The 249,733-nt window shown below is 39.1% G+C and overlaps 1 long non-coding RNA gene and 1 pseudogene across 3 annotated transcripts; one reads left to right on the top strand and one right to left on the bottom strand.

The window, feature by feature from the left end:
- The first annotated feature begins 63,606 nt into the window (after positions 1-63,606).
- LOC148981429 (uncharacterized) lies at positions 63,607-74,411 on the top strand (annotated as a pseudogene). Its single transcript, XR_016168612.1, has 7 exons — positions 63,607-63,766; positions 64,436-64,565; positions 65,122-65,155; positions 72,763-72,984; positions 73,067-73,082; positions 73,127-73,576; positions 73,699-74,411. The product of XR_016168612.1 is annotated as an uncharacterized LOC148981429 (transcript).
- Positions 74,412-81,994: 7,583 nt separating this feature from the next.
- LOC148981428 (uncharacterized) lies at positions 81,995-244,989 on the bottom strand. 2 transcript variants are annotated; one of them, XR_016168525.1, is made up of 3 exons: positions 244,832-244,989; positions 229,053-229,141; positions 81,995-82,283 (listed from the first exon to the last, which is right to left on the bottom strand). It is a non-coding gene; the product is annotated as an uncharacterized LOC148981428 (long non-coding RNA). The 2 variants fall into 2 exon arrangements; XR_016168526.1 differs by lacking the exon at positions 81,995-82,283 and adding an exon at positions 119,017-120,443.
- Between the last annotated feature and the right edge of the window lie 4,744 nt (positions 244,990-249,733).

Raw genomic sequence — 249,733 nt, 5'->3', positions numbered from 1 at the left:
AGTAGAAAATAAAAAGTCTATGTCTATTTATGACTTACAAAAGTGCGATAAAATGAAAAACATGAGGATATACATTGTCAAATACATGTTTAAAATGCTTTAAATTATACTGCAGTGTTTTCAACTATTAAAAGTAGTCGCTCAACTCCTTATAGTCCTTGCTGAAAAAATAAATAAATTATGTGATATTATAAAAACATTTAGTGATAGACTTGCCAAATGGAAATTTTTCATTGAGCAGAAAAAATGCCAACCTCTGATATGATTAAAAAAAAAAAAATCCTAATTCATTTGCTATAGAAAAGTTTGTATTTGGAATGTGAGCCCACACTCCAACTTGAACACACAGTGAAACATAAAATCAACACAGAGAAACGGTTTTGCTAGTAGGCTACTCAGCCTGGACTCCTCCACCACAGCTAGTGGGCAGTATTGAGAGCTGTGTTGTAGAGTTGTGTGTAGAGAAGTGCAGTCGTGTATTGCCATTGGGTTTTGATTTTGCCTCATTAATGTGCAAGAGTAGCATTTTTTATGATTACTTTGTTATTGTGTGGGGTATTGCATGTACAAAATCTCAGTGAGTGTGCTCAGAGAAAAGCAAGGAAAAATAATTAAATGTATTATTGAATTATATCAATTCATTCTATAGGCTAAATATTGGTATTATGCAAACAGTTTACTCCATTAAAACCACTTCACCTTAATCATTTTTACCTCTTCCATAGGTACTCGCTGACATCTATGCAAAACATCATTCTCATAAACTGATAAACTAATGCTATGGGTATACATTACTTAGCTGATTCACAAACATTAATTCCCATGGCTCATATCTCTCTTCTCAAAATACCCTGATCTTGTACAAATTAACTCAAGCAAATGATATTTGCAACTTGGTCGCTTAAATACCGCAAGCCAAATTAACATATTTTTATTTACAACTTCAGTGGCGGCCTGAAGAAAAGCTGTCATTTGATATCATGATTATTACGCCTGGGGACCCACTGCATAATGAAGCCACGGAAATTCTGTGTTGTGGCTGATCATTTGTCGTTTCACTAAGATAAATTGTAAAGTGTGTCCTGCCCTCTGGTTCTGTTCTGCTGTTACAACAACTTCACTTTTCACATGGTGGGCTCCATCATGCATACTGTAACTTTTTCACTCAAGCACATTTCTACATTGTCATAGAGTAATGCACTGTATGTTTCATGTATGCTTTGGGTGAATGCATGGTAACCAAAAATATGTTACTTTTAAGGGTTCAATTATAAGAACCCTTTAGAGTTCTTTGTAACCAGGAAAAAGGTTCTATAGAACCCTTTGGGTTCATTCATTATCATTTGTTTAGTCCTAAAATGTATTTATGAATGCATGTGAATGATCACAAATTCAAGATGGGGGTTAGAAAATGTATATATTTATATAATTTTATTTAGTTAATCAATATCACATGAAGAGTGCCATTTCAGTTTTTCTCCTCCAAAAAGCAGCATGATTAAAATGTGATATTAAGTTACTACAGTTTATTAAACAATAATTAAATTACAACTACAAAATGTTGCAGAATAATGTAATATATGAATGAAAAATAGCCTATAAAGAACCTTTGTGCCAAAAGGGTTCTTTCTTGTCATTATATGGAACCTTTTTTAGCATAAAGGGTTCTTTGGAGTTGATTAAAGAACCCTGTATAGAACCCCAATGAACCCTTTTTTCTAAAAGTGTAACATGGTATTAATCTTAAATAGCAATCTTAAATAATCCCGATTCCCACCCCTAATCAGCACATAGAAGCAAAAAGAACTGTGATTGAACTTGTGATTCTTGACCGTGACAAGTTGCAATATGGACCAGATCTGCCATGCTCATAAGTTCTCAAAATAAGAATATCCTAAAAATAAGAGGGATCATACAAAATGCAAACTCTTTTTTATTTAGTACTGTCCTAAATAAGATGTTTTACATAAAATACGTTTAAAAAAAAAACCTGCTCGAAAGTTTACACACCCTTGATTCCTACAGCGTCGTTACCCCAGAAAAATCATTTAGGTCCTGCAAATTTTTCAGTTTTCCATTATCTTTTTCCATATTTGAACCCTTTCCAGCAGTGGCTGTATGATTTTGAGATCCATTTTTTTTTTTTTTTTCACACTGGGGCACTTAAGGGAGTAGGTACAAACATTCATGGATGCTCCAAGGAAACACGATGCATTAAGGGCCGAGGGTGAAAACTTTTGAATTTTAAGATCATCAAGATAAATTGTACTTCATTTGTCTTCCGGGAAACTAGGAAACATGAAAGTATGTTATGTTTCTTCCGAAGGGTAGTATCAATAAATAAAATACATTTAAACAAAATAAGGCACATTTTGACATTTTCATCCTGTTCAAAAGGTTTCCTCTTCATATCAGTTTACATTCATTTTTCACTGTATTTGTGACTATCATTCAAACGTCTAAAAGCACTTTAGTTGAAGTGTGTTTGTTCATCTTATTTGCACATTCACAGTTCTGTGGTGTTATAATTTAGGTTTGCTAAACTGGTGTGTGACACTATAAAATTAGTCTATTTTTTAAACAAATGCAACAAGTAGTTATCCAAAAAGTGACTGCATGCGTCTTTATCACCCAATTCCATCAAACCGTTTCCATCTGCCCACAGTGGTTTTCTTAAAGCCATAGTTCACCCAAAATTAACATTTTGTCATCATTATTTAACCACCCTCATTTTCCAAATCTCTGCATTTCTGTCTTTTGCTGAACAAAAAATATTTTAAATAGTGCTGAGGTCAACTTTGGACTTTGAAATATTGTGTTACATTTACATTACATTTATTCATTCAGCTAACGCTTTTATCCAAAGCGATTTACAATTGCTATATATGTCAGAGGTCGCACACCTCTGGAGCAACTAGGGGTTAAGTGTCATGCTCAGGGACACATTGGTGTCTCGCAGTGGATTCAAAACCAGGTCTCTCACACCAAAGGCATGTGTCTTATCGACTACGCCATCACCACCCACCCACCCGTAGTCTGTGTTCCTGGAGAAATAAATTGCATACAGGTTTGGAACAAACATGAGGGTGAGAGAGATGGATATCCAGTCTGAAAAAGAATAACAAGAAAGGGACCAGTGAGTAAAAGATGACCGAATTTTCATTTTTGGGTGAGGTATTACTTTAAATCTCAAATGGCATACGTGGTATAAAGAAATGGAGAGTTTATTTCACTCTCCTAAAAAAAAACAAAAAAACTAAAATTCTTATTTTGTTCAGCTGAAATTGGCAACCCTAGCTGCAAGATGTACTGTAATATTGATGAGAATATTGTTTTGCCACAACTATCTCTTCTGTAATGAATTGCCTTATGAAAGAAAGCAGCTTTTACTGTGGTGCCTTCCTGCAACTGTTTTCACTTTGTGCGCCGTCAAACTGAAAGGTAAAATAACTCTAAATCTTTCTTTAATACACACAGGACACAGGGCTGCTTTTGATTACAGCCTGAAACTAGAAATGTCCTTGCTTACTAGACGACCTCTGACCCCTTACATCAGTGTACCCATCTACTGAAGCACACTGGAATGCTGACCTTGTTTTCATTTTTTATAGCTCAGGATTGAGGATTTAGGTAACATCAATCTCAAGGTCATTGCTAAGAATTAAACTAAACATTACAGTCAAGTTCACATACTTGATAAAAATCATCACTAAAATTCACACAAAATTAATTGACTGAGAAAAAAAAATCACTTGGAAATATCAATATAATATCACATTGGAGCCTAACTGATGACAACCATGAACATTTAGACAATTTTTTTTTCTGAACGCAATTTTTATCCTAATCCGACATGGCATCTCTGACCTTAAGACATCTATTTGTGTGCTGCAGAATCACACAAAACACAATTTTGGGGTATGATATGACAAAAGCAACCAATGGTTGCTTTTATTCTGCTTTTATTAATCGTCTTATTCTGTATCTACTGCAATAATAATATAGACTCTTTAAAAACCAATCCAAAAGATCAGAAAATGCATGTTTGGATGGTGATTTTCTGCTTCAATTGTCCCAGTTATCTCCTGGGTTTAGAGTTACCCAACAGCCATGACTGAATTAATGATGTGCGCAACTTTAACGGATCCATGTGGGAGTTACTAATTCCTTGTTTTGACACTTACAGTGACAGCCAGATATAAGAACCATTTTTAAGATTTTTAAGGGTGGGAGAGAAAATGAGTGTACGGTCATATGCATGCTATTTTTTATGACTGCAAAGTTGCCGAATGTTTAATTTTAATGCTTACTTGGATGAGGGAGTGTTTCAGCAGATTGTGTGAGTCTTGCTTACCTCAGGTGGACAGGACTGGTATAAAATAAAATGGAGCTCTATTCTCAGCAGAAAAAAGAATGCCAGACCAGACTCGTGGGCTGGCCTGAAATGGAGGCCAATGTAAATTTATTTGGTAAGATATTCTGATGTAAGCCCTGAATCATCTCATATCTGCATCCATTCGAGGAGTGTTGTGTGAGAAAGGCATGCCAAAGTCTGAATGGCATTTCTGCATGGAATTATTGGATTGTTTGATTCAAGCTCTATTGTAGTTTAGCCATGATTATGTACCTCTCTGGGATATTCGATTCTGATTATTCAAGACAAAAGCCATCCAGCAGTCAGATATTTTTCCTAAAATTTTTGCCATCATCCATGCAATGCTGCATATCAAACTGGCGCAAGCAGATAATGTTCTCAGGACTTTGGTGAACAAACAGTTTTATGAACAAACATTGTTCCAATAACATTTACTGTAATAATGTTCTCAAAACGTTATACATCGTTCATGGAACGATTCTTACTGAAAGGTTTTAGTTGGATGTCAGTCTATTGTTTTTTTTGTTTATTATTAACAATTTTGTTAATAAAAAACTGCCAATATAGCACTCAACTTCCACCCTGTCTGTGTTATTCAAAGCTCACAGTTTCTTTTTCTTTTTTTCTTCTTTTTTAAACATCTTTCTGTTCAGTGATTTTTTTTTAACCTGCTCAAATGAGAAAATAAACTTTCTTTGTCAAACACACAAAGGCCTGTATTTGCTCCCTGGGGTGTCTTTCATTCAATTTGAAATGTTATCAAGTTGGTTAAACGAATGAATTATGAAATGAATTATTCATCTACTTCACTTGGAGAAGAGATAGAGAGAGGGGAAAGAAAGAGAAAAAAAACGTGATAATGAGAAAAAGAGGGAACAAAAAAAAAAACAATGCAGCATCTTTGTCCAAACCAGACTGTATTGAACTAATGAAAGAAAATCAGTCATTTCAGCTTGCCCAAGTGTTCTCAGTTATTAAAGTGATGTCATATTATGAGCTGCTGATAGTTTTCATTTGGTTGTAAGTGTCCCTGTGCTCCAATGTCAAATTGTGCTGGACAAGTGATTTAAAAATCTTCAGTATCACAAGAAAAAAAAAAATCACTGCTACTTTTCCAGTGTTTTTCAATGTAAGAAAATGTTAAAAGAAAATGTTTTTACAATCACTTTGTTACTATTTTCAGAACCTTGATGTCATTTTTTCACAACACTAGACACAAAACTCACAAAATCCACATTTTTCAAAACTCTAACCCTTTTCTCAAAATGCTTGGATACAATACACATACAACTTAGATCATTTGTTAATTCAACATAAATCACTTGTTCAATATGACAACTTAAAATCAAAGTAGTACTATTTCAAAAGACAATTCACACGTTACATTTCAAATGAGTGTCTATTAATTTAATTTTTAACTGCTCAAAATGATAAGTAACTGTTGCAGTACTCTTCATGCATAGTTGTATGGAAACAGACACACAATCTACAGTCCACAAAGTAGAGCCGGTCACTCTAGCTCTTGGTGTCTCTACTGTGGAGTTTTAATCTAAATTGTGGAATTTAGGAGTAATTTTTGATGCCAATCTAACTTTTGAGCCACATGTTTTGAAAACTGTTAAAATCTAATTTTTCCATCTTAGAATTATTGCCAGATTGCGTCCAATGCTGTCGTTTCCTGTTGTTGAGAGACTGATAAACACCTTTGTGTTTTCACGTATTGATTATGCCTTGTTAGCTGGCGTGTCAAAGGTAACCTTAAACCGAATGCAGGTTTTACAAAATTCGGCTGCCAGGATCCTTTCAAGAACTAACATACGAGACCATATTACTTCCGTTTTGGAGTCTTTGCACTGCCTTCCCATTAAGTTTAGCGGGGATTTCAAAATTTTGATGCATAATTACAAGGCACTGCATGATTTGGCGCCTCAATATTTGACCGAGCTTTTAACTCCAAAAACGTGATCTTCGTTCTTCAGATACTGGTCTTTTAACTGTTCCCTAAACCCACTTCAGATTAATGTGTGATATGGGCTTTTTCTTTGCTCCATAACTTTGAAACTGTCTACAGATTGAGATCAGGCAAGCCACATCTTTTGGAATCTTTGAATCTCAGTTTAAAACTATTTTTTTTTAGGTTAAAAATCCATCTCTAGACCTTGCTCTGTTTTTGTTTGTTTCAATGACAAGCGTCTTACATTTTTAACAGAAAAAAAAAAAAATGTGTTCAGTGTAAACCTGTGAAAACTTTTTAAAAAACGAGAAGAAATAAACTTTTAAAACCCTTTCAAACTTTAAAATGCAGCCTCCGGGACTGCATACAGATAATATTCTCCTGTATCAAATTATTACAAAATATCACAAAAAAGGTAACAATTTATTTCGATAGTCCACTTTAGACATTCTACTAACTATAAGTAACTTTGCAACTACATGTCAACTAACTGTCATTTGAGTATGAGTAGTAGGCTGTCTGCTTAGTATCTGCTTAATCGCCTTAAAGGGTCATTCACACAGAAAGCATTCCATTCCTCTGCACTACTTTCCATTGTTTTTTAATGTAATTGTAATTTTAATGTAATTGGCGCTCACTCCAAATTTGTCCTTATAGTGCTATTTTTGTTCCACTGACCTGAATCTCACGTTTTAACAGGAAAAACTCTGAACTGGCCCTTAGTCAGTAGGTTGTGAGTGTTGTTTTGTAACAGAGGACTGATGCAGTATTCAGTCTTTGCATTCTCCAGCATCTCTGTGGCACAGAGGGAAGAGCAAATGAGTGAAGTGTGCTGTCATGACTCCTCAGGGAACAGGTTTTAAACAGAACGGGGAGGGGACACACACTGTGGTCTAACTTGTGGCTCAGGCCCAGAGCATGCAGACTCATCCGTGAGATTAATGAGCCTGGCCGAGCGAAGGCTCATCACATTAGCATAGAGATATAAAATGTGACTCTGTCATGAGGGAAGGCACACTGGTGACTTCTCTGAGGAACGATCACCAAGGATGCAATGCAGATTCATCTCTGCTCACAGCTCTTTCTGATCTCAGCATCGGGCACTGTTGACTCCGTTCATTTAATTGCATTGTGTGACATTGACTGGTAAAGTAAACAAGGCTGATGAGCTATGCACGCAGGTGTTTTTAAAGTCCTGGTGGTTGCTTGAGGGAACAAATCTGTCAAGAGATTCTGTATGGAAAAAAAATGTCCCTTTAGTTTCCACAGCAAAAGGGTAAAAATAAATAATTCCTAAAGTCACCATTGTTTTAAATTAGATGATCCAGTTCACAGAACCATTCTGAGGTGCGTTTATTTCCCAAAAGCATAGATTGTCAAATTTGGTCAAGTTCTGTCGTTATCAGCATAGTTCAACGAATCGTGTTTCCCGAAACGAACATTCACAAACAGCATCGCAAAGTTTGTGTGGTTTGAACGACAGCTCTTGACCTGTGGTTAGAAGCATAAATCCTTGTCTTGAGAAAAATAAGCAAGCTGACATTCAGAGCAATCTGTGTCTTTCATTTGAATAGATGCAAATGTCATTTACGGCTTTGAGTTTGTCAAGAGATTTTAAGCACTGTTTTTGAAGACAGTGCATGTGTGAATGTGCTCTGTAAGAATGAGCTTATGATTGAATCTGGAAAACAGTTTTATTAAAATAAGTTATTACTCCACAATGTGCGTGACGTCACAAACCAACGTGGTGTTCCAACGCATTCTCATCCTTTAACGTCATATAGAGCGCTATATGACAAAACGGCGCTATACTACGCTAAAGGCACCCATTATCGTTAATATAACACGTGCTGTGAGGGCTAAGTTTAGGTGTGGGGTAGGGTGTACGTGTCATATTCACGCTAAAGGATTTATAACGTCTTGGGTTCGCGTGTTATATTAACGATAACGGGTGCCATGTGCGTAGTATAGCGCCGTTTTGTCATATAGCGCTCTATATGACGTTAAAGGATGAGAACGGGCTGGGTGTTCCCCATAGTGAAAAATGAACATACTAAAATGTAGGCCTATTTAAAATACATTTATTTTATGCTAAATATACTACAAATACATTTACATATATGTAAATACTCAGCAGTTGTACTGTTGGTATACTAAATTGTTATACTTAAAGTCTTCTAAAATGGAACAACTATTTTGTACTCAATGCACTTTAGTTATCCGGAAATAGTCCTGAAGTTCAACTATAAAGATGCTGATCTGTATTTGAGTATTTGACTGTGCTAAAGTGGAACTTTTGCAAGTACTTTAAATGTACAAACAACATAAAACTAATAGTGGTATTAAACACATTATAAGGTTTAATATTAAGAAATGTGCCTTGTGCTATAAAGAAGTAGCTACTCTAAATAAAAAGTCTCAAGCAACGCGTTTTGTAGTATACTTAGTATGAAATAAATGGATTTTAAATACATTTTGATATAGTTTTTTTTTTTTTTTTTTCACTAGGGTCACCTTTAAGTGACAAAACACAACTATTTGATGCCAAATATCAATACAGGACATATTTATAACTGCATGATAAACAATGCAACCTTTTAATTTAAAATATTACGTTACCATGATAAAAAAATATTCTCAAAAAATCTACATAAAATCTCAAAACACTCATTTTGAAGGGAGTTATGAGAAACTGAATTCCACTATACAAAATTATATCAGATATCTGTTATTTCATGACTGAACAGCTCAAGTAGAGTTTCTTAGATTCAAACTGATACCCATCTTAATCTAACATGCTGTTCAGGAATATGGGGGAGGGAGAGGGACGGGCTTATTCCTGAAATGTGAAGAGAGTCTCTTTATGCCCGCGATTGTTTGAACTAATTATCTCTCAATTTCAATCAATCCTGGCATGTGAATATCATAAGCAGAAAACACAGCGAGAGGGAAATCAAAACTGCGTCTCAACAAGCCAACAGATTAAAGAGTCTGCCATGCAGATCATGCATTAATGATGAGCAAGAGAGAATGAAAGAAAGATGATTTAGTGTTGTCTAATCGCACACAAACAAGACAAAGAAAGAACGAGACTTTGATTTAACTGAATTAGACAATCAAAAAATAATAATACAACACAAAAACATCAATTATCAGCAAATAATATATCTTAATCAGATTCCATCTCATCAGCAACTCCTTTTACATTTAGTTTAGGTATGCAAATATATATTACTAAATAACTTGCTGAATACCAGCATAAATTGTGTTTTGGATTAACACAGTCTCATCTCAAGACGTCATATAACTGATGCTTTTGACCATAGGTCAACATCCGCCGTTTTAGGGTACCCTTTAACGTCAGTTAGATGATGATCCTGGGACGCTTAACCCGGTCTCATCCCAAGACGTCATATAACTGACGTTTTGGGACGTCTTTTGACCATACGTCAATATTCGCCTTTTTAGGGCCCCCTTAAACGTCGGTAGATGAGGTTATGGGATCCTAACTCTACCCCAGACCTAAACCTAACCCTAAACCTAACCCGTCACCTAACTGACGTTAAAGGTAAAGCGTCAGTTGTATGTTGGCCCGGTACCGCCATCTACCGACGTTTAAGGGGGCCCTAAAAAGGCGGATATTGACGTACGGTCGAAAAACGTCCCAAGACGTCAGTTATATGACTTTTTGGGATGAGACTGTGTTAGGACGTCATACAAGTGACGCTTTACCTTTAACGTCAGTGACGGGGTTTAGGGGTAGGTTTAGGTCTGGGGTAGGGTTAGGATTCGATAACGTCATCTAACGAACGTTAAAGGGTACCCTAAAACGGCGGATGTTGACTATGGTCAAAAGCGTCAGTTGTATGACGTCTTGGGATGAGACTGCGCTGTTTTGGACCCTGATCAATTTTATAAAAGTATTTGAACACTTCATTAGATGAAGAATCACTGCATTAGATGACAAATATCAAATCCAGGGGCATCTTCAAATTCTCCTTGATATTTTATATCATGTTTTTTGCTATTTTCAAATAAAAGTGAGCTTGTACTCAAAAATTTGTTTTGACATTTTATAGTTTACATTACCAAGTGTGACTTAAGTGTCTGGATACTTTTTCTGGATAACTTATGTTTTAAACAAAAAATAGGTCTGAATACTAATCACAGAAACCAGCCCAGCATGGACATTTTAGCAGGTTTTCCTTTTCTTTTTTTTCTTCATCTAGGTACGCTGACATATATACACACTCCATTGGTATTTTTCCATTCTCTTTGAAATGTGCCAATATTTTACCTCTCTAAATGCCTCTGGACGCTGCAGCCTTTCTAAAAGGACAGATATCTGAAACGCCTGCCCGGATTCAGGGCATAAATCCACACGGACTCCAAACAGATATTCACTTGCTAGTGAGTCAGCAAATTAACAAAGTGAGAGACCATTAATAAGTATGCTCACACCTCCATGAACAGCCCTGCTGTCTCGCAGCCCACAGAAGAAAAAAAAAAACCTTTCCTAAGAGAAAATCTTTAATAAAGAGGATTCGATAAGCAAGAGAGAGATAAATGTGAATTTAAATGCAGCCTTAATTTCTCATGACTGTGTTTCTCAGGTCTGCGTCGGGAGAGTAAACAGTCCATGGCGGAGGAGTTTGAGAACCGACTGATGCTCAAGTTCTTCACATCTATGTGCCTGGGCCTTTGCCCAATTCCATGAGTCAGGGGTGAGATGTGTGCTTTCCTGTATTTATATTTAGAGGTGAATGGACAGTAGCAACACTCATAAATATCAGACAGGGCTGAAATCATCCGAAGGATGTCTCAGGGCAGAGAGAAGATACATCTCTGCTATCATCTCAACTGTCATGTCCAATAATGCCATAATACATATGAGAACTGCTAGTGTTTACAGCTCTAGTGTTTGTATAGTGACGCAAAATAGAGATAAACTCAACCCAGGCTCATTGGAAAAGTGCGAGCTGACATTTCTGATAAATTATATTATTGTGCTGTCTTTAAATACACAGGTGCAAGACCATTTAGTGACCATTTATTAACCATTTATTAATACTTTGTAATTGATATGGAACTTAATAGGTAACCAGCGTAGAGATTATAAAATGATCGTATTTTCTTGACCTAGTAAGAACTCTAGCAGCTGCATTTTGCACTAACTGTACCTTGTTTATTGAGGATGCAGGACAACCAGCTAATAAAGCATTACAGTAATCTAGTCTTGAGGTCATGAATGCATGAACTAACCAAAGAAACAGATAGCATGTTACGTAGCTTAGCAATGTTTCTAAGGTGGAAAAAGGCTGTTCTTGTAACATGAAATATGATTTTCTAAAGAAAACTTGCGGTCTAGTATAACACCGAGGTCTTTTACTGTAGTGGATAAAGTAACAGGACATCCTTCTATATTAAAGTTGTAAAGTTTTGTAGTAAAGTTTTGGACCAATAAGTAATACCTCCGTTTTATCTGAATTTAATAGCAGGAAATTACACGTCATCCAGCATTTTATATCTGTAAGACACTGTCAATTTAGATGAGTTATGTTTTCATCTGGTCGAGATGAAATATATAATTGAAAGTCATCCGCATAACAGTGGAAATTAATTCCATGTTTTCTTATGAAAATTACCAAGTGGCAGCATATATATTGAGAATAGCAGAGGGCCTAACACCGATCCTTGCGGCACTCCATAGTCTACTGACGTCATTTTTTTCCCATTTAAACAGACAAAATGGTATTGTCTGATAAGTATGATCCAAACCACCTCAATGCCTGTCCCTGAACACCAGTGTAGTTTTGTAGTCGATCCAAGTATTTTATGATCTAATCTATAGTGTCGAATGCAGACCGAGTAAAACTAGTATTGAGATACAGCCTTGGTCAGAAGCTAAAAGTAAATAATTTGTCATTTTAACTGGCGCAGTTTCTGTGCTATGATCTATATCCTGACTGAAATTTTTCATAAATATCATTTTCTTGCAAGAAAGAGACATAACTTATAGTATTTTGACATAAATGGAAGATTTGAAATGGGTCTGTAATTTGCTAAGTTATTTGGATCTAATTGCGGTTTCTTAATGAGAGGTTTTATTACTGCCAGCTTGAATATTCTTGGAACATGACCTAAAAATAAAGACGTGTCCACTCTCTCACATGCCTCGTCCTGATCGCCACACTGCGGTAAAACAAATGTTCAAGGACATGATTTTATAGTAGAAAACTATAGATGCTTATCTACAGCAACTAAGGTATATACATGTTTATCAGTTCATGCTACAGAAAAATTATAAAAAAAAAATTGAGACATTTATGCCGATGATTAGCCTAGTGGCAGTGGTAATGGAGAGAGGCAGCGGCCAGGCGTAACATAAAATTAGTTTATTTGTATTTATTAATCATCGCTCTAATAATTATTTTCAGTTGTGACTATTTTCTGGGGAATGCAAATCAACACAAGTAACATTTCACTTGCCTCACTAAACACTGATTTTACATTCTGTCAAGTGCTGGAAAACAGCTACTTAAATTAGCCTGGATAATTATAAAAGTTAGGTTCAAACGCGACTCTGGCCCCTTGACAATTTCTCTTCTTGTCCTCTTCCTGTGTTTGATATGCAGAGAAATGGTGGGCGAGGAAAAGGCTCTCCTTCGGTCCTGAGTATTTGATCTTTTCCAACTTGATTAGGCAGGAGAGTTTAAAAACTAACAGTCTGCCGACCTATTCCAAACATTCAGGATGCCTTCCTCTCAAAGGGCCACAGAAGACAAACAAAAACATGTTTTCTCTGGCATTGGGCCACAAGATTCTATAAGTATCCCTCTTTAACTGCTTCTTTCCGCTTCCAAACTGCTCTAATTTTGCTCCCTGACAGTGTTTAGGAGTTAATGCAGAAGGTTCGCTTTCACCTACAGAAAAGAGAAAACACTCAAATAAGTAGTAATCAGATAAACCCAACACATTTTGCAAGGTGGAAACATTTCACTAGCTTGAGGTGGTATAATTTAAGCTGTGTGCCGAATCCAGATTTCAATCAACACATCAAACGGCTTCTAAAAATATGGTTAGCGCACAACTGAAATGTCTCCAAAGAGAGGTCGGTCAAACAAATGTTATACGTATTAATTTGATTGCGCCCATATTTTTCCTATAATTGCTACAGGCAGCAATTAGGATGTGTAACTTAATTTAGAGCGAGCACTGACCCGTGAGATTACCTCCACAAACCGCTTTGACAGGACCAAGATCAGAATAAGCAGTGGGAGTTTTCCATATCATTCTCTCTGCCCCAGGCCTCTTAATTTCAACTTCAAATTAATTTACTAGTTCCTCGAACTAGGACCTTAAAGCAGGAAAATTATCTTTTGACAAGGGAAAGTAAGTATCTCAGTGTTCATTTTAGAAAATAAAATATAACAGTCACTAAATCTGATCCGCCTGCATTGACACCATTGTATGAGAACTGAACTGAGCTGGACCATGACATCACTGTTTTCTCCAGAGCGGCTGTATAGATAAATGAACTAAATTAATAACTTTTTACAATAGAAATGAACTAAATTATTAACTTTTTTACAACAGAAATGAACCATCACTGAATTAACTACTTTTTTCTAGAGCTGCTGTACTAACACAGTCTCATCCCAAGACGTCATATAACTGACGTTTTGGGACGTTTTTTGACCATACGTCAATATCCGCCTTTTTAGGGCCCCCTTAAACGTCGGTAGATGGCGATCCCGGGCCGTCATACAACTGACGCTTTACCTTTAACGTCAGTTAGGTGACGGGTTAGGTTTAGGGTTAAGTTTTCCCATAACCTCATCTACCGACGTCTAAGGGGGCCCTAAAAAGGCGAATATTGACGTATGGTCAAAAGACGTCCCAAAACGTCAGTTATATGACGTCTTGGGATGAGACCGGTTTGGCTGTACAGCCAAAACAAACTTCCTTGCTTTGTTATCACTGTAAAGCTGCTTTGAAAGAATCTGTATTGTAAAATGTGCTATATAAATAAAGGTGACTTGATGTGACAAATCACCATGTGGTTTTCTTTTTCGCCTGGAAATATTTGGTGGCAGATATTTAATAGGGGTCGGAGCTCTCATAATAGGAGTGTCTTATTTGAGGATACTGAAGTCATTGTTGTGGTCAATATCCACAAAAGCCGTCGCCTCTCTCGATTAGTATGTGACGAGTGAGAGCGTCTCGGTTTGACCTTGTCACTGGGGCTTAAACGGCCAACGTAATAAGATGTCACTAGGAGGAAGTGACTTTTGCCTCCATGCTATCTGAACCATTGTTAAGACATCCCAAATATGATCACATTTCAAAGTCTGCGGATGCTATTGAAGAGTTTCACACTTGATATGTACTTTGAAAAGAGTGAGAATTTACCCATTCATCAAAAAACCTCAAAACTCAAATCTAACACTTGGAAAACCCTTACTAACACATAGTGAAATCTTTTATGCAAGTCTTTTTAAAAACCTTGTTAGGTGAGACCTTTCTGAGAGACTCACATTTGCTTTTCTTTATTTTCACTCTCTACTCTTATTTGATTAGGGGAGAACAGGCAAATGATCTGAGAGTGTGGAATATTCTCAAATAATGAAGCTGGTTTCTCCCTGAGTCACAATAAACAATGTCATCCATCTTTAGGGCTGTCATCCTGATTCTATATTTAAATGGCTTCAAAGAGAACGGAGATATGAAGTGTTTCGTTGGGAGTGTCTGACTCGTTTAATAGTCGTGAGCTTCACAAGAGCGGCACACTGTTGTTTGCTCTCCTTATGAAGAGTTTCAGAGCTTGTTGTTTGTAAAGTTTTCGAATTAAACTTTAGGAATCACGTAAGAAGTGTTTATTTTCCATAATTCAATCTATGAAAGTTTTAAGACTGTCAAAATGTGGAATGAATTTCCTAAATTCAGTTTATCATGCTGGAACGCGTTCTCATCCTAGAGCGTCATCTAACTGACACTTTTGACCATGCGTCTAAATCCGACGCACATGGCAACCTTTAGCGTCAGTTAGATGACGCGGGTAAGTTTAGGTCTGGGGTAGGGTTAGACCACTAGGAGGCGTGTCTCATATTGACGCTAAAGGGTGCCATGTGCGTCGGATGTTGACGTATGGTCAAATGCGTCAGTTAGATGATGCCTTGGGACGAGAATGGGCTGCATACATAGTTCAACCATCATTTAGCGTCTTTTGTAACATAGTCTCATCCCAAAAAGTCATATAACTGACGTCTTGGGACGTTTTTTGACCATACGTCAATATCCGCCTTTTTAGGGCCCCCTTAAACGTCGGTAGATGGCAGTCCCGGGCCGTCATACAACTGACGCTTTACCTTTAACGTCAGTTAGGTGACGGGTTAGGTTTAGGGTTAAGTTTAGGTCTGGGGTAGAGTTAGGATCCCATAACCTCATCTACCGACGTTTAAGGGGGCCCTAAAAAGGCGAATATTGACGTATGGTCAAAAGACGTCCCAAAACGCCAGTTATATGACGTCTTGGGATGAGACCGGGTTGTCTTTTGGACATCGTATAAAGGATAATACAAAACTGGTAGCAGTAAATTGCGCCGCTATAAAATACATTAAAATGGTGAATATGAGTAAAGGCTCATTTGGATGCATTAAAGGTAAAAACAAATTAAATATACTTGTACCAACAACAACAACAAAAATTAGGCAATTTAAGCAATTTGCTGGTAATTGTAGAGAAAAATGCTCCTACCTTATTGCCTTTTTCTGCAAACCAACAGCTTGTGGTATAAAGCAGTATTGATTTGTTTCTTATTTTCAACCCATTCAAACTGATGCTTACAAGCCATTTTCTTTGCATTTATAATTCAAAATTGTCTCTATTTCTGATGGATATATTCACTACTTCTAAGTGTGTGTGTTTAAAACACAATAAATGTAAGCAGAGGGTGACAGAATCTCTTGACAATACTTAGAATCGAGGCTCTGGTATACAGTATAGCATTTAAGGCTGAACAAATTGATACATTGGTACATAGTTGTATTTTTAACTGGCCACATCTAATGGTTAAGATTAACTCTCCATTTTATAAATGCATTAGATGAGGGCATGACTGAATCGATACAAAAGCAGACCTATTTTAAAAATGGCTACTAAATAACAAGAAGGACCTGTCAATGAGAGTGGACTGATGTGAGCAGACATACTTAATATCACATCAATAGAGCACAGTTATATGTGTGTGTCATGCGCCAAGTCATTTCATGGCACATAATCAAGACGTATTAATCAGGAGGAGGGAATGAGAATGACAGGAGAGTGAAAGAGCGATAGAAAGAAAGAAAAGAAGAGATGGTAACCTTTAAGCAAACCTTAGTCATTCATCAGTCAGTCCTTGGTTTGATACTTCTCTCCATGTCTCTAGTGGGATCTGGTTTGCATGTCAATGCACTGCGGAGGCGGCACCATCTCCATACACAGGCTGAGCAGAGAAAAACATGGTTGTGATTGATGACTCCGGACTCTTCTGATTGCATCTCTGTTACCACATAAATCACACATTTACCGATGCAATGCTGATGCTTTTTTATCCCTTCAGTAAGTAAGAAAGTTCAGGGAGGTTTGCACAACGTGGCCACACAGATTACACGTTAAACATAGCGAGTGTTGCGGCATCGTAATGCGATCATCAAAATGATACAGCCCTGATGATTTAAGGCAAACTCTGATTAGGTCGAAAGCATTAGAATTCATGGGGGGACAAATTTATGCAGGTACAAACATTTCCAGCCACAAACACAAGCTCCACTGTATGGAAGACGAAAATATTTAAAGGGGACGTTCAACCCAAAATGAAAATTCGGACAATATTTACTCACACTTTTCTCGTTCTAAACCAGTAAGCTGTTGTTGTGTTTTTCTTTGAAACACAAAATTACAATTTTGAAGGATTTTCATGCAGATATATATGAAGAGTTCAGATGCAAAAGCCTCTAAATGCCATTTGAAATTTTCTTCTTTAATGATGATTTTTATCAAACTTGAATATTTAAGTTCAGTAATTTCACTTAAATAACAATTAATAGGTAATTATCATTGCCATTTAAGTGAAATCACTGAACTTAAATATACAAGCTTGATAAAAATTAGCATTCTAGAAGAAAATTTCAAATGGCACTTAGAGGATTTTGCATCTGAACTCTTCATATATATATATATATATATATATATATATTTGTATTACATACTATAGTTTAGGGGTATCAAGCTCCAAAAAGGACAAAAAAAGCACAACCTATTTAACTTTTTAAACAACTTGTGCAATACTATAGCTTTGAGTTAAAACTGACTGAAATTATGTCATTTCTGTACACGGTTTGCCATCAGGGTGAGTAAATTTTATTATTATTATTTTTTTTCTATTTTGGGTGAAATATACCTAAAACAAATCATACACAACTTATATGGCTTCAAAGGGAAGCAATTTTGTATGTACTAATTTTACAGCAGTGTTTTTATGAAGTTTTGTATTTGACTAAAAATAACAACATGGATTTTAGATTTCACCAAGATGAGTAAATAATGACATCATTTAAATTTTAGCCTGACCTATACTTTTAAATGAAACTATCTCTCTCCTTGACAGCATCGCAAAGGAATCATTGCATGTTTCCATTCATTAAGATGGCAGGTGCATGACAAGGTTATCATACCACCATAATGGACCCATTTGCATCAATGTGGAGCCCTCAATTACTCTGTCATCGGCTCTTCAAGCGAACGCGAATCCTTTCGTTTGAATGAGGCTAGGACATCACGTTCATCCTCCTGTTTCGAGCCCAGATGAGTTTTTTTAAACCACACAAAGCCAGCAGGGGAGGAAAACTAATTTCTGCGGAACTGTTCTGCGAGGCCACAAGCGCTTGTTTTCGTAGGCCCGGGGGCTTAAATTTCACTCATCTTATCAGAATGTTCCTGCATACAGAGCCTAACAGGGCATCTGCTCATTGCGAAATCCCACTGGCGACGGGACGACCAACCAATCGCTCTTATCTGGAAAGACCCACCCAAGGTACCGAGTCTGACAGAAGAAAACAACAATCATCACTGGACAAAAGTTGCAGATTTCATACACATGTGTCCATAATTCATATAACAGCTGCATCCTGTTCTTCCTCTGTGGAATTTTAGGATCACAGTCTTATAAAGTCTGCCAGCCTGCAAAGCACTGCAGGTGGTCTGTGCTTGCCGAAAATGTGCAACGCTACTACCACAGCTGCTATAGAGCAGGAACCACGGGAGCGAGTCTGTCCGCCTCTGGCTAAATCAATAACTATCAATCTCTCCAAAAGCCAGGCATTTCCTTTAGTTTTACTGCCAGTGAAATGCAAGTCGGCTCCTACAGGCACCGAGCAAGAGGGCCTTTCAGGCTTTGAGGGTGGCGATGTCATTTTTACACTTCGAATTATCAGCATCCGCTATGATTAACAAAATTCTCACCGCTCGCAGCGCCCTCCGTAATATTTAGTGGCATGATTTATGCGAATATTACAACCCACAACTTATTTATGATACTCAGTTGCTCGGCTTGGCTTGTATTGGATTTTTGTCCTCTCTTGTTATCAATGTTTCAGCGTTGATTGATGACTTATGCTTTAATTATTTATTGAAATACTGTAAGTGTATGATAATTAGAGAATATCTGAGCTAAAGAAAGTGCTGATCTGAAGGGCAGAGCTGAAGGTTGACAAAGTTCATCCGGACTGCTCAGAATTCAGCTGCAGTGTCCACTGAACTGCAAGATCCGATCAACTGCAAACAGCCTTGTGGCATACTAATTATACACTGACACATGTTATTCATGCTTCCACACACACACGGGCACACACGCACATTTATGCTTGCTCCTAATTTATCACAGCGACCGTTCATTTGCTATCTATCATCATTTATGGAGCATATATGGGTAATACTATGACTATTTAACATTTTGAAAGGTACAACTTTTTTTAGGTAGGGTATGTACCGTTCAAAAGTTTGGGGTCAATAAGATTTATTTAAGAAATTAGTTGAGTAAGGATGAATCAAATTGATCAAAAGATCAAAAGAAGAGTCTGAGCCCTGAGAAGAGATGCGTTCCATAAACAAATTAAGCAGCACAACTGTTTTCAACTGTGATTATAATAAGAAATGTTTCTTGAGCTCAAAATCAGCATATTAGAAGGATTTCTGTAGGATGTGACAGTGAAGACTGAAGTAATGATGCTGAAAAGTCCTCCTCCCTTTCAAGGAATCTCTCGTTGCGTTGAGATGACGCTGTGGGAATGCTCTGCGTGATTGCGTCATGAAGCACTTCAGTCCAATGGCGTATAGGTGGGTGACGTCATGGCAGGAAAAGTGCACACAGACCAAACATTGTCAGGTTCTGTGTCTTCAGCAAGCGCTCTGTGTGAATCTGTCTCTGTCTATTTATTGTTGTTTGTCCACAAGCATATTATATGTCTAGACAGGAATATAATGGCGAGCAAACAGCATTTTGTATCGTCTGTTCCTCCCTGCCCTCGCTTCATTACGAGTGGGGATACACACGATTTATGTGTTATTTGTTTGGGAGTAGAGCATGCGTGGTCAGCTCTTAAAGAGGGCTGTGAGGGTTTATTCATAATTCCCGCGTAGATTATGGGTGTACTTCTCTGCAATAACGGTGTGTATCCACTTGTCCGTGGGACACTTCTGTCATGCCCCACTCCACTTTATATCTATGGGTGAAGCAACTTTAACGCGCCCGCAAAGCATCCCGGGAAGGCAGAGCCACATTTGGAAAATGCGCGTCAAAAAAGCTGGCCAATCCCCATCTTTTTTAAAATGAATCCGTTGAACGTGACACGACTATCCAATAGAAATCAAGGACACATACTTCCACATCTCCGTCCTTCCATATCTCAGGAAGTTCCTGAGGTTTGCTTTCAGGGGCAAAGTATACCAATATCAAGTTCTTCCATTTGGCCTAGCACTATCTTCCCGCACTTTCGCAATCAGTCGCATCAGTTGGCGGGTTGCTCCACTACTGAGGACCACTTTTTTAGGCGTAGTTTGGGACTCAATGTCAATGCAGGTAAACCTCTCACCTGCACGCATAGAGTACATCCTGTCTGCTGTGAAAAGTATAAAGCTAGGCCAGTCACTCACTGTGAAACAGTTTCAGAGACTGTGAGGTCTGATGACAACAGTGTCCAATGTGATACATTTTGGCCTGTTGTACATGAGACCCTTGCAGTGGTGGCTCAGGACCAAAGGGTTTCCCCAAAGGGCAACCCCTTTTGCATGTTTAGGTTCATGGGGCAATGCTTACATGCCCTAGTTATGTGTAACAAGCCTCAATTCCAGTCCCAGGGTCCTGTGCTGGGAGCTCATTGTTGTCATTTAACGGTTACAACAGATGCTTCCCCCACGGGCTTGGGAAGGATCATGGATGGTCGCTCAGTGCCCGTGGATGGGTCACCATTTCACCTGGCACTTAATCAACTGGTGATGATGGCTCAGGCTCTACATCCCTGGGTACAAGATTCAGGGAGCAAACATCTTGTCGAGGCAGGGGCTGAGGCCCAGGCATGAGAGGCTCCACCCCAAGGTGGTAGAGCTCATATGGAGTTGCTGCTGCATCTTTACTGCATCTGTACATGTTTCCTTGATTATTCTACTTTCGGGAGTTCTGGAGTGCAGAGTTTTGGAAGTGTGGGTTTGGCCTCTGAGGGGTCATGCTATCACTTGATCACTCTAGAGCTCCCTGCACAGGAAACAAACTGGTTTCCTCCGTGGTGCACCGGAGGAGGAGGAGGAGTATGGTGGTTTTGTTGCCTTGTATTAGGGGTACAAGAGGTGTGTGATGCGATGGGCTGTTCCTTTCCGCACAAACTCATCAGGTTTACAACATAGTTTTGGGCTTCACTCCTGGTTCACAAGAGATTCTGTCTTTTTTGTGCTCACCTGATTTCACACAACACAGACACTGGTCACTATGGTGGTGTTGGTTTAGACGTTCCCACAGTGTCATCTCGACGCAACGCGAATTCCCTTGAAAGGGAACGACTCGGTTAGGACTGTAACCTTGATTCCCTGAAGAGGGAAAGAGAGTTTGCGTCACCCTGCCATACTTCCGGCGTACTTTCCTGTGATTGACTTGCTTCGACCTATCAGAAGCTGACAATGTTTGGTCTGTGTGCGCTTTATAACTTCATGCCATGACGTCACCCGCCTATACGCCATTGGACTGATCACACAGAGCATTCCCACAGCGTCATCTCAATGCAACGTCTCGTTCCTTCTTCAGGGAACCGAGGTTACAGTCGTAACCAAGGCGTTTTCCATCAAAGGAGTAAAACAAATTTTTTAAATACATTAAAGTAGAAAAAAGTTATTTTAAATTGTAATAATATTTCACAATATTACCATTGTACTGTATTTTTAATCAAATAAATGCAGCGACATACAGTATACCCATTTAAACATTAAACAGTCTTAAAGATTTCAAACTTTAAATTGCCCCATATATGAATACAAATAATTCATAAAATAAATTAATAATCATAAACAACAATATGAATAAATAAACAATGTTTTTATTTATGGAAACTGTGTCAAGACACATATATTAATAGTCTTTGTCTATGCAGAGAATGAAACGTCTTCAAATGTATCCCAAAACAGCTTTGCATCTGTCGTCAGTGCTCTTTTATAATATTCCATAACTGCTTCTTATGGCTGAATATTTGCATCTATTTACAGCAGCAGAGCTCAAGCGAGACTGTATGCACTGTCAAAAATATAATTTCAGTTCCTAGTCTAACTTGTTCATTTTTTGTTTTTTTACCTCCACTGCATTTATGTTGTTTTAGGGCACATCAGCACCTGTTTTACCATTACATTCAGTGTGTCTTTTTTTTTTTTCTTTTTTTTTGTGCTGATGAGTAGAAAAACTCACCTAAACAAATGATTTGCATCAAAGCAGTGACAGCACCGGGAGCTGCAGGAGTCAGCAATGTGTGTGGCTCTAGGGCGCGTTTTCCTGCTCTTGCAGTGCCCTTCCCAGAAACGAACTCTGCACACACGCCGTCAACGAGACACGAGGTACAGGGAGAGGATGAGCGTTCAAACTCATCTGCCATCAGCTCCTTGGAGGGGGATCAGATTACAGAAGTATAAATATACATCAGAGTATAAAAGTACTTCTACGGTATATCATAGATATTAGAAAAGAAGATAAATGAGTGGAAAAATTTATAAAAGCAGGTGCAGACACCATCTATTGACTTTTTCCATGTTATCTGCATTGGTTTTTGGAGAAAATCAGCAGAATTCTATTAAAAGGATCTAAACATGGTGAAGTCCAGACTGCATTTATTGACTTTTGCCAAATTTTCAGCACTCAGTTTTTGGAGAAAATCTGCAGAATTAAATAGATTTAAACATGGTAAAATATGTAAAACAGACCTGAGAACAAACAGAATCACCTAAATATTTAATAAACAAACACGCAAGTGAACTTTTCTCACTTAAGGTTAATCTTTAAATCCATTTCTTTACACGATTTATTATATTGTTGTGATGCCTAAACTCACTTGTAGCATTTAAAATGACTGTTTTTAGTTTTTAGTGTTTTATTTTTTAATTTATTTTGATAAAAGAGTAAAGAATTGTATATATATTACCATTGATTGATTAACGACTTGACAATAAATAAATAAATATGGAATAATATATTGTATATTTAACAATAACCAGGTTCAGATGCCACTTATTGACTTTTTTCGAAAATTTCCCTGCTGATTTGTCAGAGAAAACCAGCATAATTCAGCGAAAGGGATTTAAATATGGTAAAAATGTGTAAAACAATCAAAAGCACCTAAATATTTAATAAACAAAAATGCAAGTGAACTTTGCTCTCTTAATATTAATCCCTAAAACCATTTTTTTTTTCACATGGAACATTATATTATAATGATTTCTGAATTAATTTGTAGCTTTTAATTGATTCTGACCAAAAAGTATATAATTCTAATATCTATATACATACCTATTTGTGATATATCATACATTATAAAAATAAAAAATAAAAAAAATATAAGGCACAACAGTTAATACAAAACAAAAGGCCTTGCTGCACAGGTTCAGAAGGGAAAAAAAAAATATATATATATATATATATTACGTTGAGTTCAACACATAGCTCCTCTCTCTATGCCCTGCTGCTCGTCCCAGGCTGGTGGGCGGTTGAAGCGCTCTTCTGAGATGTTCACAGGGCACAGCTGATGAGTGTTACAGCCAGTGTTTTATGAATCTGTAATGGCCATCATATTTCAGCAAGGCAGGCCCGTATGTTGTGTACACCATGCTGGAAACCAATTTCCTTCATTTTCGCTTTAGTCCAGTGAGCAACTGCTGTTGTTTTGTAATTATGAACCCTTTATGTTGCTCAAAGGAGGTTTTAAAACAGATACTGGATCTTTTATGAATTATATTGAACTCCATTATGAAGCTGATATGAATTTCAAAATAACTACATGCTTTGGTAATTTTGGCTGACCGTTTGCGAAAAATAGTGAAGAATAGAAAGAAACCATTATGGCACTTACTATATGTTTTCTGTTGTATAAATGGCAACAGCATGTGCAAATCTGAAAACTGGCAAGACTTCAAATATTACTGGAATGAATCTTCTGGAAAACATTGAACATGTTATGTTATGTTACAATGGGGGGGAAATACGCAATGGTTTAATCATCTTACTGCGAGGTCTGTGGTGGGGTTGGAAAAATCTTATCTTAATGTTTATTCATCCCTAAGTGCTCCCATATATTTCAATAGTAAGACGTTCCCCTGCTCTCTCTGATGTTCAAGAACACAGTGTTGTTGGCTGGCTGTGCTGAGGGAGGGATTTGGCTAACTGCAACTTGTGTCATGTCCGTTTACTGAACTCCTGTGTAAACTTTCACCAACATTCTCATGAAAGAGAAATAGTTGTGCTCGGATAATTCCCTCCTGTTGTTACACAAAGGAAGCTTCCAACGGTTTTCCCATGATGCAGCCGTATACAATGGGAAAAGTTCATTAATTTGGCCAAATTAAGGCGGGAGGCTGTTTTGGCTGACCCAAGAGACCCCCAAACAGTACCGTGGGAATTTGGGGTGCTTCAGCACCCCCTGGCATGGAGCTGACCTTATAGGAAGCCTTTAATGTCATTATGTGGTCAACAGTTAACCTGTAATGTGTGTAGCCAAAGCATTAATGACCACTTACTTCTATGGTACATTGCGTTAGCTGGGATTGCAAAGAGAGAGCAGATGTCATTCCATCCGTGCGTTTCTAGGTGTGGTAGGGCTCTGTCCTAGGACTCAGACCCCGCTTCGGGCCGCCCAATCTAAAAAACAAGAAAGAAAACCACAGCACTCATTCATCCATAAATGAAGGTCATTAATAACCCAAGGTCATTGCCAGCACCTTCTTGATGCACATGTCTTAATTATAACAAAGTGAGTCAAATGCACATTAATATTTATTGTAATTTCCATTTGTAACTCTGCCAATGCAACAGAATAAGTCAAATCTATTTTTATTGACAGAGTCAAATTTGTAGAGGAATAGTCATTGGAACGTTGGATGTAATTAGTGCTATTGACTGAACTGATCCCATAGGAGCCATACGATTGGATGAGAATCAATATCAATTAAAAAAAAACAACAAAAAAAAAACCAAGCAAAAGACCAAAGAGTAAGGAAGAAATGCAAACTAAAATACACAGAAACTAAACTATCATGACATAAAAAAATACAATGGAATTGATGAATGAACACAGCATATTATTACAGCACCACTCAATTTCATGTAATGTACTCATTACTTTATAAAACTTAAACTAGATTACAAGTAGTGATTTTACCATTTTTATAAAAGCTGATAAGTTCTTGTTCTCCTTTCTGTTCAATTTTATTTCTCCTAGTTATATAAATGGATAATTTTGCAATACCAACAATAAAAACAATTGACATTTGTATTTTTTCTTAATAGTGTAGATACAACCAAGAATAAAATCCTGCTTTGTAAAACATACCAAAGAAAAAACAAAAAGAAGGTCTGTTACAAAACATAATACAATGAAACAGTCTCCCTTCATTGCAAAAAGAACAATTCTCACTTATATTTGGGTTCAACATTGCCACAAAACAAAAGAATGAACTGCTATAGCCCCACCACTGAAGATCACCAGCTCTTTTAGGTAAGGGGGGTTTGTACAGAATCCTCCATACTTCTACATTACATCTTTAAAATCAGGACCTGCATTATTTATAATGTGTTTCAACTTTAGACATCCACTTCTCTACAACAAATATTTAAGACCCGGTATTTCGTCCCTGATACATCGAGACATGCTCCACACACAATGGGCTCTTCCAGTAGCCATGTACAGGGACATTAATGGTTCCATCCATTGAGGCTTAAACAGACTCCATATTTTAAACAGACTTCGATAGAAAGCATGAAGTCCTCTAAAATCATTTTTCTAGAATTCATTAAAAACAAACCATTGTGCAGGCCGAGGCCACTTATTCTATGTAAAATGCATTGAGCCACTGGTCTCAATACCAGTCTTTCAGATCCCAGCATACATTTCTGCACAAACTGAAGACGATAAGCAGCACATCTACTTGCCAAATGCACCTTGGTCTCCATCCTCTTTAGCCAGAAACAAAACACTTTGAGGGATCCCATGCAATTGTACCACAAAAAAGCTCACAGTTTCAGCTTGAATTTTTGGTAGGAGACTAACCGGAGGGTCAACGCATGCAAGTGCCAGAGGGAAGAACCTGCAAGATTGTTGATAATGAGTGTGCGACAACCGAGGAAGTAGCCATTTTCATTTTTTTTTTTTCAAATGTCCTGTTACTTATCTACCATTCCTTCACAGTTCTTCTGCATGGAAACTTCATTGCCTAAGAAAACACCAATATATTTTAACCCTTTTTAATATTTTGAATATTTTAAACCTTAAAATATTTTGATATTTTAATCTTTTTACCATAATAAGCCTCCAGATAGAATGGGATTTCCTCCTTCCCATTTTCCAATCAATAAAGCATCACTTTTTCCCCAATATACAGTTGTTGAAGAAATTTCGGTCCCACTTTATATTAAGTGGCCCTAATACCTGTGAACTTACATGGTTACTAGATATGTACTTAGTATGTAAGTACAGTGTAAGTACACATTGGTACATAGTATTTACAGCTGTAATATGTGTGTAACTACACAAATGTAATAACACACTGAAAGGTATGGGTAAGTACAAATGTGTAACAGGACATTAGTAACAAAACTTTTTTCACTAGAGTAAGTACACATGTGTAAGGCATTATGTAACTACATTTTGTAACAACAATGTATTTACACACGTTCTTCCACTTCCACACAGTCTTCAATAAGCACTGAAACTCCATTGAAATCATGATGATTCCGTAAGTTGTGGCCGTTTCACACATTGTATCAAGTGCAGAGTTACTGAGGAGTTACCATGTAACACTGTTAATACAGTGTTGCACAGAGGTTTGTGGGTTTTTTTTATATTACTCGTTAAGTTGAAGCCATTTTACACTGCATCAAGTGGACCATTCCTGAGGAGTTACAACGTGAGTAGACTGTAAATACAGTGTTGTACAGAGGTTTGGGTTTTGTATAATACACAGTAAGTTATGGCCGTTTTACACTTTTTATCAAGTGCAGAGTTACTGAGGAGTTACCATGTAACACTGTTAATAGAGTGTTGCACACAGCTTTGGGTTTTGTATATTACACTGTAAGTTATGGCCGTTTTACACTTTATATTAAGTAGACACTTCCTGAGGAGTTACTGTGCAAGTACACTGTTAATACAGAGTTGTACAGAGGTTTGGTTGTTTTTACTATACACAGTAAGTTATGGCCCTTTAACACTTTATATTAAGTAGACACTTCCTGAGGAGTTACCGTGTAAGTACACTGTTAATACAGTGTACAGAGTTTTGGTGTTTTTACTATACACAGTAAGTTATGGCCCTTTTACACTTTATGTTAAGTAGACACTTCCTGAGGAGTTACCATGTAAGTACACTGTTAATACAGAGTTGTACAGAGGTTTGGTTCTTTTTATTATACACAGTAAGTTATGATTGTTTAACACATTCTATCAAGTGCAGAGTTACTGAGGAGTTACCGTGTAAGTACAGTACACTGATACCACAGGGGGAAACTTTAGCTGTAATTCAGCACGAGTCCTGCCAGTCATACAATAAATACATGGTATACACATAGGAATTATCATGATTTCAGTGGAGTTTCAGTGCCTTCCAAACTAGTAACTACAGTATTGAAGACTGTGTGGAAGTGGAAGAACGTGTGTAAATACATTGTTGTTACAAAATGTAGTTACATAATGTCTGTTACACATGTGTACTTACTCTAGTGAAAAAAGTGTTGTTACTAATGTCCTGTTACACATTTGTACTTACCCATACCTTTCAGTGTGTTATTACATTTGTGTAGTTACACAAATATTACAGCTGTAAATACTATGTACCAATGTGTACTTACACTGTACTTAAATACTTAGTACATATCTAGTAACCATGTAAGTTCACAGGTATTAGGGCCACTTAATATAAAGTGGGACCGAAATTTCTTTAAAATCATTAACAACTTCTTGTAACATCGTTACTATTATTTATAAAAGCGATAACGTCATCAGCATTCCATGCATAACTCTTGGAAAAAAGATTCAGTGTGTCATCCTTGGCAACAATAATGTGCTATTATTTGCTAAAATAAATTGTGAGCTGGACCTTTGCTAATCTTTCTAAGTAAAGTCTAAGTGCTAATAAAGTGCTAATCTTTCAAAGTTTCTATTTATCTTTGAAGATAAAGCAAAATTAGGTCTAAATTATCCAAAACATTTTCCTCTTTTGTTATATTCATTACTTCATTTTTCAAACATATCAATTTTCATGAACCCACTATGAGAGGAGATTCTTCTGCTCTGGCTTTCTTGCAATCGCTTGGTTCAGATCAGTCAAATGGTCTCCAGGAAGATGTAATTCATTTTCGACTCTGTTTGACCCTCCCGTTGGTCTCAGGGGAGCGGCCACAACCCGGTCATAAACCCAGGACTTGTCACTTTATTTTTTATTTGAAGTGAAAGTCATTTTAGTGACACTGCATGGAAACATTCTTTATTTTTGGAAAAGTGTGAGATTTCACTGGAGACATCATGTAGGTATCACATTTTCTCTCTGCTAAACTTAACCCCTTGTCAAAGTCATACATGCCAATGTGTAAAAAATCACAAGTCTATCTTTACATTTTAATTGTCATTCATTGAACAACATAACAAACAACAACTTTTCAACCCGAGATAAATTCTATTCTGTGACCTTGTCAAAGTAGAAACCCTCATGTTCTTGCACGAGAAAGCCGTATTGTGGTAAAACACTGTGGTTGACCTATGGTCAAGGGCTTCTTAAACTGTCAGATTAGTGGACTATTGTCCGCCCTATGGGGAGTCAAAATATCTTAAACACCTCCAAGAGGTATGTTAATGGTTAGATGACTTGCTTGTCCTTACTGCCTGGTTCACTGGTTGGTTATATGGAGCTCTACTCCGGTCGACCACAGTTCAAGTTTCTGTGGAGTAGCTCATGTTTGCAGAATGGAAATAGTTCCAGAGTCCAAATATTTTTGACTCGATTTAAAAAGAGTCTGCTACATTGAGTGCATGGAAAGTTTGCTTACAGGGAGGAACCCTTGCAACTTGTGGTTTCAATTTCAAGAAATCAAACAACACACTGAAAATGTCACATAAAACACATGTTTGTTATTTACAACACTTCCCCCTATTGGGTTTAACCATCGATGGCATTAATTGGAGCACTACAAAATACATCTGGCTTTGAGATTTTCTTTTAGTTATAGAGCTGCATTTTAGTAATATTAAGTAAGCATACCATGCCATTTGTTGCGGTGGTTCTCGAGTTAACTCCTCACACAAAGTTTTCGTATGGCTTCATTTGATATACAGTATAGCAACTATGACCTTACAAACTAATTTTATTTTGTATTTTAATAGAGCTTAAAATGTGTGAAAACATGGTAAAAAACAAAAGCATATGGGTTTGAAAAAACATGAGGGTAAATTAATTATATAATTTTCATTTTTTGGGTGAAAAGAGAAAAAGAGAATCGGTCACTCATGTAAGTGGTAAAAGTAAGCTATATTGGACCCTTTCAGAAAACTGAAATGACAATAAGGACTGACTAAAAACAAAGTAATCTGTCCAGTACATCAGGCAAGATGTTGAAGATTGTGATATAACTCTTGCTTTGCTCTGCACTACAGCCATTTTTTCCTGCAATGTCTCAGGAAACCAGGAATCTTCAATTAACAATCAGAAAGTCTCTGTGATGCTGCAGGGGTGCAGAGAGTCTCTTACATCAACAGACAGACTGTCTGCCATATTCCACACTTAAAAATCCACCTGAGTATCTGAGGCGGCCTCCCACTGGCACACCAGCAAACATTTTGAAAACTACTCTTTCTACAGAAATGCTACTTTGGAATTCAGCACACATCAAACATATTTGGAAGGGAGTGCATTATGATTAATGGTGGTGTGGTGTGAAGTATTTGAGTAAATGTAAATAGTTACTCTACTTAAGTATGTTTTGGCTACTTTGTAGTTCTCTTATACGTGAGGTTCTCTCGTATTGTAAGTCGCAATTATTTTTGTTATTCATTGGCGGAAACAAGCTTCCATAACTTTTAGACATTTTACATATTTCATAATTTTTTACCATGTGTAAACCCGATATTAAAGTCAATGAAACTTATACATTCATTCCATGTTTTAAAACGTTTCTGACCTAGTTTGTTTGCTAAGATAAAGGTGAACCAATGTATGGTAAGATGTATCTGCTTAAGTTATATTCAGGCCAGGGTTGTGTGTCTGTGTTTGTGTACCCGAGGTCAACCGAGCGTTCTGTCGGCCTTAGAGTGAGTCATTACCTTCACATCAAGAAATATGTATGCACTGCAAATTCCCCCTGAATGAGCTGAGAGGCAAAAGGCACTTTAGCCAAGGAAATATTCCTGCTGATTGCAGGAGATTCTCACTGTGAGCTCCCCTGAAAGTCAACAGGGTATTGAGTCTGTTGTAACGATGCAAAAATGTGGCTTTGTGTAGATGTGTCAAACTAAAATTTGTATTATGAAACTAATGAATCTGAAAGCAGTGGCAACCTGGACCCAGAATAATAGTATAATGGTAAATTTGGCAGATATTGTATATAGAACTTTTGTGTATCAAAGAACATCATGGGTATGTTTATACTGTAGGACTGGGTGATATATAAAATATTTAAAGGATATTCCACTGAATATATACAAATTATATATATATATATATATATATATATTTTTTTTTTTTAAATAATATATATAAAAAAGATAATTGCAACTTTTTCGCAATTGCAAGTTTACATCTCATTCAGAAACAAGCTTTCATAGAAAACAGTGTGGAAAAACACAAAAAAATAATAAATACGCTATGCTGTTAAGATGTATCAAGCTAAAATTTGTATTATGAAACTAATGAATCTGAGAGCAGTGGCAACCTGAACCCAGAATAATATATCAAATATTTACAGGATATCCCACTGAATATATATATTATTTATAAAATATATATATATATATATATATATATATATTTTTTTTTTTTTTTTAAATAATATATATACAAAAGATAATTGCAACTTTTTCGCAATTGCAAGTTTACATCTCATTCAGAAACAAGCTTTCATAGAAAACAGTGTGGAAAAACACTGAAAATAATAAATAGGCTACCATTAAAAGTTTGGGGTCTGTAAGATTGTTTTTGATGCTCACCCAAAAAAAAAAAAAAAAAAAAACAGTAAAAACTGTAATATTGTGAAAAATTATAACAAATTTAAAAAACTGTTTTCTTTGTTCAATGTATTGGCAATTTAGAATTTTCAGCAGCCATTCCTCCAGTCTTCATGATCCTTCAGAAATCATTCTAATATGTTGATTTGGTCCTCAAGATTTCCTTTTATAATCAGTGTTGAAAACTTAACATTTTTGTGGATATACAAATATTCAATATCTCAACTAGATTTGTAATATATATTTTACATTAAAACAGTCATAATCAAAATCATGTGTGCTCAAGTCCAAAGTAATTAAACAAAAGTCTAGCCTATAAAGGCTGACATGTACTTTTGGGAGTGTAATAACTGTTGTACTAAGGGAACATCCTGTTACATGGCACAGGGATTTACTATGACCTTCACTATCAGAATGTCAGTTTCTTGTAACTGCACTTGACATGATTTATGCCACCATTTGTCCCCTTGATTGCCAACGTGACCTTCTTTACCTTGGTGTTTGTACAATGTAAAGCTGTGAAATCCTCCCTCCAAATCTCCTGACACTGACACTGCACTGATGACCTTGGCTTCAGCGATCACCACCTCTTCTGGTTCACCCCATAGTCAGCTTTTCTTCAAAGTTAATATGCTACAAAACTGTGCCCGCTGATTTATTTGTTTAAGCACCCTAATTATTAAAAAGAAGCATGTTTGCAAGTACATGTGAATACATTTAATGCGCGGTTAAACTGGTTTGTGGCTGAAAAACGGCATTAGTGAATCCACCTCAAGCGTCTAAAGCCGAATCCATCCATACCGGTTTATTCTGCCTATCCTTGCCAGCCACTTTAAGTCTGGATGAACCGACCTGTGATTTACTCCAGACGGAATCGCTGTCGTTTGTTCAGTGTGACATCTGAAAGTGACGTACCCGAACAGCAGCAAGCCTGATTTTTTTAATGTACTGCCAAACAAATGTATTCAGATTGATTTGTTGCTCATGGTGTCAGGGCCTTTTTTCAGGATAGGGAAGCACATCTTATGAGAAACAAATCATTTTAAAAGCTGAAACACAGGTTGTGTCAAAATGCTGACATAAAAGAGGGCTGATTTATTGCTGTGGTGATTCGTTTACGGTTCTGGAAGATCGGAAGACCTGGCAACATTACAGAGCTGTTCATCACGCGGCTCGGTTATCTGTGCTCGGTTAACTGGGTTTAGAGCTGTTGTGTCCCGTGCGCCGTGTGAAAGCAGGAACAGACGTCACCTCTTAACATATTCTTTAAAATGCCATTTGCTCTATTTACAGCATGTATGACATTGTCACCCTCGCCATCTGCTCTGTGATAATAAATTCAAGGACACAGAATCAAGCGGAGAAATACACAACAGCATCAGGATCACCTGTGTTGACTAATGACATGCTGAAGCTGTGCTCCACATGCATTCTTATCTTATGAAAGGATAAACATGCAGTTACAGGCTATTTCTTATTAGATATGAGCTCTTAAAGGGATAGTCCACCCCAAAATTAAAATTCGGTCATTAATTACTCATGAGTAAAACCTATTAGACTTTCGTTCATCTTCGGAACACAAATGAAGATCTTTTTGATGAAATCTGAGAGCTTTCTATCCCTCTGTTGACAGTTACACAACTACCACTTTGGCGCTTTAAAAAGTCAATAAGGAGATCGTAAAAACTAATACATATGAATTGAGCGGTTTAGTCCAAATATTCTGAACAGACACGATCGCTTTATATGATGAACAGATTTAATTTAGACTTTTATTCACATTTAAACTCATCAACTCACACATCAGTTGTGGTAAATGGAAGCTCAAGCATGTTCGCTTGACGTGGGAGAACCAATGAGGTTCATTCTCGTGTTACACATCGCATTTCTTCTCACGTCATTTCAAACCTGTGGCTTTCTTTTTTCTTTATTTATTTTTTTAATTTTTTTTTTTTAATTTTGCATTTTCACCCTTGCATTTTGAGAATTAGTTGTCTGAAGATTAAAACTACACTGGTCAACTTCCTATTACTGTCCACCAGGCAAAAATCATGAATCTGATTGATGTTTCTTTGAAAAAAAAAAAAAGAAAGAATGAGAAATAATAACAGAGAGCACCAATAATAATGCAGGGACATGTTCATTAGTAAAAGCACAATCATATCCAACTCGAGTGGTTAATAAATGATAATCTCTGAAATGCTTATATTGTGCGCGATTACACGTATTGTTTACTTGATAATCTTGTTTCATGATTCGTGAATATTCATAGCAAGAATAATTACCACAAATGACTGACTCAGTGATGCCATTGATTAAAAATTCACAATAGGGTTGTTATAGTGATGTGATGTTTACAATAATGCCACTGCGTCATGATAAAACACACTTTGAACTTGTGAAAGTCACCTCTTCTTTGTTTTCGAGATATCTCATTAAACTCTCATTGGCTGCATGCAATGCGTTTTTTATTTAACTGATCGTCTTTTCAATTAAGTTAGAATGTTTAGCGGTTACTTCACAGTCTAGTCACAGAGTGCTAACGCCACATTCGCTTCACACATCATGACTGTGTCTCCGACAGCCATTAAAATCAGGACACTTCTGCCTGACTAAGATAACAAGTGGATTTTGCATGGAAAGGCTGTGTGTGTGTGTGTGTGTGTTCCCAACCAATACATAATTTGCTGTGTCTCGCTCTGAGATTATGGCACATCAGTCGCCCCGCGCCACTGGTGGGGGAGGTTCTGCTGTGCCATAAACCAGTTCCCTGATCTCAAGTGCAGAGTTCAGCAGTTCTTCAGAGCAGCGGAATAGACAAGTGAGCTTAAATATTCATCGCCGTGATGGGCTCGTAACTACAACTGCACTGCTGTGTTTCCTGATATGCTTCCTATCCAGAGAGGAAGAGATAGAGAGAAAAAGGGAGAGGGAAGGTGAAGGAGTTAAACATTAAATCATGAATTATGCTGCTTAAAGAGAGTCAAGCGGAACCAGAACTAATACACACCCATATTTGTTGCTTAGAGTTAGAGTAAAAAATCATAATCTATTATTTTACAACATTGTCGGTAAGATCAGTGTCTAACTGTATTCTTATTGCTCACAAAGGCTGTGTGTATTTGATCAAAACTACTGTCAAACAGTATTGTGAAATATTTAATTTAATATTTTAAAATATAATTTATTCCTGTCATGGAAAAGCTGAATTTTCAAGTAGGAATTATTTGTCTCCATTGTCAAATTCAGAAATAATTAGAATTTGCTGATTTGGTGCTCAATAAACATTTCTTATTAGTATCAATGTTGAAAACAGTTGTGCTATTTTTGTGGAAATCATGACTTTAAAAAAAAAAAAAAAAATCTTACCATCCCAAAGTTGCATATTTCAATATGATAAATATAAAATACACACATTTTGTTGTAAATCCTTCATTTTAAATAATTGTATTTTATTTTATAAGGTTAGCCCACATAAGCATGGGCTCAATTTGCCTCTGAGTATCTCAGTTTCTGAGTATCAAATAAACACAACTGCTTGGATATTTTGACTGAACTGACTTAAAATGTTAATTCATTGTCTTCTTGAAAAAATGCATACAATGTGAAAAAATTGATACACTGAATATATTACTAAATCATAAAATCTCTTTTTTAAAAAAAAAAAAAAAGATTCTCATCTCACTGAAAAAGCATGGTCTTCGATGATCAGGATTTAGTTTTTCTGAAGCAGAAGACACTGTTTGCGCTGCTGACTCAACAAAATCAATTCATTTGAAGTTAATAAATGCCTTTCATCACTTTCCCTCTGTTATATGTGTCAGAGTCGTCTCGGTCTGATGAGAACGGGAGGAGGAACATTCCTCTGCTCGCTGTTTCCACTTCAGTCCTTTAGGGCCATAATTTGCCCTGGGAACGGGTCAGGGCCAGACCCTAGAGGCTCTTGGCAACCTGCAATAGACCTTTGACTCTCTGATAATGAAAGGTCAGACAGTTCCCTTTCTAATGTCAGGACACTATAAGCTTCAAGTTCTCATTTACCAGAGGACATGTCAAACCAGAATTGTAGGGTAAAGCCATCTATCTATCTATCTATCTATCTATCTATCTATCTATCTATCTATCTATCTATCTATCTATCTATCTATCTATCTATCTATCTATCTGTCTATCTGTCTATCTGTCTGTCTGTCTGTCTGTCTGTCTGTCTGTCTGTCTGTCTGTCTGTTTGTCTGTTTGTCTGTCTGTCTGTCTGTTTAAATACATTTTAAATACTTTAAATACATACAATTTAAATACATGCAATGAATCAAATAGATGGGGGGGGGGGGGTAGAGATTTTCTCTATCTCTATTGATAATCTATTGATAATCTAATCTCTATTGATAGAGATTTTTTTGTGCAGTCTGTCAGATAAGATTAGATTACAGTCCAAATCTTGTTATGTTAGTTTGAAGATAATACAACAAAAATTGGCTTATTTTCAAAGTGGGTCACATGCATCCTATGAGATTCGTAAACGATCCAGGCACTTATTCATCTGAAATCAATTCATTAGAGAAAATATGGACAAAGTTGGTGTCGACATACGATCAGGCTGCTCTGTTGGACTATTCACTGCAATACACTGAAGAGAGACTCACATCTTAAATTGAATGATCCGATATGACAAGCCCCCTGATTACTAGGTTCAGTCATGAATCTGTTCCCAACAAACCAAATTAAACCTTTGATACAAACAAAAGGGGGGGACGGGTAGTTCTGCATGCTGTGTGCAAAAGAAACCAGCTACTTTGAAGTTAACAGATCAAAAAATGGCAACATTAAAGGCAAAAAGATTGCTTTATGGAACAAAGCAAACCTCTTTGTGATCTGTGTATATGCAAACACCATACCCGTCACTTTACTGTCAAAGAGCTGACAGGTCGCAGAAGACGGCCTATTCCGTGATGAATAAATTATGTGTTTGAAAAATCTCCATGAAAATGAATGCAGTCAATCTCCAATTAAGTGTTTGGGACTGTTCAGCGACTAGCCTACCGGCCGTGGAGTGATTGAACAGGCAGGAGAAAAATAGAGAGAAAAACAAGATAAATGCAACTCAAGTCCATTCAAGAAAGGGACTACATAGTCACAAATCTTGATGTGAACAGACTGCCAACATCTATCCACCCATCGACTGCCAAAATTGAGCTGGATTATCTATCTATCAATGTATCTACTGTATGTGATGTATGTAACTATGTATCTATGTATGTATGTATCTATATATGTATCTATGATCTATGTATGTATCTGTATGTATGTATGTATCTATCTATCTATCTATCTGTCTGTCTGTCTGTCTGTCTGTCTGTCTGTCTGTCTGTCTGTCTGTCTGTCTGTCTGTCTATCTATCTATCTATCTATCTATCTGCCCATCCTTCCGTCCATACCGTCTGAGAGATTTTACAGTATATATTTGACCCATATACAGTATATATACACAGTATTAATATATTAGATCAATGATGTTTTTAGCCATCTTGCCAGTTTGAAAGTTAAAATCAGTCATTTGTGACTCAAGAGTTTATGAATTGCCTCAGAGAAATGCAAATCTACTGACAGCAGCTGTGGGGATATTGGGTCTTATTAGAGCAGATGCAATCACGATAACTGGCAAGGGTGAACAATCATAATTTGTGTCAAATCCTTGGTTGGTTTTGATTCACTGATAATGATGCAAATCTACAGAAGCCTAAATCTCCAATAATCCCTTGGAAACAGGGTGTTTCAACATCACACAAAGCACGTTTTGGTAATTTTCAGCTCGATTTGAATAAAGCACAAATCTGAAACAGCTCTTATCTGGTGTGCCTGAAGAACCTGGAAGTGAGCGACTGATATGCAAAGACATTTTTTATTTTGGGGTGTGGTCTATTTCCTTAATGAACAACTTAAAACATTCATGTCAATGCGCAAACCAGCAATTAAAAATGCACGCCCTCAAAACAAGAAGTAGTTTTGCAATAAAGAACACTGAGTGTTTGATGACATAAAACCAAAAAGTACTTTGGCAGGTGTTTTAGCGTATAAGTTCTCTACAATTATTTCTAAAAATCCTTCCTGAAAATAAACAATGCCCTGAAATTGAATTCAATGTTTGTGCAGTATTACTTTCAGACATCCAGAGTAAGACATCCAATTTCACAACAACTGGCCTTGTCTGAATGAAACTCTGTGAAACTCCCACTAGTACTAGCAACAAACAAACAAACTTAGTGAGCATCACATAATTTCTAAATTGAATCTTCTCTGTTAATTGGGTTGAAAATTACTTTTAATCTTGAATCCTCTTAGGAAAATCTTTGCAGCTGTTTACATATCTCATTTGTACTTAAAGTTAACTTGAAAAAAAGGACCCCATTAACTTTCTTAACACACAATCCTGGTCTAATTGGAACATCCCTGCACATCCCACATCCCTCTCAGTATGCAATTGTATCATATGAAAACAGCCATGAGGCAAATCTGTACCCAGACAAAGTGAATATTACTCAACACATTAGAAGTGCAGTGTCAAAATGACCCTGAGAGCATCCAGGAGCCTCAGCAATCTTGGTGGAAGTGACAGCAGAGATTTGAGAGCTGCTCTTAGGGAGGAAGCCAGGAGCACTCAACAGAATCGCTCTCTCGAGAGCCATCAAATAAGATTTGTGTTTAACAGAGACTTTTAAAAACTGAGGCCTCTTATGAAATACACACTGAATATTCAATACTCACTTCTCTATATTATATTACACAGTGTTAGATCTGAGATTTCACACTTCTTGCCTTACACAGTGCTATTTGAATGTTCATACTCAACGTTTTATTTAGATATACAAAATAACATAAACTGACATAACATAAGATAAACTAGTTAGTTTAAACTACCTGCTTAATGAAATGAACATGTAAAAATGTCAAACATTGATTCAGCTTTAAATGGTCAACAAAGAGGTCCAACGGTTGACATTTTCAATGTGATTCTAGTTCCAAACAGTTACACTTAGACTCAGGGCCGACCCTGACCAATTTGCTGCCCTAAGCAAGATTTTACCTGGCGCCCCATGCATTACAGCCCATTTCACCCCATTATTGATATATATATACATACACACACACACACACACACACACATATATATATATATATATATATATATATATATACTGTATATAGCATTCAAGTCAAGTCCCCTTTACTTTTATATAGCGCTTTTTAGCCTACAATAGAGATTATTTCAAGCAGCTTTACAGTGATAACAGAAAAATAATGCAACAAATAAAACAGTGAAATAAAACAGAATGTTCCAAATGTCATTCATGCACAAACTATTCATTTAGCACTAGCAAAAGTGTTTGTTTGGGAGTTGATGGCAGCAATCTTCAACTAAATTATGGCACGTTTCAAGTTTTCAACATGAATAAAACTGCTAAACGTCTTTAATGTGAATTTTTCATGAAACATTAGCTACTTTTAATAAACCTTTAGCCTATAAATATCGTTATTAATTTTGGCAAATAAATAAAAAATGCCATATATCCCAACTGTATAGTAAAACATTAAATAATAAAAGTGATAGTATGCGTCTAAAAAAAGACTGACATGTTTGTAACAAATCGCATTGTCAGGGGGCTCTGAAGAACTCATAACTATTGTTAGCATAAAGTTATAAGGTAAAAATAACTGCCATTAAATTATAGCATCTTAATACTATGCAATTAGATAAACTGTTCATTCATTACATCACTTTACCTCTGTCTTCATCCCCTTGTATCCTCTTCTTTTTGGCACTGTATCTATCACAGCAGACTATAATGCTAATTTAAATGTGTCATGAAAACTCGTCCATCCGTCACAAACAGGAAACTTTCACCGTGTCTAGATGGCTGTGAGGCCCGTTTCTAAGGGAGTGCTTGAGTGTAAGCGCCCTCAAACGAAAGCAATGTTGTCTACATTGGATGCAGCGACTGCGAGGGGCGACGTTAAACAATTTCATTTTTGGGTGAACTATCGCTTTAAGATTTCAAAGTAACCATGTATTACAACTACTGTACCATAGTAATACTATGTACTGTGCCACTATTTTTTTTATTATTAAAGGGAAAACCGAGATATATGGCTAGTTCTTGGTTAGTGCTGTTGGTTTATGGCTTTAAGTCCGTTCTAGAGCATCAAGCCATTGATTTCCTTGGGTGAGGAACAGGGCTTGACATTAAATGTGGCTAGTGGTTTTCCAAAGATACTGTCAACTCAGCATTTTCACTGGCCACAATTTTGACATAGATACCACAGGGGGGAAAAAAACTGCCATATATGTATATTTTTTTTATATTATTATGTCATACCGGTAATTTGGCTGCAGGTAAATTAGGCTGCTGTCACTTTAAGACCTAAAGCACGGATACATTATATTGTTACAAATGTGTTTTCTTTCTGAACTGTGTATGGTTTTTTTTTTGGATTAGTTTGACTGATTAAGTGAAATCTCACACCAAAATTTAAGCTCTGTACCACCAACAATATTCATCCAAAACAAAATAAACAAGTGAATGAGGGGAGGTGGGTTTGTGTGTCAACTGTATCTATTCTGTGAAAAATGAGTATTCGAAACGTTTCAGATATTTCAGTGTCGATGTGTATCGTATATTTTTGACTACAAAATGGTTTGACTACTTAATAGTTCTAGTTCCAAACAGCTACAATCAGAAAATAAATGATAAATTATGAAGACTTTGGTTATTCACTGTCTTGAAAACTGACATGCTCACTCAGTCAATGATTTCCACAAATTCAACTATTTCCTGAGATGTATCCTCAAAGCAAACTTTGAAAGCTTAACCTCTAAGGAGGTTTTCTCTGAGGCAGCATATGGCCAGACATGCCCCGAGGAGCTCTTACATATTAAATCTGCAGATGTAAGTGTGTCTGGAAGCAGCTAGACTTTAGACAGTGAAGGAAGAGAACGGAGCTGGCGATGATCTTGTACTTTTATCCATATAAGATGAGACCATGAATCTGTTGTTGACTGCTCTCTGTTGAACAGACCTAGCATCGAACAGACTTGCCTTAGGCAATAAATGTTCACCCAAACACACTTTGTCATTTTAATATTAAAAACAACAATGCTTTGCTGAAATGAACACGGTTACTCAAAGCATCCCTCTCATCATGGATATTCTGGACAAACAGACATTTGAATGCAAGAGGATTGCAGAAGGAAGGAGACAGTTAGATAATGACTGTTTTATTCGTTTGATCAATGATTTTGCCTTGAGCTAGTGGGAGTCGGTATTGACTTGCATAATAGCTCTTGCACTTCAAATATAGCTGATGTGGGAGGACTAGCAACATGTTCATGAACTGTGCAGTCTGCAGATCAGAGCATCGCCCACAGTCAGAAGCACACAGCATATTGCTGGCGTGTGTCATCGTGTGTGTCCTATAGTCCGAATCTAATACGGCAAAGGGTCTGTTGCGTTTTGGGCAGGGGAAGGGTAATTTGTCCTTCATTTCGTACTCTTGTTTCAAGCTCTGGAGATATCGATTGTCAAATGTGGCTGGAGAAAATGGCCATCAAATTCATAAACACCTCTCCATCTTCTTAATGAATTATGCACCAAGAGAGCGTACTGAAGTGGGCTGTGGAATAGCTTACGATTTAAAAAGAGTGCCGTGATTAAGTTGTTAATGCCTTAACAAATCGGCCCCCTGACCTAGACTTTAGAGTAAATGTACGGTGAAATCATTGACTGAGCTAAATGTATTGTTATTGTTATTATTGTCACTACTGTTGTAGATTGCTAGAGCCAATGCTACTATTGTTGTCATGAATATTATCATTGTGAATATTGATACTACCACCACTAATACTAATATTAATATATTTTTGGTGTTTTTGTGATTGTTGGGGTGATTATTACCTTCACTAGAACTATGATACTACCGGATTGCCCCAATCTATACTTGCATCACAGAAATGATCTCGTGTGCCTACATACACTTCTTTGTCGATGACTGTGTTTTGTATTTTGTTGTTTTTGTGCTTTTTTTTCTGAATATGTGTGTCACTGATTTCTTACCTTGTATGCGTTACTATTTTGTTAATTTGCAATAAAAAATAAAAATAAAGAGAAGTTGTTAATGCCTTGATGTGTGATGTGATGTGATCTGAAAATCCAATAGTAGGGGAACAGGCTGTCTATTATCTCAGTGAACATCTCAATGTAAACACATTTTTTGGAATATACTTAGTTATGGAAAATTTGCTGGCATGATGCTACAGTGTTTACTTACATAATGTTGCTCAATTACTGTAGTCAAAAGTCCCAGAAGTCTTGATGATATTCTGCTCTCTACATGGGTTCCAACACCTACTTCAATCTACAGTTTTTTTTAGTTTTTTTTTTTTTTACAATTTATTGACTACCTGTAAAAAAAAAAGCCTAAAATACAAAAACATGCATGTCTGAGTGCTTATAAAAAGTACAAGTATTATATTTTGCTGTGTATCTCTTCATTGTTTATGCTAACGTGTGTCTTGTTGAGGCAGGCCTCTAAACTGACAACAATAAATCATTTTGTGAGAATAATTTTAAATAGCACTCCATATGCATATACGTCAGATTATATAATGCAGGCAAAGTTTCCTGCATGACTGTTAAAAGTCGTGCAGGAAACACTGCTATACATTATATAATCTGACTTTAAAATATTATTGTGAAATTGTTTATTTTTGTTTATTTATGACAAGCTACACACCTAAATATAATACTTAGCGCAAGGGTTTTGCAAAAAATAAAATAAAAATAAATGTCATGTCAGTGAAGAAAGACAAAGTGTCCTTGAGCAAAGAACTCAACTTCAGTTTGCTCTAGGGGTGTGTTGCAACACGTGTAGTGCAAGTCATTTTGGATAGAAGAGTCTGCTAATTGACTGTTTAGTGTATTTCACAAATTTACTTTTAACTTGAAAGGAGGGCATCCTCATCGTCAGGGGGGGGGGGGGGGGCATTGAGTGATGGAATGCGTGAATGAAATAGAAAGGAAAGGAACTGTGGCTATTAATCAATATCATCTGACTTTAATGTTCAGTTAGATTTTTAGAAAATTGTCAACCGACTGAGATTTTGGATGATCGCGATTATGCTCACGTGACGTTGCTGTGCTGCTTTGTCACGAAAGCTAATGGTTTACTTGTGTTTTTAAGCATTGTGCTTTTAAAATCAATTGAAAGTGTTGAAGCTCAATAAGTAGCAAAAGTTAACTCATTCCGCTATGCACGTGCTGTCTGGGAGATTGTATCTGAGCGGTGCGCACATAAAGCCGTTGCTCATAAAGCGTGTGCATACTGAAAAAAGTTATTTTTGCAACCTAATTGGGCTTGAAGGGTTAAATACACATTATTACATGTCAAAATACCCATCTTTGCAAGTGTCCTTGTCATTTATGCCGTAAGTGAAGGTAAACATTTGAGAAAGAAAATGCATGTGTAACAAGCTAGGGCTGGGACAACGGAAATAATACGTTGACGCAAAATATGCGCGTCGATTCGTCAGACCCAAAACAAAGATGGCGGCGCTGGATAGAAGAAGCTCCTCAGACTATCAGAAGTGCAAGGCGGCACAAACTAGTTCCTCTAAAGTACACACACACACACAACCCACATAAAATGTGCATCAGTATCGAGTTCTCTTTCGGGCTTGAACGAACCATAACACACTTTGTCCATTTTGTCGAGTGTCCTCATAAGAGCAGTCTTAAATGAGTTAAATAAAGTATATTATTTTAAGGAGTAAATTACTTACTCAGACCCGGCGCCAGGATGATTATTATACCGGCAGCCAAATAATCACGAATGCACTCCGCTATCTTTTAACACATCTCTGGCAAATGGCTTATTCGCGCAAAAGGAAAAAAAAAAATGTCATATAGCGCAGTGAAATGCAGCGACCTATGTGGAGATTCCTGATGGATCGAGGTTGTTCATTTTTATTTTGGAATTTTAAGAGCAATTAATACATATTGCAATTTTAAGGAATTAAAAATATTCTGAAGATTTTTGGAAGCATATATCTATGATGTATTTTGATACATTCTACAAAATAATCAGAATAGATGAGGCTATGATTTTCTTCTTGGATTGTAATACTGGCTCAGATATAATTGATAACACTTTAAAGTTAATAATTCTTGGGAAGTTTCATATACATAAAGCTCAAATAATGTCTATAACACCCTCCTTTAATTTCTTTTGTAAAGATGTTAAAATATTCCATCACTCGTTGAATTCAATCACTAGAAATAAGAAGGGCATAAAAACATCTCATATTTAAAAAAAAAAAATAGTCTGTAGAATCTAATGTTTTACTCTGTACAATGCAAGATATGTGCTTGACTTATGTCTGATGTAAAATGTCATTGTAAGCTTTTATGAAAAGTGTTAAGTAATTCATGTTTTTTCATTCAGATATCTAAATCAACATATAAATTGCTATTAGTTCATTAATGGGGAGAACAGCGATAATCAAATTGGATCGAAATCGAATCGGACCGGCAAATGAATCGTTAATCGATTAATTAATCAATGCATCGAAAAAATAATTGTTAGATTAATCGTTTAAAAAATAATTGATTATCCCAGCCCTAGTAACAGCATATTGGATCTATGCTTTCAATCTTAAAGTGACGGCAGCCTAATATGCCTGCTTTCTTCAGTGACAATAGAGTTGATCAAACAACAAAAGAGAGAAAATCTCTCACTGCTCTTGACTCAATCACTTTTGTAACTTTTTGTAACAGTGTCTATTGTGTTCTATTGTAATACGTAATGTTTTTTTGTTCTTATCAATGACTGTTTGTCTTTTGTTGGAAAGCTTGAGGTTTGTTTTAATCTTTCATTGATTGTTAATAGTATTAATCTTTTGTGATATTAAAATTGTTGAACAATTTGATAACTACATTGTTGTATATATCATTATCATGAAATAAAATGACTCATATTATGATATGTAGGATTTTGGTCATATTTCCCACCCATATGTTCAGTTATTCACCCAGCTAAGGAATCGTTTTGTTTTAAGATGTTGGAAAAGGTGTACAAATCTTGAACATTCCTGAAAAAAAAAAAAAAAAAAAATTCAAACAGTGCAGCTACACCTACTTGCCCTTATAATCTCCCTTGCTGCTGAAGTAAGCAACATTAATGTAAAAACACATGCATGGGGAAAACATACCAGATCTGATTACATCTGCTGCATAAGCAATCACAATACCACGCACCACAAGTCAGCACCTGATAAGCTGCCACAACAAGCTGTGAGCTGCCAGCTCAGCTGGGCCAAAAACAAACATATGTAGAAATGAGTCCTCTATGCGGAGGGACCTGGACTTAAATAATTCAGGGGATGAGCTCTGGATTCCGGAAGAGACTGGGTTGTATGTCCCTGTGTTCCAGACACAGTGACGCCAGAGCGTAGCTCTTTTCTGGGCGTCCTTAATGTCTGACATGATCAAGGAGAAAGATCTCAGTTCCAGGAGAGGAGGTGACAGAGATGTGATTAGCTGACAGGAAGGTGTATAATGACCAGAGAGAGAGAGAGAGAGAGAGAGAGAGATGCAGAGAAGACACCTGGCTGATAGGTCAAACTTAGTTTAAGGGCCTTGTCATCTCATCTTGTTTATTGTGGGGGCAAGGTTAAGGGACAGAGACAGGCTATGATTGAGACCTACAGTACTGCACCTATCACAACCCACATCATACTAATGCGTATGTGTATGTAAGCTATATAATTCAAGCAGTATCAGACACGCAAGACTGTTGTTGTTCCAGAATGTAAGAAAGGCTGCGATTACTGCATAAACATATTTGCAAAGTTGTATAAAAAACCAGCATGATTGCCAATGTGATATTGCTTTTATAGGCTATAACAGTTTAACAAACAATAAGTTAATACAGCATAAAATTACACAAAACAAACGTCTTACAAATCGCAAGTAAAACACGGTAGTGGTGTTTACGGTTTCGTTTCTGACTGAATCTGGGTTTTGAACAAACCAATTGAATGAGTCACTCACTTATAACAGTCACTTGTTTCATTCTTTAATGAATTGGTGTTTTTGAACGAATCGGTTCAATGAATGGATCAAGGATTTTAAATGACTGTTGGAAAATTGTTTATTTTTATTTATTTATGATCGGTTCAATGAATGGATCAAGGATTTTAAATGACTGTTGGAAAATTGTTTATTTTTATTTATTTATGATATATATATAATTAAAAGACTAATTAAATGTCACAATAAATCTTTAAAAAAATGACATAGTGAAATAGTCAATCACCTTATTAGCAATCACCTTATTGTCCTACATTCTTAATTATTAGACCAAACAAATTGATTGATTTGATTTAAAGAAGGGAAAAAAAATGTTATTGGTGATTTTATGTGCTCTTGAAGTGGACGCCTGGCAAAAAATTTTGGAGGTAGGAGTTGTACGTGACTGGCAAGCTGCCCGGGGGCGTAACCATGATGGCCGCGGAGTGGACTGACTTCCTTTAAAAATACTTTGATAAATACTGACAGAGATTGACAGTCAGGAGTAAGACTGGTATTTTTCAAATGAAATTGTCAGTGTCTAAAACACACGGGCAGATCTGAAGCTTAAACTGAAGCTTTCACATGGTGTCTGTCTCATCTACCTGCAGGCAACTTTGTCAGTGAGACTTACAGCATCACTCAGTCTTTAGTAAGCCTCGCCTCGCGTGTGGAAGCCTTTTATGCTGATTGCAATGCAGCATACATACAATATCCTTACTCTAATTCCTATGTATAAGGGAACACAGATGGGCACATTTTGCACCATGGTCTCATTATACTGTACCTCCATAAATGCAACTTTAAGTGGTCATTCAGGCAGGAACTTTTACTAGACTGCTTGCTTCACGAACAGAGCAAGCACTCTGTCATAGATTTCTACTTAACCAGACCGCTTAGGTAAAGGAGAATAGTTTTGCAGAGATTATATTTCCCCTTCCTGCCCTGCTCTCGGGTAGCCCACAGCATTTCGAGGGACGAGCTGTGCTCTCCAAGCCAAGAATCTAAATAGTTTCATCTGTGCACACACACCTAGGGGATCTCTTCCCATTACCCTGCACCTGCTGTTGCAGTCATTTTGCAAAAGCAAAAGAGCATGTCTGGCACCCGCTCAAGAGTCTTTAACACTGCAGAGAATTACTCTGAGAAACTCTTTATCATAATAGTTACTGATTATGGTTCTGAAATCTCATTGAATGATCCATGTTCAAATGCTGTTAAATATCTGATATATGCAAACTTTTGACTGCACGTCAGGTGAATTATTAATGCACCATGATGCTCCCGTAGTGACTGCGAATTGGTTTTATTTGAACTTGGATTCAGTGAATTGAGTCAGCTGTTCTGGGTGTGTACAGTACTGTATATAAGCCCTAAATCTTTTTTTGTGCATTGACATCAGTTTCCCGCCAGAACACAAGCCGTAATGAGTGGCAAAACATCCTGCAAAATGACTGGATTTAATAAGGGAAACTGCGAAAATGGGAATAAAGCAAACACTTATCTTCTTAAATTAAAAGCAGTGGCCAGGAATCGGGTTTCCTGACCTTTATACCTGATTTTGACACCAGGGATACATAAAGCAAAGCATGTGAAGGCTTTATCTGCTAGACAACACTATAAATACATAGGCAAATCTAAATCCAGACGATCACTTGTATTATATCATATCGCCCAGCACTAAAACTCATTAAAGCACTAAGAAACGCTGTGAAGCTTGGTGTTGTGAAGTGCTAATCAATTTATTTTAATTTGACGCTTGGTCATACTTTAAGATAGGATACAAGTGACAAGGACATCCATTGATACTCTAGATGTATCTATATATTTTGTAGAATCTTTAAAAGTTATCTGGATAACTGTCGGGTTTTACCGTCAGGCAGACAATACAGAATTCTGCACTGTAAAAAAAATCTGTTTAACTCTTTCCCAGACATTGACAAAATGTTCCCGCTTCCTGTGTTTTCAGTGTTATACGGTGGGGGGTGGGGGGCAATTAGATGTCTTCTAAAAGGATACTGAATCTCCTGATCAAAACACTGGCAAAGAAGGTGCAGAAACAAGTGATATCATATGTACTCATGATAATCTGAAAAATATCTAATTTGTTAGTTGTTTTTGCGAATTGCAGTGAACTGTTTGCTTCTCTTTTCTGTAGCTTTCAGCAATCTGTATATACCGTAGATAGCTCCGATTTTTGTTGAATGTTGAATCTATTTGTACAGTCAATTGCAAAGCTCTTTTTAATTTTAGATGGTTTTTTGTGTTTTCCACACTATTTTGCCACTGGGTGTAACCGCAGTGACTCCCACCTACTCTGACATCATGTGCATACTCTCTATAGCAAGGTCCATCAACCGGTGGTCTGCGACCCCTAGGGGGTTCGCAGCGATCCTGCAGGGGTTCTGCCAATTAATGTTTGATCAAAAAAGATTTTTTGTCGAAACAATAGTGCATGACACTAGCAATGAGACTAGGTCATGGTAGCCCGTTCTCATCCTTTAGCGTCACATAGAACGCTATATGACAAAACGGCGCTATACTACGCACATGGCACCCTTTATCGTTAATATAACACGTGAACCCAAGTCGTCATAAATCCTTTAGCGTAATATGAGACTACCCTACCCTACCCCACACCTAAACCTACCCATCACAGCACGTGTTATATTAACGATAACGGGTGCCATGTGCGTAGTCTAGCGCCGTTTTGTCATATAGCGTTCTATGTGACGCTAAAGGAAGAGAATGCGTTGGTCATGGTCAATCCCCCGGAAATTGAACAAAATGAATCAAAGTTGTCCTAAGACAAGAAAAGGTATTGCTCAAAATATTATTGCTCAACTTCAAATGTTGACTAATGTAGTTGCAAGATTGTGTGTTGAGACAACCGTCTGAGGTTTCTTTAGCAACCAAGAGTATTTTATAGTTTATAATTGTGTATTATACGTATTGATGCAGACATTGCCGCGAGAGGATGATCTGACAGTAATGGCCCAATGGTAATTGAGGTTTGGATGTGTTCATGGATAAATTTACCCTAAAGGGAATGGAAAGCGCTGATGATTAGAGTTCATAACTCGCCCCAGGAACTCCGACAGAATGTGCCTCGGCAAATCCTTCTGTTTCCAGCCCAACATATTCCCTCTGCACCCGTTCCTCCCATCTCCACTCAATCTCAGCATCCTCAGCCGTTGCCCCAAACCACAGCTCAGATCCCCTCAGCAGAATTATTAGCCATCTGGCTCTGGAGTCGATAGGGTCCCAGGGGCAGGCGTCACACTCAAAACAAACCATTCTAATTCTTCCGCCTCTGCCTGACTTTTTTTTTTTCTCTTTTGAAAATCAAGAATTGCCAGCCTCAAAACACCAATATTACAGCCTCAGTTTAAACAGAACGGACAGCGCATACACACATGAGTTCCATGTCTTCTCCCAGTGAGTATAGGCTTTTGTAATTTGTCATGTCCATGATGAATTATACCTTCTGCTGGAATCAAGCCTACGAAAAGCTGGTGGTGCAGAGAAAGAGAGACAGAGGGACTGTGACTAATTTCATTGTGCCAGCTACACAAACATTCGCACGAGGCAATCAGGAGCCACATTATGGCAAACAATCCGGGGTCACTGGCCTTCTCTGTCCTGAGGAGAAAACCAGAGTCAAGAGTGTGGCGATCTGCTGTACAACACAAAGATTTGATTCCCCTTTCTTTATTGAAGATTCCCCCACAGCCACCGTCTCTACTTCCCTCCCTCCCTCCCTCCCTCCATCATGTCCCAGGGCGAGGCTTTCTTCAAAAACATCTTCTCTCTAAATAATAGCCAGTGGCTTTTATTTACGTTTCAATCGTGAATCAAAGCTGGGTTGCAGGGCCTAGTTCAGTCTGAGCCACAGGCTGTCAGACTCACATATATCACCTCATCCCTGTGAGAGTAAACCGCACACATTCTGAAGCTCAGACTACCCAGAGCTTATACTTAAACACACAACACTTGGATTTGTTTATCTTAAGGGGCATTAAGGAGTTAGTGTTACTAGATTTGCTGTATAGCTGCAGAAAAAAAGTGTATTTGTTAACCACAGTATTTGGTTAAAAAACCACAGTATTTTATCCTGTTGGGAATAATTCTTGTTTTTAATTAAATTGACTCTGTGCACGAGAAAAATGCTAACTTCCGCCTTGAGGGCGGATGTTGGGTACTTCGGTTCCGGTTGCCGTTGTTTACATCCTAGATCAGTGGACCGGCTATCTAAAGCTTAGCTATCTAAATATATTTGTCTAAAACTATGTTCGTTTGTTTATTGTCAAGTCAACCAACACAGTTTTCACTCATATTTGGGTGGAGCCAGGCGCTGCTGCATTGTGAAAAGTAAACGATATTTCACATTTTGTCACCGCACCCAAGCAGTCGCTTTACAGAGTGGAGCGTTGCGTATCCATGACAACTAGAAGGAAGTTTTTAGGGTACTAATTATTTATTATATTATACCCTTTAACCAGGAGAACCTATTTTGCAAGGGAGACCTGTTTAGAAATATGTGTGAACAGCCTAATATGTGTTAAACAGCCTAACTTGATAACGAACGAACCAACGTCGGATACCTTTACTCCCTGTATGACATGTATAGTGGTTGTCAACACTGATCTATATGACATTCTATATAGACAGTGGTTGTCAACAACATAGCCTCTGAACATCATAAACAAAACAATGGCCAACACAAACTGTTCTGGAAAATGCACTTTCTAACGCATGATTTCGCATTTTATAATGTATAGAGAGATATAACAGTTACCAAATCGCATAGCTTGAGCACGTAGCATGGCATCATTAATGTCCGAGTGATTCCACGTGTACCGCGTATGTACACGCCGTCAAATGTCCGAGCGAAACAAAACAAAATGTAGATCTACATCTGGGGAGCGATATTTATTTTTTCCTAGGATGGTAGGAGTGATGGGTAGGTTGGGGTTGAGGTAGGTCATATGCTATATATATATATATATATATATATATATATATACACTGTGTATATATATATCTATAATATAGTAACAATAATAACGTTAAGTCAACGGTATTCATAAACACGCTGAAAAGAGATTATGCGTGTTGATAGCATGCCAAAAATACGTGATACGTGTCATACATACGCAATTTCATGAGATCAGTCTGAGCATGGATGTTGTTGTGACTTAACGTTCCCTTCAAAATGATGCAAATACTGAGAAATGTAATATTTAAACCCCTTCTCTCTTGCTCTGGGGAGCTGGAGGAAAATCATTAGCCAGTCGATGAACATAATCGACTGTAATATTCGGCAAATGTTCAAGACATCTGGAGAAACATACATCCTCTACGTCGTCCATCAGGCTACCGGAAACTAGACACCCCATATCGATTTCGCAGCCGGAACTAGCATATGCTAACGTGCACATAGTCCATTAATCTCCTTTTAATGGTTAATTGAGGCGAAGATGAAAATTCTGTCCTTCATGTTCACTTTATTTTGTCATTATTGTGAACGATTCATCCATGCATTTCATTAAAAAAGAAAAAATGTTGACCTTGTAATTTTTTTTCTCAAAAATGAATAGTGAAATTCTAGACTTCTCTCTGTTGATGTATGCAAGATTCTCCAATCATTTAGTATGATAAAATCCCATCCTTTTCTTACAATTGACTGCCAACTTGCACTTAGCATGCAATTCAATTTGCCTCCATTCAATTAACAACCAATGGAGAGAACTCTCTGCTTGACATTCCCTTCTATCTCGCTTTTTCTGTTACAATGTGACTTTAACATAATTAATGGATGGTGCTGTGGAGTTCCAGAACTGACAATAACCAAAATAAAAGTACCCACAAACAGGGGCGGCTCGCCCATAGAGGGCGCTGGGGCGCCGCCCTCCCTCCGACCTGTCTGTCTGTTTTTTTAATATATATTATAATTTATCATTTTGAAAAATAATCTGTGTTAATTATATGCTAATAATGGTTTTACTTTGAAAAGTGTTTTGAACTCACCAGAATGATATTTGCATTCACTTTCGTTACTTTTATCATGTTGGTGTAGTAGTATAGCCAATAGGCTGTCTTCTCAGGGCGCCAGTTCGCTCAGCCCCACAGTGCTGGAATTTAAGCCAATGGTTCCCCGGTTGCTATGCAAAAAAGTTTATATTTCGCCAATCAGCGTCGTCAAATTTTATGGATTAGGGGCGCTGAAAATATCGCCCACAGTATCAGATTAGGGGAGTGCACCGTGCACGCGCACCACGGGACATTTTTTTACCTCAGATGAGAGCAGAATGGCGGCGCCAGTGACGTCGAGTGGAAATAATGTAAAGTTAGTCGTGGGAATTGACCTGTCTGTCTCTGTCACTCACACACACATAAACACTGTTTCACACATGTTTGATATTAAAATAGTTATAGGAATATTAATACCTTTGTGTTTGCTTTGTTTTTTGATGTTTTTAAGTTCTGAGCTAGATTACTGTGTTTCATACTAGTTAAAATCAACTTTCTTCTCATACTTGGGTGTTACCCTCAAGAATGTTGTCCCATCCTCTCTTTCAGAGCCTTTTCTCTCTCTCTTTCTCTAGTATCAGCACATTGTTATCCATTATCCAATTGTCAATTTGTCAAAAATATGTAGTCTACAGCTGGGGATTGATTAAACTAGATTGTTGTATTACCTATTATTTTTTGTATTACCTATATTATAATTTATCAATATTATGCATTTGCACTTTTTCTGTCAGCACACAGAGCATAATAAACATGCAACTTGTTCATTATCATTAACTGTCAAACTGTTATTATTATTATTGTATTATTTGACCATTGTTATTGACTGGTTTAAGTTATTTTATTGGTATAGGTAAGGGCATGGCCTAAGGCCTAAAATGCACCAGAATGCAGGAAATCACATCTACTAAATTCAAAATTTTCTGGGGGGGGGGGGGGGGAACCCCAGACCCCCCTGTTATTCAGCCCCCCCTGAAATATTTTTCACCAGCCGCCACTGCCCACAAAGATAAAGTATTGCTTTATTTTTTTTAGAAATAGCATAATAGCATAATATAATCCATTCTTAATTCATGTTTGAAAAAAAGCTATATTGATAACTTAAAGAGAAGGAAAGATGACAAAATGTTCATTACAGTTTAACCATTTAAAATGGTTTAAAAGGCATTCATTAGTTGTAAAAGACTCATGCATTCAGAATTAGAGAGTTCTGCCACCTTGACAAAGTATCCCTTTTATCATCTCCTTTAAACTTACTAGTAACAGACTTGCATTACAGCTTCCTAAAGTACACATTAAAAAGCTCTCAGCTCGGGTGAGTTAAGAGGGTTACATAAACCTCTTTGTCACATTTTCATATGAACAGAGTGCTTTTAATTGCCCAACACCATGACACCTAGTGGAAATTACTGATCACAGACCTGCTCTGAATCAGTCACACCACAGCAAAAGACATGTAAATAAATGCTTTCACAATCCAGAAAAGTAGTGGGCATGTATTTAACCTTTACTCATTAGAACGTTCCCTGAAATCTGGCCACATGGCCACTTTATATGGGTGGCCAATTAGTATTGAGTGGAGTGCCTGAAGCAGCGAGTAACTTTTTGGTCTGAGTAGGAAGTGCTAACTTATTAAAGAGACAAAATCTGGACTGTGCTATTCCAATATATATATATATATATATATATATATATATATATATATATATATATATATATATTTAAAAAAAAAAAAAAAAAAACTTCTCTAAAAAGCCTCCGGAACTATTGATACTATAATTGAGATGAATGGGACTGCTAATGGATAGCTTTCTCCAGGTATTATAGACCTCCTTGTTATCATTACTGCACAAACATTGTGTCAATGTGGCGCATTCAAACGAACATTGGATTTACAATCTTGGGGAATGTCTATGAATAACTAACTAGATAAATATGTATTGTGTTAAAAACAATCCTTACATATCAATTTACTTATATTGTGATGATGTTACAGTTGTGGAATCATTTCCATCACAACAATCAATAAGATTTTTTCCATGTTATTGTACTTGATTACCAAGGTGACAACAGAAACACGAGTGATGTGTGAAAAGAAAGAAAAAAAAATCGGTAACACTTTATTTTAAGGTGATGTAGTTACACATATAGTAATAACAGTAAATTATGCATAATTACAAGTAACTAACCCAACACCAAACCCTAACCATAACTCCATACATGCAATTTATTAATATCACTCAGTACTTATTTCAGTTAGTACAATGTGACTGTAAGTCACCTTAAAATAAAGTGAAACCAAATATCCAAAGTCAATATTGCTTAACAGAATATTGTATTGTGTGCCATTTCCAATCAAGCTGCAATTTTGTCAAATTATGCAAAAAGTATGAAAATATTGTTTAATTGTGTATTTAGCGCACATACAATTTTATTTATAAAATTTCCCTTAGTCTGTTACCGTATTCTACAAATGAACACCCCATAATTTACACTAGCTACAGCATTTTATCAAACACAATATAATTTGAGGTATAGCTAAATGACAAAAATGCCAGATTTCTCATGCTGTAGAGAGTTTCTTTCTTTAGATTCTCTAGTGCTCTCGTTCACCCATTCAGTTGGACTTTTTAAAACTTTCTTCAGTCAAGCAGCTTTCTAAACCAGCATGTTTGCCTGGGCATAATTTAATGTAGCTAGCTACAAGGAATTTATTAAAGCAAAACCCTTTTCCAGAGGAAAAAAAAAAAAAGTTCTCTTACTCCAGTTTAATGTGCAGAGGCAAACTATAAGTAAGCTATTCATAGGTTGAATTCCCCAAGAGAGTAAACAAACACTGTGTCTCTGTGGTACTTTCAAAACAACACTCTGTTTGATCGTTGTGACTAAGGAGGTCTATAACACCTGAAGAAATCGACCCATTAGCATTCACATTCAATGGCAGGGCCTCAGCTGCCCATTTTTGCGCATGGATGGTTTTGAGCCTTAGCCCAGCGCATGACATGTGGACAAAAAACACATATATTGTGGTATTTGTGATACATTTGATGATTTATTACAAAGAGGGAACTAATTATTATATCATGCACGCAATTTACTTAAAAGAAGGGAACAAATTAGTAAAAACGTGCTGACGAATTAGTAAGCTATGGCAATAAATTTGTTAATTTGTGGCAACGGTATACATATTCTTGTTTGCATGTCATGTGCAGAGCTCTGTATGAGCCAATTTTTGTCAATTATAAAACATTTACTACAGTACAATGAAACAAAAAACTTGTTTTGTCTCAATACACAGCTATGAATCGCAATCAATTACTTAATGACCCCAGAATGGTCTTTCACATTTTTGTTTGGTGGTGCTAAAGGCATTGCAATTACACACTGTAGTAGTTTTTTTTTTTTTTTTTTTTTTATTAAAAATGCTTCACACACAAGAAAAAAATAAAAAAATAATAGAGGGTATGCGCATGACATCACCATCGGCCGGAGTGCCTGCAGTTACTCACAGTGAGTGGCAAAAAGACTGAGCGGCTGTATTTGTTTTCAGCGTGAATGCCGCGAAAAACAAACACAACACAAATTAAGTGCAAGATAAATGTTAAACTAAACATTTAGTTTAAATTGATAAAATTGTTCGTTTTAGACAAATTTTCGCAGTTTCCCCAATTAAATCCAGTAACGCAGCACATCTTTTGCCACTCAGTCAGGCTGAGGGGGGTTGTTGCGGCGGGAAAGTGACGTCAATGCATTCCCTCTATAGAAATACTATTTTTAAAACGAATAACCCTCTCATGAGACTCTAATCAGTATTTGGTGTTAATATTTTATTTTCTTCTGCATATTATTCTTATTTGCTCACCTTTGTTTTTCCAATAAAACAACATCAAAAGACAAAAGGTAGCCATTGTGTGATGAATCATGTTTTAATGATAAAAATGGTGTACGCTGTCATTCACATTGAACTTCTGTTCAAGTCTGTCTGTGCTATTTCATGTGCCTTCAGCTGATCTCATTTGTAAGACATCCGTCAGCTGTCAGAAAAGCTTGGCCGGTCTAATGAATTCGACACACGATCAGGAAATCAAGGTAATGAAAAAAAGGTTTCTGAGCAAGATGGTGGAATAGACAGAGATGATGCCATTCCTACTGTGATATAGTAATCACTCTCCAATTTTCTTTTTCTGTTTCTCATTCTCTATCTCTCTTACAGATATTATTTTTTTAAAAAAATGAATATAATAACAACACTGTCAGCATTAACTTACAGAGACATGAGTTCTCCTAGGCAACTACAATCTTGCAGTAAACATACAGCCACTTTGAAACGCATAGAGTTTGACTCTATGAAGGAATGCAGGAGAGTGTTTAAGGGCATTTCAGAGTTTGGCATGGTAATGGATATGACAATATTAATATATTTGGTCTTGGGAATAAATCTGCAATGCTGCTGAGCAAGTATAGGATATGCTACTGCCAATAAATACAGTACAAGACTGCTGTAAGCAAGTACATGCTGTTGTTGTACAATATAGCATACATGAATTACCTGTAGCAGATACAGGTGGAGCTGGGAAAGGAGGTGATTTCCTGAAAGTGTGCTGCAAATCATGACCAAGTATTTGAAAGTTGAGCAGGAAGCTCATTGGCTATTTACACAGCAGGAGCCAATCAGCTGTGCCCTATAGAGAATGATGTAATTGCAAGCAGATTGAGTTAAGGAGCATCAGCCTGCACCACTTAGAGTTTCATGACAGAACTTTGTATTGCTAAAAAAAAAATATGGATCTTTTTTGTTGTTAATATTAGAAGCATGCTATTAGGCTATGTGTAAGAAACTTGTTCTATTCGGAAGGATGCTTCATCTGCGGCGTGAGCTAATAGGCGGTTATTATGTCCTGCACAATCTGTCAAACACATGATATCATAGTTATTTTGAGGGGGAGGGTTGCTCTGCAGGCTTACATTTTCATACAAGAGCGCATGTGTAATGTCTCTGAGCACTTTATATCCTTTACATTTATGCAGAGACCCCACACATGCAAGAAAGGCTCCATCTTGGATGGTAATCAGAACTGTAATTGGATAAAAGAAAGGCAAGCCGACACCAGGCCTTTTAAAGGCAGTTTTATCACTCGTAGTCAGGCTACGCTAGAACACATATACGCACTTACACATTCACGCCGGTCCTATGTCTAGCTCAAAAGCTTCTGCTTTCAAATGCAGACACATCAAAGGGATAGCGGCTATGGTTGTGTTCGTTGTTTGCGATGCAACAGTAGCGAGTGATTTCAGCAGTCTGAGTAGGATCAAATGTTCACCCATCGGTTTAAGAACGATTGCTTCTGACGTTGATACAAGAGTATTTGAAGTGAATTGAGAGCACCAATTAATTTGAACTGAGCTTCAAAAAACAGCTAATAGCCTTTGTTCATCTTCAGAAGATGAAAAATGACATGATGGGGGGGGGGGGTGTTGGGTTGGGGTGAATGAGTCTAGATTTTCTGCGCAAAGTGAGGGGAACCTGTTTTCTGCACACAGAGGCCATATGCCATACTGGCAACACATTTTTAGGGGTGAAGAGAATCTTCTGGCTCCTGTCTTATTATGTGTGTGTGTGAGATAGAGTGTGTGTGTGTGAGGGACAGAGAGTGTGTGCGTCCCTGCACACCTGTTAAAACCGCAGAGTTTGTCTGAAATCCATGTGCGTGAGGAGGCGTTTGATGATGCACGAGAGACTGCTTCATTCCACCCGTTCGTGCTGAAGGGAATGTGATTTCGGTCAGGCCAAACGCAGTCAGGGAAAAACATTTCAGTAACCTTGACCTTCATTTCAACTAGCCACATATTGACCGGACGAACATGTTTTTGTCGACCAACTGATGGCATGTCCCACTTTTGGTTGCCTCTGTATTTAAAAGCTAAAAGCCACAACATTGACAATATTGACCAGGGACAAAAACAAATCATCTCTTTTAGAAACCTAAACTTCATGGTCAGCCGATGTTAGTAGAATTAACTTAAATCACATTAATTAAATCAGCTATAAATGGTCAAATTAAACATTTGTGAAATAATTATATTAATTAAAATCAATTCATGCAAAAGGTGTGGGTAACATTTCAATCTTTTTACAGGTAGAATTAATGGAATCCATTAATTGGCTAATACTTGAAAAACACTACTGTTCAAATAGGTTTGTTCTTCCTTCTGTTTTCGTCCTCCTTTGGTGTTTGTTTGGCGTGATTTTTTTCCCTAAACCAGTTTAGCGGAAATCCCGCCCTGACTCTAATTTCATTGGTTAAGGTAGGTTTAGGGATCAGTGTTTTTGGTGTAGGCAATCAGTACAGTGATTGATATATGACCAATACAATCTTTAAAATCAGCTGCAGGACTGGTTTTGGGGGGGAAAGCACATTTGTTTTTGTCTTTTTTTTTTTGTCTTGATTTCTCCACTATATCTATCCTTCGTTTCCCTTTGTTTTCTGCCAGTGTGTTTTGTGCTTCTTGCTGGTCACCATCACTTTTTTTCTAGTCTATTTTTGTCATTTTATTTGGTTTTGTTTTGATCTCACATATTTTTTTATCTGCCCAGTTGTGTTGTGGTTCCCTGTTCCTCTCCAGAATTCAGTGGTCTCATACTGCTCTATCTTTGCTGACCATTTGGACTGTTACTGGTGCTGGAGTTTGGATTTTCCTGGGCTACCGTTTGCCTCTCTGGGCTGCTTTCTGCTATGAACACCTGCCTGTTTCTGATCGTGAGTTGGGATGCCCCTGTTGGTTCTGCTTGGTCCTCGCCTGACTATCCTGCTTGTCTGACATTGATTCTCACCTCACGATTTAGATTTGTTTGCCCTGGACTCTGACCCCCGCCAGCCTGACCATTCTCTTCTCTACTGTTCCGATCTGTTTACAACATTTTCTTGAGAATTATTTCTGAGGGATCATGAGACCCTGAAGTCTGGAGTAATGAATGCAGCTTTGCCATTACAGGAATAAAAGGATGAATGGATGGATGTATGGATGGATGGATGGATGGATAGAGCTATACAAAGACAATCAGGCTAGTCCATTGTGCCATGATTTACCATCACATTTTTATTGTATAAGTTGTTCTATACTCTACTGCCAATAAACAGTTGATTTCAAACCAATAGAAGACTCAGTGCATGACATTGTCTGCCAAATCTGGCCACACCCATGAGTCATTCCAAAAAACACTAAATGCTGGATGAACAACCGAGAGAAATCGGTTTTATGAACTCGGAAATGGACTGAAAGACTAAAAGCAATTTCATGCTTCAGGGAATGGAGTTGAGATGTGCCATTCATCCTGTGCTTACTTCAACCTTTATTAAGAACAAAAAAAGGCACAGGTATTAAAATTAATAAACCAAGAGATATGCAAGTGGGTAGGGGAAGGAGGGGGCAGGGGGTTCTGTAAGTAAGAGAAAGTTAAAGCGAAAGAAGGAAAAGAGAACAAATATTGTAATATCCAGGCAATATCCCAAATCTCCAGGAGGAAAGAGGCAACAAAAATGACATGGAAGATCTTTTCATGAAAATGTAAAGTGGCCGAGCATCCCACGAAACTCCTGACATTTACTGCTAATCTGATTAACGACATTTTACTGAAATTGAAATATTATGTCTGAGGGATAAAGGGTTACAATGGAGGGAAATGTCACCAGTTTTCTCGGCAAAAGCTGAGGTGACTGGATGATCATTGGGAAAAAAAAGACCGTAAGAAAGACAAAAAGAGAGTAACAATGAAAAGACATTGTGATGGAACACATTTCTTCGGCCCTTGATTGGATGCAGAGGTGGTATTGCACTAAAATGAGAATGACCTCAGCCATCTAATACAACTTAATGGGTGTAGTCACTGCCATCGAGATATCCAGCTGGGTATTAATAGCTCAATTAAAGAAAGAGTATTGGATTTCTTTTTCAATTGCTACGTTGAAAAGAACATTGATAAGTGCAGAAGCAGCAGGGATTGATTTTACTTCTAAAGTCAAGGGATCACAATGGTATTAAACCTTCTGTGAGATGCACGGATCATCGGGATCCCTTGCTTTCTCTCCATGTCTCGCTCTTAAACTCTTTTTCTCTCATGAAGAAGAGTAAAAAAAAGTCAGTGTTGTAATGGAAGAGATTAAAAACATTGCCAGTTTTTGCCTTCTTTGCTCATTGGAACATTAAAAATGTATGTTCACACTGTAAAAAAAAATAATTTCATGATTTGTAATCACAACATTTTTTTTCTTTTGTCAAATCAACTTAAATTATATCTTCTATCAACTTAAATTATATCACCTTAAATCAGTCTCCTTCATTGTTTTAACTAAATTTTTCCATTTCAATGAACTTAAAATTTTAAGGCAACCAGGTTACTATATTTTTTAAGTTAAGCCAACAATATACCAACTGTATACTTTTACAGTGGGATACTTGTTAAAGGGACTCTGTGTAACTGTGTAAGATTTACTCCCATCTAGCAGTGAAATTGTATTTTCCATTCAAACAATTTGTGCTCTCCAGCGCCTCACTTTTTCAAATGTGTGTTGCATCTACGCTAGCCGTTGTGTACCAAAAAACTATGACAGGATGTCTTCTAATTTCTCCTTCGGAAAATTATTCTATCAATATGGGCCAACATTTCTAAAGAATGCTTTCAGCACCTTGTTGAATCAATGCCACATAGAAATTGAGATTTGTTCTGAAGGTGAAAGGGGGTCAAACACAGTATTAGTATGGTGTTCCTAATAATCCTTTAGGTGTGAGTGTATATACAGTATTTATATATATATATATATATATATATATATATACATACAGAGAACTAGGAATATTGAAAGCCACATAGGCCATATTCCTGGCTTATTATGGTCATAAATTATGAACAATCGCCAAACTAATCAGCATTGTTAATTGTAGAAATTCTTCATCGGAAACGGCTGAAGTTTATTGCGAGCAGGATGGATGTGGATACTTGTGGTGCAACAGGCTGTTATTGCTATGCACTCCTAAGCCATAATAAAGATTGAACCACTGCTGTACTGCACCTGTAAATGGGAGTGTGGAGGACAAATTGTCAGAGAGGGGCCGTGACGCTGCTTCATGAGTGAGAATCTTGTCCTTCGTGCAGCGTTCATGAATAATTCATCAACAGAGCTCTTCACACACTCCGTCAGCGCTTTAATGTGGCTTTACCTGCTTTAGAAACAGCTGGATCTCTGCTCCCCCTTCACACCCTTTCTGCCACTCAATTCCCACTGTGCTTCACTGAGCTATTCAGTGTGTATGTGTGTGTGTGGGGGGGGGGGGGGGGATGATTGGAAACAGTGTATTTTCATATATAAAGACAAAAAAATGAATTAAATAAATTGAAAAAAAAATAGCTGAAAAAAAAAACCCAAAATGGTACATCCAGTATAAAAAATTACAGATATACCATAATCTAATCTGTGCGTGGGAGAAGACGTGCAGATGGCAATATGATGTGTGATTCCAACAAAATTATACTTAAAAAATTATAACGAATACTTTATTAAAATACATAATAGCAGTCAGTTCTTGTGCCCTTTGCTTTCACTGTATAACCCCTTTCCAACAAAATGTGCCATTAAACAAATTTACTATCTCTTTAATAACTTTTAAGTAAGAACATCATATCATGTGTGTTTACCACATACAACATGTAATGAGAAATATAATTGTGTAAACACCCTGACAATTTAAGGAGACTAATAGCCTTGAATAAAACAAATATTTTAAAATGTTGTATGCATCCATATCCCCAGGTAATCCCTGCTGTGGCAGTTGAGGAGTCTGCAACACACTGTCACTTCGAGTCTGTTTCTCGGGCTCATGGGAAATCATAGAAGAGAAAAGGAAAACAGAGACAGAGAGGGAGCAAGAGCAGGAGAGTGGAATGAGGAGAGAGAAAAGATCACACAAAACAAACAAATTTTGCACAGTTGTGGCAAAGTGGCAAACGTTTCCTGCACTCTCAGAGAAGTTCAGCATTTTTAACACGGTTGAACATGGCAGTTTTATACTGAAAAAAGATGTTTGTAATTGTTTCCAAAAAATCATATTATATGTAATTTTAAAGTAAAATACTGTAAAATCTTTGGTTTTAGTAAGAAAAATATAATTACCATATAATTTATGGTTTAAAAAAAATCCTAAACAAACAGTAAAAGGACATTTCCAGAAGTCCTTGTTCAATTTAAAAGAGTATATATACATATTTACATATGTATATATATGTAAGTCTTATTAAAAACAAATCTTATTTTGTTATCAGTAATGAATGTGTTTTGTGTTTAATTTAGTTATTTAGTTAATTGCATTATTTTAGTGTCATGTATGCTACCCTGATGGTGTGTTCTCTTTGTATTTAGAACCCTGTATACGTATACCGGGTATTGACCTTGTTTTATGAACAGGTGGCTTACGATGAAATTTGATTCATTGTGTGCACGCCTCTAAAAACAAAAGCTGTTGTCACGGGCGACCCACGGAAAGTAAAAAAAGAGTATGTTTCACAATCACAACAACACACAGGTTCACGGTCCCCCTTCAATAGGCGGCCCCCTCCCAGTTGTTACACTGACTTTCCCCAGGAAAAAGCCTGTGTAGTCAGTCAAATACTCAGTATGTGCACAAATCACAATGTAAGGGTATTAGGTCCCCGTGTTAGGCAGCCCATCTGAGACAAAAGACTTCCCTGCAGCTCCCTGTTCAGTTCAGGCGGCTGGGGATTTTATTATTGTAAACAGGCCCGCAACAGTGACCGCGTCTTTACAAACAAACCGTTTTCACTGCGAACCAAATAAAGTACAAAAAGAGTATGTTTTTTTTTTCAGTGTGTCAGTCCCTAGCCACATGGGTTATAGCCTTGCAAGCCATCCCCGATGTGTCATAAACACTAGTAGCGAGGCTACTCGCTCCAATTCGCTCTCAGATCCCCAAAGTTTCAGGAGGTTATCGAGACCTCAGTCAGAAGCGACGTGGGTCACGTGTTTCGCACCGAAGTGCAGAAATAATTAGAAAAAAGTTTGATAGAATTAGTCCCCCCTGCGCTAAAACAGGCGGGTTTTCACATTCGTTATTTTCTAATTCAGAAAAGAGACGGCGGCCTCACACCCATACTAGATTTGAGGCATTTGAACTAGGCTCTCATGAGACGGCCCTTCAAAATTGTAACTATCAAACATATCTTCGCACAAATTTGTCCGGGGGATTGGTATGTTATAATAGATCTGAAAGATGCTTACATTCACATTTCAATAAACCCTCTTCACAGGCCATTCTTGAGATTCGCCTTCGAGGGACAGGCCTATCAATATACAGTTCTGCCATTCGGTCTGTCTTTGGCAACCTGCACATTCACGAAGTGTGTGGATGCAGCACTCTCTCCTATGAGACAGAGAGGAGTGAGCGTGCTGAATTATCTCAAAGGCTGCCGCAGTCAAGAGTCAAGCTACTAGCTGACAGGGATTTGATTTTCAGCCATTTAAAATGCCTGGGGTTTCACAATCAAGGATTCAAAGAGCAAACTGTCCCCCAGCCAGGGTGCGATCTTTCTGGGCATAGTTCTAGACTTGGTGACGATGAAAGCGCGGCTCACACCAGAGCACAGTGCGAGCGCTTGCAGCCTCGTTCAGAGCACGCGCCCCTGATGAAATTTCAGAAACTGGTAGGTCTCATGGCAGCAGCATCGCCAGTACTCCGCATGGAATTACTGCGCATGAGCCCGCTGCAGCACTGGCTGAAATGTTGTGTGCCAACCCTTGCATGGTTGTCAGGCAGCCAGCACATCATGGTGAATCATATTTTTTTAAGGTCCCTGATTCCCTGGCGGGCTCAAGACTCGTACCAAGAAGCTGTGACGATGGGGACAATTTCTAGAAGGAAAGTGGTTTTTACAGACTACACGAGGGCGTGCCTGCATCTGGCCTCTGGTCAAGCAAAGGAAGGACAGGGCTTAGGCCAGGGAAGTCACTGCTGTTCCTAAAGGACCACTGGGAAAGTGTTCCCTGTACATTGGAAGGAAGGGATGCTGTGGAAGCCACATCCAAGGCGGGAGGTAACGTGGAGAATACACATACAGTATGAACTGGGCAGATGACCGGGCAGTACGACATATGGAATTTCACTGGGGTGGCTCCAGCCTATGACAGAGGGGAGACTCACCGGACAGTGACGGCAGAGAGACTCTGCCGAGGGAAGACACGGGCTCACCATAGGGAGCCGTATCGTGGAAGAGAACGTGTTTGGGATCAACGTAGGGATCGTAACATATGAACCAAGCCTAACACAAGTTCTACACTTGCTTACAAGTTGTAGGCCTAACATCAGACATCCTGCACGTCTGATGTTGGGGGAGTATGGAGGAACTAAACAGGGTTTGGATTAAGGGAACTCAACTGGAGAAGAAGGCAAACATATTCAGTCCATAGGAGGGGAATGACGCAGCAAGCCGACACTTGAACTGGGCTCATGGTGAAACTAGCTTCAGGAGAAGGGAGCCCACAGAGGCAGCGGTTCAAACTAGGTGTCGACCAGCCCCGAACTCTAGAAATCTGTCAGCAAAGCACTCGGTCAATGCCTAGATGGAGCACAACACTCATTATAGAGGAGCTCAACACCTAAGAGGACTTGAACATCTCTGAATTTTTCACTGAACGATCAGTGGGCCAACTTCGCTTGGAAACAGCTTTCCCTCTCTGCTGAATCTACATTTACATTTACATTCTTTCATTTAGCTGACACTTTTATCCAAAGTGACTTACAATTGCTATATATGTCAGAGATCGCACACCTCTGGAGCAACTAGGGGTTAAGTGTCTTGCTCAGGGACACATTGGTGTCTCACAGTGGATTCAAACCCGGGTCTCTCACAACAAAGGCATGTGTCTTATCCACTGCGCCTTCACCACCCCCTTTCTAACAGATAAGAGCTGGCCTGAGGTCTTGTACACCTCAAAAAACTATGAAGCGGACGGACAGAGAAAGCCAGGGCTGAGTCTACCTCCTCCTGAGCAGCACTTGCAGGCTCACCACCTGATCCTATTGCGGGAGAGGTAGGAACCTTGGACACAATCCAGGCCGGGGTCTCAGCTCGTAAAAGTAGCCAGCGTGAACTCCAGGCACAATTCATTGACCAAAAGTGAGCAAGTCCCTACCCTCTATTGGAGACCATGCGAACAGGAGAACTGTATACACAGAATTTTTCAAAAGCCTGCAGTGGCTCAGGGGCGGTCTCTGCAGTGCAGTTGTACCAGAGATAAGGCCCAAGAGGATAAAGAGTAGCGCAACGTTACATTTTTATTAGCTCCCTCAGGACCTGACGATCAGGACGTGCTTTCCATGCGTCTGCATCATGATGTGCGCCGAAACAGTGGCAACATCATTTTGAGGGTGGAGGGACAGCCTACTCCACCCAACTTGCAGGAAGGAGAGCACTAAAATTATCAAAAGCTTTCAGGATCTCCTCACAAAGAGAAGTCTCACTCTATGAATAGGTTCCACTTCTAATGCATATGCACACTACCTCTTTCCTTAGGGGGTGCTCGCAGAAGTGATGGTAACTACCACATGTTCCTGTGATAGCCACCTGAACCTCTGTGTCCCGTGTAGGTCCAGCCCGGGATCTCCAGGGGTCAGAATGCAGGTACCATCGCGCCTCGCCCCTGAAAATGTGTTTAGGGGAAGTCAGGAAGGCTGTCAAGGGGAGCAAGGTCTGGTTAGGTCAAAAAGGGGAAACTATCAAGACCTGCTCCACTCCTGTGAAGATCACTGAGCTTCAGGAACATTTCTCCTCAACACCTGAGTGTGATGAATTTCACTGAGCTACAGCAGCATTTCTGCTCAACACCTGAGTTTGATGAAATCATGTGAGTTTCAGGAGCATTTCTGCCCAACATGTGAGTGTGATAAATCATTCTAGGAGCAGATTGACCCAAAGAAACAAAAGGTCTAATCACGGACTTGATCTTCTAGAGGGAGATAACACAGCAGAGTCGTCATCTCCAGAGGCCAGCTCACCCTCCGATGCTGCTTTCGACATCTTATCCTCAGGGGGAACCCCCATTACAGAGAGACTAGCATGCCCAACAGGAATTCTATCGGCTGCAGTGTGATGGAGTGAGGAGCCCACAGGGAATGGTTACCGGTCGAGACATCCATCACTATCCTCCGATCACCCATCCCACATGGCTCCCAGGGTTGGGACATGGTAATAGGGACTCACGCTTCGCGAACGAAGGCAAGTCTCAATCTCAACACCACGACAGTAACATATAAATATATATGTATACACATTTATATACACATAAATATATAGCTCAAACATGTGATGCAACAATTGTGACTGTCAGAGGAAAAGGGAAAGATGGCATCCAGAAATGCACAGGTGGAATGACATCTTGAAAAAGACGCAAACGCACCCGTGTTACTCCTTCAGGAAATAGGACCCATCACCAGTTCCGGAGCACACAGGGGAATGACTTCGGCAACACTGAACAGTGAACTGAAACAGTGAAGCACTCACTTTTCTGCCCTCTAATCAGCCGTTAACAAATACAAACCATTAGAAATATGTTGCTGTTAAAACACGATCACCGCTCACGATCACCGCTGCACTCGTGCTGTCGAAAACCAGCACTGGGAGAGTTTTCCTGAAGAACACCGACACACTCGCTCATTGTAAACAACAGCACTCTTCAGAAACATCAATTCGATCGACTCCGAAGCGAAAGGCAACTAGTGCGTGCATCCACTTCCGTATTTATACCCACACCGCGGGGGCGGAGTGTGTGATGCGTATCACGCACGCCAATTCCATTTGGCTCATTTAATAGTACTCGAAGAACATTGGCTCTTTGAAACGATCCCCATTCAGTCGATCGTCGCTACGTCTGACGTTATCGACTGAAAGGGAACTGAGGTTACATGAGTAACCAAGTAGTTATACGCTCCTCTTTCTGTTTAGTTGATTACTCTCCCTTGTATTTAAACCCTCAGTTTCCCTTGTTTCATTGTCCGACATTGTTAACCATAGTCCAATGCTCCTTTTTTCTTTGAATATCAGGGAAGGGCTGAGAGTGGGTAGACATTTTTTAAAACACAAATATTTGAGCTTCCTTTAATATCAGCCAAGCTTAATTTGACTTTCTTGGGATGAATCTGAGTTGGATTGGGAGGGAGAGATCTCCACTCTGCTAGAAATATTTTTCCTTCGGACACCCATAGCGCTGGACATTTTTATCAGGTTCACTTCAGGTTACACTCAAAACTAATCAGTCTTACTACATGCAACCTGTAATTAGGATAATTGTGTTTTTTGGCAGTGCATCCACCACCTGGTAAGTTCTCTTTTTGTAAATGTCAAGATGCTGAATCTTAAAGTGGCATGGGAAAATCAATAGACATTTTTTATTGAGAAGTTGCAAACACTTAAGTCTAACTTCTAACTTATGAAATAATAGTGAAAAAATCTAGTTTTTGAAAACTTTTAGATTAAATCTATAAAAAAGTTTGCATATATGTTTTTATTAAGTATCATTTTGATATAATAATAATTCATTTTATGTAAAGGTGCCTTTCATGGCACTCAAGGGCATTTATATATTTTATTTATTAGGGCATTTATTATTATTTATTTAAAAGACCGTAAACAATTTATCTAGTACAGCAACAAACGTTAATCACATAAAAGCTTGCCTAAACAGATACGTTTTAAGTAGAGTTTTAAAAACAGGGAGACTAAAACTGTTACTACCGGAACATCTACTGGAAGAGAGTTTCATAAACAGGGAGCAGCATAGCCAAAAGCTTGTGACCCCATAGAAGTTTGAGTGCATGGCAGAACAAGAGTAAGTGCAGAAGCAGATCTTAGAGTGCGGGAAGGAGTGTCTATGAAGAAGATCTTGAAAATATGGCAGAACCAAATTGTTAAGTGCTTTGTAAGTTAAAAGCAAAATTTTAAAATTTACACAGAATTTAACTGGGAGCTAATGCAACTTCCATAAAGCAGGAGAAATGTGTAGGAAAATGGAAGTTTTGGTAATGACTCGAGCTGCAGCATTTTGTACTAACTTTAATTTGTGAAGAGATTTGGAAGGAAGCCCATTAAACAAAGGATTACAATAGTCGATTCTTGATGTTACAAGAGCATGCACAAACTCAATTGGCTATGTGAGATTCAAAAGACAGAGTTGTGTCAAGAATGACACCCGAACTTTTAACCAGATTCAACAGAGGAACAGAACACTAATCTATTACTTTTACTGCTGTTCTATTTTAGAAAATTACTTAAAAAACATTTTTTTTAAATTCAACCAAAAAATTTTAAATTCACAACAAGAGCAGAGGAGGGAAACTTTGAAGAAGGTTTCAAAGACAGGTAAAGTTGGGTTTTGTCGATAAAACAATGAAAATGAATTTCGTATTTCCTAAAAATGCTGCCAATAGGTAAAAGATAAAGGATGAACGGAAGAGGTCCAAAAACGGAACCCTGGGGAACATCAGTTACAACAGAAGTGGGTTTTGATTTAAACTGTTGTACGAAAACTAAGTTGTACGAATTGAGTGCAGTCTGTGAGATAAGAACGAAACCAGCTTAAAGCCAAACAATTCCAATTCCAGCCTGCTCAAATGTATGGGATGTGAAATGGTGTCAAATGCTGCACTAAGAAGTATAAGTATTGATAGAAGACCAGCATCAACTGCTTGTAATAAATCATTAGAAATCTTTACAAGTGCAGTTTCAACACTTTGAAAAGCACTAATATAGGAAGCTCATATAATGAGTTCAAACCAAGCAACAAAAACAATCCAGTTTTATTCAGAGGCTCAAAATATATGCAATTTGCTGAAGTTGCTGCTATATATGGCCAATAGACTTAAATTCTGATACCATGGTGGACCATTGATATTCACAGGATTTTCAATTAAAAAAAAAAATCAAGTAAACCTAAGTTGCTTCAATCCAGAAAATTCAAAAACTAAACTTGCTAAAAAAAAGTATAAACTATTAATCAGATGACAGAATGCATTGTGTGTAGATTTTATCATGTTGATCAGCGGCATTAGAAATTTGTGAATCAAATGTGATGCTGTATTAATGGTTAAGCAAAGCTGTTTCATCTCTTTTGTGTTTCATTACAGAGGTCTTTAAGTTTGTAATACCTCAATGTACACTATATGACCTTCCAAGTCAAGGCTCTAACCAACGTTTTAGCTCTTTAATCGTACTAAATATGAATACTCTGGTTTCTCTATATGATCAATTATGGTGAAACGCCATTTCATTCTTATTCGATTAATTGCCGTTGTATTTACATGTATCAACAACAACAACAACAACAAGTTTATTTATATAGCACAATTCACTCCATCAAAGTACTTCAATGTGCTTTACAGAACGTAAAAACAACATGAAAAAATACCAGATACAAAACATGCACAAAAAAGATAATAAAGATTTAATAAAAAAATAAATAGACAAATTTAAAACTACACAGTATAGCTAATTTTAAGATCTCAGTCATAAGCTTGTGAGAAAAGAAAAGTTTTCAACTTAGATTTAAAAATCAATACATTCGGGGCACATCTAATATCTTGTGGTAGTTTGTTCCAGTCGTGTACAGCAGAGATGCTAAACGCAGCTTCTCCATATTTTGTTCTAACTCTGTGCTCCACTAACTGACCCGAGTGTATTGATCTAAGAGTCCTGTTAGGTTAATATTTTTCAAACATTTCGGAAATGTACTCAGGGCCAAAACAATTCAGTGCTTTATAGACTAAAAGCATCACTTTAAAGACTATTCTATAGTTAATTGGGAGCCAATGCAAAGTTTTAAGAACTGGAGTGATGTGCTCTATTCTCTTGGTCCCAGTTAATAATCTAGCGGCAGCGTTCTGAACAAGCTGCAGCTGTTTTACAGTCTTCTTCGGAAGTCCAGTTAATAAGCCATTACAGTAGTCCACCCTACTAGAAATAAAAGCGTGGATAAGCCTTTCTAGGTCTTTTTGAGGCACCGATCCTTTAATTCTAGAAATATTTTTCAAATGATAGAATGCTGTTTTGGTGACCGCTCTGATATGACTATTAAATGTAAGATCTGAGTCTATCATAACACCAAGATTACGCACTTGATCCCTAACTTTAAAGGCACGAGAATCTAATTCTTTAATAATGCTTATTCTTTTATTTTTGTTACCAAACACAATAACCTCGGTTTTATCTTGGTTTAGTTGTAAAAAATTTAGATTCATCCAGGTTTTTATTTGTTCTATGCAGTGACTATTGAACTATTGTCATCTGAATCAAAAGCCATATATATTTGAGTGTCATCGGCGTAACTATGGTAATTAATGTCATTATTCTGTATAATCTGGCCTAAAGGTAACATATAGAGATTAAATAATAGCGGTCCAAGAACTGATCCCTGAGGCACTCCGCATGTCATGGGCACCCTATCAGATTCAGAATTTCCGATCTTAACAAAGTAGCTCCGACCATTCAGGTAAGATCTGAACCAATCAAGGACTATTCCGGAGACTCCTACCCAGTTTTCCAGCCTATCTATAAGAATTCTATGATCAACAGTGTCAAATGCTGCACTGAGATCTAATAGAACCAAAACTGTTATTTTATCAGAGTCAGTATTCAGCCGTATATCATTTAAAACTTTGATTAGTGCTGTTTCAGTACTATGTTGAGGTCGAAAACCTGACTGATATGTATCTAAAAGACCACTTAATGTCACAAACTCATTTAGTTGGGTAAACACAGCTTTTTCAATAATCTTGGCTATAAAAGAGAGATTAGAAATAGGTCTATAGTTATTCATAATCGAAGCATCCATTGTTCTCTTTTTTAATATTGGCTTAATGGCAGCGGTTTTCAAGGACGTTGGAAAAATGCCCGATTGCAACGAACTATTAACTATTTGCAGCACATCTGTTACTACAGAGCTAAAAATTGTTTTAAAAAAGTCTGAAGGCAGTATGTCTAGACAGCATGTGGAAGATCTAAGATGTCTAACTATTTCTTCTAGAAATTTTTGGTTGATTACATTAAAATGAGACATAACCAAGTTTTGCCTTGGTGCTTGTAGTGGCGGTACAGAGTCATTATTAGACTGTGTAATACTAATAATCCGTCTAATATTTTTAATTTTTTCACTAAAAAAACATGCAAATTCGTTACATTTCATAGTGGATGCAAACTCTGATGGTATTTGCTGTATTGGATTCATAAGTTTGTCAACCATGATAAATAAGGTACGGGTATTATTAATACTATTGTTAATCATTTCCGATATATAGAGCTGTCTAGCCTTGCGTAGCGCAATATTAAAATTGCCAAGACTTTGTTTATAGATGTCATAATGGATATGTAGTTTAGTTTTCCGCCACTTCCGTTCTGCTTTCCTACATTCTCTTTTAAGGGCATTTACCGGCATGGTGGTTCTCCATGGTGACTTCTGTTTGCTCATATTTCTCTTTACTTTTGCCGGTGCAATATGATCGATAACATTCAATATTTTAGTATTAAAAGATTCTTTTCATTAGACCGATGCTGACAGCAGAGGTTTACAAAAGTTACATAAAATAAAGCTCACTGCAAATATGGATTTACAACAGTTGTTTGCATATAGACTCAATATGAAAATATGTTGATGCTAAAATTCTACCACATGGAAATTGAGCAACAGACTTATTCATTGCATATCCAAAATATGTTGTGAGTGCCAACCCATGTCTAACGGATCTCGGATGAATCCTAGCCCTTTTCCACAAATGGATATTCTCATATTTCTCCAGGGACAATGGAACAATGTTGGACTGTAGATGTGCCTCAGGCATAGGCTTGCATCTGTCCCACAGCACAATCTAAGAGGCTTTTAGTTGTTTTCTGGAGTTTGAGGTCAGGATCATAGTTCCTCACAACTCCAGATTCCAGCTCTAATTTCACAGTCCACACCTCCTGAAAGCCGCACCTAAAATGCAATGATCCAAGAAGCCTCTTAAAGTATTGCAGTTAGATTGTTTTTTAGGTAAGGTCTTGCATAGTGCATTATCAAAATCAACAATGTCTTTAGCATGATTAACTCTATATGCATGAAAAACTTTGGCTAGTTTGAATCAGCTTGCTAAATGCATGTAATGTCTGCATTACAAAAATAATGATTGTGCTTATGGAACACATCAAGTCTCTGTAACATTTTTTAGAATAGCCTATATCTATAGTTTTTTCTTACATTTGTGGCATTTATTTCTTGTTCTAAGAATAAACTTCACTATATATTGTACGGTTTGTTTTTGTTTTGGTTAAATAAAGTTTATATACAATAGATTATACTGAGATATATTCCATAAAATAAGTCTTAAAAAAATATTCTTCTCAAACAGATCTCCTGGGGTGTTTATATATTTTGAATAAAAAAATCAAGACAAAAAATGCTGATATGCACTACCAACAGTGAGATTTTTTGGGAAGAAATCAATACTTTGAATCAGCATGGACACACTAAATTGTTTAAACATGACAGTAAAGACATTCATAATGTTACAAATGTTTTGTATTATATATTTATATCTATTGAACTTTCCATTCATAAAAGTTTCTAAAAAAATATTAAGCAGCACAACCATTTTCAACATTAATAATACTAATAAATGTTTCTTGCGCTCCAAATAGCATATTAGAATTATTTCTGAAGGAATATGTGACAAGTAACACTGGAGGAAAAAATAAAAAAAAATTAAATTATGAAAAAATAAAAAACTGTCATTTTAAATTGTTATCATATTTATTTCACAGTATTACTGTTTTACTGTATTGTGATCAAATACAGGTTTTTTGGATTGCTTACACACTAAAATTAAAAGTAGTACACTATTAGCAAAACCTTACACTCAAGAAGCAAAACATCAGCCCATATTTGCACAACTATAAGCACATTGTCAACCTCACACTTGTTGCAAAACTCTACACACAGTGATTTGCAAAACACTAAACACACTTAACATACATTACACACAAAAATCTATTATGAAGTCACTTCCTTGCAATACCAAAGCACTGACTGTCAAATTACCGCACCTTCCAACCAATTGATTCAACACAGTCATCAGGTGTGCAAACACTTGTTTGCTTAATTGTAGACACACCAATCAGGTGTATAAGCACTACAAAAATTAGCAGGTGAGTTCATCGGTCTTCAAGCACAATGGAAAGAGTCAGAGAAAGAGTAAGACGAGGTGGAGGACGAGGTGGAGGACGAGGTGGAGGACGAGGACGAGGAGGAGGTGGAGGTGGAGGAGGACGAGGAGAAGGAGGAGGAGGACAAGGACAAGGAGGAGGACAAGGAGGAGAAGGAGGAAGAGGAGGAAGGGGAGGAAGAGGAATCAACAGAGGAGGAATCAACGGAAGAGGAAGAGATGGAGGCCATGCTGGAGGTAGAGGAAGAGGAAGAGGAAGACAAGAAGGTGCTCAAAGAGGACCGAATCTGACAGATGAGATCCGCGCAACACTGGTTGACCACGTTGTCAACCACGGCCTGGCGCTGAGGGAGGCTGGACTGCGAGTACAGCCAAATCTAAGCCGATACACAGTGGCAAGTGTGATAAGAACATTTCGACTGGAAAATAGGTATTGTAAAAATATCATCATATCAAAAACATCTGCACGGTTTCAGCAACTGCTTACAGTACTGTATTCTATGCACTATCAGCACTTCCGTTACCTTTTCCTGTGAAATTACTGTACTATTGTTTACTGTTTTTTTTCTACATAGGATTGAGGGTCAGGAACGACGAGGGGGAAGTCCTCCCATGTTCACAGAACAGCAAGAGAGGGAGATAGTAAACATGGTTTTGGCCAACAATGCTATAACCCTCAATCAGCTCAAAGCTAACATTGTCAATAACCACGTCGGTTTCAACAATATCCATCAGGTCTCAACATCAACACTGGCACGCATCCTAAAAAAAAAAACATATTCAAATGAAGCAAATTTATCGAGTGCCTTTCGAGCGCAATTCCGAAAGGGTGAAACGACTGCGGCATGATTATGCAGAGGTATGTATTCACCTAAGCATTGTGATCTTGCATACTGTCTCATAATCTTTTACTGTACTGTAATATGTATACTACTTTGTAGATCTACACTGAACACAATTTTGCCTGACACTGTTCTTCAGAGAGTTTTACAAACGGATGGAGAGGAGATCCAGCATGAGTTCATTTACGTAGATGAGGCTGGGTTCAACCTGACGAGAACACGAAGGAGGGGAAGAAACATCATTGGCCACAGGGCTATAGTCAATGTCCCAGGGCAACGTGGGGGTAATATAACACTCTGTGCAGCCATTACACAGAATGGGGTCCTCCACCGCCATGCCCATATGGGCCCTTACAACACAGCACTCATACTTACATTCTTGGACCAATTGCACAACATAACAGCAGCAAATCAAATCGATCATATGCAATACATTGTTGTCTGGGACAATGTGTCTTTCCACCGCTCTGCTCTGGTTCAGAACTGGTTTCAGCAACATCAACATTTCACCGTGCTATATCTTCCACCATACTCTCCATTTCTCAACCCTATAGAAGAGTTTTTCTCGGCATGGCGGTGGAAGGTATATGATCTCCGTCTCCAGGCTGAGGTACCCCTCATCCAAGCCATGGAGGAGGCCTGTGACCAGATGGAGGTAGCAGCAATGCAAGGATGGATTCGTCATTCAAGACGTTTCTTTCCAAGGTGTCTTGCTAATGACAACATTGCCTGCGATGTTGATGAAATGCTCTGGCCAGATCCAGCTAGGCGAAGAGACAATGTCTAGTTTTGTTTTGTTTTGTTTTTTACAGTAAACTTACAGTACAATACGTAAAGTGACATTTTGTTACAGTATTATGAATCTCCATGTCAACATTTTGGGCGTGTTGAGAAATACTGTAAATAAATTTCTTCAGTCTGCAACATTGGTCTTGTTTGGTGAATTTACATTATATTTGTACTTTGTTGATGGTAGCCAACTCTAATCATAGGGAAGTAGAAGTGCTAAAAGTGTTTTAGGTTTATCACAGCAGAGTGTAACTCGTGCAAACAGAGTATAGTAATGTGAAACGTGTGTGTTTCATGTGGGAACAAAGTGTGGTTTTTAAACAGAAGTGTATAGTTTTTACAAGAGTGTTTAATTATGCAAAGGATCTGTAGTGTTTTGCTAATTGGGTGTGTGGTTGTGCTAATTGTGTGTAGTGTTTTGAAAACACGGGCCCTGTTTTGAAAATCGTGCTTAAGCAATCCAAAAAAACTGTAAATGCAGCCTTGATGAGAAAAAGAGACTTTCAATAAAATATTGAAATTTGAACAGTTGTGTGTGTGTATAACAAACTTATTCCACACTTCACCTTTAAAGTTTCTAGAAGAATCTCGTCTTGCCTTATTAGTGCTGAGTGTGTGACTTGAAATTGGTTTTGTAGGTGTGATTTCCTTCTACCCAAAATAATCCCCACTTGCCCTTATTACAGCTGTGCTGGGCTTGATGGCTTACTCAAATGTTAAACATGACCTTTTACGAGACATTTAAGGTGGGGATGCGGCTGATGTGTTTTTACGACAGAACCACGTGAGGCGTGCTACAGCATGCATCCTCTGAGTCATATCTGAATAATGTTCCTTTGTTTACACGGATTGACACCGCAAATTGTAAAACGCAATTGCAAAATATACCATAATTGAGAAAGAAACCTACTGGAATAGGTTTTAAACAACATGTCAAGTTATCCATTAGCCAAGTTACGGATAACTAAAGGAATTCCCCCTTATACAATAAAGAACTCAGGCATCACATTAAGCACTGTCATACTGCATTTTTAATTAGCATAAGCGCTAACCATCGAGACTGGAGTCTGTGAGGAAATGAATGGCGTTTACAGCCTCAGCGTGATTCATCTCATCTTTTGCTCCACAGTCCACAACCATTAAAACATAAGATCTGTCTGTACTAACTGCTGCTATAAATGGCCATGGACCCAGCTTGTTATAGAACAATTATAGCATCACTCAGACATCAAGCTAGAAGCTTCTGACTAGGAACCTTTTACTAGCCAAGTTAAATTACTTATTTTTTGTAAAGTTTACTTAATTCCATATTCCAAGTAAATTTAACTTAAAGATTTCTAATTAAAGCTACTGATAAATATGTTTAGGTTTTTACTTGGCAAATCTTTGTAAATGTACTAGCATTTTCTGAGTGAGAAAATTTAGCAAGCTTTTTTCAAGTAAATCCTACTCCAAATTTTTTACAGTGTACCGTTAAATAGTTTGAGGTTGGTAAAAATGTTTTTGTAAAGAAATGGATTATTTTATGGAGCAATGACATATTCATTTGATCAAGAATCTAAAAAAATGTTGTTCATCAGAGAATCCTGAAAAAAAAATCTCTGTTTCCATAAAAATATTAAGCAGGACTTATTTTCAACATGATAATAATAAGAAATGATTATTGAGCACAAAATGTTTGTGCAAATTTGCATCAGATTGTGAACAGCGAAGAGACTGTGGCAGTCTCAAGCTCTTGCTCTCTCTCTCTCACACACAAATGGCTTGCAATCTTCATACTTTTGGCATCATTTGATGTTTAAGTGGCTAAAAACCTTGGAAAACAGAAACAGAGAGTGCAGTAACTCTCAGGCTTTCTCAAATGGCGATACCTAATAAAACAAGTATCACTCTTCTCACCATTTACCTCTTAAATGCCATTCTTATACTTTAAGAGGACTTATTCTTTGCAGAACACAAGGTATTCAGTAGCGAATCAAATGCATCACCTCCGGAAAAATATGCAAAAAGATACTGCATGAATAGCAGGCATATCTGAATACCTCATTGAAACGATGTCTGCTCTATACGTCAAGCCCTCCATTTACAAATAATTATGTTGTTTATTCCTTGCATAATAGATACTCAGTTGTCTGATGTAAGTTTAACCCCCATGCACTTTTTTTCTGTGAGCAATTAATCTATTAGATTGTTAGTGTCTTATTCAAAGAAATAACATGTGGAGTCCCTTCATGTTCAGGACTCATGACTATTACTTGTACATGCAGTAATATGTAGACGTTTACTACAGGTTTATTTGATTTAATTTGTCTTTTTTTAGAATTATCAATGACTTATCACAAAAGCCTCTTCATAATCCTTGATCATTCCCCATTCAACTAGCAAATCAATCAATTCCAGATGGACAAAATCAAGTCCCAGCCTTGTTCTTTTTTTTCTTGTTTAAGAAGCCGTTTTACTCCGATATACATCAAAATAGAAAAAAAGAAAATTACAATTTTTGTTTTATGCTGACTTTAATAGAAAGGCGGGACTTACATTGTTACAGTTGCCATAATGATGATTTCTGCCTATCTCCTCCCCCTATATTGTCTCTGCTTATAGTCATAATAAGTATCATGTAAAGCCTTCAGATACTGACTACTGACCTTTCTGTAAAATTCTTGAAGCGAATTAATAAGCAATATTGTCATTTTACGTTCTTATGACTGATATAGTACCAACAAATTCTGATTCACAGTTCACTCTAACATTCCAATACATATGAATAATCGTTTCTAAATCTCAGATAAAACAGGGAAGAGAGAGTGGTCATACTGCCCCTTGGACCAAATCATTCGTTCAGGTAAAATAGAGTCATCAGTCAAATCTGAAAAGGTCATTGGCTGTGGCACTGTGACAAGCCCTTTCCAGATAATCCATTAATCTCCAAATTCAAATTGTCATTCTTCATCCTTATTACAGCAGGGTCCAGTTACCATCCAGCTGCCGACCCAGACCTCCTCATTTCCATATACTAGCCTCATCATCAGAAGCCCTCTACTGAGAGGATTAAAGATGACAATAGAAAGAGAAAAAAATAATGACTGAAAGAAGGGATGAGTAGATGAGGATGATCCTAGTGAGCTACTTCAGTGTCTACTGTATTTAGGACACGTTCTAAAGGTGTGGTCACAGTGTTGCTCTGCGAACTTTCACAGGCTAAATCCAATAATTTATCCGCAAGATCAGGAGTTTCGCATGAGGGTGAAAAAGTTCCCCATGTAAATCTCCCTCATTGCTCATATCATTTTGCCATGCTGACCAACAGAAAGCTGCATGGTTTGAAAGTGACTTCTGTGTGAGTAGTGCTTTAAACACTACTGCGTTATTGACAATAAACAATGGACCATTATTGGCCTGCAAAATTTTGCTAAATTTGCTCTAACATGACAAGACTAACTGAACTTTAACATCTAATTTTAAAACTATTTCACTTGCTCTTGAAAAGCCTGTCCCATGTCCCATTTAGTTCTCACAAGAGACTCAACTAAGGCTTACAGTTGATTGCTAAGCGAAATTAAAGTGAAATTAAGCGAAAAATCGCACGGCCGAATTCATCACTCAATCATACAGTCAACCTGTCAAAAAAAAGTTCAGACTTCATTGAATCTTCATGAAATATCATTAATGAATCAATAAAATCACTAATACTATCTATCCATGTGTGCAAAAAAAAAGCTATACTGAGGTTAAAGTAAGTATATATTTCAGCATTATGTAGGCAATCAGCATTGTGGTTGACATGACCAATAAAATATTTAGAATACGCTCATGCTGATTCCAGTATTCTTAGATTAGCATGCTGCTAAGCTAACGATTGGCATGGCTTGCCTCAACATTTGTGTTTGAATAGCACGTGCTCTCAATGGGCAAGGTCACATTAAATGTAATACGCCATAATTATAGCTGTAAGGAAAAAGACTGACATCTCTCTTTTCATACAAATTACATAAACTGAGAATATTTGTTTTTGATATAAATTACTTCATTTAAAAGAAGAATTTCAGCTTCAAAAAGAAACATCTGTGTGACAAGTATTTACTTAGAGTTCATTTTCAGATGCGTTTCACAATGAACTTCACTGACAGAGAGAAAGCAAAATTCGCATAAGGTTATTTTTCTTTATTTGACAAAAAACAGAACACTTTGTTTTTATTGTGAGTATCCATCTAATGACGAACAAACTTTATATGTAGGATCAAAATCAACGTGAAGGAAAAAAGTGAGCTTGTCGCGCCGGCGAGATAGCCGACCCCAGGGGGTTAATGAACATGACTTTGTGCTGAGCTTCAGAATGTGACGCTGAACTTTCATTTTCATTTGTAGCAGTTTGTGAGTTGGCTTGCTGAAGAGATACTCAACAACTTATCTGCAAACGCCATGTCAGTGACGAAGGTGATGCATGTTGCATTAGCAGCGTCATATTTGGCGACTGGTAACCAGTAGCTCTAACGCGTTTATTTACTTATCACTTTGGAAGGAGAACAATTTACATATGATTTCAACAACCAGGTGCATTTACCCTTTTGCATCTCAAAACATCTCCTGGAGTGGTTTGAGTGATTGGATTTAAATCTGTCTCAAAAGCTTTTTTAAGGGCATTTACACCTGGTCTTTTCACAATCGGATAGCAAAATGCATGAAGGTGTATACAGGCTCTTTGGTGCATCAGTACTTCACAGTTATTGTACATATAAAAAATGTATTTAAATGCAAAACTCTGTTGTGTGCTTTTATTGGGGAAGTTCGCAGGGATCTATTGGCATATGTATCCCCTTTGCTTTTCTGTCTAACCCTGTGAGACTATACAGATCAAATTATGTTACAGTATACTGAAATGAATTGAATTGAATCACAATGAATTTAATCCTTGGGGTCTGATGAAAAAAATGCCATGGACTGACATTTTAAATCACCATTTTTTATGTATTGTACCAACTGAGGCCACTTTATCTGCTCCACTGCTACACAGATTTTCTTATAATCTCAAGGATAATTGGAATGAACATTATTAAATGAACATTCTGATAATATCCATTCACATCATACCAAACTTTTTTTCTTCAGTGGAACATTTAAGATATGACCCTTTTAATAATGTACTGATTTTCTATGCAATTCAAATGAGTATTGGATGGATGGAATATTCACACAACAAAATTAATTTTGAAGATGAACAGTCTTATGGATAGATGGATAGATGGATAGATGGATAGATGGATAGATAGATAGATAGATAGATAGATAGATAGATAGATAGATAGATAGATAGATAGATAGATAGATAGATAGATAGATCTAACACAGCAGTCCAAACACAGCAGCCCTGAAACACACCCGTCCAAACACAGCAGCCCTGATCCCTTCAAAGATCTTGCCCGACCACAAAGAAAACCTCACACATTTCAGGCACTCGGCACGTTCGGAAAGTGCAGACGGTTCATCTAGTCCAAGAGCCTGTTTGTACAGCAGGTTATGGGGTAAAAAAAAAATCTTTATGCAAGCTGTTTCTCCATACAAACACACACGCGGTGCAGCTCCAGAGCTCACTGTCATTACAGATGACAGCATCACCCAATGGGAGTCAGCTCCACTGAAGAGGGATGGCACCCGGGGTTGAGAGGGGTTTGGGAAGTGGGGGGTGGGTTGTTTGAGCTGTATGGATTCATGGATGGATGAATACAAGGATGTGAAGGGAAAAGAATGCATGGATGGATAGTACGGAGAGGAATGACAATGGAATGAGAGGGCAAAGCCTGCCGCATATGCAGGAAATGAGCACATGGAGCGCTGGGCTGAACACTACACCGTCTGGTAGGCAATTACTAGGCATGTGTGTGTCTTCCCAGGTTAGGTCTTAGAGCACAGAGAACAGCTGTGACAGATACACACAGCTGTGGGAGGGGAAATGCACCGTGACCAGACTTCACTGTACTTCCAGTGCTTGAGAATGGAAATCTAATGGATGCACAGTGTGGTTCTTCTTTGTCATCTTTTTTTAACTCTCCCTGTTTTTCATCAGCAAAATCACAAGCAAAAAAACAATCAGGATCTTGAGAAATAGCGTGGCATTTACTATGGTTCAGCTGTTTTATTTGCTGTTAAAAAAGTTTTATGGTTTGGGCAGGGATATTAGCTTTTATTTAATTAATGTATAAAATGTCAGATATTTTATCAAGTGTTTTCTCTAAACGCAAGTTAATGTCTGTTTTGCATCGTTTGCAGATCAAAAAGAACATAATGACTTAAGGCATCACCAGAAATCAAACAGTCCCAAACCTACTCTAAACTGTGATGTGAAAGGTGGCCGAAATGAAAAACATACCATAATGAACATACATGTGCCTCCTCCAAAAATCTGTAAAAATATCTTTTAAAACAAGTCTTAAAATCTGAAGTTAGTTTTGATTCTTAAGTGCTGTATTGTTTTAATTATTATGCATTTTTGTCCAACTGCACTGATATTTGTTTTTCTGTTGTTGTTTTTACCTTGTTTAAATTCAAACCAAGTGAAAAAGTCTGCCAGCGCAGTGACCAAATACACCTGAAAAAATACATTCTTAATAAAAAAAACACTTTGTGTAAGCAGCAGCATGGAATTAAAAAAAAAAAAAAAAAAAAATCGTAGCAAGGCTATGCTACTCAATAAATCACGTTTTTTTTATGAAAAAATCTAGCATAACATAATTAAAATATAATTTAATTAAATATTCGTAATGTTGACTTTTAAAAAATAAGTAAATAAAATATTTTCCCAGAATATACGAGTACTTTTTAATTTACGGAGCCCCTAAACTAAACTAAAGCGATAGTATCTTGTGCGCACGCCACAAGTTTCTCATGCACAAGCGATAGTCGAACTGGGGCACTTATAGCCTACTTATACTACACCCTAAAAGGATACTCTTTTTGTGAAGACAAAATAAATCCTTTTGAGTGTGTAGCACAGGAGTAGGCAAGCTTTGGGACATACTACTTCATCTTTAATGGACAGCTCTTTCGCGTGCATCCTATCACCGTAAATTGCTAAACTGTCAATCATCTTGTCACAGTTAAAATCCTCCATTCAATCTAACATAATTTCTTACCATTTCAGAGAAAAATGTTGTGGCACATTCACCTGCCAGTCATGGGTCTTTCATGCGGAGACTCTCCTCATGTGTTTGCAAATTGAATGTAATGATGCATTTAAAAGTTAGGCTAATGGCTATAAACGTATCTTTACAAAAGTTCACAATGCTGCTGCAGATGCAATATACTGTAATAATGTAGACAACATTGAATAGATACATTTTCGTCAGGTTAAAAACCCCTTTATCTAAACCTCTCTACAAAACCGCCGAACTCATGCATCCTCCATGTCTGTGTTACTATGCGAATTTGGACGCAGACTTTATTTATTTATTTTTTTTGCAAAGGTCCCCTCAGGGGCTCTGTATTAATAGGCCTATGCTAACTGCTGCAGGCAAATATAGTTCTACAAGGACTAACTGTCAAATCTATCTTTATTAAGAAACTGTCTTAAACCCATTATTTGGGGGTAAAAATACAATTATTTATATATTATATAATATATAGGGCCAAATCTTCTCACTAGCCTCTCAAAGGCACAGCCGGCCAGGAAGCAAATCTGTGCAAGAAGTACCCAGGAGATGCATGGGAGGTTCTGGGCAGATTTAATAGAGAGAGATGAATGAAGTCAAAATGGGTGAGTCAGTGCCTGGAGTGTCTCTTGGTTTTCAGTGTGTCATTGCTGATTACTGTAGCACACTCCAGCACAATCAGGTTTATTAATCAAGAGGAAGATGGAAGCTACAGGGACGAGACGATGACCCTTCAAGCTGTTCGTGAAGTGTGAGTGGACCTGCATCACATCACTGCCACACTGAATTTCTGTAACGGGGAAAGGAACAGATATAAATAACCATGTCCCTGCTGGACAAACTGTAGAGACTGGATGAGTTATTTTAACACCCTGGGACAGTGAATGTGTTAGTATAGGTGAAGAAATCAAACATAGTTTAAAAAAAAAAAAAAAAAAACATGATTTAAAGACTAAGAAATTCACTGAATGAATTGCACCCACTGATAGCACAGTTTAAGAGAAAAGAAAACCAGAAAAGGTGGTACAAGACTGTCAGTGTTTACCATAATTAATGTAATATATAAATATATTTTTAATCTGAGTATTTGCATAGAACAACACTTATAGCCTACTGTACTTTTTCTCCAACTGCCATCCAAAGAAAATGCAAACAGATCAAGATAAAGAAAGCTGCCATAGCTAAACATAATGAGGTTTAAAAAATATAGAATTTGCAGACTGTCTTTGCTGAAACAGGCCATAGATTACAGACAGGATTTAATAAAAAGACATAATCTTGGAAATCTACTTACAAAGACTTAACATAAATTCCACTTAATTCAACTGGACATGTGTAAACTCAGATTATCTTTAGCTGAGCATGCTTGTTTTTTCCTCAAGGCTTTCAAATGTTTTGTCAGGTTTTTTTTTTTTTTTCATATTAGTGTGTATCATGCGGTAGCGCCTCCTTCTGGTGAGGAGGTTTACCGCTTGAACTCAGTTCAGGATAGGTTAGCATGGCCCAGTTAGCCCCTGCCAGAAGATGTTGTAACTACATTTCATTTCATTTATTTATTTATTTCAACAGGGACAATGTGCAAAAAAAAAAACATTAATTAAAGATGCTTTGCACCAAATTTAGCTTAAGCTAGTTTCCATCTGCAGTCCCCGAGCAGGTGAATTACAATACAAAATATACAATATAAAATGTTATAATCACTCACTCAAATACAACTATCAATTAATAGACATTATCTTTCTCATAGACTAATTATTTCAGAATTTCCTCATATTAGATGTTTTAGAAGTGCCTAATTTTTGGAGGCCTATCATATAATTTTTCTTTCTTTTATTTATTTATTTATTTATTTATATAGCACTAATAAAACACAACCATGGTTGAACCAAAGTGCTTTACATATAAATTCCATTAAAAAAAAAATTAAAAAAATGCATCACACGTAAATAAATAAATAGACAACATCTTAAAAATCACATCTAGTTCTTATAGGCTACCGGCAGTACTGTAAGAGCAATTTCAACAATTTTTATAACAATGGCGGCGATTTTGTAGATCTAATACACCTGTAGGTAGGGGCAACTCATTCCACCATCTCGGTCCAATTACTGCAAAGGCCCAGTCACCTTTATGCAGGCGGTTTGTTCTAGGCACTATACGCAAGTAGTTTGTGATTCGCTGAATGTAGTAATCTAGAAGGTTTGTATGGTGTTAAGCGGTTTGTCAAATTTGGTGGGGCCTGGTTGTTTAGTGATTTAAATACAATGAATAATATTTTAGATCTAATTCTAATTCAATTAAAAAAAAACGCTAATACAGGTGTAATTGAATCATATTTCTTTACTCTAATTAAAAGCCTCGCAGCAGCATTTTGCACTGATTGTATAATCGTGATAAAGAAGCGGCTGCGATGCTGCAATACAGAGAGTAACAAAAGTCATGTTAAAATAAAGGAATGTATCAACCTTTCAAAATCTTTATTTGATAAAAATGGTTACGTTTTTGCTAATAAACGTAGATTATAAAAACAGGACCGAACCACAGAATCAATTTATTTGTCCATTTTTAAGTTATCAATTAAAAAACCTAAATCTCTTTGAGATGAGATGCCAGAGGACTTGAATCTACTATGGTGTTTGGGGAGTTATTTGGGTTACCGAATACAATAACCTCTGTTTTTTCCTTGTTTAACATTACAAAGTTTTTGGCCATCCAGTTTTTAATGTCCTTTAAACATTCAAAAAGTGATTCAAATGAATTTGTAGAGTGACTGAGTGGTAATTTGCGTGTCATCGGCGTAACAATGAAACGTAACAATGAAAATGAAACGTAACAATGTAAATTACACTATAATTTATGATATTATATGATATTATATTGCATATTCAACTTTTGCGCATTTATTCATTTCTGTTTTACAGATCAATTTCACACACACAAAAAAAAAAACATCCGTGAAAGCCTGTGATACTGACTCAAAAATGAGTTGTTTTTTTACAGTTTCACATCAGTATGTTCATTCTCCAATGTATGTGATTTACGTAACCTTTGCAGAGAGAAAGGTGCATGTCCCCTGGTGTAAATCTCAATCAACCCCCTTATGGGAGGACAATTAAGGGGGGGAATGAATTGCTAATTATCATTCAAATTAAGAGGGTAATATCAGGTCATTTTTGGCCTTTTTTTGGTGGCTGCGCCCAGCTAAGAGAGGCGCCTTACAGTTTGGCCATTAATTGAAGCCCAGCATGAAACTAAGGGCTAAAAATATATTAAAACTGTCAATGTGCCCTCTATTAGTTTATTCGGCACACAGCGGTAACGCATAGAGCTAACTGCTCTGGTTATACACCTCAAGGTTATAACAGCAAAGAGAGAGAGAGTAGGACAGCAAGACTGAAAGACGATTATTTACTGGACTTTCTCCTCATGACCTTGTTCTGCTGTTGGACTTAACAATTATCTGGTATTGCTATAATTAAAAAAGCTTTGCTTTATTACTGTTAAGACCTGCGTTACTTGTATTTGTGCTGTTGAGCTATGTTCCTTCTTTCTCCTTTTTTTATTTTCATGCTCTATCTCTATCACAATTATTGCAATTTCGCATCAATTAAAAATATAAACTTACAGTGTTCATATTCAGCTGAATTTACAACAGCATCGTTCAATACTTCGCACACAGCAAACCAAATGTTTATGTTTGCAAGACATAAAAATACATGCCATGTTTTTATTACATCTTATGTCTATTGCACTAGCCTGATAGGGAAAGTGACAGTTAGAACGTCAGCTGGCCAGAAACTCTCTGACACACACACACTAGCTCGCTTGTCATTCTCTGTCTAATATCTGACCATTTTGCTTTAGTCACTTCCAGGCCTTGGTGAGCGTTTTCATCCATTCATCCCATACTTCCATCAAACTTCCTTTAGCTGTGTGACCATGGGGTTCTGCTTTGATTCGTAAGTGACGACAGTGAACCTTTTGGTGTCACTCAAACAGACACTACAGAGAGACTGTGACTATCTCTAACAACACAGCTGTAATATGTTCATAAAAACATCATCAGTTCTTTGTTTGACATGTCATGCTACAGTATCTTTTTTGTATTGTGCAAACTAGCGGTGCAAATCCTGGCCATAATAACAAAACACCATAATTTTGTAATCAAGTACTGCAATAATGACTTGCATTTCTAAAAGTATCAGCATAGAATGCTGTGTAGTCTATTACTGTGTTTCATATTTTAATAAAAATGAGTCAAAGCCAGAAGGCTATCTTTCTCTCTCTGTGTGTTTCATCATGTGCTCTTGAACAGCTTATCAGAAGCTAAAAATAATAGGCTATTTGTGAAACAATGGTGATATCACACATGAAATTATAGAAGAAAACAAAACACAATGTGAAAATGAGATTCAGACACTCATACAGGAAGTAAATTTCAGTCTCAAGGGATCTACACTTTGATTATTTCGCCTGAAATTTGATGCATAAATAGACAGACCAGCTGAAGCTAGCTCTGAGGATATTTTAAACCAAATATCAATGCATTTAATTGGTTTGGGTTACAGTATGCGATTTTCAGGCCTTCCCACTTCGGTTTCTCCATTGTTGTCAAGATTTTCTAATATTAATTTTCTAATATTAAATCACTTGCCTGATCACAACCTTCTTTTTACATGGATATTCTTTTGATCTTCTCTCTTTTTTAATGTCTCTCAGCCATCTCTCTTTCTACAGTCTTTCTTCAAATCTTCCTATTGCTCTCTCTCTCTCCTCACGCATCATGAGCGGTTACGCCCCATACTGCTGATTGGCTACAAGTGGGTTGTGGGGCTCGGCCCGATCACCTTTCTACTTTCTCAAATAAAAAGCTTTCTGCACCTTTAAAGTCCCTGTAAAGTCAAATTAAGTATGTGTTCTGAGTTTGTCACACCACAGAAAAATTTGTTATTATCCACCCAGCCAAATTTGAATGATAAAAAAGCCGGCAAGTACATAAAATAAGCTATCAAAATCTTGAAAAAATGAGCAGTATTGTCTGCTCTCAAACGCTGGGGGCGTGTCCACTGGCTGCGCTGAAACCACGCCCACTAGCGGGAAAGCTGTCGACGGTTATGCTGATATTAGGTGATACTGATTTCGGGACGGGAGGATGAACGCTGAGGCGGAAGATGGTCGTTTTGGCCCCGTTCACCAGTAACAGCGGATTCTCAGTGAATCCCAGTTGTCTCTGATGAAAGTTTATAAAACGATCCTGTGTAAATGATCACAACAGAGGCGGGTGTTGGTGGTGATCCTCAGCTCATCAGAGTTGGCTCTACACAAAATTAATCCACCTCTTCTTGATCTGATCGTTTTTAGGAATTTAAATAAAGACACCGATCTGTTTTGTACATGATCGCATCCAGGTAGTAGCCTATGCATTTCCGTGTCGAAGGCATACTGTAGCTAGCTAGCAAACTGTAGGCTGTAGTTAATAATAGTACTGACAGTAACTCGCGATTGAGCGGCGAATGCGAATGTGCTCTATTGGGAGAGATCAGCCTCAGTGCGTCATCAAGTAGGGGCGTGTCCACGAGCTGAGGGGCTCCAGTGCGTCATCGAGCCCTGTTTTAGCCCCGCCCAAAAAATCAGTAAAATAGCAATGGTGGAAAAAACTGTTTAACGGTCTAACTCCGTATTTCAGTATTTCACAGTTCACAGTCTTTGTAATATGTTTTAGCAATTCATTTGTAACATCTTTCTTGGTGCTCTTTGATTTCGTATATGCAAAAGTATGCATATATGCATGTTTTATTCAAAAGAAGAACATCATGCAGGTTTGGAATGACATGAGGTTGAGAAAACAAAATGTTCCGTTTTTAACAAACTATTCAAAAGTTTTTTGTTTTTTTTTAACGATTCAAAGTAAAACAACTTATGATAGCTAACCTAAGGTGCTCTTTTCACTAATCAGACATTTTGGGATTCAAAAAAGCATATAAATAGCAAAAATCACAGAGCACTAATGAGAAAAGGAGACAGAGAGAGAGAAAAAGAGCTAAAGGAACACACAAGAGACTGTCTTCAGTGTTCAGACAGCCAATTGACCTTTTCACAACATTGGGTCTGGCCACAGCACAAGCATTTCACACCACAGACAGGGTGGAAGAGCTGCCATCACAACAAGTGACTGGATGAGAAGGGGCCGTGTCGCAGCAGCTCCTGAACGAATACCAAACAGGGCTGGACAGATGGTGCCCTCTCAGCTAGAGGAACCCCATGGCCCGAGCTCAGAGTGCCACTGGGCCTTGGCAGCGAGAGAAGGTTTTAAAGGGGTCATGGGGCATCTGGAGTCGAGGCAGTTCTGGGGGTGGATCTCAATCTATAATCTCTCTGGGTGAAGCCTGGCAGCACAGTAAAACTTCCTGTTTACCTTTAAACTCCTATAAACTTTTCAGGTCCAGTTATCGCCAAGGCTCTGGTTTCAATCTCTGTCTAGACTTTAGCTTTATTTATGTGTGTGTACGGGGTGAGAGGAGGGTGCATGTCTGAGATGAGGTCATTCTGTTGTGTATTGCTTATAGACTGCACGCAGTGATATGGTACCAAACATATGTTAAATAAAAAAAAAATCTAAAATATTTATCTTAAATAGATAAGTCTTAATTAGTATTTGGTCTTGTTTTACAGTTTAAATATCTAAACATTCTTAAAACAAGATAAGTTTCATGTTTCAGAGGTAATAATGATATTAAAACTTGTTTTCAAAGAATATCTTAATTGCGTTAGTCTTCTTTAAAGCATATAATGAAGTTAGGTTTGTTTAAATCAAGCAAAAACTATTTTTGCATGACAAGTCCTGATAATCTTCACATGTAAAGATACAGTTACTAGAAACAAATTCCATATTAAAAATATGAAATTAGGAACAGCCATTACATGTAATATACTGCATGTTGTATAAGATGTCATCTTGTACACATGGACACAAATGCAAAACAGTGGTGATTTAACACAATAAAAATGGCTTATATAGCCTACTTCAATATCTCTATTAGAAATTCATCACCATTATCAAGTAATAATAATGTAAAATATCATATCAACTAATGAAGAAATACAAAGTAAAACTCTATTAATATATATATATATATATATATATATGGGGGGGGGGATTCGTTGTCTAATTTAGAGATATCAATGAAAATCCATTCTCCCAGAACACAGGATGAATTTAACTGTAGTCAACAACTGATATTTTTCTCAGTATTACATCTGCATCACTGTCATCATACTGCAGTCCTGTTTTATTATGGAATTTAGTCTCATTGCTGTAATCATGGTTGTCTAAGCTCTTCACAAAACAGCTGAAGTGGCAGTGGGCTTTTATTGCACTTGTTTTGAATAAACCGTTTTCTATCTGATGGAAAGGGTGAGACTTGTTTTAATGTGTCTTAATCAGTGTGCCATTTTACTGTATGTATCGAACTGCTGTGGGAGGCACAGATAACCATCTTAGATTCACAACTAATTCTAAATTCCATCAATGATGTTTAAAACTTAATTAACAGAAGATCAATTGTGTTTACACTGTAAAATGGTGCAGGCAAACTTTAATTAGAATATCTATATATTATTAATTGCATTAACAAGATCTGAAATTAGGAACAGACTACAGACTGTTTCAATTAAAAAACACCAGTCAGAGAACGCACAGAGAAAGAGAGCAAGAGATATATTAGATTAGAGAGAGAGAGAGAGAGAGAGAGAGAGAGAGAGAGAGAGAGAGAGACTTATCAGAATCAAACTGAATTTCAAATTACTTTAAAATGATTCACGATTCACTGACCCAGTAAGATGGATGTTTTAAAAAAATGACTGATTTTAATAAAAAGGTGTTTTGAATAAGAGTGACTTTGATGTGCAGTGCAGCAAATTGTGAAGAAATGTAATTATTGTTCTTGACAAGCTGACTGTTTACACTTGCTTATTTCATAGATCTTTAAGTTGATAATTGGAAGTTGCTCATTTGCATTACAATAATGAGCTGGCTAAGAGCAACTCGCTGTTGTTACACACCCATACTTTGTCAAAATCCATTATATTAAACAGATACTGACAAATAAGAGCCCTCTATTACAGATATAATGTGTAAGAATTTCAGCATGACTGACAAATTGTCCCCCTAATTTGCTGTCAGACCGAATTTGCTCGTGTTCTGTTTTCAAGAATTCTTGTAAACAAACGGAAAGACAAAAAAAAAGAAGGTTTCATCTCATCTCTCACTTATAGAGCTGTCACGAAAATTTAAAGGGGACAAAATGTTGTAAAAGACCCATTTACAAGATACAAATATATGATCAAAATGTGAATAAATATATGACTTTCACACAATAATCCATGCATCCATCATAATTCATGCTTTGAAAAGTGTTATTAGTGTAATTATTTCAATGCTATGCATTTGAGACTAAACACATATAATTAATTTCACAGTAAAAGAGCAAAGAATGCACTAGCAGTGTAGATCTAAGTTATGCTTCATCAGTCAGTGTCCCGCCAGAGGGTAGTCAGTGGGTGGTGTGTCTCTGTTCTCTAAGACACGCAGATATCCTTATGCAACCTATGCATGCCCTCAGACAATCTAATACAACCGCACCTTTTACTGTCACAACATACACACAACGTTACACTCAAGGCGAATTCAGACCTGTAGATCGATTCCTTTGTTCAGAAATAGGGATTTAGTTTGTTAGAGTGTTGCATTTTCTTCTTTGCTCGGTTCATTTTCACAAGGCAACATTTCATAACCAAAATGTTTTTTTTTTATGGAAGTCACGTGTGTAAAACAGTCTCCTCATTGGTCACAATGCACCTGCTTTTTTCCCAGGATTCTGCTTGGTCAACCCACTATGGACTGTAAGTGACTGTAACTCTATGGACTACCAAAAATAAAGGTTCTTTATTGGGATCTATGGGTACATGAAGAACCTTTACAGTTGAAAAAGATTCATTAGTTTAATAAAAAAGTTCTTTGCACAAATATTTGCGTTCACTGAAAGGATCCTTCCTTTATATAAATCACATTTTAACCTTTATTTTTAAAGGAGAACTCCAGTCAATTTTAGCATTGAGCTATTTTTTTTTTTTTTTTTTTTGTACATTTGGAGTGCTGTCAGCAGTGTTGTAGTACTCGAGACTCGGACTCGTCTCGGACTCGGTCTCGAGACCATATTTTAATGGTCTTGGTCTTGTCATGGACTCGTGTCCATTTGGACTCGGAATTGACTCGTACTCGAACATTTTTTTTTTAGGACTCGGAATTATTCCCGAGTCCACTCGAGATCAATTAAAAATATTTTTCATGATTATTAATGTATGTTAATAAAATATTTCTTTAAATTGATTGACACGCCCAGTGATTGGTGATTTTCTAGTGCGCAACTGCTCATGACAAATTTTAATAAAATTACTTTTAACACCACCTACTATGTGGCCTTTTTACCCTAAACTGATCATATTTTTAAACTGTAAGTAAATTAAAAAAAAAGTAAATTAGGTAATCAACCCTCACTGGTCTCGGTCTCGACTCGGACTCGACCGTCTCTGGTCTCGGACTCGACTCGGACGCGACTCTCTATGGACTCGGTCTTGACTCGGACTCGACTCTCTCTGGTCTCGGTGTCGACTCGGACTCGAGTGAGGTGGTCTCGACTACAACACTGGCTGTCAGTACAGACTAAAACGACAAAAATCTGTCACCAACACAGTTATCGTCTTTTTTTAAATTCACACCCAGTGACTTCAATGCGACATGTTCTAAACCCGTTTTATAGCCTCTTACCATCCTTGATTTGTCATTGAGAGTACATTACACCGATTTTTGTCATTTTTGTCTGTACTGACAGCACTCCAAATGTACAAAAAAATTAGCTCAATGTTAAAATTGACCAGAGTTCTCTTTTAAGTGTATATAAGCCTTGACATATATACAGTATATATAGTATATAGTCTGTGGTAATCAAGGATTTGTTGGGCAATGACATTTTAAGATGAAGAGATGCTCTTTGGTTTTCAAGTGCATTATGTAATGTGTTCACCAACAGAATTAGACACAGCAGTTTTTTTTCAACCATCAACCATCATGAAGAATGATACAGTTTGGTTTGTTTGGTCGGTTTGCTTTCTCACCACAAGCGAATCAGACCTTGTTCAGGCGATGTCGGGATGATTATTTTGGTGCGGATCCAAGTGTGATTACCGTGTTCATTTATGCCTAAATTAACCAAACTAAGGGAGAAAACATATCATGTTCTGTAACAAACACTTAAATGGAGCCAGGTGTAAAAACGTCCACAGCCTCACACAGCCTGAAAAGCCCACACACACACACACACACACACACACATGTGAAACTAGCGCTGAGGTTTAGACAGATTTAACTTTCGTAAAGTGCCACTCTTCATACACTACATTCACTTTATATTCCAGTCACACTACACTTAAGTAAAAAAAGACCGTAACCCCAGGGAGGGCTCTTAATCGATCATGTGTCTGCCTGCTAGCAAGTGATTGACATGGCTGATGTAGTCCTCAGTGCGTCTCTCAGGACCTTAGTCACTGCTACACACTTAATTGGTTTCCGTACCGATGTGGCCGGTCAGAGATAATCGACCGGCCCCACAACCCTTATATGACCACATTCTCCCACAAGGGTCTGCTTATTGCATTGAGTCATCAAGCATATATCGATGCTCTGATGATTAATGCCAATGTCTAATTATTAAGGTATCAGATCTTCAGCTTTTGTCACAGATGTGCTGGAATGTTTAATAGGACAGGCTACATGACCCAATTGACAGAAGAACTGAATGATGGGACCCGCTGCTGACATGTGACAGCCGTCGTCCTTTTTGACATAGCAAGGGTAAAATCGCTAAACTGTTTTGCCACTTTTGAGCACATATTTCAGTAGGAAAAGCAAACATGCATTTATTATTCTCTAATCAACTATGATCCTTTTTAGCCATGAGCAAAATGCAAATAACTTTAAATGAATCCAGCGGATCTTAACCTTTTTTTAAATTTTAACTTCAAACCAATAATTTAGTATGATTTAGAAGCTGTTTTCCCCATGGGGACCAAAAATATCCCCATAAGGACATATAACACACATGCACATGACTGTGGAACTTCTTTCAATTGTAATTCAATATATTCAATTTCCTTTAATTCCAATTAATTCCAACTCAACATGTGTCAGATCAATTCAAATTCCAACTCATGAACTAGTGAGCTCTCTTTACCCAAAGCCCCGAAGCAATGTGCTTGAAAATGATTTACTTTTGGTTAGTCTGAAAGATGTTAAACGTTGGATGGAGGCATAAATACAGATAATATATTAGTGTATAAAACTACATTGTGATTTGACTGGACTAGCAAGTTTTATGGCCCAACTTTTAGCTGGAGGGCTGTTCCTGAGAGTGTTGTCAAATCCAATAGCATGTCTGTATATCAGGGGAGATCGTTCAAGCAAAGACTCCAATCCATGACGCATTTTATTAACCTTCAAGATGGTGGACATTTTTTTGGACGTGTGGAGACTTGTCATATTTCCCCCATGGCTCTGTTGTGCAATTTCCTGCTCTTCACATTTTTCATCTCACACTTAATAATTTATTAAAGGGGAACAGTTGTTTAAAGCTGAAGAGCACTGTCAGACTCACTGACTAATTCATTCTTTAATCTTCAAGACAATTTCATTCATCAAAGTCTATGCCACACTTACTGTAGAACACCCCTTAAATTGAACACGTCCAGCTGCATTACCTACAGAGTACACAACCCATTGGGCTCTGACATCAATGAGCATTGAGAAAGACAATATGAAGAAAGTCTTGTTTGAAGACAGTACATGTAAGGTGCTTCCCCAAGAGAGGTTGAGCTCAAACAAGTGACCTTCCGAGTTTTCATACCGGCTTTCAGATGCGAAACTAAATCTCTTAATATGACGTTCCGCCAATATTGTTTCTGGTAGTACCCAGTAATTAAGCCCCCATCATTGATTTGAGGGAACATTCCAGGTGAAACCCAACACAACAAAGATGCGTTTTTATGTGACCCGTGCTGGATCCGGTTTCCCCTGGATGTGCAGAGCAGCACTTCGCTGCCTTGTATACGGCCATTTAGAAATCAATCCCGACTGTGCTGCTAATTCATTCTATCAGTATCCCAATGATTTTATCTGTGGTGTGGAGAGCTCCGCTAGGTCCCCACGCACAGGCCAGGACAGGGCATGGGCTGATAAAACAAGATAAACAAGTATTGAGCCTCTCAACTGAAAAGTTGCTGGCTGAACGAAGCTGGGTGGATCACAAACAATGGACCATATAGGGGTTGGGTAACTGATACTGATGAACAGAGTCCGGGAAGTGGATTGAGCTCCGTCTTCACTTCAAAAAAAGAGGTCTTTTCCGGACCTTCATTTCATGCCATGAAATATAACGATGAGGAGTCTTATTACGAAAAAATGAAACAGACCTCCACGCCGGCTCCAACGTAGGGAGAGATTTCAGATAAAGGAAGGGCAGACCTACTGGCACTGACAATGTCAGAATTTTTGATCTAATTTAATCCCATATAAACATAAACCAGTCTTCCTGGATGATAGTCAACTTTTGTGGTAGGACGCAACTCTAACACAGTGGATAAAAATGCTCATTTATCAACCTGAGCAGAATAATCTTGATAATTATCTAATGAAATTTTGACATTTTACGATATTGCCTCTCAACATTCATTCTGTAGGGCATCTGAGCTGTGTATTTTCCATCTTAAATGGCAAGTTCACCTCAAAATTGAAGTTTGGTAATTATTTACACAAATAAAGGTTATTTACTAGCATCTATGGTTGCATCCATTCCAACCATAAAGATTCTTAATAGTGGAAAAGGTTATTTGGATTATTAAACTATTTTTATATTTCTTATTTTTATAATTTTTATATCAGATGGCTTCAAAAAAATGTATTCTGTGCATTTCATATAGCTTTTATAAATGGTAATTATTTCTATATTGGATAGCCACAGTCCTCATTCAATTTCATTATGGAAGAAAGAAAATCATGGATTGTTTTAACAACATGAGGGTGAGTATATCATGACAGATGTTTTATTCTTTGGTGAACAATCCCTTTAAAATCCCATACTGCTTGCTCAGAACTAATCAGGCTGGCTTCATTAGGATGTTGCTGGGAGTTCATGGGTGGTTTCTCCATAAAACAGGGTTTATTCCGCACAGTGGGACTAATATGGCATGACAGCTTTTAAATTGCATGAATAATCAAATAATCTAATTAAGCAAACAACTTTAATTTGTCTAGGATGTAAACATGCAAGGCTTGACGGATTACAAAGCACACGTCTCATATGATCTTCTGTGATATAGATTCTTATTACATCAAATTATCATATTACTTCTGAAGAGGCTTCTTTTTTCTCCTCCTTGAAACTTCAAAGTCAAAGCCATTGCTACCTAGACTATAGCTGAATGGCAAACTGCAGTTCTTTGGGGACAAAACCGCAGGCCTTGGATAATTTCTCTGTGCGTGTCTAAACTGAGCCACCCACATTACTGCTTTATTCATCCTTTATCACTATCAACTGAACACAGTCTGTTTGGCCTGTCTGGAAATATGCAATACTTGTGGGAGCTCTTTATGTTATGGCTACCGACAGACTTTGCGAACAATACAGGCTCTGAACAACACTCCCCCTGCGGACAGTGCAGTGCATTGTGGGAACGCTGATTCGCAATGTTCTCAATCAAAGCCATCTTGGAGCATCAGCCAATTTGACGAGCTTTTGATAGAGAATCACAGACAGATTAAACAAATGAAATGAAATGAAAATGACAAAAACACCAGTCACCAAAGGATACAACGTGTTCAAAGAAAAGAACACAAATTGTAACAAAAAAGTGGTATTCAAGTCTGCTTTTAACATCAGTCCAATGTGGATATCCTTTGGTTGAACTTACACTTTATAGAAATAGTACTATCATTATACGTATGTGCACAATTGTATTTTATAAGTTACAATGAAACTTCAACAAGCTACTCATAATTTAGGGCAGTTTAAGGGATAGTTCACCAGAAAATCAAAAAAAAACCTGTCAATCCAAACCCGTTATGCTACGTTCACACTGGACGCAATTAGCGCGTCAGGCACGAATGATTTCAATGTTAAGTGAATGCAAAGACACGTTACGCGCGTAAAAGAAGAAATCCTGTGGTGCGAATGAGGCGTAGAGCGCGGCGTGGTAGATGCGAATACGCCTCGTTCGTGCGAATGGCGCGAATTGAGCGTCTGGTGCATTAAGCGCGTTACGCGCAAATGATTTAGTTAGTGCTATTTGTGCATTCACGCATTTGACGCGAATTCGCGTCTGCCGCCCGAGTTGAAAAATCTGAACTTTGGTGTCAATTCGCGCCGCGTTAATCAGGAGCCGGCTGCTTACTCACTTCTGGATGCTTCAATAAATTATTTTGCCTAGTGTGGTTCTAATGCACAACAAAGCAAATATTTTATCAGTTAAAACTTTATTTCAATATATGAGTTCATTTTGTATTTAATGTTATTTATTCCATATCTAGATTATATGAAATATTATTATGATGTAAAGACAACCGACATACATACACATATGCCCATACATGCATAAGTGCCGCTGTTCTGCTCTCCAGAGAAAATACAGAGCGGTAACTCTCTCGATGAATGCTCGGTCGACATAAAAAAATGGCCGCCTTTTGTTTTTACGCGTGTCAATTTCACTCTTGACGGGCGAATTAACACAAAGTGATCAAGCGTCAAACTAGATGTGGTAGACGCGAATTTGACGCGCTATTCGCATCCGGTGTGAACGTAGCGTAAGACTTTCTTTTCATCTTCGGAACAGAAATTAAGATCTTGTTGATGAAATCTGAGAGCTTTCCGTCCCTCCATTGACAGTTACGCATCCACCACTTTGACGCTTCAAAAAGTTCCTAAAGAGATCGTAAAACTAATTTGAGTATTAGTACTTGTTTGGAACGACATGAGGGTGAGTAATTAATGAAAGAATTTGAATTTTTGGGGAACTAAACTGTGATCAAGGTAATTAATTATCCAAGCTACAAACTACTTGTAAAACGTAGCTAACCTCATGGAAACCTGGGGGGAAAAGGATCTGGCACAAGGATTGAGGAAACAAAAAAAATACTGTAAATAAATTATTTTCATGATGTTCATGAGCTTACACATTTTAGTGAAGCAAAAACATACAGCATGATCATTTTATGCAACACAGTACAGTGCTAACAAAAGCAATCACATTTGCCCTGTGCCTTTAAATCACTCCACTCATGTCCAAATCCTCAGGCTGTATTTTCCATTATCTGAATGTCAGATTTCTCTCATCAACACTTTGAAGATTATTCCATCTGAGAAAATAAAAAAATAAAAGATAAAGCAGGCCCATTTGTTGGTGGGAGAAAATAACTCTCTATTTTGAAACGGTTGCATGAGAACTAGGGTTGGTAGCTTTTTAACGGCAGGCATCAGAGGCTAACGCTTCTTGTCCTGCGTGCCAGGGAGCCACAGCTGTGGAGAAATAATGTGCCTTTCTGAGAGCTAAAAGTGCATGGCGTCATATCTGACTTGCACGGCTGATTAGATCAAATAAGGAGGCAAGAGAAGCATTCAGCAGATACAGTCAAAATTGTATTTTCATGTTCAATGCATTATTTTATGTCTGGAGCAAAACTGGTGCAATATAACAAAACGACAACAAGGCGTGTGTCTGTTCCACTTCTGTTGCTGTGTGAAGATCTTTTTTTTTTTTTTCAACTTTAAAGTCCCTATGAAATCAAAATTGACCATACTTACTCTGTTTGCCTAAATTGATCGTTTTGTGGTGAACAATTCATACATGCAAGTCAATCCACACACAAAAAATTTTTGGCTCCGTAATCTTTAATCAAAGTTTGAAAATGCCCCTCCCCTCTGCATTGGAGGACCTTGCCCGATGACGTAGGCTTTACGGTTTGGGTGTCTCCTTAACACCCATAACCACGCCCCTCCAACTGACAGCTGCTGTGTGTTTGTGAGCGCCGAGCGAGCATTGATTGACAGCGTGTGTAAACTTGCGTCATCCTCTATTTCAGAATGAAACACCCATTTTTCTAGACCCAATCAAGTGCTAGTTAGAAAAAAAAGCCACGCCCAGTATTTTGCCTCATTTAGTATTCCGTTTCTCTCCGAAATACGTCACAACACTCGTTTGCAACTTCCGGTTCACGGGGACTTTAATGCTTGGCATGCCAACCCGATCTCACGACCAAGTCGTACGAATTCGACGAAAGATTAAAAAGTGGCTAATTCGTAACAATTCATACGACCTCACACGTACGAATTAATACGATTTTGCTAAATCGTACATATTTTACGAATTGGCCAATTCGTATGAATTCGTACGAATGAACTACCCCTGACCCCGCCCCTAAACCTAACCATCACGTGGGTTTAGACAAATCGTAGGAATTAGTACGAGTGAGGTCGTACGAATAAGTACGAATTAGACACTTTTTAATCATGCGTCAAATTCGTACGAATTGGTCGTGAGATAGTGTTGGGCATGCCTGATATGCCCAGTTCTTGTTTGCACAGGAGGAGAACACTGAAGTGTTTTTAAAGTTTAGATATGGGAAACTGATATATGCTGATTATGCTAACTGCCTCTTTAAGTGCAGTTAAAGAAAATATTTAAAATGTGTGTGAACGCAGGGCAATATAAACAAGTAAAGACATAATTGGATTGCAGCTGTAGGGAGTAAATGCAGTTTACTCTTTATGCTTGAGATTGACACTATTTGATAAGCTTTTAAATTGCCTTCAAGTGGAAAGAATGATACATTTGAGCTACAGTATTTTCCCCCGACACAATTTTCAAATACGTTTTCCCATCCCTTCTGAGTGTGCAAAAGAAATTAACCATTTTTAGTGATGAAATGTAGTTATTCTTGTAGTTATTATACACCAATTTGAGATAAAATATTGACAGTTACTTTGTCTGTTTTTTCCTCAAACAATGAAATTAGTTAACTAAATAAACTAAATAAAACCAAAGCAGAATCTATTGACATCTCTGAATGTATCAGTTTTTTAATGAATCAGTTAGGTGAATGATTAAATGACTCATTCATATAGACAAATCAGTGTTTTCAAACAAATCGAATGAATGAATAATTCAAAGGACTATATTTATTGGTGTAAATGTGTAATGCGCAGGAAGTATCAAGGTGGATTAAGAAAATCCACACCAGACTACAGATTGCCATGTCTGGAATACTCATTCTGCCAATAAAAGTTGAGGACTCATAGTCGATTATATTTCTATACTTATATATATTTTATTTTATATTGTTAAATAAACATACAGTATAGTTTATACTACAAGCAAATTAAATCAAATGTACAAAACACATCAAAATTTGAAATATAACTATAATATAATGAAACTTTCAATAAATATATTACTTGGCTACAGTGTGCATGTATGGCTACTTTTAATTGGCTTATTTAGACTGTAAAATGGCAACTCATCTTTACTTAAAATATCCAAAACTTCATATAATAATTAATTTATAGTAACACATGGTCCTTTTAGGAAGTTCTCAGCTTTGAACCAGCAGATAAAAATAAGGGAATTCTTGAATCTGTTTTAAGAGTTAATCACTTTAGAAATCTTCAAATGCAAAGCGGCCTGTTTGACATTATCAGACGGCGTTTGTGAGGGCTCTGTACTCAAAGCTTTTGCGTGTGAAGTGCTTTAACACAAAAAGAGCCTCAGTCAATAGATCTCGCCTTTGGCTAGCCCATTCCCAAAGTCCTTTATTTTCCCAAAATCCGTTATAACATTCATTTCTATCCCACAAATAGCCAAGTCATGCACTCACTTTGCACTGCTTCACAGGGAAAAGATATAATCTCTGCCATTTTCTGCCAACCAGAAAGAGCTGGAAGTCCCCTACTTTCAGCATCAGAGCCCTGTTAACAGGCTCTTTCTCTGGCAGCTCTGCAAGGCACCTAAAAAGAAGCTTTGTAATTTTTCTGAAGCATTAATTTTAAAAACTTTTTTTTTTTTTTTTTTTTGCAGGGCAGTGTGATAAAAGACCTAAGCAAGCTACTTATTTGAAATAGTCCCTGGAAACAGTCAATATGTGTGCAATGCTGTGCTTAACAGAGTACACAATTTTGCCCTTTCAATAGCTGCTGTCAGAATCATTTGTGGTAAAATAAGATAATCTCTTCTTGTGCTGCATCCTCAGAAACCTCATCCTGTGGTGGAGTAAATGTCAGGTGTAAAGAAAAGATTTCTTGCTGAGGATGTTGCCACTTGCACATCTTCGAATGAATGACAAACTGTGTCCCCAGTCTAATAATTTCATCATTTAATTTCAGTGATCGTCTACAATGTGAATTATTGAGTGTCAAGTTCAAATTGGTTTGAATCAAATCACATCAATGATTTTCTGTGTGTGTGTGTGTGTGTGTGTGTATACACACACAGCCTCAGGGAACAGTATTCCAACCCAATTTGAACCTGAAATTCATTTAAATTCCATTATTTGTATCTGCTGGTTCAAAGCTATAAACAAACTAACTTTAGCATCTAATGTGCCTAAAGTCTTCTTCTTCTGCTGGGGTGGTGTTTTATCCTCTTTGACGTCATAAAAACGAGTCGTTTGCTGAGCCTGGTGTCAAAAGCTTTTATTGGACTAACAAGGACGTTTTCAGTTCTGAAACTTACAGGATATTCTTATAATATGATGACCTCTTAGATCTTCCTCTTAGAGCTCGAGGAAAATTTGATTTCTCAGTTCATCACCCCTTTAATTTTCAACAATATTATTGATCTGCCTTACTTAAGGTGGACGATGACGCAATTTTCTTCTTGAAACAAACTTATTGTATTTTCATGTTATCTCTGTAAAGCTACTTTGATACAATATGTATTGTAAAAAGCGCTATAAATAAAGGTGACTTGACTTGCATATGTGGTTTATGAGGACTATAGGGATGTAATGTATTTTTTTTTTTATAAAGTACAAATTTTATATTCTACCCCCTGCCTACACTAACCCTAAATGCTACCCCCATCAAAGAAAACCTTTGGCATTTTTAGAATTACAAAAAAAATAACATTGTGTATGTTTTTTAAGCTATTTGATATAACCACAAGAACACACACACACACACACAAAATCATTGATGTGATTTGATAAGGTTAAACGACCCTAAAAATGGTCCTCTAAAATTTGGGGGGTTATAATTTACAAATCAACTATGATGCAAAAAAGCATATCCATAAAATATTCACTATAAACAAAAGGATCATAATTGTTGCATAAGTACTTAGTACTAGTATCAAATTCCCTCAAAATGCAAAGTATTAAATAAAATGTATTGTACAAAAATGTTACACTAAATTTAAAGAGAGAGAGAGAGAAAATAACAGCAGAGTGTAACCCATAAATGAGGAACACCAAAGTTTTGTAGTAAAATCAATTATTTTGTTAGTAGGCCAATTTGTTATTAATGGAATCATTAATAAAATCGTTAAAGGCCTGGTACCTTATGTGCTATCAGAATCCAAAATCTTTACATCCCTAATGTTTCCCATCCCTACGACTGGCAGAAAACATTTAAATTGGTCCTTTCTTTCCGTATTACAGCATGCCCATTTCACTTGATAAATAGTGCGTAAGGGTTTAGCTATTTATAAACCTAGTTGCTTTTGCAAACAAACTGCAAATCTTCATCAATGTCTACAAACAAACAAAGAATTACAAAGATCAGCTGGAGCACATTACAGACGTTACCTGAGCAGTGAACTTGAGCAAAACATGGATGAGATTCTTCTGCGAATCAGTGCCTGCCGAATAATAACTTGTGATTGTAAAAAGAGGCTTTGATGGAAACAGAAAGATCGTTATTTGGCACTTTTACATAATTGTCTGCTCCCTGAGGTGATGTCAGATTTGCATCAGTTAAGGGCCAAATTGGCTTCGCTCTTAATATCATGCTTTCCCCTCACACAGAGTATGCGGTATTGCTTTTCTGAATATTTCAGGTAAGGGAGATGTCTTGCTCAACATTTCTCGCCTCGGGAGCTTTATTTTTCATGCGTGCCAAGCCAGGAGAAAACAAACTAGGAGACGATGTACAAAAGGCAAAGAAATATAAAAAAGGTGAAGGAACGGAAGAAACAAAAGCGGAAAAAATGAATAATGCATAACAAAGTCCTTCTCGCTCTGCAAGGGGGGCAATGAATACTGAGATATCACCGGTTTTAGAAGGCTGTTTCGGTTGGTGAAATACGCATCCCTGGAAGCCTGAGCCAGACCTCACAGCATTACAGAGATAAAAGACATAAAAGTAGCAGAGACAGATTTGAGGTATACACACTGTCAACTAGACTAACTGTATACATTTTCCCAAGTACCAAATCTTACACTTTCAGGGTTTTTTCTGTTTTTATAATGATCTAAAATTTCTAAAAATACATATATGTGTTTATGTATTCAGTCCCACATTGTATTCAGTCCCACATCTTCTTGCTTCTTGTTGACATGTAGTTGCAAAGTTAGTAAGTAGAAAAGTGGACCATGGAAATTATGGGCTCTATCTTTCAAACGACGCAAATGACTTTATACACAAACGCATGTGTCATTCCTATTTAGCATGCGCGCAAAGCGGGATTTTTACCTCAAAAGACGCACGTCTGTAAACTAGGAAATGAACTTGTGCTCCCTGGGTGGATCGGCGCAAAAAGGAGACGTGTTTCGCCGCAAACATTCCCTGGTGCTATTTTACACTTCCAGAAAACAATTGCGCCACTGACCAGAAAAAACCTGGTCTAAAGTCAGTGGCGCGTTGCGCGTTGTTCATAATGCTATTTTAAGCGCGCATGCTTGGCCATAATGTAGCGGGTGCACAACGCGCATACACTTTGATTCTCTCATCAACACAGATGCAGCAGTTTTTTATAACATTATAACAAGAACAAATATTAACACATGAGGGAAATCATTGTGGTTTACATGAAGATGAAAAAAAACCTTATTACCCATTTTTTAAGGCTAATTAAAAGGCTAATAAAGGATCAGACCTGTTTGCCCAATAGTGGCAAGAAACATAATATAATGTTTAACCGACGCTGATGTGCGAGGGTTTCTCCCATCCATCCCCATACAACGTCACTTCTCTGTCTTTTACTGCCCTGACAAGAACGTCGGTCTCATCGGCTGTGAACGCTCCTGGCGCGCGCCTGGTAAACCCGCCGTTATAATAACAATCCGTCATGCAACATGCGCACCTGTTCTTAAAGGGTGTGTTGGATGGCGCTCTGATTGGTTTATTTCACGTTACGCCCAAACCACACCTATGAACAATGAAGCTACTTCAGACCAACCCCTTTTAGATTTGCGCCAGGCTCGAGAGACATTTATCCCGCCGGGAAAATAGCAACAGCGCCGGGACCCGCCCACAGAGTTACTTGCGCTTTGACACTTGCGTTTCAGATCGTTAAAATAGGGCCCAAAGTGTTACTTGTAGCACAATACTTCACTTCATGCGAGACTGGGGCTAGTTGTCACATATTTTACTCCAGTAAATATGTTGACTACAATACGCTATTTAATATTTCTATCATTAAGGCCTCATTGCCCTCACAGGGTGTTCGTTTGTGACAACATGAAGCAATAGTGATTTTGAGGAATGCATTGTTAGCATTGTTAGCTTCACACACAGCTTCTCAATAACATCTTGATTTAATCTGTCCACAAAGTCATTTCCCACATCACAACTGGGCCACAATTGTGCCCTACAGCAAATTCCAGATGTGTTTTCACAGTTCTTTGTTCCTTTGTGACACTTTCCCATATAGAGTAGTGTTGTGCTGAGTTCTTGATATGGTTGAGTGCTGCCATGTTTAGGTTGGTGTCTGATTCAAGCACAAGTCTCACTCTTGTTCCCTAAGAAGAGAGTTTTGAGGAACAACCTTTTCAAGACAATGCCTGGGTGGTTTGATTAAGCTTTTACCCAATGGTATTTGCTAAATGTTAAAATAGTGCTCATAAATGGCTGTTGAAACGAGTAGAGGCTTGAACCGAAAGAGTATTCCATACATTACGACATGCAGATTTAGCAACATGCTAACTTGAATTCATTTCAATCCGAATCCATTGTGATCCTTGACTTTTTGAGACGGAAAGCAACAGAAAGAAGAGAGAGGGCAGATCTTGAAACCTTAAAACTCACCCATCGTATGTCACATCAGTAACAGACTGGATAAGCTCAGCTGAGTCCTGTAAAGACTTTTGTCCAGCCATGTCAAGGACCCTCACAAAAGCTGCTTACTATCATTCCTCTCAATTAAACATTCACTGAGCACATTAGCACAGACAAGCTGGGCCAGGAGGCACAGAGCCAGCATAAACGTGACTAAAAAACAGAGATGCTGAGACTCGGACAATAAAATATATGGCCTTCTCATTCCCTCTTGCCATAGACCAGAGTCACATACAAACACATTTGGCATGAATCAACCCCCCTTTTATGGGAATAACTAGCATAGACTGGAAAGCATCGATAATGACTCATAACATCCTAGAAAATTACACTACTCAGGGCTTTGTTGCAAAATTGAAAAGAAAATTAATCCCCTTTATAATTGGGTGCCAAGGGATTAAGGCAATATTTACTTACATATCACAGTGAAGCTTCAGTGTCCTGGGAAACTCTGCTTTATTTTACACTTTTTTTTTTACCTGTAATGTACTTGGAGGCAGAACGTTTGCATGGAGATCTCCACAAGGGAACGTTTGGAGCGATCACATATTCATAATGTTTTCTTGGCCTCAGTGTCCTTTCAGTTCCTCAACTGACATAACAGATGAAGACCTCAAAAGATATCTTCACTGACTTGAAATTTCCTTTGACTGTGAATGGATTGTTTTTAGACCGTTTAGACTTTGAGGTTCAACGTCAATGCTTGCGGCTTATTTTAGGTCTAAAGCATGGATGTTAGGGCAGACTCAATAAGCAAACGTTGTAATGTTCTGAGAGTACAGGCTTTCAGAACAGCAGGCTCTTAGAGAAATATGGAAACATAATCAGTACCATTGTATGTATGAGACTTCACAGAAAATGTACTCATGAAAAACATGCTCAAATCAAAAGGATAAAAAAAGAAATAAATTACATTTTGCACCAAAGCAGCATATTAGAAGAATCTGTCTGGAATAATGGCAGCTTTAAAATACATTTAAAATAGAAAATAGTCATTTCACACCATTTTTTTGTGCTTTTTTGATTAAAGGTACACTGTGTAACTTTTGGACATCTATAGCGGTTAAACACAAAAGTGCATGCATTTTGCGGAAGAACATTGTTTTGGTTGTGCTTCGGCTCTGCGTGACTGTGTGGATAAATATGGTTCTATAAATAAATTTCGAGGATTCATTTTTAGGATTATCCTACAGCTCATACAACATTTACTGCTAGGCTTTAGAGAAGACGTTACTGTAACTTTACCCATTAAGAGGACAAGGCACTTGTTGAAATTAAATTCCAACACAGTGCTACAACAACCATAATGAAATGACCCTTTACAATAGATAATGCTGTACAATGAACTCTGTTAGTGAGATATGGCAATGTATCTGTTCAATAAAATACCTTACTAACCTGTTGAGTAATAAAAATGCCACCTCTGCGTCGCTTTTACAACATTTACAACAACTTACAATATCCGAAAAAGCCAAGCCAATGTTGATTCTCGTTTATTACAAGCTGTATCACATTCTGTATCACATTATCACATTTTTATTCTTAAAGCAAGTGATTCCCCGAAAGTTCGAGTTTTAGCGTGCAACATTTCAACGTTTCTTGTTTTTGCTAATCTATGCACTATACAAGTTTCAAAATAGCCGGATCAACTTTTCCATATTGACGGATATGTCGAGACACGGACAGACGTGGGATGTACGCAATTTCCCACGAAAACCATCCCGCTAGGTCTAAAATAATTGAATTGTTTTCACTTACCATAGTGAATTAGGGTAGGACAAATATATATTGGAAGAAGGACTGATGATGTATTGACTCATTATTAAAATTTTGTTGATTTTTTAAACAAAAAAGTTCAGCCTCATTAGAAAAACGTAATTGTGGCAAAATAAATTGTGTCTTGCACGTTTCGTGGCAGTTTCAAAGTGAAATGTCCAATGAGTGACCAGTGTCCAGTGAGGTTAGTGTTTTCCGGAACAGATGAAAGTGAATGTGGCAACGTTTTATTACGTTGGAGTTTGTACTTATCACCGCAGTTCTAAGTTGAAATGTCTGGTGAGAGGCGCTAAAAGCTTAATGCTCCATTTTAAAATAACGTACACCTACACTAAACCCTAAACTTACCCGATAGTGTTAACAAAAGCAAATGTTAAATAACGCAATAGTAACCATGCCATTTTAGCTTGTTTGACTTGAGTAAAAGTACAAGTGCTATATCAAAAAAGTGACTTGAGTAGAAGTTGAAGCACCACACATACATAAGTAAAAGTACTAAAGTATTCAACATTTTTTGTACTTAAGTAATGCAAGTAGTTTATTTTAAAATTCACTACTTAAGTACTAAAAGTAAAAGTACAAGTATTGTGTCATGCAATTATTAAAGAAAGCAGTCAAAAGTTTGAACTAATAATCAAATAAGGCACTTTGGCGGCCGCCAAAAAAATGTCATTGCAAGACAACCCCTGCATTAGTTGTCAATGTGTGTGTCAATCATTACCATTACCCTATAAAACTTGCGTGTGATTTAGGCAGCATGAAAGCCAACTTGCAACAAATGATTCGTAAAATTTTTATAATTGTTACGAGTAACTAGCAGAACATTAAAAAAATATCGAAGTAAAAGTATTCAATTCATCGAAAATATCGACTAAAGTAAAAGTAGAAGTATGAGAAAAAAAACAATACTCTAGTAGAGTACAGATACAGCATTTTAGTACTTAAGTACAGTACTTTAGTAGTTCTACTTAGTTACTATACATCTCTGCGACTCGTCTTTCACGTGATTCGTACCCAAGCTCTCTATGTCACAAGAACAATTCTGTACCAGCTATCGAGCAAGCTTAGTATGTTAGTAAAACCGAACATATGGAGCTGGTTAAGTGATGAAAACTCCAAAATATATTCATTTACAAATCATGTGCTATATGGTTAAAAAGTGTTTTGAGGTCATAACAAATTGTGCAAGGAGCCGTGTGAAAACAAGTCTTTATTATTTCATAATCTGCCACTGTATATGAAATCGATTAAAAGTCCTTGCTGTTTAACTGCCTCAAGTGTTTGTTTATGTTGGAAACTGCAGTGATGTACATATTGGTAAATATTTTGCATTTGGAAAAAAATTGCAGGTTTTTCCAATGAGCCTGAAAAAGTTACATAGTGTCCCTTTAAATAAATGCAGCCTTGGCGGGCACTCTAAAAAAAAATGCTGGGTTGTTTTAACCCAATTTTGGTTCAAATATGGGCAAACTCAATTGTTGGGTTAAAAATGCAATTTATAAATTTAACCCAACAGCTGGGTTTGTCCATATTTGACCCAAAATTGGGTTAAAATAACCCATCATTTAGAGTGTACAAGATTTCTTGAAGATCTCAAACATTTCAATTGTCGTAAATACTCCATAATGCAAAAAAAAAAAAGTCTTTTGTGAAAGTGATGTGATTAATGCGGGACCCACAACAACCCCTGTACCCTGTGCAATTTAGGAACAACATTTTTGCAATAAGAAGTACTGTACTGATCTATATTTAAATAGTTATTTTAATGCTGAAATGCTAGTGGTGGATAGCATTATTGCAAAACAGGACCACACTTTTAGCCATTCACAGGTATACAGCTCATGGGAACGACAAGCAGCAATTCATCTTTGTCCCCTTCATTTAATGCTTGTGAATTTCATTTGTTATGTTTGCGCTGTTGAAAATAATGGACTGAATGATGATTGAGAGAATAAGGCACTTTGGCGGAGCAGGGACATCTCAATGGAGCTGTGCAGTACACTGAGCTCTCAGTCTGTTTAGCCAGCTGGAAGCTCAGATGATTATAGGTTTGCTCTTCCAGTTGGGCTCCAAAAGCAGATTTATGGCAATAGAGCACTGAATGATATTGGCTGATTCGGATTGTTTAAGAGGTCCTTGTGTGGGACCACCATTTCTGTCACTCTGCCCATGTAGACTGTCTGCTGCCAAGAAAGAAATATATTTTTTGTGCCAGTTTGCAAACACACAGGAGAGCTTGGACTGCAGGGATAAAGGCTTTAGATGATTTGACTTGAGCCAGACTCTTAGTGGACAGTTTTCTGTGTGTTCTCCGACACCTTTCAGTGTTCACAAAAACACCACTTTCCAGTTTCATGCCTTTAAGATTTTCTCTGTTTTGAATTAAAAATACATGAGTCTGAATATAGTGTGTTACAGCTCACTTTGTCATTCAACCATAGAGAGAGTGCAAGTGGTTGGTGTTGCTCGGACTGCCAAGAAGAGACAAACTGATGTGGGGTCGTCAGTGGAGCAGACAGGTTCAGGCTTGGGTCATCTAGAACTGACACATTTAAAAATGCAAGTGGGAAATGCTTACTAGCTTGTAAACCCTTGATAATTTAACAGCAAAATTCATGCTTACAGCTGGTAGGATTGCTGTGGCAAAAATAAAACACTGAATAGTGCCTGGTTTCTAGGAATTATCAGGTTAAAAAAAATAATAATAATTCAATCCAGCTGATTCAAATAGGTATTAAATTTGACATATTCTTTCTAATTCCTAAACAGTCAGTCAACGCAACAAGCTGAGCAGCATTTTATCAGGCCTAAGACCTCTTTAAGGTTTATCTCAATATGTTTCTTCCGCAATCAAATAAATGTTCCTCATCCATGTTTAAAATGTAATATTCAAGAGGAGCGGGATTTTTGGTCCAATCAGTTTTCAGTGTGGGCTGGAAAATTGCCACAGAAATAGAAACCGAATGACCAAAAAAATGCCTTTCCGCTTGCCGTGCCTGGTTAAGACACAATGTTTAATGTTGTGCTCTAAATTAGCAATTTATGCTGTAAAATAATTTACAAATATATACTTTTTATTTATAAAAATTACTGTACCAGACCACTAAGTATAGCAGGATGACCATGGTTTTGAATATTGATACATCTGCCCTTTCCAATTAACACCAGAATGGGTAGTAATCTCAGACAACTTAATATATTTTAATAAAATCCTCAAATTTGTTTGAAGAACAGAATTAGCCAGAGATCAGAAAATCTGGCATCTGTTAAATCATCTCCGATGTATTAAGCAAGTTACGAAGAATGGACCCAAGGATTTACATCTTGTTTATCAGGCATTTTGGGAGACACAACAAGTGAATAGAGAAAGAAATTATACATCAATCTTCCAATGAAATATTAGATATTATTATGAAAATGCTGCCAATTATTAGTCCCATTATTACATTTGTTTTTTCATTACATGTTGCCCCAAGAACACATTAATATGAAAATTATGGTGGAGTGCACTCCTCCCAACTCCCTTGCTTTCCCTTCATAAACTACATTTCCCATAACCCATTTCCCGGACTCTTTATGCTTCATTACTTTTAGCCTATTTAAGCCCTGTTTATTCAGTAATTCTCTGTAAAGTATTGTAAGTGTCACAATGCATTTCTGAGCTCTCTCTCTCTCTCTCATCCCTTGTTATGGTTTTGATCTTCCATTTGTTTTGTTATCTCTGTTTTTGAGATAATAATATTCTGTTAAAAAAAATAATAATAATAATTTGAAAAAATAATAATATTGTAGATATAACTATAGATAACTATAGATATTGTAGAGGGAAAAATAAAACACTTCCATTTCTCAACAGGTTCTTTTTCCCAGCAGGTTTTCTTTTCAACTACGTACCAATGCATTTAGATGCACCAACGTTGACCACAATTTAAAAGACAGACAGACGGTGCATTGGTGTGAATCATTGAGGCAGCATTTAGCAAGAACTTGAACAAGAGGCATTAAAAATTAATCGTCCTCTTTAAAAATTTAATTGAAACAGTTTGACACAAAATGACCCCATGATAAACTCTCACACATCTGATCAAAGTTATTACTATAGCAAAAGCATTAAACACTGTTGTGGTAGATTCAATTTTACAAGCTTTAACTTAAATGCACACCTTAAAAATCCCACTTTAGTTGTCTGAAAAGGGAGCATGACCTTGAATAATGGGATTACTTCAACATTGAAATGCGAACAAATTGGTGTATCATTTCAGGGGGTCATTCTCTGAGATATCCAATCAATTTCATCTCCCAGTATTGTGTTTTGTAGGAGGCAGAAATTACTGAGATGGGATTTTGTCTTAACAGCACCGGATTTTGAGATGTATCACCTACACAACTGGTTTTCAGATCAGGAACTGCATCTGGGCTAAATCAAGCCAAATGTTTTATTGAGCTGTGGCATCCATTATTCATAATGTCATTAACGGCTTGAGCAACTCCACCATAGAGCCGCATACCAATGAACCACATGAGAGAAAGGCAGAGAGAGAGAGAGGAATATTAATTCTTGTCTCTCGACTGCTGTAAAAGGTAACTTAAGTCTCATTAATTCTCTTGGCTGATCATTAAGAGGGAACTTTGCCGTGTTGGTTCACAGAACAGCTGTAACAAAAGTGCCGCCATTTTGGATTTTGAACTGGGTGCCTCACTGGCACAAGATTGGATCAAATCCAATGATAACACCATTGAACTGAGATAACTTATAAGGAGACATTAGACACTCCAGCTCAGTCATTTCAGGATTAATGAGAGGAAATGCAAATTGGTCTCTATAGCACGCATTGTATTTATCGTGCAATTTATACGTGGAAATAAAATGTTACATTCATATGATACGCACTGTCATCTTGAGTATAGGATTAGTAGTGTGGGGTATGAGCTTATTATACGTTTGGGATTAGTGGGGTACGTGGGTATTACCAGAGCCCGTCTAAAGGAGAGCCTTGGCACTTCCTATTAGCCCCATTGTGTACCATCCTGGTAGCAGTTCCATTAGAATTCCACTGGAGGTGATCACGGGCGAGAGCAGAATGAATGGGAGTCTATGGGGCTTTCACCTGCTTGTCGTTAAATTAACATAGATTTTATTGTTGATTCCGCAAGTTCAGTATAGATTATTGGCCAAAAGTCGAATGAACGAGTGCTTATGTCCTTTTGATTTCTTACAGGTTAAGCCGTTGTTGGCCGGAACACGCTAGCATTCTGCTATTATGTGACATCATCACATTTTTGAACGGATTTTTAGAACAGATAAGTGAACTTAAAAATGCAATTTTCAGCTGAGTGTATTATCTTAGCCCTCCCTTTTGAATACAACTTTCAAATTACTTGACAAAAAATTACATCCTGAGAAAAGTGGATTTATGGGGGTGAAACCCCATTGACTCCCATTCATTCTGCATTCGACCGTGAGCGCCCCCGCATGAACAGAGACGTGTTACTGCAGCGAGTCCAGAACCCGGAAGTAACCAGCCAGTGCCAATTCTCTTCAATTAGACATTCTCTGGTATTACACACCATAAAACATGCGAAAACTGTAAAAACTCATTTACATGTATAAATTGCACTATAAATACAAAGCATGCTATACAGATGCATTTCATTAGATCAGGCTGGATATTTTCCATCTGAATCTTACTATGTCATGTCGACAAATGGAAAAGCCATCCAGCTACTTATTATCATGTTAATTATTGTGTATTTCACACCAACAGGAACACCTTTTACCCCAAATACCATACTTTTACATATTCATCTGTCATTGAAAAACTGCTTCATTTATCTTAAACAAAACTGAAAATCATTAACAAGACCTTAGTCTCAAAATACGGTCAATCATTTTAACAATTCTCATTTGCTGCATAAATCTACAACATTTTTAAAAACATTAAATATTAGTGCAGAATCAACTTTGCATTGCTGTCCGCATCAAGGATCACCCACATTTCCCCGTGCCTCATCAAAAGCGTTTAAGAAAAGTTTTGAGCTAAATATTTTACCGCCTATTACCCCGGTGCGCCTTTAGCCCTGTTGCACTCTACTGAACATAAAACACGTCTATAAAATACGTCAGATTCTGTATATTCTTATCCAATGAATCTCAACCAGTTTCCCCTTTGTATCACAAGGCAGGAAACGCAAGATTCACCTCAGACTCGGCAGGTGGCTTTTGCTGCCACCCTGTCTCCTCTATCACTGCATCAGGCAGAGAGAGAGAGAGAGAGAGAGAGAGAGTCTCATAGGAAGCCAGGGCTGTCAGGTGGGGTCAGAGAGCACAACACAACAGGCACAGTGTAATCAGCGCTGGCGTGGAGTAATAACAAAAGTGTTTACAAGGAGATGCCCCACTGAGATTCCTTCTCATATCCAGGGCCCGTGCTCTTCCGCTCATCTCATAAAAACAGAAATAAGCACATAAAGAAGAGGCTTGAACGCACACACTCTCACTCACACAAATCCACAAACACGTTATATGTGATATGGAAAAGTTAGCTTCCACTGTAAGCATGAAATATAGCACCTTTTGGAAACATTGGCTGTACTCATAATGTTCTCAGTAAAAATTCCAGCAGCAGGTTAACGTGTTCCCAATGGAACCATAAATTTGCAGGTTATCTGAGAGACCTCCCTCACTGCTCCTTTTTTTAATGAACCATGAGCTTTAGAGTGAACATCCATCTTCCTCGTTGGCAGTGAGGAATGACACTGACCAGAGGAAGTTGAGGTCACCCAAGGTCAAAGCCATGTCAGCCAATGGTGTTCTCTTAAAGCGCCCCAGCCTTTTAAAGTCCCAACTGTAATTTCACATGAAATATACCCCTTCCCCTACCAAGAACAAGTCTATAAAAACCCTTTAAAAGTAAAGGTCATTTCTTATCAACAGTAAATCCCAGCATTACGTGACGCCTGACTCCACAGCACCTCAATATCCAAATTCTTTATGGAAAATATTGTGGGTAAGAACTCGTAGGTGTCTGGAGGAGGTTAGATTATGGCTGAGATGGCTTCCTAATATTCTTCTCTTATTTTGCGGTCCACGGCCCCATTTTAGCCAATCAATCTGAGCCGTGTCAGCAGGAGGTTAAAGCACCTAATCTGCAGGATACAAACAGATGCTCATCATTCAGCAAGCCATCTTTTACACTAAGGTGAGTGTAGGCTGAATGTGGAGACAGAAGACGACGGGCAAATGTCTTTTCCTGTCATGACACATGTGAGTCATGTGTGGTGTCTATAGACATGAAGGGATGATCCTGATAGGAGCTGAAGTGAAGGAAACCTGAGCCTGGAGGTGAGGGTTGAAACATTCTGATACAGAAAGGCAATGCAGCTGCACACACACACACACACACACACGCACACACACACACGTTGTGTGTGATTGAAATAGCAGGATACTTTACTATATTATATTATGTTATATTATATTATATTATTCAATCATATCTGAAAATAGTTGTGCTGCTTTAAAAATTCCAGGGTTCTTTAATGAATAGAAAGCATTTAATGTAATAGCATACAAGTGTTAGCAATGTCCAATTTATGATTCACTCTTTTGAGTCTGTTCTTTTCAATAAATTGTTCAAAGGGTAATATGTACGCAAAATGTTGTGAATTGGTTCACTATTCATTGTAAATCCTTTGTACAGTTCACTCACAATGATTCGTTTTGAGTGGTTTCTCATTCAGAACAAATAAAATGAGATGCTTTAGAACAGACAATAAAATACACTTCACAAGTGAAGTGGATATTGACCTAGAATTCACTTCATATGCATTTGCTTACACGTTTGACGTAATGCTGGTAAAAAAATCAAACAAATGATAGGATATGTACATACAGTACACACACACACACACACACACACACACACACACCCACACACGCACACACACACACAAACATGTTTTTAAATGGGATCATAGACTAATGTTGTTTTTAATAACAGCTATAAATACTTTTTTTTTTTTCAAAACAGCCCTAACAAAATAGAGAACGGGGGTAAATGTTGCAATATGACAAATCTGTGCCACAAAGGAAACTGACTAAAAAGCTGGCTTCTCTATTAATAAAATATCAATTTAATAATTAAAATTTATATTAATTTAATGAATTGAATCATTTACATGGAATGCCTACAAAATAAAAATGAGTCTATCATTATAATGGTTTCTTCCCTATTAGTCCTAAACATACTTGATTATGCTATTATGCATAACTATAAAATTTTCGATACAAAAACTTCACCTATACAATTTTACACACAAGGGCATCCTAAAAAGGAGGATTTGTCTGATTTAGCACACTTCTGGGAACGAAATTATCAGAATTGTCAGAATTATCATTACTGTCGTGAGCATCACCGAGCGTTTCCCCTGTCTGATATCGTCCTGGTTTGACCCTTTCCTAATCTCTGTTCTCTGCCTGTGTTACTTACGTCTGCCTAGATACTGAGTCTCGTCTGCCCGCCGCCTGCCTCGACCATCGCCTGTTGACTATCCCTGGATTTCCTCTGATACAGTTATTTGCCTGTGATATTGATCTTTGCCTGTTCAACTCTACTTTCTAATAAAAACGCTGCATTTGTATCCCCCAGACTCACGTGATTCATAACAATTAGTTATTGTTGAAAGAAATTGTTGATTGTAGAAAAAAAGAAAGAAAGAAAGAAAGAAAGATTAGTTAGAAAAAAAGACATTTCGTTAGTTATAAAGAAAGATTAGTTAGAAAGAAAATTAGTTTGACAGACAGACAGACAGACAGCTGGGCCACCGTAGCCTTGGCTCAATTTGAATATTCTGCAATGAAAGTCTATGGGATTTTTATGCACACTGAGTCAGAACAGTTTGAAGGTCTGACCCGAGTTTGGAGAATGTGGAGTTATTGCACTTTTCCATTACCAGCACCAGCTCGACTCGGCTCACTTTTCGCTCCGTTTTCCATTGCAGACAGTACTGCCACAAATAGTACCCGGTCGTCATAGCGACGCCTTTCGTTCCTCGTTGCCCTATCAAGCTCTCGCTGGATCCTCTCTTTAGCAACCAAAAGTCTGCACCTCCTCATTTGAACACAGCGTATTCTTCCAAGTTGCCATAAAAATAGTAGTAAATTTCGTAACTATCTCTGGCCAAACTATTTAAAAATGGCAGGGTTATTCTGGATACTCCATCTGGCGCGTGCAATGATGACGCAGTGAATGGTGACTATTCTCTCTGACCAATCAGCAGTCGGAATTGTTTTCTCATCACATTTTAGTATCGCCTCAGCTCGCTCAGAACCTCGCCTGAGGTGATATAAAAAGAAGTAGCCGAAAGCAGGTACACAGGTACAACTTTTACACAGTGGAAAACCAAAGGCGAGCCGAGTCGATTCAAGCTGGTACTGTGTAGTGGAAAAGCGCCATTAGAGTCAGAAATTTGAGGTCAGAATAATAATAATAATAATAAGCTTATTAGGATTTCAGTAAGATGGCTCTCACAAACTTAATGATCAATGGAAATCATTCTTATAGCCAGCTTCTCTCCGTTCCTTAATTTAAACCACATGTGTTTCATAATTTATCATGAACCTACAAACAAAACAATCAGTAATTCAAAGCAAAGGAATAAGAGAGTAGATAAAAAAAAAAACATTACCAGCTCTTTCCAGACTTTTCTCATAGTTGTGCTATTGTAAATGCAGAGAATGTCAGTAATAATCACAAATAAAGGCACAGAACTCAATCTCCTGCACATGAAAGTTTAGCTATCAGCTCTTAAATGCAATAAGAGGAGGGTGCACCGCATACCGAATTTCTCCGAATACTTAGAACAAGTCCCCATTGTCCTGACTAATTATCATTCCTATCTAATAATCACTGACAAAAAAAAAAAAAAACATATCCTATGTGAAACAGTCAAAATGTAGCCTTTGTTTCGTGTCAGCAGCAAGCATGACGAATAGCTCAAATTGAACCATATCTTTTTGGATGAACATTCTCTGTATTATGCAAAATGGGAGATTATTTTCCTGTCACACTAACCCAAACTGCAAAAGAATAAATACTATTACTGAAATGTTGACATTTAATGATTGCCCACAGTATTAAATTCCAGCGCAACACTAGTTTAATTCATTCACTCAGCATTACCGTCTCATTTACTGGGCACTGGCATCATTAATTATTCATCTTTGTTGTAGGGTATCGCCATTATATTATATTTTTTTTCCCCCATTTTCCTGCCTGTATGATTTCTACAAGCTGGCAAGTTCATAAATCTTTCCTCTTATTCATGACTGGCTCCTTGCCCTTTCCCTTTCCCATGGGGTAAAGAAACAGACTAGTAAAGCTTCTCTTCCACTCCCCAAACTCAGCTGAAAGTCATGCCCACCAGACCATAGACAGCCCATGATGAGAAAGCCCGAGTGCCTATGTGGAAGTGGGCCCGAGATGCAAAACTGCAGCTGGTGGGAAGGAGAAGATGAGGAGGCGAGGTTACTGAACCTGGACCGCACTGCCGTCCCACTGGAATAGTTGAGACTAGCGCCTATAAATGTTTTAAAGCATTTATATGGGTCATGATCCAGGTCTACGGATAGACTCTTGAAGAATGAAGGAGGGAATAAACAGAAATGCAGGTTTCTTGGCTGTGGTGTATTATTATTTTTACTTGAACCCCAGGCCTCCTATTGACTTTCAGGAGGAGCACAGGGCGTCAGCGCAGAATAAGGTGCATCAGCTGACATCAGCGGTTTCATCACCGCTCTTGATGTCTTCTGACCTCGTCAGCACTTATCTCTGAAAAAATGACTGCAGCTTTAAGGTAACAACTGCACATATACACTTATAACCCTGTATGCAGGGATGTAACCTAGCATAACATACAGGCATTGAGGGGAACAATTATTTAATATTTAACAATATTTAATAAACAACATTGGTAACACTACTTGAAGGGGTGTGCATAAAACTAACATGACACCTTCATAATTACGACATGACACAAGTTTCATGCATGTTTGTGACAACTGTCATTCGCTCAGTTATGACATTTTTAATGCAAATATGACATTGTTCGAGATGTCTTTGTTATGACACCTTGACATAAACCAGTACATCATGACCTGCCGGTGTCTTAGTCATGACAACTTGACATTACTAGGACAACACAACCTGTCATAAACATGACATACAGTAGCAGATTAATTATCAAACTTAAGAAACCACTTAGCTTTATTGGTTAACATTACATTAAAGTGTCAGGTGGTTGGTTTTGACATTGGCTGTCATGAAGCCATTATAACTTTTTAATGACATTTAAAAAAATCAAAATTCGATTAGTAACACTTTAGTTGAGGTCACAAAAAATATTCATGACACAGTTATAATGGCCTCATGACAGCCAATGTAAAAGCCAAACACATGACAGTTTAACTTAACTTTGTCAAGTTGTCATGGCAAAGACACTGACAGGTTATGATGTTATGGTTTATGTCAAGATGTTATAACAAAGACATCTTAAACAATGTAATATATGCATTCAAAATGTCATTACTGAGCAAAAGACACTTAATGACAGTTGTCATGAACATGCATAAACCTTACTTCATATTCAAGACATATGAGGGTGTCATATCAGTCTTATGCACACCCCTTCAAGTAAAGTGTTACCAAAACATTAAATATTTAACAACTGTTTTAAGATGACCCACGGTAACATACAGTTATGCAAACTAATCAACTTTTTTTAGGGAAATTCACCATTTTGAATTGATAATATATGCTGTTATTTGACTTCTTAAGAGTTAAATTTCTTTAAAAATATATATTTATTCTTGTAAGATGGCCATTCACATACAGACATAAGAGTTTTATGCCATGAAAAGACAACCTCTCCGAGCGCGAGGTGATTTTATATGCACACACATATTAAGAAATGGAAAAATACTCAGTGTTCAAAATCTCACTTCTGTTCCTAGCAGTCTAGACTACCTCCTGCAAAAGATAGTGTCAAGGATGTGCAGCTGTGTTTACAGACACAAAAACAAGTTGTTGTAACATACTGTACTTCTTATCAGAGCCCGCCAGCAAATTTGCGGACTGCATACAGAGACACGAATCATATAGGGCCCTACGATTTTTAACGATCTGAAACGCAAGCGTCAAAGCGCAAGTAACTTTGTGGGTTAGATCAAATCTGTGAGCTGTGATGAGGTGTTTCATTGTGCAAATGACACGCCTGAGCAGTGAATACTGCCGTTCACGCTTAGCGGCAACAGCAGCTGCCTGGCCAGCACGGGTTCTTCTTTCAGTCTCACGTGTGTTTGTGAGAAAACCTCTCTGTTGCCAACCTGCTGCCTAAGTTATGCACAACACACCAAAGACTCAACGAGAGTCCATAAATGTTAGCTGGTTTGCCAACTCACATTTAACTTTGGTTCAGTCTGTAGTTACCGCTCAACCTGCCTTGCATTCCTCATTCTTCACAAAAGATAAACAGTGTAGAAAATCTAAATACAATTTAGTGTCAAATTATCCTTAAAAACGTTCTCTGCTCAGTCTTGACCATTTGAAATTAGTTCACTGCAAGTTGTAACATTCTCACAGCAATTACCTCCTAATCACCCCTATTGATGTTTAATCAAAAGTCGTTAAATTATCTTTTTTTATATAATGGATCCATCACGGGTTGTCTTTTCCATAACTAATCTCATTCATACTTTTCTTTGATTTACATATACCCAGTGTTGTGCAAGTTACTTCCAAACTGTAATACATTAGGTATTACTTGTTACTGTTATTTAAAAGTAATTCATTACCTTACAATATTACTGTCCCAGAATTGTAATGCGTTACATTACTCATGTATTACTTTTGAGTTACTTTCACCAAAATAACTAAGTAGAACTTAACTTTTGGGCTGTAACGATAAGCAATATGAAACCGAAATCGCGATTCGCCACATCCACGAACCTACAGAATCGCGACACACCTCTTCCAACTCCAGCGTTATTCTCCTTACCGTCCAGATCCAATGCTGCCTTATCTTTAAATTAGGCTATTAGTATTATTTGAAGTTAACATTATAAAATACGTAGACCTACACCACAAAACTAGTTGAGGATAAATTATTTAAAATTGGGGAAGTCCAGCATTATGGACATGACATTTGCAGTCAAAACTTGAAATAAAAATTCTCCGAAAATTCATGTATTGAAACGTATATAGGCTATTTCCTTAAAGGACTCCAGACATTAGACAAATATCAGTCTATGTTTTATTTTTAATATTAGGGAAAAGACACACATTCATGCGTGACAAAAAAATAGGAGGTAAAATGGATTTTTTTGTAATTCTGTTAATTACACTGCGCAAATCGAATGAGGAAGGGTTGGCTCTCCAGTCTCCATAGAACTTAAAATATTCATTTTATTTTAGAGGAAAAAACAATGTTACAGACGTGACCGCTCTGAACTGGCACTAAAAGACTGCTTTAAAACTTTCACATAGTCTGTTGCCTTTAAGAAGTAAAAGCAGACAATACACTGTAATACAATTGTAATACAAGCCTCACTGAACATGTAACGAGTAAAATATTACTGAAAATTGATTAGTAATGCCTTACACTACTGCGTTACAGCAAAAACTAATATGTTACAGTAATGTATTACTTTTGTAATGCGTTACTCCCAACACTGCATATACCTGAATATTCAAATCATGATATCAGTACTTAGTCCTAGTTTGATTCAATGAAATAACATCATCAAATACATCACACAAATGAATTCTGCTAAAGTGCTAAACTTAAAGCATTAGAAGAAACTAATTGAAATGTGTTTTCAAAAAAAAAAACTGAATTGCAATTCAAGTGGGTGAAGGGTGAAGGAGAAACAATCTTCAAGAGAAAACTGAAAGGTCACATGCTTAACAACAGCATATTATTGGTTCCTTTAAAGATACTTTAAAGAACAACTAACAACGTTGAATTTTTTCTGAAATATGCTTATATAGCATACAGGTTTTTTAACAGTGTGAGATGAATAGCCCTAGAGGCTGCATGGCAATTTACTGTGATTGTCTCTAAATGAATGCGCGCATTCTATTTCCACCTTTGCGAATTATTAGCAATCAGCTTTCAAGCATTACTCGGATACATTACAGCTCAAGGGCGTTGATGGAGTTGTTATTGTATGTGGTGTTATTGTATCATACAGTGCTAATGCATTAAACATAGCTGTTATCTGCTTGACCATAGATGCATATCCTATGCACGGTAACAGGATGTGGCCTGTCTGCACCGCAAGCATTCAAGTGCATATAACCTTACAATCGCTGAGTGTGTACGTGTGCACACATCTATCTCTCCTCGAACCATTTATGCAAAAGCTGAGCCATGTATTAAAGTTGGCATAAGCTTGCTGCAGGCCTGCATGTTTAGATTGATGACACTGGAGTAAAGGTTGGGATTTGTTTGGCTCCGTGGCAGTCCACTCGCCGACTGATTTCTATTAATGACCTTATTATGGAACCAGAGCATTCAGACAAGCTGTTTACCTGCCCGGGGCACACGCCGCTGCTAGAACTGATTGCACACATTCATCAATAAGAACTAGAATCCAATAATCCAATACTGGCTCCTGCTCGGCGTGCACCACAGACTGTTCAGCAGTCTTCTCTCCAATGAGTTTATGAGGATAAAACTGAGGCACTTAATCCAGAGCGGGCACACATCACACCAGGCAGACAGCCAGATCCCTCTGCATCATCATCCTGGTGTGGAGACAGAGAGAACGAGAAAGAAAGAGAGAGAGAGAGAGAGAGCTTTGGGTGACGGCAGAGAGATCGGAGGCAGCTTTGAATTAAGGCTGCTGGGTCGAGTTCAGTAGAATATGGAGGTGGCGTTTGACTGACAGCTGAGGTTAAAACCTGGTAAGACAACAACAGTGCAAGGTGCACAGTATCAGCATTTACTAATATCTATGGCATTCATTGTTTTGCTCCCTCACAGAAGCTTTTAATCCTTTTGCTACTGAAAATCTGAACCAAGCAGATGCAGAGGTCACCCCCCACCAAAAAAAAAAAAAAAAGATGATCGATCTGTTACAAAACCTAGCAAACTTTCTCCATAGGCAACTTTTTAAGGCATCAAATGCACCAAATGCAAAGGCTGTTTCTAAGATACCATATGTTTGCCAAATTGTAAAGCAGCATGATACCACACACAAAGAAGACAATCCTAGAACGCATGGCAACAGGGCTGTGAAAACCATAGATATCTATAATAAAGGCTAGATGTCATAGATATCTATAATAAAGGCTAGATGTCGTACAGCGGAGTCTCTATCGTCATCACTGTCGGCCATCTTGTCACAGGCAAGCTTTCTGGCTGGCTCTGTGGTACCTGATGTAAGATGAGTGATCAGCATGAACACAAATACTCTTATCTCATTGAAGTCTTGACGGATTTACAAACGGTTTGGTTTCTTACAAACGTTATTAACATGGCTATAATTCTGGATGATTATTTATTTATACCCTTATTATTCATAAGTACGCAGTGTCATAACTACATCTCTGACGTTTATAACAAACCGAACTGTTTGAAAATCGGTAGAAAATTGAACAAGTTATGGTGATTTAAAAAGTACATGCAACATTAAAACGGAATGTTACGAGTGAGCGAGGTCTGACAAGATGGCCGCCAGGTGCGGACGTCGACCTCCATTGGCCAGCAGCGCGGACGAGACATCTAGCCTTTATTATGGGTATCTATGGTGAAAACATAAATCCAAGTTGGCCAATGTGGTAAAAGAAATATAGAGAATTTAAATATTCTTAAATACTGAAAAATATTGATTTAAAAAAGTAATAATTTAATCTAGCATCAAAATAAAGTAACTATTAGAAGATACTAAGTAGAGAGTGATACTAGTTAGCTGACATGTAGTTGCAAAGTAACTTTTAGTTAGTCTAAAGTTTACCATCAAAATAAAGTGTTACTAAAGATGTATCTTATGCTGAACAAAGCTGCATTTAAAAAAATAAAAATATCATAAAACTGTAATATAATGAAATATTATTACAATATTATTATTGTAAAACAGTTTTCTATTTTAATATATTTTAAAATGTAATTTATTCCTGTATTGACAAAGCTGAATTTTTAGCATCATTACTCCAGTCTTCAGTGTCACATGATCCTTCGGAAATCATTCTAATATGCTGAATTTGATGCTCAAGAAATATTTATTATTAGTGGTGCTTGCTGAAAGCAAGGCAACACTATTACTATTGTGTTTTTTGAGTCGGCCCAAAAGTTTGGCACGCTACTCCTCCCGCAGTTTTTGTCACACACCCATGAATGAGGTCTCAAAACGTGCGGAATATTCGGGAATGGTGTGCTATGACTTTTCTAAGCGATCGGGGGTACGATGTTCGCCCGAAGGGCGAACAAATTTCCCAAAAATCCCATAGACTTAACATTGCGACAAACTTTGACGACTCATAGCTCCGAGCGAGGATTTCCCAGAAACCTCCGATTTACCACATTTGAAGAGGCTGACAGGCTCTGTAAGAACATACCTCACAATGGGGTAAAAGTTGCACCCCTGGGGGGCAGGAGCTGCCCAAATTTTCCCCATTGACCCCAATGTTATTAGTGGTGCTTGCAAAGCAACACTATTGTTATCCTCCATACTTATTAATCTTATTTTTTTACTTCCGCCCTTTTTTTGGCACGCTACTCCTCCCGCAGCTTTTGTCACAGACCCATGGGTGAGGTGTCAAATCGACCGGCTCATTTAGGAGAGGTGTGCTATGACTTTTCTAAGAGATCGGGGGTACGATGGTCGCCCCAGGGGCGAAAAACGGCCAAAAAAAATCCCATAGACTTAACATTGCGAAAAACTTTGACGGGTCATAGCTCTGAGCGAGGATTTCGTAGAAATCTGTGATTTACCACATTTGAAGAGGCTGGCAGGCTCTGTAAGAACATACCACACAATGGGGTAAAAGTTGCACCCCTGGGGGGCAGGAGGGGCCCAAAGTTGCCCCATAGACTTACTATGGTGAAGGACGTCCCATCAAATGCATGTGTTTTTCCTACTATGGTAAATTGCATAGGGATTTTGCATTGAACATAGCTCTGGATCACAGTGTCATAGAGACAAGGGGGCGGGCTCATTTTACTCAGACGACCAATCAGTCCCTCAGGGTTATTGTGAAGGTATTAAGCCACGCCCTAGCAACCATATAGAGCACCTTAGCAACAACTCCCATAGACTTCCATTGAAAGAGATCAAAGGGATATCTCAGGATAGAAGTGTCATAGAAACACAAGGGTGGTCTCGTTTGACTCGGGGTAGCAAACAGCCAATCATGAATAACCTCAACAATTTCTGGCTACGCCCTAGCAACCATTATCAAGGACCTTAGCAACCAAATTTTAAAGAGGTATATCTTCCATTCTGAATGTCAGAGAGGCATGGGAGTTGTATTATATCAATCAAACTGACCAGCAGCCTTTGGAGATTCATGATTGGCAAGTGCCAAGCCACTCCCTAGCAACCAAACAGAGTACCCTAGCAACCATTTTGCAAGACCTATATCTCTGCATCAAAACATCGTATAGAGATGGGGGTTGGTTTATACATTCACATTGACTGTGGAGCTTCATGATTGGCAGCTGCCAAGCCACTCCCTAGCAACCAAACAGAGTACCCTAGCAACCATTTTGTAAGGCCTATATCTCTGCAATAAAATATTGTATAGAAATGGAGGTAGGTTTATACATTCACATTGACTTTGGAGCTTCATGTTTGGCAGCTGCCAAGCCACTCCTTAGCAACCAAACAGAGTACCCTAGCAACCATTTTGAAAGACCTATATCTCTGCATCAAAACATCATATAGAGATGGGGGTTGGCTCTTTTTACTCATGCTAGCAAACAGGACTTGCTACATGCTACACATGCTAGCAGTGAATAGCTACATGCTAATATTTATTAGCTAAGTGCTAAATCATGCCATGAACATTATAAAAACTCTATAGTAACCATATATGAACACTACCAACCACCTAGTAACACCATAGCAACTACCCAAAATACCATAGCAACCACCCAGAACACCCTAGCAACACCCTAGCAACCATCCATAACACCTTAACAACACCCTAGCAACCACCTAGTACCACCTTAGCACACCCTAGCAACCACCCAGAACACCCTAGCAACCACATAGCAACACCCTAGCAACCACAAAGAACAACCTAGCAACCACCCAGAATACCCCAGCAACCACCTAGCAACACCCTAGCAACCACCTAGCAACACCCTAGCAACCACCCAGAACACCCTAGCAACCGCCTAGCAACACCCTAGCAACCACACAGAGCACCTTAGCAACTGTCTAGCAACCACCTAGCAACACCCTATCAACCACCCAGAACACCCTAGCAACCACCTAGCAACATCCTAGCAACCACCCAGAACACCTTAGCAACCACCTAGCAACACCATAGCAACCGTCTAGCAACCACCCTGAACACCTTAGCAACACCCTAGCAACCACCTAGCAACACCCTAGCAACCACCTAGCGACACCCTATCAACCACCCAAAACACCCTAGCAACCACCTAGCAACACCCTAGCAACCTCCCAGAACACCCTAGCAACCACCTAGCAACCATCCAGAACATCTTAGCAACACCATAGCAACCAGCCATAACACCCTAGCAACCGGGTGGTGAGTTTTGCCACTGCAAGCACCACTTCACATTTTCCTCTGGAAATGTACATTCTAGTTTATTAGTGGTGCTTGCAAAGCAACACTATTGTTATTGTCCATACTTATTATTCTTATTAGTGGTGCTTGCTGAAAGCAAGGCAACACTATTACTATTGTGTTTTTTGAGTCGGCCCAAAAGTTTGGCACGCTACTCCTCCCGCAGTTTTTGTCACACACCCATGAATGAGGTCTCAAAACGTGCGGAATATTCGGGAATGGTGTGCTATGACTTTTCTAAGCGATCGGGGGTACGATGTTCGCCCGAAGGGCGAACAAATTTCCCAAAAATCCCATAGACTTAACATTGCGACAAACTTTGACGACTCATAGCTCCGAGCGAGAATTTCACAGAAGCCTGCGATTTACCACATTTGAAGAGGCTGACAGGCTCTGTAAGAACATACCTCACAATGGGGTAAAAGTTGCACCCCTGGGGGGCAGGAGCTGCCCAAATTTTCCCCATTGACCCCCATGTTATTTATTATTCTTTTTCTTCTTCTTCTTATTCCGTACAAATTTCGGCGCGCTACTCCTCCCGCAGTTTTTGTCACAGACCCATGAATGAGGTCTCAAAACGTGCGGCTTGTTCGGGAATGGTGTGCTATGACTTTTCTAAGCGATCGGGGGTACGATGGTCGCCCCAGGGGCGAAAAACGGCCCAAAAAATCCCATAGACTTAACATTACGACAAAATTTGACGAGTCATAGCTCTGAGATCGGATTTCGCAGAAACCTGTGATTTACCACATTTGAAGAGGGTGACAGGCTCTGTAAGAAAATACCTCACAATGGGGTAAAAGTTGCACCCCTTGGGGGCAGGAGCTCCCCAAATTTTTCCCATTGAAAAATTTCTAGTATAGCATTTTACTATTCCAGGAAAAAGTTTGGAGCACTCCTACGTCCACAGTTTTTGTCACAGACCCATGAATGAGGCATCAAATCGTGCGGCCTATTGAAGAGAAGTGTCCTGTCACTTTTATCAGAGATCGGGGGTACGGTGTTCGACCCAGGGGCGAACAAATTTCCAAAAAATCCCATAGACTTAACATTGAGACAAACTTTGACGACTCGTAGCTCCAAACAAGGATTTCGGACAAATGTGAGATTTTCCACATTTAAAGAGGCTGGCAGGCTCTTTAAGAACATACCACACAATGGGGTAAAAGTTGCACCCCTGGGGGGCAGGAGCTGCCCAAAGTTTCCCCATTGACTTACTATGGTGAAGGACGTCCCATCAAATGCATGTGTTTTTCCTACTATGGTAAATTGCATAGGGATTTTTTATTGAACATAGCTCTGGATCACAGTGTCATAGAGACAAGGGGGCGGGCTCATTTTACTCAGACGACCAATCAGTCTCTCAGGATCATTATGAAGCTATTAAGCCACGCCCTAGCAACCATTTAGAGCACATTAGCAACAACTCCCATAGACTTCCATTGAAATAGATCAAAGGGATATCTCAGGATATAAGTGTCATAGAAACATGAGGGTGGGCTCGTTTGACTTGGGCCAGCAAACAGCCAATCCTGAATCACCTCAACACTTACTGGCAACGCCCTAGCAACCATTGTAGAGCACCTTAGCAACCAAAATCCAAAGAGGGATATCTTCCATTCTGAATGTCATAGAGGCATGGGAGTTGGTTTATATCATTCATACTGACAAGCATCCTGTGGAGTTTCATGATTGGCAGCTGACAAGCCACTCCCTAGCAACCAAACAGAGTACCCTAGCAACCATTTTGCACAACCTATATCTCTGCATCAAAACATCGTATAGAGATGGGGGTTGGTTTATACATTCACATTGACTTTGGAGCTTCATGATTGGCAGCTGCCAAGCCACTCCCTAGCAACCAAACAGAGTACCCTAGCAACCATTTTGTAAGACCTACATCTCTGCATCAAAACATCGTACAGAGATGGGGGTTGGCTCTTTTTACTCATGCTAGCAAACATGACTTGCTACATGCTACACATTCTAGCAGAGAATAGCTACATGCTAATATTGATTAGCTAAGTGCTAAATCATGCCAAGAAAATGCTACAAACTTCATAGTAACCATCTGTGACAACTACCAACCTCCTAGCAACAACCTAGCAACCAACCAGAACACGCTAGCAACACCCTAGCAACCACCCAGAATAGCCTAGCAACCGCCTAACAACACCATAGCAACCACCCAGAACACCCTAGCAACCACCAAGAACACCCTAGCAACCGCCCATCAACACCATAGCAACCACCCATAACACCCTAGCAACCACCCAGAACACCCTAGCAACCACCTAGCAACACCCTAGCAACCACTCAGAACACCCTAGCAACTGCCTAGCAACACCCTAGCAACCACCCAGAACACCCTAGCAACCGCCTAGCAACACCCTAGCAACCACCCAAAACACCCTAGCAACCACCTAGCAACACCCTAGCAACCACCCAGAATACCCTAGCAACCACATAGCAACCACCTAGCAACACCCAGAACAACTTAGCAACCAACAATAATACCCTAGCAACCGCCTAGCAACCACCCAGAACACCATAGCAACCAGCCATAACACCCTAGCAACCGGGTGGTGAGTTTTGCCACTGCAAGCACCACTTCACATTTTCCTCTGGAAATGTACATTCTAGTTCTTATTCTTATTGTTCCGCCGTTTTTTGGTTCGCTACTCCTCCCGCAGCTTTTGTCACAGACCCATGGGTGAGGCTTCAATTCGACCGGCTCATTTAGGAGAGGTGTGCTATGACTTTTATAAGGGATCGGGGGTACGATGTTCGCCCCAGGGGCGAAAAAGCGGCCGAAAAATCCCATTGACTTAACATTGCGATGAACTTTGACCACTCGTAGCTCAGAGCAAGGATTTCGCAGAAACCTGGGATTTACCACATTTGAAGAGGCTGACAGGCTCTGTAAGAACATACCTCACAATGGGGTAAAAGTTGCACCCCTGGGGGGCAGGTGGCCCCCAAAGTTTCCCCATTGACTTACTATGGTGAAGGTCGTCCCATCAAATGCATGTGTTTTTCCTACTATGGTAAATTGCATAGGGATTTTGTATTGAACATAGCTCTGGATCACAGTGTCATAGAGACAAGGGGGCGGGCTCATTTTACTCAGACGACCAATCAGTCTCTCAGGATCATTGTGATGCTATCAAGCCACGCCCTAGCAACCATATAGAGCACCTTAGCAACAACTCCCATAGACTTCCATTGAAAGAGATCAAAGGGATATCTCCGGATAGAAGTGTCATAGAAACACAAGGGTGGTCTCGTTTGACTCGGGGTAGCAAACAGCCAATCATGAATCACCTCAACAATTTCTGGCCACACCCTAGCAACCATTATCGAGGACCTTAGCAACCAAAATTTTAAAGAGGGATATCTTCCATTCTGAATGTCAGAGAGGCATGGGAGTTGTATTATATCAATTATACTGACAAGCAGTCTTTGGAGATTCATGATTGGCAGCTGCCAAGCCACTCCCTAGCAACCAAAATGAGTACCCTAGCAACCATTTTGCAAGGCCTACATCTCTGCATCAGAACATCGTATAGAGATGGGGGTTGGTTTATATATTCACATTGACTTTGGAGCTTCATGATTGGAAGCTGCCAAGCCACTCCCTAGCAACCAAACAGAGTACCCTAGCAACCATTTTGTAACAGCTATATCTCAGCATCAGAATATTGTATCGCGATGGGGGTTGGGTCTTTTGACTCATGCTAGCACATAGAACTTTCAAAATGCTAAACATGCTAGCTGTGAATAGCTACATGCTAATATTGATTAGCTAAGTGCTAAATCATGCCATGAACAATATAAAAACTCTATAATAACCATATGTGAACACTACCAACTACCTAGTAATACCATAGCAACTACCCAGAATACCCTAGCAACAACCTAACAACACCATAGCAACCACCCAGAACACCCTAGCAACCGCATAGCAACACCCTAGCAACCACCTAGAAACTATCCAGAACACCTTAGCAACACCCTAGCAGCCACCTAGCAACACCCTAGCAACCACCCCAAACACCATAGCAACCACCTAGCAACACCTTAGCAACCATCTATAACACCATAGAAACCACCTAGAACACCCTAGCAACCACCTAGCAACACCCTAGCAACCACTCAGAACACCCTAGCAACCACACAGAACACCCTAGCAACCACCTAGCAACACCCTAGCAACCACCCAGAACACCCTAGCAACACCCTAGCAACCACCTAGCAACACCTTAGCAACCACCGAGCAACACCCTAGCAACCGCCTAGCAACCTTCCAGAACACCTTAGCAACACCCTAGCAACCACCTAGCAACCACCCATAACACCCTAGCAACCGCCTAGCAACACCCTAGCAACCACCCAGAACACCCTAGCAACCGCCTAGCAACACCCTAGCAACCACCCAGAACACCCTAGCAACCACCTAGCAACACCTTAGCAACCACCCAGAACACCCTAGCAACCGCCTAGCAACACCCTAGCAACCACCCAGAACACCCTAGCAACCACCTAGCAACACCTTAGCAACCACCCAGAACACCTTGGCAACCACTCATAATACCCTAGCAACTGCATAGCAACCGCATAGCAACTACCTAGAATACCCTGACAACCAACTAGCAACCACCCAGAACACCCTAGCAACCGGGTGGTGAGTTTTGCCACTGCAAGCACCACTTCACATTTTCCTCTGGAAATGTACATTCTAGTGTTGTGAATACTATTCTCCAAGACAAAACTTTGGCACGCTACTCCTCCCGCATTTTTTGTCACAGACACATGAATGAGGTGTCAAATCGACCAGCTCGTTATTCTTATTCTTATTAGTGGTGCTTGCTGAAAGCAAGGCAACACTATTACTATTGTGTTTTTTGAGTCGGCCCAAAAGTTTGGCACGCTACTCCTCCCGCAGTTTTTGTCACACACCCATGAATGAGGTCTCAAAACGTGTGGAATATTCGGGAATGGTGTGCTATGACTTTTCTAAGCGATCGGGGGTACGATGTTCGCCCGAAGGGCGAACATATTTCCCAAAAATCCCATAGACTTAACATTGCGACAAACTTTGACGACTCATAGCTCCGAGCGAGAATTTCACAGAAGCCTGCGATTCACCACATTTGAAGAGGCTGACAGGCTCTGTAAGAACATACCTCACAATGGGGTAAAAGTTGCACCCCTGGGGGGCAGGAGCTGCCCAAATTTTCCCCATTGACCCCCATGTTATTTATTATTCTTCTTCTTATTATTATTCTGGCCACTTTTTGGTTCGCTACTCCTCCCGCAGCTTTTGTCACAGACCCATGGGTGAGGCGTCAAATCGACCGGCTCATTTAGGAGAGGTGTGCTATGACTTTTCTAAGCGATCGGAGGTACGATGGTCGCCCCAGAGCCGAAAAACGGCCCAAAAAAATCCCATAGACTTAACATTGCGAAAAAATTTGACGAGTCATAGCTCTGAGCACGGATTTCGCAGAAACCAGCAATTTACCACATTTGAAGAGGCTGACAGGCTCTTTAAGAAAATACCTCACAATGGGGTATAAGTTGCACCCCTGGGGGGCAGGAGCTGCCCAAAATTTTCCAAAAATTCCCATTGAAAATTTTCTAGTATAGCATTTTACTATTCCAGGAAAAAGTTTGGCGCACTCCTCCGTCCACAGTTTTTGTCACAGACCCATAAATGGGGCGTCAAATCATGCGGCCTATTGAGGAGAAGTGTCATATGACTTTTTTAAGAGATCGGGGGTACGGTGCTCGCCCCAGGGGCGAACAAATTTCCAAAAAATCCCATAGACTTAACATTGCGACAAACTTTGACGACTCATAGCTCCGAACAAGGATTTCGGACAAACGTGTGATTTGCCACATTTGAAGAGGCTGGCAGGCTCTTTAAGAAAATACCTCACAATGTGGTAAAAGTTGCACCCCTGGGGGACAGGAGCTGCCCAAAATTTTTCCCCATTGACTTACTATGGTGAAGGACGTCCCATCAAATGCATGTGTTTTTCCTACTATGGTAAATTGCATAGGGATTTTGTATTGAACATAGCTCTGGATCACAGTGTCATAGAGACAAGGGGGCGGGCTCATTTTACTCAGACGACCAATCAGTCTCTCAGGATCATTGTGAAGCTATTAAGCCACGCCCTAGCAACCATTTAGAGCACCTTAGCAACAACTCCCATAGACTTCCATTGAATTAGATCAAAGGGATATCTCAGGATATAAGTGTCATAGAAACATGAGGGTGGGCTCGTTTGACTTGAGCCAGCAAACAGCCAATCCTGAATCACCTCAACACTTACTGGCAACGCCCTAGCAACCATTGTAGAGCACCTTAGCAACCAAAATCCAAAGAGGGATATCTTCCATTCTGAATGTCATTGAGGCATGGGAGTTGTATTATATCAATCAAACTGACAAGCAGCCTTTGGAGATTCATGATTGGCAGCTGCCAAGCAACTCCCTAGCAACCAAACAGAGTACCCTAGCAACCATTTTGCAAGATCTATATCTCTGCATCAAAACATTGTATAGAGATGGGGGTTGGTTTATACATTCACAATGACTTTGGAGCTTCATGATTGGCAGCTGCCAAGCCACTCCCTAGCAACCAAACTGAGTACCATAGCAACCATTTTGTAAGACCTATATCTCTGCATTAAAACATTCTATAGAAATGGGGGTAAGTTTATACATTCACTTTGACTTTGGAACTTCATGTTTGGCAGCTGCCAAGCCACTCCTTAGCAACCAAACAGAGTACCCTAGCAACCGTTTTGCAAGACCTATATCTCTGCATCAAAACATCATATAGAGATGGGGGTTGGCTCTTTTTACTCATGCTAGCAAACAGGACTTGCTACATGCTACACATGCTAGCAGTGAATAGCTACATGCTAATATTGATTAGCTAAGTGCTAAATCATGCCATGAACATTATAAAAACTCTATAGTAACCATATATGAACACTACCAACCACCTAGTAACACCATAGCAACCACCCAAAATACCATAGCAACCACCTAAAACACCCTAGCAACCACCTAGAAACACCATAGCAACCACCCAGAACACCCTAGAAACCGCCTAGCAACCATCCAGAACACCTTAGCAACACCCTAGCAACCGCATAGCAACCATCCAGAACACCCTAGCAACCACCTATCAAGACCCTAGCAACCACCCAGAACACCATAGCAACCACCTAGCAACACTCTAGCAACCACCAAGAAAACCCTAGCAACCACCCAGAACACCGTATTAAACACCCAGAACACCCTAGCAACCGGGTGGTGAGTTTTGCCACTGCAAGCACCACTTCACATTTTCCTCTGGAAATGTACATTCTAGTTCTTATTCTTATTGTTCCGCCGTTTTTTGGTTCGCTACTCCTCCCGCAGCTTTTGTCACAGACCCATGGGTGAGGTGTCAAATCGACCAGCTCATTAAGGAGAGGTGTGCTATGACTTTTCTAAGCGATCGGGGGTACGATGGTCGCCCCAGGGGCGAAAAACAGCCCCAAAAAAAAAATCCCATAGACTTAACATTGCGAAAAAATTTGACGAGTCATAGCTCTGAGCAAGGATTTCGCAGAAACTTGCAATTTACCACATTTGAAGAGGCTGACAGGCTCTGTAAGAAAATACCATACAATGGGGTAAAAGTTGCACCCCTGGGGGGCAGGAGCTCCCCAAAAATTTTTCCCGTTGAAATTTTCTAGTATAGTATTTTACTATTCCAGGAAAAAGTTTGGCGGACTCCTCCGTCCACAGTTTTTGTCACAGACCCATGAATGAGGCATCAAATCGTGCGGCCTATTGAGGAGAAGTGTCATATGACTTTTATAAGAGATCGGGGGTACGGTGGTCGCCCCAGGGGCGAACAAATTTCCAAAAAATCCCATAGACTTAACATTGCGACAAACTTTGACGACTCATAGCTCCGAACAACGATTTCGGAAAAACGTGTGATTTGCCATATTTGAAGAGGCTGGCAGGCTCTTTAAGAATATACCTCACAATGGGGTAAAAGTTGCACCCCTGGGGGGCAGGAGCTGCCCAAAGTTTTCCCCATTGACTTACTATGGTGAAGGACGTCCCATCAAATGCATGTGTTTTTCCTACTATGGTAAATTGCATAGGGATTTTGTATTGAACATAGCTCTGGATCACAGTGTCATAGAGACAAGGGGGCGGGCTCATTTTATTCAGACGACCAATCAGTCTCTCAGGATCATTGTGATGCTATCAAGCCACGCCCTAGCAACCATATAGAGCACCTTAGCAACAACTCCCATAGACTTCCATTGAAAGAGATCAAAGGGATATCTCCGGATAGAAGTGTCATAGAAACACAAGGGTGGTCTCGTTTGACTCGGGGTAGCAAACAGCCAATCATGAATCACCTCAACAATTTCTGGCCACACCCTAGCAACCATTATCGAGCACCTTAGCAACCAAATTTTAAAGAGGGATATCTTCCATTGTGAATGTCATACAGGCTTGGGAGTTGTATTATATCAATTATACTGACAAGCAGCCTTTGGAGATTCATGATTGGCAGCTGCAAAGCCACTCCCTAGCAACCAAAAAGAGTACCCTAGCAACCATTTTGCAAGGCCTACATCTCTGCATCAGAACATCGTATAGAGATGGGGGTTGGTTTATACATTCACATTGACTTTGGAGCTTCATGATTGGAAGCTGCCAAGCCACTCCCTAGCAACCAAACAGAGTACCCTAGCAACCGTTTTGCAAGACCTATATCTCTGCATCAAAACATCGTATAGAGATGGGGGTTGGTTTAAACATTCACATTGACTTTGGAGCTTCATGATTGGCAGCTGCCAAGCCACTCCCTAGCAACCAAACAGAGTACCCTAGCAACCGTTTTTCAAGACCTATATCTCTGCATCAAAACATCGTATAGAGATGTGGTTTGGCTCTTTTTACTCATGTTAGCAAACATGACTTGCTACATGCTACACATGCTAGCAGTGAATAGCTACATGCTAATATTGATTAGCTAAGTGCTAAATCATGCCATGAATGTTATAAAAACTCTATAGTAACCATATGTGAACACTACCAACCACCTAGTAACACCATAGCAACCACCCAGAATACCATAGCAACCACCTAGCAACACCCTAGCAACCACCAAGAATACCCTAGCAACCACCTAGCAACACCCTAGCAACCACACAGAACACCCTATCAACCGCCTAGCAACACCCTAGCAACCAACCAGAACACCTAGCAACACCCTAGCAACCACCCAGAACACCCTAGCAACCACCTACCAATACCCTAGCAACCATCTATAACACCCTAGCAACCACCCGGAACACCCTAGCAACCGCCTAGCAACACCCTGGCAACCATATAGAACACCCTAGCAACCACATAGCAACACCCTAGCAACCACCCAGAACACCCTAGCAACCACCTAGCAACACCCTGGCAACCATCTATAACACCCTAGAAACCACCTAGAACACCTTAGCAACCACCTAGCAACACCCTAGCAACCACTCAGAACACCCTAGCAACCACCTAGCAACACCATAGCAACCACCCAGAACACCCTAGCAACCGCCTAGCAACACCCTAGCAACCACACAGAACACCCTAGCAACCACCTAGCAACACCCTAGCAACCACCCAGAACACCCTAGCAACCGAGCGAGCTTTTTGCCACTGCAAGCACCACTTCACATTTTCCTCTGGAAATGTACATTCTAGTTAGTGGTGCTTGCAAAGCAACACTATTGTTATCCTCCATACTTATTATTAGTGGTGCTTGCTGAAAGCAAGGCAACACTATTACTATTGTGTTTTCTGAGCCGGCCAAAAAGTTTGGCACGCTACTCCTCCCGCAGTTTTTGTCACACACCCATGAATGAGGTCTCAAAACGTGCGGAATATTCGGGAATGGTGTGCTATGACTTTTCTAAGCGATCGGGGGTACGATGTTCGCCCGAAGGGCGAACAAATTTCCCAAAAATCCCATAGACTTAACATTGCGACAAACTTTGACGACTCGTAGCTCCGAGCGAGAATTTTACAGAAGCCTGCGATTTACCACATTTGAAGAGGCTGACAGGCTCTGTAAGAAAATACCTCACAATGGGGTAAAAGTTGCACCCCTGGGGGGCAGGAGCTGCCCAAATTTTCCCCATTGACCCCAATGTTATTTATTATTCTTATTAGTGGTGCTTGCTGAAAGCAAGGCAACACTATTACTATTGTGTTTTTTGAGTCGGCCCAAAAGTTTGGCACGCTACTCCTCCCGCAGTTTTTGTCACACACCCATGAATGAGGTCTCAAAACGTGCGGAATATTCGGGAATGGTGTGCTATGACTTTTCTAAGCGATCGGGGGTACGATGTTCGCCCGAAGGGCGAACATATTTCCCAAAAATCCCATAGACTTAACATTGCGACAAACTTTGACGACTCATAGCTCCGAGCGAGAATTTCACAGAAGCCTGCGATTCACCACATTTGAAGAGGCTGACAGGCTCTGCAAGAACATACCTCACAATTGGGTAAAAGTTGCACCCCTGGGGGGCAGGAGCTGCCCAAATTTTCCCCATTGACCCCAATGTTATTTATTAGTGGTGCTTGCAAAGCAACACTATTGTTATTGTCCATACTTATTAGTGGTGCTTGCTGAAAGCAAGGCAACACTATTACTATTGTGTTTTTTGAGTCGGCCAAAAAGTTTGGCGCGCTACTCCTCCCGCAGTTTTTGTCACACACCCATGAATGAGGTCTCAAATCGTGCGGAATATTCGGGAATGGTGTGCTATGACTTTTCTAAGCGATCGGGGGTACGATGTTCGCCCAAAGGGCGAACAAATTTCCCAAAAATCCCATAGACTTAACATTGCGACAAACTTTGACGACTCATAGCTCCGAGCGAGGATTTCACAGAAGCCTGTGATTTACCACATTTGAAGAGGCTGACAGGCTCTGTAAGAACATACCTCACAATGGGGTAAAAGTTGCACCCCTGGGGGGCAGGAGCTGCCCAAATTTTCCCCCATTGACCCCAATGTTATTTAAAATTTCTAGTATAGCATTATACTATTCCAGGAAAAAGTTTGGCGCACTCCTACGTCCACAGTTTTTGTCACAGACCCATGAATGAGGCATCAAATCGTGCGGCCTATTGAAGAGAAGTGTCCTATCACTTTTATCAGAGATCGGGGGTACGGTGTTCGACCCAGGGGCGAACAAATTTCCAAAAAATCCCATAGACTTAACATTGAGACAAACTTTGACGACTCATAGCTCCGAACAACGATTTCGGAAAAACGTGTGATTTGCCACATTTGAAGAGGCTGGCAGCCTCTGTAAGAACATATCTCACAATGGGGTAAAAGTTGCACCCCTGGGGGGCAGGAGCTACCCAAAATTTTCCCCATTGACTTACTATGGTGAAGGATGTCCCATCAAATGCATGTGTTTTTCCTACTATGGTAAATTGCATAGGGATTTTGTATTGAACATAGCTCTGGATCATAGTGTCATAGAGACAAGGGGGCGGGCTCATTTTACTCAGACGACCAATCAGTCTCTCAGGATCATTGTGAAGCTATCAAGCCACGCCCTAGCAACCATATAGAGCACCTTAGCAACAACTCCCATAGACTTCCATTGAAAGAGATCAAAGGGATATCCCCGGATAGAAGTGTCATAGAAACACAAGGGTGGTCTCGTTTGACTCGGGGTAGCAATCAGCCAATCATGAATCACCTCAACAATTTCTGGCCACACCCTAGCAACCATTATCGAGCACCTTAGCAACCAAATTTTAAAGAGGGATATCTTCCATTCTGAATGTCATACAGGCTTGGGAGTTGTATTATATCAATTATACTGACAAGCAGCCTTTGGAGATTCATGATTGGCAGCTGCCAAGCCACTCCCTAGCAACCAAAAAGAGTACCCTAGCAACCATTTTGCAAGGCCTACATCTCTTTATCAGAACATCGTATAGAGATGGGGGTTGGTTTATACATTCACATTGACTTTGGAGCTTCATGATTGGAAGCTGCCAAGCCACTCCCTAGCAACCAAACAGAGTACCCTAGCAACCATTTTGTAACAGCTATATCTCAGCATCAGAACATTGTATCACGATGGGGGTTGGGTCTTTTGACTCATGCTAGCACATAGAACTTTCAAAATGCTAAACATGCTAGCTGTGAATAGCTACATGCTAATATTGATTAGCTAAGTGCTAAATCATGCCATGAACAATATAAAAACTCTATAATAACCATATGTGAACACTACCAACCACCTAGTAATACCATAGCAACTACCCAGAATACCCTAGCAACAACCTAACAACACCATAGCAACCACCCAGAACACCCTAGCAACCGCATAGCAACACCCTAGCAACCACCTAGAAACTATCCAGAACACCTTAGCAACACCCTAGCAACCACCTAGCAACACCCTAGCAACCACCCAAAACACCCTTGCAACCACCTAGCAACACCCTAGCAACCACCCAGAACACCCTAGCAACCACCCAGAATACCCTAGCAACAACATAGCAACCACCTAGCAACACCCAGAACAACTTAGCAACCAACAATAATACCCTAGCAACCGCCTAGCAACCACCCAGAACACCATAGCAACCAGCCATAACACCCTAGCAACCGGGTGGTGAGTTTTGCCACTGCAAGCACCACTTCACATTTTCCTCTGGAAATGTACATTCTAGTTATTAGTGGTGCTTGCTGAAAGCAAGGCAACACTATTACTATTGTGTTTTTTGAGTCGGCCCAAAAGTTTGGCACGCTACTCCTCCCGCAGTTTTTGTCACACACCCATGAATGAGGTCTCAAAACGTGCGGATTATTCGGGAATGGTGTGCTATGACTTTTCTAAGCGATCGGGGGTACGATGTTCGCCCGAAGGGCGAACAAATTTCCCAAAAATCCCATAGACTTAACATTGCGACAAACTTTGACGACTCATAGCTCCGAGCGAGGATTTCACAGAAGCCTGCGATTTACCACATTTGAAGAGGCTGACAGGCTCTGTAAGAACATACCTCACAATGGGGTAAAAGTTGCACCCCTGGGGGGCAGGAGCTGCCCAAATTTTCCCCCATTGACCCCCATGTTATTTAAAATTTCTAGTATAGCATTATACTATTCCAGGAAAAAGTTTGGCGCACTCCTACGTCCACAGTTTTTGTCACAGACCCATGAATGAGGCATCAAATCGTGCGGCCTATTGAAGAGAAGTGTCCTATCACTTTTATCAGAGATCGGGGGTACGGTGTTCGACCCAGGGGCGAACAAATTTCCCAAAAATCCCATAGACTTAACATTGAGACAAACTTTGACAACTCATAGCTCCGAACAACGATTTCGGAAAAACGTGTGATTTGCCACATTTGAAGAGGCTGGCAGCCTCTGTAAGAACATACCTCACAATGGGGTAAAAGTTGCACCCCTGGGGGGCAGGAGCTACCCAAAATTTTCCCCATTGACTTACTATGGTGAAGGATGTCCCATCAAATGCATGTTTTTCCTACTATGGTAAATTGCATAGGGATTTTGTATTGAACATAGCTCTGGATCATAGTGTCATAGAGACAAGGGGGCGGGCTCATTTTACTCAGACGACCAATCAGTCTCTCAGGATCATTGTGAAGCTATCAAGCCACGCCCTAGCAACCATATAGAGCACCTTAGCAACAACTCCCATAGACTTCCATTGAAAGAGATCAAAGGGATATCTCCGGATAGAAGTGTCATAGAAACACAAGGGTGGTCTCGTTTGACTCGGGGTAGCAAACAGCCAATCATGAATCACCTCAACAATTTCTGGACACACCCTAGCAACCATTATCGAGCACCTTAGCAACCAAATTTTAAAGAGGGATATCTTCCATTCTGAATGTCATACAGGCTTGGGAGTTGTATTATATCAATTATACTGACAAGCAGCCTTTGGAGATTCATGATTGGCAGCTGCCAAGCCACTCCCTAGCAACCAAAAAGAGTACCCTAGCAACCATTTTGCAAGGCCTACATCTCTGCATCAGAACATCGTATAGAGATGGGGGTTGATTTATACATTCACATTGACTTTGGAGCTTCATGATTGGAAGCTGCCAAGCCACTCCCTAGCAACCAAACAGAGTACCCTAGCAACCATTTTGTAACACCTATATCTCAGCATCAGAACATTGTATCACGATGGGGGTTGGGTCTTTTGACTCATGCTAGCACATAGAACTTTCAAAATGCTAAACATGCTAGCTGTGAATAGCTACATGCTAATATTGATTAGCTAAGTGCTAAATCATGCCATGAACAATATAAAAACTCTATAATAACCATATGTGAACACTACCAACCACCTAGTAATACCATAGCAACTACCCAGAATACCCTAGCAACAACCTAACAACACCATAGCAACCATCCAGAACACATTAGCAACACCCTAGCAACACCCTAGCAACCACTCAGAACACCCTAGCAACCACCTAGCCACATGCTAGCAACCATCTTGCAACACCCTAGCAACCACTCAGAACGCCATAGCAACCACCTAACAACACCCTAGCAACCACCCAGAACACCATAGCAACCACCTAGCAACCACCCAGAACACCCTAGCAACCGCCTAGCAACACCCTAGCAACCACCCAGAACACCCTAGCAACCACCCAGAACACCCTAGCAACCGAGCGAGCTTTTTGCCACTGCAAGCACCACTTCACATTTTCCTCTGGAAATGTACATTCTAGTTCTTATTCTTATTGTTCCGCCGTTTTTTGGTTCGCTACTCCTCCCGCAGCTTTTGTCACAGACCCATGGGTGAGGCGTCAATTCGACCGGCTCATTTAGGAGAGGTGTGCTATGACTTTTATAAGGGATCGGGGGTACGATGTTCGCCCCAGGGGCGAAAAAGCGGCCGAAAAATCCCATTGACTTAACATTGCGATGAACTTTGACCACTCGTAGCTCAGAGCAAGGATTTCGCAGAAACCTGGGATTTACCACATTTGAAGAGGCTGACAGGCTCTGTAAGAACATACCTCACAATGGGGTAAAAGTTGCACCCCTGGGGGGCAGGTGGCCCCCAAAGTTTCCCCATTGACTTACTATGGTGAAGGTCGTCCCATCAAATGCATGTGTTTTTCCTACTATGGTAAATTGCATAGGGATTTTGTATTGAACATAGCTCTGGATCACAGTGTCATAGAGACAAGGGGGCGGGCTCATTTTACTCAGACGACCAATCAGTCTCTCAGGATCATTGTGATGCTATCAAGCCACGCCCTAGCAACCATATAGAGCACCTTAGCAACAACTCCCATAGACTTCCATTGAAAGAGATCAAAGGGATATCTCAGGATATAAGTGTCATAGAAACATAAGGGTGGGCTCGTTTGACTTGGGCCAGCAAACAGCCAATCATGAATCACCTCAACAATTTCTGGCCACACCCTAGCAACCATTATCGAGGACCTTAGCAACCAAAATCCAAAGAGGGATATCTTCCATTCTGAATGTCAGAGAGGCATGGGAGTTGTATTATATCAATTATACTGACAAGCAGTCTTTGGAGATTCATGATTGGCAGCTGCCAAGCCACTCCCTAGCAACCAAAATGAGTACCCTAGCAACCATTTTGCAAGGCCTACATCTCTGCATCAGAACATCGTATAGAGATGGGGGTTGGTTTGTATATTCACATTGACTTTGGAGCTTCATGATTGGAAGCTGCCAAGCCACTCCCTAGCAACCAAACAGAGTACCCTAGCAACCGTTTTGCAAGACGTATATCTCTGCATCAAAACATCGTATAGAGATGGGGGTTGATTTATCCATTCACATTGACTTTGGAGCTTCATGATTGGCAGCTGCCAAGCCACTCCCTAGCAACCAAACAGAGTACCCTAGCAACCATTTTGTAACAGCTATATCTCAGCATCAGAACATTGTATCGCGATGGGGGTTGGGTCTTTTGACTCATGCTAGCACATAGAACTTTCAAAATGCTAAACATGCTAGCTGTGAATAGCTACATGCTAATATTGATTAGCTAAGTGCTAAATCATGCCATGAACAATATAAAAACTCTATAATAACCATATGTGAACACTACCAACCACCTAGTAATATCATAGCAACTACCCAGAATACCCTAGCAACAACCTAACAACACCATAGCAACCACCCAGAACACCTTAGCAACAACCTAGCAACACCCTAGCAACCACCCCAAACACCATAGCAACCACCTAGCAACACCTTAGCAACCACCCATTACACCCTAGCAACCGCCTAGCAACCATCCAGAACACCTTAGCAACACCCTAGCAACCACCTAGCAACACCCTAGCAACCACCCAGAACACCCTAGCAACCACCTAGCAACACCCTAGCAACCACCCAGAAAACCCTAGCAACACCCTAGCAACCACCTAGCAACACCTTAGCAACCACCGAGCAACACCCTAGCAACCGCCTAGCAACCTTCCAGAACACCTTAGCAACACCCTAGCAACCACCCAGAACACCCTAGCAACCGCCTAGCAACACCCTGGCAACCACCAGAACACCCTAGCAACCGCCTAGCAACACCCTAGCAACCACCCAGAACACCCTAGCAACCACCTAGCAACACCTTAGCAACCACCCAGAACACCTTGGCAACCACCCATAATACCCTAGCAACTGCATAGCAACCGCATAGCAACTACCTAGAATACCCTGACAACCAACTAGAAACCACCCAGAACACCCTAGCAACCGGGTGGTGAGTTTTGCCACTGCAAGCACCACTTCACATTTTCCTCTGGAAATGTACATTCTAGTTCTTATTCTTATTGTTCCGCCGTTTTTTGGTTCGCTACTCCTCCCGCAGCTTTTGTCACAGACCCATGGGTGAGGCGTCAATTCGACCGGCTCATTTAGGAGAGGTGTGCTATGACTTTTATAAGGGATCGGGGGTACGATGTTCGCCCCAGGGGCGAAAAAGCGGCCGAAAAATCCCATTGACTTAACATTGCGATGAACTTTGACCACTCGTAGCTCAGAGCAAGGATTTCGCAGAAACCTGGGATTTACCACATTTGAAGAGGCTGACAGGCTCTGTAAGAACATACCTCACAATGGGGTAAAAGTTGCACCCCTGGGGGGCAGGTGGCCCCCAAAGTTTCCCCATTGACTTACTATGGTGAAGGTCGTCCCATCAAATGCATGTGTTTTTCCTACTATGGTAAATTGCATAGGGATTTTGTATTGAACATAGCTCTGGATCACAGTGTCATAGAGACAAGGGGGCGGGCTCATTTTACTCAGACGACCAATCAGTCTCTCAGGATCATTGTGATGCTATCAAGCCACGCCCTAGCAACCATATAGAGCACCTTAGCAACAACTCCCATAGACTTCCATTGAAAGAGATCAAAGGGATATCTCAGGATATAAGTGTCATAGAAACATAAGGGTGGGCTCGTTTGACTTGGGCCAGCAAACAGCCAATCATGAATCACCTCAACAATTTCTGGCCACACCCTAGCAACCATTATCGAGGACCTTAGCAACCAAAATCCAAAGAGGGATATCTTCCATTCTGAATGTCAGAGAGGCATGGGAGTTGTATTATATCAATTATACTGACAAGCAGTCTTTGGAGATTCATGATTGGCAGCTGCCAAGCCACTCCCTAGCAACCAAAATGAGTACCCTAGCAACCATTTTGCAAGGCCTACATCTCTGCATCAGAACATCGTATAGAGATGGGGGTTGGTTTGTATATTCACATTGACTTTGGAGCTTCATGATTGGAAGCTGCCAAGCCACTCCCTAGCAACCAAACAGAGTACCCTAGCAACCGTTTTGCAAGACGTATATCTCTGCATCAAAACATCGTATAGAGATGGGGGTTGATTTATCCATTCACATTGACTTTGGAGCTTCATGATTGGCAGCTGCCAAGCCACTCCCTAGCAACCAAACAGAGTACCCTAGCAACCATTTTGTAACAGCTATATCTCAGCATCAGAACATTGTATCGCGATGGGGGTTGGGTCTTTTGACTCATGCTAGCACATAGAACTTTCAAAATGCTAAACATGCTAGCTGTGAATAGCTACATGCTAATATTGATTAGCTAAGTGCTAAATCATGCCATGAACAATATAAAAACTCTATAATAACCATATGTGAACACTACCAACCACCTAGTAATATCATAGCAACTACCCAGAATACCCTAGCAACAACCTAACAACACCATAGCAACCACCCAGAACACCTTAGCAACAACCTAGCAACACCCTAGCAACCACCCCAAACACCATAGCAACCACCTAGCAACACCTTAGCAACCACCCATTACACCCTAGCAACCGCCTAGCAACCATCCAGAACACCTTAGCAACACCCTAGCAACCACCTAGCAACACCCTAGCAACCACCCAGAACACCCTAGCAACCACCTAGCAACACCCTAGCAACCACCCAGAAAACCCTAGCAACACCCTAGCAACCACCTAGCAACACCTTAGCAACCACCGAGCAACACCCTAGCAACCGCCTAGCAACCTTCCAGAACACCTTAGCAACACCCTAGCAACCACCCAGAACACCCTAGCAACCGCCTAGCAACACCCTGGCAACCACCAGAACACCCTAGCAACCGCCTAGCAACACCCTAGCAACCACCCAGAACACCCTAGCAACCACCTAGCAACACCTTAGCAACCACCCAGAACACCTTGGCAACCACCCATAATACCCTAGCAACTGCATAGCAACCGCATAGCAACTACCTAGAATACCCTGACAACCAACTAGAAACCACCCAGAACACCCTAGCAACCGGGTGGTGAGTTTTGCCACTGCAAGCACCACTTCACATTTTCCTCTGGAAATGTACATTCTAGTTATTAGTGGTGCTTGCTGAAAGCAAGGCAACACTATTACTATTGTGTTTTTTGAGTCGGCCCAAAAGTTTGGCACGCTACTCCTCCCGCAGTTTTTGTCACACACCCATGAATGAGGTCTCAAAACGTGTGGAATATTCGGGAATGGTGTGCTATGACTTTTCTAAGCGATCGGGGGTACGATGTTCGCCCGAAGGGCGAACATATTTCCCAAAAATCCCATAGACTTAACATTGCGACAAACTTTGACGACTCATAGCTCCGAGCGAGAATTTCACAGAAGCCTGCGATTCACCACATTTGAAGAGGCTGACAGGCTCTGTAAGAACATACCTCACAATGGGGTAAAAGTTGCACCCCTGGGGGGCAGGAGCTGCCCAAATTTTCCCCATTGACCCCCATGTTATTAGTGGTGCTTGCTGAAAGCAAGGCAACACTATTACTATTGTGTTTTTTGAGTCGGCCCAAAAGTTTGACGCGCTACTCCTCCCGCAGTTTTTGTCACACACCCATGAATGAGGTCTCAAAACGTGCGGAATATTCGGGAATGGTGTGCTATGACTTTTCTAAGCGATCGGGGGTACGATGTTCGCCCGAAGGGCGAACAAATTTCCCAAAAATCCCATAGACTTAACATTGCGACAAACTTTGACGACTCGTAGCTCCGAGCGAGGATTTCGCAGAAGCCTGCGATTTACCACATTTGAAGAGGCTGACAGGCTCTGTAAGAACATACCTCACAATGGGGTAAAAGTTGCACCCCTGGGGGGCAGGAGCTGCCCAAATTTTCCCCATTGACCCCCATGTTATTTATTAGTGGTGCTTGCTGAAAGCAAGGCAACACTATTACTATTGTGTTTTTTGAGTCGGCCCAAAAGTTTGGCACGCTACTCCTCCCGCAGTTTTTGTCACACACCCATGAATGAGGTCTCAAAACGTGCGGAATATTCGGGAATGGTGTGCTATGACTTTTCTAAGCGATCGGGGGTACGATGTTCGCCCGAAGGGCGAACAAATTTCCCAAAAATCCCATAGACTTAACATTGCGACAAACTTTGACGACTCATAGCTCCGAGCGAGAATTTCACAGAAGCCTGCGATTCACCACATTTGAAGAGGCTGACAGGCTCTGTAAGAACATACCTCACAATGGGGTAAAAGTTGCACCCCTGGGGGGCAGGAGCTGCCCAAATTTTCCCCATTGACCCCCATGTTATTTATTAGTGGTGCTTGCTGAAAGCAAGGCAACACTATTACTATTGTGTTTTTTGAGTCGGCCAAAAAGTTTGGCGCGCTACTCCTCCCGCAGTTTTTGTCACACACCCATGAATGAGGTCTCAAATCGTGCGGAATATTCGGGAATGGTGTGCTATGACTTTTCTAAGCGATCGGGGGTACGATGTTCGCCCGAAGGGCGAACAAATTTCCCAAAAATCCCATAGACTTAACATTGCGACAAACTTTGACGACTCATAGCTCCGAGCGAGGATTTCACAGAAGCCTGCGATTTACCACATTTGAAGAGGCTGACAGGCTCTGTAAGAACATACCTCACAATGGGGTAAAAGTTGCACCCCTGGGGGGCAGGAGCTGCCCAAATTTTCCCCCATTGACCCCAATGTTATTTAAAATTTCTAGTATAGCATTATACTATTCCAGGAAAAAGTTTGGCGCACTCCTACGTCCACAGTTTTTGTCACAGACCCATGAATGAGGCATCAAATCGTGCGGCCTATTGAAGAGAAGTGTCCTATCACTTTTATCAGAGATCGGGGGTACGGTGTTCGACCCAGGGGCGAACAAATTTCCCAAAAATCCCATAGACTTAACATTGCGACAAACTTTGACGACTCATAGCTCCGAGCGAGAATTTCACAGAAGCCTGCGATTCACCACATTTGAAGAGGCTGACAGGCTCTGTAAGAACATACCTCACAATGGGGTAAAAGTTGCACCCCTGGGGGGCAGGAGCTGCCCAAATATTCCCCCATTGACCCCCATGTTATTTATTATTCTTCTTATTATTCTGGCCACTTTTTGGTTCGCTACTCCTCCCGCAGATTTTGTCACAGACCCATGGGTGAGGTGTCAAATCGACCGGCTTATTTAGGAGAGGTGTGCTATGACTTTTCTAAGCGATCGGGGGTACGATGTTCGCCCCAGGGGCGAAAAACGGCCAAAAAAAATCCCATAGACTTAACATGGCGAAAAAATTTGACGAGTCATAGCTCTGAGATCGGATTTCGCAGAAACTTGCAATTTACCACATTTGAAGAGGCTGACAGGCTCTTTAAGAAAATACCTCACAATGGGGTAAAAGTTGCACCCCTGGGGGGCAGGAGCTTCCCAAATTTTTCCCATTAAAAATTTTCTAGTATAGCATTTTACTATTCCAGGAAAAAGTTTGGAGCACTCCTACGTCCACAGTTTTTCTCACAGACCCATGAATGAGGCATCAAATCGTGCGGCCTATTGAGGAGAAGTGTCCTATCACTTTTATCAGAGATCGGGGGTACGGTGTTCGACCCAGGGGCGAACAAATTTCCAAAAAATCCCATAGACTTAACATTGAGACAAACTTTGACGACTCGTAGCTCCAAACAAGGATTTCGGACAAACGTGAGATTTGCCACATTTGAAGAGGCTGGCAGGCTCTTTAAGAACATACCACACAATGGGGTAAAAGTTGTACCCCTGGGGGGCAGGAGCTGCCCAAAGTTTCCCCATTGACTTACTATGGTGAAGGACGTCCCATCAAATGCATGTGTTTTTCCTACTATGGTAAATTGCATAGGGATTTTGTATTGAACATAGCTCTGGATCACAGTGTCATAGAGACAAGGGGGCGGGCTCATTTTACTCAGACGACCAATCAGTCTCTCAGGATCATTGTGAAGCTATTAAGCCACGCCCTAGCAACCATTTAGAGCACCTTAGCAACAACTCCCATAGACTTCCATTAAAAGAGATCAAAGGGATATCTCAGGATATAAGTGTCATAGAAACATGAGGGTGGGCTCGTTTGACTTGGGCCAGCAAACAGCCAATCATGAAACACCTCAACAATTTCTGGCCATGCCCTAGCAACCATTATCGAGCACCTTAGCAACCAAAATCCAAAGTGGCATATCTTTCATTCTGAATGTCATAGAGGCATGGGAGTTGGTTTATATCATTCATACTGACAAGCAGCCTTTGGAGTTTCATGATTGACAGCTACCAAGCCACTCCCTAGCAACCAAATAGAGTACCCTAGCAACCATTTTGCAAGACTTTATCTCTGCATCAAAACATCGTATAGAGATGGGGGTTGGTTTATACATTCACATTGACTTTGGAGCTTCATGATTGGCAGCTGCCAAGCCACTCCCTAGCAACCAAACAGAGTACCCTAGCAACCGTTTTTCAAGACCTATATCTCTGCATCAAATCATCGTATAGAGATGGGGTTCGGCTCTTTTTACTCATGTTAGCAAACATGACTTGTTACATGCTACACATGCTAGCAGTGAATAGCTACATGCTAATATTGATTAGCTAAGTGCTAAATCATGCCATGAATGTTATAAAAACTCTATAGTAACCATATGTGAACACTACCAACCACCTAGTAACACCACAGCAACCACCCAGAATACCATAGCAACCACCTAGCAACACCCTAGCAACCACCTAGCAACACCCTAGCAACCACACAGAACACCCTAGCAACCGCCTAGCAACACCCTAGCAACCAACCAGAACACCTAGCAACACCCTAGCAACCACCCAGATCACCCTAGCAACCACCTACCAATACCCTAGCAACCATCTATAACACCCTAGCAACCACCCAGAACACCCTAGCAACCGCCTAGCAACACCCTGGCAACCATATAGAACACCCTAGAAACCACATAGCAACACCCTAGCAACCACCCAGAACACCCTAGCAACCACCTAGCAACACCCTGGCAACCATCTATAACACCCTAGCAACCACCTAGAACAGCTTAGCAACCACCTAGCAACACCCTAGCAACCACTCAGAACACCCTAGCAACCACCTAGCAACACCATAGCAACCACCCAGAACACCCTAGCAACCGCCTAGCAACACCCTAGCAACCACACAGAAGACCCTAGCAACCACCTAGCAACACCCTAGCAACCACCTAGAACACCCTAGCAACCACCCATAACACCCTAGCAACCGAGCGAGCTTTTTGCCACTGCAAGCACCACTTCACATTTTCCTCTGGAAATGTACATTCTAGTGTTGTGAATACTATTCTCCAAGACAAAACTTTGGCACGCTACTCCTCCCGCATTTATTGTCGTAGACCAATTAATGAGGTGTCAAATCGACCGGCTCATTTAGGAGAGGTGTGCTATGACTTTTCTAAGCAATCGGTTGTACGATGTTCGTCTGGCGGGCGATAAATTGGCCGAAAATAGTCCCATAGACTTAACATTGGCACCAAATTTGTGAGATCATATCTTTTGACCAGAAGGTCATAGAGACTTGGGGTTGGGCTCTTTTGACTTGGCCTATCATACAGCCAACAAGTAGTGACATAGTAACTTAATATTCACGCCCTAGCAACCACTTAGGGCAGCCTAGCAACCATAAAACAACATATACAAGCCATATCTCAGCTCCAGAAAATAGAAGAAACATGGATTTTGCCTTTTTTTGACTCAGACTGTCAACTAGTCTTTAAATATTAACTCATAAACTGTATAATCACACCATAGCAACCATATAGGGTACCCTAGTAACCCTACAAACACATGAATAAGCCACATCTCAGCACCAGAACATCGTACAGACATGGTTGTTGCCTCATATGCAATTCTGTACCACACTCTAGCAACCGAGCGAGCTTTTTGCCACTGCAAGCACCACTTCACATTTTCCTCTGGAAATGTACATTCTAGTTATTCTTCTTCTTCTTATTATTATTCTGGCCACTTTTTGGTTCGCTACTCCTCCCGCAGATTTTGTCACAGACCCATGGGTGAGGTGTCAAATCGACCGGCTTATTTAGGAGAGGTGTGCTATGACTTTTCTAAGCAATCGGGGGTACGATGGTCGCCTCAGGGGCGAAAAACGGCCAAAAAAAATCCCATAGACTTAACATTACGACAAACTTTGACGAGTCATAGCTCTGAGATCGGATTTCGCAGAAACCTGTGATTTACCACATTTGAAGAGGGTGACAGGCTCTGTAAGAAAATACCTCACAATGGGGTAAAAGTTGCACCCCTTGGGGGCAGGAGCTCCCCAAATTTTTCCCATTGAAAATTTTCTAGTATAGCATTTTACTATTCCAGGAAAAAGTTTGGAGCACTCCTACGTCCACAGTTTTTGTCACAGACCCATGAATGAGGCATCAAATCGTGCGGCCTATTGAGGAGAAGTGTCCTATCACTTTTATCAGAGATCGGGGGTACGGTGTTCGACCCAGGGGCGAACAAATTTCCAAAAAATCCCATAGACTTAACATTGAGACAAACTTTGACGACTCGTAGCTCCAAACAAGGATTTCGGACAAACGTGAGATTTGCCACATTTGAAGAGGCTGGCAGGCTCTTTAAGAACATACCACACAATGGGGTAAAAGTTGCACCCCTGGGGGGCAGGAGCTGCCCAAAGTTTCCCCATTGACTTACTATGGTGAAGGACGTCCCATCAAATGCATGTGTTTTTCCTACTATGGTAAATTGCATAGGGATTTTGTATTGAACATAGCTCTGGATCACAGTGTCATAGAGACAAGGGGGCGGGCTCATTTTACTCAGATGACCAATCAGTCTCTCAGGATCATTGTGAAGCTATTAAGCCACGCCCTAGCAACCATATAGAGCACCTTAGCAACAAGTATCATAGACTTCCATTGAAAGAGATCAAAGGGATATCTCCGGATAGAAGTGTCATAGAAACATGAGGGTGGGCTCGTTTGACTTGGGCCAGCAAACAGCCAATCCTGAATCACCTCAATACTTACTGGCAACGCCCTAGCAACCATTGTAGAGCACCTTAGCAACCAAAATCCAAAGAGGGATATCTTCCATTCTGAATGTCATAGAGGCATGGGAGTTGTATTATATCATTCATACTGACAAGCAGCCTTTGGAGATTCATGATTGGCAGCTGCCAAGCCACTCCCTAGCAACCAAACAGAGTACCCTAGCAACCATTTTGCACGACCTATATCTCTGCATCAAAACATCGTATAGAGATGGGGGTTGGTTTATACATTCACATTGACTTTGGAGCTTCATGATTGGCAGCTGCCAAGCCAGTCCCTAGCAACCAAACAGAGTACCCTAGCAACCATTTTGTAAGACCTACATCTCTGCATCAAAACATCGTATAGAGATGGGGGTTGGCTCTTTTTACTCATGCTAGCAAACATGACTTGCTACATGCTACACATGCTAGCAGAGAATAGCTACATGCTAATATTGATTGGCTAAGTGCTAAATCATGCCAAGAAAATGCTACAAATTTCATAGTAACCATCTGTGACAACTATCAACCACCTATACCAGAACATCCAAGCAACCTCCTAGCAACACCCTAGCAACCACCTAGCAACCACCCAGAACACGTTAGCAACACCCTAGCAACCACCCAGAATACCCTAGCGACCACCTAACAACACCATAGCAACCACCCAGAACACCCTAGCAACCACCAAGAACACCCTAGCAACCACCCAGAATACCCTAGCAACTGCCTAACAACACCATAGCAACCACCCATAACACCCTAGCAACCACCCAGAATACCCTAGCAACCACCTAGCAACACCCTAGCAACCACTCAGAACACCCTAGCAACCGCTTAGCAACACCATAGCAACCACCCAGAACACCCAAGCAACCACCTAGCAACACCCTAGCAACCACACAGAACACCCTAGCAACCACCTAGCAACACCCTAGCAACCACCTAGCAACCACCCTAGCAACCACCCATAACACCCTAGCAACCGGGTGGTGAGTTTTGCCACTGCAAGCACCACTTCACATTTTCCTCTGGAAATGTACATTCTAGTTATTCTTCTTCTTCTTATTATTATTCTGGCCACTTTTTGGTTCGCTACTCCTCCCGCAGATTTTGTCACAGACCCATGGGTGAGGTGTCAAATCGACCGGCTTATTTAGGAGAGGTGTGCTATGACTTTTCTAAGCGATCGGGGGTACGATGGTCGCCTCAGGGGCGAAAAACGGCCAAAAAAAATCCCATAGACTTAACATTACGACAAACTTTGACGAGTCATAGCTCTGAGATCGGATTTCGCAGAAACCTGTGATTTACCACATTTGAAGAGGGTGACAGGCTCTGTAAGAAAATACCTCACAATGGGGTAAAAGTTGCACCCCTTGGGGGCAGGAGCTCCCCAAATTTTTCCCATTGAAAATTTTCTAGTATAGCATTTTACTATTCCAGGAAAAAGTTTGGAGCACTCCTACGTCCACAGTTTTTGTCACAGACCCATGAATGAGGCATCAAATCGTGCGGCCTATTGAGGAGAAGTGTCCTATCACTTTTATCAGAGATCGGGGGTACGGTGTTCGACCCAGGGGCGAACAAATTTCCAAAAAATCCCATAGACTTAACATTGAGACAAACTTTGACGACTCGTAGCTCCAAACAAGGATTTCGGACAAACGTGAGATTTGCCACATTTGAAGAGGCTGGCAGGCTCTTTAAGAACATACCACACAATGGGGTAAAAGTTGCACCCCTGGGGGGCAGGAGCTGCCCAAAGTTTCCCCATTGACTTACTATGGTGAAGGACGTCCCATCAAATGCATGTTTTTCCTACTATGGTAAATTGCATAGGGATTTTGTATTGAACATAGCTCTGGATCACAGTGTCATAGAGACAAGGGGGCGGGCTCATTTTACTCAGATGACCAATCAGTCTCTCAGGATCATTGTGAAGCTATTAAGCCACGCCCTAGCAACCATATAGAGCACCTTAGCAACAAGTACCATAGACTTCCATTGAAAGAGATCAAAGGGATATCTCCGGATAGAAGTGTCATAGAAACATGAGGGTGGGCTCGTTTGACTTGGGCCAGCAAACAGCCAATCCTGAATCACCTCAATACTTACTGGCAACGCCCTAGCAACCATTGTAGAGCACCTTAGCAACCAAAATCCAAAGAGGGATATCTTCCATTCTGAATGTCATAGAGGCATGGGAGTTGTATTATATCATTCATACTGACAAGCAGCCTTTGGAGATTCATGATTGGCAGCTGCCAAGCCACTCCCTAGCAACCAAACAGAGTACCCTAGCAACCATTTTGCACAACCTATATCTCTGCATCAAAACATCGTATAGAGATGGGGGTTGGTTTATACATTCACATTGACTTTGGAGCTTCATGATTGGCAGCTGCTAAGCCACTCCCTAGCAACCAAACAGAGTACCCTAGCAACCATTTTGCAAGACTTTATCTCTGCATCAAAACATCGTATAGAGATGGGGGTTGGTTCATACATTCACATTGACTTTGGGGCTTCATGATTGGCAGCTGCTAAGCCACTCCCTAGCAACCAAACAGAGTACCCTAGCAACCATTTTGTAAGACCTACATCTCTGCATCAAAACATCGTATAGAGATGGGGGTTGGCTCTTTTTACTCATGCTAGCAAACATGACTTGCTACATGCTACACATGCTAGCAGAGAATAGCTACATGCTAATATTGATTAGCTAAGTGCTAAATCATGCCAAGAAAATGCTACAAACTTCATAGTAACCATCTGTGACAACTACCAACCTCCTAGCAACAACCTAGCAACCACCCAGAACACGCTAGCAACACCCTAGCAACCACCCAGAATACCCTAGCAACCGCCTAACAACACCATAGCAACCACCCAGAACACCCTAGCAACCACCAAGAACACCCTAGCAACCACCCAGAATACCCTAGCAACCGCCCATCAACACCATAGCAACCACCCATAACACCCTAGCAACCACCCATAACACCCTAGCAACCACCTAGCAACACCCTAGCAACCACTCAGAACACCCTAGCAACTGCCTAGCAACACCCTAGCAACCACCCAGAACACCCTAGCAACCGCCTAGCAACACCCTGGCAACCATATAGAACACCCTAGAAACCACATAGCAACACCCTAGCAACCACCCAGAACACCCTAGCAACCACCTAGCAACACCCTGGCAACCATCTATAACACCCTAGCAACCACCTAGAACACCTTAGCAACCACCTAGCAACCACTCAGAACACCCTAGCAACCACCTAGCAACACCATAGCAACCACCCAGAACACCCTAGCAACCGCCTAGCAACACCCTAGCAACCACACAGAAGACCCTAGCAACCACCTAGCAACACCCTAGCAACCACCCAGAACACCCTAGCAACCACCCATAACACCCTAGCAACCGAGCGAGCTTTTTGCCACTGCAAGCACCACTTCACATTTTCCTCTGGAAATGTACATTCTAGTTTATTATTCTTCTTCTTCTTATTATTCTGGCCACTTTTTGGTTCGCTACTCCTCCCGCAGCTTTTGTCACAGACCCATGGGTGAGGCGTCAAATCGACCGGCTCATTTAGGAGAGGTGTGCTATGACTTTTCTAAGCGATCGGAGGTACGATGGTCGCCCCAGAGCCGAAAAACGGCCCAAAAAAATCCCATAGACTTAACATTGCGAAAAAATTTGACGAGTCATAGCTCTGAGCACGGATTTCGCAGAAACCAGCAATTTACCACATTTGAAGAGGCTGACAGGCTCTTTAAGAAAATACCTCACAATGGGGTATAAGTTGCACCCCTGGGGGGCAGGAGCTGCCCAAAATTTTCCAAAAATTCCCATTGAAAATTTTCTAGTATAGCATTTTACTATTCCAGGAAAAAGTTTGGCGCACTCCTCCGTCCACAGTTTTTGTCACAGACCCATAAATGGGGCGTCAAATCATGCGGCCTATTGAGGAGAAGTGTCATATGACTTTTTTAAGAGATCGGGGGTACGGTGCTCGCCCCAGGGGCGAACAAATTTCCAAAAAATCCCATAGACTTAACATTGCGACAAACTTTGACGACTCATAGCTCCGAACAAGGATTTCGGACAAACGTGTGATTTGCCACATTTGAAGAGGCTGGCAGGCTCTTTAAGAAAATACCTCACAATGTGGTAAAAGTTGCACCCCTGGGGGACAGGAGCTGCCCAAAATTTTTCCCCATTGACTTACTATGGTGAAGGACGTCCCATCAAATGCATGTGTTTTTCCTACTATGGTAAATTGCATAGGGATTTTGTATTGAACATAGCTCTGGATCACAGTGTCATAGAGACAAGGGGGCGGGCTCATTTTACTCAGACGACCAATCAGTCTCTCAGGATCATTGTGAAGCTATTAAGCCACGCCCTAGCAACCATTTAGAGCACCTTAGCAACAACTCCCATAGACTTCCATTGAATTAGATCAAAGGGATATCTCAGGATATAAGTGTCATAGAAACATGAGGGTGGGCTCGTTTGACTTGAGCCAGCAAACAGCCAATCCTGAATCACCTCAACACTTACTGGCAACGCCCTAGCAACCATTGTAGAGCACCTTAGCAACCAAAATCCAAAGAGGGATATCTTCCATTCTGAATGTCATTGAGGCATGGGAGTTGTATTATATCAATCAAACTGACAAGCAGCCTTTGGAGATTCATGATTGGCAGCTGCCAAGCAACTCCCTAGCAACCAAACAGAGTACCCTAGCAACCATTTTGCAAGATCTATATCTCTGCTTCAAAACATCGTATAGAGATGGGGGTTGGTTTATACATTCACAATGACTTTGGAGCTTCATGATTGGCAGCTGCCAAGCCACTCCCTAGCAACCAAACTGAGTACCATAGCAACCATTTTGTAAGACCTATATCTCTGCATTAAAACATTCTATAGAAATGGGGGTAAGTTTATACATTCACTTTGACTTTGGAACTTCATGTTTGGCAGCTGCCAAGCCACTCCTTAGCAACCAAACAGAGTACCCTAGCAACCGTTTTGCAAGACCTATATCTCTGCATCAAAACATCATATAGAGATGGGGGTTGGCTCTTTTTACTCATGCTAGCAAACAGGACTTGCTACATGCTACACATGCTAGCAGTGAATAGCTACATGCTAATATTGATTAGCTAAGTGCTAAATCATGCCATGAACATTATAAAAACTCTATAGTAACCATATATGAACACTACCAACCACCTAGTAACACCATAGCAACCACCCAAAATACCATAGCAACCACCTAAAACACCCTAGCAACCACCTAGAAACACCATAGCAACCACCCAGAACACCCTAGAAACCGCCTAGCAACCATCCAGAACACCTTAGCAACACCCTAGCAACCGCCTAGCAACCATCCAGAACACCCTAGCAACCACCTATCAAGACCCTAGCAACCACCCAGAACACCATAGCAACCACCTAGCAACACTCTAGCAACCACCAAGAAAACCCTAGCAACCACCCAGAACACCGTATTAAACACCCAGAACACCCTAGCAACCGGGTGGTGAGTTTTGCCACTGCAAGCACCACTTCACATTTTCCTCTGGAAATGTACATTCTAGTTCTTATTCTTATTCTTATTAGTGGTGCTTGCTGAAAGCAAGGCAACACTATTACTATTGTGTTTTTTGAGTCGGCCCAAAAGTTTGGCGCGCTACTCCTCCCGCAGTTTTTGTCACACACCCATGAATGAGGTCTCAAAACGTGCGGAATATTCGGGAATGGTGTGCTATGACTTTTCTAAGCGATCGGGGGTACGATGTTCGCCCGAAGGGCGAACAAATTTCCCAAAAATCCCATAGACTTAACATTGCGACAAACTTTGACGACTCATAGCTCCGAGCGAGAATTTCACAGAAGCCTGCGATTTACCACATTTGAAGAGGCTGACAGGCTCTGTAAGAACATACCTCACAATGGGGTAAAAGTTGCACCCCTGGGGGGCAGGAGCTGCCCAAATATTCCCCCATTGACCCCCATGTTATTTATTATTCTTCTTCTTATTATTATTCTGGCCACTTTTTGGTTCGCTACTCCTCCCGCAGCTTTTGTCACAGACCCATGGGTGAGGTGTCAAATCGACCGGCTCATTTAGGAGAGGTGTGCTATGACTTTTCTAAGAGATCGGGGGTACGATGGTCGCCCCAGGGGCGAAAAACGGCCGAAAAAAATCCCATAGACTTAACATTGCGAAAAATTTTGACGAGTCATAGCTCTGAGATCGGATTTCGCAGAAACCTGTGATTTACCACATTTGAAGAGGGTGACAGGCTCTGTAAGAAAATACCTCACATTGGGGTAAAAGTTGCACCCCTTGGGGGCAGGAGCTGCCCAAAATTTTGCCAAAATTCCCATAGACTTAACATTGCGAAAAAATTTGACGAGTCATAGCTCTGAGCGAGGATTTCGCAGAAACCAGCAATTTACCACATTTGAAGAGGCTGACAGGCTCTGTAAGAAAATACCTCACAATGGGGTAAAAGTTGCACCCCTTGGGGGCAGGAGCTCCCCAAATTTTTCCCATTGAAAATTTTCTAGTATAGCATTTTACTATTCCAGGAAAAAGTTTGGAGCACTCCTACGTCCACAGTTTTTGTCACAGACCCATGAATGAGGCATCAAATCGTGCGGCCTATTGAGGAGAAGTGTCCTATCACTTTTATCAGAGATCGGGGGTACGGTGTTCGACCCAGGGGCGAACAAATTTCCAAAAAATCCCATAGACTTAACATTGAGACAAACTTTGACGACTCGTAGCTCCAAACAAGGATTTCGGACAAACGTGAGATTTGCCACATTTGAAGAGGCTGGCAGGCTCTTTAAGAACATACCACACAATGGGGTAAAAGTTGTACCCCTGGGGGGCAGGAGCTGCCCAAAGTTTCCCCATTGACTTACTATGGTGAAGGACGTCCCATCAAATGCATGTGTTTTTCCTACTATGGTAAATTGCATAGGGATTTTGTATTGAACATAGCTCTGGATCACAGTGTCATAGAGACAAGGGGGCGGGCTCATTTTACTCAGACGACCAATCAGTCTCTCAGGATCATTGTGAAGCTATTAAGCCACGCCCTAGCAACCATTTAGAGCACCTTAGCAACAACTCCCATAGACTTCCATTAAAAGAGATCAAAGGGATATCTCAGGATATAAGTGTCATAGAAACATGAGGGTGGGCTCGTTTGACTTGGGCCAGCAAACAGCCAATCATGAAACACCTCAACAATTTCTGGCCATGCTCTAGCAACCATTATCGAGCACCTTAGCAACCAAAATCCAAAGTGGCATATCTTCCATTCTGAATGTCATAGAGGCATGGGAGTTGGTTTATATCATTCATACTGACAAGCAGCCTTTGGAGTTTCATGATTGACAGCTACCAAGCCACTCCCTAGCAACCAAATAGAGTACCCTAGCAACCATTTTGCAAGACTTTATCTCTGCATCAAAACATCGTATAGAGATGGGGGTTGGTTTATACATTCACATTGACTTTGGAGCTTCATGATTGGCAGCTGCAAAAGCCACTCCCTAGCAACCAAACAGAGTACCCTAGCAACCGTTTTTCAAGACCTATATCTCTGCCTCAAAACATCGTATAGAGATGGGGGTTGGTTTAAACATTCACATTGACTTTGGAGCTTCATGATTGGCAGCTGCCAAGCCACTCCCTAGCAACCAAACAGAGTACCCTAGCAACCATTTTGTAAGACGTACATCTCTGCATCAAAACATCGTATAGAGATGGGGGTTGGCTCTTTTTACTCATGCTAGCAAACATGACTTGCTACATGCTACACATGCTAGCAGAGAATAGCTACATGCTAATATTGATTAGCTAAGTGCTAAATCATGCCAAGAAAATGCTACAAACTTCATAGTAACCATCTGTGACAACTACCAACCATCCAATACCAGAACATCCTAGCAACCTCCTTGCAACAACCTAGCAACCACCCAGAACACGCTAGCAACACCCTAGCAACCACCCAGAATACCCTAGCAACCGCCTAACAACACAATAGCAACCACCCAGAACACCCTAGCAACCACCAAGAACACCCTAGCAACCACTCAGAACACCATAGCAACTGCCTAGCAACACCCTAGCAACCACCCAGAACACCCTAGCAACCGCCTAGCAACACCCTAGCAACCACCCAGAACACCATAGCAACCACCTAGCAACACTCTAGCAACCACCCAGAACACCCTAGCAACCACCTAGCAACACCCTAGCAACCACTCAGAACACCCTAGCAACCGTACAACAAAACCATAGCAACCACCCAGAACACCCTAGCAACCGCCTAGCAACACCCTAGCAACCACACAGAACACCCTAGCAACCACCTAGCATTACCCTAGCAACCAGCCATAACACCCTAGCAACCGAGCGAGCTTTTTGCCACTGCAAGCACCACTTCACATTTTCCTCTGGAAATGTACATTCTAGTTAGTGGTGCTTGCTGAAAGCAAGGCAACACTATTACTATTGTGTTTTTTGAGTCGGCCCAAAAGTTTGGCACGCTACTCCTCCCGCAGTTTTTGTCACACACCCATGAATGAGGTCTCAAAACGTGCGGAATATTCGGGAATGGTGTGCTATGACTTTTCTAAGCGATCGGGGGTACGATGTTCGCCCGAAGGGCGAACAAATTTCCCAAAAATCCCATAGACTTAACATTGCGACAAACTTTGACGACTCGTAGCTCCGAGCGAGAATTTCACAGAAGCCTGCGATTTACCACATTTGAAGAGGCTGACAGGCTCTGTAAGAAAATACCTCACAATGGGGTAAAAGTTGCACCCCTGGGGGGCAGGAGCTGCCCAAATATTCCCCCATTGACCCCCATGTTATTTATTATTCTTCTTCTTCTTATTATTCTGGCCACTTTTTGGTTCGCTACTCCTCCCGCAGATTTTGTCACAGACCCATGGGTGAGGTGTCAAATCGACCGGCTTATTTAGGAGAGGTGTGCTATGACTTTTCTAAGCGATCGGGGGTACGATGTTCGCCCCAGGGGCGAAAAACGGCCAAAAAAAATCCCATAGACTTAACATGGCGAAAAAATTTGACGAGTCATAGCTCTGAGATCGGATTTCGCAGAAACTTGCAATTTACCACTTTTGAAGAGGCTGACAGGCTCTTTAAGAAAATACCTCACAATGGGGTAAAAGTTGCACCCCTGGGGGGCAGGAGCTGCCCAAAATTTTGCCAAAATTCCCATTGAAAATTTTCTAGTATAGCATTTTACTATTCCAGGAAAAAGTTTGGAGCACTCCTACGTCCACAGTTTTTGTCACAGACCCATGAATGAGGCATCAAATCGTGCGGCCTATTGAGGAGAAGCGTCCTATCACTTTTATCAGAGATCGGGGGTACGGTGTTCGCCCCAGGGGCGAACAAATTTCCAAAAAATCCCATAGACTTAACATTGAGACAAACTTTGACGACTCATAGCTCCGAACAACGATTTCGGAAAAACGTGTGATTTGCCACATTTGAAGAGGCTGGCAGGCTCTGTAAGAATATACCTCACAATGGGGTAAAAGTTGCACCCCTGGGGGGCAGGACCTGCCCAAACTTTTCCCCATTGACTTACAATGGTGATGGACGTCCCATCAAATGCATGTGTTTTTCCTACTATGGTAAATTGCATAGGGATTTTGTATTGAACATAGCTCTGGATCACAGTGTCATAGAGAGAAGGGGGCGGGCTCATTTTACTCAGACGACCAATCAGTCTCTCAAGATCATTGTGAAGCTATTAAGCCACGCCCTAGCAACCATTTAGAGCACCTTAGCAACAACTCCCATAGACTTCCATTAAAAAAGATCAAAGGGATATCTCAGGATATAAGTGTCATAGAAACATGAGGGTGGGCTCGTTTGACTTGGGCCAGCAAACAGCCAATCCTGAATCACCTCAACACTTACTGGCAACGCCCTAGCAACCATTGTAGAGCACCTTAGCAACCAAAATCCAAAGAGGGATATCTTCCATTCTGAATGTCATAGAGGTATGGGAGTTGGTTTATATCATTCATACTGACAAGCAGCCTGTGGAGTTTCATGATTGGCAGCTGCCAAGCCACTCCTTAGCAACCAAACAGAGTACCCTAGCAACCATTTTGCACGACCTATATCTCTGCATCAAAACATCGTATAGAGATGGGGGTTGGTTTATACATTCACATTGACTTTGGAGCTTCATGATTGGCAGCTGCCAAGCCAGTCCCTAGCAACCAAACAGAGTACCCTAGCAACCATTTTGTAAGACCTACATCTCTGCATCAAGACATCGTATAGAGATGGGAGTTGGCTCTTTTTTCTCATGCTAGCAAACATGACTTGCTACATGCTACACATGCTAGCAGAGAATAGCTACATGCTAATATTGATTAGCTAAGTGCTAAATCATGCCATGAATGTTATAAAAACTCTATAGTAACCATATGTGAACACTACCAACCACCTAGTAACACCATAGCAACCACCCAGAATACCATAGCAACCACCTAGCAACACCCTAGCAACCACCAAGAATACCCTAGCAACCACCTAGCAACACCCTAGCAACCACACAGAACACCCTAGCAACCGCCTAGCAACACCCTAGCAACCAACCAGAACACCTAGCAACACCCTAGCAACCACCCAGAACACCCTAGCAACCACCTACCAATACCCTAGCAACCATCTATAACACCCTAGCAACCACCCAGAACACCCTAGCAACCGCCTAGCAACACCCTGGCAACCATACAGAACACCCTAGCAACCACATAGCAACACCCTAGCAACCACCTAGCAACACCCTGGAAACCATCTATAACACCCTAGCAACCACCTAAAACACCTTAGCAACCACCTAGCAACACCCTAGCAACCACTCAGAACACCCTAGCAACCACCTAGCAACACCATAGCAACCATCCAGAACACCCTAGCAACCGCCTAGCAACACCCTAGCAACCACACAGAACACCCTAGCAACCACCTAGCAACACCCTAGCAACCACCCAGAACACCCTAGCAACCACCCATAACACCATAGCAACCGAGCGAGCTTTTTGCCACTGCAAGCACCACTTCACATTTTCCTCTGGAAATGTACATTCTAGTTCTTATTCTTATTGTTCCGCCGTTTTTTGGTTCGCTACTCCTCCCGCAGTTTTTATCACAGACCCATGGGTGAGGCGTCAAATCGACCGGCTTATTTAGGAGAGGTGTGCTATGACTTTTATAAGCGATCGGGGGTACGATGTTCGCCCCAGGGGCGAAAAACGGCCCAAAAAATCCCATAGACTTAACATTACGACAAACTTTGACGAGTCATAGCTCTGAGATCGGATTTCGCAGAAACCTGTGATTTACCACATTTGAAGAGGGTGACAGGCTCTGTAAGAAAATACCTCACAATGGGGTAAAAGTTGCACCCCTTGGGGGCAGGAGCTCCCCAAATTTTTCCCATTGAAAATTTTCTAGTATAGCATTTTACTATTCCAGGAAAAAGTTTGGAGCACTCCTACGTCCACAATTTTTGTCACAGACCCATGAATGAGGCATCAAATCGTGCGGCCTATTGAAGAGAAGTGTCCTATCACTTTTTTCAGAGATCGGGGGTACGGTGCTCGCCCCAGGGGCGAACAAATTTCAAAAAAATCCCATAGACTTAACATTGCGACAAACTTTGACGACTCGTAGCTCCAAACAAGGATTTCGGACAAATGTGTGTTTCGCCACATTTGAAGAGGCTGGCAGGCTCTTTAAGAACATACCTCACAATGGGGTAAAAAATGCACCCCTGGGGGGCAGGAGCTGCCCAAAGTTTCCCCATTGACTTACTATGGTGAAGGACGTCCCATCAAATGCATGTGTTTTTCCTACTATGGTAAATTGCATAGGGATTTTGTATTGAACATAGCTCTGGATCACAGTGTCATAGAGACAAGGGGGCGGGCTCATTTTACTCAGACGACCAATCAGTCTCTCGGGATCATTATGAAGCTATTAAGCCACGCCCTAGCAACCATTTAGAGCACCTTAGCAACAACTCCCATAGACTTCCATTGAAATAGATCAAAGGGATATCTCAGAATATAAGTGTCATAGAAACACAAGGGTGGTCTCGTTTGACTCGGGGTAGCAAACAGCCAATCATGAATCACCTCAACAATTTCTGGCCACACCCTAGCAACCATTATCGAGCACCTTAGCAACCAAATTTTAAAGAGGGATATCTTCCATTCTGAATGTCATACAGGCTTGGGAGTTGTATTATATCAATTATACTGACAAGCAGCCTTTGGAGATTCATGATTGGCAGCTGCCAAGCCACTCCCTAGCAACCAAAAAGAGTACCCTAGCAACCATTTTGCAAGGCCTACATCTCTGCATCAGAACATCGTATAGAGATGGGGGTTGGTTTATACATTCACATTGACTTTGGAGCTTCATGATTGGAAGCTGCCAAGCCACTCCCTAGCAACCAAACAGAGTACCCTAGCAACCGTTTTGCAAGACCTATATCTCTGCATCAAAACATCGTATAGAGATGGGGGTTGGTTTATCCATTCACATTGACTTTGGAGCTTCATGATTGGCAGCTGCCAAGCCACTCCCTAGCAACCAAACAGAGTACCCTAGCAACCATTTTGTAACAGCTATATCTCAGCATCAGAACATTGTATCGCGATGGGGGTTGGGTCTTTTGACTCATGCTAGCACATAGAACTTTCAAAATGTTAAACATGCTAGCTGTGAATAGCTACATGCTAATATTGATTAGCTAAGTGCTAAATCATGCCATGAACATTATAAAAACTCTATAGTAACCATATGTGAACATTACCAACCACCTAGTAACACCATAGCAACCACTCAGAACACCCTAGCAACCACCTAGCAACACCATAGCAACCAACCAGAACACCCTAGCAACCGCCTAGCAACCATCCAGAACACCTTAGCAACACCCTAGCAACCACCTAGCAACACCTTAGCAACCACCTAGCAACACCCTAGCAACCACTCAGAACACCCTAGCAACCGCTTAGCAACACCATAGCAACCACCCAGAACACCCTAGCAACCACCTAGCAACACCCTAGCAACCACACAGAACACCCTAGCAACCACCTAGCAACACCCTAGCAACCAGCCAGAACACCCTAGCAACCGGGTGGTGAGTTTTGCCACTGCAAGCACCACTTCACATTTTCCTCTGGAAATGTACATTCTAGTTAGTGGTGCTTGCTGAAAGCAAGGCAACACTATTACTATTGTGTTTTTTGAGCCGGCCCAAAAGTTTGGCACGCTACTCCTCCCGCAGTTTTTGTCACACACCCATGAATGAGGTCTCAAAACGTGCGGAATATTCGGGAATGGTGTGCTATGACTTTTCTAAGCGATCGGGGGTACGATGTTCGCCCGAAGGGCGAACAAATTTCCCAAAAATCCCATAGACTTAACATTGCGACAAACTTTGACGACTCATAGCTCCGAGCGAGGATTTCACAGAAGCCTGCGATTTACCACATTTGAAGAGGCTGACAGGCTCTGTAAGAACATACCTCACAATGGGGTAAAAGTTGCACCCCTGGGGGGCAGGAGCTGCCCAAATATTCCCCCATTGACCCCCATGTTATTTATTATTCTTCTTATTATTCTGGCCACTTTTTGGTTCGCTACTCCTCCCGCAGATTTTGTCACAGACCCATGGGTGAGGTGTCAAATCGACCGGCTTATTTAGGAGAGGTGTGCTATGACTTTTCTAAGCGATCGGGGGTACGATGGTCGCCCCAGGGGCGAAAAACGGCCAAAAAAAATCCCATAGACTTAACATGGCGAAAAAATTTGACGAGTCATAGCTCTGAGATCGGATTTCGCAGAAACTTGCAATTTACCACATTTGAAGAGGCTGACAGGCTCTTTAAGAAAATACCTCACAATGGGGTAAAAGTTGCACCCCTGGGGGGCAGGAGCTGCCCAAATTTTTCCCATTAAAAATTTTCTAGTATAGCATTTTACTATTCCAGGAAAAAGTTTGGCGCACTCCTACGTCCACATTTTTTGTCACAGACACTTAAATGAGGCATCAAATCGTGCGGCCTATTGAGGAGAAGCGTCCTATGAATTTTATAAGAGATCAGGGGTACGGTGTTCGCCCCAGGGGCGAACAAATTTCCAAAAAATCCCATAGACTTAACATTGAGACAAACTTTGACGACTCGTAGCTCCGAACGAGGATTTCGGACAAATGTGTGATTTGCCACATTTGAAGAGGCTGGCAGGCTCTTTAAGAACATACCACACAATGGGGTAAAAGTTGCACCCCTGGGGGGCAGGAGCTGCCTAAAGTTTTCCCCATTGACTTACTATGGTGAAGGACGTCCCATCAAATGCATGTGTTTTTCCTACTATGGTAAATTGCATAGGGATTTTGTATTGAACATAGCTCTGGATCACAGTGTCATAGAGACAAGGGGGCGGGCTCATTTTACTCAGATGACCAATCAGTCTCTCAGGATCATTGTGAAGCTATTAAGCCACGCCCTAGCAACCATTTAGAGCACCTTAGCAACAACTCCCATAGACTTCCATTGAAAGAGATCAAATGGATATCTCAGGATATAAGTGTCATAGAAACATGAGGGTGGGCTCGTTTGACTTGGGCCAGCAAACAGCCAATCATGAATCACCTCAACAATTTCTGGCCATGCCCTAGCAACCATTGTAGAGCACCTTAGCAACCAAAATCCAAAGAGGGATATCTTCCATTCTGAATGTCATAGAGGCATGGGAGTTGGTTTATATCATTCATACTGACAAGCAGCCTTTGGAGTTTCATGATTGGCAGCTACCAAGCCACTCCCTAGCAACCAAACAGAGTACCCTAGCAACCATTTTGCAAGACTTTATCTCTGCATCAAAACATCGTATAGAGATGGGGGTTGGTTCATACATTCACATTGACTTTGGAGCTTCATGATTGGCAGCTGCCAAGCCACTCCCTAGCAACCAAACAGAGTACCCTAGCAACCATTTTGTAAGACCTACATCTCTGCATCAAAACATCGTATAGAGATGGGGGTTGGCTCTTTTTACTCATGCTAGCAAACATGACTTGCTACATGCTACACATGCTAGCAGAGAATAGCTACATGCTAATATTGATTAGCTAAGTGCTAAATCATGCCAAGAAAATGCTACAAACTTCATAGTAACCATCTGTGACAACTACCAACCTCCTAGCAACAACCTAGCAACCACCCAGAACACGCTAGCAACACCCTAGCAACCACCCAGAATACCCTAGCAACCGCCTAACAACACCATAGCAACCACCCAGAACACCCTAGAAACCACCAAGAACACCCTAGCAACCACCCAGAATACCCTAGCAACCGCCCATCAACACCATAGCAACCACCCATAACACCCTAGCAACCACCCAGAACACCCTAGCAACCACCTAGCAACACCCTAGCAACCACTCAGAACACCCTAGCAACTGCCTAGCAACACCCTAGCAACCACCCAGAACACCCTAGCAACCGCCTAGCAACACCCTAGCAACCACCCAAAACACCCTAGCAACCACCTAGCAACACCCTAGCAACCACCCAGAATACCCTAGCAACCACCTAGCAACACCCAGAACAACTTAGCAACCAACAATAATACCCTAGCAACCGCCTAGCAACCACCCAGAACACCATAGCAACCAGCCATAACACCCTAGCAACCGGGTGGTGAGTTTTGCCACTGCAAGCACCACTTCACATTTTCCTCTGGAAATGTACATTCTAGTTCTTATTCTTATTAGTGGTGCTTGCTGAAAGCAAGGCAACACTATTACTATTGTGTTTTTTGAGTCGGCCCAAAAGTTTGGCACGCTACTCCTCCCGCAGTTTTTGTCACACACCCATGAATGAGGTCTCAAAACGTGCGGAATATTCGGGAATGGTGTGCTATGACTTTTCTAAGCGATCGGGGGTACGATGTTCGCCCGAAGGGCGAACAAATTTCCCAAAAATCCCATAGACTTAACATTGCGACAAACTTTGACGACTCGTAGCTCCGAGCGAGGATTTCACAGAAGCCTGCGATTTACCACATTTGAAGAGGCTGACAGGCTCTGTAAGAACATACCTCACAATGGGGTAAAAGTTGCACCCCTGGGGGGCAGGAGCTGCCCAAATTTTCCCCATTGACCCCCATGTTATTTATTATTCTTCTTCTTATTATTATTCTGGCCACTTTTTGGTTCGCTACTCCTCCCGCAGCTTTTGTCACAGATCCATGGGTGAGGTGTCAAATCGACCGGCTCATTTAGGAGAGGTGTGCTATGACTTTTCTAAGAGATCGGAGGTACGATGGTCGCCCCAGGGGCGAAAAACGGCCAAAAAAAATCCCATAGACTTAACATTGCGAAAAAATTTGACGAGTCATAGCTCTGAGCACGGATTTCGCAGAAACCAGCAATTTACCACATTTGAAGAGGCTGACAGGCTCTTTAAGAAAATACCTCACAATGGGGTAAAAGTTGCACCCCTGGGGGGCAGGAGCTGCCCAAAATTTTCCAAAAATTCCCATTGAAAATTTTCTAGTATAGCATTTTACTATTCCAGGAAAAAGTTTGGCGCACTCCTCCGTCCACAGTTTTTGTCACAGGCCCATAAATGGGGCGTCAAATCATGCGGCCTATTGAGGAGAAGTGTCCTATGACTTTTTTAAGAGATCGGGGGTACGGTGCTCGCCCCAGGGGCGAACAAATTTCCAAAAAATCCCATAGACTTAACATTGCGACAAACTTTGACGACTCATAGCTCCGAACAAGGATTTCGGACAAACGTGTGATTTGCCATATTTGAAGAGGCTGGCAGGCTCTTTAAGAAAATACCTCACAATGTGGTAAAAGTTGCACCCCTGGGGGACAGGAGCTGCCCAAAATTTTTCCCCATTGACTTACTATGGTGAAGGATGTCCCATCAAATGCATGTGTTTTTCCTACTATGGTAAATTGCATAGGGATTTTGTATTGAACATAGCTCTGGATCACAGTGTCATAGAGACAAGGGGGCGGGCTCATTTTACTCAGACGACCAATCAGTCTCTCAGGATCATTGTGAAGCTATTAAGCCACGCCCTAGCAACCATTTAGAGCACCTTAGCAACAACTCCCATAGACTTCCATTGAATTAGATCAAAGGGATATCTCAGGATATAAGTGTCATAGAAACATGAGGGTGGGCTCGTTTGACTTGAGCCAGCAAACAGCCAATCCTGAATCACCTCAACACTTACTGGCAACGCCCTAGCAACCATTGTAGAGCACCTTAGCAACCAAAATCCAAAGAGGGATATCTTCCATTCTGAATGTCATAGAGGCATGGGAGTTGGTTTATATCATTCATACTGACAAGCAGCCTTTGGAGTTTCATGATTGGCAGCTACCAAGCCACTCCCTAGCAACCAAACAGAGTACCCTAGCAACCATTTTGCAAGACTTTATCTCTGCATTAAAACATCGTATAGAGATGGGGGTTGGTTTATACATTCACATTGACTTTGGAGCTTCATGATTGGCAGCTGCCAAGCCAGTCCCTAGCAACCAAACAGAGTACCCTAGCAACCATTTTGTAAGACCTACATCTCTGCATCAAAACATCGTATAGAGATGGGGGTTGGCTCTTTTTACTCATGCTAGCAAACATGACTTGCTACATGCTACACATGCTAGCAGAGAATAGCTACATGCTAATATTGATTAGCTAAGTGCTAAATCATGCCAAGAAAATGCTACAAATTTCATAGTAACCATCTGTGACAACTACCAACCACCTATACCAGAACATCCAAGCAACCTCCTAGCAACACCCTAGCAACCACCTAGCAACCACCCAGAACACGTTAGCAACACCCTAGCAACCACCCAGAATACCCTAGCAACCACCTAACAACACCATAGCAACCACCCAGAACACCCTAGCAACCACCAAGAACACCATAGCAACCACCCAGAATACCCTAGCAACTGCCTAACAACACCCTAGCAACCACCCATAACACCCTAGCAACCACCCAGAATACCCTAGCAACCACCTAGCAACACCCTAGCAACCACTCAGAACACCCTAGCAACCGCTTAGCAACACCATAGCAACCACCCAGAACACCCTAGCAACCACCTAGCAACACCCTAGCAACCACACAGAACACCCTAGCAACCACCTAGCAACCACCCTAGCAACCAGCCAGAACACCCTAGCAACCGGGTGGTGAGTTTTGCCACTGCAAGCACCACTTCACATTTTCCTCTGGAAATGTACATTCTAGTTATTCTTATTCTTATTGTTCCGCCGTTTTTTGGTTCGCTACTCCTCCCGCAACTTTTGTCACAGACCCATGGGTGAGGCGTCAAATCGACCGGCTCATTTAGGAGAGGTGTGCTATGACTTTTATAAGGGATCGGGGGTACGATGTTCGCCCCAGGGGCGAAAAAGCGGCCGAAAAATCCCATTGACTTAACATTGCGATGAACTTTGACCACTCGTAGCTCAGAGCAAGGATTTCGCAGAAACCTGGGATTTACCACATTTGAAGAGGCTGACAGGCTCTGTAAGAATATACCTCACAAAGGGGTAAAAGTTGCACCCCTGGGGGGCAGGTGGCCCCCAAAGTTTCCCCATTGACTTACTATGGTGAAGGTCGTCCCATCAAATGCATGTGTTTTTCCTACTATGGTAAATTGCATAGGGATTTTGTATTGAACATAGCTCTGGATCATAGTGTCATAGAGACAAGGGGGCGGGCTCATTTTACTCAGACGACCAATCAGTCTCTCAGGATCATTGTGATGCTATCAAGCCACGCCCTAGCAACCATATAGAGCACCTTAGCAACAACTCCCATAGACTTCCATTGAAAGAGATCAAAGGGATATCTTCAGATTGAAGTGTCATAGAAACACAAGGGTGGTCTCGTTTGACTCGGGGTAGCAAACAGCCAATCATGAACCACCTCAACAATTTCTGGCCACACCCTAGCAACCATTATCGAGCACCTTAGCAACCAAATTTTAAAGAGGGATATCTTCCATTCTGAATGTCATACAGGCTTGGGAGTTGTATTATATCAATTATACTGACAAGCAGCCTTTGGAGATTCATGATTGGCAGCTGCCAAGCCACTCCCTAGCAACCAAAAAGAGTACCCTAGCAACCATTTTGCAAGGCCTACATCTCTGCATCAGAACATCGTATAGAGATGGGGGTTGGTTTATACATTCACATGGACTTTGGAGCTTCATGATTGGAAGCTGCCAAGCCATTCCCTAGCAACCAAACAGAGTACCCTAGCAACCGTTTTGCAAGACCTATATCTCTGCATCAAAACATCGTATAGAGATGGGGGTTGGTTTATCCATTCACATTGACTTTGGAGCTTCATGATTGGCAGCTGCCAAGCCACTCCCTAGCAACCAAACAGAGTACCCTAGCAACCATTTTGTAACAGCTATATCTCAGCATCAGAACATTGTATCGCGATGGGGGTTGGGTCTTTTGACTCATGCTAGCAAACATGACTTGCTACATGCTACACATGCTAACAGTGAATAGCTACATGCTAATATTGATTAGCTAAGTGCTAAATCATGCCATGAACATTATAAAAACTCTATAGTGACCATATATGAACACTACCAACCACCTAGTAACACCATAGCAACCACCCAAAATACCATAGCAACCACCTAAAACACCCTAGCAACCACCTAGCAACACCATAGCAACCACCCAGAACACCCTAGCAACCACCTAGCAACACCCTAGCAACCACCTAGCAACCATCCAGAACACCTTAGCAACACCCTAGCAACCGCCTAGCAACCATCCAGAACACCTTAGCAACACCCTAGCAACCACCTAGCAACACCATAGCAACCACCCAGAACACCCTAGCAACTGCCTAGCAACACCCTAGCAACCACACAGAACACCCTAGCAACCACCTAGCAACACCCTAGCAACCACCCAGAACACCCTAGCAACCACCCATAACACCCTAGCAACCGAGCGAGCTTTTTGCCACTGCAAGCACCACTTCACATTTTCCTCTGGAAATGTACATTCTAGTTCTTATTCTTATTGTTCCGCCGTTTTTTGGTTCGCTACTCCTCCCGCAGATTTTGTCACAGACCCATGGGTGAGGCGTCAAATCGACCGGCTTATTTAGGAGAGGTGTGCTATGACTTTTATAAGCGATCGGGGGTACGATGGTCGCCCCAGGGGCGAAAAACGGCCCAAAAAATCCCATAGACTTAACATTACGACAAACTTTGACGAGTCATAGCTCTGAGATCGGATTTCGCAGAAACCTGTGATTTACCACATTTGAAGAGGGTGACAGGCTCTGTAAGAAAATACCTCACAATGGGGTAAAAGTTGCACCCCTTGGGGGCAGGAGCTCCCCAAATTTTTCCCATTGAAAATTTTCTAGTATAGCATTTTACTATTCCAGGAAAAAGTTTGGAGCACTCCTACGTCCACAGTTTTTGTCACAGACCCATAAATGAGGCATCAAATCGTGCGGCCTATTGAAGAGAAGTGTCCTATCACTTTTATCAGAGATCGGGGGTACGGTGTTCGACCCAGGGGCGAACAAATTTCCAAAAAATCCCATAGACTTAACATTGAGACAAACTTTGACGACTCGTAGCTCCAAACAAGGATTTCGGACAAATGTGTGATTTGCCACATTTGAAGAGGCTGGCAGGCTCTTTAAGAACATACCACACAATGGGGTAAAAGTTGCACCCCTGGGGGGCAGGAGCTGCCCAAAGTTTCCCCATTGACTTACTATGGTGAAGGACGTCCCATCAAATGCATGTGTTTTTCCTACTATGGTAAATTGCATAGGGATTTTGTATTGAACATAGCTCTGGATCACAGTGTCATAGAGACAAGGGGGCGGGCTCATTTTACTCAGATGACCAATCAGTCTCTCAGGATCATTGTGAAGCTATTAAGCCACGCCCTAGCAACCATATAGAGCACCTTAGCAACAAGTACCATAGACTTCCATTGAAAGAGATCAAAGTTATATCTCCGGATAGAAGTGTCATAGAAACATGAGGGTGGGCTCGTTTGACTTGGGCCAGCAAACAGCCAATCCTGAATCACCTCAACAGTTACTGGAAACGCCCTAGCAACCATTGTAGAGCACCTTAGCAACCAAAATCCAAAGAGGGATATCTTCCATTCTGAATGTCATAGAGGCATGGGAGTTGGTTTATATCATTCATACTGACAAGCAGCCTTTGGAGATTCATGATTGGCAGCTGCCAAGCCACTCCCTAGCTACCAAACAGAGTACCCTAGCAACCATTTTGCACGACCTATATCTCTGCATCAAAACATCGTATAGAGATGGGGGTTGGTTTATACATTCACATTGACTTTGGAGCTTCATGATTGGCAGCTTCCAAGCCACTCCCTAGCAACCAAACAGAGTACCCTAGCAACCGTTTTTCAAGACCTATATCTCTGCATCAAAACATCGTATAGAGATGGGGTTTGGCTCTTTTTACTCATGTTAGCAAACATGACTTGCTACATGCTACACATGCTAGCAGTGAATAGCTACATGCTAATATTGATTAGCTAAGTGCTAAATCATGCCATGAATGTTATAAAAACTCTATAGTAATCATATGTGAACACTACCAACCACCTAGTAACACCATAGCAACCACCTAGAATACCATAGCAACCACCTAGCAACACCATAGCAACCACCAAGAATACCCTAGCAACCACCTAGCAACACCCTAGCAACCACACAGAACACCCTAGCAATCGCCTAGCAACACCCTAGCAACCACTCAGAACACCCTAGCAACCACCTACCAATACCCTAGCAACCATCTATAACACCCTAGCAACCACCCAGAACACCCTAGCAACCGCCTAGCAACACCCTGGCAACCATATAGAACACCCTAGCAACCACATAGCAACACCCTAGCAACCACCCAGAACACCCTAGCAACACCCTGGCAACCATCTATAACACCCTAGCAACCACCTAGAACACCTTAGCAACCACCTAGCAACACCCTAGCAACCACTCAGAACACCCTAGCAACCACCTAGCAACACCATAGCAACCACCCAGAACACCCTAGCAACCGCCTAGCAACACCCTAGCAACCACACAGAACACCCTAGCAACCACCTAGCAACACCCTAGCAACCAGCCAGAACACCCTAGCAACCACCCAGAACACCCTAGCAACCGAGCGAGCTTTTTGCCACTGCAAGCACCACTTCACATTTTCCTCTGGAAATGTACATTCTAGTTAGTGGTGCTTGCAAAGCAACACTATTGTTATTGTCCATACTTATTAGTGGTGCTTGCTGAAAGCAAGGCAACACTATTACTATTGTGTTTTTTGAGTCGGCCCAAAAGTTTGGCACGCTACTCCTCCCGCAGTTTTTGTCACACACCCATGAATGAGGTCTCAAAACGTGCGGAATATTCGGGAATGGTGTGCTATGACTTTTCTAAGCGATCGGGGGTACGATGTTCGCCCGAAGGGCGAACAAATTTCCCAAAAATCCCATAGACTTAACATTGCGACAAACTTTGACGACTCATAGCTCCGAGCGAGGATTTCACAGAAGCCTGCGATTTACCACATTTGAAGAGGCTGACAGGCTCTGTAAGAACATACCTCACAATGGGGTAAAAGTTGCACCCCTGGGGGGCAGGAGCTGCCCAAATTTTCCCCATTGACCCCCATGTTATTTATTATTCTTCTTCTTCTTATTATTATTCTGGCCACTTTTTGGTTCGCTACTCCTCCCGCAGATTTTGTCACAGACCCATGGGTGAGGTGTCAAATCGACCGGCTTATTTAGGAGAGGTGTGCTATGACTTTTCTAAGCGATCGGGGGTACGATGGTCGCCTCAGGGGCGAAAAACGGCCAAAAAAAATCCCATAGACTTAACATTACGACAAACTTTGACGAGTCATAGCTCTGAGATCGGATTTCGCAGAAACCTGTGATTTACCACATTTGAAGAGGGTGACAGGCTCTGTAAGAAAATACCTCACAATGGGGTAAAAGTTGCACCCCTTGGGGGCAGGAGCTCCCCAAATTTTTCCCATTGAAAATTTTCTAGTATAGCATTTTACTATTCCAGGAAAAAGTTTGGAGCACTCCTACGTCCACAGTTTTTGTCACAGACCCATGAATGAGGCATCAAATCGTGCGGCCTATTGAGGAGAAGTGTCCTATCACTTTTATCAGAGATCGGGGGTACGGTGTTCGACCCAGGGGCGAACAAATTTCCAAAAAATCCCATAGACTTAACATTGAGACAAACTTTGACGACTCGTAGCTCCGAACAAGGATTTCGGACAAACGTGAGATTTGCCACATTTGAAGAGGCTGGCAGGCTCTTTAAGAACATACCACACAATGGGGTAAAAGTTGCACCCCTGGGGGGCAGGAGCTGCCCAAAGTTTCCCCATTGACTTACTATGGTGAAGGACGTCCCATCAAATGCATGTGTTTTTCCTACTATGGTAAATTGCATAGGGATTTTGTATTGAACATAGCTCTGGATCACAGTGTCATAGAGACAAGGGGGCGGGCTCATTTTACTCAGATGACCAATCAGTCTCTCAGGATCATTGTGAAGCTATTAAGCCACGCCCTAGCAACCATATAGAGCACCTTAGCAACAAGTACCATAGACTTCCATTGAAAGAGATCAAAGGGATATCTCCGGATAGAAGTGTCATAGAAACATGAGGGTGGGCTCGTTTGACTTGGGCCAGCAAACAGCCAATCCTGAATCACCTCAATACTTACTGGCAACGCCCTAGCAACCATTGTAGAGCACCTTAGCAACCAAAATCCAAAGAGGGATATCTTCCATTCTGAATGTCATAGAGGCATGGGAGTTGTATTATATCATTCATACTGACAAGCAGCCTTTGGAGATTCATGATTGGCAGCTGCCAAGCCACTCCCTAGCAACCAAACAGAGTACCCTAGCAACCATTTTGCACAACCTATATCTCTGCATCAAAACATCGTATAGAGATGGGGGTTGGTTTATACATTCACATTGACTTTGGAGCTTCATGATTGGCAGCTGCTAAGCCACTCCCTAGCAACCAAACAGAGTACCCTAGCAACCATTTTGCAAGACTTTATCTCTGCATCAAAACATCGTATAGAGATGGGGGTTGGTTCATACATTCACATTGACTTTGGAGCTTCATGATTGGCAGCTGCTAAGCCACTCCCTAGCAACCAAACAGAGTACCCTAGCAACCATTTTGTAAGACCTACATCTCTGCATCAAAACATCGTATAGAGATGGGGGTTGGCTCTTTTTACTCATGCTAGCAAACATGACTTGCTACATGCTACACATGCTAGCAGAGAATAGCTACATGCTAATATTGATTAGCTAAGTGCTAAATCATGCCAAGAAAATGCTACAAACTTCATAGTAACCATCTGTGACAACTACCAACCTCCTAGCAACAACCTAGCAACCACCCAGAACACGCTAGCAACACCCTAGCAACCACCCAGAATACCCTAGCAACCGCCTAACAACACCATAGCAACCACCCAGAACACCCTAGCAACCACCAAGAACACCCTAGCAACCACCCAGAATACCCTATTAACCGCCCATCAACACCATAGCAACCACCCATAACACCCTAGCAACCGCCTAGCAACACCTTAGCAACCACACAGAAGACCCTAGCAACCACCTAGCAACACCCTAGCAACCACCCAGAACACCCTAGCAACCACCCATAACACCCTAGCAACCGAGCGAGCTTTTTGCCACTGCAAGCACCACTTCACATTTTCCTCTGGAAATGTACATTCTAGTGTTGTGAATACTATTCTCCAAGACAAAACTTTGGCACGCTACTCCTCCTGCATTTTTTGTCACAGACACATGAATGAGGTGTCAAATCGACCAGCTCGTTAAGGAGAGGTGTGCTATGACTTTTCTAAGAGATCGGGCGTACGATGCTCGTCTAGCGGGCGATAAATCGGCCGAAAAATCTCCCATAGACTTAACATTGGAACCAAATTTGTGAGATCATATCTTTTGAATAGAAGGTCATAGAGACTTGGGGTTGGGCTCATTTGACTCGGCCTATCATACAGCCAACAAGTAGTGACATAGTAACTTAATATTCACGCCCTAGCAACCACTTAGGGCAGCCTAGCAACCATAAAACAACATATACAAGCCATATCTCAGCTCCAGAAAATAGAAGAAACATGGATTTTGCCTTTTTTTGACTCAGACTGTCAACTAGTCTTTAAATATTAACTCATAAACTGTATAATCACACCATAGCAACCATATAGAGTACCCTAGTAACCCTACAAACACATGAATAAGACATGTCTCAGCTGAATAAACAATTTATCATCACAAAAACATCGTACAGACGTGTTTGGTGTCTCGTATGCAAAAATGTGCCACACTCTATCAACCGAGCGAGCTTTTTGCCACTGCAAGCACCACTTCACATTTTCCTCTGGAAATGTACATTCTAGTTATTATTATTATTATCAATGTTGAAATTGGTTGTGCTGCTTCTGTGATGCATTTTTCAGAATTAATTTCAGAATTTTTAAGCCTTTACTGTGACTTTTGATCAATGTAATGCATCCCTATTGTATACAAGTATCAATTTATTTTACAAAAATCTTACTGATCTGAAACTTTTAAATGCCAATAATTAGAAAATAACAAGCATGCTCTCCCACATCGCTTGTGTAGTGACCAGATTTGCAGCTTTGGAAAAGTGATCCAAATTAGTCACTTATGAGGTTCCATTTAAATTAGGATGCTGCTTTAAAAAGAAGCTGTCTATGTAAACAGTAAGGCAGGTCACTATGTTTGGGAACAGAACTCATGAGGCATTTATGTCCTGTACAAATGCTCAATGGCTCACAGTTTGTCCTTTTTATAAAAGACAAGTTAAGTTAACCACAGGCTTCAGCAGCTCTTAGCACAACTGGAGCTGTCCGGTGCTGAAATTGTGGCTCATACTGAAAGGCAGAGGTGCAATCCAACTCTTAGAGGGCCACTGTGCAGAGTTTAGTAATTAAACACACCTGAACCAGCTAATCAAGGTCTTACAAGGCATACAAGAAACTTCCATGGAAGTGTGTTAAGGAAAGTTGGAGCTAAACTCTGCAGGACAGTGGTCCTCCAGGAGCAGGTTTGGACACCCCTGCTATATGGCATCTCAAATATCACACTACATATACACTACATTATACGTTTTAGAATTTATTGAATAAAGCCAGTACTGCCTTAAATGTCGCAACGTTTATAGCAAGTCATGACTCGGCCCAACACTGACTGTTTTTCTATATTATTTGTGCAGGAAATTGTCCTGCAGAATCGATTTAAACAAGGTAAGATGAGTAGCTGAAAACATTATAAAACAAGCATAAATGTTTAATAAATAAACACACAAGTGGTGATGGATGTATATCTGTGGCCTATTCACTACACTAGGGATGGGCAACGATTAATCGCATCCAAAATAAAAGTTTGTGTTTACATAATATATGTGTGTAGCGTGTATAATTAATTTGTATATGAAGAGTTCAGATGCAAAAGCCTCTAAATGCCATTTGAAATTTTCTTCTTTAATGATGATTTTTATCAAACTTGTATATTTAAGTTCAGTAATTTCACTTAAATAACAATTAATAGGTAATTATCATTGCCATTTAAGTGAAATCACTGAACTTAAATATACAAGCTTGATAAAAATGATCATTCTAGAAGAAAATTTCAAATGGCACTTAGAGGCTTTTGCATCTGAACTCTTCATATATAAATACCCACACATGCATGTATATATTTAAGAAAAATGTGTTATTAATATATCAAATATTTATATTTATATATAAAATTAATTATGTATAAATATATACTGTATAAAGTATATACATGCAAATATGTCTTAAATATATACATTCATGTGTGTGTATTATACAAATTAATTATACACGCTACATACACATATATAAACTTTTATTTTGGATGCGATTAATCGTTGCCCATCCCTACACTACACCTGAAAGTCTTTAATTACAGTAAATTAATGTATACAATACAGTATTTGATTGAACAAAATGTATAAAAAAAATTAAATCAGTAGCAGAGCAAAAGTATCAAAAGACCTAAAAAAAGAAAACAAATCATTTCATGAATCAGAAATCGTAAATGTATTAAAGGGATAGTTCACTTTGAAATTAATTTTTGATATGTTTTAGCTTACCTCAAGGGCATCCAAGATGTAGGTGTGTTTGTTTCAGCAGTATTTTCAATTTTGATATTTTTAGGTCAAACCGTTCATGTCTATCAGTCATATAATGGAGGTCTATGGGGTCCACCTCAAAGAGCATGCACAGAGAAGCCCAGATTAAACATGATTTAATGACTCATAAATGTAAGTACACATTGATGGCCTAAGACACGAAATGAGCGGTTTGTGTGAGAAAACGAACACGTTCAAGTAATCTGAGGGCGCAGGCGCTTTGTGGCTGTGGTTACAAGAGGTAAAAATGATATAAATATTGTTCGTTTTCTCACACAAACTGCTCGTTTCTTGTCTTAGGCCATCAATGTGTACTTACATTTATGAGTCATTCAATCATGTTTAATTTGGATTTCTCTGTGCATGCTCTTTGAGGTGGACCCCATAGACCTCCATTATATGACTGACAGAAAAGAACGGTTTGACCTAAAAATATCAAAATTGAAACAACTGCGGAAGCAAAGACACCTACATCTTGGATGCCCTTGAGGTAAGCTAAAACATATCAAAAATTTATTTCAAAGTGAACTATCCCTTTAAATAATAAAACATATTTGACAATAGAGCTAAATGAAATGTGTATTGCTGTGTCAATGTGCATGATCTAAAAAAAGAAGCTCTCAAGTAAGCCGGCCTCGGTTTTGTATATCGTAGCAATACTGTATTTGACAGACCTACCAGGCAAAAATTAAACAGCAATTGCAACATTCACACCAAATAGTAGTAATCAAAAATCAGAGGAAGTGGAGGTTGCATTTTAATTGCCAGATAATTTAGCCTAAACTGCAGAGTTAGCACCCCATGAATTAAACAGTGAAAGTGGTATTTCATCAGCAGAGTGGAGGCGTGCATCTTTTTATTCTTCCATAATTAATGGTCCCAGTATTCACACCACACTAAAAGACAAATGGAGGCCTTTTTACATGACCTAATTGGAGCTTCCCCTCTAAAATTACATGATAGCAAGTAGAGGTTGGAAAATAACTGCAAATGGGTCATCAAGGAGCATTACTGGCCTGTGAAAGTTATAAAGAGCGAGGAGTAACCACTCCACTTTAAACAGGCAGACTTTCACTTTCTGATTTTACTTAAGAAACGACCTTGCTCTCTTTTTCTTAAGATTTTCAAGTTCAAATATGTACAATGTCAAAATATCAAATAATAATAGTTCAACGTAAAGGAGTAGTTCACTTTTGAAAAAACTTTTGCTGATAATTTACTCTCCCCCATGTCATCCAAGATATCCATGTTATTCTTTCTTCAGTCGAAAATAAGTTAAGGTTTTTGATGAAAATTTGATGAAATTTTTCTCCATATAATGGACTTCAGTGGGAATCAAACGGTTCAAGGTCCAAAAGAAAGTTTCAGTGCAAACTGCAAACTGTTCAAAGGGCTTTAAACGATTCCAGACGGTGAATAAGGGTCTTATCAAGCGAAAGGATCACTCGTTTAATAAATAACAAAGTTTAAGTTTTATAAGCTCAAACGCTCGCCTTGCTCTGTTCTGTGACGCACGTTTGTGACTCTCCTGTTCGAACTCGTTCATCAAAATGACTGAATCTTTTTCCGAGTCATTTGGTTCATTCAACGAACGAAACGAACAAATTGACTCGGAAAAAGATTCGTCATGATTTAGTCATGATTTTGGATATTAGTTCAGATCCAAATTCTTCAAGGTTCATAGAACACTGAATTAATATGTTGATTTTATAGCATTTCTAACAAAAGAAATTAAATATTTAAAGATACCACCTCTATAGTAACTTTAAAAGGTGAATGTGATTTCACCAAGTACAATGACTTGGATCATCTTTGCTGATCCTGGAACAACATTCCAATGAAATCAGCTTTGAGGGAAAAGTTTACAGTTTATGTCAAGTTCAAGCTTACAAGAAAGGGTTTAGTGCTTCTAAATCAGTGTTATTCATCGATCATCATTACCTTTTGATTTTAGGGATAAGTTAGGGTTAGGTTTAGGGATAGGGTTAGTGCTAAATTTTCAGACAGGAAAGTTGTTAATCAACAAAATATGTTGATCCAGGAACATATCTTGCTTGGCAAAAATTCACAGTGGCCCTTAAATTATTGCATAACACTTTCATGTTTAACTAGTAACTTATATTTATGTAATGAAATTATGTTTACTAACTGTTTAATTCATAAAATCCTAATTAATTAAAAAAAAATTCCATAAAATGATTTCATGATGGAAACCCCTAAAAGGTTATATTTATGGAGCACCTGATAGAAACTTTTAAGTTTTAAGTTTCTATACAGACCCTTTTCTTATAAAATTGCAAAATCATTTTAGTTGTTGCCAGTATAATATACAACGCATTCTCACCCCAAGGCGTCACCTTTGACCATGCTTCAATATTTGACGTTTTAGGCGCCCTTTAGCGTCACTTACATGACGCGATCCTACGGCGTCATCTAACTGACGCTAAAGGAAAGGTTAGAGGACGCGGTTAGGTTTAGGTGTGGGGTGGGGGTAGGGTACACGCGATCCTAGGGCGTCATCTAACTGACGCTAAAGGGCGCCTAAAGCGTCAGATATTGAAGCATGTCCAAATGCTTCCCAAGGCGTCAGTTAAGTGACGCCTTGGGGGTGAGAATGGGCTGTAATATATGGTTCAGTGTCCATTCAAACAAAAACAAATGTATTTTGGGTATTCAATAATAACAATAATAATATAGTCGAAAAGCCCAAACAATCCATTCGTAACAATGCATCAAGCAGAGATAGACCGCTAACCATCTGTACTGTGTTGTAAAAAGCGATTTGAGTTTCCCCTTCCCACATTACCACGGCAGTAATGATGGAGGTTTTATTTTCGTAAGGTGAGTGATGTATCTGTAAAGCTGAGATGAGGGTGGAATGCAGACAGATCCATTACTGAGCCATTAGACACACTTCTAATGAGCGAGTCATCAGAAATGATCAGGGCCAGGGCACGACACGTGTTCCTGTCTCAGACAATAAAGAGATATTGTTTGGTTAAGAAATGACAAATCATTTCACTGACAAATTGCATTAAGCAGAAACTGCAGAAGACTTCTTCAATTTATGCTCTTGCATTTAATTCAAAATTGCGCTTGCGCTTATATTTGAGAAATTTAACATATGAATCTAAATTAATTGGTTCTTTCTTCTTGTATTTTAAAGGAACATGACGTTTCTGTCATTATTCTCTTACCCATGTAATTTAGTTGTCGTTCTGTGGGACCAAAAGTCCCTTATACATATACGTATCTAAGTCTTTGGTTGTCATACTACTGAGTGTAAAAGGGTGAGTAAATAATGAAAGTATTGAAAATGGATAACTCTCAATGGAACATGCATTTTGTATTGAAAACAAAAACAAACACAAACTTAAATTGAGCTACAAATAACAATAGGTAACTAAACGGAGCAATTTCAAGAGGGTCCTCTCCCATCCGTGCTCTAAAAAAACTTAGACTGCAGACAAAACGGATCCTTCCACATGTTGCACAGCATTTTCTGGTCCTTTGCTTTTTAGTCAGTGTACATTAGAAACAGACATTATTTGTTCATAGCAAAGAAAAGGCCTCCATGGGTCACCTCATGTAGTGATTGAAGTTATTCGCCTGAGTGACTCTCTGAATGAAGCATTCATTGTCCACTCATCTTTTATTCCCCCATCCAGACAGTGTCGTCCTCCTACTTTCTTTCAACCTAGAAAGAAATATACTGCCCACACAACTTCAAATAATAAGAATTGGAAGTATTTATCACTTATTATAAAGAACTGAACTATTCTGTCATTTTCTAACCTTTGATGATACTTCCAGAAGTTCCTTTCTGCCCATCGGAAGAAGAAAAAAACACTCTTATTACTTTTGTTTTTTATTATTGTATAAATTTCTGCCCAGATAAATGTACAATTAAGTTTAAATTTAGAATAAATAGAATTAAACAATAAAAAATAAACATTTTGCTACATCACTCAGAAGTCTGTAAAGTTGCATTTAAATCACATTATTGGTTATGGCATACATTTTGGCATAAATTGAACTTAAAGTACATTTTAGAACTACAGTAGTTAAAATGTGCTGCCATCTGTTTAATTGATTCATTTTTCAGTAAGCTTCCCTGCATGACTTCAGTTTGCACACATAAAAAAATTATGAAGCCAAGCTAGGAGATAAATAGCTTTTTCTGGAACACTATAATATTTTAGTGATGAACCGCATCATTACTAGTCACTTGGGTTTTAATTTTACCTGATCTGTTTTTTTATTTTTTCCTGCACATTTTTCAATTATCAACAGATGACTTTAGGTTGGGACGTGTTTTGGCCCTTAATGTAACTGCAGTATAAAACCATCATTTGGAACATGTGCTAATTTAGGATTAAATGCTGACTTTATTATACTCATTTGTCATCCACCGGGTTGTTACGGTTCTATCCCGAGCATCAGTTTGGTTAGAAAGAGCCTGGCCTAATGCAGATAAGTGACAGGCATCATTACATTGGTAATGAAGGAATAGGTAATGAATAATAAATAGCCTCTCATGGTCCAGCGGTGTCCTAGATGCTGTAATTGAAACATGTACTGTACTCTCAAGAGATTCTTGCAAGGAAGGAGTGTAAAAACCAGAGGAAACCTCTCCTTTAAATGTCTACATTTAGCAAGAATTCATATTGAACTCATTTCTAAATAAGAGAGAGAGAGTGAGAGAGTGACAGCACACCAAAAGAGGAAATGCAGAGACAGCTGAATACCACTGAAATTACTTGACCCCTAGGGCCAGGCAAAGCGTGTTCCTGTTTGCCCAAAAGAAAAAAGAAATATTACAATTACATTTAAATATACATTCATGGCCATGTTTTTAAGTATACACTGCTAATACTGGGTTGGACCCCATTTTGCCTTCAGAACTGCCTTCATTCTTTGTGTCATAGATTTAACAAGGTGCTTTAACCATTCTTCAGAGATTTTGGTCCATATTGACATGATAGCATCACATATTTGCTGCAGATTTGTTGGCTGCACATCCATGAATGTTCCACTGAGATCTGGTGACTGTGGAGGCCATTTGAGTCTCGTGAACTGTCCGAAAACGTAGGCAGCTAGTTGCTTCGACAATGACTTTAAAGGGCACCTAGTATCATGCTACTTTTTAAAAGATATAAAATAAGTTTCTGACATCCCCATAGCGTGTATGTGAAGTTTTAGTTCGAAATACCCCACAGATATTTTTATAGCATGTTAAAATTGCCACTTTCTCGGGTTGAGAAAAAACACACTGTTTTTGTGTCCCTTTAAATGCAAATGAGCTGATGCTCTCAGAAGCATATTCTTGAAGCTCCGCCCTCTTATTGAAAGGGGGCACCTTTCAATATGAAGGTGGAGCTTCAAGAGCGTGCTCTGGTGGCAACAAAACAGATCTCACAAAATAAAATGTCAGAAATTGACATGGTGTTCAGTTCAAACCTGAATCAGTAAATAATGCTATAGAGCCAGAGAATATATGCTGTATGGCGATAGAACAGGTATAGTTTAGTCTTATTACGGTTATAACTTGCTTTTATACACTACAAGCCTGCAGACCCCGTCCGAATGATATCCAAAACTTCACACAAAAAAATTAAGCGTCTGTTTTCACTGTAAGAGCTGAGTAAATCACAGAAAAAGAAGTGTGCATTAAAGTGTTATCCATTTAAACTCTCTCTCTCTCTCTCTCTCTCTCTCTCTCTCTCTCTCTCTCTCTCTCTCTCTCTCTCGTATCATCATCAACATACAGTACACAGCAAATTACACAAATCCACTTGTTACAACTAAAGTAAACAAATGTATAGCTAGCTTTATGTAATTTTGGGGGTGCTTAATATACTGGTAAACTTTATATCTGTAAAACTCCTATGAACTGTAATAAAGTGTGCGCTCTCCCTTTCATTACTGCCGAGAACAGTATCCCTCCGGAGACTATAAGCTGGATCACAACTTTCAGACTCCATCATTCGTTTTCAAGCTAAACTGTCACAGAATGGAAAGCACAGAATTGTGGGATATCAAAGGCAGTGATAGATCTATGCTGCCTTCAAAATTTGATCAGATGGAGGTATCGCAGGAAACAGGAAGTGAAGCTTACATTTCTATTTGGATGTGCCTTGATGCCTTCCTATCTTAGAATGAGTCCACCGAAGGCAGCATCTTAAGTTTCCGGGACGCAGCCATTGCCATGTTCAAGAAACCAGTATGAAATGTTTTGACATTTTGCATTATCCTGCTGGAAGTAGCCATTGAAAGATGGGTCCACTGTGGTCATAAAGGGATGGACATGGTCAGCAACAATGCTCAGGTAGGCCGTGCCGTTTAAACGATGCTCAATTGGTACTAAGGGGCCCAAAGTGTGCCAATAAAACATTACACCACCACCACCAGCCAGCACAGTGGTAACAAGGACAGGATGGACCCACGCTTTAACATTATTTACGCAAAATTCTGACCCTACCATCTAAATGTCGCAACAGAAATTGAGACCAATCAACCCAGGCAACTTTTTTTCAATCTTCTATTTCCTGACAGGAGTGGGACCCGCTGCTGTAGCCAATTTGTTTTAAGGTTCAACAAGTTGCATTCATAGATGCTTCTCTTTAGACCACGGTGGTAATGAGTGATCATTTAGTTAAGGTCCCATTTATATCAGCTCAAACTAGTAAGTAAGTAAACTTTATTTATATAGCACCTTTCACAGACAAGTCAGGCCATTGTCCTCTGATCTCTGGCATCAAAGCAATTATTTCATCAGTTATATCTATATCTTAGGGTCTGACTATAAAATGTATCAATTCAGTCTATCAATTCAGTTCAGCCATCCTTGACAAATCTTAAGTATTAAACACTGAGCTTTGTTCTGTACTGTGAAATGTTAGCTATTTTTCCTTAGATGCCTTTGAAGAATTAGCTCTTCCTTTATTTCTTAGCAGACTCACCTATTCGGAGTGTCCCACGGCACCAATTATTCCGTATGCTTCCAAGTTACACTTGCTAGACTTCTTCAGAATAATAGTATGTGCAGGTAGATCAATAGATCAATGGTGGAAAAGAAGAACAGGTTACAAGAGAGCAATTTGTTGACAACATATGGATAATAATTGCTGAGTGAATAACATGTCAGGTCATCAGTCACGATGTTTCATACACATATTTCAAATGATTATTTAGCATTCAGGTTTTATCATGTCCAATCTATTTTCTTATTTAAATTAATTCATGAAAATAGAATGTAATAAATTCACACAATTCAGTGGGTTTAATCCATGAAGTCTCCGCTGACCTCGCCTGCATGTTTTATGATTGTGGGAAAATAGCAGACAGCCATTTACTGGAGGAAAGCACACTTCATCAGAGCAACAGAGACAAGAAGAGCTTCAGTCCTGCGCAGTTTAGCATCCTCAGTGAAAGTTGTTTGCTTTGTGTTCATTTATCAAGAACAAGTTATGTGGAGGTAGTAACATAAAGCCAGGTACACTCAGAAGGTCATACTTCATTCTTTTAAACTGCACACATGCAGTCTCCATAGCAACAGACAGACTTCAGGAGTCCTCAGTCAACACACAGAACAGCGATGAATTCAGAGCAGCGTGGTGACATGACAAGCACTCAAACTAATTAACAAAAATTGCAGTTAAACATCTAATTGTTGGTACACATACAAAAACAATGCTTTTATGACAGCTGGAATAAATATATATTTATCATGACTGTTGTTTGTTCAATTTACTCAATTAAAACAAATAAATGCTAAACAATACAAATGTAAAACATTTGGTCACAATAGACTTATAAATAAATTCTATGTTTAAATAAAAAGCAGTCTTTATTTAAACAAAATAAATAATCTCTGAAAAAGCATCAGTGAGAAGCACAAGAGATCACAAATATACATCAACAAAGCCCATTTTCATCCCAAGGCGTCATCTAACTGACGCTTTTGACCAAGCGTCAACATCCAACGCACATGGCACCCTTTAGCGTCAATCTGAGACGCGCCTCCTAGTGGTCTAACCCTACCCCAGACCTAAACCTACCCGCGTCATCTAACTGACGCTAAAGGTTGCCATGTGCGTCGGATTTAGACGCATGGCCAAAAGCGTCAGTTAGATGACGCCCTAGGATGAGAATGCGCTGATCAACAAGAACCAAAACGAGGCTAAACGGGGTATATATACGCAGGAATAAATGAGTGGATTAACAAGGGACAGGTGGACATAATAGGTTGCTTTGGAAACCACCCCCATACCCTAAAATAGGGTACTATTTGATGGAACAGCCATTTGTAGTGGTGTAGTGGTAAGTTTGAAATAAATATTGTCACTTCGAATGAACTAATGTCAAACACAAGCTACAGCATGCAAAAGTGTCAACCCTTCCGGCGCACTCAAGTGTCCGAATAGCCTTTGGTCATTAAAGGGGCCGTTTACATGACTTTTTAATGTGTTTTGAACAATCATTTTGGGAGCCTAAAAATGTACATTTTTGAAAAACAATATTGTTATTATCTCCCTGTAAACTGTAGAAATATGCATTTGTAAAAAACAGTGCATTACGTAGTGTTTCTTTCTTTACAAGGTGACATCGCTTACTACTGGCCTGGCATGAATAATACAGCATTTTTTCCATGGATCCGTGTAAACCAGGATCTTTTTGACAACGTTGTTGTCTCTCTGTACATGAAAAATGGGAATAGAAACTGGGAACACATCATTTATTTTGTATAGTGCCTTTAAAAGTTGCTTTCTTAAAGTGCACTTGAATTGAAATTGAATTTGAAAATTGAATTGAAACATTAAACACAGAGCAAACACACAAAAAATGAAACATAGAATAACACTGAATCATTAAACGAAGAAATTGATGAGTTAAAATAATCAGTTTTAAGACAAGATTAAAAAAAAAGAAAAGAAATCTAACAAATTTGCTTCCCTAATGTCAACAGGAAGAGAATTCCACAATTTTGAAGGATAAGATGAAAAGGCCCCGTCACCCCTGGAATGAAGACATGTTTTAGGAAAGACGAAAGAAATCACTATAAGAAGATCGCAAGTTGTGAGGTGTATAAGGTGTTAGAAGCTCAGAAGGAGCCAGTTCATTCATCCAAACCAAAATACAGCATGAAACTAACAACAATGTCATTGTTTAATCCATTTCAACTTGTAAACTTGCAAAGATCACACCACACTGATTACTGATATCCTGACATTTGCTAAATCCACTTACTCTCACAGAAGAAGACTCTCAGTGAGTCAAATCTGTTGACAGTCCATTGAAATTCTGGAGGAAAAAAATCATTCACAACTTCGGGTGTGACTGGTCTTTTTTAGATTGCCTTGTGTGACAGTGTTCATCTCATCTTTTGTTATAGGATATATTTGAGAAATCTGAAGAACTGAAGAATTCCTAATTCTCTATCTTTCCTCCAAATATAAAGCACCTTTATTTGTCATTCAGATGTAACTTGCACATCAGTATGCCACAGAATTATTCCGAGGTTCTGCCTAAAATTATAAATCCAAGAGTAAAACAACAAGCGAGGCTCATTTACATAGGACACATTCCGCGAGCGTGTATGCGTCATTCTCATTATCTCAGAAATCCACCTGTGATGAAGCCAAACAACAACACTGCAAAGGTTTTATGAGTACATATTTTAGGCTGATGGGATCCTGCATTTCTCAAACAAAAGATCAAGGGTAACAACTTTCTGGGGGTGAGCTTCACCACTCATTTCTGGAATTGTTTTCCGGTTCAAACAAATCATTATTTTAAGTCACTTTCACAGTGCGAATTCATCATTAGGCAAGTACCAAGACGAATGGACATTGCTATTGTAATTAATTACAGGCTACTGCCATTCAAAAGTTTGGGGTCGTTAAGGAGCATCACAATAAAGAGTTGACAGATATTAAGCAGACACTCTATTAATACTCTAATGAGAGTTAGTTGGCATGTTCAAAAGGGACCATCAAAATAAAGTGTAACCAATTTTTTACATGTTTTACAAAAATGTCTCATGTTCATCAAGACTGCATATTTGACCAAAAATACAGTTAATATTATGACATGTTTTCACATGAGAATACAAAAGAACAGCATTTACACAACATAAAAGTCTTCACTCACATTCTTTTTTTAATCATGCATCATTTCTGGAAAATAGTTTTAATTAAAAATAAAGGTATTAATGTCAAGCATTTAATCATCAATCTTCAGATTAAAGTTTTTTAAGATTCATAAAACAAAAGAAATGAGAAACAAAAGACTTTTGATGGGCAATGTATTTTACATGTAAACATTTATTATCTATTGTGATGTCCTATTTTATTGGATTCATGCATATAAATATTACAATACATGTTTAACAAATATCATTGCAATTGCAAATACTGCAATTTGTAATCGATTTTTAAAAAAAAAATAGATGTCTGTAAAAATATAAAATATTGGTATATATTACAAAGTACATATTGGTATACACATTTCAAGTGGATCCACAGTAGGCTGACTACTAGGGATGCACCGATACCGGTATCTGGTATCGGCCTCGATACCACATTTTCTAAAGTACTCGTACTCGTTAAAAGTCCCCCGATACCGGGGACCGATACCATGTTCTGAGAAATGGGTTAATCACAGGCGCCGAGTGCCCACCTCCAGGCTCCGGCTGCAGCTCAGAGCGGGGAGATGGGGAGACATGTCAGCCGTGTGGAACAGTGATGCGCGGGTCAATGTATAAACAACCCGCACACTACCAACGTTTTCAACTACCCGCCCGCTACTCGGACCGCAAAAAAAGTAAGAAAATATTGTACCCGACCATCTTCCTGAACGTATTTTTTAAAAGTAGTACATGCTCATCGTAGCGTCATTGGGCCATAAACGTGTAACAACACAGCATCGCAAGAAGACGTAGCCTACATATAACAAAGGCAGCACTTTGGTCATCATCTTTCATTATTTCGGTAAATGTCTCCCACACTTACTCTTTCTATTTGTGTATTTGCGGAGCTTCCACTCCCCAGTCTTCACCTTTTCTCTTGCCGCCTCCATCTCTCTGCAGACTAGTGATCATAGACATGGCCGGTTCGTGAACGAATCGGTTCTTTTTTAATGAACCGGTCGAACCAGTACGCTAAATCGAACTGAATCATTCGCATCAGTTCACGTCTTGCGTCAGTGCTGATCCACAAGTTACTACAGTTACTCACTTTCAGACATGCCTGACAGTCCCTCCGAGTTGAAATAAACCAATATCCCGAATTATATTTTACTCCAGTAACTCTAACAGTTCACTGAACTGAAACATGTTGTTGATACTGCTGATACTGCGCATCCGCGTAGTAACGAACGCAGAGGTACAGCGGTTCTCGGATCACACCAGTACAGAACTGAGAACTGTTTAGACTGAGCTTGTGTGTCATCTTCGTGCCAGTTATTCAGCCAATAAATAAATTCGGCCTATATATTTCATAGAAAATTGTATCTAGTACTATATAAATACAAAGGTTTAATTGGCATTTTTTTCCAAACGACCTGACCGACCGCGACCCGAAAATCATTAAAAATATTTTTGGATGACCCGTAACTGCGGGTAACCGCGGGTGACCGCGGCGCTGGCACCCGCTCATTTTGGATCAACCCGTGCATCACTGGTGTGGAACAATTTCAAAGTGAATGGCTTTGGATTAGGAGAATAAGTTTACTTGTAGTCGCCAAGTTACTTATAGTCAGTTGAATGTCTGTTGGGGGACCAAATAAATAAAGTGTTATCAGATATTAAGCTGATCGTACTAATACTCTAGTCTACTAATACTCTAATGACAGTTAGTTGACATGTAATTGAAAAGTTACTTATAGTTAGTAAAGTGGACTATCGAAATAAAGTGTTACCCAAGTAATTTAATCAAGGACCTAAAAACCCGTATATAAAAATATTTAAATCATGTTTTTTTTGTTTTTTTATTAAGTACTCGGTATCGGTATTGGTATCGGTATCGGCGAGTACTGAAATGCAAGTACTCATACTCGTACTCGTTTTCCAAAAAAGTGGTATCGGTGCATCCCTACTGACTACTGTGATGGAGTTTTTAATGAATTAAATAGTAAAGTGTATATCACCCCAATCATAACTCTAACATCTAACCTTACTTCCTTGGGCCTCCTAACATTCTAAAACTCGTGACTTGATTGTGTGACAGTAAAAATAACAAATACTGTATGAGAAATTAAACTAGATGTCTTAACTTGAAAGCTTGTTATAATGAAGTAAAAAGAGGGCTTGTCTATGAAAAACCAACCAAACTGTGGGTAAATTATGTAATGTTTCATGTCATTTTTGCCATACCTATAAAAACAGTTGTATTCATGTTCCCTGGCGGGATTCTCTTTGAAATTTGCCCGAGATCCTCCAGCCGTTGTGTATACTTCTTTTTGGGTGAGATTCTCTGAAGAACTGCTCTGAGAACTCTCCCGGTGGTGATTAAAGCATTTAGAGGACATTTGCTGAAGTCTGTCTGTTTATTATTGCTGTGCAGCAAGCTAGGGAAGCAAGTTAGTTAGCGGAACAAGTAAGAGATAGGAGATGTTGATTGTAGACGAGACCCATATACTAAACATCGACTGAAGATGTTAGGGGACGTCGATTGTAGATGAGACCCAGACTAAACACCAACTGTAGACGTTCGATGGACGTCAATTGTAGACAAGACCCAGATACACTAAACACCGACTGTAGACATTCGAGGGACGCCGATTGCAGACGTGACCCAGATACACTACACGCCGATTGTAGACGTACGAGGGACGTCGATTGTAGACGAGACCCAGATACACTAAACACTGACTGTAGACATTCGAGGGACGCCGATTGTAGACGAGACCCAGATACACTAAACGCCGATTGTAGACGTACGAGGGATGCGGATTGTAGACGAGACCCAGATACACTAAACGCCGACTGTAGTCGTACGAGGGACGTCGATTGTAGACGAGTCAGGTACATAAGGAAAACTCTACCACACAACGCAGCTGCTGTGACCTTTGATTCGATGGATCAGACTGTTTATGTGCCATCATTGTAGCATTATCTGTACCGCATACTGCTAGAGCGCAAGGACTGATTCTTCCAGATAAATGTGTTGTGTATTTAACTTGATAGACTTTACTGTACTGTCCGTCATGTCACTGTTTTTTGCAGTTAAACTAAACCATTATAAGATGTGAAAGTACCAGCCCTGATGCTCAGTGTTAATTCCACTGACTGAAGACTGAGATGAGTTTCAGAATGGGTAATTAAGTGGCCACCCACAAAGCTGTCAATTACAAGGCATTTCAAACTTCTAATATATTCTCTCACATTCTCTTCTGCCTTGGCGCATTCTTCACAGACATTCATTCACAGTACACACTCTCACAAGCAGATGCTTACTAAGTCCTGTTTACACAAGTCCAGACCCAAACAGCTGACCGGCTCATTTGCGGGTCATGTTGTAATCATGTGAAAATTCAGTGTTGTGCAACTGCAATGTCTTCAAACAATATCAGTCTTCCTTCTCAAATTAAGTAAATTATGACACAAAATGTCAAATCTAACTCACAACATAGTCTTTTCTTTCTCTTTCTCCACTTTTCCTGTAATACCACACAACTGGTTTTATTTTTATTATTCAAATTGCAATACTGAAGAAAAGGAAGAATTGAAAGATAATGAACAGAATTTAAAAAATTACAATTCCAAAAATGGCCAAATGAAGCACAGCAGTTGGGCTGCCGAAGTAAAAAAAAAAAAAAAAAAAAAAAAACAATGAACTTATAAACCTTTAAAGACACACCTACTGTGAGCTACGAGGTTGTTAATCCATGGTATTTGTTTCTTCTGAAGCCATCAGCCTGCATTATACAATATTCGTTTATATATACAAAATAATCGTTTTTAACAATGGAATTCCTGGTGAAAAACTACATTACCCAGGATGTTGTACTGAAAATTACATCAATCAGAGAGTCAAAAAACAGCACCCTCAAAAATACTGCTCCGCCCACTCCCATAATGCACTGAGGATGACGTAATCTCCACATGATCTCAAAATACTTAAAGGCACTCTATGCAAGATCTGTACCTTAATATAACAGCTTCAAAGTCGTTTTGGTGGTTAACAAAGTCATAGTAGGGCGAATCATCCTGGTAGGAAAGCTTGGGGGGGACGCCGCCGGAAAAACCAGCCATGCAAGTTTGAGAGTGGCGCCCCTGACACAGCGCGTGAGAATCACGAAATGGTTTACGGCAACGACGTCACACGCATCAACAACATCATACTGTATGAAGCTACTTTCGAAAAAGGGAAAGAGAATCGGACCGTGCTAGAAACCGGACAAGAGTCCACTCGGCCGGGCTTTCAGTTTCACTCGTTAGCGCGAGCTTAAAAGCTGCACTGGATTGTAACTGCGATGCTGACCTGGCGATCTTGTTGATGGACTTGTAAGTAAATCTCTTATTTATAAACTTGTTTGTATTTGTATACTTGTTTCTATATTGTATGTTGCTGCACTGGCTTGTAGTATGTCATTTTTTACGGTGCTGTTCATTCATCCGTTGTTGATAATAAGACCAGTTCAATAATTCTCACATATGTCTATAGCTTTCGATTACCAGAGCTTTAAGCAGACTTCCTAAAAACAGTCGTTTCTCTTAGTCTTGTTGTTTTTTTCGTTATGTTTTATTGCCGAGCTTGCCACAAGAGCTAGTTTGCCAGCTGAACTCAGGTGTTGTGATGTGTATTTATCACGTATCTTTAGTCCTGTGTCTGGTTCGGATTTCTTATGACGTGTGTAAGTTACTGTTATATCAAGTTTATCTGACTAACAGTACACTTCCCGACTGTAACTTCAAATTGTGTTGATTATGAATCAATCAAATCTTGACGCTGTTGATGTTGATTCTTGCGATTACTATGAGGACATAGTCAATATCTCACATAATTATTAGGACATGTATAAGCCTAGAGGTTGTAAATAATTGAACACAATTTGCTATTATGATAAATTGTAATCATGTCTAAATCATAACGTCCAATGTTATGAAATAATGCGACGTACATTTAACTTGATTGATGTCATCTGACATTTTGTAATGTTTACATTACAATCAAAAAACATGAATGAAATTATACAGTAGCCTATACACTATAGGCTATTTACTTCTGATTTTGCAGAAATCATGTAAAAACGCTATAAGCCAGCAAACGCGATAGGCAACTTTATTATTAAAAAGCAGTCTAGCACTTGACAGTAGTTCAGTAGATATGCAGTAACAGGGGAATAACGGTTATTTACGACAGTGCAAGTACACCACAGCGGCTCTAGAGGTCACTGTTTTACAAAAAAAACAGAGAGTGCATAGTGTGCCTTTAAATGTTTGTATATATATATATATATATATATGCATACAGTATTTTGCAATAAACTTAAAAATATAGTTTTTACACATATAATCAACATTTGTAAAAGAGTAGTTTTATATTTATCCATTGTTTTTAATTCGATCATGTTATTCGCAATGCTTCATGGGACTGTAGTTCTTTCCCTCACTAAAACCAGACTGTTTTCCGTTTGTCTGATTTTCAAAAACTTTCTTGCTTCAAATTAGGGGTTGAACAACTTCAGAATTTTGTTTCTGATTCTTTTTTCCCAAGTCCCTGTCGACTAGTCGCTGATGACGTCACTCATGATGAACAAATCGAGCTGGGACTGGAACACGGGTTGCACAGCTAATGCATATGACACAGCGCTGCCCACAAGGCTATTGCTCCTACATAACATTTTATCAGTTTTTTTGTCTTTGGGTCATTATATTTCTCACATATTTTTTATGCTTGTTCTAAATTAGATACAGATAAAGTGGCACAGTAAATATTACATTTAAATGAATGCATTAGTGAGAGAGCGATTGCATGTAAATTAATTCTACCTGGCAGCCTCTCTCTACTAATAGCTATGGGTTTTAGATATATATAGGCTAGAACATTTCAGTTTCCAAACAACTGTATTGATAAATAACAGAACAGTGTTGGCCATTCATTTCTGCAACACTGAACGTTTCTGTGTGCACAATGCATGATGTGCAAGCTTCTTTTTGTGTGAGCGACTTACATGTACAATAAGCTATTAAAAACAATTATCACCTGATCTATTTAGACCATCTATATGGTATAATCAACTATATCTTGTGGAGTGCTGTCAGAGTGTGCATTTATTTGTCATTTCAACTGTTGGAAAACGAGAGTAAAAGTGGCCTTCAAAGATTTCTAATCCTGTTGAGTATTTTCTCTTTGGCAGAAAACTGCAGTGAACCAAAGACGCAGTTTTGAACCAAAGAACGCGGTTTGAAATCGCTGGTGTTTCTGACGTCACAAACCCTTGTAACCAATCACGTCAACGTGTGATCGTCAAAGAGTGGATCTTTGAGCTGGTGTGAGTGAGTGGAGGCCGGGGTAATTTGCATATTCGTGAGACAAGAATTCATATTCGAATTTTTTTCAAGACTTTTTCTTTTTTATATATATAATTTTGGTGATCCAAGGTGAGTTTTAAGGGATAAAATTATTGACTAGTGGGACTCTGATTATATATTTTGTGTTATTTTTAGACTGCTACGAGAAAAAAAACCTTTGAAATAGCATATGAATCCTCACATAATTTCCTCGCACAAAATCTGGAGTTTATGTCTCCCTTTCTTCTCATTTCCCAATGCCTCTAAACCAAAGCAGTGACGGATCTCTGCCCACGCTCTCTCTGTGATCTGCTTGCGTTTGTTTCGATATCACCAACCAGTTCTGATGCATGAATTACACAGACTTGGGGCAAATGACGCAGGATGGAGAGGTTGTACAGTCTAAGACACATACAAGACATTTCGTTCAGTGCCCTCTGCTCTCTCAGAGCAGGAAGGAGAGGAGAGGATGGAAGGAGATCAATGCACAGGCATTAATTCACTAGGGCACTTATCCAATAGGTTGACTGACAGGCACTAAGCTGGTGTCGGGGAGATTGTTAGAGAACATCCATTCAGTTGTAGGGTCTGAAAAGAGCAAAAGGACAGAAAAGAGCAAACAAATAGTGCTGCCAATGTCATGAGAGGGCAGACACAGAAAGATGTGCAGATTCTGCAGAAACTAGAGGCAGCGTTGTTCTAGTTTCATTGATACTATTATGGTTTATATTTTGAGTTTCTGGGGGGGGGGGGTTTGTTAGTTTTTGTTTTTAAATGTTTATAAAGTATTTATTAATTTTTATTTATTGGTTTTTTGTATTTTACTTGAACTAAATGAAAATGAGAAAATTTACCTTGGCAACTAGATGAATTAAAATAAGTGTAATATTTGTTCCTATTTTATTTTAACACAGTTAACGTTTATTTTATTTAAAGAAACACTTTTTAAGGTTTTAGTTTTAGAAAACAATAACCCTTCTAACAACTCCATAAACAACCAGTGTTGGAGAGTAAGAGGGGAGACTTTGAGATGGTTAAAAATCAATCTTCTTTAAACACATCTTGAATTAGAATATCCACAACAACAACAACAAAATCATATTTTATTTTGTATTTAATAATACTTATTCTTTTGTTATATTAATTGTTTCAGTGTATAATAAACAACATTATTAAATACATATTTATTACATAAATTCCTAAGTGTTTTTGTGCATCATTTTTACACAAAATAACTAAAGCCAGTAACAATTTAAACAATATATTATTTGTGAACTTATGTTTAGCATTTCTTTTTAATATTCATCTTATTTTCAGCAGTCATTCATTATTTTCAGCATCATACCTTTAACTTCACCCAACAGTCAACATGTTTTCATTTCTAGTTTGATTTTGACATAAAGCAGTGATATCCACAGTGAGTGGCTGAGGTGTTTACTTTCAATTAGTCTTCCCAATAATACTATAATTTTCTTCATTCCGGCTGATTTGAACGCACACGAAAACAAGAGGCAGGATTTATCGCAAAAAACAATTATATCCACTCATATCGCGATGGAGGGATTGCCTCCTCTCACGTGACTTTCCCCCATTCATTCTCAATTTCCCTCCACCAAACCCACCACACGCATTAGGGGGGTCTGTGAGAAGTCACGAGAGACTCAGACTTCCGCTGTAACTTCAAATTGGCTCACTGCCCTCTGTCCATCATCATCATGGCCTCCTAATCATCCCCATATATACTGATTGGCTTCATCACTCTGTCTCCTCTCCACCAGTAAGCTGGTGTGTGGTGGGCGTTCTGGCCCAATATGGCTGCCGTCGTGGTGGTGGTTGAGGATATCCCCCCTTCCCTATATATGTAAAGCACTGTGAGTGCAGAGAAAAGCGCTATATTAATGTAAAACATAATAATAATCATTATTATTATTAGTGGAGATCTGAGTTTCTCCACTAGCACATGTGCTCTTGTGTTATCAAAGGAACTGATCGAAAGACTCATGTCAGCATGTTCTTTAGAGCATGTGAACAAAAAGTGCTTCTGTGATCATTCAGATATTCCGTCAAACACAGGAGCTCATTGAGAAATCTCTCTGTGTGCTTTGGGGAAGGGCCATGGGGTCTTTTGAAAAAAATGGAGAAAGGCAGGATGGTGTGGAGCGATGAAAGGCTAGAGAAAGATGAAAGACAAGGGGGCGAAAGGAAAGACGATAATAGATAGATTGTGCGGGATTAACACAGGGCGCAGGACAGAGGAGCCAAAAGGTCAAATGCTACATATCCAGTCTGTTTACATCATTCATTTAAATGAGCTGGCACTCAGATGACGGACAGATCTATTTTTTTTTTGTTGTTGTTGTTGTTGCTCAAGTAAAGCCAGCCCAAAGGTAGACAAGTTACAGCTGTTTGAGACAACAAGAGGCGAAATAAATAATGAAAAATGATGCTTCATCACTTAATCTCTTTGTTCTCATGTGTGTCAGCTCTTGCAATTCAGTGGCTGCAGCTCACACCAGCAACCGATAAAAGAGAATATCTGAGTGAATCAGGACTGCACATCTGCCATCATCATGACAATACCGTGATAAATAAATAAGAGCAAATTAACTACCTACCTTGTTAAAGCACATAGTTTCAGAAAGTAAACAAATAAACTACAATATAAAACAAAATTGTTAGAGATGTAAGCTAATGGTCAGCAGAATTAATGTTTGTAATGACACATACCAAGGTGCTCCTCTGGGCCATATGCAATGTCATGATTCCAGTTTACCTCAACTTTTAATAAAAGTGTTCACATAATGTAAAGTAAAATGTAAAAAGTCGGAATTCAATTTGACTGCCTGTAAAAATGTGTTTATTGTAAAAATGTTTGATATCAGTAAAAAAAAAAAAAAAAAAATGCTTAATACTTGTGTTTAGCATACACATTAAATTGATACAGAGCCCCTAAAGAGACATAGTAAGGGCTGAACGATATTGGGGGGAAAAAAACTGACATTGCAATATTTAGTTTTTCTGAGATATATATTGTGATATAATGATTTTTTTTAAGCATTAACACATAATTTTCCCTCCCATCTGATTTCTCTCACCATGTCCCTTTAGGAACTGTGAAATGAATCATGAGTGACAATAAACATTTACAGTTTGCAATGTCACAAACGACTTTTTTTTTTTTTTTCAAATAAATGCTTTCAGCATTGACAATAATAAGAAGAAATGTTTTTTCAGTGCCAAATCAGCATATTAGAATGATTTCTAGGATCATGTTCAAGGATCATGTGACACTAAAGACTAGTTATGATGCTAAAAATTCAGCTTTTCATTCACAGAAAAGAAAATTAGATTTTTAAATATATTAAAATAGAAAACCACTGTTTTAAAGTCTAACGATAATTCACAATATACTGTTTTTAATCTATTTTTAACTTGTATCTTTCTAGTATAAACAATTCATTTATTATTAAAAGAACCATAATTTTATTTTCCCCTTACTGACTTCAAACTTTTTGAAGCGTCTCAAAAAGTCAGTAGTCAGTCAGCTTGAAGTCAGCTCTGTTTCCCCCTTCCACTGGCTCAAAATATTTCTTCATCTCCTCACTTGTTAAATTCAAGACCTGCAAATAACACACGTCTTCACCGGTTCATTTCACTGCAATGTAAAATTACCAACCAATCTCAGTTTGAAATGTTCCCCTCCCCCCTCTCCAATTCATATTCTCTGATTGCCTGGGGAAAGAGGTCATTACTTCTGATTGACAGTCATTTGGCTTTGGAAAGGACTCTACCCATTCCGAGCCTGTTAGGCTGCTGGAAATCATTAGGTAATGGGAGAATCAAGGAAGCACACACTTCCAGTATAGACCTCGACAATTGTCTGACCAGAGAAAAACATAATAGAAATTTTGCTCAAGTAAATGGCTTTGTTTGTGCTCTGGCATGGCCTCACATACATTTCCAGTCGACTATGCGATTGCGATAAGACAGATCGTCTGCTACTTTACCAAAAGACCTTTAAATTACTCATCTTATTGACTCTAAAACTTTAAAACTGTGAACTTTAGATGAGAAGACAGACTCAGTCCATCAGTGTAAGCCCCCCGGAACGCTGTGGGTGATGAGGCTGACTTAGAGACCTGACAGATTGGAAACTGCCAGTTTGATTAAGGCCTGTGGGTTTAGATGCCTATGATAGGACCAACCCAGAGCCACAAAACTACATTCAACTCACTACAGCAAGGACACAAACATTTCATTGCATCACCCTGGGACACGTGCTTAATTTAGGATTTGTTTATATACAAATACGCATACATTATATATATATATATATATATATATATATAGCTGATTTTCTGATATTTAGAAGAATATCAGTAAACAGTTTCTGGTCTCATTGACTTCCATAGAAAATGTTTTCCCTACTATGGAATCAATGAGAGCAGAAACGGTCTGGTTACTGATATTCTTCTAAATATCAGAAAATCGGCTGAATGGATTCGAATATGGTAAAACTCAACTGTTTGACTCTGGGGGAGTGGTAAAATGAGCCTATTTGCCAAAAAAAGTGGAGTATCCCTTAAACCGACCCATACCACCACCTGTCCCTAACCTTACCCGTATCACACCTCAATAGCAGCAAAAGTGATTTATAATACAACATACACACAATAAGTACATTGTACTTATTTTTAGATGTAAGTCCAAGCCACTTAATATAAATTTCGTATGCCAAAAACTAAAAACTAAATCACAATAGTTTCCATTGCAGAAACCTACAGGGATTTAAATGTTTTTACCATAACAGAAGAAATGCTTGCATGTCAAAATTCACATATACTGAAAGTCATTTTGGTGAGCATAATGTTACTGAACATCTGTATAGCGTATGTTTGTCTAACTATCAGCATGTGGTGTGTTCGAGCTAGAATCACAAAGTAAGACAGACATTATTTTTATTCACATCTACTGTACGCCATGAAGAAGAGGACAGTCACATAATTATACAGCCTGTATAGGAGGAATAGGCATATTTCAAATGAACTCACGTTGCTTTCACAACTGGCATATTTCTATAAAGCTATTTAATGGTTTAAAAAAAAAAGAAAAGTTGTTCATTTTATCCATCAGGAACTGATTACAAACATGCACAAACAAGTATTTGCAATAATACAGCAAAATACAGTCATGTTGACTTCAAATAAAGCATCTTAAATGCAAGAATCAAGCATAATACAAACAAGAAACCAAGACAGCAGAGTGTTTGTCATGGTAATGGATATGACGATGTTAAAATGTTTGCTCTTGGCGGAATAGATCTGCTATGCCAACGCATTCTGCAGAGTAAGTAAATGACTTGCTGCTACTGCCAATACATGCATGACACACTGCTGTGACATTTATGTTATGTTTTGTTTGTGTGTGTGCAGCAGTCGTTTGTGAAAGGCTGCCGCTTTAGTTTGTTTATTTCATAATAAATATTTTGTGAAACATTCGCCGGTTCCCGCCTCCTCCTTTCCTTATCAACTAACTGTTACATTGGCATACTGTACATGAATTGCCTATAGCAGATCTATACAGGTGGAGTTGGGGAAGATGGAGGGTTTCTGAAAGTGTGCTGCAACTGATACAGCAAACACTGACCAAGCATTTGGAAGTTGAGCACACAAGCTCAAGATGGCTCAAGATTGGCTACTGATGCAACCGAAACCAATCAACTGTGCCTTGTAGAGAACGATGTGATTGCAAGTAGATTGAGTTGAGGACCAATCAGACTGTGCCATCTAGAGTTTCATGAAAGAATGTTCCATGATGCAATTCACTCACTTTTTCTTCAAAGTTGTCAAAACCTGCAAATGACACCTCACCGTGAGTTGTGTTGGTGTGAAGAGGTTGATTCAGGTGGCAGAGGACTCTAATTAATAGTTTGGATGCTGTAAATCTCACCATCTTATGCTGCTACAAAATATAATTTACTACACCGCCCTTCAGCCCTGGCAAACAGCGAAAAGCAATCTAGATAGAAATCCTGCACAATCAAATGACCATGGATTTGCACGCATATACACACATGCATACTTCCATGTCCCCACAAACGCATGATAAGAAGTTACATTTGGTCATAAAACTGATTTCTGGACATGGCAACATACATTAAATACTCTAGGACTTTGTATTAGACAACGTCAGGCTCATTTAGTATTGATGTACTTAAAGGAGTAGTTCACTTTCTTTCTTCAGTCGAAAAAAAATTAAGGTTTTTGATGAAAACATTCCAGGATTTTCTCCATATAATGGACTTCATTGGGAACCAAACGGTTCAAGGTCCAAATGAGAATTTCAGTGCAGCTTCAAAGGGCTTTAAATGACACCAGATGATGAATAAGGGTCTTATCAAACAAAACCATTGGTCAATTCAAAAATAAATAAAAAAGTTTTATGAGCACAAATGCTCGCCTTGCTCTGTTCTGTGATGAGCATTCGTGACTCTCCTGTTCGAACTTGTTCATCAAAATGAACAAATCTTTTTTTTGATTCAAGACTCGAAGGGTCCTAGATACGACCTTTATTCATCGTCTTGTGTCGTTTAAAGCTGCACTTAATCTCTCATTTGGATCTTGAACCGTTTGGTTCCCATTGAAGTCCATTATATGGAGAAAATCCTGGAATGTTTTCATCAAAAACCTTCATTTCTTTTCAACTGAAGAAAGAAAGACATGGACATCTTGGATGACATTGGGGTGAGTAAATAATCAGCAAAAGTTTTTTTTTTTTTTTTTTTTTTATAAAGTGAACTACTCCTTTAAAATGATGGAACCTTGTGGTCTACTAAGGACTACCCGACATATTGAACTCCGTGGGGCTAATGGCCATGTGACTAGCAGCTGTTTTGAACAGACAGGGGTCTAATGAATGCATATTAACAGCACCAGGTCAAAGAGATTAAGTTCATGGTTCAATAAATGGTAAATCTGTCCAGTTTGATATGCTTTTTATTTTAGGATTAAAACAATTTTCCCTACAATTGCAGAAAATTACTCAACTTTGGTTATCCCTATGGTCAACTTTGCATTTAATTCTGCTATCGTAGGTGTTAAAAGTCATTTTTCAGTTGTAAAAAATACAGATGATTCACATTCTATTCCATTCTGTTTTATATCTAGTTGAAGTTTGTGTGTCAGGTGAGAATGTTTCATTTCAAATGTGATTTTTGTGCGGTTCAATTTCACACATGCGCCCAATGTTTCACATGTGATGACATATAAAAATAATGTAAGGCTTGAAGTTTGCATGAGATCACGCTACATAACCACACAAATGTGACATGCTCCTTGAATAGTTGGAAATGGAGAACAAATGATTATGAATTCTTCTGGTAAATCCCAAGAAATGGTATATGAAGAGTTCAGATGCAAAAGCCTCTAAATGCCATTTGAAATTTTCTTCTTTAATGATGATTTTTATCAAACTTGTATATTTAAGTTCAGTAATTTCACTTAAATAACAATTAATAGGTAATTATCATTGCCATTTAAGTGAAATCACTGAACTTAAATATACAAGCTTGATAAAAATGATCATTCTAGAAGAAAATTTCAAATGGCACTTAGAGGCTTTTGCATCTGAACTCTTCATATATTAAAGACTATCCGCATGCTTGGAATGTAATGGATGGAGATGACCCAGAAATAAGAAATGTTAATGTAACAGACAAGGTTAAGATTTTTAAGGACAATCTTATACTTGAACATCTCCGGAGGGACAATAGGAGAGTTCACAAGACGGAGAAGAAGGAGAGAAAGGAGCTGGAGATGCTCCCACGGAATGGACTGATTCATCGTGCACAGCAGTTAATAAAAATGAACGATTGTGCACAGTTTTATGGTTGAAAATGAAATAGATGGCTCAAATGAGGATCTGTTGAAGGAAAAGCTTGAATTACTCAAAGCATAATTTGAGCTTGACCTTTGAACTTAAGGGTTATTGTTAGAAGAGTTATGTGTGGGCCATGTGTATTTTTAGAGGGGAACTGTGAACATGGACTGCATTCATAATACACTGTAAATATACTGTATGAATATGCTATATCTAAGCAATAAAATTGTGGCAACAGATTACAAGCAATATTATTAATTAAATTGAACAAATTGGAATTGAGTAATAATTAATCAATCCTTAAAGGTTAACCAGTAATGAGAAAATTTAACCAGTCAAATGATTGTGAAAAAATTATTATGTTAAAACATAACCAACCATCAGATAACCTTATCTGTCCCCAGGACATTTCAAACCAAATTGATGCCTGTGGTAACGCACCGCATTTAACGTCCATTAACGTTTACGGCGTTGTAACCATGAAAAAAAAGTAATTTGCTAGATTACCCCGTTACTGAAAAAATAACATTGTTACCTAACCCCGTTCTTTTAAACACCGTTATTCCCAAAACTGGCTTTCACAGACCCAATGGCCACAAAAGCGCTTTACATTTTGCCTCACATTCACCCACTCATACACTCATGCAAGGCAAGACTGCCATCCAGCTCGTCGGGAGTAGCTGGGGTTAGGGGTCTTGCTCATGGACACGTCGACACTTGGTCAGAAACCGGATTGAACCACCAACCTTCCGGTCTGTAGACAACCTACATGAACCACTGAGCCACTGCCGCCCCATTGTTTGCCTCATAGAAAATGTGTGAGAAAGGTCAAAAGGGCTGCACTAGAAAAACTTACCAAAAAAAGCTTTTGTGTATTTGCTGCATAAAATAGGTGAAAGAAAATAGATATTTTGAATATGTGCTTCTGCAAGCGTATGTTAATAAAGGACTAGGATAAGTCCAAAAATTTACCTTAGGGGAATTGACTGTACTATAACGACAGCCCATAGTTAGAAGGCGGCCTGTAGCAGGGTTAGTATAAAAGCCTTGAGGAGTTTTTTTCCGGGGCCGCAATTCGGGTGAGACTTGTTTGTTATTTTTGCCTTTGGAATTTTTTTGTCTTTGTATTATTCTGAATCTTTTTCAAATAAAACGAAATCAAATCATCGTAAAACTTTTTAAACAAGTCTAAGAGTATTTTTCCCTTTCAATACTTTATGATTTTTGCAATTAAATATTAATATTGGCAAACCCCCAGTGCATTCGAATCCTGGTTAGAGACACCATCGAGGACCCTGAATCGACATCATCTGTAATCTAAAGATAAGGGCAATATTTGATTGCAGGAGAATATGGGAATGTTTTAGAAGGATCTGCTCGAGCCGATCGACTGTCCTGCACAGTTTATCTCCAACCCTAATCAAACACACCTCAAGCAACCAATTAAGCAATTAAGGACTTCAGGATCACTTGAAAATTAAAGGCTGGTGTGTTTTATTAGGGTTGGAGATGAACTGTGCAGGACAGTCGACCGCCAGGAGCAGGGTTGGACACCCCTGATCTAGAGGTTACAACGGGATAAAAATACAAAATCCTACATGATTAACATGTGTTTGTATGTGAAAATCATTTGTGTTTGTCTTCAATCTTTCAACATATCCATATGATCATTCCTCATCATTAAGTGTGCTGCAACAGTGTGTAATAGATTGCATTAGAGTCGTCATGTCCACGGAGACTGAACTGCATCAGCAAAGAGGGGCTGAACTTCATGTGTTTGTGATTCTGGCCTAAACTGGCACATACATTGTGGGCAAAACCCTGGCAAATGAGCCCACAGGGATCCTATTATTCCCCTCTCACACACTCCACATGGGAAATACTCCTATTATGTCGTATTGTTGAAACACTTATCAACGTGCATGGTACACTGATGGAGAACCATGGACGATTTCACGCTTGCAGCAACATTTTCGCCTACATTCGTTCTCCCAAAAGAGGTGCCAGTTTTGTTAGAGTCTGAATTTTGGACCGTCTTATTATTAGACAGTGAAATGGAATGTGATCTATATAAGAGATAATGAACAGTGTGGTCATTATAGCAAAATAAATGTGAACACAAAGCAATAAAATGCTGAATGACCATTCATTATTAACACTGCAAGTAGTCATGAAATATTCATTTTATTGTGTGAAAAGAAAGAGACAGCGGGGTGACTTGGAAGACATGGAACTAGCACTGTGTGGGAGATTCGGTGCCAGGGACAAAAAAGTTATAAACATTATTTACCACTCATTATGTAAGGGATTCATGACTATACATTATCCAGCTTATAAATCGATTACTTTATAATCTTGTATGTTATCTAAAAAAAAAAACACGTGCTAGCAACAAGACGAATACTTACAAGACGAACACGGAAATCCGTTTTTTTTCTTTAACTAATCAATAACTGAGAAACAAAAGTTGCGTCAAGGTTTCTTTTGAGAAAAAAACAATGAGTAGCCTGTTTTTTTATTCCAGTAATCTTTCGCATTCCTATTTACAAGACTTTCAACACACTTGAAATACCATTAGAAAGCACAAATACTCTCTGTGAGTGCAGGACATATAAAGGATAAAATTACCAAGTAATGCTGCCATCTCTGTCCCTTAAGACCTCCAATTAGTAAGAACTCAATAGAGTACAATAAGCACTTTAGCGCTGCCTCATTAAATTGTGTGTGGATCAGAGAGAGATGGATAGGGAGCAAGGGAAGGGGGGGGGGGGAGATTGGTTGGCTGCTCTGTGTTTACCGTGTCCAATCTCATGGCTTGAAGGTTTGGCATGGCTGAAATGTTTGGCCTCAGGTTCCTGCTGTAGCCATAATGCAAATGCATCTTTTTTTTTTGTGCGTCACTCCAAAAGTCGTGACTGGTTTGGATTTGTCTTTGGGTTATTATTTCTCTCAGGGGCAGACTAGAACAAGCAACTATGTGACAGCAGCCCAACATTAAACTGTGGCTTTCAGTTTCAACTCAGAGCAAAACACTCATTTAATGGAGTAACAACTTGTGACAAGATGCATATAAATATTTTCTCTTTCTGTTAACGTCCTCTTATTTAGTGATTCTAGGATGTCCCAGGATCGCCCAAATACAGTAGTCCACTGTTTGCCAGATTCTCAATCTGGTGAGGTAATCTGATTGGATGGCTTTATAAACTCTTTTATAAACAAATTTGGATAGTATTGTATATTACATTTACATATACAGGTAACACTTTATTTCGATAGTCCACTTTAGACATTCAACTAACTCTAAGTAACTTTTCAACTACATGTCAACCAACTGTCATTAGAGTATTAGTAGACTGTCTGCTTAATATCTGCTAACATTTTATTTTGTTGGTCCCCCAACAGACATTCAACTGACTATAAGTAACTTGGCGACAACAAGTAAACTTATTCTCCTAATCCGAGCCCTAACACCTAACCATAACCTAACAGTCTACTATAATATACTAATACTCTAATGAGAGTTAGTTGACATGTAGTTGAAAAGTTACTTATAATTAGTAGAACGTCTAAAGTGACTATCGAAATAAAGTGTAACCCATATACATTCAAAATTTGTGATATAAAATAAAAATGTTTTCACCATAAAGTGAATATTATAAAAGTCTGAATGCTAATTCTAAATGATAACCAATATAATATGAGACTATTATAAAGGAACACATTCCTGGTTTGGTGTTGATAAAGTTGTACTTGAGATTTACTAATTGGGCTCTAGGGGAACCAAAGACAAAAAAAAAAGGGCTGGGAAACATTGATTCAGGAGTTTATTGCAGCATAAGGAGCATCTGCAATTTGAAACTACTGCATCCAATAAAGTTAACTCAGTTTTTTATAGAAGGATTGTGCTGCAAGGGATTTAATTGGACTTTTTAAATGGACTTTTTTTAATATGCTCTAATTTGCTTTTTCATATATTAAAAAAAAAATCTTTTATCCACCATGTGTCTATTTTCCGACTGTTTTCCAAATTAGTGTTAATACCCGAGCATGGATTTTTAATTTGTCTCATAAATTTGCTCATTACTTCCATTCTATTAATTAGCATGCTGTTAGCACTGAACAAACAGGTCTCCAACCATGCCCATCTTTGTGCCAGTGCATGATGGAAAGGACAGAACGCCAGCATTAATTTGCCCCGTTTTAAAAGCAGCGCGACATGTGGCCAAGAAGGTGTCACACTGTGTTGATGACTGCCAATGAACGTCAGAGCCGTGAAACATGGCAGTATGGCCACCATTCACCATTTGTGCTTCTGCAGCTTTCCCTTAAGGAGAGACATCTCTCTGGCACCATACGTGGACTGGGGACAATCATTAGTCATGATTTGATTGACTTTGTTCTTTATTAGCTTCTGAGCATGTAATTATTGTATTTCAAACCTGCCATTATTACCTCCAAATTGGTTTCAAAGTAATTTATCAGTGCAGTTATTAATACATGATATAGTGTACATAATACACAATTAATACAGTGATTGATACAATACATTTTACATTACAGCTAAAGTTCCTGTTCAATGAAGCTCCTCTTTCCAAAATACGAAATGTGCTGTGCCCGGTGTGTTGTGATTGGCGCGATGTGTTCGGGAAATGTCACGCCCCTTACCATAACGTGTGTTTATATCAAGGTACATATCGAGGATGGTGTCAATTGCAAACCAATTCAAGCCTGAATCAGACTTAAGAATGTTAAAACAAGAGGATAGTCCCGAACGGACTTCACCCAAGGACATTCCAAGCTCTTTTTTTCTTATAGCCTACATTTTAGATAAGTTATACACCATTTAATCATGATATTTTTTGGAAAACTATGGTAATACTAACAGTAATCAATCGCAAAACCATGGTTAATTTTCCTAAGGGGTGGTGAACAGCTTTAAAAGCGAGCTCTTAAAAGGTACAGTAAACACTACATCAATCCTGTAAAATTTAGTTAGCAGGCGAGTGGAGGCAAAGCTTTGCCATTTGTTTACATTATAGTGACAACATAAAACGTATAATTGGAACTGTTAATAGAAAACACAACTACAAATAATAAGACATACTTACAAGTTGTGATATATAAACAACAGATTGCCCCGACAAAGTGGGAACTGCTCCAATTTAGCTGAAGCTTTTGTGTGTAGCATGTATTCAACTCACTAAGGTTCTGGAAGCTGTTCTATGTAAAATGTGCAGCACACAGGTAAACGTTGGGAATATAATGTTCAGGAAGAGTGTTTAAAGCCAATTTTAACCACTCTAAGTTTGTCAGACTTAGGAAGGTCAAACAAAAGAGTTTTGTAAACGGGGTGGGGAAAAAACATTGTATCTTTAACAAAGCGACAACGCTGTTTTTTCTAATGCAGCTTAACCAGGCCTCATCTCCTTTTTTGCATATTCTGTGGGCGGGGATTATTTACAGTAAATGGGTAATATTATTACTTCACAAAGCCTGGGAAAAATATGAATATGCTATATCTAAGCAATAAAATTGTGGCAACAGATTACAAGCAATATTATATATTAAATTGAACAAATTAGAATTGAGTAATAATTAATCAATCCTTAAAGGTTAACCAGTAATGAGAAAATTTAACCAGTCAAATGATTGTAAAAAAAAATTATTATGTTTAAACATAACCAACACCATCAGAAGTGAATGACTTAAGGGTCAAGAGCCCAACTAAAATAAACACAGATCACCATAATGGTGACTTACAATTATGGATTTCTCCTTCAGCGATTCGGCTCGATATCAGGTGTCTTCAATTATTGGCAATATAAAATAAAGAGTTCTTCTTTCTTCTGTTATTCAGATATTTTTGTTTATTTTTTGTGAAAATCTGACTAATTTTAAATGGTTAACTTTTAAGGAATTAATTAGATGAATTATTACTCAGTTCTAATTTGTTAAATTTAATTAATAATATTGCTTGTAATCTGTTGTCACAATTTTATTGATTAGATATATCATATTCATTTTTACAGTGTATGCCCCCTTTAAATTATTTCATAATTTCATAATCATTTAAATTTTTTGTATTGAGTTTAATGTTTGGATTATCCTATGCAATTAATATACATGAGAAACCATTCAACCGGCAAAGTGCAATTTTGTTTGTGTCATTGCACAGGGTTAGGACACAGTTTTAAGTGGGGGAAAAAGGTATGAAGTTGCGATTTTATTGAAGAAATATTTTCACATTTGTTCTGCAACATAAATTATACAAATTCATACCAAAAACATGAACTTTAAAACTGGTTTGTGTTTTTAAAATGTAAGTTGCTAAATAAAAGATACATCTACCACACACATGCATAAGTTTACATGCTTTATGAATTGGAAAACCATTATGTATAAACTTGAGAACCTTTAATGGATAACCATGTAATTTAATATGTTGCGGAAAAAAAACATGAATGTCTCCAAGTAAATGTTAAAATAGTGTTGATTAATGCTAATTTTCTAATGGTTTTGAGAACTGCACTGTTGCTAGTCACTGAAAACTCTGCATGCTGTGAGGCTTTAGCAACTATTGACATTAGCATATCAAATGACTTTGAGTCACACAACACAAAGATGCAGAAAACAAAACATCAAACTCGCGTAAAGAAACTGATTCGGATTTCTGGCCTGAAGCCGGCAAGAAATATTACATGTAAACAAATGTGCAGACATAACCGTACCTTCTCCTTCATCAGATATCGCATTCATCTCTCTATATGAGGCCAAGGATAGGGCATGATTAGAGGCAATGAGCTCTCCCAGCAGGGCCTGGCAATAAGCCCTCAGATCTCCGCGGGGGAGTGGGGCAAGGTGAAGACAGAAATTCAACCCTCCGGTCCTCCCTCACCTGTCCCTGTCTCCTACAATCCATCCCAATGCTTCCAGTCGCAGTAAGGCTGAAGGCTGGAATAATCACTCACATCCCCCGGCTGCAGTAACTCCTATTAGTATTCCACACCTATGAAGTTTCATCCACAGTGGGAGAACACAGCATCTTCCACATACCTTTTTTAAAACAGACACACACAAAACAAGCAAATACCAGAGTACACTCTACTAACATCTAACACAAAAATATAGATGTCAACGGGATTGTATTGTGGCTTATTTGGCTTAATTTAGGTGAAAATAATATCATTAACAAATTAAGCAGACTGCCATAAGACATTCTACTAACTATAAGTAACTCTGCAACTTTGTCAACTACCAGTTATTAGAGTATTGGTAGACTGGCTGATAATACCCACTAACACTTTATTGTGATGCTCCCCTGAATATATGTAACTTTACAACTACATGTCAACTTACCAACCCGAACACTTAAAGGGTTAGTTCACCCAAAAATGAAAATTAAGTCATTAATTACTCACCCCCATGCTGTACCAACCCCGTAAGACCTTCGTTCATCTTCGGAACACAAATAAATATATTTTTGATTGAATCTGAGAGCTGGATCACTCCTCCATAGACTGCCTAAGGGACTGGCTCTTGACGGCCCATAAAGTCATTAAAGAAAAGGTTTAAATATTCCATACAGCGCCTACAGCGGCTCAATTATGAGTTTATCAAGCGACGAGACTACTTTTTGTGCGAAAAAAACATAAATAACGACTTTATTCCACTATTCCATTACTTCCTTATGGGCGCATGCGCGAGAACTGAGACGAGAACGTTCTCATTCGTCTACTTCTTGTTACCGGCTGCTCACCGCTTAGGAGTTTTACCGCCACCTACCGTATAAGATGATGTGCTGATATAGCTGGAAGCGCAAAACTTTCTGTTTACAAGCAGAGGAAGATGCGCGCTGTGCACTTAAAAGCCTTTAATCTTCTCAAAAAACTACAGTGTTCCTTAAAATCCGGAGCGCCTTATATATGGATCATCATTTTATACGGTAGGTGGCGGTAAAACTCCCAAGCGGTGAGCAGCCGGTAACAAGAAGTAGAAGAATGAGAACGTCCTCGTCTCAGTTCTCGCGCATGCGCCCATAAGGAAGTAATGGAATAGTGGAATAAAGTCGTTATTTATGTTTTTTTCGCACAAAAAGTAGTCTCGTCGCTTGATAAACTTATAATTGAGCCGCTGTAGGCACATGGAATATTTAAACCTTTTCTTTAATGACTTTATGGGCCGTCAAGAGCCAGTCCCTTAGGCAGTCTATGTAGGACTGATCTAACTCTCAGATTCAATAAAAAATATCTTTATTTGTGTTCCGAAGATGATCTTACGTAAGGTCTTACGGGGTTGGAACAGCATGGGGGTGAGTAATTAATGACTTAATTTTCATTTTTGGGTGAACTAACCCTTTAACACTCTAGCGAGAGTAATCCGACATGTAGCTGCAAAGTTACTTTTAGCTAGAATGTCTAAAGTGGACCATCAAATTAAAGTCTAACCAGATAAGGTTGCATTGATACCACTTTATAATAGAGTTAAAAAAAATCTCATGAACTAACAAAGATATAAAAAAATACTTTTATAGCATTAACTAATAATGAATTTAAATATGAATACCTATATTAAATATGCTTTCTTTTAGGTTGCACTGATGTGCAGTTTGTGCTCAGGCCTTCAGTGGCATAGTTTCCTTTAGCGGCATTGACTGGTTGCCCTGAACTTATGTACAATCACTGTACAGCAATAATTTCTAACTTATCTCATCAAGAGCAGAATGTTTCAGACATGCTCAGCACAACAGAATCCTAAAAGGCATCCGTGTTCAATTCTGCAAAGCCTCAAGTTCATGTGATTTTTTGATGTAGTGATTTTCTTCTCTGCCTCTGAAATGAGCAGTGCGAGAACCTGAAGTATGTGTTTTAGTCACTTCCAATTTAAATGCAAGTTTTAATCAATACAACTTAAACATTTCCGGTAAAACCGCAGGCCCACTGGTGGCAGCTAATCTTTAATTTGATACATCTGGCACATTTGACAGTATCACCCGTCAGCGCAGCAGGATACGGCCGCAGAACCTCCATTATGCATCAGGGTTTCCAGCACTGCATGTCAGTCAGACTCAGGGTAGATCAGCCACAGCTGGGATAAAGTTCAGTCACTATATCAGACAAACCATCAACTCCAACGGGTATTTTTCTCTCTTTCTCTGCCCCTGTCCTTGTACGGTGGCATGCATCTTGCATACACCCAGCCTTCCTTCTTCTTTGTTATCTCTCTCTCTCCCACTCTCCCTCTCTCTGCACCTGTCTTATGGGTCACCAGTCACTCTGATGGGCTCTAAAATCAGACAGGCCCATTCTCACACAGGTAGTGGAGCAATTTCTGCTGTAACAAACATACACACACACACACACACACTCAGACCAAAATCACCTGCTGGGACCAGCACAAACTAAAAACATCTCATACGGAGAACCTGACAGATGGAAATGGACATCGGCGCACACTGTCACCTCATTTACAGCACATAAATAAACAGTGCTTTTCAAATGGATTTGCTTCAGAATCCTGTTTTTACATTGGATGTTAAGTGTGGACCCAAAACTGTAACAAAAATTGTTTTTCGAACAAACATTGAAATTCAAAAAACAAAATTACCATATACTGTGAAACACACCATGGTCAGTACAAACCATGCGTTTGTCACAAGTGGGCCCAGATTTAATTGTTGTCTGGTCCCTCAAACTGTTTACATTAGAATCTGTCTAATTTGACTTGTTTCAACAATGTGAGAGATGAATTTGCACTGTTCAGAGCTAAACAGAGAATCCCTATTCTGCCGTGCAAAGGCAAAAGACTGTAACTTTGTTTTTGGTTGAAAATGATATTTTTGGCACATTCAAGAAGTATCAAGAGTCAATTCCGTTGTTTTTTCGAGAAAATAATGGGTAGTCTTAACCATAACTTCCAAAAGCCCATGAAAAACCAAGGCAGAACACGTAACACCAGTTACCGCTCTTTGGCTTTGTTTTGGAACGCTCATTGAGTTACGGCGTTACTGTGCTGGCGTTCTATCAAATAATGCTACCAATCAGATTATATGGTGTTCTGCCTTTGTTTTACTCTTCATTAAAATTTAAATTGCGATGTAGCTTGTGTACTTTGTACAGCTACCATCCATCCCTGTAACTTCTGATGTCCTCAGAGCTTTGTCCTGCATAATACGGTCAGAACATTTAGTATGCTCATCGACAAATATGTGATATCGATCGCAAAGGATATATGCAGAGTTGACAGAAAAATGTTACACATGCCATCGCAGGTTATTACAACCATAGATATGTATATAAAGGCAAGATGTGTTACAGCGGAGTTTCCATCGTCATCACCGGCGGCCATCCTGTCACAGACAAGCTGATGTAAGATGAGTGGTCAGCACGAACACAAATACTCTTATCTCGTTGAAATCATGACGGATTTACAAACGGTTTGGTTTCTTACAAACGTTATTAACGTGGCTATAATTATCTGGATGATTATTTCTTTATACACTTTTTATTCATAAGTATGCAGTGTCATAACTACATCTCTGACGTTTAGAACAAAACAAACCGTTTGAAAATCGGTAGAAAATTGAGCAAGTTATGGTGATTTAAATAGTACATGTACCATTAACAACAATAGGCGCTTTTCCACTGCATAGTACGGTACGGTTCGGTTCGGCTCACTTTGGCGCTTTTCCACTGCATAGTACGGTACGGTTCAGTTCGGTACGGCTCACTTGTGGTGCTTTTCCACTGCATGGTACGGTACAGTACGGTTCGCTTCGGGTCGCTTTAAATGGTACCTGGTCTGTTGAGGTTCCAAGCGTACCGTACCGGTACTAAAATGTGACGTGAAACACTGCAGATCACTGATTGGTCAGACAGAATCGTCACTACCAGCGTCACTACTAGCGTCATTGGATTTGCGACACGAGACACTTTTTTAGCAGTATTTTTGTTTTGCTGCCATCAGCCTCATTTTAAACACATTTTTCCGTCTAGCAGTTAAAAACAACCACATACCGAGAATCAGGAACACCATCCCCTCGATAGTCTCCATTGTTCCTGTGTTGTGGGTTTGAAAATGTGGCGCTTTTAAGATGATGTCATGGCAGTAGAGGCGCGCGCAAATAACGATCAGTCCCACACACTTTGAAGGGGTACTACTGCAGTGGAAAAGCAACCGAGCTAAGCGAACCGAACCGATCCATACCGAGTCGAGTCGTACCACGCAGTGGAAACGCGAAGCGAGCCGAACTGTTCCGCGCCGAGTCGAACCGTACTGAGCCGAACCGTACCGTACTATGCAGTGGAAAAGCGCCATATGTTACGAGTGAGCAAGCTGCCTGTGACAAGATGGCCACCAGGTGCAGACGTCGACCCGCCTTCGCCGGCGCCTTTAGGTCCGCCCTGAACATGTTAGAGTCGACGCGGGACTAAAATATCACATGGAGCGATAATAATGAAGCAACAAGTGTATATTGGTGCATACAACAAAATGGAGCAAGAAGTGCTGGTGCATAGCTACAACATCAGAACAGCTGTTAAAAGCATGCATACAAAACACAGTGGCGTCCGGAATAAATCCGAGGGATGAGCGAAGTGCACGCACAATAATAGGGCAGACAGCTGAAACCAACGTACACTGAAAAGACGCAGAACACAGAAGGCTGTGCTATAAATGCATTAGTCGTCTAGATAGTCCAGAACGTGCTCCTTACTAGAACCAGAACGGGTCCTAAGGGGTAAAGGACTGCATGCTAATTTTCGTGAACGGAGCGTGACACTTTCTAACTTGAATATCGGTAAACAAACACCTGTGGAACTATGCGTCTAATAAATTCACCAGTATTTTTAAACCAGTCTCTGGGTGGAATGTGGGTGAGGATCTGTTTTATTGTGATCCTTTTGAAGGGGTGTTTAGCAAGAGAATTATGCCACTTGGTACTGTAGGTACCACTTAAAGATACTCTTTAGTCTTTCCTGCTAGTATGGAGGTATTTTACAATAAGTAGAAGGCTATAGGTAATTGTAAATCACACAAAATAAATGCCATGATCACTAGAATTTATACAGGTGTTACTATAATGATTTTGTTAATGGTGATCAGTAACCAAATATTGATAATGTGGAAGCTACTGCCTTTTGCCTTGGCATGACTTCTCACTTTTTGCTGACAATACAAAGGCAGAGTACAGTAACTTTAAAACAGTGGTCAAAAGTCAAGTTTGAGCTCAAAATTTTGTTACGTCGATAATTTTCATTAGTTAAACCTAAGATTTTCAGTGTCCTACCTATAATTAATTTGGCAGGACAACTAAATATCTTTAAAGTAATTTTTCTCAGTTCCACACTCTAGCGAGATAAGGTCTTTTTGCCTTTGTGGGGCAGTATTGAAGTCCTCAAACAAAATTCAATTTCAGCAAATAGAATTTGAATGGAAAAGAACTTTCAATTTGAATGCAAAGAGGATTCATTAAATACATTAATAAATTCATTCACCATGACTAATTTTTAAAAACAGACAGGCAGAGACAGATACCTGTAGAGTGACAGACAGATAGATGAATTACATTATATTTTGAAATGTTTCAGTCTATTGTCTCATTCACCCTTAAAAATGACACCTCAACCTTGAATTACTGGACACCTATTTAAATATTTAGCTGTGCTGTTTTTTTGTTGTTGTTTTTTTCTGTAGAGAGTGCGACTGGTTGAGGGATTCAACATGCTCCAATAACCGATTACATCACAGAGGGCCTGTCAGAGAAATTCACAGAATTTACTAGAGGTTTTGGCAGATCTCACCATGTAATTTACTGAAGCTATATTCCCCTCATCTCCTCCAGGGAGATTAATTTCATATCCAGTGTCACATTGTGCTTTGTTTTTCTAGTAAATATTAAAGTCTCCCTGTAGAATCAGATAAGACCGCCAAACACACAGAGTGCACTATTTCAGAAATACTCTTCTAGATGCCAGTTAGAGGACAGCAATAAGCCTCTCGCTCTCTTAAACATCATTTGAATGTGGATGGTTTACTATGCTACTTTAAATGCCAGCTTAAAGGTGAAGTATTTCTACATCAATCTACATCTGGTCAAAAACAAATAAAAGAAGCACACTTCACCTTTAAAGCAATATTACTTTCTGGCTAAAGCTGGTTAGTTCAGTTTTCCTGTTTATGCACACTGAAATAATGCTGTCCACCAGAACTGATATGATATAACAGCTCGACCGAGACTGTTAGTCATCAGCGGCGTAGTGAGACTCTCTTTCTTGGCATTCTATTCAGTGGCAATTTCGAAGTACTTTATTGCTATGATTGTTTTACATCTATAATTTCCAAAGCATCTATAAAAGGTAGCAACAGGAAACCAAGGGAAACATAAATATGATGTCATGATGCTAAAAAAATAATATAGCAATTTGAAAACAAAAATAATAGAATAAAACAAACATTCAACAAGACATTACTAAACATTAAGAATATATTCATGTACACAGAAAACTGAATATGATCACAGCAGTAGCTGGTTTATGATTGTGTGCAGCTCAATATTACTTTTACAGCAACACATACATGTGTCCTCCACCAGGCCTCCATTTTTCAGGCTTGAATTGAGTTTTGAAGGTGTTTTGAAGAATTTCACTTTTATTAGATTTATGGCAGTGAAGTAGAAATTGTCTCAAGCTCACCAGTATCACAAAGAGCACCGGCTTTGGAATCCATATTCAATCCTCTCCCTCTCTCTCTCTCTCGGTCTCTCTCTCTTATGTTGTCCTTTATTTTCAAAGTGGGGCAGCGGCAGGTGAAAGCTGGAGTTCTTGATCTGCTAGCTCGGCCAGTGGCTTGTTCTCCAGCAATGATCTTCAGTGCCTGGGAGAGCAGTTTCTCAACTCTCACTGTTGCATGTCATTAATCAGGATTCTCACTAAACCCAGAGTCCAAATGATTCTAATTACTTTTCATTATGGTCCTACTGGCCCAGGCATACTGCTGCTTCCTGTCCCTTCATTAGAAGATGCACCAGAAGCATTCAATAGGACCTATTATGCTTTGTTATGCAATGCTGCTGTTTGAGCACGAAAAAGGTCTGCAAAGTTGCAAACCACAAAGTCCACTCCAAAGGGAATTATTCAGTAAGTGTATCTCAATAAGCAGTGTTTCTGAACTCCTTCAAATGCCTCAACTGTAGTCTTGAGTTTTCTAATGAGAAAGTACATGTTACAATATCCCTTATTTGAAAAGAGGGAAGAGGCCAGAGTTGCGCTTCCCGCACAACGATGTAACTAGCTGCTTCACGATCATAGTACGATGCATCGTTGGAGAAATCAACTAGCTAGTCACGATTGTTTCCCGAAACCCACTGTCGCAAAGTATCGTTCAACCACGTGGGTTTCGCACGTGGTGGAGTAATAATACTTTTAATGAAACTGTTTGAGATCCAATTAACGCTAGATTTGTTAATATAAATTACAGCCATGTCATCTGAAGACTATTTCAAATGGTTCTCAGTTATTTTGCTTTATTACCAGACTCAATATTTGGCTCATTCTTGCATATAGAGCACGTTCGCACATGCGCACTCTTCAAACACGATACTTTAAATCTTTTGACAAACTAAAAGACGTAGATGACATTTGTATGTATAGTAAAAGGCACCGGTTGTACTGAATGTCAGCTTGCTTATTTTGCTCATAAGGATTTATTACATCCAAATGTCACGCAATATAGAAACTATGCCTCTAACGACAGGTTGAGAGCTGTCGAGAACTTTGCGACGCTGTTTGCGAATGTTCGTTGGAACGATTGTTTTGGGAAACACCGACTCCTTGAACTATGCTGATAACGACGGAACTTGAGACCATAGTTGGCTAACGATGCTTTCGGGAAACGCACCCCTGGTTGAGTTGCAATAGTAATGTGTTGTAGTTATGGTAAGGGGCGTGACATTTCTAAAACACACTGTTCAAGCCGACCAATCAAAACGCATTGCACTTTTCGTAAGGAGGGGATTCATAGAGACTGGAACTAATCAGGGATGTGTTTCCAGAACAATGTTGTAACTTGCTGATTAGCTACCATATGATGCACTCTAACCAACTAGTCATGACTGTTTCCCAAAACTGTTGTAACATGGCCGTGGTTGTGTTGGATGCACTCGACAAAGGTTACCTTGAGCGAATATATTTAATTTAGAGGGAAACACAAAAAGAATACAGAATGGCATAGCATAATCAGCCTCTGTCCAACTCTGCGTGAATGCAGGGCTCCGGGGGAAACTCTAAACATGGGTGTTAAAGGAACACCCCCAGACCTGTCATTTGAACCACATTTGTTCAACAATATAGGGCTGCCGTTAATGTCACACGCAGGTGGAAGAGTAATAACTTCTGTTAATTAATCTATCTATTCGAGATCTCCGAGATGCTACAATAACAAACATGGTACCTAAAGACTACTCCACTGTTTTTGTTCCATGCTTTTTTCTTTATTCGTTTTTCTGCATTGTACACACATGCGCACTCTTCAAAAATGCTGCTGAGAACTTGACACGCCAAAATATATAGATTCAAATGTATACATATTTAAATAGAATGAAAGATATAGAATGTCCTGAATGTTAGCTTGCTCATTGTGCCCAAGAGCATGATCTATTTAAATTTACATGTAATTTAACAAAATTTTCTAACCACATTGAGATCTGCAGTTCCAACCATGTTAGTTTGCGGTGTTCATTGGAACTATGGTTTTGGAAAATGCCAAATCGTTGAACTCAGTGGCGCAAAAAGTGGGTATGCGCTATATGCGGCGCATAGGGGCGCAGCACAATGGGGGGCGCCAAAGCGATGGTAAAAAAAAAATTAAAAATTAAAAAAATATAGGCTATATATATTGTATTTCTATATGTAGCTGCTGTTGTGCGTTTTTACATCATTTCTGCATTCCTTCAATGTTATATAAAATTTTAGAGGACAAACAGCCAGGCTAGAGGAGGCGGGGTTTTTTTCTTATGGGGGTGCATGCCCCCGAACCCCCCCAGAGAAACAGAGGTCCACCTACTACAGTTTTACCTAAAATCCTGTGAGAAACACTTTTGCTGTTCCAATGGAGCTTATAGTTTTTGTTAGGGGGGTTCATCAAGGAGGAGTAGCTAGTTTAATTGTATTAATTTTGCACACTTACATTACATTTATTTTTCCCTTTGGGGGGGGGGGGGTGCGCTAAAATTGTTGCTGCATACCCCTCTGAAACTGGGCAGTTGCGCCCCTGGTTGAACTATGTTGGTAACGACGACAATAGTTGATGAATGGTCAAAAAACACTTTTTTAACAATTTACCAGCATACAAACCTATTCTAAAAGACCCCAAAACAAAATCAAGACTTTATAAACGGGCATAACAACTTTAAAGCAGAAAAGGCAAAGCCATCATTAACTAAGATTAGTTGTATTTTACTTTCGGTGGACATCTATTGCAGTCCTGGTTCATTCTGTATCCTGGTTTATGGGAAGATAATGACAGAATTTTTCATTTTAAACAAATTATCTGCAGAAAGTGCAACATGATTAGACTGGTCAAGTGTCATTGTCAGCACGGAAAAATACTACAACACTTTACAAAAAGGTTATTGCATTAGGTTTCATGAATTTTCTTTTTACAATATTTACAAATCTAATTCATTTTAATATTAAAAACATACTGAAGTTCACTGTCAATTAATTTATCATCATAATACATTATTATTTTGTCAATGTGTATGTTTAAATGTAAAGTAGCCTGATCTATTCTAAACAACATATGAAATACTAAAAATGTAATATTATAATGTAAAAATGTATATGAACATAGAAAATTAATTCTGTAAAGTCTTCTTCATTGTTAGTTTATGCATTTACTAATGTTAATGAGTTGATCTTTAGGGTTAAATGTTATCCAAATGGAAGTTTGGAAAAAATAACTTCTAATTTTATCAAAAGAGTTCAGTGCTTTCAAAAATCCATTAGCTATCAACCTTGTTCTTCATCTTTTCCTTTCTTTGTATTTCTTTTTTTCTTTTTTTTTTTTTTCAACGCTGCAGCTTAATGTAGTTTCCTGGCGGTGTGCAATAACCTTGGTATCCAGGTTGATGAGAACCGCATGGTAGATGGGGTGTGGTTATCTATTTCCGCTGTGGAAAAGTCCACAACGTGTCTAGTATATCCCAGCTAAGAGCCTCATATAAGACCCACATGGAAACAGAGTTGGCTCTGTAATGTTCTGGCAGACTGACACAGATTGCCATCACTTCAATCAGACAAGTACTGGGAGCATATGTTATGTTTTATACAGCAATTTAAGCCAAATCAAATAAATGTCATACTACAAAAAAAAAAGTTATTTATAAAAGGAAAAAGTTGCATTTCAACAAAAAGTGGGTCTATAGTAGGCAAGACACCATCACAAAACCATTGTTTTTTCATGCACTGGTCAATTATGAGAATTTGTCATAAATTGCACTTTGAACCTGGTTCTATTCTGGAAATGTACGCACGTTAGAGCATATTTAATGAGATAATGGCTCATTTGCCTATTTAAATAGAACATGTAATACCAAAACGAATACCAAATTCAGAAAACTAAATCATATTTAACTGATTCATTCAATTAGGGATATCTAAAACGTGTATCCTATTCACCTTAAGTGTCTTACCTAAAGACTAATGAAATACAACATGTTATTTATCTTTGCATGCATCATGGACTTAATGGATTCACCAGCAGAAGTTGAAAAAATGGATATAGCACAGAATGGTAAGTAAATGGTTTAAAGTGAATTAATCTTAAACATATAAAGCGTCTTAACTTCCACTTTCAAAACAATGGGTATATTAATGTGTACTCTGGTGCAATGCTTTGCCCCATAATTTTCCATGAATGAACCTAAATCATCTAAACTGAAAGAAGTTTACATATACAGCACAACCCAACATTCCACTTCTGAGTCTGATACTGTTCTGTCAGCTGTTGTATATCAAATCATGTCCATGTCATTGAGATATCAAAGCCACAAGGGATTCCATCTCATCTAAGCTCACACCGAGTTTCCAGAGCTCTGCCTGTCTCCTCAACACTTTTATACAGTACATGCTCACTGAATTATTGGCAGAGAATGATTTGGTAAGGTCCAAATGAAGGTGATGTGAAGTTGATGATCTATTGAAGAGCGTAGACTTTGATTTTTGCTCTAAGATTCAAAGACCTCAACAATCTGTTGGCATAATAATTCCCATTTTAATCGCTTGTATAAAGAAGAAACAGTTTCTGCTGATTAAACAGACTTCAGTCCTGAAGGTATTTAAAATGATACACTCTAAAAAATGCTGGGTTGTTTTAACCCAACTTTGGGTCAAATATGGACTAACCCAGCCGTTGGGTTAAATTTTTACATTACATTTTTAACCCAACATTTTGGGTTTGTCCATATTTGACCCAAAATTGGGTTAAAATAACCCAGCATTTTTTAGAGTGTATGTGAACAGATTCTCATAGTTCCTCATTGTAAACCAAATTTAGACAACGAAATACAAAACATTAGCTTAAACCTGTTAATTGATTCAATTCCTAGGAGATTGTTGCCCTCTCTTTATGATTCTACACAGGACACCCCGTTTTGTTCCCATTACACCGGTGATTTGTCATCGGAGCAGCTGTATTTCCTCTGGGTCGGGTTTATCCCTTTACTCTTCCCTTTGGGATGCTGCAGAGATGAGGAATTATTTGGGATTTTCATGTATCACAGCACTTTCTGGTCTTGTCGAAAGATAGAGCGAACATATCCCCACCCACGCACACACACAACCTTGTCAAACACACACAACAACATACACCAAATGCACACACTCACACTTTTCTTTCCCTGTTGTTCATTTGTCTGGTATGAATCCTCTCTAATTGTCACCCGAGTTGGGCTTCACAACAGTCTGACAGCTGTGAATGACAGAGAGAGACGAGTCTAGGAGAAGGTATCATTATTTGCCTTACACATTCTTCATTCTTCACACAGAGAGTGTAGTTGCTTACTGCCTGCAACGAGACTGTTTGCTTCTGTGGGGTTAATGGCATTTTGCATAAAATCGTTTATATATACCAAGCCCCAAAAAAAGTATATTATGCCAGGAAATTGACATCAGTTAGCATTTCTGTTCATCTCAAAAAGGCAGAGAAAAATGGTTCCATTACAAACTGTTCCAAACATTCATTCCTCACTTTAAATAACCCTCCTAAATTAAATGTACATAAATCTAAATAAATGTGTAAATGATTGTATGTTAAATAAATAAATAACATGTTAAATAAAAAAAAAAGACATTCATTAAAAAAAGTACAGGTAAACTTAATCAAATGAACATGTTAAATAAATCAATACAATAACATGTTAAATTAATAAAAATACACGTTAAATGAATACATATTTAAATATTTAAAAAAAACATAATACAATTAAATATTTGCATTTATGTTGGTTGGGATCTATATTGTGACATTTTCACTGGCTATCAATTTAGACAAATCCGTTACAGTTATTCATTTAGCTGACGCCTTTATCCAAAGCGACTTACACTTACTATATGTGTCAGAGGTCGCACGACACATTGGTATCTCACAGTGGATTCGAACTCGGGTCTCTCACACCAAAGGCATGTGTCTTATCCACAGCGCCATCACCACCCCTACACTCCAGGATTGTGTAAAAACTGTTAACTAGCAAAATTATCAACTAACACACTCACAGTTAAGGCGGTACAGCATGGCACTATCAACACCAAGGTCATATGTTTTACTCATATGGAATGCACATCCTGATATAATGTATAGTTTGAATGCACTGTAACTCACTCTGGATAAAATAAATCTAAAAGTGAGAAGTTTAGGTGAATGTTCTTCTTGTGGCCAGTAGATAAATGGATGGGGTAATGGGCACTATAGTGAAGATAAGACCATGCAGCGACGGGGCAGGGGGAGGTTTGGTGGTGAATTGACACAGAAAGAAATAATGGCAATGGGAGGAAAATCAATTCCTTCATTTGTAGCAATTCTGTGGAGAGCTTTTCCGACGGTGACACAACAAAAGACACCATCGCCAGGCAATTACACATTATTTAATGGAGTTCACCTTAAGTCTACAAACCACTACCTGCAGATTTGAAGTGTGCTGGGAAAACAGAGGAACTCCCATTACCTTTCCAAGGCTGTATTTACCATGTGGCTGACAGGAAAGAATTCACAATGCATCAGAAAAAGCTCATCTTTGAGTTATAGACTAAAGCAGGATTCAGAGTACACAATTTCAGCCCGATGCGTCTGACATAGGGTCGACAATGGGTGTAACGGGGATGGATATGCAAGAATCGAAAGTTTCTTGTAAAAAGGGTTATAGTGGACGACGCCGCGTCTACAACGCTTCATGTCGTCCCAACTAAAAGACTAGCATGTCGACAAAAGATATTGTGCTTCAGTAACCTGGTGAGTGCTGGAATTGGTGCGTATTATTAAAAGAGTAGTTCACTTTTAAAAAAAAAAAAACTTTTGCTGATAATTTACTCACCCCATGTCATCCAAGATATCCATGTCATTCTTTCTTCAGTCGAAAAGAAATTAAGGATTTTGATGAAAACATTCCAGGATTTTTCTCCATATAATGGACTTCAATGGGAACTAAACAGTTCAAGATCCAAAAGACAGATTCAGTGCAAACTGCAAACTGTTCAAAGAGCTTTAAATGATTCCAGACGATGAATAAGGGTTTTATCAAGCGAAACGATCACTCATTTAATAATAAAAAAAGTTTACGTTTTATAAGCTCAAATGGTCGCCTTGCTCTGTGATGCGCGTTATGACTCTCCTGTTCGAACTTGTTTATCAAAATGAACGAATCTTTTCCCGAGTCAACTCATTAATTTCGTTCGTTGAATGAACCAAATGACACGAAAAAAAGATTCATTCATTTTGATGAACGAGTTCGAACAGGAGAGTCACGAACACGCATCACGGAACAAAGCAAGGCAACCATTTGAGCTTATAAAACTTAAACTTTGTTATTATTATTTTTTTTAAAATGAGCAATCGTTTCTCTTGATAAGACCCTTATTCACCTTATGAAATCGTTTAAAGCCCTTTGAACAATTTGCAGTTTGCACTGAAACTGTCGTTTGATTCCCATTGAAGTCCATTATATGGAGAAAAATCCTGGTTTTCATCAAAAACCTTAATTTATTTTCGACTGAAGAAAGAAAGACATGGAAGATATCCATGATGACATGGGGGTGAGTAAAAAAAAAAACTTTTGCTGATAATTTAAAGTGAACTACTCCTTTAAGCTAACAGTCCACTTCGATAGCCATTTTTTTGTTAACGCTCTTGTTTACGGAATTCAGATGCTAGATCCGGCATCTCACTGACATTTTGCATGTCATTAAAAACAGCAAGAGATGATTGGTCGGGAAGCAACGTGTTTCTTGTCCCCGACAAGAATTTAGAAATCAAAATCGCATAATGACAGGGACGTAACAAACAAAAATATTGTGTAGTCTGAACACGGCATTTGAGCTCTGATTGGTGTAGCTTTGATGTTTTAAAAACAAGACATCTCATTCTGATACATCAGTGCATTGTATTTGGACGTGTCTTTCTAGAAACTGTGCAAGACACACAGGCCCCTGAAAGGCTGAGTATACGTGAAATGTCAAACATGACCACAGCAGCTTGGAGCAGCTGCCTGCACATTTTCAGCATAACAGCAGGATTTCGTCTCCAGTGGGAAGTTTGTGTCTGAGGTAGTTTAGACAGAGAGTCAATATTGCCTCCAACAGGCTTAAAGCAGCAAAACATTTTTTTGCAGTAGGCCTATTGTGTTAGCCATTTTTCATACATCAAAAGTTAACTGTTCATTGAATGTTCAGTTTTGGTTTCTTCATTTACACTATAGTACCGTTCAAATGTTTGAAAGAAGTCAAAGCAATATTAAATATTGTAATAAGTATTTACTGTAAATAAAATATAAATCCTTTTTAAATGTCTTTACGGACACTTTTTTTTAAAATCATCATTGTTATGCACTATCCCAAAATGTGCTTAAAAATATGGAGACGACAACTCAGCTAGAAACTCTGCCTGTAAACGCAAACACACTAATCATTTGTTGTAACCTGTAAATATGGCAGGCGTGCCTACACTCATCTCTCCAAACACATGCATGAAACACAAATACTCATTTGCTTGCACATAAACATCAGGCTTTATGGGTTTTCTATATGAAGGACCGATCCATCAAGCCAGTCCCTGAAGAGTTGTGAAATATAGCTCGCCTAGGGCAAGTTTGCTTTGCCTTTATACCAGGGAATGGAAGCGTAAGGTCAGACTGTACAAGTGCAAAGAAAAGGACTAACATAACTGATGATTATCGCGTGTATGTGCGTGCGTGTGTGTTAAATAAAAAGGACGTTAAGTCACTGGTCTGCATGACCTCTTTCTTTAAGAAACCGTGTAAATGGGTCTGGTGTCTACAGTGGAACGGCCTACAGCGTTCCAACATCTATCAGAGTTAAAAGGGAAAAAGATTGCACATTTATAGGCTCTTGAAAACATTAATGCCATCACAGATTTATAGAACAAATTCTGTGGTTATTAGTAGCCATATGCCAAGTTTAGGCAATACATAATGATTTCCTCCACACCACCGTTTGCAGCAAAAAACAAATTGTTTCAAACTCGTCATCCATGAATTCTGTGAACACGCACACCCAGCCACACACAGCCGCACAATATTTCTCTAATAAGCATGCTGGAAAGTAACAAACCCGATAGCTTACAGGCATGAGAGATTACATTAGCATGCTTTAATGCAATTTCAGGATCCTGCATTGTTTGGCCCTGTAAAGAAATCTATTGCTCTCACCAGAGACAACTAGAAGCTGAGATGAAGGGTAGGATCAGAAATAGAGCACCGCGGATGAGAGAAAATGGGGATGGGCTGGTTATTATAGAGGTTTATAGAACAGGGACGCCCGTGCGAGTGTTGTGTTTATCCTCTGATAAGGCCTGTGTTCCCTGTGCACCCGGACTCCCAGGTCCAATATGATTTGGACAGACAGTGGATCAGAATGTCCAATTTCCTGCCACTGGAGAGGCAAACTGGACGACCGATATCACGGCATCTATGGCCTGGGCATTTGCGCGTTCCAATCAGCTTAATGGCTTAGTTGTCTATGGAGACGTGGAGGACGGACACTACTGGACTGGACTATGACTGGCTTATTGAACACTAAATGAACACCAGTTATCTGAAATCAATTCATTGACTCAAATACTTTGTTTATGTGAGATTAATCAGATCTAAACATTATATAACAAAGATTTTACTTTATTTTGATTAAACCCCTTAAACTCATTCTGTTGACTATAAGTAATGTTGCACTTACATGTCTACTAACTCTCATTATTGTGTTTGTAGAGTATTAGTAGACTGGTAGGGTTAGGGTTAGAATGAGTTGACATGTAGTTGCAAAGTTACTTGGTAGAAAGTCTGTTGGAGGACCATCACAATAGAGTTAGCAGACATTAAAGGGTTAGTTCACCCAAAAATGAAAATGATGTCATAAATGACTCTGACCCTCATTCCAAACCTGTCAGATCTCCGTTCATCTTCAGAACACAGTTTAAAGGGGACATATCATGCTAAATCCACTTTTTTAGCCCTTAACTGCATTTTGTTGTACATTTGGAGTGTTTTTAAGTACAGAAAAGTTAAAATTATTCTCTTCAGGTGATTCGTTTATATCTTTATATTCTATTTTGGTCATATTTTGAAACCTGTTCAGATTTTCCTGTTCTCTATTTTGAACAATTACGTCACAATATGTGCAGCGGAACTGACAAATAAGGACATTGACTACTGGTCCAACTTCGAGCAATCCACCATTTTTATTTCTCGCTCCGATTTTGTAGTCCAAGCTCAATTATGCAGAAGTTACGAGAGGGCAAGTCAAAATGTTCGGTTGTTGGATGTAGTGACCCGAAGAACTTCAAGGATTCCCACTTCAACAACCTCCGCCAGTATAAAGAAGGGTTTGCCGATCGACTTCGTCTGAATGAGAGGTAAATTCCTTCTATCTTTGGAGACGACGAACAGAGCATTTCGATAAGCTGTAAATATCGTTAATAAAAATAAAGTACTTTACTTTCTTAAAACACATGGTGGTCATGGTTTAGCAGTACCTTTGTCTAGCTTTGTTTTTGTTTTGAAGTAACATTAGACGTCTGCAGTATTATTGTTCTTGAGTTTCATCGATGGTCATTTAGCTGCTGTGTTTTCTGATGCTTTTCTAAACGTATCATATTATCAATACAGATTTTTAGTGGTAAGATTAGACCGTCATTTATCTTGTCAGTGTGCTTGTTCTAACAAGAGAAATAATCGACTTTCACTTATAAAACAATACAGACAGTTACATACCACTGCAATACATCATATGAAGACGTTGTTCTGCAGGTTCGTCGTCGTCTTTTTTAAATCGCTCGCTCTGGATCGAACATGTAAGGCTTGAAGGACAAGTCTTCCGTTGTTGACATTTTTTTAACGTGTGAATAAAAATGTTCTTTGACGCTTTATAATCGTAAATCTCTAATCAAACTACAAATATGGCTGAACGGGGTGGAGTTGAACCGAGTGTGAACTCAGCGACCTGGAGAGCGGGCGGGGTATGACACATCTCCTTTTTATTTAAAGAGACCACTTCAAAATGAGTTGCTCATCGGAAAAGGGGTAGAAAAGGGGCCTGTGGAGCTATAATAATGAGGAATTCAGACCCAAGCATTACAGTTTCGCTTTATATAGACCACAAATGTATGATTTATATGTAAAAAACATGATATGTACTCTTTAAGATATTTTAGATTTAGTCCATTGAAAATTTATTGTATACTGTCCTTGTCCAGAAAGGAAATAAAGACATCATTAAAGTGCATGTGACATCAGTGGGTTAGTTAGAATGTTTTGAAGCATCGAAAAGACATTTTGGTCCAAAAATAAGCAATGCTGATGTCTTTATCAGCTGTCAATCAAGCTGTCAATCAAAGTTAACCACGCCCTTATTTGTTATACATTTTATATCTAAATATGATCTAAACTAACGAGTTCGAAAACATTCACCCCCCTCACAGTTGTCAGGCACTCAGAACCAATCGAAAAATACAATAAAAGTCCATGGGAGCAACCTGTAAAAACATGAATTTATGCTTAAAGTCTTGTTACAGTCTTGTGTTTTTTCATCCCTGGTCGTCACTTGCTAGTTGATTTCTTCAGTGATCCAGCTGATTAGTTGAGCAGAGAGTTACTGTGTTGTATGGGAAATGCACCCTAGATCCATTATACATTTTCTTTCTGAACTGTTTACGTTCACATAACTTGGCAAGACTGGCATTTTGACATTTTTTTGTGTGTATTTGAATGTTTAAGTGCAATAAGCAGCAAAAAAGTGCACGCACTTTAAGTGCAAGCACAAAATCTGCGGAAATATGTAAAACTAAGCACAATACACCCAATCCCATGCCGAAATTCAAGCTCTGTAAAACCAACAATGGGAAGACAGGTTTGTTTTACACTTAGTTTATTATTTCACATTCCTTTTTTAAAAGACTACACTTACCAAAAAAGCTAATTCATACATTTATGAAAAATTTAACCTTCAGATGGTGTAGTTATAGAAGCTACCACCAGGGTATAATGGACAATGCACCATCGGAACATTGACTGCTTATGCAGACCCCAGCTTTATAGAAAAGATAAAGCATTTAAAAAATATAGATATATTATACATCAGGGCTAGCTTATTGGTGATCATATGGGTGCCTATTTCATCCACCAATCCTGTTCCACCCTCAATCCCTGCCATTTCATCACTTTTCTTGACCAATGAATATTCCAAAAAAGCCCTGAAAATAATTCAACAAACTGTCAGTTGATGGTGGTTCACGTATCAAATTATGCAAAGGTTCATCATTTCTATCTGGCCCCAGCCAAAATAAATACATATAAACTGAAATGCCATATTCAAATGATTAGCAAAACAAAATGAATATTCACATCTAAACGCTTGCCAAATTAAGTCATAACTCAAATTCGGCTGTTGCTAGAGGGAGGTTGGTATACCCGTCAAATTACGCCTTTCAAGCTATGCAGGACCCAAGCAACATTAATTTACCATATTTAACATTTATGAAATTAATTACTCTACTCTGTCAAACCGGCACGCAGCAGTCATTAGAACTAGGCAATGCTAATAAGTCATTACTTGTTTGTTTATCGGTAACACTGTTCAAAACACATTTTCCACCTGCTTTCTCATCAGTATCTGTACAGGGTTGAACGGCAGGTAATTAAGGGCATATGTAATTGCACACAGCTAGATCTTATAGAGTCCAGTATTCACTGCCATGCCCTTACTGACCAATACATCCTGCCTAGATGCCAATAGCAATGATGTCAGCAGCACACTTTCCCACCGACGGCACAGTATTTGATCCTCACGGTTACACAGACACTTTGTCACAGTGACAGAACTCAAAGGCTTTTTTTTTTGTGATCTCCAAAATGGCACACACCATTAGCTCTCTGTGAAAGTAAACCTCTGACCTTCTTACGTAATCCAATACACTGACAACATACAATCAATAAACACTTGCGCAATATAATAAAATGAAAGGGATGTGCTTGGATTCTGGAAAAAAAACTCTTGAGGTTTTAATCATTTTTAGTCACCTTCAAGTTTTGAACTGTTAAAAAAATTCCAAAGGTCTATAATAATATCACATTGTAATTAATTGCTAATGTTACTGGCTGAATGAACATTCTCTGTTTAAAATACCGTAGGTTACAAATTGTGACTTTACCTGCACTGCTTAAAAGCTATGGATTAATTTCCAGCACAAATTGAAACTTTTGCTTGGTGAGTCACTGGCTGCACCTTTAATCGCATACAGTACAAGTATCCCTTATGAAAAGAAAATATATTTCCCAATTCCCATTTGTGACCCTGGACCACAAAACTAGTCACAAGGGTCAATTTTTTTAATTAAGATTATATCATCTGAAAGCTGAACTCAAAATAAGCTTTCAAAATAAAGCTCAAAATAAGCTTTCCATTGATGTATGCTTCCAACACCAGAGTAAACAGACTAACAAACAATGACGTCGATTATACCATATTCTTGTGAGCGCGAAGTCCGAAGTGGTCTCAATAACTGTGCATGTATGCAATGTAGGCATTAGCCGAGCTCTAGCGTGAATGACTGATGTAACCAACGTAGGTAAAACAAATCTTGCTCCATGCTTAATCTTTCCTCAAAGTAATGAGAAAGACAGATAATCTGGATTAATAGACACAGTTTTAGGTAATAGTGGCCCAAAGCTACTTAGCAGAAGTATTTCAGCAAGACAGTGGTAACATGAGTTAGCAAGTTAGCAGGAGACCTACACAATGTCAAACTCAAAACTAAGTATTTTGAACACCATCTTTCAAGAGCAAGAGTTTGCGAATCCTGCGTTTAACTCCGAGATTTGAAAAGTAGTAGTCAGTAAAAACAAAAAAACAAAGGGAACACAGCTAAAATTTAAGATTATAATGCTGTGATATCATGGTAAAGATTAATTTTAACCACTGATTCTTCACATGCTCATCCTTAGGCAGTGCAAAAAAAACTGGCTTTAGCCTACCTTCACATTGTAGACCACAGCTTCTTCTCGACATGATGCCATCAAGCAAGGGCATTTGGTTTTGAGATTGGTGGGGACATTCCCAGAAGCTGAGGAATCAGGAAATGAAAAGGGTTAATGAATTATGTAATGTTATGGTAACTATTAAAGACAAGAATGGAGTTTAACAAAGACTTAACTTTACTCTGTTCATAGTGCAATGCAATAGTGCAATACGGTGTTGTTCCTTGCTTTTTGAAGAAGCAAAACACATGTCTGCATATGTCAATAAAGGGATAGTTAAGGTGATGGTTCACCCAAAAATGAAAATTCGGTTAGTACTCTCCCACAAGTTCACTCCCTAGCTTTCCGCATCTTTTCCTGCAGAGGAGCTTTCTTTGCCGCTTCATATAACCAAATGAGCCTCTCACAAGTTAGAAATAAAACACAAAGCCAATCAGTTTAGCAATGTGTGTTAAGTAGGCGGGACCTAGGTCTATTATTAACTGTTTGTGTTCCAGGATTTGCAGAAAATGTTTTTCTCAGAATGCTCTTATAAGAGATTTGAATATAAATTAGATGTTTCTTGGTTAAATAAAATAAGAAATACATAAAAAACACAAGACCCAGCTAGGCAACAGTGGTTATATACAGAACAGTTCACTGTCTTAAAATGGAGGAGCATCTTTGGGATGTGGTGGAAAAGGAGCTTTGTGAACGGGATCCCACAAATCTCCATCAACTGCAAGATGCTATCCTATCAATATGGGCCAACATTTCTAAAGAATGCTTTCAGCACCTTGTTGAATCAATGCCACATAGAATTAAGGGGGTCAAACACAGTATTAGTATGGTGTTCCTAATAATACTTTAGGTGAGTGTATAAATATTAAAATTTTTGATCAAAATTATTGCTAGAGACAAATCAGTTTCACTGGATATTGGTAGGTACACATCCCAAGCATCCCTACTAAATTCTATGCCCCTACTATCCAGTATCCACAGGAATCAGCTGCCATTTTGAGGTTCAAGTTTTCCCTGGTGTCTGCACGTGCAATAAGTGGGCGGGCAATATGTTAATGTTTCGTCTTGACGTCAAACGGAAAACAATTTCATTGACTCAGAATCGACTCCTACTTTTGAAAACATTAACTTTATATACAGTGCACTTTCAGATTTAAAACTTTGCAGGATGTTTTCATTCACTTAAAGCTATGTTACACACTAAAGGTCATTTTTAAAAATCTATAAAAATCCATCTCTTCCTTTAATGAAAAAAGTAACATGTAAATAAGGAAGAAATAAAAGTAAGAAATAAATACATATCTGTCATTGGTCAAAAAACAAAGCTGATGTTTGAATCTGCCCATTAACAACAACAAAGGATCCTGAGAAAGAATTACTCACTGGATTGATCAGGTTAATCCTTGCAAGATACTAAGCGTTTAGATTAGGACACTTGTAGCTGCTAAACCAAATATGCATGATATGTGTGAGCAGACGTATATTCAGCTTTGTGCTATTTACAATAAATATCAAGTATTTTAGATATACCTGGTCCTAACTGCATGTAAAAACATGTCAGGCAGAAGTTGGCAAGTGGACTGGATCAATACTGATAGTCAAAAGTCTGTCTACACAAGACTATTTAAGAAGTAATGCCACCTTGTGGGTGGAACACATAAAATACATTATCCATATTTGATATTATCTCATCATTCATATTTGAGTGTCTCTCGCTATCTGAGAGATGTAGCCTAATTCTCTATTTTTGAGCAATTCAAAAAGAAACATTTATATGTTGACAGAGCAACACACAAAGGGAGATCTAAAAGCCTTTAACGATTTTTTTTAAGAAAACACAAATTTAGAAAATGCCACAGATAACAGCCGAAGCATCAGCGAGCAGTTTATGGAAATGCCCTGGAAGAACTTATGCAAACGAAATCAGAGAGGAATAATGGCAGGAGATAAGCAAGTAAAGAGAGGCAAAGGTGTGGTGAAGGAGGTATTTGGGTGTATATTTTTAGAGTGTAAGTACATGATGAGACCTGAAGCTTGCTGATCAGCAGGGGAGCTTCTGCTTTTGAACAGGAGATAACTCAGAAGTGCTGCTCTATTCATCTTCTCTGCCATGAAGACATTCTCCCAGACATTAAAGCTTCACTGCAATCTTTTATTTCTCCCCATTATATTCCCTCCCTTATTCTTCACTCTCATACAGTACATGTACAAAAAAAAGTGAGCTACACACATTAAATGTGCGGTTCTTTCTCCATTCTCATCTGCGTCCTATCACAATTCCATCTTTGTGCATCCAACCTGATCCACATGCTTAATAAGAAAGATATGAGTGCATTTTTCAATGAAACTGTCATCAGTCACAATGTGTTCCAAAAAAAGAGCATATTTAATGCATACAAGCATGGGATTGAAATGCAAATACTGCAATACAATAATACATACAGTAGTTCTTCATTTTTGTGTGTGTGTTTTTTTTTTTAAACTGAAAAAGCAAAAAATAAAAGAATGTCTTTGTTGATATTTGCATTGTACATCGAGCACAAGTCTTAAAGAAACAGAAAATGCCTTCAGGTTACCTCTAGGCCTATAGGGATACAATATAAACTGTAAGATCTATAGCATTAAAGGGGCTATATGTAAGATTTTTTATGTAATGATCGTTTTTTTTATTGCCAATGTGTGAACATTGTTTGCAATGAAACTTAAAAACAGGACAGTACCCGAGTTTCTAGTTTGTCTATGAATGTGAAGGCCTCGGGAGTCGGGACGTTTTTTTCTGGGAAAATCAAAATAATGTTTACGCATGCTCCTGAGAGCCTCTTTTCTGTTCTGACACATTAAACAGTTTTAGTTCAGGATAGTGCCAAAATAGCTATTCTGTACTGTAATGTCAATGTGGCATGAAAAGAAAAGGAATTAATTCAAACTACAGTCTCACATAGCCAGATAGCCTCAAATACAGGCCTATAGGCCTACTTTATAATCAGTCATATTGTTAATTACCTCATCTGTCATAATGATGCTGGTGAATTGCAGAGCTTGTGAAACATATCCACATCGATGAGATGCTTTCTTAAGTGCTTTCTCACCGCTGTCGTGTTTGATGTTCCTATTTTCTTATTTAGAGCAGTGTTGCCAGATTGGGACAGGACAGTGGTTTTCAGCCCAAAATCTCCCCAAAAACACCCTGCTCAAGTAAGCAATTTTTAAAAAAGAAATAGACCAGTCAAACCTAATTAGAAAACCTGCATTGCATAGCCTACTGTAGATAGGTTGGTTCAACGAAACTCAAAACCATGGGTAACAAGGAAAATAAAGCTGTTTGCTGAATATACTTGTTATATTCATTGCTAAACTGAAACACATAAATAGTTTTTCAATTATGTTAGTGTTGCTGCAACGAAATCTCAGTCATCCTTACACCAAGAATCTCACTGCAGGAGAGCTAAATGAATTTCCCCAGTGGGGACTGAGCTCCTGTAAGATAATTCACTCCTGCTTTTATTGTATTTGCTCCTGTCTCAGCTATCTGAAGCTTTATTAGTTTGTTTCAGTCAAGCTGCACTTCTCAATTTGATATTTAAAAAAAACGTCCACCGCAAGATGATTCCTGTTAGAGTTACCGCAACCTCAACAAATCATATACATTTTCACATGACCAGAGGGAAATGGACCTCTGATTGATCAGATGCTCAGGAAATTGAGTCTAAATAAATAATGAAGCATGGAATCATTTTGGACTGTAAGGTAAATACAATGATCACTCAAGAGTGCTTTACATAAAAGAAATCTCATAGTCTCATATGTTTTCTAGATGTATGGTCACTCAGTTCGCTGTACTGATGATCTATGTCTAGATTTACTGTATGCTGCAGAAGTTGAGTTGTGTGCTACTCTCACAGGGTTTCTCAGATGGCCACAATGAAGCCACAATGAAAAAAAAATAATGACAACATTATTGTTGACATATTGACAAATTGTTGCATTAAAATCATGTTTGCTTAATAATAAATTCTAGGAAAAACAAACTCTTTGATGTAATGTTAGCATAAAGTGTATAAAAAAATACTACAATTTTGCAATGTTACAGTATGTGTAAAACATCACAAACTGAATGTGTAAAATGCACAAAAACTTACAGTAACGCTTTAGATTGCAGCCCGGAAAGTACTGTGTAATTAAGAGGAATTTACAGTGAAACTTTCTGTAATTATAGTGTACCTATAAACTTACATGCATTAGGGAACAATATTTAAAGTTTGGGGAATAAAGGGGTGACAACCAGGAGAAATAAAAAAAATATTTATACTGTAAGTATTATAGAACTAAGGGGTACTTATTACTATTATGATACAACAATCTTAGATTTGGGAGCAATTTAATGAGAACATACACTGCATACCTTTTTGTAGCAATTGTGTATCAATACATACTGTAGGCTTTTTAAAAAATGACAGGGTACATCTATGCATTTATAAAAAAAAAAATATATATATATATATATATATAATAAAAAATTGATAGCAAAAGTACAGAAATTTAAGTTTGGGCTAACTTGTTTCAAGGGAATGCAATTTTTCTGGTTTCATGTGGTTACAGGGTAAGTGGTGCTTGTATAATAAATAAAGGTTTCCGAGTCAGTGATATAAGATTGTGTGTATGCATTTTTATTGTACTTAACCATTTAAAAAGTAATCTTTTTAACAAAAGTGTACTCAAAACGAAAACTATTGCAACTTTTGCTTAAATATTGGGGAAAGATAGTCTTGTTTCATGGAACAAGAGGGTAACAAACACCACTTTAATTTACAGCCCGCAATATCACACTTACCCTGTAACTACATGAAACAAGAGGGTAACAACAAGCTCCACTACATGAAACAAGAGTATCTTTCCCCAATATTTTAGCAAAAGATGCAATAGTTTTCGTTTTCAGTGCACTTTTGTTAAAAAGATTACTTTTTAAATCCATCGATATATACCCTGTAATTTGTATAAAGCCTATACAGTGCACACTGGTTTACCATTATTTCAAAAAAAGGTATGTTTTTGCTAAATTGCTCCCAAATGTGAGACTGTTGTATCATAATAGTAATAAGTACCCCTTAGTTCTATAATACTTACAGTATAAATATTTTTTTTTATTTCTTTGTTACCCCTTTATTCCCCAAACTTAAAATATTGTTCCACTATAGGTACACTATAATTACCGAAGGTTTCGCTGTAAAATCACTTTAATTACGCTGTACTTTCCGGGCTGTAATCTAAAGCGATACCAAACTGTGAGCAACATGAAATGCAGGATCATGGTTTTGATACTGTGTTAGCTTGTGTCTGCTTTGCTGATGTCATTGTGTGGTAACCACTGATATATATAATGACTATGTCATATAGGGCCAGTTGTTCAAATGTACTCTGATCGGATTTTGCATGGTTATCGGATTGGATCAAATCTTGATAATGGGTTGTTCAAAGGGGAAAGAAGGACTCTGAAATCAGATTAGATCAGGGAATCCAATCAAAGTTTTAATCTGGATCAAACCTTCAGTTTGTGTTGTTCAAAACTTGTCAGTGGGATTTTGATAACTTTGATCCAAAAAAACAGGATTTGGTCCCAACAGGGGGTAGGATTTCAAGGTGGATTTCAGGAATAAAATGTAGTAAACTTTAAAATTGGTCAAATAATACATTTGTATCATTTATACTTGTACAGTATTTATATTTTGCACTTGACTTGTGTAACCATTGTAACAGTGATAAAGTAGACATATGCTAACAATTAAGCTATTCAGTAAAGTAAAGTAAAAATAAAATAAAAATTATCTCATTTGTGTTTTGTCTCAAAATAAGAAACACTAATAAGAAACAGTGACCCCATGTTGTCTCTTCTACCTGTTCTTTACATAGCTGGTAGCCCACATTGTGATATGTTGTCCCATTTAGAGCACTGGTAATCCGGATTTGGTAATCTTGAAAACTGTGTATCTGGATCAGGGTGATCCAGTCCAATGTTGCTTTGAAAAACCGGCATAAAAGTAAGACAGATTACCTGATCCTGGATAGGAAAAAATGGGATTTCCAAATCAGGATCATTTTGATCCAGATTAAATATTTTGAACAACTGGCCCATATAGATCAGTGGTGGTAACCAAAAAAGCCTGAAGAAAGCAGGTATTTAGTTGGTGGAAGGCCTTATTTTTATTTTATTTTATTTTATTTTAAAAGAGCCATCTCTGCCCATTGGCGCAAACTTTTTCAAATAATCAACTGATTTGTCCATGTGATATTCTCTGGAGTCACATGACATGACATCTGTTTTGACTAAGTAGTCAGCTTGCTGACAATTCTGGAATTTCGGTCAAATACAGGCTATTTTTGCCGTGCATAAAACATACAATACACTTGTACAAGTGTATTGTATTGAATCATTTCAAGTGTATTGTACTGAATCAGTGAATACAGTACACTTGAAATGAAATGATAAATGTAAATGTGCACTACAGCAGCAGCAATATTGTTCTCCCCTCTGCCATGTTTCATTTTTATGGCATGCCCAACTCTAGAATTTGGGTATCAAAATTATCCCCAAACTTCCCAGTTGTAAATTCAACCAGAGAGAGAGCAATTTTTTTAACTTGGAAACTTGTATTTACGGTAATTCCGATTGCATGTAAAGGCAGCATTAACCCCAGGTTGTGCCTATAAACGGATGCCAGCTTGTAAGAGCCTAAACCTCACTTCCCTGGCCTCAAGAGGCATGCGAATTATGCTAAGAGCTGTGGCCTTTAGTGTCCTTGTTAGCGCACCCGCCTTGAATCCCGCTCGAAACGGTGCGATTAGAGCCGGAGGGGTTACACATAGCAAAGCAGCTTTTTTAATGTCAAGTCAAGTCACCTTTATTTATACAGAGCTTTATACGATATAGATTGTTTCAAAAGCAGCTTTACAGTGATAACAGGAAAATAATGCATTTCGGCTGATGGTTCTTAAAATCTTTCCCAAGTCCATATGACATCTTCTGCATACTAATGTTAACCGGCTAAAGTTTTTTTAGTAAATGCACAACGGGGCAATTTGTAGCTAATTGTTTAGTTAATTTTTCTCAAGAAAGATCTTTACATTAGTGTTGTCACCTTTTTTGTATTTTATCCTGAGTGACTTTTGTTTCTGAGATGCCTGTAGATTGCAGACAGTGATGAGTTGACAACGTTTAAATAAAGTGGCCCAATATCTTCTGGCATTTTCACAATAACATGCTCTAAAATCAAAAACTAATGTGTCTTACTATAAAAGGCTGTGATTTAAAATTATGCTGCAAGTTTTCTATGTTAATGGGACCATTACACACTGACCTCAATAAGAGGGTAATTTTAGAGGAATGAATTAAAACAGCACTTTAATGAAAAATGAATGTGTAATGAAGCTTGGCGAGTCTATCATGCCACCAGTCCTAAAGCACGGAGTGACCGGTTCTGACATCCATCATCCACTCTGCAATTTAACACATAACCTTTTCAGTTCACGCCACATCAAAATACTCGCTTTGACATGATTACATTTGCAGTTATGATTTTGTGTCAGTAAATGGGACTGAAGATGAGAGGGAGTTTTGGCTCATGGGTAAAATGATATGAAGCGAGTGATGCATGTTTTTTGACTTTTTACTCTTTACAAATTATCAGTGTGCATTGGTCAGAAACAATATATATATGCTCTCTCTCTCTCTCTCTCACACACACACACACACACAGACATATATTCTATATATATATATATATATATATATATATATATAGTAATTATTATGTATTGCTGTTAAAGGACAACTGGTACCTAGTCAACCATTTTCTGAGCTTTGTTTTCATGATATTCAAATATAAAGAGTTTTGTCTCTAAAAACTGTTTAGCATACAACGCTAGTATATAGGGCACAGAGTAATGAAAAATAAAAATCGCTAGTTAATACCACAAACAAGGCTCAAAATAGCCCCACACTAACACAGTAACATAATGAAGGTCCCTAAATGCAAACTGAAGCACTGAGAACTTTGTAAGTGTACAGACCGTTTAAAGGGACACTTCACCCATTCGCATTAAGCTTTGTATCTTTAGAAACCCAGTCATATTTTTGAATGCTCATGGTTTATTCCATTATTTTCCCCTGAGATGAGAGAAATAAGGATTTAAGTGTTTTACTTCCTGCTTATTATGACGTAAATATCGTCACTTGTGTCATAATAGTCATAATAGAAAGTGTAGAAACTACAAATATTAGCTCATTATTATTCAAAGGTGTGGGACCCACTTACCCTACAAGCCTATTAAAGATCAGTGGGTGGGACTTCACTTGCAGAAACTGAAATCAATATCCGCCATCTTGTTTGGAAGCTAAGCTAACAAGCGCTGTGAGATAGTAAGTTATGACAATGACGGAAGAAACTAAACATGATATGGAAGAGGATTTGGAAATGTTGTCGTGGAAAGGAGGCGGGAACCGGCGAATATTTAAACATTTTAATAGTAAAATGAACAAATACAAAACGAAAGTATAAGCCAGCAGCCCCTCATTGACGACTGATTTAAAGTTACACACAACAGAAACAAAACAACATAAAATCAGGCCTGTTTCTCTCGATCTGCCGTCGTCGCTCCTCATTTTATGCTTTCACTGCTTCGTGAGAGACGTGAGACATTATCACTCACACCCCGGCCTCGCGCCGTCCTAGGGTGACCACCCGTCCCGCGTAGCGCATGCGCGCACAGCGTTTGAAGCCCAATTTATGAGTCCCGCAAATTGAGACCGTGTCACGCATAATCAATGCTTGCTCAAAAAAAAAAATCCTCGAGATCCAGGCTGCCAAACGTTGCGCCTGAACACGTTCATGTTCATGAACTCGTTCATATTTTGGGTGAACTCAACTGAACGTATTATTTTACTGCCTGTCCTGATGAACGTTACTGTGAACTCGTTCATTCTGGTGTCTGTAAATGCACGCTCTCTCAGTTTAAGTTCGTTCAATAGGGTGCCAGATTTCTATAGAGCCTTCCAGGCGAAAACCCGGCTAAAACTCACCGTAAACAGGGCTTAATACACTGTAAAAAAAATATTTTCATGATTTGTAATCACAACATTTTTTCTTTTGTCAAGTCAACTTAGATCATTTATGTAGTTCGGATAACATAATATTTTGAGTTTCTGATGATTAAATGAATCTCTGTAATGAATCATTGTATTAACTTAAATTTTTAAGACAACCAGGTTACTTATTTTTTTAAGTTAAACCAACAATAATTTTTTACAGTGTATGTAGCGAAAAAACACCCAATCTGGCAACACAAGCCACCAGTGTCACACCGCGGCCGCCGTCGACAAAGGCGTCGTATGATCATTTAAACGGATTTTATAACGAGGTTGGTGAGGATGGGAAAAATCTTACATTTCTGTGCAAACTTTGAACTGAACTAGTATTTTTTAAAATATGTGAACTGAACTTTGAACTAGTTCATGTAGAAAGTGAACTTTCCCAACACTGGTTGCCACTCCCACATGACCTGCTGACTAGGTTGTTGTCAACTTTTTCATTGTTGTCATGACAGCGCACCTTCTCGTTCTGTGAACCACTGGAGTTGTGAGTTTCGACTTTTTTTTCGACTTTTTTTTTTTAACTGTTCCTGTGGTGTTGAGCAACTATAATTCCTGTCAATCCTATAATTTTTTATATTATTATTTATTTAAAGTGAATAAATTGTAATGAAAAATAAATTAAATAGTTAAATAGCTAAAGTAAATCGTAAGTGGAAGTGCATCTGCAATTCATTGAATGTTCAAAATATTAATCTTTATTTCGAAAAAAAAATACACATTGGTTGGCCTATTCATGAGCATATATCAGCAATTACACATGTTTCGGGAATAGGCCATTATTAATTTGCCATAAGGTGGTATGTGCTAGAAATGGGTAAACCACTATTAGTGAGTCCAATTTTTTAAATAATTTAATAGAAATATATTATCAAAAACGGTGGTAATCAAATAAAAGTTTAGCAAACGTTTTAATCCTTTTATTTTTTGCCAAAGTGCTGTGGGGTGGGGGCATCGCCGCGCCAAACAGTGTCCCACATTGTCCCTCAGAAACATACCACTTGTCCCCCCTTGGGCTTATAAGCAGGTGGTCACCCTACGCCGTCCTCTTACGTCCCTCACCCTCGATCGTCCTGCTCGCCACAGCCAACTAACTAGACATTTTGTGTGAAATGAATTTCAAACTCTGGTGACAGCTAACGTTAGCCATGTAGACGGAAGAGTGATTTCTCTGTGTGCGCTGCTCCGGATTAGTGGGTGTGGCTTGCGGAGCTGTGCAATGCGGTGCATTGTGGGAGTTGTTGTCTTACATTCAAATGCGCCCCTCGGTTATATTCGGTTTATATCACGAGGGCACCAAATTCAACTACATATATGATCCACTTTCAATAAAGATCATATAAATCATATCATATATAACCTATAATGATATATAAAACAATATAAATAATATAAATAAATATATATCAAATACTCAACAAAAAAAAATATTTTATAATGTATAAAGCAGTATATAAAAAATAAAACAAATTGGTAACTTATATTAAATATACTTTGATCACATAAATGAGTGCAGTACTCAATTTCAGATTCAATTGCGAATGGAGCCATGGGGTTTGCTCAGCGCTCAAGGCTAGACTAAAACCAGGCACCTCACAGGATGTGAGAAGCCAAGGAGAGGTCAGGAGCGCAGAAGCTGTCATGGAGAAACGGAGCAGGGTCATACAGCGGTGAATCAAGGTTCCTGCCATGATGGAGGGATTAAGTAAGTTTCAGTGGAATGGAATTATCCATTAAGAGAGACAGCAGGCAGGCAGGCAGAGCCTTCAGAAGACAGCATTGTAAATCAAACGAGTCCAGGGTTTATCTCTTCACCTGACGACCAGGGCCTCCCGAGCCCCTACAAGGTCACCTGCAACAATGGTGTGGTTGGAGAGAGTGGAGGTTTACTAGGGATATGGGCCGAGCTCAGATTGAGAATCATGCCCGCAAGCTCGAACATCCCACCGTTGCATCATTGTACATTGAAAGCAATCTCTACCCTCTTCATCCACACCAGCCCTGGAGGAAGGTTTGTCTTGGCTGCCTGGCCAGAGCCTTATCTTCCTCCTTCAAGTATTCACTATCCTTTCAATGGGTTGCACATCTCCCTGTCTGTCTCCCTCTCTGTGCTTTACAGCTGTAATCTTCTCAAGCCTGTCCTTCAAAGCCACCAGAGGCCCTATGTCAGCCGCGTTCTTGAGGATAGAAGCTTTAAAGGCTAATGATGTCCATGTGTGGGCAGAGCGTTGTTTTTCATTGGTTTGCTGGTGCCCGGGGGGGGGGGGGGGTGGTTATGAAAATGTCACTGATGCACAGAGCATTCAAAGATGATTGATTTCAATGACACAGTGAGTGACCCTAAACCTTGCACTTCTTCAAGCTCCAGGGCTTCTGCCTTCACCTAATGGGCTTAGATAGAATTCTGTCAACACATCAACATCCAAAAAAAAAAACTTATTCCCAGCAGCACTCATTGCAAAAGCACTGCTGTTTAAAGATTTCATTCAAGTGTTTATTGTACTTTTTTCCGATTTATACATAAAAGATGCTCGGAAATTTGTTTATTTGTCATGAGTATTAAACTGATGTTCCTATAGAACTAAAAAGTGATATGCACCGTCCGTTTTTGTGCTTCAGTATGACTAAGTTTCTTTCCCATGCATGTAAAATCTGGAGTAATATTCATGAGGTTTGAAGAATATATAATATTCCAGAACCCTTCTCAATGCAGGAGCAGGGTATGTCTTCCATGCTATACATCAGTTTTATAAGCCCTCTCCTCACAGACCCAGAATCAGCTGTATAGTGTGCTCTATCATCCAACCCCCTTTAGTCTCCCTATGCCTGTGCTGTCTCTCAATCCCCTGCTTTTAAAACAAAATTTTCTCAATTATATTATTTGATGTAATCACTGTAAATTAAAGCTATAGTCCGTAGCTTTTTTGGGTTAAAAATGATCCAAAATACATATTTGAGAAAATACACAACCAGCCAGTGTTCAAAACTATCTGCTTGCCGTAGCTCGATTCAAAGCGGTAAGCTTGTAATAATGTTTCAAACTCTTGTGGTACTGGTGGATTTCCAATATTTCCAATAAAAATACAAACTATTACAGGAAAACACATTGACGAAAAATATATCATACTTCAACATGACATCATGACTTTTGCGTAAACATACATGCCACTTTCGAGTCAAGTGGCGTGTTATCTCTACGCATTTTGAGCTATCCGCGTGTATCCGCGTGTATGTCTACGCCATTAACGTCCGAGTGATTCCTCATGTCTGTACACGCCGTCAAATGTCCAGTCATAAATGCCATTAACCCCAGTGACGGTTAGGTTTAGGGACGGGGTTGAGGTAAGTCATATATTTATATGTACAGTAACGTTAAGTCAACGGCGTTCATAAACACGCTGAAAAGCGATTATGCGTCTTGATAGCACGGCAAAAATGGAAATACAAATTGGCGTGTCATACACACGCTACTTCATGAGATCAGTCTGCATACTTACAGGTCGTGGCCTGTAAACAAAATCTCAATCTATTTATTTGGAATAATGGAACAAAAATAACTCCATACCAATGCCATATTGCAGATTGCAGTGTTTTACAGATAATTACGTGATGCTGATTTTATGTCCTTCCTTTTGCAGTTAACAGTAACCAGGATTACTTATTCAGCTGGTTATAAAATGTGTTAAGATGTCTTAGCTCTGACAACGCTGGTTAGCGATTTAATCATCCACTCTCATACTAACATGTAGGTTCAAATTTTAAGTTTAATGCTTACACTTTGCAAATGATTTTATATGTGTATATGCAGTGTTTACTTGTTGACTTCTGTTGTAAATGCATAACCATAAACTGTCATTTTTTAACTATTTCTGTGGTATGCAACATGATGTTCACCACAAATGTACAGGGATGATTTTATCCCGAAAATGAAAATTTTGTCATAATTTGTCATAATTCTCACCTTCGTGTCGTTTGACCTAAATTTCAGCTTACTCATTCCTCAAACAAAGCTATTATATGGCTTCAGAAGACTTGGAATATAAAGAATGTGCTTATTTAAAAAATTATTTTGTGGTGCATTTTGAAGCTTGACACTGTTGACAGCCACAGTTCTCCATTACATTAAAAAGAATGACCACCAGGATATTCATCTTTTACTTACTACTGTAAACTTACTTAACTTCCTAGAGAAAGTCAAACAGATGTAAAATGAAATAACGTAATAATTTTTTGGTGAACTATTTCTAAGTTCCAAGGCTGTGGAATATTCTTTTAAAGATGACAAACAGTATCACAACACGTTTGTCGATCTTTTGAGAGGGTGTTGGTTCAGCGACATTTTCTCATTAAGCTTCCTTCTCTCCTCAACCCTATTTACCAACCCTGATCCTGATCAACACATTTCTCCATCTCTACATACCTCCTCATCATCATCATCTCCTTTTCCTCCCCCTCTTATCTCTCTCTGTTCACAATCAGTACGGCTTCATGATTGCCACCCAGCCCACGTCTGTGGAGCAGATGAGGTTGCAGTCTGCTTCCAGGTTCTCAGTCTCAGTTGCTTGTGTGTGTGTGTGTGATGTACGTATGATGATGCATGAACCGTGGGCTGCTGTAGATTGAGAAGAAATCCTGATCAGACAGGAACATGAAAAAATCCCCAAAAATTGCAGCCCCTGTAACTCATAGTTTTCAGTATTTGGAACAGGAAATGCACCAACTAGCCAATGAGACCAGGTGTGAGATATTGTCGTTTGTCTTTCCGCTTGTGCAGGTTTGTTTTGAATGGGGCAGAGATGTCATTACTGAGGCACATTAAACACTATGAGCAGTGACTGACAAAGCAATTATCTGTTTTGCTGCTCCGCAGCGTATTAAGAAGTAGGTGATAATAAGTAAACATAGCTTCTTCTTTTTTTACGCAGGAGGTAAACGCTTACCAGTGGAATCAGCTACCTGCATGTAAAAAGTGTAAAACATTATTTTCTTGATACATATTTTTATATTGTTTACTAGTACAATGTCTAAACATCCTTGAAACAAGATAGATTTACTTGAGATAGATTTACATTTCTTGTAAGGTGAAATGTATCCCATACGTATTTTTATTATAAATGCAGTATATAGAATGTTGCACAAAAATTGTGTGTGTGTGTGTGTGGGGGGGGGGGGGGGGGGATATATGTATATATATATTCTTGTCTATACAAGAATATATATTCTTGTATATATAGACTCAACTATAATATATATATTCTTGTATATGTATATAACATATATATTCTTGTATATGTATATACCATATACATATATATATATATATTCTTGTATATATAGACTCAACTATAATATATATATTCTTGTATATGTATATAAATATATATTCTTGTCCAGGCCCTGGTCATTTCAAGGCTTGACTACTGCAACGCTCTTTTGGCTGGACTTCCATCATGTGCAACTAAACCTCTACAATTGATCCAGAATGCTGCAGCTCGTATTGTCTTCAACGAGCCCAAAAGGGCCCACGTCACTCCTCTGTTCATCTCTTTGCACTGGCTGCCACTCGCTACTCGCATCAAGTTCAAGGCGTTGACTCTTGCTTACAGATCGACCACTGGCTCAGCTCCCTTCTACTTTCACTCGCTCCTATGAGTCTACATCCCTACCAGAAGCCTATGAGTGACGGCTTGTGGTACCATCACAAAGAGCCACAAAATCCCTCTCCAGAACATTCTCATTCACGGTCCCATGCCATGCTGGTGGGATGATCTGCCCATCATCATCCGGAATGCAGAATCCCTGACAGCATTTAAAAGACAACTGAAAACTCATCTCTTCCGTGAGCAATTTAAATAAATAATAAACAAATAAAAATTCCTTACTTGCCTGGTTTATACTACTCTGAGCAATGTTTGAACTTTGTATTTTGAGCACTTCTTGCGTTGTTATTGCCTCTCCACAATGTTTTGTTTGTTTGATTTAGTCCTCAGATAAGTCGCTTTGGATAAAAGCGTCTGCTAAATGACTAAATGTAAATTTGAATGTAAATATAAACATATTTGCCTTGCGGCCTTTGCATGTTTATTTGTTTTTTGTTTTTGTTTTTGTCTTTTTGGATTGTTTGTTTTAATTATCCACTTATTCATTTTGATTGTTTCACTCACTGACAGGGATAAATAGAGAAATAGGGAAATGGCGTTTACCCACCTCCAAAGTGCGTTTATCCACCTCTAATTAGATATGTAGTTCATAAGACATTTTAAATGAAGCATAATTATGTCGTTTTAGTTTCATGTAGATCATTATTAGTTTCATAGGCTGTTAAACCTAAGACGAAGTCTTTCAAATAGCGCTATCAGTGTTGTTGACGCAACAGTGTTTTTTGTTTTTTGTTTTACTGACGGTAAGTTGCACTGTTGACGCTCACGCAGCCTCTCGAGTAGAAATCTACACAATGAGGCAGCACACACACTCAGTTAACAACATACTGCCTATAAAAAATCTAAATGTGGAGTTTTTATACTTTTTACATGTTAAGCAACCTCATTTATTTTTCCTGAACACTATCACGATTGAAAATGTGACATTGATTTCCAACAACAGTTCAATAAACAGTTAAAATCAAATCGCTTACATTTTAGATGTAATCTTGGCTGTTTTGTTCTGTTTCAGCAGCGAAAATAGTTCCGAACAAAAAATCACAGCCGAACCACGGCATATCTCACAGGAACACACAGCCTGTTTTCATTACTGAATGATTCAGCATTTTGAACGATTCGATTGAGTCAAAGATTCAATTACCCATTCAGTCTCATTCTTGAATGAATCAGCCGTTTGAACGAATCGTTTGAATGAATTAATCAATGACTCACTCATTAAGACGGTCGCCTGCAGCCACCTACTGGCGGTTTAATGTTATATGTTTAAAAGTAGCATCATTCTTTCCAACTTTTCTTATATTTAAATTAAAATCAATTTCATAATTATTTTATGCAATTGTAATTTTTCAGTGTAAATGATTTAATTTGATCAGCCCCTGGGGTAACTAGGCCCTTGTGTCTTATTATTCGAAATAATTGAATTTATTGATCAAATTTAGCAATTTAAAATGAAAGATAAAGCATACATGTAATAATATTGGGGGAGGGGGTGCCCTTTAAAGGTGCAGAAATTACAATATGGTGATTTAAATATCAAAGCTGATTGAACACTAACACTATAAATAAAAAATAAAAAAATCCGAACAAGCAACTTTTTTACTCGGACAAGTGAATGGCAGATTTACTTACACCATACACCGGTAGGCAGTGGCCCACCTTACCTGGTGACCACGTCTTGGTCCACCAGAATTGTTAACCCACCTCTTTTTTTACCACTACACCTCTGCCTTTACGACCTCTGCTCACTGATACAATAGAGTTCTTTGACTTTATACTGACACCAATAGGTGTGGATGCAGCATGACGCAAGATTAAAAGAGTAAGCCTTTAAATGCAAAACCTCAAATTTCACATCTCTATATTAAAAAAGATGACTGGTTTGTCTGCTGGATTCTACAGAGGCAAAATGAGACCTCTCTCTGGAGAGAGTGTTTGAAACTTGGCATTCTGCATTTTTCCATTAAGCTGTCAAAGTAGTTTTGTAACATCATGCTCTTATCGTACCATCTCCGAGCCCAGGAAGCTCCTGAGGTTTGGTTCCGATTCACTTTTGCAGTCGATGTCCCCTTAACCACATACTCATCTGTCTTTATTCTGCTTCTGGGATTTCACTTTTCCTTTCAGCGAAGATCTGTCAGGACTCAGGGAGAGAGACAGTGCGGTGTCCTGCGTAATTGTGAAATTAAAATTTCTTGAGTGTGTGCAAAGCACGGGAGATATGTTTTATGGCAGCAAGTGCGGCAAGTTTAATTTGATTCATACCTTTATTGAAGAGGAAAAACGTGCAATCGCTAGTTGGAATCGATCACGGAATTGCTTTAAAGTGTCCGTTCCTATTTCTTTTCTGACAAGATGATGCACTTGGCCGGAGAGGCAGCAATCTTTTTGATAACAGCCAAAATGACCTGTCTGTAGTGTGTTTGAGGACACAGATTCTCGGTTCTGACAGCATCTGTAAAATCAAATCCATACATCATGCCAGCACTTGTCACTGTCTTGCTTGTCCGCTACCCGTGACTGGCCCCGGCCGAAGGAAGATCGGAATATAAATTCCCAGCCCTCCCTGTGACACGGCTTCATATTAAAATTGCATGATAGTAGCATGATGGAACTGCATGGGTCTTTCCCTACGGAGACATCTAATAATGTCACCCTGCAACATTTATCACATCATGACAAGTCTGTTCATTAAATCTGCCATGTGATGTCTCCTCTGCCTCCATCTCTCCCTCCCTTTTCCTCTCTCGTTGTTACCCTAGGTGGGATGCAGGATTACTAGCTAAAAACAGCCCAGGCCCATCACAGTGTGGCCTGGATCTGTGCTCGCTGCTCGCTCTTTGATGGCAGAGCTGAGGGAAGCGGCCGAATCAAACATAATGAGGCCTGAGTTATGTAGGCCACTCACCGTTTTTATGTCATTTTTAATTGCTGTTATAGCATGGCCTCTACCCAGATTCCCTGGGCGGACGACCTCATATGGCAAAGGACAATTAGGGGCCATTTTGTCAGAATTTACGTCTTCATCGGCTATTAGACAAGCCAAAGATATGTCACAATTGTAGTGGAGAATCTAATTGGTCCATTATGCTCTGACAGGAGACATTTGTACGAGCAGATGTGCTTTTACCACTCCTGAGAAAAATCTACCTTGTTAAAATGACTTTTTTTTATTGTTCAATTGATGTTTTTGTCACTAATGATATGTGTTGGAAACAATGCCATGTATTATGTTGATACATTAACTGATATTTAATCTGGACAAATATAACTGTAAGTGCCCTGACACAAAGACATAAAGATAATTTACCCCAAATCATGTCAGCAAATAAGAAATTAATTAAATAACCATGTAAAGCCTGACATATGAAATAAAGTCTGAAAAATGGAACAGTTTAGTAACTTTTTGACTAAATATATTGTATAGCAGTATGGAAAGATTATAAATACCAGTTGACACTCTAATCTCTCCTAGTACACTGTAAAATGAATACGCTACATCTAATCAATAAAATTGTGACAACAGATTACAAGCAATATTATTAATTAAAATTGAACAAATTAGAGCTGAGTAATAATTAACCTAATTAATTCCTTAATAGTTAACCATTTAAAATTAGTCAAATGTACACAAAAAAATAAAAGACACCTGATGTTAACAAGCCGAATCGCTGAAGGAGAAAACGATAATTGTAAGTCACCATTGTGGTGATCAGTGTTTATTTTAGTTGGGCCCTTGACCCTTAAGTCATTCACTTTAAGTTTTGTTTGGCTGATATACCCGAGTTATAACAGTCAGATAAACAAATAGATAAGGTTATCTGATGGTGTTGGTTATGTTTTAACATAATAATTTTTTCACTATCATTTGACTGGTTAACTTTTTCTCATTACTGGTTAACCTTCATATAACCATTCATTTGATTAAGTATTACTCAATTCTAATTTGTTCAATTTAATTAACAATATTGCTTGTAATCTGTTGCCACAATTTTATTGCTTAGATATAGCATATTGAATTTTACAGTGTAAGATGATATTTAAACACTTTTTTATTATCAAAGATCATATTTTATTACATAATAAAACAATGCAATACAATGATGATTGAGAGATGTACAAATGAACATTTCTCAAAAGCATGATGTATATTACATTCTCACAATTTAACATGATTTAAAAAAAAGACATCCCATGACATGAAGACACATCCCCTGACATATAGGCTATATATATATACACACACATATATATATATATATATATATATATATATATATATATATATATATATATATATATATATATATATATATATATACACAGCACGCATACATAAAAATAAAAAACAATTCTTATTCGTGGTTGCTGCAAATCCAAAATGAAATGGAAATGTGATATGTTAATATTTGGATATATAATATGTGGTATTTAAATATGTGGTAGCAGGCATATTGGGAGCCTGAATGGTGAGTTCTGGCTTGGCCTGGATAAGATTCACTCTGTGTCCGAAAGTGGCAACTACATCCTCAAAGTGCAGTCAAAGTGTCCAAAAACATACTTTTGAAGTTCATGTTTTCCTCCTCACTTCTGTCACACCTTTTAAGCCTCTGTATTTTTCTGCTCATCTGTCCTTGTTTTTGTCAATCTAATCACTAATGAGCTATAATATCCAATGCAACTGTTTGCCTGTCGATGTCTCTCATTACAATGGTAATCAGTTTTCACAGCACTCATCGGTCGAGTGATTTCGCCGACTATACCTGGAGTCTAATCAGATGTAATCAGCAATGGCGCACTGATAATGACCACAGTACGATCAATGTCCTGCGAGAGCAAATCATTAGGGGAACATAATCGTTAACTTTGACAACATTAAAAATTGATAATTTCATTTGCACCTTGTGAAAAATTGGGAGAGCAATATCCATGACTGCAAGCCCACTTGTCATCGTAATCACATTTGACTAAACAGCACCAGGTAAGGTGAAGGCAACAGAGTACAGATGATCTCTGCCAGCACTCTCCAAAGTGTGTTAGGAGACAAAGTTGTTGCGTAAAATGTGATTACGTGTTAATCTCTGGTGTATTTTTACACCATTTGGGAGCCGCTAAGGTTTGAACAGTATACCTTATTGCAAGATGTGGGTTTCTAGCTGATGTTGGCCAGCATGGCAGGGACTAAATGTTCTCAGTCAGCGTGTGAGATGGCCAGGAAGGATGGAGGTCCACTACCCTGCTGTTTGATGAATGGATGTAGAATCAATGTGGATGGGCCCCGACTGAAGGGATTGATACTTTTATCAATGCCCTTTTCCAAAGCAGCATACATCAGCTAGCTTTGTTCATTGATAAAGAGGGAGACAGACATCTTTGTGTGTGTTTGTATTTGTGACTGTCAAGCTGTGTTAGACTGTATCTATTTTTGACATTTCAGATGTAAGAGTCTCTTATCTTACAGTTTATGTCTGTTTGTGTACAAAACACTTTATGAGTCTTGAATGTTATGTTCTTAAAGTCTCTCTGTGGTGAAAATGAAGCTTTTAATTTTGTTTATATGTGTATATATATGGTGTCTTTAATATGCTTTAAGACAAACCATGTGCAAATTTATGTCAACACCATTGCATATTTTCTCTTCAAAACTGCAGTGAACCAAAGATAGTCTCAAAATAGCAGTTTGAAATCAAAAACTACCTTGTAACCAATCACATCAAAGTGTGATCATTAACAAGTGGATCTTTGAGCTGGTGTGACTGAGTGGAGGCGGGGCTAATTTGCATTTTCATATAACCGTGTATACTAAATGAGAAAAGGGTTAACCAACATTCAAATTATTTTAAGGCATGAAGAAATTATTTTCAAGGAGTAAACGTTGA

The sequence above is a fragment of the Pimephales promelas genome, chromosome 5 (genome assembly GCF_988280905.1).
Source record: "Pimephales promelas chromosome 5, fPimPro1.hap1.1, whole genome shotgun sequence".
Lineage (NCBI taxonomy): Eukaryota > Metazoa > Chordata > Actinopteri > Cypriniformes > Leuciscidae > Pimephales > Pimephales promelas.
This window is presented reverse-complemented; position numbering and strand designations above follow the sequence as displayed.